The 287,522-nt window shown below is 49.1% G+C and overlaps 8 protein-coding genes and 1 pseudogene across 10 annotated transcripts; 4 read left to right on the plus strand and 5 right to left on the minus strand.

The window, feature by feature from the left end:
- Nucleotides 1-28,317: 28,317 nt before the first annotated feature.
- On the minus strand, nucleotides 28,318-55,135 carry LOC149367917 (uncharacterized). Its single transcript, XM_089567432.1, has 4 exons — nucleotides 54,509-55,135; nucleotides 46,511-46,951; nucleotides 30,852-31,052; nucleotides 28,318-30,505 (listed from the first exon to the last, which is right to left on the minus strand). Exons 1-2 carry the CDS (start codon nucleotides 54,872-54,874, stop codon nucleotides 46,685-46,687), a joined length of 633 nt encoding a protein of 210 aa, XP_089423558.1. The 5' UTR covers nucleotides 54,875-55,135; the 3' UTR covers nucleotides 28,318-30,505; nucleotides 30,852-31,052; nucleotides 46,511-46,684.
- A 163-nt stretch (nucleotides 55,136-55,298) lies between these two features.
- Nucleotides 55,299-58,319, minus strand: LOC149367918 (uncharacterized; annotated as a pseudogene).
- A 6,103-nt stretch (nucleotides 58,320-64,422) lies between these two features.
- On the plus strand, nucleotides 64,423-64,947 carry LOC149367919 (uncharacterized). The gene has a single exon (XM_089575418.1). The coding sequence runs from the start codon at nucleotides 64,432-64,434 to the stop codon at nucleotides 64,945-64,947; it is 516 nt and encodes a 171-aa protein (XP_089431544.1). The 5' UTR covers nucleotides 64,423-64,431.
- Nucleotides 64,948-70,746: 5,799 nt separating this feature from the next.
- Nucleotides 70,747-73,618, plus strand: LOC149367920 (uncharacterized). The gene is made up of 2 exons (XM_089567433.1): nucleotides 70,747-72,350; nucleotides 72,792-73,618. The coding sequence occupies exons 1-2, from the start codon at nucleotides 70,747-70,749 to the stop codon at nucleotides 73,513-73,515; spliced, it is 2,328 nt and encodes a 775-aa protein (XP_089423559.1). The 3' UTR covers nucleotides 73,516-73,618.
- A 3,461-nt stretch (nucleotides 73,619-77,079) lies between these two features.
- Nucleotides 77,080-91,500, plus strand: LOC149367921 (neprilysin-1-like). The gene is made up of 4 exons (XM_089575423.1): nucleotides 77,080-77,130; nucleotides 78,954-80,665; nucleotides 81,921-82,284; nucleotides 91,186-91,500. The coding sequence occupies exons 1-4, from the start codon at nucleotides 77,080-77,082 to the stop codon at nucleotides 91,498-91,500; spliced, it is 2,442 nt and encodes an 813-aa protein (XP_089431549.1).
- LOC149367922 (uncharacterized) lies at nucleotides 78,793-94,378 on the minus strand. The gene is made up of 2 exons (XM_089557891.1): nucleotides 88,532-94,378; nucleotides 78,793-82,273 (listed from the first exon to the last, which is right to left on the minus strand). Exon 1 carries the CDS (start codon nucleotides 89,799-89,801, stop codon nucleotides 89,475-89,477), a length of 327 nt encoding a protein of 108 aa, XP_089414017.1. The 5' UTR covers nucleotides 89,802-94,378; the 3' UTR covers nucleotides 78,793-82,273; nucleotides 88,532-89,474.
- A 9,217-nt stretch (nucleotides 94,379-103,595) lies between these two features.
- On the minus strand, nucleotides 103,596-135,347 carry 14-3-3zeta (tyrosine 3-monooxygenase/tryptophan 5-monooxygenase activation protein zeta). Of its 3 annotated transcripts, XM_089557916.1 has the most exons (7): nucleotides 135,161-135,343; nucleotides 134,715-135,033; nucleotides 123,753-123,876; nucleotides 120,883-121,046; nucleotides 118,314-118,409; nucleotides 107,221-107,266; nucleotides 103,596-103,748 (listed from the first exon to the last, which is right to left on the minus strand). In XM_089557916.1, exons 2-7 carry the CDS (start codon nucleotides 135,006-135,008, stop codon nucleotides 103,741-103,743), a joined length of 732 nt encoding a protein of 243 aa, XP_089414042.1. In that variant the 5' UTR covers nucleotides 135,009-135,033; nucleotides 135,161-135,343; the 3' UTR covers nucleotides 103,596-103,740. The 3 variants fall into 3 exon arrangements, with proteins under 3 accessions (XP_089414042.1, XP_089414037.1, XP_089414031.1); XM_089557911.1 differs by lacking the exons at nucleotides 103,596-103,748; nucleotides 120,883-121,046 and adding an exon at nucleotides 120,635-120,798 and having other exon boundaries at nucleotides 106,769-107,266; nucleotides 135,161-135,347; XM_089557905.1 differs by lacking the exon at nucleotides 103,596-103,748 and having other exon boundaries at nucleotides 106,769-107,266; nucleotides 135,161-135,342.
- On the minus strand, nucleotides 111,899-115,127 carry LOC149367924 (uncharacterized). The gene has a single exon (XM_089557896.1). The coding sequence runs from the start codon at nucleotides 114,754-114,756 to the stop codon at nucleotides 112,444-112,446; it is 2,313 nt and encodes a 770-aa protein (XP_089414022.1). The 5' UTR covers nucleotides 114,757-115,127; the 3' UTR covers nucleotides 111,899-112,443.
- Nucleotides 135,348-135,715: 368 nt separating the features above from the next.
- Nucleotides 135,716-208,436, plus strand: RpLP0-like (ribosomal protein LP0-like). Its single transcript, XM_089557902.1, has 7 exons — nucleotides 135,716-135,867; nucleotides 135,944-136,002; nucleotides 170,411-170,514; nucleotides 176,020-176,169; nucleotides 182,892-183,043; nucleotides 194,857-194,933; nucleotides 208,114-208,436. The coding sequence occupies exons 1-7, from the start codon at nucleotides 135,840-135,842 to the stop codon at nucleotides 208,417-208,419; spliced, it is 876 nt and encodes a 291-aa protein (XP_089414028.1). The 5' UTR covers nucleotides 135,716-135,839; the 3' UTR covers nucleotides 208,420-208,436.
- Nucleotides 208,437-287,522: the final 79,086 nt, after the last annotated feature.

A 287,522-nucleotide genomic window follows, 5' to 3' on the forward strand; every position in this document is an offset into this window, starting at 1 on the left:
TGTTGTCGTAGTTTTTGTCGTAGTTTTTGTCGTCGTATTTGTCGTCGTATTTGTCGTCGTATTTGTCGTCGTAGTTTTTGTCGTCGTCGTCGTAGTAGTCGCCGTCGTCGTAGGGATCGTCGTCTTCGTAGGGGTCGTCGTCTTCGTAGGGGTCGTCGTCTTCGTAGGGGTCGTCGTCTTCGTAGGGGTCGTCTTCTTCGTAGGGGTCGTCGTCTTCCTAGGGGTCGTCGTCGTCGTAGGGGTCGTCGTCGTCGTAGGGGTCGTCGTTGTCGTAGGGTTCATCGTCGTCGTAGGGTTCGTCGTCGTCGTAGGGGCCATGGTCTTCTGTTTTCGTCGATGGAGGATCTTAGTTCTTGCGCTCAGAAGCAACCTCACCTCCAGAGGCTTCTTTATTCAGTTTAACCTTCGGGGGCTGGGGAAGCGTCCACGCACGGCGTAACCTCGGCTAGGAGATACATAGCGCGGTGACGATGGCGACGGAGAACGAGATGGGCGGCTCGGCGAGAAGTATTCTTTACGACGCAAGAACTCTTCGATTGCGGCTGGTCGCAGGCCAGGTCGGGGTCGTGGGGCGTCGTAAGAAAATCCTCGGATGCCCATTCTCCTGTATGGGCAGTACGGGAGAATGTCACCGGCTTCTCCGCAGTGGAAGCATAGTTGGCGGCGCTGGTCGGGTGTTCTCCACTCGTCGCATTTCCTAGGCCGTGTGCGACGCCCGTAGGACGGGCGAGTTGGGGCGAGAGGGCGGCGCTCCAGCGCAGCTGGCTAATGGCGATAGGGGCTTAGGTGCCGTCGTCGAGGTGCAGGACGGCGCACTGCTGCGGCGTAAGTCATGGCTGGAGGCTCCAAGAGGCTGCGTGGTAGACTGGAGTCAAGTCCTCCGGTGAATGACTCGAAGGGCTGGCGTCGCGATTTGCGGGGGGGTGTCCGGTACATGGAAGGCTACCCCGCACCTCCGCCAGATGTCACGTTGTAGTGACGGCAGTCCAGCGGTCAGAAAGACACCAGCCAGTCTTGGAAACGAAGCTCTTTATTTGGGCTGACTTGCACCCGCAAAATAGCTGAATCACTCGGCGGCGGCGTAAGCAACAAACGTGCTCGTCGGTCGTCGAACTACGAAAATGTCCGCCGCTCGCGGCATCGCTCAATTTAAAGCCGGCAAGGAAACTTCCAGATAACAAGACAAGATCATCTACAGAAATCTGGAAAAACGTAGATGCAGCCTTTCATGGCTGCGATCAATCGAGATTAGTGAGGTCGCTTCTCGCGTCACGCACAAAAGTGATAACAACCCTTTCCTGCAGCCTTGAGCGTGAACGAACAAACACTACAATGATACGTGGCAATATGAACAAAGTCTGTAGAGGACATCATTAATGAGTTATTAAGCAATAAATACAAAAATTTGAGACGGTGTAGCTTAGCACGGCTGGACAGCGTGTGAAAGCCTGCTCATTGTAAAAGTTCTGTGGGTGAATGTGTACGATGATAGCAGTTGAGGATAAAGCGCGCGGCTTTTATTTGCACCATTTAGTGTTCTAATGTTGTCTTTGGTACAAGGGAACCAGGCTATGTTCGCGTATTCCAAGACTGGTCGTATAAGAGCTGATAGTATAGTGCGTACAGTCCGATTTTACATTCCTGCAACATTTCTGTGGCAGCAAAACCTTAACGTCGTCAGCTTGACTACGTCCACTGTAGAGCAAAGGCCTGTCCCACAGCTCTCTAATTAACCGTGTAATTTGTCAGCTGCGACCACCGTATCCCCGAAAACTTACTCGCAACAGCCCACCTAACTTTCTGCCGACCCCTGCTAGTTGCTAGTGACAGTTAACAATGCAAGAGCGGGGGCTAGTTGGTGCTTCATACTGATCAATTCGCGCTAAAATACTGATCAATTCTCGCTTCGTCCGTTTGTGTTTTCGTGTTTATGTGCCTTTTAGCGCGAATTGATCAGTATCTGCTAGTTACAGTTTCGCCAACAGAGCAAGGGGTTGATTTAAGAGACAGAAACCTCACCATGCTCTCTGATTCCCTTCATTCAATGCTGGAATCAGCACCGATTTCCAGCCGATTCAATATGCAGGAGACTCTTCAGCTCTGGAGAAGAGCAGAGATCGACATTCATCGTAGTGCTCTCAAATGAGTGACGCAAGAGTGAAAGCCCGGTTGCTCCACTTCTACATGAAGAACACGTCTGTTATCGAGGGCGTCCTGACGTGGTGTTCAGAGAACTATCTGCTCGCTTACATGAAACCACCAGTGGTCCTTCACGTGCTGCGACCAGTGTATAGTGTGCAGCCTCAAGCAACGGAATTTGCCATGAAACCTATTAAATCTGTAGCGCTGACATTCGCTTCCAACACCTTGCTCCCCGAAAGAAATGGTCTTGCGTTTGCAAAGCACGAAATCATCAGGTTCCTCGAAACGCCTGCTCATAGTTTTAGACGCCAATGGTTTGGGCATGTGGGCAAATGTTACTCCATGAATGAGCTTTGCTAAAGGTGTGGTGGCGTACATGATCTAAAAGCCAGCAAAGCGGGCGTAATGTGTGCCAACTGCGGCGATGATCATCTGGGGAGCTTCAGCGGTTGCCCCTTCCGTGTCAGAGCCCTACACTATGGAATGTCTTCCATTTCAAGTTTCAAAAACTAACCTCTAACTAGTCTGTACCTCAAGGAGATTAGTTTTCCCAGCGTTGGAGTCGGTTCCTCGAGTCGCGTCAAAAAAATGTGCCTATTTCCCCTAGCGACTGGATCTCAGCCAGACCCCACGGTGTGCCGCGTGTTATTCCGGTGTTCGAACTGCTTCAGAAAACGTTCCCATGTTCAAGAGACCCCATATCACTGGTAGAGAGTTCCACAGCCCCCATATCAACGGTAGAGAGTTCTCTTCCAGATAAAGACGGCGTGAAATATGTAAAATATACAGTAAAATGACAGGCTTCATGGGAGAGCGATGTTAACAAGCTACGTATATTTTTCAAAGCCCGTCCTGCCTGAATGCCAGATCTGTGCCACAAGGAACCTTTTATAGAAGTAATCTTATGATGTATCCGCATTGGACACATACCTTACACACAGCTTACTACTGACAAAACAAGAGTAACCAGTCTGTAAAAACTGTGAAGATGAACTTACAATTAATCTGACTTTATTCTCCTGTGCGAAACTTGAAAAAAATAAGGAAAAAGTACTTGACTCAATTTTACAATGAATGCATTCCTTTTTACCCAACACTGGCCATAAGCGACAATGCAATTGTTGACATATTGTTTTTTTACTTTTTTAAGAGGTGCAGATTTTCTCAAGATACTATAAATTCTGATCCACTGCTTTCCTTCACTTTTTTGTACACCTCAGCCGCCTTCTCACTCCTGAGAAGAATGCCGAGGTCTTTTCTTGATTGGTTGGGAGCCTCAGGGTCCTTGCCCAGCCAAGGATGGCCGCTGAGGTTACTCGTAGCAACTAACTGTACTGGCCCTTGACAGTACCGATGTTTTATGCGAAGCATACTACTTTAACTACCACTTCAGCCCTTCACCGTGGTTATGCGCCTCCAAATCACGTGATACATGACGTCACACCACGTGACACGATGATGTCATGCCACACCACGTGACACGATGACGTCACGACAGTAGAGAAACGGGGGCCCACCTCGCGCCGTCGCTGTGGTTGTGCGCCTCCAAATCACGTGATACATAAGGTCACACCACGTGACACGATGACGTCACGACAGTGGAGAAACGGGGACCCACCTCGCGCCGTCGCTGTGGTTGTGCGCCTCCAAATTATGCGACACGATGATGCTTCGCATTCTCCAGGCTTAACCAAGTTAAGCCTCAGCCATTTTTTTGCTTGTTTTTGTAAAATTCTGAAAATAATTTTCCTACACCTTAAGCTTGGCGCATGATAGCTTAGATACTTATGCTACACTAAGCCCAACACAACAGAGTTCTCTTCTACGCCTGAAAAGCGAAGCGCAAACCAACTAGCGTGGTCCAGAGTATGCCCTTTGTTCACGTTGCAATGGAAGGCGAAGGGCAAAATAACGAACTCAACAATCAGGGTCTGTCCGACCTGCGCTTTTCGTTCAAATCTCTGCGTTCACGTGTCCCAGCAGTGCCACCTGGCATTCGGAAGAACTCCTACAGCTGGTTCTTTCCTTTGAGTTCATAGTTACCGCTTTCGCAGCAAACTTCCTTTTGCTCAAACCGTCAATCTAAGCACTAAAACGTCTACATGGGAGTAGAAAAGTGGTAAGCTGTCCCCTATGCACTCTTTTTTTGTGAAAGGGTGTTCGCTAGAGGACAACTTCACTCCCTTTTGACTCCGTTCTTTTCAGAGTGTGGGTTGTATCAAACTTCGCAGAACTCAAAATCACCGAAAAGTGTTGTTTATAATGCATTGGAACTGGGCTAGGATTATTTGCAGACTGGCTGAATTTAAATTATTTATTATAGAAAAATGTCTCCAGATTCGCCCTCACGTAGGCTGGCCTGTCAAATGGCAGATTATTGTCAGGATGTTTTTCTCATCAAAACTCTAGCATAAATTCTATCTTTGACTATCACCGATATTTGCTTGAACTCCACTGAATCAGCAGCTGCGAGTGCACAACTCGGCTCGCGAACTCTTTATGTTGCATCCTTGCACTTGACTATGCGAAAGACGGTAGCGCTGGGTAGGTTTTCGCAGGAGCTTTTAACCGCTGCCCGGCTCCTCGAATTATCTGCAGTGATTTCAGCGCCCATCGCTGTCCGGGATGACAGGAACACAAATGTCAGCGGGCGAAAACTTAGATAGTCATCATTAGTTTTTTTTTTTATTTGATACCTCAAAGGCCCCTGGTATGGGGCATTACATGAGGGATGGGCATGACAGTTAGGTAGTGATGGTACCTCCAAATTGTTTCGACCGCCAGCCCCAGCCACGGATGTAAACCTGACTTTGCATTCACCTGACGTCCTGCTGAAGCGGTTAACAGCATCTGACCATGTGGGGAGTATGTGACCATTGCCAAACTTTTGTGTTGGTGCTAGTTTGCGATTGCGTGGTTCCAAAATCAGCCATATTGTCACGTAGCGGTAATTGCAGTCAAGTAGTCAGGAAGGCCGCAAAGAGGATTTTCAAACGAAACTGCTATTGGGCTGGCTCGCGCCCAAAAAGAAGGCGACCGTAGGCAACAAGCGCGCTCGGTGTTCGTCGAACAGAATGCCGGACGCTCTCGGCCAGGCGCAATTTAAAGCTGACAACGAACTTTCGTGACACGGCATGAAAAGCAGCTACAACAGTCTCGAAAAAAGTATAATTGCTTCCACCTGTCTGCGATCATTCGAGATAAATCTGACCGCATCTTGCATCATCATCATCATCATTTATTGACCCTTAAAGGCCCCTGGGTGGTAGGGCATACATAACAAAAATACACCAGGTCACAATCAGTGCTATATACATGTACTGGCAGGATATAAAGAAAAAAATGTACATGAACCCATCACAGAGAGTGGCCAAACATTTATGAAACGGTAGTTAAACACAGAAAGAATAATCAACTTCACGTTTTTAAGTGCGACAGCAGCAATATGCGGAACTTACACGGATCACGTTCGATGACAATGCACTCGGGTAATGAATTCCATTCTTCGATGGCAACGGGTAGAAAAGGCTTGTTAAATGCGTTAGTGGAGCCGTGCACGCGTAAAATGCTCATGAAGTTAAAGAGACGGCGCGAAGTTCTGAGGGGCGGAAGCAAAATGGAGTCCCGAAGTGATGGAAAACAATGGTAAAGTTTGTGGAACAATGACAAACGGGCAATTTTCCGCCTGTGCTTTGGTTTGGTTTATAGGGATTTGGAGTCCCAAAGCGACTCAGGCTATGAGGGACGCCGTAGTGAAGGGCTCCGGAAATTTCGACCACCTGGGGTTCTTTAACGTGCACTGACATCGCACAGCACACGGGCCTCTAGAATTTGGCCTCCGTCGAAATTCGGCCGCCGCGGCAGGGATCGAACCCGCGTTTTTCGGTTCAGTAGCCGCGCGCCGTAACCACTAAGCAACCGCGGCGCGATGCATCACAAAGTAAAAAAGAACCGTGCCGGCGGCGTTCAGCATAAACAAATAAACATTACAAAGCTTTGCGGCAATATTGTCAGCTACGATAACTACAAGAAGCGCTTACCATGCGCGTCATGTGATGTTATCGGAAAAATGTTTCATAGTAAGTTACCACTAACTACGGCTCTCAAGTTACAGGGCCATTTTTCGGCCCCGGGTTTAAGGCCCGGAAAGCTTAGCGCGCCCTGCAGATGGCTGAAGCGTACACGTGAGGAAGAATGGCGGCAGAGCCCCGAAGACAGCCTTGAATAGACCTCCTCCATGTTTGCAAACAAGCGAGGTGGCGCTGCAGTCGCTAGCGGCTCGCGGTAGGCAAGAGGCCAGGGAGTGGCGTCCAGCTGAGGAGGTGCAGCGCCGGTTTTCAACGCTTGTAGGTGCGTTTTGAGTTTCTGAGAATCATAGCAATGGTTGGTGCTTTCAACTTAGTATTCCTCGAAGTACACGGGCTCGCGTTGGACATGTACGGCGTATTTCGAGACACTGTATTGTATTATGGCTAGAAAGCGTTTCCGCCGTTGGTTTCTACCCTGGGCATTGAAAAAAAAATAAGTTTTTGACACTCTGCACTAGCCAGAATGATTTTACCTCGGAACAGTAGTGAGGGAAGCACTGGCGTTTTTTCGGCAGAGAAGACGTGCGCTCACCGTCTGTTGACACACGAGTCGCGCAGTGCGAAAAGAAGGGACAGCGTCGATCGTGTCCCGATCTCATCTGTCTCGAGTAGCAACTGTTTTTAGTCGTCAGATCAGGCACCAGCCAGGCCGACTTCTCCCCTTTATAAACTGGTCGATTTGGTGAAAAGTTTGGATTGCTGAAATTATATTCTTTCCTAGGCCTGGGTCTTCTGTTTGGTGACGAAAAACTATAGCAAACTAAATTCATAAAATTACGGTTTTTAGATCTGTGGTCGTCAAAAATTGTGAAGTAATGGGGTTTATGATGGTCCTGGCTCGTCGCGAATTCTGCGGGTTTCCGACGACGGAGCACCACAGTCACTACGAAGAAGAGGGTTCAGAGGCTTCGTTGATTTCAGTGCTGCATTTCTTTGACCAAAGCGAAAGCGAAGAGGCTATAAACGAGGGAATAAACTTAAAGGTTTGTTTTGCGATCTACCACATTTTCTGCGATTGGCATCACTCACCCCTTCGTAAATTTGTAATGAATGTAAATAGAATGATTCCAGAGACGTTGAGGAGTGCAATAAATCTCTCGACTTTTTTTTTTCATACAGGAGCAGTAGTATGTTATTTTGCATGCATGCATGCATAAGTACAGAGAATCTAAAAAAAAAGTAATACCGCTATCATAGAGAATAGGGCTTTGGGAACATGCTGGCTTAAAAAAAATTCCGCACTTTCTACTTAATTATTCAAGACACGGGGTGCATTGACGAGGGTGTTAATTGTAATTACCCAAGAACTGCACCAGGTATAGGCGAAAATAAAACGCATTACTGAAATTAGCAGAGCAATTTCATATTTGCACCAAATTTGGTTACATATTTCATGCATCAATAAAGACAACACATTTCACTGCCTCATCCCATCTCGCTACGTGCTTCTGTTGGTAGCCAGCCTGCGGTTGCTTCTTTCCAAACAGGCTTCGCGATCATGTACTACTTCATGAAGCAGCTTACGACACATGCACGATGCAATGAAAAGCATATGGCATTTAGCACAAAAGTACGCTGTTCGAAGCTGCCAACGTGACCGTGCAGGATTGTCACAACTTACCAGACTTCTTTCTACTAGAATCAAATAATTATGTCGGTCATGTTAAGAAATAGTTTTAAGTATATATTAAATGCCCTAAAACGTGCCATTATATTTTCGTATAACTTGTACACACGTTATAACATGCTGTGCTATCAACAAAATAACGCACTCCTTGGTGGCGAGTGACCCTGCCGGCGCCCGTGCACACCAGCTCAGGGTGATAAATACGTGCTCAGCAACATACATGCTTTTTTTTCCTTGCGCAATTTTAAGCGTGCCATGCTGTTGTTCAGGTGAATGAGCGCAGCAACTTCCCTGCTATGAAGTAAGTGGACTGGCAGCGCCGGTCACACCCAGACCTCGCGCTTTTACTACTGCGGCCCATTTCCTAATGCGGTATTTATTTGCGAGAAACCTATTAAGGCTAATCTAATTTTCTGTTTAATGATACTACGCGGATCCAACAGTGACGCAGCTGGTCAGTGCATGCTGCTTCTACAGTGCGCAGCGCAGGCATGATGCAGTCGCCGGTAGCTGCGGCAGCTGCGGTAGGCACGGGCAGGCGGAACCTGTTTTGCCTACCGCGCGAAAGTCGCTACTGACATCAGCGCCGCCGCATCTTCGTGACGTCGCGGGGTGAAGGAGGTCTATAGGCTGAATTCTGCCATTCGATGGCGTGTCGTGACCGTACTTCTGGCCACGTGGGCCCGATCAAGCGATCAAGCAGCGACCGGGAACAGTCGACGAGGCCGACGACCTCGCGACGGCGGTCGTGCAGGGGGGGTGCTTGGGACGCCCCCCCTCCGAGCCTAAGTAGATTAGTGCAGCGGAATTCCTTGAGCGGAGGTGACCACGGCAGCAGCGGCGAAGGCAGGAGACGCGCAGGAGGTATTGTCAGAGCAACCACAGCGGAAGCGGAGGCGACGTGGCGAAGCCAGTCACGCTGGCTGTTAATTGAAGACTGCTGTGTTCCCGACATGTGTTCTAGACAACCGGCGGGGAAGCAAGTTCATTCACCTGCCGGAAGACTGCGGGAGATTCCTTTCCAGCCGGGCTGGATTAGTCAGCATCTCCCCCTTCCCATCGACCCAGCTGCGAGAGAGTGGAACAGCCCGCACCTACCCTGCCGTGGGTGGTAACAGCAGCGTCTATTTCGGCCCATCCGATTGGACAGTGCATTTCGAACTTTATTCCCCAGGCAGAGATCTGGGGAATCCGAACACTATTTAACTCGGCTGTGAGTGTGGCCGAAAGAAGCCTGCTAGCTCCTGTCGACTACGGTTGACGAAGACGTTCCCCTTCCACTGAGAGTCATTCTCAGTCCCGCTTTGTAAATAATGTAAATAAGTGTATAAAGTTGTCGTTACCTTCCTCTAACCCAGTCTCACATCCTCCTCGTCCTATCACCGGTCTCCGGCCATGCTACCCGGGTCGCAACAACTGGTTGGCAGCGGTGAGCTCGTCTGCGTGGTGTCCTGGCTCCGGTTTTGGTGAGTGTACTGCCTTCTCTCCTTGAGTATTGCCAGGCTTAGCATTTGTGCTGCTCTTCCTGGTAGTGTAAGTTGGTTGCAGTAGCCTGTTCGGATCTGAACCTTGCTTTGCACCAACATTTTTGAGAGACTAGCAATCACATTGTTACCGAGCACTTAAGGGCAGTCATGGACTGGCGAAAGCTGCGTAAGATGGACCTGATCTCCTTATCTGGGGAATTAGGGATTCATTGTGGGAAAACTATGAAGAAGTTGCAGGTTGTCAGTGCGATAGAGGACCTCGGTTTTGAGGATGAGGAGATAGTGGAGCACTGGGAGGAATTGGAGGAACAAAAATTGCTGAGGCTCAGCTTGGCTAAGCCTGGGGAATGCGAAGCATATTAGTGGCTAGGCTTGGTAATACATGGCTTTCCTTGGTTGAATACTTGGTCATTTTAATACAACCACTAGAAGCCTTCGTCGTGGGGGAAGACAACGACATGGCTACAGCGGAACGCCGACTAACCCCGAGACGCGCGTTGGGTGAGCGCCTGGATTGCCACGGAAGCCGCGTCTGCCTGCCCGGTGGAGCGAGCGTTTCACCTACACCGAGTGTGAACGCGCGTTCGAAATGCGCAGGAATGCGCGGGTGTGACGGCTAGGGGTCCCACGGCGACGGCGCGAGGTGGAGGCCGGCTCTCTCATCCGATGTCACGTGGTGTGACGTCACGGTGTCACGTGGCGTGACGGCTAGGGGTCCCACGGCGACGGCGCGAGGTGGAGACCGGCTCTCTCATGCGATGTCACGTGGTGTGACGTCACGGTGTCACGTGGGGGTCCCACGGCGACGGCGTGAGTGGTAGCTCTAGCAATATGCTTCGCATAAAAATAAAAGAGCAACTCGCGGAACGAGAAAGAAAAGGGGAACTGGAATTCCAGGAACGAAAAAGAAAAGAGGAACTGCAATTGCAGGAACAGAAAAGAAAAGAGGAATTGGAATTAGCGGAACAAAAGAGGACAAAAGAGGTGGAGCGAGAAATGAAGCGACTAGAGGTGAAGCTAGCTGAAGCTCAGGCAGAAGCAGCAAAAGCGGAGCGAGAAACGCGAAGGCTTCTCAAATGGCGAAGGGCTCGAGATCGTTTGAGGACTTTTCGAAGAGGCGAGAGCTTCAGAACTTTCCTCGAGAATTTTGAGCGAGTCTGTACGGAAGAGGAGCTAGATCAGGGCGTATGGTCAATGATGTTGCTGGCTATCCTCCCTTGTGAGGTCAGCGCCGTATTAGCGCGACTGTCCGCTGAGGATGCCCACAACTATGACATAGCAAAAGGTGCCCTCTCCCGTTTCTTCGGCATACGTATGGTGGTGGACTCTAAACGTCAAAGTAAAGATGCAGATAGGGACACAACAGTTGCACAAGACAGGAAAAAGAAAGCAGGTATAAGCGTAGACAGAAGTGCCAGTTCAGGAGAAACAGCGGCAGGATCTGTCGATTTAAAAGCAGAGGAAAAGGATTCTAGCACTACCAGCCATAACAAAGGCACTAGCGATGATTTGTTTGAACACGCTGGCAACAAAGAAATGTGTCACAGGGCAATATCGAACCCTCAGAGCCATGCCGATTTGAAAGGGAAGGACGAGTCAAAGGCAGCTCAGGGTCAGATAGACTATGAAAAATCTCATCTGAATACAGCTGGTGAGACACCCGAGAAAGGTCCTTTGAAGGTAGATGACAGAGTCGCAGCGGCCATCGACAGAACGCCAGACAGTAAAGCACCGAGCTCAGACAAAATCGCTGAGGCGTGCGAGTTTTCAGAGAGGTCGTTACCTAGCACTGACTGTGGGGCTCAGGTAGTTTTGCTATGCGAGGAAAATTCTGCACGCGACGAGCCTCCGGGAATTACTGTGTTAGCTTTTGACGCTGCGGCGAGGGCCGGCACTTTAACACGTGACGGCACCCAAATAACAGAAGGCACGTGCAACAGACCCGCTGGAGCAGCTTCCAAAAACGGCAGCGTGCAAAGAAGACCAAATTATGTGGTGTCGCAGTAAGGCAAAAAGTGCAGGTCAAGCTTCTACTATTGGAGACCCCGCGTAACTTGTCGGAATTGTCACCGCGGCGCTCACGAGTTTACAGGCGTCGCAAGAAGGCCAGATCGGCTAAGCGTGCACATGCATGGCGTAAGACACCTGCTCCATTGAGGGATCGCAGCAGGGGTTGCCATGAGGCATGTGACGTATTCTGCTTGCTAAAGAAAGGAGCGCGCGGCTACCGGACAAAAGGGCGCCGCAGAGCTCGCGCGGGTCAGACCAGTCAGACAGAGACAGGGGATGCAGGGAACCGAAAGAGGAGGAAGCGCTCCTCTCCTGTAAGGCTTTTTCAGCGCTGCCCGGGCTTTGCATGCCAGTCGCAAAGAGACGGAAATAATCAGCCCCGCAGCTTTTTGGAAACCGTAGCTGGTAGAACGGCAGCCCGACCACGCCGATCGCGGCTGAAATAAGGGTATTTCAGGAATACATGCGTCTTGTATTTGCTGCTTGTTTTTTTATTCATGTACGGTAGAAAGACGCAAACAAAGTTAGCTTTTATGCCTGTGGGGGATTTTGTACTTCGTGTTTTCTGGCCGTAATGTTGTAGCTTAAATACGCTTGTTGATTATCTGCGTAAAAGAGTTTTTTTTTTTTGTATGAAAGCCTTTGAGGTTTTGGAATGGATAGTTGCAGTGTGTGGGTTTTGTGTGTGTTAGGTATAGATTAGCGCTTGAGATTACGTGAGCAGTAGTGGAGCTCTCCTATCTTCTCGTCTGATCTATCGGGGCCGTTGGTCTGTGAATCGCAACGACAGCTGTAATTTCTCCAGAACAAAACCTGTTTCAAAATTGAAAAATGCGGTGGCCTTAAATCGCCCGCATAGGTCACGTCCGCAGCTCACCCAACCAGGCCGCCTGAGGGGGGAGCCAAAAAGGGGAGTTAAATGAGAAGCACAGCTTGAGGCCTTGTTCTTTGTTTTGCCTGGCACGACTCGGGAGAAGGGTGGTGCTCTTGCCTTGCCGGGGTGGGGGAATTTGCAGACTTGACCACTAATACTCTACCTGAGAACCTTGGCCGGCAGACACCGACCCTTGGATCGCCCAGGAAACAGAGGACCTGCCTGGCTGATGCGGCCTCTTCAGAGGACAGCGAGGAGCTGTAACCCCTTTCGAGGCCTCTACCTGGCGGCGGACGAGCTGTCGTGACCGTACTTCTGGCCACGTGGGCCCGATCAAGCAGCGACCGGGAACAGTCGACGAGGCCAACGACCTCGCGACGGCGGTCGTGCAGGGGGGGGGGGGGGGGGGGTGCTTGGGACGCCCCCCCTCCGAGCCTAAGTGGATTAGTGCAGCGAAATTCCTTGAGCGGCGGTGACCACGGAAGCAGCGGCGAAGGCAGGAGACGCGCGGGAGGTATTGTCAGAGCAACCACAGCGGAAACGGAGGCGACGTGGCGGCGTCAGTCACGCTGGCTGTTAATTGAAGACTGCTGTGTTCCCGACTCGTGTTCTGGACAACCGGCGGGGAAGCAAGTTCATTCACCTGCCGGAAGACTGCGGGAGATTCCTTTCCAGCCGGGCTGGATTAGTCAGCATCTCCCCCTTCCCATCGTCCCAGCTGCGAGAGAGTGGAACAGCCCGCACCTGCCCTGCCGTGGGTGGTAACACCAGCGTCCCCTTCGGTCCATCCGATTGGACAGTGCATTTCGAACTTTATTCCCCAGGCAGGGATCTGGGGAATCCGAACACTAATTCGGCTGTGAGTGTGGCCGAAAGAAGCCTGCTAGCTCCTGTCGACTACGGTTGACGAAGACGTTCCCCTTCCACTGAGAGTCATTCTCAGTCCCGCTTTGTAAATAATGTAAATAAGTGTATAAAGTTGTCGTTACCTTCCTCTAAACCCAGTCTCCCATCCTCTTCGTCCCATCTCCGGTCTCCGGCTATGCTACCCGGGTCGCAACAGGCGTGCAAACTCTGCGGGTTACAATGGGCATCTTTGCGTGCTAGCTTGGCTCTATTCGCGAGTCAAATGAACAACAGGGGGCGCTACGAAATCTGGCCGCACTGAGCAACATGGTGGCCACAAGAAGGTTTCTCCTAATCTAGTACACATACAGTCTCACTAGTAACTGCTGCGGGGGAATATATTAGATTTCCTCTCTTGCGACGTCAACTTTGGTTGATTTATAGAAGGTGAACGTATAGTTGAGGTGGAATACCTGATTTCGGCTGGTGTGAAAAGAAACCTAGCCAGTTAAAGCGAGATTGCCGTGCTTTGCGTGCAGACGTCCTGCGTGACCTACGCACCGCAGGAGATAACCGTTAAACTAGTTGACGTGTTTTCACGACCCGGCGGTGAAAGAAGACAAGTGTTCATGTACCTTCGGCCTCTTTGAATAGTGAGAACTTCTCTCTCCTGCACATATACTCAGCTATAGGCAAGAAGCATCGTGTTGCCACTTATCACATCAGCGAGCGGGGAAATTTATATAAAGCGGCCAAGTCACGTTTACGCCGTGCGTGCAGTTGCGTACTATTTGACTTGCAAGCTTAATGTACACCCGACCAACTTTTTAACACTATTGTTCTCTGAATTTCTTGTGTTTCGGACACAAGCCGCCTTGCTGTGAAACCCAGTTCTTCACATGAAGTATGGTAACGTAAATACAGAAGACTGATGCTGTGTTCGTTGCTGCTTTTTGTAAAAGCTTAACTCACGCCTCTGCATGTCTCCAATTCTTTGTTTACCCCCTTTCAGGCTCTTTGTACAAAACTATGTTCAGACGTGACCAGGCATAACTAGAGCGGTCGTCTGCGGAGCAAACGAAGCGAAAGTTTAACGCCGGTGCTGGCTTGCGCGCGCAGTGCTTGCTATCTTGCGAAGCTTCGTATGCACTGAAGACACGCAGTGTCCTCAACCCAGCAGTTGCGTTATGATTTGACTTTATTTGTTATGGTCACCTCTGGTCTCTTTACGATTCTGGTCACGTCTGTTTATTGCCAATCCGGAATTTTTATGGGAATCTAGTACAGCTAGCAGGCACTTCTCATTTTTCTAGACGAGTGTAGCAGTCATTATATCGCAATCGGGATGTTTTTTCATGTTCGCTTACGTGCGCTTTAATTAATATTTTTCGAGCACAGAGCTCGGTAGCAAGTCCTTCGACATACTCACGTACAGTTTTTTCTTTCCTGTAACATAGTTTATTTCTACCTTTAAAGTATCATGACAGAAGCCAACAGCCACAGAAACCAAGGGGCACAGGGATTTTTTTAAGTCATTTATTTTGTGGTGTTGATCAATTTAGAATATTACTTAATATGTTATCGTTTAAAGATAACTGATTAGAAAAGCAGAAGAAAAAACAACCACCTGCCGCCGGTGGGATCCGAACCCACGACCTCCGAATTACGCGTCCGGTGCTCTACCTCTGAGCTACGGCGACGGCTGTCAATTCTTCTGCTTTCGGGGGTATTTATGTTTACAAGTAACCTAACCTTGAGAGTGTTCATCAGCGCCACCCACGTTCATAAGCGGCGGACGTAGAACGTCCTGAGTTACCGCAGGTGTGACGTAGAACGTCATCGAACGGAGAGGGTGGAAGCTGCGTGAGAACCCTCTTATGCTTCCTAAGGCGTCAAGGCTGCCAGAATCGAGGCCCTCGCTAAGCAATTAAGCAAACAAGGGAAGGGGGTGAGGGGCTCGTTATAAATATGACAGAAGCCAACAGCCACAGAAACCAAGGGGCACAGGGATTTTTTTTTAAGTCATTTATTTTGTGGTGTTGATCAATTTAGAATATTACTGAATATGTTATCGTTTAAAGATAACTGATTAGAAAAGCAGAAGAAAAAACAACCACCTGCCGCCGGTGGGATCCGAACCCACGACCTCCGAATTACGCGTCCGGTGCTCTACCTCTGAGCTACGGCGACGGCTGTCAATTCTGCTTTCGGGGGTATTTATGTTTACAAGTAACCTAACCTTGAGAGTGTTCATCAGCGCCACCCACGTTCATAAGCGGCGGACGTAGAACGTCCTGAGTTACCGCAGGTGTGACGTAGAACGTCATCGAACGGAGAGGGTGGAAGCTGCGTGAGAACCCTCTTATGCTTCCTAAGGCGTCAAGGCTGCCAGAATCGAGGCCCTCGCTAAGCAATTAAGCAAACAAGGGAAGGGGGTGAGGGGCTCGTTATAAATATGACAGAAGCCAACAGCCACAGAAACCAAGGGGCACAGGGATTTTTTTTTTAAGTCATTTATTTTGTGGTGTTGATCAATTTAGAATATTACTGAATATGTTATCGTTTAAAGATAACTGATTAGAAAAGCAGAAGAAAAAACAACCACCTGCCGCCGGTGGGATCCGAACCCACGACCTCCGAATTACGCGTCCGGTGCTCTACCTCTGAGCTACGGCGACGGCTGTCAATTCTTCTGCTTTCGGGGGTATTTATGTTTACAAGTAACCTAACCTTGAAAGTGTTCATCAGCGCCACCCACGTTCATAAGCGGCGGACGTAGAACGTCCTGAGTTACCGCAGGTGTGACGTAGAACGTCATCGAACGGAGAGGGTGGGAGCTGCGTGAGAACCCTCTTATGCTTCCTAAGGCGTCAAGGCTGCCAGAATCGAGACCCTCGCTAAGCAATTAAGCAAACAAGGGAAGGGGATGAGGGGCTCGTTATAAATATGACAGAAGCCAACAGCCACAGAAACCAAGGGGCACAGGGATTTTTTTTTAAGTCATTTATTTTGTGGTGTTGATCAATTTAGAATATTACTGAATATGTTATCGTTTAAAGATAACTGATTAGAAAAGCAGAAGAAAAAACAACCACCTGCCGCCGGTGGGATCCGAACCCACGACCTCCGAATTACGCGTCCGGTGCTCTACCTCTGAGCTACGGCGACGGCTGTCAATTCTTCTGCTTTCGGGGGTATTTATGTTTACAAGTAACCTAACCTTGAGAGTGTTCATCAGCGCCACCCACGTTCATAAGCGGCGGACGTAGAACGTCCTGAGTTACCGCAGGTGTGACGTAGAACGTCATCGAACGGAGAGGGTGGAAGCTGCGTGAGAACCCTCTTATGCTTCCTAAGGCGTCAAGGCTGCCAGAATCGAGGCCCTCGCTAAGCAATTAAGCAAACAAGGGAAGGGGATGAGGGGCTCGTTATAGATATGACAGAAGCCAACAGCCACAGAAACCAAGGGGCACAGGGATTTTTTTTTAAGTCATTTATTTTGTGGTGTTGATCAATTTACAATATTACTGAATATGTTATCGTTTAAAGATAACTGATTAGAAAAGCAGAAGAAAAAACAACCACCTGCCGCCGGTGGGATCCGAACCCACGACCTCCGAATTACGCGTCCGGTGCTCTACCTCTGAGCTACGGCGACGGCTGTCAATTCTTCTGCTTTCGGGGGTATTTATGTTTACAAGTAACCTAACCTTGAGAGTGTTCATCAGCGCCACCCACGTTCATAAGCGGCGGACGTAGAACGTCCTGAGTTACCGCAGGTGTGACGTAGAACGTCATCGAACGGAGAGGGTGGAAGCTGCGTGAGAACCCTCTTATGCTTCCTAAGGCGTCAAGGCTGCCAGAATCGAGGCCCTCGCTAAGCAATTAAGCAAACAAGGAAGGGGAATGAGGGGCTCGTTATAAATATGACAGAAGCCAACAGCCACAGAAACCAAGGGGCACAGGGATTTTTTTTTAAGTCATTTATTTTGTGGTGTTGATCAATTTAGAATATTACTGAATATGTTATCGTTTAAAGATAACTGATTAGAAAAGCAGAAGAAAAAACAACCACCTGCCGCCGGTGGGATCCGAACCCACGACCTCCGAATTACGCGTCCGGTGCTCTACCTCTGAGCTACGGCGACGGCTGTCAATTCTTCTGCTTTCGGGGGTATTTATGTTTACAAGTAACCTAACCTTGAGAGTGTTCATCAGCGCCACCCACGTTCATAAGCGGCGGACGTAGAACGTCCTGAGTTACCGCAGGTGTGACGTAGAACGTCATCGAACGGAGAGGGTGGAAGCTGCGTGAGAACCCTCTTATGCTTCCTAAGGCGTCAAGGCTGCCAGAATCGAGGCCCTCGCTAAGCAATTAAGCAAACAAGGGAAGGGGATGAGGGGCTCGTTATAGATATGACAGAAGCCAACAGCCACAGAAACCAAGGGGCACAGGGATTTTTTTTTAAGTCATTTATTTTGTGGTGTTGATCAATTTAGAATATTACTGAATATGTTATCGTTTAAAGATAACTGATTAGAAAAGCAGAAGAAAAAACAACCACCTGCCGCCGGTGGGATCCGAACCCACGACCTCCGAATTACGCGTCCGGTGCTCTACCTCTGAGCTACGGCGACGGCTGTCAATTCTTCTGCTTTCGGGGGTATTTATGTTTACAAGTAACCTAACCTTGAGAGTGTTCATCAGCGCCACCCACGTTCATAAGCGGCGGACGTAGAACGTCCTGAGTTACCGCAGGTGTGACGTAGAACGTCATCGAACGGAGAGGGTGGAAGCTGCGTGAGAACCCTCTTATGCTTCCTAAGGCGTCAAGGCTGCCAGAATCGAGGCCCTCGCTAAGCAATTAAGCAAACAAGGGAAGGGGATGAGGGGCTCGTTATAAATATGACAGAAGCCAACAGCCACAGAAACCAAGGGGCACAGGGATTTTTTTTAAGTCATTTATTTTGTGGTGTTGATCAATTTAGAATATTACTGAATATGTTATCGTTTAAAGATAACTGATTAGAAAAGCAGAAGAAAAAACAACCACCTGCCGCCGGTGGGATCCGAACCCACGACCTCCGAATTACGCGTCCGGTGCTCTACCTCTGAGCTACGGCGACGGCTGTCAATTCTTCTGCTTTCGGGGGTATTTATGTTTACAAGTAACCTAACCTTGAGAGTGTTCATCAGCGCCACCCACGTTCACAAGCGGCGGATGTAGAACGTCCTGAGTTACCGCAGGTGTGACGTAGAACGTCATCGAACGGAGAGGGTGGAAGCTGCGTGAGAACCCTCTTATGCTTCCTAAGGCGTCAAGGCTGCCAGAATCGAGGCCCTCGCTAAGCAATTAAGCAAACAAGGGAAGGGGGTGAGGGGCTCGTTATAAATATGACAGAAGCCAACAGCCACAGAAACCAAGGGGCACAGGGATTTTTTTTTAAGTCATTTATTTTGTGGTGTTGATCAATTTAGAATATTACTGAATAAGTTATCGTTTAAAGATAACTGATTAGAAAAGCAGAAGAAAAAACAACCACCTGCCGCCGGTGGGAGTATCATGCGCACCTTGGAAAGAAAATGCAATTCTGTGATTCCTTGATTGCTCATTTGAGAACTCCGGGTGTTTCAGTATTACACTGCGCAGAAAATTTTGTACATGCCTAAAGAAAAATAATTTGGATATTTGGCTTTCCTGAGACCCGCATAGAGTAGCTAGGTCTTTGATGAGCGATAAATGGCGAGCGGCATCTGAAAGGTGTAAATGGCGCACTTCCAAATAGCGGCCAATCAGAATGCTACGACGTGAATTTGTTGCTGCGCACCGATAACTTAGTTGAATCATATGTGCTTCTGGGTAACTGCTGGTTAGACCGCATAGTATAGCGATAGATTCTGCCGTAACTACGTGATTTTTAGCCATGCGCAACAAAACTCTTATTTGCGACTCTGTTAATAATAAAAAGTCATTCCCAGTACCGGACTGGTACATTGCAAGTCCTCAGCTGCACCGATATCGAGTGTGCATTGGGCACAAAAAACGGCCCTGCAGAAGGTTTACAGTGCCGGCCCGATCCCGACATTCTGCCACGTGACGCCACCTCTCCACACACCCCGAATTCCAATGGATGATGTGACGACAAGCTAGCATCGAACTTGAACATTGAAAATGGCACTGTTTCAGCTTCACTAGACAGCGTGTGCACGCGAATTGAAACGAAGACTGCAGTAATCTTGGCACTGTGCGGTAGAGCTTTAGCATGGGATATTGATCTCAAGCTAGTGTATTAAGGCCAAAGTCTTTAATGCCTCATCATTCTCGAACGAGCGTTGTCAGCAGAGCTGTCTCGCTTTTCTAGTCAGACCAGAAAAAAAATCTTTTGCGCGATGGGATTCGAACCACCATCCTTCCGTTCCGCAGCCGGGAGTGCTAATGGCTACGCTACTTCCTTTTTTTTTTCTTTATTGAGCTACGCTACTTCCTTCCAACGCGTATGTAGTTCTCCTTGTCTTGGACGCTGGAGTGTGTTTGCAGAAAGGCGTCGAATCAGACAGATGCCTCCCAAACTCCCTCCAGTGTCTCCAGTATTTAAGATTCACAAATAATTGTGTGCTTAATTAACATCTTAACCACCCATCAGTGACACAAGCAGCAACAACGCGTTTAAAGCTTTAGCCTCACCGCACTTTAAGTCGACAAAGAGCCCCCTCAATTTTTTCACAATGCAGGGTACAGGAATCCGCTGCCGCTACTCAGGCACCTTTATTGAATTCCTATTCTTTCATAAAAGAGCAGAACACTTCAGTTCCTTTACTTATTTCAACATCCCTGCCTCTAGAGACAGCAGGTAACCGCTAATGCAGCCTGACTGGGCTTCTTCATGCAAGTGCGAGCGGGGCGCATCACGTGCAGAAAAAAGATGGCATATGAAGCACCCACTGAATATACAGATATAATCGAATGAAACAGAAGCCTACATGAAAGCATGACAAACATGAGCCCGTGAAACAGAAGCAAGCATTTTACATATGTGTGCATAATAAACATTCACATAATGAATTCTTATTTAACATACAGAATACAAAACAGCTATGACATACAAGAAAGTACCTCTGAACTATAACTACAAAAAAGACTACAAATAGGCATAGTGAGCACCACAGAAAATTAATACATAATAGAACTATTTTTGCGCAATCAAAAATAATCGCAGTAAGGAAAAACAAAAGAATGAGCAACTGGTGAGCTTAATAGCCGTAATTTGCGGTAGCATTGCCCTTAATCACATGGTGCTTTGTGATGTGCCAATGAAGTTCACAGGAACTGATGTGTGCCAGAAACGGAAGTGATCTATTGGTGCTCCCGGCAACAACCCACATACTGTCGTCCATCAGTCTCAGCTAGAGCACTGCACGGGCCTCAATCTGAGACCCGAGCCCGGCCCGGGCCCGAGACCTGAAGCCCGAGCCCAGACCAGGCCCGCGGCTTCAAGCGCGGGTCCGGCCCGGGCCCGCTAAATTATCGCTCTAGCGAGCCCGGCCCGGCCCGTGAATCCCGGAATGAAGCCCAGCCCGGGCCTGGCCCGGCCCGTTTCACAGTAACGCTTGAGGTATACTGCTCACTCTGAGCAAGTAGAGTACTACTAGTTCGATAAGGAACTGGCCGACAGAGGTTCTGAAACCGCATTTTAGCTTCCAGAAAGTTCGTTCTTTTTAACCCAGAAGGAAGGGATTAAGAGTAGTGCTCGCCAGGCCCGTCTTTTGGAGAGTGATCTCGTGTAGGTGGGCAAGGATAAACTCGGGAGTTCCGAGAGCTAAATAAAAAGGGCTGCATACACGCGTAGTAGTCTACTTTGCCTTCTCCCATGATTTTAATCAGTTATATTCTGCCTCCCGCAAAGTATAAATAATAAAGATGCCTAGCAAGCAGTAGGATGACATTTTTTTAGTGAACGCGATCGCACAGGCTGAGCTCATAGCCGAACTGGTCGCCTTTAAGCAGAAATGACAACCTAAAAGGCTGGAGTATTTCACAGTATGTGTTTGAAGACTATAAGCGTACTAAACTATTATGTTCTTCCCGAATGCATTTCTAATAGTGTATAGGTATGTTATGGGATGACGAACGATCAATGGCCAACTAAGGCCGGTTGAATTTTACTGTTACCGCACTGCAGCGAGGAAATAAGGAAATAAATAAGTCAATGAATAAAGCTTAGTTTTTTTCTCAGCGCGTACACTAATTCATAGCTCATCCGTGTCGCTGCTTCAATGCCGCAGTTGAGTACTTCACTCTGCAATAATGAATGAAAAGTCGGACACCAGCCGTTTCTTACGGACCCAAGCCCGGCTCGGGCCCGTAGCTTTAAGCCCGAGCCCGGCCCGGGCCCGCAACTTCAGGCCCGGGCCCGGCCCAGGCCCGGCAAAACAAATCATGTCCCAGCCCGACCCGGCCCGCGGGCGGCCCGAGCCCGTGCACTGCATTAGTCTCACCATTGTCCATGGAATCCTCGTAGATAAAATCTTGAAGACCTTCACTCGCTGTATGGCCCACTCTACAAGTATCCTTGATGATTCTACTATTTTTGCTCGCAGCGCATCGTACTTGGTCATCTGCCTTTGGTTTTTACAGGGTGGCCTAATGAATTCAATCAGCTGGTCTGTACACCATCATCATCAGCTTGACTACGCCCACTGCAGGGCAAAGGCCTCTCCCACGTCTCTTCGATTAACCCTGCACTCTGCCAGCTGCGGCCACAGTATCCCCGCAAAGTTATTAACCTCATCAGCCCACCAAACTTTTTGCTGCCCCGTGCTACGCTTGCCTTCTCTTGGAATCCACTCCGTTACCCTTAAGGACCAGCGGTTATCTTGCCTTCGCATTACATGCGTTGTTCAAGCCCATTTCTTCCTCTTGGTTGCAACTAGGATGTCATTAACCCGCGTTTGTTCACTCACCCACTCGGCCCTCTTCCGATCTCTTAACGTTAAACCTATCATTTTTCTGTCCATGTCTCACTGCGTTGTCCTTAACTTAATCTAAACCCCTTTCGTTGGCCGCACCGTTCCTGCCCCATAGGTGAGTACCGGTAAGATACAACTGTTGTATACTTCTCTCTTCAGGGATATTGGTAAGCTACCATTCATGATCTGAGAGAACCTGCCATATACTCTCCATCCTATTCTTATTCTTCGACTTATTTCCCTCTCCTGATCCGGACCACCGGCCACTATCTACCCTTAATAGACGTACTGCCTTACCACTTCCAACATATCGCTACAAATTGCGAACTGCAGCTCCCTTGCGAGACTGTTGCACATTACTGTGTTTCTCTGCATGTTTATTTTCAGATCTGCCGTTCTGTTCTGCCTGTCTAACTCATTTGTCATGCTTTGCAGATCATCTCCTGAGTGAATTAGTAAGGCAATGTCATCAGCGAATCGCAAATTACCTATAGGTATTCTCCAGTAACTCTTATCTCCAACTGTTCCCAATCCAGGCCAAAGGAACAGGCGGTGAATAGCATTGTCGAGGTCGTGTCTCCCTGCCTGACACCCTACCTTACTGGAATTTTATTGCGGACTTTATCAAGGGCTATGGCAGCTGTGCAGTCGTTACAGATATCTTGCAGTGATTTCACATAAGACTCTTCTACACCCTGATTCTGCAATGTCTGCATGACTGCTGAGGTTTCCATTGAGTCAAACGCTCTCTCGTAATCAATGAATGCTATACATGTATATAAGGGTTGATTATATTCAGCGCATTTCTCTGTCACATGATTCATAGTGCGAATGTGGTCTATTTTCGAGTATTCTTTACGAAAGTCTGCCTGATCATTTGGTTGATTAAAGTATACGGTTCTCCTGATTCTATTTGCGGTCACCTTAGTAAATACCTTGCAGCTAGCGGACAGTAAGCTGCTCGGTCTGTAATTTTTCAAGACCTTGGCATCTCCTTTCTTATCAATTGATATCATGTCAGCGTTAATCCAAGGCTCTGGCACGCTCGAGGTCATAAGGCATTGCATATGCAGAGTGGCTGAAACTTAGAAGGTATTGCACTTGTCTGCTTAAGAGCAGAAATACGAGAGCCTTTTCTTCCTTCATTTTTATTTTTTTTGTAAGTTTTACTTTTTGTTTATCATGTTTTATGTTTATTGTTTTTTATTTATTATCAGATCACTGCGACCACCCGCACTAGAGCATTGTGAAAGCACAACGTCCACATACTATATCGGCACCGTTCTTTTCTGACCTCCAAGTGCTACATCGTCATGCTTGGCTATTGCGACGTCTAAGTGTGTTTTTAGCGTTTAATCAATCAATTAATCCACATCATCCAAATTTGGGATTTAGCGCGATTTTTTTCACCCACTACCTAATGGAGTCAAATGTTTTTTTTTCTTATATCTTTATAGAACGACATGAACGTGCGGACAAAATTTGCGGACACTTTTTGATGACGCTTGCATAACCATACAGTGCCCTCGCATTTATGTAAAATGCATTGCGTCTCATCGCAAATGGCCCGCCGCGGTGGCTCAGTGGTTACGGCGCTCGGCTGCTGGCCCGAAAGACGCGGGTTCGATACCGGCCGCGGCGGCCGAATGTCTATAGAGGCGAAATTCTAGAGGCCCGTGTACTGCCGATGTCAGTGCACATTAAAGAACCCCAGGTGGTCGAAATTTCCGAAGTCCTTCACTACGGCGTCCCTCATAGCCTGAGTCGCTTCAGGACATTAAACCCCAATAAACCAATAAACCAATCATCGCAAATGATGATGTGTACTAATAGGTTACGAACAAACAAGAATCACGAGCGGCTTTCGTATGTACCAGGCGAGGAGGAAAGGCAAACACAAAGAACAGGAATTTTTGACCTCATTTTAAGCTCAAAAGTGCATGTAGCATGCATGGTAAGAAGAAGACTCCTGTACTATCACACAGCGGCCTCCAGCTAATAAGGTGCACGAAATGCCGGTAGCCTAAGCTTACTCGGTACACAGATGCGCGTAGGCCTCCTCATTTGAGTTACCAGGCCTCCTGATACAGCAGAACACTTGTGAACTGTTTCTCCTCGGCAAGGCCAGTTATCCGCGAACTGTAGCGCAAGGAATTTCAGTGTCGCCAATGATGTATTTGTCCCATTTTATCCAGCTTTGCACACCGGTTCACTAGCCCTGTGAAATCAACGGCATAGCCGGCATGGAGCCGTGCTTTTTAGAACGGGAGCAGTATCTTCTTGCACACTCCTGTCTTCGAAACACGACGTATTGCAGCTCTGCCAGCCAGTTCGTTCGGGACAATGTTCAGCATTTATTTTTCGGTAAAGTGAACTGCTGCTGGATATCTTGTGCATAGAATACTTTCATATGTGGGCTTCTAGCACCACTGTTAACGCAATAGACTTTCATCATATACCAGAATATCGGGCGGTCTTCCGCTACCTCCTGGCAATACTGCGTGGCTCCGGTTCGCGGATCAGCTGGCAAAACGCTCTGGCATCCATGCTTAGGGAAAACGTGCAGGTGGAATAACTGGTCAGTGCTTGCCTAGTTGGTCAAATGTTTAGAGTAATCCTCCAAGGTGGAGGATATTTATAATAAGCGAGGAATTACTCATTGACATCCACCCGAGCGCAGCCATACGGCTACAAAGGAAAGCTATACAGCTTTCTCAGAAACTTCGTAGTTAAAGAAAAAATTTTCGTGGTCCCGGGTTCGAACCCCGGACCAGGAAGAATTTTTCTTTAACTACGAAGTTTCTGAGAAAGCTGTATAGCTTTCCTTTGTAGCCGTATGGCTGCGCTCGGGTGGATGTCAATGAGTAATTACTCGCTTATTACAGTGCTTGCCTAATATTCCCGCCCTGTAACGGGAACGTATTCAGCACCGCCCAGCTATCTTTTGAGCATTTAAAGCGGAGCCTTACGGTGAATGCGTTTCGTTTCAAGCAACTGGGTGACAAAAAAGCGCGCGACAGCAGGTTCTGTTACGTCACACGCAGGCGGGCATTTTCGAGCATTCTCATATCGTTGTCGCAGGCACTTCGACCTGCACCTGAGCGACGTGGCGCTGCAGGTGGAGCGCTTCCAGGCGCTCCTCTTCATGGAAGCGGCGTACGTGACCAGCCTGGACTTCGTGTACGCCGTGCCGGCCAAGGCCGCAGCGCCGGGCCTCGAGGAGCTGGCCGCCGAGCTTCCGGTGAAGCTGTGGCTCTCGGCCGCGGTTGCTGCGCTGGCCGTGGCGGCGGCCGCCGTGCTTCTGAGACCCGCACCGGTGAGCACTGCCTGCGCTGCTGGACCAGACTCAACTCCATAATCGCCACCAGCCTAACTGCGCACACAACAGGACAATTGTCTCTCCCACATTTCTCCGAAATTCTCTGTCCTGTGCAGCCAGATCATCCCCGCAAACTTTCTAATCTCATCCGCCCACCTGATCCTGTTCTTTCCCTGTTACGCGTGCCTTCTCATGGTGTCCACTCCGGTGTCCATAACAGAGCATCTGCGCATCACAAATTTTAAGGCGAAAGCCTTTAATGCCTCATACTTTCGTTAGCAGACACGTCGGCAGATGCGTCGACAGACGCGTCGGCAGCCGTGTCGGCAGATTTGTCCCCCTTTCGGCGTCACTGCTTAAAAAGAAACTGCGCCGAGGGTGGGAATCGAACCAGGGCCTTTGGCATTTGAAGCGGAGACGCTACCACTCCGCCACGAAGGCTCAAGGTTCGAGCTAAATAAAGGCGCATCTAGTGAATGCATGCGTTTCATAAATAAAATAAAAGGAATAAAGTCATGAAAAGGAAAAATTAAAAATAAAAATAAGAAAATAAACAAAAACAAAAAATAAGATAACACAATAAAAATAAGAAAAGGAGCAAAAAAAATAAAATATGAAAAATAAAAAGTAAATAAAAAATTACCGACGATTACGTTACTTCCTAATGCGAAATTTGAGCGCAGCAAATAAGCTGTTTCACCTTTTCGATAGATTGAGGCAAAGAAATCGAGCAACACATGTATGCGCTATCACAGAATTTTTTTTATTTTTCACACGTATTCCTTTAACAAAGACTCCACTAACAGTTCTTGACAGTCATGAAGGAAGCTTTGTGGTCGGAGAAATAGACTGATATATGTTCGACTTGGTACACCAATGCTTGATTCTCAAAGACGAGATGTATACGAGTGCCTCGCGAGGTTGTCACAGCCGTGGGACGCGTTACGAGCGAGAGGAACGGGATGTTCTCCCGCATAAGTGTTAGGAAATTGCTGTTTGTCTTTATGTCACCATTAAAGTCCCCCACTACTAACATCGGTGTGGATCGATGGACGGTTAATGCGAGTTGCAGGAAGTGCACGACGTCTTTCGTGAGTGCGGTAGGGGCGAAGTAGGCAGCTACTACCAGCAAGCCGTTGGGCAACTTTGCGGCGCACAGTTCGCCAACTTCATGTGACGTGCCAAACATTTCGACTGGTATTGCAGAGAGACCTGTGCGCAAGTAGATAGCGACTCCCGCCGCTCTGTTGTGGTCTCTGCGAGTACCACAGCAGTATAGGAAATCTATGATTTCGAGAGGCTCTTCGGGATCCATCCAGGTTTCAGCAAAGCAAAGTACAGAGGAATGGCGCAGAATGTGATCGTGGTGTACGTCCTTGGCATGTGCGGCAAGGGAGCGTACGTTAAGAATGTGGTTGTGAATGATGAATCAAGTGCTGCCAGCGAATGACGCGTCCATTGGCTGTCTGCGTGTGTTACTGATGTGTGGTTAACATGTTAAGCTTCGCCTGTAAGAGTGGAACGCGACAGCGTCTTGCAACGCTGCCAGGGAGTCCACAGAACGCCATCGCCAATTCGGCTGTACGCCTTGCTGGACGGTAAATTTATTTTTCGAGGAAAGGAAATGTATCTCTCTCGCATATCTGGGTGGACACCTGCACCTCGCCGTAAGGGAAAGGGGAAGATGGGAGTGAACGAAGACGCCGTATTAGCTAGACGCGCCTTTGTTCATTCCAAACCATTCAGCTGGCATTACGGAGTGGCTAGCGTGCTCGTATCGCACTCCGGAGACCCTGGTTCGATTCCCCAACTCGGCCAATTTCGTTCTCGGTTTTATTGATTTATGCGGTCTAACTAGAAAGGTTAATTAGGCTATTTCATATTTATATTATTGCATTTCTATCCATCGTGTTCTGTCATTAACCTGTCAATTGTTGGAACTGTCTAGAATGTTCGACACAACGTATATGAAACGAGCAACGTCTTACTGAGTGGGGAAGTGCGTGGTGGTGGAGGGAAGGCGGCTTCGTACTTATCTGTTTTTTTTTCAGCAGCGTCTCCTTCCGCGGACGCTGTTGTCGCTGCGGCGCGCGTCTTTCTTTTCTTTTCTTCTGACCTCTTCATTCTCCTCTATATTAATTAGGGTAATTGATTAATTGAGCAATTAACTAAACTCAGTCCAACTTAGTTGCAGCATCACTATACGATCCCTTTGATTGGTTGCATGGTTACTAGCCAAAGTACAATTGGCCCCATTTGAAATTCGCGCACTGTGACGTCACGAGCATTTCGACCAATTGAAAAGCGTGACATTGGGGGCGGAGCTGGTTACGAGGCCGACGCCGACGCCGACGCCGACGACGACGCGAAACCCAGGAACGGACGCCAAAGAGCTGCGCTCTAAAACAAACAGTGCGCCAGGAAACGCTTTCGCCTTGCAGCACTTTACAGAGCCAAAGTGCCCCCTGAATTTTGTTTATGCCCATACTTTCTTCTTAATTTCAAGAGGGAAATCATTAACTCACGTCTGGCCCACTTTGCTCTCATCCTGCGTTGTGTATCCCCACCATTTTACTTTCCATAGTTCGTTGCGCTGTCTGCGATTTTGTTTCTAGCCTCTTCGTTGGCCTCCAAGTTTTCACCCTGAGGCAAGTAGAGGAGAGAGACAACAATCGGATATTTTCACCTGGAAAGATTTTGGCAAGTTGCCATTCGTGACATGAAAGTACCTACCAGTTGTACTCCATGCCGTTCATACTGACCTCGCTATTTCGCTCTAGTGGCCGACCGCCATTGTTTCCGCGTATAGAGGTATCCTTTTTGACCACCGCTAAAACCAAGCTGCATATCGAAAACTGCCATTTCCATTCAATGTTGTTAAACATTAGTTGTATTCATATCAGTTTTAAGCCCCCAACTATACAGCTCTTAGCAGGTTTTCAATATCGCGCCGCAGTTCCTCACACGAGTTACATAGTAAAGCAACGTGATCAGCAAATAACGCATCACTAAGGTATTGTTCACCTAGGTATTGTTCACCAAGGTATATTTTCTTATCCCCGGCAACTCCAAGTATCAAACCTTATTGATATCTGTTGTAAAGACAGACTAAATAGCGGCGGACAAATTAGGACTTTGCTTGGCCGTGCTCGAGTGCTATTTCATCGCTTTTCCTACGAATTACTATGGTGGATGTGCAGTCCTGATGGATATTTTCTAGCATATTTACATGTGTCCCTTCCACGCCCTGATTCAGCAATGTACACATGACTGTTAATGTTTCGATTAAATGAAATGCTTTTTTAGCACTACGTCAATGCTCTATACTGGGTGTTTCTCCTAGGACTGTCACCAATTTTTAAACATGGGCTTTTTAAATTAGAAGCGCGCTTTTTTCCACCTAGCATTGTCAGCTGTATATTGCATGAGAATGCATTTAAGACGTGCTAACTAGCCGGCTGATTAACTAATATTCAATAGCTAACGTTTCTAGTTATTAATGTTAGGTTATTTATTTAATCAGAGGCTTGTAACCCGCATTACGTAATATCCGTATCAGTTTTTGGAGTTCCAAAATTTCCAGTTTGGTCGCCCCAGGTGGTCGAAATTTCCAGAGACCTTCACTATAGCATCCCTCATAGCCTGAGTCGCTTTGGGACGTTAAACCCCAATAAAGCAAACCAATCAACAGTAGTGAACTCGCCTGCCAGCTAGTACGTACGTCGTAGCTGTGTTCTGATGCACTAACCAAATACACAGCAATGCTAAAAAAGCGCACTTCGAACTCAAAAAGCATATTTTAACGTTTTTACATCGCGGATCTCACAGCCAAGCCTACACTGCCTTGACCTCAAAACGGTGATCACGGAGGCTTTTTGGGTGTGCACGTCACGAATTTTGATCGAGCGCCGCGAAAGTTTTTAGATGCAATTTTTATCGTCAATAAGTGCGCCTTTTTCTGCCGCGAGAACATCAATAGGCGAGAACCTATTTCTTACCGAGAAAACATCTAAGGTTGAATAACAAAACAGAATTATTCTCATAAGGTGACAAGGTTACTAAGGCTATGCAAGGATGTAGAGGGGGGATGGGGCCTAGCCAAAAAGTGCATGGTGACCACTCTCCTTTATTCAGCTGCAAAACCGCACTCTAATGCGAACTGATTCTTACCAATACGCTATATCTTTATGTCGCTGTGTCTTTGATCTTAACAACACGAAAAATAATGTCCGGCTTGTGCCTGCCCCGTGCCACAACGTCTGCTTGGGTGTAGCAGTATTTTCTTTTGCCTCCACTGGAATGCATTGGCTTTAATCGTAGCATCATCAAGATGACAGAATTTATTTCGCCTTTGATGAATTCTGGATGGCAAGAAAGGAAAGATGAGCGACGCAATTCATTGACCTGTTGCGCCACGCTCCTTTTTCTTGTGTGAAGGCCAGTTTCCAATTGTTTGGTTTTATGGGGTTTAATGTGTCATAGCTACTACAGGTATAAGGGACGCCGTAGTGGAGGGCTCCGGATAATTTCGACCACCTGGGGTTCATTACCGCGCACTGGCATTGTACAGTACGCGGGTAACTATCGAAATGCGACCGCTGCTGCTGGAATCGAGCTCACGCCTTTCGGGTCAGCAGCCGAGCACTATACCCGCTGAGCCACCGGGGCGGCTGGTTTCCAGTAATGTATTCTTTATATACTTCACTTTATTACCTTAAAGACCCCCAGTTGGGGGGTATTACATACAGGTATTACATATTACATAAGGGGGTATTACATATTACATTACAACCTCAAGAAGCAATGTTCAGCGATCAAGCTAAGTGCTGCGTGCCGCCTACCGACGCTCACTAGGCTTTGTTCTGCTTCGAGCAGAGAGATGCGGTTCCTGTACACCGAGGCGAGGTCTTGAGGCGAAGTGCGGCGCTGGCGGCGGAGTCCCTCTCGTTGGCGGCAAGCCTTGTGGCGCTGTGCTTCGGCCAGCCGCTCGACTGGCGCGACGACCTGGTCGCCACCGCACACCAGCGCACGCCGCAGTTTTCACCGGAAGTTGGTCGCTGTCATCGTCGCCGGGCGGTTCCCGGGAGAGCGAAGTCGAGAGAGCGGCGACCAGACCTCAGGAAAAGGTAGGTATGCTTGCCGTCCTGTGGGTACACGATCTTTTTGTATTCGCTCATAACATTCTTACGCTGCTGCTGCTACGAAGCTCATCGGTATCGGAACTGAGAACTCATGTTTTTAGCTGACCATTTTAGCCCGCATGTTCATTGAGTTAAATCGACAGCAAGGAAATTAAAGCCACCTCTGCAATTCATGAGAAGCACCACGGGGCCACAGCAAGACATATTAAAAGATTAGGTTGCACCTACGGGCATCTCGACTGAACTAGACGGTCAAACCGAACAAGAACGATATTGGAATAAACCTAAATAAAGGCATCAGAAATCCTTCTCGGTCAGTTAGCTGCGTCGCCATGGACATTTCACTTACTCTCGACATCCTCCATTGTCGTGGTTGTCAGCGTCTACCACTGTGCTCCAATCCATCGGGGTGCTGTTGGAATGGTTGCTCCGTCATGGTCAAATGATGCGAGCTTGACTGGTCCGAGTTCAGAAAGTCTAGTGGGTCTTGACCGCGGGCGCTTCTATGCCCGCCAGAAGCCAGGAGGACGAGGAATTTGGTCAGGGTCTTCTGTAGAATATACACGAAAGAGTAATTTAGTGTGACGGTGAAGCTGAAAAATTCTTTAACACGGAGAAAACAAAATAAAGAAAATCATCACGGCAGACTCGTAGAAACCTTTTATATAGGATGTCACCAAGGCAACAACTGTAATAAGGGAGTAATTACTCATTGACGTCCACCCGAGCGCAGCCATACGGCTACAGAGGAAAGCTAAACAGGTTTCTCAGAAACTTCGTAGTTAAAGAAAAATTCGTCCTGCTCCGGGGTTCGAACCCGGGACCGCAGCTTCACTGGAGCAGTCGCTCTACCAACTGAGCTAACCGGGGCGGCAACCAGGACGAATTTTTCTTTAACTACGAAGTTTCTGAGAAAGCTGCATTGCCTCCCTCTGTAGCCGTATGGCTGCGCTTGGGTGGATGCCAATGAGTAATTACTCCCTTATTACAAATCTACTCCACCTTGGGGGATTCCCCTAAACGTTTGGTCAACAAGGCAACAACTCTATATTGCCCAGTATAAAAGAGAAGGTGCCTTCTTAGTTTGAAGCTGTAAAAATGCTGTTGGCTGTTGGCTCCCGTCTCATGTATGCCAAACGAGCACCTCTTTTCCCTTAACTTGTGTGCTTAATAGTTTAGCAAGGGCCTCGAATATGGCATAAGAGGATTTTTGCACAGCTCTCCCCCTCACAGTTCGACCATGTTCCTCCCTCCATGTTCTGCCCACCGGCGTGCAGGAGCTGCCTGTGCGCGGCGCGGCTCCTAATCTCCGTGTGGCTGCTGTCGGCCGTGGCGCTGCTGACGGGCTTGCGCTCTAAGCTTATCATCACACTGCGTGCCCCGCCGGCCCCGGAGCCACTGGACAGCGCCGAGCGGCTACACGCCGCTCTCGTGGGTGGAGCCGTGCGGCCGTGCCTTGTCAACAAGACAGGGTCAGCCGAGTACGTCCTGCAGCACAACGCCCGCGGAGACCACGTGAGTGGCCCAGTCAGAGCCCACACGCACGCGCACGTGGTATCTCCATCAAAAGTAGCTGGGCTGCCATGGTTAGCGGGAGAGCGACGCTGCCGTCGCCAGATTGAGTCCGCTGCGAGGATTACCGGAGGGATGCGAACCTGTCCCATCGCTCTCCTCATCTGAAGGATAATTGAACTGTACTGCACACTGTACAATGTACTGCGTACTGAACGTACCGTCTTTGTCAAAAGTAACCAGGCTGCATGGTTTGCTTCTAGGTTCTATAGTGGAGCCCTTGTGGCTTTCCTAAACATCAAAACGTGTTTGAAGGTAAGAAGACCCCGAGTCCTTACCTTTAACGACCATTTTAGCTTCAGGGAAGCTGTAAGGGCTCCACTGTACGAGCTAGAAGCAAACCATGCAGCCTGGTTACTTTTGACAAAAACTGTACATGTCTCATTCTGTGTACCGCACATACGAGTTTTTTCTCCTTACATTTTGTTTGATGTCGTACTCCGCCGCCGTCAATGCTGCACTTTAAGAGGAAGTCAGGACCTCTCAAGCTGTCTATACAGCTTTTTCCCTGGCTGTCCTCGCAACACCTAGTTGCGGAAATAAGCCTTCAACCTTCAACTGACAGCACGAGAAGCGGTCAGAGCAGTCCGGGCAACTTTGACAAAAACGGCGTATATGTTATGCCTCGCAGCGGCAGCGTATAAGCACCATTAAAGCACTGTCGTATCAAGGAAGAAAAGTTAAGTCCATGCATCGAGAACGCTGGATAGTACCGATGAACCTCTAGTATTAGTCACAAGCAGTCCCTTTATTCCAGAAACGAAAAAGGAACTGCAAAATTTATTCTGCAAAAACTAACCAGACAGTTGCCGCTGTGTAACCTGACATTCAGCGACAGCCGTTATTGCATTCATATTTTAGCGTCCTAAAAGTTACAATTAGATACACAGGCACACACATACAGGCAGCCGCTAGCAGGAAGACCGCTAGCCTACCAAAACCAGCATGCGCTTCTATGTCCTCGTCTTCTTCCCAGCTCCAGGAGTCGTCGTCTTCATGTCTGTAACACTTTCCCTTCGATAGGCGAAGCCCTCAGGGCGAGCCAGGCATTGTCACGAGAATGGCAGGGCTTCAACCGAGCAAAGTGCGTGACTTCAGTTGTTGGGGAACGTCGACCACTGGCGGTAAGGCGCGCAGTGCGATAGTTCTGGCCACTGAGTTGGTGCACGGTTGCATAAGGACCTATAGAGTGTGCCAGCATTTTCTGTCCAACCCGATTTTCTTATTGGTCGCCAAAGCCAGACGAATTCGCCAGGAAGGCAGGTGATATGGCGATGGTGGCCGTCGTAGCTAATTTTTGCGAGCTCTTGGGAAGTCCGAGCCCACAGGCGGGCAAGCCGGCAATCCTCTTCGGCCAGACAGAAAGTTTCCACTAAGCACGGATCGACATCTATTAAGAAAGGGAGGATGGTGTCGAGAGGCTGGCGAGGGGAACGCGCATAAAGGAGGAGGAGTGGCGTGCAGCCTATTGTTTCATGGCTGGCAGTGTTGAAAGCTTATGTGATGAACGATAACACAGAGTCCCAGTTCTTGTAACTCGAAACGACGTACATCGAAAGCGTATTGGTAAGTGTTCTGTTGGGCGCTCCGTCGACCCGTTTGTTTGAGGATGGTAAGGTGTCGAATGTCGGAAATGAGATGCGCACAAACAGAGGAATTCCTCGATGACGTCGGCGGTGAGCTGGCGGCCTCTGTCACTTATCGCCACTCGTGCGGGTCCATGTCACATGATGATATAATGCAGTATGAAAAGAGACACGTGCCACGCTGTAGCCGCGAGAAGGGTGGCCGTCTCACAATGACGTGTGAAGTAATGTACGCAGACGATGATCCAGTGGTTCCCATGTGCGATTTGGGAAAAGAGCCCAATAGGTCGATTCCGACTTTCTCAAAAAGTTTTTTGGAAGCGCCAGAGCAGCAGCAGTGAGACATTTTTGACTCTGACACTGGGAAAAATTTGCTACGCCCTTATAAAAATGGTCCATAGACAGTCTATAGACTTCTTATTGACTCTATTGACTTCCTATAGATATGGCTTTTTGTCTATTCGTAGTCTACAGACTGCCTATAGAAAAACGTTGACTAAAAGTGTATGGCCATAAATCTATACATTGTCTATAGACTGTCTATGGCATTTGCATTGCCTATAGACTGTTCTCTAAGATTTCTCTATGGACAGTCTACAGACTTTATAGACAGAAGTCTATAGACACTCTAGAGACTGTCTAAAACTTTTTTGTAAGGGCTTACTTTTCAAAACCGCATACAGAAAGGCTCCTGAGTGTGGTGGAGTGTCCTCGCAGTTCCCAGGTGTCCAGCAGTAGGGTCATCATGGATAATAATCATCATAGATGTAATCATTTGCTTGAGAGAATTGGTCATTGGTCACAACCAAATCAGCTTAAAATCAATCCTAAAAAAACTAAGGTCATGCTTTTCCGGGCTCGAAATAAAGCATTTGTTTTAGATCAGCCAATTAAATTTAATGGACAGGATATTGAAGTGGTTGAGCACCACAAGATTCTTGGCGTTACATTCTCCCCATATTTAACATGGGATTTACACGTTGAGAGAATATGTAAGAAGCTTTGCTCTGCAACTGGGGCAATATCACGTACACGCGCAATTCTTCCGGTAAAAATAAAACTTCAAATATATTACGCTTTGTTTGCCTCACAAATTAATTATTGCAGCTTGGTGTGGCTAACAACAACTAAACAGAACCTAAACAAAATTCTCGTGCTACAAAAAAAGGCTATTCGTCATATATTTTGTCTAGATTATCTATCTTCCACCCTATATTTTTTTTCAGCAGTACAAACTTCTTCATGTAAACTATATGTATGAGTACAGACTCTTACGCTCACATTACTTTTCACCTGTCGGTTTTCGGTCACTTTTAGCAATTACTGGTCCATTGCAGCATCACACTAACATCCTGAACACACGCAGTAAAGACGCATGGCTCGTACCCTTTTTCCGCACCGACTACAAGCTCCAGTCTTTACGTCACAATCATCCGTCCATATTAAACAAATATCAACACATCAAATGTTTAACACCTGTTCAACTTCTACAGCTTTTTTCCAATTTGCAACGCAGTTTTCGCTACAGTATTTTCTAGTTATTCGTTCATAGTTTCCTTCCATTTGCTCACGAAGATGCCTTCTCACTATTCATGTGATTTGTGCCAATCTGTATCAAAAAAATGCAGTGTTTTTGCACACTTTTCCTACTGACCTACTTGTAAGTGTTTCTTATTTTTTGTAAAGATTAATATTTCATGTTAACTTTTTTTTCATCATGATTATTAGTGTTGTTATTATTTATTGGTGTCGTCTATGCTGCCGTGTAAGGGTTGCCTGGGCCTCGTCAAGCTGTTTGATTACAGCTTTTAGCCCAGGTGACCCACCAGCCTTTCTGGTAAATAAATCTCAAGTTCAAGTTCAAGTTCAATGCGCGAAACGAAGGAGCGGAGACTCTCGAGGAGACCGAGGAAAAGCGAAGACCGGTCGCCGAGTAGGTCTTTTTGTGTAATAAACCGTCACGAAGACAATAAGTGCTGGCACCGGTAGTGTCCTGCGCAGCGTTAAGGAATTCCTCGAGGCGGCGGACCTTGTGCTGCTCGCTGTGGAAGGTGCGAGCATAAGTAAACTCCGGTGATATAGAAGTGATCTAGTGCTTGACATCATCAGCATCACATCGTGGCGCCGCAAGTGGTGACAGGGAGAGGCAGTCGGTGTCGGCGTATCGTCAACAAGACTTATACGAGATGGTGTAGCCGTATTCCTACAGGCGGCGTGGCTAGAGAGCAAGAGGGCCCGATGGATCACGAAGATGCTCGTCAGTGACGTCGCGGGGTATGGGTTGAGTTATAAACATCTGCAGGGAGCTACTTTTCCTCTTTAGGGAGCGACAGTTCCACTGCCAGACTTCTAGGTGGTCCGGCTGCCAATTAGGGGAGGAGGCCATCAGCGTCGCTTGTCGATTATTCGCAACCGCTCAGATCTGTCTTGCAAGCGGACCTTCATTGGGCCTTTAGGCGTGGGTTGTCGGTGATCCCCGGGCGCTTCGCTCCTTTAGAACATGCTCCGAAGCTGCATCTCCTACTTCGATTCAAGGACAATGTTGTTACACTGAACGGCGGCAGCGCAACGAAAAAATGCTGAAACGGAAACGCTGACTACTACCAACAGAAATGGTTTATTTTCTTGGGCAATATACTATACCATCCAGGAAATAAAAAATTGATAGGGGCTTAACGTAGATAAACCGAGTAGACCTGCGAAAGCAGGAGTTCATTCTTCAATTGGAGGGGGCACTTAAACGCATCCTTAGGGGTGTGACATGATATTTTTAGTGGGTTAATGCCCATGTATAGATGGCGGAGAGTCCTCATATACCTCTACCAGCGCAGTGGCGCAGCGGTTAAGCGATGCGCCACTGCACTGGCCGGTGGCTGTTTCTATCACAGCCACCCGTCGGGATTTTGCGACCATTGTTGCTCTTCCCGAGCAACCTCTCGCGCAAATGGCACGACGCTCGTCCGAACTTACCCGAGCTTACCCGAGTAACTCGTGTAAGCCCGGGTAGTAACTCGGGTTCCTAGGCAACGGCACAAGATCGTACGTGCCGTTTTCGCCAATACGCTTGTGGTGTTAGCTTGTGGTTAAGCGTTTGGTTTAGCTCGTGCCGGCTCCTTTGCCTGCACGACGCTGCCATGAGCTGTGAAACCCAGCCCCTGTGCGAGGGTGGTGCCCTCTGGGTGTGTAGGCGACAGGCGGCAGCGGCGCGGCGCCATCTGTTGGAGCGCAGCTGAAGCGCATGCTAGGCAACGGCGACTCAAGGTCGTTTGGTAGCTGCACCGCCACGAGCATACGCGACAAGCCGAGCCGGGCTCCAGTAGTGTTGTTTTCGCAACAAAACATCACGTGGTCATAGAGAAAAAACATTCGGCGCAATAAAACAATAAGATGTGTATACCTAAGCATTAAGACAGAGCAACTCTTTCTTCAGCACCTTGATGGAAGGTGGGCTGACGCAAGTCTCTGCGCCCGTGTGGACGATGCAGGCCTCGCAGCTTTCCCTGGATGTTCTCTCTGTGTCTCTTCTCAACAGTTTCACCTGACGCAGCTTGGGCTTAGAGCATGCGCATTTTTTGCAGTGAATTACAAGATAGCAACGCACACCTTTCATCACGCTGCTGGAGAGTTGCTCTTAAGCACCGCTTAGGTATCTATATCCAACTATCTGACTGCGGCGAATGTTTTGTCTCTTTACTGGATGTTATATATTGCTCAAGCAAATAAACCGTTTTCTGTTGGTAGAAGACCGCGCTTGTGTTGCCCTTTTTGCGTTATTCTTCCACCGTTCATTGTAGACATGTACCAACTAGCCCCAATCACCACTCTGCTTTGTCACGAACAGCGTGACAACATTAAAAACCGATATGCTTGATATGTTTACAGAGGAAAAAACGCAGTTACATACTCACCCGGCTGTGTACTGGCGGTCGCCACGGACGCGACACCTCTGCCCACAAGGGATTAGGACAGCGGTCCAGCTCCACGAGTCGCTGATGTCCTGGAGCAACCGAGGAAGACGGTAGCTCTTCCCCGTGCAGGTCAAAAATAAACACTCCGAGCTCTGACTCTAGAATAACAATTTTAATGCGACAGCATTAAGCAGTTTGCGTCGCAGAAATTCCGTCGCAGAAATTCCGGAATAATAATAACAATAATAATAATCACCATCATCATCATCAGCCTGACTACATCCACTGCAGGGTAAAGGCCTCTCCCATGTCTCCCCACTTAACCCTGTCCTTTACCAGCTGCGGCCACTATATCCCCGGAAACTTCTTTTATCTCATCCGCCCACCTAGCTTTCTGCCGTCCCCTGCTACGTTTGCTTTCTCTTGGAATCCACTCCGTTACCCTTAAGGACCAGCGGTTATCTTGCCTTCGCATTGCATGCCCTGCCCAAGCCCATTTCTTCCTCTTGATTTAAACTAAGATGTCATTAACCCGCGTTTGTTCCATTACCCACTCCGCCCTCTTCCGATCTCTTAACGTTACACCAATCATTTTCCTTTCCATAGCTCGCTGCGTTGTTCTTAACTTAAGCGGAATCCTCTTTGTTAGCCTCCACATTTCTGCTCCATAGGTGAGTACCGGTAGGATACAGCTGTTGTATGCTCTTCTCTTCAGGGATATTGGTAAGCTACAATTCATGATCTGAGAGAACCTGCCATATGCGCTCCACCCCATTCTTATTCTTCTAGTTATTTCCCTCTCATGATACAGATCTGCGGTCACTACCTGCCCTAAGTAGACGTAATCTCTTACTACTTCCAGCACCTCGCTACCAATTGCGAACTGCTGTTCCCTTGCTAGGCTGTTGAACATTACTTTGGTTTTCTGCATGTTTATTCTTAGCCCCACCGTTCTGCTCTGCCTGTCTAACTGATTGATCATGCTTTGCAGTTCTTGTCCTGAGTGGCTTAGCAAGGCAATGTCATCAGCGAATCGCAAATTACTCAGGTATTCTCCATTAACTCTTATCCCCAACTGTTCCCATTCCAGTCCCCGGAATACCTCCTGTAAGCAGGCAGTGAAGAGCATTGGCGAGACCTTGTCTCCCTGCCTGACACCTTCCCGTATTGGAATTTTATTGCTTACTTTATGGAGAACTATAGTAGCTGCCCATCTTCTTCTTTACAAAAGGAACAGTTAAGTTGCATTACATTCAGTGTGCAATCGTTATAAATATCTTCCATTATTTTCACATAACACTCTTCCATACCCTGATTCCACAATGCCTGCATGACAGCTGAGGTTTCCACTGAGTCAAATGCTTTCTCGTAATCAATGAAGGTTATATATAGGGGTTGGTTATATTCTGCGCATTTCTCTATCACCTGCTTGATAGTGTGAATGTGGTCTATTGTCGAGTATCCTTTACGATAGCCTGCCTGATCATTTGGGTGACTAAAGTCCAAGGTTGTCCTGACTCTATTAGCGATTACCTTAGTAAATATCTTGTAGGCAACGGACAATAAGCTGATTGGTCTCTAATTCTTCAAGTCCTTGACGTCTCCTTTCTTATGAATTAAGATAATGTTAGCGTTCTTCCAAGCTTCTGGTAATCTCGAGGTCACAAGGCATTGCGTATACAGGGTGGCTAGTTTTTGTAGCACAATCTCTCCTCCGTCCTTTAACAAATCTACTGTTACCTGATCCTCGCCAGCTGCCTTCCCTCTTTGCATTGCTCCTAAGGCTTTCTTTACTTCCTCCTTCGTTACTGGCGGGATGTCACATTGCTGTTCGCGACTGCCTCCCTCAGTAACTTGATGATTACATTCACTACTGTATAGATTTGTGTAGAACTCTTCGACTAATTCGACTATCTTATCCATATTGCTGATGACATTGCCCTGTTTGTCTTTTAGCACATACATCTGGTTTCTACCTATGCCCAGTTTTCTCCTCACTGATTTTAGGCTACCTCCGTTCTTTAGAGCATTCTCGATTTTCTCCAAGCTAAACTTTCTTATGTCGGCTACCTTGCGCTTATTTATTAACTTCGTTAGCTCTGCTAGTTCTGAGGAGTTAGACGTCCTCATGCTTTGGCGTTTCTTAATAATAATAATAATAATAATAATAATAATAATAATAATAATAATAATAATAGTTTATATTTCCTCTTTTACAAGGAAAGGAGCAGCCGCGAAAAAGCTGCTTCGGAGCGAAGCTTGCGGGGCGACTGCCCCCTTACTGACGGCCTTTAGTGACAGCAAAATCACTGAAATGTCCCTCGGAAGCAACTTAAGAGGCCGGTGGGCCGCCTAGGTCACGTGGCCTTGAGACGGAATCAGAACCAGCCCACCGGGCAGTGAGCAAACTAACCACCGTGGAAGATGGCAGTTGTATCACTGACTCATCGCGATAGGTTGCTAGGGAAGAGCAGCCTGGATCGCACAAGGCCCACCGGTGGCATCACCTGCACTCCCCGGGGCAGTGGTGCATCGCTTAACCGCTGCACCACTGCGCAAGAAGGGGCATGAGGACTCCCAGGGATGTATGAATGTAATGTAGAAAAGGGTTAGGGTTCGGGCTAGTGCCTAATTGGCATGAGGTTCGATAGCGCACAACAAGGAAGGGACACGACACGAGCGCTAAACTTCCACTGAGCGATTTCTGTTTGTCGCTAATAGTTGGTATGCTTCTATCCACGTACCCTAACTGTTACTTTATAAGCCTGTAAGCGCCAAATAAAAATTGTTAAGAGGAAGAGTGAAGTTTCACAGGTTCTTTCGTCTTCCTTATTGCACCAGCGGTGCCCCGCCAGAGACGGTTTGTTCCAACTGGAAGACAAGCTCTTCGCACCAGGGGTGCCCGTCAGAGACGGTCTTGTGTTCAGTTGAGACGCAGGGGTAAGGCGAACACTTCAAATTTTATGTACAGTATTTACAATAGATACAAGTTAAGGCACTAGACACATTAAGCAGCAAAAAGGACAAACCAAACAACAAAAAGGTGGATCTGGCTAATACTAGGGGAGGCCCCTACTCGGCGTTGCCGAAGATGCGTAGCATCTCACCTTAGCGCAGAACCCCGCTTCCGGCTCCGGGGTCCGGTTTTAAAGACCTAAAGGCACGGCCCACATTTCGTAGCAACCAATCATGTTACACTCCTCACATGATTGGTTTACCGAGAGCATGGCCAGCCCTCCAGCTTCCGTAGAGCAAAACGCCCTTTCCACAAACACAAACGCACGGTCGTGCCAGTACGTGCAGAGAACATTCCCTCCACCACAAAATAAAAATAAAACAAACACAAATACACATCCGTGCCAGCACGTGTGCGAATCGGTACCGCGGGTGGGGGGCACCCGTATACTTGCCGGCGCGTTCGCGAGCGGCCGCGTTCCAAATAGGAGACGCTTCGCTTTGAACGCCCCCAGCCGCGTTCCGATGACCCCGCGTACACTGCCGATCCCTTACACGCCCTTCCCAAGATTATACAAAGGGCCCAAGTGGCACTTTTAGAATTACAAACAAAAGGGATCGGTGTCTGACACGAAACCACCCTTCGGGTGACATAACATAAACAAAACGTACACATTCAAATGCGCGTTTCACACCTTTAAATCCAGCGCATTGACCGAAGTCCAAGCTGTCGCGCTGCGACCAGTTGCACCAACAAAACCAAAAACAAAAAATGCACACGGGCACCAACACAACATTACGCAAAATGCACACTTAAATACGCACAGTGGCACGCTTGCTGTGCGCCGTAAAACGGAGTCCAAGTTGACAGGCTACTCAGTTCACTTGCATGCACACCCGCGTCCTGCTCGCGAACGAGCACACACACATACACAGACGCTCGCAAGTGGAGCGTTAAGTAGCACTCGCACGACGTCCGTAAGTGGCCACGTGAGCCTCCTTAGTCGCACCGAGCGTCCCTGTGTGCGTTCGAGCCACCACGCGTCTCAACACTAAGAACGCCTAAACAGTAACTCACTCATTAGGCTGGTGCCACAACGGGGCGAGAGCTCAAAAGCTGGTACCCTCCAGGATCAAAAACGTCCCGGTCCTTGATGGGTCCAAACCCCTGACTACACGACGCACCTGAGGGCCCGCTCTCTCTGGCGCGCTGGTACGAACCGCGTGCTGCGTAAGGAGCATAGCTCTTCCCCCGTCTAACCATACCAATGCAGCCGGTCTCGCTACACTTGATTTGGCGACCTGCAGCACGGAACGTAATGTTCCACGAACCGACTTTCAACATGAAAGCTGCGCACCTGCGTCCTGGCACTTCGCCTCGCTTAGAGCCATTTGCCCCGTTCCTGCTCGGGCAAACAGTGACGTGGCCGTTCTCTGCTGGATAGGCATTTGCCGGCTTCGTGGCATTGTCTAACTCCGAGGCTCCATGAGGTCCCTCGCGGTCACTTGACCCGAGCTTGCCTTGCGGCAAGTCGCCACTCATTTCCGGGTCCTCAAACGACCTGGCAGGACACACACCGGGTGCGTTCGACAACTGCGCGGCGCTCTGCCCGGTCGGCCCAGCAGGCCCACCTCCGCTCTCTGCCTCGGATGAAAGGCTATTGCTATCAATAAGGCTACGAGGCCCTTCATGCCCTATGACCGACACAGTGTGCGGTTGCGGCAACGCCAGACTTCCTTCTTTCACTCGCTCGCCGATCTGACGTCTGTCCTCACCGACCGCCCCCTGCTGAACGAAATGCTCTTTTTCGCAGCTCGCTTGAGACCGAGTTTTTGGAATTAGAGTGATTTCCAACAATCCTGAACTCGCGTCCGCGTCCCTGGTGTCATTTGGGGTAGAGCTAACCTGGGCGGCCGGATCCTCGGAGTGCGCGTTCACCGCCTCTAATACCGCGACGCTGCGTTCCGTCACGATACTTTCAACTGCGATTCTAGCTTCGCAGAAATCTGGCTCACTTTGTACTTTTGCCCGGCTGTTTTCTTGACCTGTGCTTGACAAGCATAACGCTTTACCTTCCAGCACAGGTGGCCTCTCCTCTCGCGACTCGGAGTAGTTGTCCCTCGCTAGTTCACCAGCTCTCTTAGACTCCTTGAGCTCAGCGAGCTCCAGCGCTAGCTGCTGGCGCTTTGCTTCTAATTCCTCCAAGACGCACTTAACATCCTGAGGTTTCTCCTCGCACAGCGGCGCCCTTCCTCCATTCACTTTCGCAAGTTCAGCCTGAAAGTACGCTAAGCGCGCCTTCGCTAATTCCACTTGGTACCTCACATCAAGTGAGGGCAGGCTTGGATAGCTCTCCATACCGCCTTCCGTACCCCTCAGATGTCCTATCGGCTCGAACACAGGGACGTGAACAATGCGACCAAGGAAACTCACGGTTTCGATGCGTCGATCTGCATTGCCAGCTCCTTGGCGTCGGGGTCCACCGCCACTTTCCCCGGACGCTGCGATGAGCTGTCGCACGCCGCTGGTCCGCCGCCGGTGATCGTCGAGTTCCCGACGCGCTGCTTCCTTGACCGGACGCAGTCCCGCGTCGCTGGACTACTGCCGTGGTCCTTGCCGCCGTGTCTCTGCAGGTCCGTTCACGAACGCTGACCTGTCGCCTTGTCGTCACCTTTCTCCCTGCCTTGTCTTCTTCCTGCGCCGTCTTCCGATGGCCGCAGGATCCTCGTCGACTGCGCCAGTAAATTTTCACAGGTTCTTTCGTCTTCCTTATTGCACCAGCGGTGCCCCGCCAGAGACGGTTTGTTCCAACTGGAAGACAAGCTCTTCGCACCAGGGGTGCCCGTCAGAGAAGGTCTTGTGTTCAGTTGAGACGCAGGGGTAAAGCGAACACTTCAAATTTTATGTACAGTATTTACAATAGATACAAGTTAAGGCACTAGACACATTAAGCAGCAAAAAGGATAAACCAAACAACAAAAAGGTGGATCTGGCTAATACTAGGGGAGGCCCCTACTCGGCGTTGCCGAAGATGCGTAGCATCTCACCTTAGCGCAGAACCCCGCTTCCGGCTCCGGGGTCCGGTTTTAAAGACCTAAAGGCCCGGCCCACATTTCGTAGCAACCAATCATGTTACACTCCTCACATGATTGGTTTACCGAGAGCATGGCCAGCCCTCCAGCTTCCGTAGAGCAAAACGCCCTTTCCACAAACACAAACGCACGGTCGTGCCAGTACGTGCAGAGAACATTCCTTCCACCACAAAATAAAAATAAAACAAACACAAATACACATCCGTGCCAGCACGTGTGCGAATCGGTACCGCGGGTGGGGGGGCACCCGTATACTTGCCGGCGCGTTCGCGAGCGGCCGCGTTCCAAATAGGAGACGCTTCGCTTTGAACGCCCCCAGCCGCGTTCCGATGACCCCGCGTACACTGCCGATCCCTTACAGGAAGTGTAGCACTCGCGTTATGTCCCTTCCTTGTTGTGCGCTATGGAACCTCATGTAATGCAGAAAAATGATCAATTCTGCATATATTCGCATTAACCCACTACGCTGTCGCGTCATACCATTAAGGCGGAGCTTAAGTGTCCCCACCAGTTTTTGTCTGTTGCATGCGCACTGATAGTCAATGAACGCTACTTAATTAATGCATACGAGTACACTCTAAATACCGCAACTAGTCATTATTACGGTGTCAACATCACTTTGGCTTGTTTCGTTCGCGGGGTTCTCGAAGTATGTATTTTTAATTTTAGCTTTGAGTAAATAAATTATTTATTCAAAATTCTTTTTTGTATTTTTTTTACGAGAGCACCCTATCATAGCTCATAAAATAAGGTTGAGGTGACGTTGAGTGAGGTACCGACGCCTGAAAAAATAAGTTGAGGGCGCTTGGGGAGACCTCGACCTCAAACGATAAGGTTTGTGTTGAGTGAGGTCACCAAAATTCATTTGCGTTTGAGGTGAGGTCGAGATACTTCAGGCTAAATGCTCTCGTATGACCGACAGTCCTCGTGATCCTCTGGCCATCGTCCGGCGACGCGTTTTGAGTACGAACTCTTCCCGCGCTTCTACTGACCTTTGTCATTATTTGCAATGCGAATGCGACAAAAGCTACTAACCTTAATGCATTCGGAACTGCGTCTAAGAGGACTAAGTTCAACTTAAATGGCCTGCGTACCTAACCTGCCGTCCAAGTTGGGGTGCTTTGCGGAAAGGGTTTCGAGCGGAGATCAGCCACGTGCGCTACCGCGGCAACAGTCACATCCCTGTCCCTCAAAGCGAGCTCCTGGGTGGGAAGATGGGTTGCCTGCGATGAATGGCGGGGGGTCTCTTTGTGACCTCTCGCACCTGTCAAATACTGTATTTACACGGGCGCCCTTAACCATAGTTAATGTAACTATGGTTCTCCGTAACTATAGTTAGCCGTGCTCACACGACAAGCCAAACTATAGTTACGCCACTAACTGCAGTTAACGTAACCAAGCTGGCTAAGTACCGTTTGCGATAAACATACAAAATGGCGACGCCCACGGAAGGGATGGCTGGTGCAGCAGCGATGTCGCAGGAATCGTCCTCCCTGAGGCGTGTCAGCTGGCCTGATGCGACAACAATGGCGCAGGTAACTATGGTTTGCGCTAACCATTGTTAAGACCTATAACTGCAGTTAACGTTAACTATAGTTAAACTGCCCGTGTAAAGAGGATATAACGAAGGTGTTGCCAGTGGAACGCGTCTCCTTCTCGCTCTGCCTGGATCCAGGGTAGCGAGGTGGGCGTGCTCTACGAGCTGCGCCGATTGGCGCTCCGAAACCGGACGGACAGCGTGGCGCTGGACCAACTCGGATGCCTGGCCAAGGTGGAGCGCGGTTCGCACGTGTACATCGACTACCGCGCTGCGCTCAAGCTTCTCCGCTGGCGGAAGAGGGTGCCCTTCCGCCGCCGCATCGACGTATCCAGGTGAGACCACAAGCGACTCTGCAGGAATCACTTGTCAATGCGTCGAGTGAGAAATACCTTCGCGGGGGTATATACGCACTTCGCCTCGGTGGAATCTTGTCGTTATGGGGAGCGCCAAAGAGAAGCAACGGCGACAGGACCAAGCCAGAAAGAGACGACGCGCTCGAGAGAAAGCAGAACTCGCTGCACGACTGAAAAAGCATCGCAGTTAACGCAACTGACCAGGCTTAGCCACAGCTAAACCATGCCTAATTTTTTGCTTCAGCGCCTCCCATAGAAACCCGCTTCGCTCTTTCCACTACAAAGCCTTCTAGAACACTGTAGTTCTGGGCATATGGCGCAAGCAGGAGTGGAGAAGAGGGGATGATAGTGGGATAGGGTAAGGGGCGAATGGAGAACGTGTGTCTGCAGTCTACGCCAGACTGTTGCCTGTTTGTTATCTAGGGAGGGGTAGGGCGGAGAGTAGAGCTGGCGTGAGGCTCTGTGTGCCTGCGTCAGCTCGCTGAATGAGTGCATGCGCTCCTCCGTGAATCCCCGATCCGAGGCCACCTGAGCCCGGCTTAAAAAACCTCGGGCTAAAAGGTTGGTGGCCTCGTTTCCGGATTCTCGGAGTGCGCAGGCACCCATATCAGCTCGACTTAGCGGGGTGGGGGTGCATCGGGCGAGCCCAGTATGCCAAATGCAGGCAGGGACATGGACTCGGCCTCGAGCAAAATTTAGAATCGAAGTTTTGGAGTCAGTTAACTACATTGGAAACTTTAACAAGCGCTAACATTGCAAAGCAAACGAGGGACTTTTGCGTTTCGCCTCCATCAAAACGAACGCCGCGGCCGGGCCCTACCACGGGTACTCCGGCTGAATATCCGAGCACCATAACCAGTGAGCCATCGCGGCGGGTAGTAGTGACCAATGTGCAGAGAGGGGTGGGTAAATTAGGGCGCATAGGCTTTCTGCGCTGTCCTGGGGATGTTGTTTATTTTGTTTATTGTGCTTCAAAATTAACAAAGACGCGGTTAGCTTACCAGTGTGTCTATTGGCCTCCGAGCGCGGTGAAAGCAGTGCTAAAGATCGCCCTCTACGCATCTGCACCCGCATCACAGTGCTCTCTTCGCCGCAGGGACTCCCTGGTGACCTTCTTCGGGGCGCCGGTGGTCTCCGTGGGTTGGCCGTACGCCGAGCACATGCGCCGACTGACGTCACGCGTCTTCGAAGCGGGCCACACGCTCTGGCACGAGCGCCTCACCGATGCCCACAACGTGAGCGCCTCCCAGCGCTTGCGCCGACTGCGCGGGCTGTCTCGGGACGCCACGGCGCCGCCTCAAGGCGGTGGAAGCCGCACCGTGGCCGCCTTCACGCTGCTGCGCTTTGCCGTGGCCTTTGGCGCTCTGCTGGCCGGCTGCGCAGCGTCCACAGTGGTGGCCTGCTGCGAACTCTGTTGCCACCACTGCCTTCACCGGAGTGGGCTGTAAGAAGTGAGAAAAAAGGGGGAAGTGTGTCGTCGTTCTGCGGTTCTTGAATAAAAAATGAATGGCCGCTCCACCTCGGTCCAAACGCCTCACAAAAGCTACCGACAATTGCGCATTTTGGTGGTGACATCAGAGAACAAGGGATCGCATTCGCGGCGTTCGCACCATGGCGCTATTAAAGAACAGCCACTCGGCTGAACTCCTGAAGTCGAACTCTCTTGAAACGGTTCCCGTTCTTCTTTCTCTGGTAACGCTGAAGTCGACCCTATGCGGGAGCTGAGACCTCGTCCTGGTCATTAAAACGCGCCGCAGGCTCTCAGTAGGGGCCAATTTGCTCGCATTTTCATGACTACGCATGGAGTAAAGGAACAACAGAGATCCTTACGTGGCCTTTTCTGAAGCCCGAAGTGAGGGCTCCATCAATTAGGAAGCCAATCACGAAGCCGAACGCGACTAGCGTCTCCACTCTCTAGCAAAGCCGGAGCATCCAGCAAGCAGTTCGGGACAACAGCTGCGATGGCAAAGCTCTCTGTCGAACTTGCTCTAGGCTCCGTTGCCATGTCTATGAGCCAAAAAATCCCAGTGCTGCTTGTGAAAAATCGCACGACTTCCGACATGCTCTCTGCAACGCAGATATAGAATTGCCGGTCCCTCTCTCCATTTTCTTTCCTGCATGTGAATACATAAAATTCCAAGCAAGCGCCCCCCCCCCCTCCTCGCCTCCCAGTTCAAATCGAAATTACCGGTAAAGTGGAGGGGGGCGCTATCGCGGAACGGCACCTAAATTCAAGATGGCGACGACAAAATTTTCCCGCGAAAAGAAAAAGCAAGCCCGCATTGATTTAAAATCTTGTTTACCTTTGGCGACGTGAACTTTGTTAGACCAGAGTTTTGTTACAGCCTCTTCAGGAAGAGCACGCTTGCTAACTGCGTGACCTGTGCTTCTTTACCGTTCAACAACTCAAACAGCTAATCGTCCGTGCATTCACTGAACACCCGCGCGCCGTTACTAAGCTTTCGCCGAAGTTTACCGTTCCCGTAGTTTCCTCTGGTAAACTATCAAAAACCCTGTCCCATTCCCGTATCCGTATGCGGCCGAGACGTCTGGTGCACGTTTTTCCGGTTTTCTCAATGGCAATGCATGACCTCGATTTCATTTGCCATTTTATTTTTATTTATTTATATTTATTGATACCCTCAGGGTGGGAACACTACAGAGAGGAGTGGGTTATTACAACGATATATACGAACACAGCAAACATTTCATAATATAAGTAACAAATAACGGGAATGTCTGGAATATAACTGGAACAGTGTTAAGTGTGCGGGCATACAACAGGATGAATGATTACAACCTAAGAGACAGTTTCTAATTGTAATATCACATGTCAGTACACAAAAAACAGCAAAAATACAAATGAAAGAAACTAGGAACGTGATCTGTTATACAGTACAAAACTTGTTAGTAGCTACATATTGCGTATGGCTGACTGAAATAATGAAGGTTGGGTGATCCTTGCAACAGAGGAGGGAAGGCGATTCCAGTCTACTGATGTGCGGGGAAGGAATGAATCGGAAAATGTTTTGGTATTGCATATAAATGTGCCAACTTTGTGAATGTGGTCTAAACGTGATGATACATATGAAGGTGGAATCAATAATTGATCATGCAGAATATTATGGTGAAAGATCTTATGAGACATAGATTGCCGTGCAAGATTACGCCGGGATGCCAGTGATAAGAGGTTTAGGTTAGATTTCATAGTAGATATGCTGGATGTGCGATTATAGTTAGAAAAGATGAAGCGAGCTGCATTGTTTTGGATCATTTCGATCTGGTTAATCAAGATTTTAATACCTGGGTCCCAAATTGACGATCCATACTCGAGTTGTGAACTAACAAGTGTTTTATAGAATAGAAGCTTAGTGTCAGTAGGCGCTGCATGAAAGTTGCGTTTTAAGTACCCTAGCATGCGATTAGCTTTGCGAATGATGAAATCGACATGAGTTTTCCAGCTGAGGTTAGAAGTGATATGAATGCCCAGATATTTATATGTCGTGACAGATTCAAGAGCAATATTGTTGAGGTGACACGTAGGTAAGTCGCAAGTTGTTCGAGATATGCGCATGGATTTACATTTCTTTACGTTAAGCGTCATTTTCCATGTCTCGCACCAAGAGGAAATGTTGTTAATATCAGCTTGAATTGCCTGTATGTCGTCTTCGGTTATTATTTCGCGATAAAGAACACAGTCATCTGCAAATAGGTGAATGGATGAGGTAACGCAGTTAGGTAGATTGTTAATGAAGATTAAGAAAAGCAAAGGCCCGAGAACGGTTCCTTGGGGAACGCCGGAAAGAACGGGATGTGGACACGAGTTAACGCTATTAGCAGTTACAAATTGTTGACGGCCGGTTAGAAAACACTCTAGCCACCTTAGTACGTTAGTATCGAGCCCAATCATGCGCAATTTTAGCAGTAAAAGTCGATGACACACCTTATCAAATGCCTTGGCGAAGTCTAAAAAGATGCAGTCAGCGATAGAGCGATGATCAAGAATTGTGTGTAACCTATGAGTAAATAAAAGAAGTTGCGTCTCGCATGAGTATGACTTGGCGAAAACCATGTTGTGCAGGATGAAAAAATGAGTTTGATTCTAAGAAATTTACTATTTGTGAAAAAAGAACATGTTCGAATATCTTACAGGGTATGCTAGTGATTGAAATAGGGCGATAGTTGTGAGGCGAGTGCTTATTTCCAGATTTATGTGCTGGAACCACCTTCCCTGTCTTCCAATCCTCCGGCATCGTACCATTATCTAAGGATTGCTGGAATATTTTAGTCAGAATAATCGATGAATATATTTTAGTGCTTTTTAAAAATTTTGCGTTAAAGGCCTACTTGACCGAAATTTTTCAAACCGTAAAAAGGTTGTTTTTTCGTAGTACACCCCCGTATTATGCTACCCACAAAACATTACGCTCCTGTTTCAAGCAGTTACGGTGAAAAAGGCACGCAAAAATCGGAGTTTTCAATACCAAAACTGGAAAAACGGGCGCCATTGCAGCCCGCCGGAAATGACGCATGTTTGAGACTAGTCCGGACGGGTTCGGAGCGTCTGTTCATTGCAAAGCGCTGGTAGCGGTAGCGCGTCAGCACTTTGTGCGATAAATACTGGTTATATGTGAAAACACACATCTTAAAACGGATGAAACGCCCTAGAAAAAGTTTTAAACGTGTTTTATTTGCTGTAGTAGACTAGAAAACTCCTTGCTCAACCTCAGCGAAGATGATCGCGCCGCAATGCTAGTGAGCGCTGTTTGCCTGGCAGTATTAGATTACAGCTTGTGCAAAGTTCGGATATAGCGGAGGCTTTGTATAATGGAGGCTTGTATAATGGAGGCTTTTTTGAGCGGGCACGCGAGTGCCAACAGCACATGTGCGCTCTGCTGTGCGTGCAATATGGTTGTTGTCTTGATAAAAAAAAATGACCTGCCTTCTCATTTTCCTTCTCATTTTTCTCCCCCGTCGAAAGGTATTCCTGCCTGTGCACAGAAATTTGGAACAGGTGCTGTGAACGCCAGTTAAATCAATAAAAACAGATGGATGTGTAAAATGAGAGCTCAAGAGAATATGCCAGAAGCAAAATTTGTGTTGCAAAATAAATATATATTTTTCTCTTCGAGGACCGTGGCATGAGTGCGGTGCCGATGGTGGGCTGGTTCATCTTTGCGCGCTTCGTTTGGGCAAGCCACTGCGCGTTGCGAAATACATGCCGATTCAAATGAACAAAAACTTATGCGTTGCGTTCATTGCAGTATTTACCTAGAACCACTTAAAGCCCGTGTACTGCAGGGACGGAGGGGTTTTTCTAATCTTTTCAAACCACACAGCTGGGCAGAACGACGTGGTTGCCGAACCCCAGTCGACCGTACGCATACGCCCACCGCGCAAATTACCGTAGGCAGTGTGTCTCTATCGACTGAGTAATAATGAACATACAATCAAAATTCTTTGAAAAGATTATCATTCAAATAACATGCGTTCAGTTGTCTGGGGTCTTGGAGACGCGCCTCGAATAGCTTCCTGTAATCGACCTCAAGTGTGAATGGCGTGAGGCAGTAAGAAAGTGGACGTTTTCAGTAACGCTTGTGTGGCCTTCCAGGATTCTCAGCCCGGCCTGCAAATCTTCGAGGCAGCAGATACATTCGGCGCACGACGGCATTATTGCGCATTGGGCAGAGCTGTACCTGCAATAAACGGGTGTGCATATGTTGATTCCTTTTCAGACGAAGCAGACCTCTCCTTAGACTTCTGCCTGGTGTAAACAACGTGCCGTCAAAAGGGCGTTGCTCGATGAGCAAAGCCGTCCACTTTAACTTCTGGACCGGCTTAGCTAGCTTGTGACAAGCGGTTCCCCCCTCCTCTTTATTCTTCCGATTAGAGACGCCTCGAAGCCTTCGGTTCGTGGCATGCTTTGCCGATTGGGCCAGAAACACGTAGGTGCTCTGATGCATGATGTAGACCGGGACAGGTCTATTGACAAAGCCCAACCCACAAAAGGGGTTAGCGCAAGGCAGAAGCGTCTGTCATCCACCATTATCTTTTTTGAAGAAGAGAGGGGAATTTACGTTAAAATCTGAGCTCCAGACAGCTGACACCAGCTTTCGAGATCGGGGGTGAAGGGCAGTGGCCGAGAGGTATACATGGTGCTTTCCGCATTCCTCGTATTCCCTTTAGCGGCCATGCACTTCGTCTACATGATGCCAGCAGTTTATTTTTCTCGGATACCATCGAGCTTCGCGGTGAAAACAGCCAGAAACGCGCCAGAAGAAGAGCTTACAAGGGGCGCGCACTCACTTCAGAACGCCTGAAACTGGCGAGCCGGCGATGCCGGTGTCTCAATTGTGCGTCATTTCCGGTCAGGTTTGTTAGTTGTCCAGCACACCGCTAGGGGTCTGCGTCGTCTGCTACAGAGGTTTTTGAACGCTTCTAACTAAAATTCTACACGCTTCACAGCCCTAATATTAAATATAAATATTGTTCATAACATGCACACTATATCGAGTGCAAAATTAGCCGAAGTAAAGTTTCGGTCAAGTAGGCCTTTAATTGCGTCAGTGCCGGCGGCTGAAAATGATTTCAAGTTGTCAATAATTCTAGAGATTCCTTCCGGGTTTACTATAACAGGATACATTGGTAAGTAATTATGGGTGCTGAATTCTGGCGAGTCAGTGGTCAAGTCTTTTGTAAAGTGACTGGAGAATACATTATTTAACACTGTTGAACATACATTGTCAGAAACAACTTCATCATTGGAGTCTGTTAGAACAATCCTAGTTGTGTCAGAAGGATTAATAACTTTCCAAAATTTTCTAGGATTTTCTAACAACATATGGGGTAAAGTCTTAGTAAGGAACAATTTCTTAGCGTTTTTAACAGCTGAAATATAGGCTTCATTTGCAGAGCGATATAATGACCAGCGAAACTGACTGTGCACTGTTTTTGCTAGACGGTACAAGCGTTTTTTTCGATTAGATAGGCGCCTAATGTAGGTGTTATACCAAGGGGCTTTTGAATTATACGAGATGATCCGGGTTGGTATAAAGCGGTTAGTGAGAGAACTAATCTCATGCTTGAACAATGACCAGTTAGTTTCAACGGGGCGCGAATCATAATCTTCTAAAAGCGCCGTGAGAAAGCAGCCAAGCTCACCGTTGATCAGCACGATGATAGTTGCGCAAAGTTTTAGTCTTCCTAGGTGTCTTCTGCTTAGGTATGGTGATAGAAAAATTCAATATGCGATGATCGCTTAGTCCTGGCAAGTATGATATTTGTGAACACAGTTCGGGGCTAGAACAGAGAATTAAATCTAGTACGCTTGCGGTAGTGTCAGTTATTCGTGTAGGTTCAGTGACAATTTGTGTGAGGTTAAAGCACGAACATAAATCTCTAAATTCTTGGCAAGTAGAAGAATCTGAATTGATAGGATTAAAAGAGCAGGACCAATCAATGCCAGGAAAATTAAAGTCTCCGAGTAAGAACACATGTGCTAACGGGTAACGTGTCGTTACGAAATTAACGGCGTCATGAAGATCGGAGATAAATGTAGATGATGCATTAGGAGCGCGATAACAAGCACCTAGTATGACTTGCCGGTGGGTTAGTTTGACAGATACCCATATAATTTCCAGGTCGGTTGCAATGTTAAGAGCGAATGATTCCAGGTGTTTGCTAACAGCTACAAGGACGCCACCGCCTTGCCTCGCATCTCTGTCGCATCGATAGAATTGGAACTGTTTAGGTGAACCAAGAATTTCACAATCGTGAATGTTCCTATGTAGCCATGTTTCGGTTAGTACAATAATATCAGCGGAGCATGAATCTACAACAGATGACAGTTCTGTACGCTTTTTGACTACACTTCTTATGTTAGTGAATAAGACGGATACATGTTCTTGGGAAGACTTATAGTCACAGCCCCTCTGTGATTGTTAATTAGATGGTAACGCGGTTTTTTCTACAGGAGTGACTGGCTCAGATTATTTTCCAAATTTTCCAAATGGGGTATTTTCCAAATGGTCAGCGACTGGGGCTTTGGAGCCAGCGTGTGTTAACTCAAATGTCCTGTCAGTGACGGAACTGTACATGTAACATCTGTTGTTCATGATTAACTTATTATATTTAATCTGGAAGGGAGAAGTGTGCGGTTGGGATTTGGCAAATTCAGATAGTTTCTTTCTGGCATGGCGTGTATCCGGTGAGAAGTCCTCAGTTACACTAACGTCGCTTTCTTTAAGTTTAGATTTATTTTGCAGTACTTTTTCTTTTGTTTTAAAGCTTTTGAATTTAACGATAACGGGACGGTTCTTGGACGGTTGCTGTTTTCCTATCCTGTGCGCACGTTCAACATCAGCTGCAGATATCTCGCCGTCGAGACATGTGGATAACAAGTTTATCACTTTCGTTTCCGTCTGTGCCCACGTTTCTTGGTCGCCTGGGATACCGTGGAGTAGCAAGTTATCTCGCCGGCTCCTATCCTCGAGTTCAACAAGGCGTGTTTGTAAGTGCTCATTTTGTTTCTGTAGTTTATCGATAGTACATTCCATTTCTTCTTTAAACGTGTCTATGGTTTCGACTTTACGCTCAACGTCAGCAAGCCTGCAGCCTAAATTCTCTAGAACAAGTTCAATTTTTTGCTGACCTTGGCGGACTTCATCGATACCCTTTTTCAATTCCTGATTGCTGGTAGCGGCAGCAACTGACTGGGCCTGTAATTCGCGAAGGATGCGCAAGATTTCGCCATTACTTGAAACTTCTTCAGCTGTGTTAGCCGCGGAAAATTCTCCCGCAGGCGGAGGATTTCCTGGTTTGACAGTTTTATCACCGCGCGTAGTGGGGCCGGGGTTCAATTCAACATCCCCAGACATCAATAGTAAAAGGCAATTGTTGAGGCACTCAGACACAATACCGAAGTAAACCCGTGGGCACGGGAACAGCAGTAGGCAACGATTGTCGCTCTTTTTTGCATGTGAAGAAACACAGTTACGCACCTGTAGCAGCGTAAACGGGAGCTTGAGAATCATGTTCGTTGCCGTGCTGTCCGCGTGCCCACTGAAGCGGGTGGGGCGTTGCCGAAGGCTTATATCCGGTGCAGCTGAGCCTGTCGATGACGATGCGGCTTGGCTCGTGAAGAAGGAGCAGCCAAGAACTTCCGGAGCCACTCGCCCGTCGCCTGGTAGCTGTGGGGCATCGGCCTTGAGCTGTACAGGACGCACCGCAGGTGTAGTGCCGTCGATGAAGCTGGTAGGTTGACTGGCACCGAAAGTCAGGAACGGGAGGAGAACCTGTAGCAGCGTGAACGGGAGCTTGAGAATCATGTTCGTTGCCGTGCTGTCCGCGTGCCCACTGTAATGCATACCCGACCTGACTCCACCAAAGCAAAACGACAAATGGCGCTTGGTACCGACTCACCCTTGACCCCCTGCATGCATCCTTAACTTCGCGCCTCATGCAACCTTTGTCGTCCTCGGGTGGAACGCAAGGTCGTGACTCGTAAAGCGGTGATCACAGGGGAGACCCCGGCTCAAAGGCATGCGTGCTGTGTCGCTTCCCGGAGGCAGTACTCCCTCCCCCGCGCAGCATTCAGATAGGCAGCCGGGAGCCGAGCGGAGCATCACAGTTACAGGGACTCTGCTTACAGTAGGACGCAACGGCCGAAAATACAGGATCATTTTGATGGAAGGACCGCGAAAAAAAAGGGGGACTACGGATTTGAAGGCACACACGACGAGCGCTTACTTTCAGCAAAGGCGTTGTTTATTCACACGCTCAGTAGAAGTAAGGAGGAAAAAAAACGACATAAAAAAAGAAACAGGATGGACCGGTGGAGTTCCGTCCCCTTTACTCTGGGATTCTGATGTTCAGAGACGACCACCCAGTGCCGGAAAGGGTGCACTTGGGATTTACAAGTCATCTCGTTCGAAAGTACTTACGTCCTGCTCTTCATTGCAACTGTCAGCGATTCGTCCGCATGGCGAAGAGCTGTCACAGACCACGCCGATGCAAGGTCTGTTCGGAGAACTATGAACACAAAGAGTGTAAATCAATGCTGCAACCCAAGTGCGCACTGTGGAGAAAACGATGCTCCTTCCTTCCCTGGATGCCCTCAGAACATAGCGGTTTCATCTTTCCTACGACACGAAATAATAAATGGACGACAGCCTCGTCGAAATGATCCGCTTCCTAATCTGGACTCAGTGAATCCTGTGCGGCTGAGTTCAGTGCAGAATCAACAAAAAATTGGTAAACTGGTTTTCTGGGAAAAGAAATGGCGCAGTATCAGTCTCACATACCTCGCTGGCCACCTGACCGTGCCGTAAGGGAAGGAATAAAGGAGAGACTGGGAGAAGAAAGGAAGTGGTCAGAATAAACAACCGCAGATTTTGAATTCCCAGACATAACTTTCTGCGTTAAAGAATTAGCCCGCTCGGCATAATTCTACCACCCAAGTGCAGGATCTGGCTTCAGCTGTGTCGCACGCGCCGGCATTGAAGAGACTTGCTCGTCAGCGAGAAGGCGTTCAAGTGCGAGATCCTGCGTCGGATTCTTCGGTTGCCAACATGTCCGATTTCAAGAGGCCTGCTCAGCAGCGACCTGTTAGTCAAGTGCAAGCTCCTGCCTCGGATCCTTCAGTGATGCACTTTCAGGGTCCTTATATTAGGCCTTCGACAGCAGGCTCTGAGGTAACGTCAGCATCTCGAGACAACGCTTCCCTTTCAGTGTAGCAGTTGGCCCTGTCTGTCTGAAAAACTTTATTATTGTTATATAATAGAGAGGGAGTTTGACGTATCCCGGAAAGGGCCACCTCTCACAACCGCTAGGTGTGCTCCTCAGTGCAGGAGCCCATTGGCGACCGCTGCAGCTCGGGCTCGCTCGACCAGGGCCTTCTGGCTCACCACGTCGGAGCAGCCGAGCAGGGCTGCCTCCCAGTCCTCCCGGCTGGGGTTGGGTTTTCGGGCGAGGTTCGGGTTTGACTGACATGACCATACCATGTGGAAGATGTCCGAAAACTTCTCCGCACACTACGGACACCTTCCCGTACATGCAGGATCGAAGTGCTTTAAAACTGCCGGCCACAGCAGTGTTTGCGTGTAAAGACGGAGGAGAGTGCGTTCCTCCGTCTTTTTAAGGCCCTTACAGGGCTTAGGATAAATTGCGTGGCCGGATTGGTATAACGCAGTAATTTGTCGAAAAGTGAGGGCCGGATTGGGTTCAGGATCTGTTTCACAAGGGTCTGAAGGCGTTGCCCGGAGAGTGAGCGCGCGGGCGGCGGCATTTGCCGTTTCATTGCCTTTGAGGCCCATGTGAGGAGGAGCCCATACGATCGTTCGAGACGCCCCCGAGGTAATCGCTATTTTGAAGGATGCGATAAGCAAAGAAAGGAATGTATCCCTGTTAAATATTTCTGCAGGCCCCTCTCGAGTCGGTAATGATGACTCCCGAGTCCTGGTCTGTGCCGGCTAGCGCAATGGCGACCTCCTCCGCATCTGTTATGTCTTGAGCTCGGGACGTTCGGCCGTTCACCACGACGTTTTGGTGGACGACTGCGGGAGTGTACCACCCCCCATGGTGAGGACCGGAGGCGTCCACGTAGACGATCCCGCGTTTGTTTCCATAGTGGTAGGTCAGTGCCTCCGTGCGCGCCTCTGTGGTCGTCACGTGCCATGTTGGCCGGGAGAGGACGCACGTGCAAGGCGTATCTCCAGACTTCGGGGATGCGCACGCGCTCTTCCGTCAGTGTTTGGTGGTGGATGAGTAGTCGGGCTAATAGGCAGCGTCCCGACGGCGTCTTTGAAAGTCCTGTGTCTTGATTGGTCAAGTGTGCCTTCCGGAGCTCCGCGAAAGTGTTTACCATCCCCAGGCCCATGAGGCGCTGGTTGGACGTGTTCACCGGGAGATCGAGGGCACGCTTGTACATCTTTCTGAGAATCACCTCGAGGGCGTTCTCGTCAACCTTGCGCAGGTGAAGGTAAGGAGTCGAGTAGAGTACTCGATCGGTCACGAAAGCATGCGCCAGCCGCAAGGCGGCCTTGCACCGTAACTCCCCGCGTTTTTTGGAAACCCGGCGGACCATCCGGCCAAACTGGTCCCCCACCTTGCGCAGTTTGGCTAGTGTTGCATCAACCCGTCGATTTTTGGCAATAAAGAAACCAAGTACTCTAATCTCATCGTGTTCGGGTATCGGGCCACTGGACAGAGATAGTTCAATTTTTGTGGTGCACTTAGGCGACGGGCGAATGTGCACAAATTCGGACTTCGACGGGGAGCATTGAAGGCCAGAGGGGCGGCCTAGGCGGCCCTGCCTTTGCTTTTTGCAGCAGTACGAGCGATTCTGTCGGCCCTTTCGCAGGAAAGTACCCTCCCAGCAATAAAGGCTCTGTTGCATATGGAGCCTTAAGAACAAAAAGTGCAGATTTTCGTAGACTCCTTTTGCAACATAATTTTTGTGTGTTGTGTGTAGAGGAAGCTGGGATGAGTGCCCATTTTCTTTTCTCGAATTCTGTTTCTTGCAAGTTATCACGGTGTTCTGGCTTGAGCAGAGCTATGGTGTGCGTGAGGAAAGATTTGCCCTCATTTCTAATTCATTCGAGCGATTGAGAACTTCCAGAGTATGTGGCATGTAAGGTTTCCTTTGATAAGATATGTGTAACTGTTGCAAGTATTTACCTGCAAGCCTCTAGCAGCCTCTCGATTGATTCGGTTGTGTCGATATTCAAAACCTCGGACTTAAATTCCCTGATATGTGGAGACTTCCACGCTCACAACACCGCTTGGGATAGTGATCACTGCGACGCCCACTGAAGGATTTTTGAGTGCGCTGCTGAGGGATGTAACTTATGTGGGCTTAATGACGGCTCACCGACCTTCCTGCGTCGCTTCTGATATTCCAGTTGTGTAGATCTGACTCTCCGTACTTCACCCCTGCTATGTGATGTGGGGTGGGCTTCAGACTTTAAAGCTCGGGGGCACCGTGCTCGGGGGAGTGAACACTATCCAATACTCGTAAAACACCCTCGCCTACGCTGTGAGGGAGGAGGGCGCCGAGTCAAATTTACCAATCGGAAGCCTTTAAGCTTCAATATATCTCGTCAAGTTGGCTCGAACATTAACATGGATCGTTTCACCTCGCTGTTACACGACAATTTGAAGTGTTGCACTAAGGAAGTCACTATACCTGGAGAATTCACTAGCACTGATGGAGAATACGAATGCCTGAGGGCTGTCAGAAGGCGAGCGGAAAAGGCTTATGGTCGAAGTGCTTCCTTAGAGTCATACTGTGAAGCTCAAAAGGTGCACTCTGCCATGCATAGACGTCTGCAGAATTTAGGCAGAAAGCGCTGGCGTGACCTCTGCGGCACATTGACCCCTGAGATATCAGTACCAAGGATACGAATGACAATCTGTCACGCAAAATAACCCTTTCCGAGCGCTCCCAACAGCTCGGGCTGCTCCTGAAACAGTGCTTTATGACGAGATTTGTCAACTTATTTCTCGTCCAAGCATTTCGGAAGACTCCGAGGAATTTGTGAAACGAGCTGCATATACGCGACAAAAAGTAAGAAGCGCTTGCTTTATGCGAATCGAGCGTGTTAGGAATATGAGTTCACAAATGAGGAATCAAACGTGCACTTGCATCTTGTCGTCCAAAGACTGCTGCCGGTCCTGGCGCCATTACGTACGGCATGATGAACAACCTTGGACCGAAGTTAACAGCTGTATTGCTAGAGATATTTAATGACCCGTGGGTCAAGGAGACTATGCGGCAAGCATGGAAGATTGCTCGTGTTATTCCTCTCTTAAAGTCGCATAAATCTCCCCTTCTTTTTGACACTTTTCGCCCCGTGAGCCTGACGAGCTTCCTATGCAAAGTTATAGAGAAGATGATTGCGACCAGGCTTCATTGGGGGTCTGACGAGTTTGGAATCTTCTCGGAGTACATGACTGGCTTTCGTAAGCGTCGATGCACATGCGATCATGAACATTGTGGCATGCGTGCAGCACGATCGAAGCCGCGGTAATGACACCATTGCAGTATTTTTGGATACACAAAACGGGCATTTTACACTTTCAGCCATGATCATGTACTCCTCAGCTTACAAGGCATCGGTGTGAGTGGAAGGCCGCTGCGATGGAGTTCAATCTTTCTGGGTGATAGAAAAATTTAGACGGAGAAAAAGGAAGGGCGAACTGCAGAGCACAGTCTGATGCACGTAGTTCCGCCGCGCAGTGTGCTGAGCCCTTTTGTTTTCATCTGCGTTATGGTGGATTTACCTCGAAGGCTCCCACCTGGCTTGCAATCGTCTCTGTAAGCTGATGTGGGCATTTGGGCTTCTGGCAGAGAGGCGAGTTTCATCCAACCACTTTACAAAACGGCCTAGAAGCAATGGACATTTTTTTTTAAACAAAGAGGGATGATGCTTTCGCATGAAGAAACAGCAGTGCTGCCTTTTACCCGAAAGCAGCTAAAGGATTTTCGTCTCTGTCTGGAGGGCCGGGCATTGATTACTATTAAGCAGCACCGTTTGCTGGCAGTAGTACTCGACTGACAACTGTCTTGGGGCGCACAAGTCAAAACTGCAGAAGATGAGGTGAACTCAGTGGTAAATGTCCTTCGCAGACTTGCTGGTTCGTCTTGGGGGCCGCTCAAAGTCTACAATGCTCTCATATGAGAAAAGATTGCGTGCTCAGCACCGATCACGGCCTTCTTTCGCGAACCACTGAAGAGCGCTTGTAGAGGCTGATGGCTACAGGTCTTCGGGTGTCTTTGGGCGTGCCGCAAGCGACTGCTACCTCTCTAGATATCGCGGAGGCGCGGCAGCTTCCATTTCAAGCCTTTCGAGCAACTGAGACTTGCCGACACATTTTCCGTCTAATGTCCCAACACGAAAAATACCCGCTAGTTTCCGTGCTGCAGGATCGGGATGGAAGCGAAATTCTCCAAGTGTATCTAGAACACCGACAGCACCTTCCAAATTATAAGTATTTGAAGGGAGATTTAACGTACTCACCTTGGCTCCTGTTGACACCTAAGATCGAGTTGTCGGTCGAAGCGATAATTAGAAAACGCGACATGATGGTACTTGCTGCTAATCAGTTAACCATGTACCAAATGTACACGCACTATCCTCGTCACATTCGTGTCTATATAGATGGCTCTAAACTTATACATTCATCGACGTCTGCATTCGTAATTCCGGAGCTGAATGAGCGACCAGCAGTTAAACTGGCTTTTTCAATGACAGCTGAGATAAATGCAATATAGTTCATAGTATCCGTAGGAGCTCCACATAGCTGGATGATCTTCAGCGACTCGCAGGCTGCATTATAATCCCTCGAAAGCAGTCGCGTAGCTGGAATTCTCGAAGTTAGCGGCTTAAGTAAAGAAGCCTCATACACTTCTTTCGCACTCAAAAGCACGCCCCAGATATATTGGCTCCACAGGAAACAAATGCCCACCCAAAATCGACGGGATATGTGGAGTTCGTGTACACCATTCCCCTAAATCATTCCATCAAAGTATCAAGGCTGGTTTCGAAAATATTGACGGTAGTAGATCTCATGCTCAGCAACGGAGAAATACAGCATGTGCCAGTCGAAATTCTCTCCACCGACAGCAAGGCATGTACAGTTTTTTTTTTCTTTTTTATTCTTAATGTTTACAGCACCCCAAAGGGGGAAATCATTCCGCCGGCTGTTCGCACAGGCCTCGCAAAGGGCTCAGGACAGACTAATAATTGTACGAGATATTAATCCGGCGCTTGTGCATGGTGTTTACGGAACAGAAAACACCAAGGGATGATGTTCGGTTCTGGCCATTGCGAGACAGCACCTGACCATCGTGATAGGTCCTACTCAACTAACACGGATAGGAAACAGCGTAAGTCGAGATACTTGCCCAGATTTGACATTTTCAGAAGCGCTAAAACAAGGACGCAGAGGGAACAGACAGGGACGAGCGCTCGTCCCTGTCTGTTTTAGCGCTTCTGAAAATGTCAAATCTGCACCAACTAGCCCGATCCGCTACCCTTTTGCCCAGATCTCACACTTATCTAGGACTTGCACTGGCAACACTATACGTAACCGGAAATCTGGTGATACAATTTCAGGACAAAAGCGCGAAACACATGGACGCAAGGATAGGAAACAGATTTAGCGCTCACTCACAGCTGAAGTGTATCCACAGGAAACATGACCAATATTAAGCAACCGCCGCAAAAACAAGCAGAGCAAACGCATGTGTCGCTACGTAGACTGGAGGGATACAACATAACTCCACCTACTAAACGTAGTCATTGTGGACGGCTGTATTGTATGGAGGTGGTGCAAAGGTAGGGAGCATTATATGGACCAACTTGAATTACGAAGTCGCGTTGCCAAGGCGCTCATGCTCTGCGACGAAGCATCACAGAGCTCGAAGCGACGAGGCCACCTGCCCGACTATTCTCCGCCAGCGCCGATAAAAAGAAAGAGCGCTCCATCGTGCGTCGACGTCGAAGAGGTTCGACGGCGGGCGCCATTTCCCAAAGAAGTGCGACCAAAAGTACGCTAGCCGCTGTCGAAGTTGTGCATGCCGTAACAAGACAAGGTACATGTACCTGTGCGGTCGCAGCAACGTCCCTCTCTTCCGGGTGCACAGCGCATAAGCGGAATGTGAAAGAATTATTGTCATCATTTCCATTTTAATCGTTAATTATCTCTTTCAGAGTTCTAGTATGAATGATCAATTTTTTTTAGTTTTACATCTTTCCTGTGTATCAAAACCGAAGACCTAGACCGGCTTACCGCATGTCGTACTCATATGAGGACACCTCGAAAATACAATACCGAGGCACTTGATTATTGAAATGAAATTTTTTCCTGATCTTTGTGGCCTCTAATCACATTTTTGAGCAATAAATAATTTTTTTGCCCCTGAGTTTAATTCATGCATGAGAGGGCTAAACCAAGGTATTTATGTTGTGTAACTGCGGGAAGCGGGATATTGTTTAGTACGTATAAAAAGTCGGACAGATTTTATCCTGGTAATTCGTAAGAGGGCTGATTTTTCGACATTAAAACTCATTTGCATTCTGCGCATTTCCCGGATACCGATTTTGATGCACTGTTAAGTGTTACAACTTAGATGATCATCTCGCGAATCAATTTCTTGGTGGAGTATGCAATCATCAGCAGAAAGCCTAGTACTAACAGCAACGCTAACAGGTAAATCACTGACGAAGATTATCAATAAAATAGGGCAGAGAACGCTTCCCTGAGGATACCGGACGTGACTGCAGTTATGCAGGACTTTTCACGGCTAAGTTATACTAACTGCGATCTTTTAGATAAGTAGCTTTTGAACAAGATAATGATTCATACTGCGCTTAGTGTAGATTCGAAAAAATTCAGGGGGCACTTTGCCTGTCTAAAGTGCGTAGAGGCGAAAGCGTTTTCTGCACCACTTTCGCTGCTTCTGTGGCACTGGTGGCGTCACATATAATTGAGTACTAATTACTAAGTGATGACAAATCGCTAATCAATGGTTAATTACTTATTAATGCCTGAATACTAATTAACTGCTAATTAATGGCGCTTCAGCTTTGCCTTTAGGAATGGAACGCGACAGCGTGTTGTAGCGCTGCCAGGGAGTCCACGGAACGCCACCACCCGTTCGGCACGATTCCTTGCCCTTTGAACGCAGCGCTTTTTGAGGAAAGGAAATGGCGCAGTAATTCTCTGCCATCTCGGTGGACACCTGAACCGCACCATAGAGGAAGGGAGGAAGTGGGAGTGAAAGAAGACAAAGAGGGCCTTCATTATGTAATGAAGGAAAATGAAAATTATATTTGAGGAAAAGAAATTAGTACGCAGTAACTGTCTCACATATCTCGGTGGACACCGGTCAAAATTCAGGGGGGCACTTTTTTGACCTAAAGTGTGGTCACTGATGTGTGGTTAAGATGTTAAGCTTCGCCTCTAAGAGTGGAAAGCGACAGCGTCTTGCAACGCTGCCAGGGAGTCCATACAGCGCCATCGCCCATTCGGTTCTACGCCTCGCTCGTCGGTAAATTGGTTTTTGAGGAAAGGGAATATATCTGTCTCTCATATCTCGGTGGACACCTAAACCTCGCCGGAAGGGAATGGAGGAGGATGAGAGTGAGCGAAGACACCGTACTCACTAGACGCGCCTTTGTTCATTCCAAACCGTCGAGCTGGCATGGCGAAGTGGATAGCATGCTCGTCTCGCATGCCGAAGACCGGGGTTCGATTCCCGAGCTTGACCAATTTCCTACTCGGTTTTATTTATTTATACGGCCTGACTAGAAAACTTAATTAGGCTAATTGGGTAATTAAACAATTAACTAAGCTCAGTTCCACTTACTAGGAGCATCGCTATACGATCCCTTCAATTGGTTGCATGGTTACTAGGCAAAGTACAATTGGCCCCGTTTGAAATTCGCGCACTGTGACGTCACGACCGTTTCGACCAATTGAAAAGCGTGACATTTCTGTCGACAACTGCTGCTTACAACGATGAGACATTAAAGGCTTCCGCCTTAATATAGAATTAGTTTGTTGTGTGATACACGATCGAATGCTTTGGATGTGACAGTCACCCTGATAAACACTGTGCGCGCGGACGTCCCACCCATACGCATTGAGATATGCGCTATGCCTTCCTTTCCCTCACCCAGTTCTCACATTAGTGATGTGGCCGTTCTGGCTGTATATATTTTGCGACGGAACATTAAAAGGGGTCATTTCTTGGTCACCATCACAAGCGTCTGTCTGTCTGGTCTGACGTGGTGTCAGAAGTTGGATGAAGGCCGGCTCCGATGAGGCACCGCAACAGCCCCGCCAACGAGGGGATGACCAGAACCTGCTGCAACAAGAGCCAGTCGTCCCGGTGGCAGGCGACAAGCAACACTTCGGAATGGCGGGAATCAAGCCTCCGAGGCCCTTCGACTTCCAGAACGTCGCGGACTGGCCCGCCTGGATGGACGAATTTGGCGACTACAGATTCGCCTCCGGACTACACGAGAAGCCAGCCGAAGTTCAAGTAAGGACTCTCCTCTATACAATGGGCAAAAAGTCGCGGGAGATTCTGCGGTCACTAAATGTCAAAGATGAAGAAATGAAGGACCTCAGCTTCGTAAAATCGAAGTTTCAGAGCTACTTTGTCCACACCAAGAATACAGTCTACGAGAGTGCTCGCTTTAATCAACGCCGTCAGCAGCTGGGCGAAACAGTAGACCAGCTCGCAACCGTGCTTAACAGGCTAGCAGACAGATGTGAGTTCGAAGACATGAAAGACCGCCTAATTAGAGACAGGTTCGTAGTCGGTCTACGGGATGAGGCTTTATCGGAAGAACTAAAAATGGATCCGAAGCTCACATTAACCACAGCTTTGGCAAGGGAGCGTACGAGCGAAAACTGTGATATCGGATAATGGTCCACAGTTCATCTCATTTGCTTTCATTGAGTTTGCAATATTCTACGGCTCCAAGCATGTTACAACGAGCCCTCGTTACCCTCAGGCTAGCGGGGAAGCCGGGCGCATGGTAGGGACTCTCAAAAGGCTGCTGAAAAAAGCGCACGAACCCTACATTGCCTTTCTGAACTATAGAAATACCCCGGGGCCAACCGGCTATAGTCCAGCGCAACTGCTAATGAGCCGTCGCTTGAGCTCAAAAGTGCCATGCATGCCATCCGCGCTAAAGCATCGAGTAGTCGGTGCGTCTTGGAAAAAGCAAGACGGAAAGTACCGACACAAACAAAAGCTGTATTCTGACAGACGCCACGCTGCTAGACCTCTTCCCAGTTTGTCTGCAGGTAACCAGGTGTGGCTGCAAGACAGGTGCGCCCGAGGCAAAGTCCTTCGTCAGTCTTCGACATCAAGGTCCTACAGACTGAAGAGGGAGCCATACGCCGAAACATACGTCATCTGGCGCTTCTCCCGGACGAAGAAACCAGCCCGTCACAGGTCGACCTGGGTCAACAAAGCAGCCAGCTTACAGAAACAAGCACCAGCGACGTGAGCACAAGAAGTGCATCTGATTCTCTCGGCAAGACCTTCGTGCCGGAGCAGTCAACCAACAACGCGCAAGTGAACGTACCTGAAAATGCAACTTCAACAACAGTGCAAAGAACGACGCAATATGGGCGCATCGTACGAACGCCGAAAAATCTCGTTATCAGTGACTGAATGATGAAGTGTATTTTGTGTTTCTTTGTGGGCACACACAGTGCTTGTAAAACAGGGGAAGATGTGACAGTCATCCTGATAAACACTGTGCGCGCGGACGTCCCACCGATACGCATTGAGATATGTGCTATGCCTTCCTTTCCCTCACCCAGTTCTCACATAAGTCATGTGACCGTTCTGGCTGCATATATTTCGCGACAGAACATTAAAAAAGGTCATTTCTTGGTCGCCATCACGATCGTCTGTCTGACTGGTGTGACATTGGACACGTCCAATAAAATACGCTCTGTCTGCTTCTGGTGCTCGATGCTTAGTGAAATGTAATGGTTCGACTGTTGAGTGACGTGGATAGTTTTTTGCGAAATCCGTGCTGAATGGCGTTGTAATTTGTTTACATTCGATGAAGGTTTTGTTTCAATACTGTGTTTCCGTAGTTTACATACGACACCTGCAAGTGAAATTGTCCTAAAGAAGCTTGATATTAAGTCCCAAATTTGTGGGTATGCATCTGTGGAGTTTTTGACATTCCTATTTTCTAACGAGCACAGATATTCCGTTTCGCGCAACAGAGTATAAAGAGACTCGATAACGATGCTCTTTCTGTCGCCCTTGTATCGTTCCGTGTACTTTGGCCTCAAGGGTCATGATGTGTTACGCACAATCATCCTTGCACCAAAACGTTTTCCAACAAATTCCACACTGGAGCTCTGCCTGCTAACACGTGGCCCCAGATGAGAAATATTTTTGTGCCTTCAGTTAACTGTAGTCTGTTCAATGTTCCTGCACCCACTGAACACTGTTTTATCAACTGCAAGGATGCAATTTTGTTTCAGGTTGTCCTGCAAAGGGCGTTAAAGAAGGACTGTGTTAAGTCCTAGTCTACGTTGTGGGTTTCTGAGTGGACACAGGTCACCAACCACCGCGAATTCGGGCTTCGCGCGAGCCAAGGGCCCCCGATCCGCCGTCACCACACACACCCTGGGGCACCTCTGCGGCGCACTCAACCTCCGCAGGGAGGGGACCGACTCGCCGCAAAGAAATAACCCTCCAAGTTCACAAAGGAGACGTTTGTTCACGTCGTCCTCCAGCAGGTGTACACACACTCAACCGTCACCCCGTCCCGGGGGCGCGCGAGGAGCAAGGCTCCGCTGCGCGCACGAGGCGTTGTTGTGATCGGGGGCCCAGCCAGCGGAGAACGGTCGAGCCGGGTTGGCGCCATCGGACTACGCGGATCAAAGGCGCTGTCTTTAAGAGAAGACGCAAGGAAACGCTGGCCTGGGGGCGGCTTCTGGCGACGGCGTCGGCGTGGACAAAGGCTCTAACCCCCTTCGCCGGCGATGCTGACTGCGGCTCTGGTACCTAACTGCGCTCCTGGGGACTAGCAGCGGAAACAGGCGAGCCAGTCCGGCGCCATCAGGCTACTGCGACCGAAAGCGCTGCTGTTCGGGGGAGACGAAAGAGACACTGCGTGGGGCAGCTACTGGCGACGGCGTCGGCGTGCACAAAGGCGTCTAATCCCCTTCGCCGGAAGGCTGAGTGCGGTGTTTCTCCCGGACTGCCCGTGGACCGACGGAAGAGACCCAGTGGCGGCGACGGCGGAAGAGACGGCGCCGCCAACTCATTGCCCGCGTTCGCCCGGAGCAGCAGACAAAGCGGGGGGGTGACACGGCTTATTTGTCCCTGAAGAGGTCGCCGGTGTGAGCTGTCAGCGCTCGCGTCTCCATCGATCAGGATCGTCACTCAGCAACGAACGACCGTTGGGCCTGGTCGGCCCGCGGCAAACCAAACAGTTCGCGACGGCCAGGCGCCAAGTTCCTCCTCGCCAGTGTGTGTGTCTGTGCGGTGTGCGCGGTCACGTGGGGAGGGCGGAGCCTAAGAAGACGCTAACGGCCCATTGGACGCTCAACCAGAGATCAGATTCCCTAGCTGGGTGCCTGGGGAACGTGAACTGCATTTAAACAGCAATCTGTGCTGTGTCACAGGGCTTCTTCCCTGACCTCTTGTGTAGATCCTCCCCCATTTTGTGACTTTGGTCTACTTGCTGTTTTGTAGATATGTAAAATAAACCTCTCAAGTTTCCCAGCTTCTCCTGAAGACTTCTCTCCCTAGTCTGCCTGCTTCGTCCTAATGCGGTGAAGACCCTGGTCCCGATCCCCGAGCACGTCAACTGGTGGCAGCGGTGGGATGCTGCTGCACCGAGCTACATCAACTGGTGGCAGCGGTGGGATGCTGCTCCACCGGTCACATCAGCGTCTAGAAAATGCCCCCGTGGTAGTGTTGTGATTTCTCTCTCTTGTCGACCGTTGGACCGTTTGCCAGAGAGAGTGGGCAATCAACGCAAGGTACTCCTATCGGTCGCTGGACCCCGCTGGACAGGCTCGAGCCGCTGCAGGTCAGAGGACCCCTGCGGGCGAGCTCCAGTGTGCACTCGTCCGAACGGCAAAGGCCGGCTCAGAAAAACAGTAGCGTACGCACGTTACGCTATGTCGAAGGGATTTCTCCCTGGGCTCAGCTCGGACAGTCGCGCGGCGCAAGGCCGCCCAAGCGGGTCCCAAAATCCCGCCAAAAGGCGCCAATGGCAAAGGCCCTTGGGAAGCCGGGGCAGAGCTGTGGCCCAATGACAGGGAATAGTCACCCAGCCGCCTCTGCACCGCCTGAGGCGGGAGCAAAGGGAAGAGAACAACTCGAGAAGCCGGCAACAGCCGCGCAAAGGCAACTGCGGGAAGCCACGATTCCCAAAAGGTTACCTTGTGGCCACTCAGTATGACTACGAACTCTATGTGCTTTTTTTCTCATTGGACTTCGTAGCCTGTGGAAAACGCGCATGTTAGACCGCAACGTTGAACCTCTTGCTTCACCCAGAAGCCATTTGAGCCGTATGAGGTTCCAGCTCAGAGACAGTTGTGATGAGAGAGACTTTCTACCGGACTGGTTCCCGCTGTCGGTAAGGTGTCTATCGTTCCCGCCCTTTTGGTCCTGTTGCTTTCATTCAGGCTAGTGCAGTGCACCCACTGTCTCAGTTCATTGTAAATAATCTGTACGCAGCCCTCTCTGTACATGCAGGACCTCGTGTAGTAAATGCCATGTTGGAAAAAAATGCGGCGGTAGCATACTGCTCTCGTGCAGTGACCAGCGAAGCTGATCTGTTCGCGCCGCCGGGGGTTCGAAAAACCCAGTCGGGCTAATAGTTATTTTATTTCACAGGTTGGCCAAGATTACCCCACATTCAAAGTCTCGTTCATTTCTCGTTCATCAAAGTCTCGTTCATCACGAGACTAACTTGAGAGCCATCGCCACACACCCGCATTTTCCAGGTTAACGGTTCAATAGTGCTTTCGCACTGACAAGCACTTGATATACAAAGCCGCGCGTACGTACCGTCCTGTCGCTAATTAATCGCGAGCGCGGCACATTGCACGAGCGACAGGGGCAGGGGGGGGGGGGGGGGGGGGGGGGGCATATCGTCCCAAGAAGTACGCTGAGAGTTCATGCCACTGCACGCGCTACCTGGCCAATAGCAAGCGGAACGCCAAGCCCGCCTGCTCGATATATGCGCGAAGAATATGCAGTGCTCGAACCGTACCGAGGAAATCCGAAGCCCCTGCTGGGCCGAACATTCTTCGCACAGATCGTGCACAGGTTTGGCGTCGTAGTTTGCGGCCACGCACCGAAACTTGTTTTTGAAAACGCTTCAACATTTTTAATCATCGGAAAACTACACAACAGCACGCGTGGAAGAGGTTTTTTTTTTTTTCTGGTGAGTGCGCTCAAGGCCATCGCTTGGACCAAGCGAACTGGAAAGAAAAGAATCGTGGTGGAGGTCGACCCTGCTGGTGGATACCGACGGCGCCTTAGAGCATTGTCACGTGCACCCGCCTGGCCCGGAAACTCAAAGCATCTCTTCAGATACGACCCATGTTTCTGAGGGAGTGTTACGCCTTTCCAGTGATTTCTTTTCCTGCATATTGATCAGGTTTTGAGTAAAACTCTTAAACCAAGCGCCGTCAGCCGACGCGCCCAAGGCGCCGGCGGATGAAAAGCGCGCCCAACCGAAAAACGAAGGCGGCTGTCTTTGCAATGATTTTATTTTATTTTGCAACACAAACAGGACGTATGCGCGTGTGCGACACGAGGCACAAAGCGGCGCAAAGAAGATCAGTTCCGACGAACTGACGCTGTCGGGAAACGCGCATTTCACGGCTCCTTCCGCTGCCTCACACGATAGCGGACAACCGCTTGTCGCGTGCGCAGCGCATGAGTTGGCGCCACTTGCTCCGGAGCAGTGGCGCCACCATAACAGCGCACGAGACACATACTATAGACGCCCAGGTAGAAGCATACCTTAACGCGATGGCCGACAAGAATGAAGCTCACGCGGTGCACCCAGCGTAGCTAGCGAATTGCAGATGGCACTCGATCGAGTTGCCCTCGGGGAACCAGTGCAAAACTAAATTATAAACACATGTTTCAGCGCCCTTATACAACACATCAAGAGAAAGTGCACATCAGGCCCCAACGTGGGCATGGTGCAGGTTGGCCGCGATGAGGCCGCGCGATACCTTCGCTATGTCGTGACCCGGCCGATCAGTTGTGGGCCAAAAGTAGACGGCCTAGAAGTAAATGTTACCTCTCTCGCGCCTTTTAACTTGAGTAGAATGTTCTTCTCGGCTAGTTGTTTCATTCTGAGCGGAGCGGTGTTGTATTCGTTTCTTTGCCTATTGTCTTTGTCTTATTCGCGCAGTAATTTTTCCCTCATAAGCGTGCAGCGCAATCATTTCCATTTTTGTTTCCTTGGTGGGAACCAAGAAAAGGGGAACAGGGATTCCTCGACTCTCCCGATACATGACAAGGCAATTAAATCAAAGCCGTCACGATTAGAGAAGCAAGAAAAAGTGTCCCCTCGTCCGTCAAACACGTCTCGGGCGGTTACCCAATCAAGCGTGGGCCACGATTGGAGGCAGAAGAAGCGCTGTGAGCACGCAGAAGAAGAAGAACCAGTTTACCGCGGCGTTGTACAGCTTGCACCGGCCAGCAGTCCTACGCATGCACTCCAATAAGGAGAAAAGGTCTCCTGACTCCTCCGCCCACGTCAAGAGAAATGCCAAGAAGCAGGGAAAAGGAGGCCTTTTATCGGCGGTCACCTCCAGAACGCCGTCGGACGACAAGGCAAGTCCTTGCGTCACCCGATCGGAGAAGGCGCGTCCCACCAAGCCCGATGCCGAGGCGAAAGGTATCGGTACCTCACTCGTTGGTTCCCAGCCAAATAATTCGACCAAACGCAAACCTTCTACTTCTGCTGGGGAAACCGGTGCTGTCAAGTCCGACCTGGAGACTGAGCGGGACAAGAAGCGTCGCGATAGCTGCCAGCAACCAGGAGGCCAAGAGCACCCAAGGGAGACTGGCAATGATGGCGCTAAATCGCCCCTGCCTCCGGATATTGTAAGCAACCAGCCGGCAGTGCGTGACAGCGCAGAGGGTTCTTTCGCCACGGCGTCCAGCAATGCAGAAGATGGAGGATCATCATCTAAAAAGGAAACCAGCATAATTCCTGCTCTCTTCCTATCACCAGTGGTCATGCTTAGCGAGAGCAAGAAGTCTTCAAAGCCGGAGGACGAACCGAAAGGCGAGGGACAGACGGCAACAAACCGGGGGCACTCTACAACCACCGCCAAACGGGACGATCGCAACCCCACGTTAAAACAGCGCCACAAGAAGCGTGAGGCCCCCGGACAAAACAAAGCGGTGCAGGCGACCTTACCGGAGCCAAATGCAGCAGAAGGGCCACCTATACACGTCCTACTTTCACCGTCGTCGTGCGCTCTCTGTGAGAGCAACAGCCGCACGTTGCACGCCTCCCAGTTCAGCAGGCCCGCCGCCATGGGTACTATATGCGCGACTACTTCGGATAAAAAGGCCTCCCGCGGGGTCATAAAGAAGACAGTGACTACAACACGTCGAGTCAAGCATGGTGGAGGGAATCCACTCGATGACGACGAAGATACCACCAAAGAAGTTATGGGTGGTACCGCTGTGTCACTGCCAAAACAAGATGCAGATTGCGCACCTGGAAGAACGCCCGTCGTTTCAAGTTCAGTGTCTGGCAAGACCGCGGACGACGGATTCATCAAAAAAACTGTAACCACAACGCGCCGCAGGAAAGGTGCTGACAAATACGAGCGCAACTCGGACTCTGCCGACGTCATCGAGGAAACTATCACGGAAGTTATCGGACAAGCACGCAACGATGATGAGCCACACACTCAGGATGACGACTCGAAGACAGGGGAAAGAGCTTCCTCCCCATCGCCTAAAGACAACAAGAAGGCTGGCGCCTTAAAGAAAACAGTCAAAACGACGCGCCGACCCAACAATCGAGGAAAGCGCGGCGACAGTTACGAGACTGTCACCACGGAAGTAGTTGAACTGTGCGACGACGCTACCCAAGGAGACCCGAATGGCAGATCTTTACCTCCGCCTTCAATCACTGGGGTGGTGCGCGATGCTTCCACCAGTCAGTACCGCTACACAGAACGGAGGCGTCCTGCATCTGCTTCGGGCCACTCACCTCGCTGGGCCGGACCATGGAACCCGCGCATGCGCTTTCGACCACAAGGACATTGGGCAAATCCAATGTACGGGCGATCAATGTAAGAGCCTTGTGTTTTCGGTCTTTTTGGAATTAGAAACCCTGCGCAGTGTCTACAAAGGGAATTGTTTCGTACGGAAAAAGTGGTAGGTATGTGGCAACCCTTCGCTTTCTTTGTGTAGGAGGCAGACGTATGCAGGAGACCAAGTCTCCTTGTCGACAGCCCGCTAGGAGTTAATAGCAAGGACTGCAACTTCATTGCGTTAAAAACAAAAGCCAAGAGTCGACTCCATCTTTCAGGCAGACTGTTTTTGTTGGAATATTATCACCTAAATCTCTCAAATCACAAATTTCTGGGAAGAGAGAAAAACTTTTGCTGTGAGGAAAGGTTAGGTGGAAGCCCCAGGGAAATTTTGGAGTAACCTAGTGTGCAGTTGCTTCCCCCACTTGCACGACAGATAACCACACCGGTGCGTACTTCGTGCTTCTCTTCTGCGCGCAGGGTTCCAGAGTGCCCCATTCATCAGCATGGAGCAGCGCAGCATATTCCCGGCTGTCCTGCCGTCTCGCGAAGAATGCCTGTGCCCGGTGCTGCGTGGGGGATGCTACCAGGGTGCCGTGCTCACTTCCCAGCTTACAGCCAGACTTGCTTCGAAGGACACCTGGGCCCGTTCTTTTGTGGACAGACACTGCCTGCGCCGACCTCTGTTCCTGCATCTGCGTCAACGTGTTGCGGACTGCCGAGGACGCCGTGCGCCCTCCATGACGACTCGCAAGCGTGGCCCCCGCCATGCGACTGCTGCGCCACGGCTCCTTCGCCGGCCACCAACGGCTGCGCGGGTATTCCGGAAGAGCGGGATGACGTAAGCGAGGGCACCTACGACGTGCTCTACTGCGCCGAACCGACTGAATGGGCCGCTGAAGACGCGGGCTTCGCTCCGGGTGGAGCCGCAGACCGTCCCACTGAAGTCCTTTGGGAGACGTCGCCCCGAGGTGAATTCGTCTATTACAGCCGCAACCGCCTCGCCGCTGCGCCTTCGCCATCCGCTCACATGGCGACACATAGACGTGGTTCGGGCTTCGACGATGGTGCAGCTGGCCAAGACCACGCACACGCAAGAGCCGCCAGAGCCGTCACTGATGTCAGCCTGTCCGGTCGGCGCCAGGTGACGCAGCACTCTGCGGAAGAGGCTGTTCCTTTTTTACTTGAGCCGAGGTCGAAGTAGCAGCTGCAATTTGTGCGCCCAGCCAGCATTGTCAGACAATAGCGATATTCTATCTAAGTAAACAATATACAAGCTAAACTGACAACGCACCTCTTGCTTTCGTTATTAGCTCATGTTACAAATGATGACTACCGCTCCTGCGTTGCTTGTACTCCTTCTAGACGGCTTGCACTTGTAAACCTCGTACTGCCCACCAGACAGCCATTCAAAGCGCCCAGATGTAAATCAGCGGTGTGAAAGGAAATAATTATCCGTCTGTCGGTGTCTGTATCTCTTTCCACTTTTATTCATTAAATTCTTTCTATTCCTTTATATTATTTGCAATGGGCAGAAATTTGGTGCTCTCAAATTACTAATTAATACGCCACTTGGTGTTGAGGGAGTAAACAGACGTTACTTGAAATTAATAGCTCTCAAAGCAAGGAGTGCATACTGGCATTGGAAGTAAATAGCAGGCGCTGCACAGTTTTAAAAGGAAAGAAGCGAAGCCGGGATAGACGTTCAACACGGTTAAGTCTCCTCTTCTCTTGTAAAACTATCCAGCGCCTGCAATTAACTCTAATGTTAAACCAACTAGCCCGTACACAAACTATACTTAATGGTAATTGAAAACTGTATCTTATATGAACCTGTGAAATAAAGGACTTTAAGCGGAGTTGCACTGTTTTTGAGAATTCGACGAGGTCCAAGGGTTCGAATGAATGAAGCTTGTAGGTAAAGCATGCCTTTTTGTTGTTGTTTTTATTGCGAAAGCAATACTGCTCACAGTTTGAGCCCTTCAATGTAGCGCGGCGGTGGACACGTTTGACCTTTAGCGTGACCTTAGACGTGACGTCATACTAGCTGCGAAAAAGCAGGGCCCCAGCTCGGCTCGTCACTGCAGAGCGGCGGTAGACACGGCGGGCGGTGAGCCTCTCGCTTCTCCCGCTAGGAGCGCTGCGGTCGGAGTGACGTCATAGCGCGGGAGCATGGGCGCCACCATATTTGGTCACATGACCATTCCGCCATCGCTGGCCTTCGGGCCTTCTCGTTTCGACGGCTGCCGGCGCGCTGGTGCCCGGCTGCAAGACGCTTCTCCGGCTCTCGTTTTGGATAACGAGCTGCCGGACGCCACAAAAATTTCTTGTGAGGGCGCATGGAACGTGTTGGTACTGGAAAATGTTTGCTTCAACCAGCTGATTCACTCGTCTCCTTCAGACTGCCGGCATCGGCTCGAATGTGTCAACATACCGCGGTCAGCTACCTGCGCATTCATATTTATTCAATCAATTCACCACGTAACGATATTTGTGGACCGCATAACTTGGTGTCGAACTGCAGATTAAAAGCGGGTCAATGCCTGAAAGCGTGCCTTTTAGAGCTGGATATTTTTTGCTGAATGGAGGAATATGTGTTCACAGCTCTCAGGAACGTTCGCTGCTCAGCATTGTGCACGCGACTTACGGCCGAACGTCCGCGTGCGTGTGATCGCCGGCCGATTGTTCAGATATTTACTTTATCCTCCGTTAACATTCCGGCTTCCAAAAGAAGAGTATGGATCTTTTTCAAGGCCCCTTCAGAAGCTCAGCGACGTTCGACCGTGCTCTCTTGCTAAGTAAAACTGAAAACTGCTCGGAGTTCAGCACCCGCAGATGTAACCAGCCGGAATAAGCTGGAATATTTGAAGTCCTAATGATAACTCTCACCGTTTCCTGTGCATTAGCGCACTGCTGTAGAGCTTTGCACTCGGCGACAGAATTGCATGTTGAAGCGCCTCCTTTGGGGACTTTTGCAAACGCTCAGCTGCTGCTTCCACCGTGCTAGCGTTAAGTACGCACAAAACAGTTTAGTGAGCATTGTGCCGACGCCGAGGAAGCACTTATTGCAAAGGTCTAAAACGCACCGACGATGCATTGGATCAGTGTATCAGTGTTTGTCGATGGTGAGAAAAGTTACAGGCATATAGGTACGCTCGCTCTGCCATTCCCGCGGGTACTGCTGGCGTTGAAATAAACTGGCGCGCGGCGTTTGTGATATGTTTATTTTTTCGTGGAACAACACATCAACGTTCTGTTCTGCTTGGAAGCAGCATGAACTCGCAAGACAGCTCCTTCAAAAACGGCGGTAATTGTTTCGCGGTTTCCTTTATGTAACAAGCGTGTCTATTTTTCCGACTCTACACCACAGGGATATTAGATCTAGATATTCATTCAACAAACAGCTAAATTAATTCAACAATACGCATGACATCCGTATCAAAGCTGGGTTGTTTAAGAGTCACTTGACGTTCGTACACAAGCTGCGCAACAGCGTTTCGCAATGCGCGGTGATGCTGCTGACGCCGGCTTTGAAGGCCAGGAGTGGCGGAGTGACCTAGTGGCGCCATCTGTCGTGGACAGAGCAAACTGCTCGGACGCGGTTGTTGCTGCGACGCGCGTCTTTTCTTTTCTTTTTCTTTTTCCTCTGATCTTTTGACTCTCCTCTATCTGCACGTGGCAGCGGTGGTGGCTCGGCTGGAGCCAGTTGGCAGACCCGTGCACTTTCCTTTTCATCCTTCTCTCAGTCGCAACGACAACAACAAACGTCGGCGCAGAGCGGCGGTAGACACGGTGGATGCGGGCTGAAGAAACGGATGAAGTTGCTTTCGCAATTTCCGGGCTTAACCAAGCTGAGCCTCTGCCAATTTTTTTTTTTTTTGCATTTCCGTATTTCACTTTCACTCTGTAGCCTTTCTATCTTAGATTATTAGTGGAGTACAAATAAACTGCATTGACTTTCTTTTTTTTTTTGCCTAGATTACGACGAGCCACCTTGGCGAAAGCAGAAGAGTTCCTATGCAGCAACAGCTCCATTATGATGACGGCTTGCTTACATTTTCAAGACGAACGTCAAGCGCCGTATACGAGGAGAGAAACTCGCCCCTAGATAACGTCACCCGCAAGAAGTCGGAATACGAGCGCCTTTCGTGGTCGACTTGTCGCATGGATCCCGACAAAAAACGACTCTCCGTCGTCGGCGGGGAGGTACCCTCTCCACCGGAAAGAAACGATGAAAAGCACGACAGAGAGAGACTGACGGGGCATGGCGAGATCAAAGGCGCAGGGGAAGCGACAAATCTGCAGAAATTGCCTAAAAACACTGAAACGAAACTAGAGGAGGAGCACCTTCTATCAAAGACAATGAAGAAAGAACTGACATTCAGCACCAGCACGAAAACGACATCCTTCAATGAGTCGCCAAAACTGCCAGTTAAATCGTCCACAGAAACACGTGCTCAAGCACATTCGATAACATATTCCACGAAGTACCTCGCTGATATACGCCCTCGTGTCCAAGCGAGCCCAACCAACGTGGCGTTGCCGGAGCCCAGCACTGATCCTTACTCCGCTTCTATACAGCACTCTGCCGAACTCCCTGGTTGGCTCCCTCCAAGTAACGCAGGATACGCAAGGCGTGCCTCCAAGGGCAGGCGCAGTCAAGAAAAAAACTCCACCCACGAAACAGGAAAGGAAGCTTCTGCCGCCATTGATTCATGTGAACGAAAATGCCATCATCCATCGCACCAATCGCCAGGCTCGCAACGCCATGGCGTTCCTGCTTGTGCTTGCCAGTGCCACCATTTACCGGCTGCATGTTGTGAGGCACGAAGATCTGCCACGTTTTCTGTCGATTCGCACCACCATTTTTCGCCAGAGGCACACCAGATTAATGTGACAACCTTCAACGCCATTGCTCCGGCGCCCGCATCCACGTCTCTCCATCCCGCAACTGAAGTGAGTCGGATAAGCCAAGTGCAACAATGGGGTCCTAGCATTTTCACAGACGGTAAGGTTAATATGCTACCAGCTTTGCAGACAGAGAAGAAGACAGGTAGTGAAAAAAGAGAAGATTTTTACGTAGTGCTTCCGACAGAGACTGGAGAAAGAAAAGTATACCGTGCTAGACGCCTATCGTTCACAAGCAAGGAACCAGAATCACAGAATGTTGCCGTTCAAACTGAAAATAAGGCTACCAGTGACAAAAATATGGACGTAACAAACGCGTCTTTTGAAAGCAGGGAAGCCTTGGAAAAGTATTCCTGCAGGCTACCAGCCCGCACAGACGAGATTGAACATAGGGACGGTCGTTGCAGTCCTGCTTGTTCAGTTTCGCATGACGCTTCCTCTGAAGACAAAATGCTGGCGGACCCGGGTTCACACTCTGCAGGCGGGTTGGCATCGACTTGGGCGTCGAAATGCGGCGCCTGGCCCTCTCCAGGCGCATGTGAGGAATCTGAAAGCAAGCGTACGCGCCTGTTGACGTACAAGAATGCATGCAAGGGACGAACGTCGCCAGATGATTACACAGATGCCGTGTCGGATCGCGCCTCTCCATCAGGACAACCATTTCAAGTACTTATCGAGTTGAAGCGCCTTCCAACTAGCTTAACTGACTCGGGTCCCGTGGCTGTGGCTTTCCACCTGGACAAGAGTAGTCCTGAAGGTTCTCTCGACCCGACACGGCTCTTGGCCAAGCATCAGCAAGCAGGTCACGACGAACGGTTCCTGACGCCCGCGCTACGTGAAGGAGACAGTCAAGCTATTGAGAACCGCCTTTGCTACTCAAGGGGTTCCTCCAACAAGCTATGCCAGGTCTCAAACAATTCGTCAGTTTCTTCTAAGGTGGACATAGTCGAAGTACCGGAGATGGTCTCAACACTAAGCCAGAGCATGCAAAGAGGCACCGAAGGTTGGTGGTACCGTGAAGACAGCCTTCTTGGAGACGCCCCAACGTGTCCGACGAAAGATCTGGCAATGCGTAGAGGAAGCATTGGAAGCCAGCGTGGAAACGATGGCGTGTGGCGGCCGAAGCCCCTTCCGCGCTCGATGAAGGCTTCGCGCAACGGACCCGAAGCGTCGACCATTCATCCGTCAGGCGAGTGCATTTCCCTGCTTCAAAAGCTTTTGTACACACAGCTTGCGAAAATCGAGCTTCAACCTAATGAAGAATGCAAGCGTCCCATAGCAAGCGATCTCCACGTGAAGCAGAAAACATCTAGCAGTACCATCCCACCTGTAAGCGTATTTCTGAACTCGCCGAATGGTAAACGTGTTGTCCGTGGTTATGAGCCGATAGGGAATCTTGAAAAACGCGCTAGTGCTGAACCCATTTTCAATTGTAATGACGGTATGCAGGAGGTGTCTCAATGCGACGTTGTGTTAGGGGTTCCCGACTTGACCAACGACGTGTATGCTTCAGCAGGCGCAATCGCAACAACAAAGAGAGATTCAAGCAGAGAAATGCGACAAGAAAGAAACTCAGACGGCGGCGAGTGCCGCGATCAGGGGGGCGGACTAAAGGAAAGAACTAATCTGCATCTCATCGAACGAGAACTCTCGCGTGCTCACTCAGAAGTGAGTGAATGTGAGCACGTGGCCAGAAGACTTGCTCAAGCATTGTCGGCCTCTGAGCTCTTGCAGAATAAAACGCAGTCCCCACTTTGGACAGTCCAAAGAAGCTGCCCATCGGAAACAGCAGCTCTCCCGATTGATCTCAAGACTCCGAAAATCACACGCACACCTGTGTTACTATTATATCCCGAAATTTTGGTGTCCCTAATCATATCCTTGCTCTGCGTCACCTGGATTGCTATTGCGTACCCTATGCGCCGCCTGGAGTCTACGGAGGCGGTGCATATCATAGTTCGCAACACCACTACGCTACCGTTGACGACTATGGGCCTCGAAAAGTTTTGGTACTCGACTGAGAAGAAAACAACAGCGATATCGTCCACCGATAAATCGCCGCGAGCCTACATGTGCTCGTCTCCCTTCTGCCTGAAGGAGGCTGCGCGCATCACATCTGCATTGAGCAAGGATCTATCGCCATGTGACAACTTCTACCAATATGCCTGCCGTGCTTGGGAAGACAGCGCGCCGCTGTCTGCCGCAGGCCTCGGAGTTTCTTTTTCCACAGACACAGCGCTGGAAGAGTCTGCGGCTTCCTTGCTGAAGGCTCACATGATGCGCAAAAAAGACATCGCGTCATCCTCGGCTGGATTCCTGTACAAGGCTTGTATGTCCTCCTACCGGCACACTGCAGCCTTCATGAAGGCCAAGGTGTTCCCGGCGCTTCCAATGAGGACATGGCCTTACAATGGATCCGTGGACTCGCTTGAAGTCTGGAGGACCGCTGGAGTCGTCGCGCGCAAATACGGCGTCGCAGCCCTCCTCAAGGTGGGCGTCGGCTTCGAAGCAGCTCGAAACGAAACCAGCGTCGATCTTGAGCTTCCTCGCTCCCTCTTCTTCAGCGGCGACGACTCACGCCCCAAAGTAATGCGAATGCTCAGGGACGCCATTCGGGAAGCAGCAGCGGAATTTGACCACAGTGCCTCCGCTGCCAACCTGAGCGCGCAGATCGTGGCTGTATTCAAAGGCCTCGCCAAGCTGAGCCGCGCATCGAAGGCAAGAGCGTGCCAGGTGAGGAAACTCAAGCACATCGACTACAGCATCCGCGCTTTTGTCGAGGCTGTCTTCGAGCAAGACGTCAACGCGAACACGACAGTTGTTGTGAGGGAGCCGGACCTGGTTTTGGGAGCGCTCGTGAGACTCACGCACGACCTGAGTGCACTGTTTTTCCTCAACTATGTAGGCTTCCGTCTTGCCGTAAGCCTGGGTATCCTGTTCCCGGACCACCTTGCGAACCTCAGGCGCCTGTTCAGCATCGAATTCACTGGCCGTGTTGTGCCAGACAATATGAAGTGGTTTTTGTGCATGCGCTTTGCAGAACGCGTTGAGCCCGTCTGCCTAGAAAGGATCCAAGCAAATATGTTCGCTGGTAACAGAGCTGCTGGCTTAGCTCGACAGATGTGGCTCCAACAAATGGAGAAATTTTTCGCCCGAAACTTGCCTCGCATGGCTTGGATTTCTGAAAAGACTCGTTATCTCATGCAAAGAAGTATAAACGGTTACCGGTTCGTTCATTTTTTCTCTTCAAAAACTTGGAGCAGCGAGGCTGGATGCGTGGATGTGCCGCACGCATTAGCATCGAGAGGACGCTTGAAAGAGTCCCAAGCTATGCTAATCATCTTGGCTACTTGGGAACTTCACCAGAAGAAGCACCTGAGAAAAATAATTGAGAGGTTTCCGCCCAGGGATGCAGGATTCGTCTTCGAAACAAACCCGAGGTTAGTGTAGTAGCCATTGTTTACTTCAAACTGGAACACTTGAGCATTTGCAAGTATCCACAGCGTGTGCGTATCGAAAATCACTTAGACGTAGTTTAGGTCTAAAAAGTGCTCAGTTTAAATTACAATGTAATGTGGAAATGGCGAAGTGTAGGTAAATATGAATTTCCTGGACACAAAGACCTAATGGCACAGTGGTCTCTGTGAGCGCTTATGTGAAGAAGTAGTCCGTACATAGTTAGTACCGTAACTCGCGGTGTACAGTTAACACCCGGTAAAAAATCCGCAGGGCTGAATTTCCGCTGCCAAAAAAAAAAATTCACTCAACTGTCCGCACTCTGTTGGTTACACCCGTTTTATTGCACACCTTTCCTGCAGGAGTAATGTGTAACCAGCGCATAAAAAAAAATTGATTTGCACACAGAGCGCAAGTATCACAAATCCTCGTTATAAGAATATCCAGCGATATTTTTAACAGTGTATTGTTGAAGTACGCAGTCCGCAGAGTGCAAAATTTAAGATTTCAGACTTGTACAGTCCGTTTGGTGAGTAGTAGAAATTACAATGTATTTCACTTTATAGCTATTATATTAGGTCCATGGTGGCAGGCACTTTCGTCACTAATCTATTTCATTTTGCCATTTGTTGCCTCATAGAAGTCATGAAGCAGCTTTGTAAATTGCTAGCAAAGTCCTTCATTAATGGTACCTCTTGCGAAGAATTTGTAGCTGAGTTTTTCCCAAACTCGCTGAACGTGCGGAGAAATGGTCGCAGAAAAATTGCTTCCTGTTACGTTTCTCAGCTCCGTTTTGTCTTCGCCTGTCCCTGTGGAGTCGAAAATAATGCGGTAACGCTCATCTTCCTGCTGTGTAGTTTTGAAAAACTTCTCATTTAAGGCTGCGCACAGGAACTTGAAAATGTATGCGTTCGATCCTGACCTCTTTATAAAACTGAAAGTGCAAGTTTAAATTACGAGCTTGGGTCTATTTTTTCTACGCATAAAAGCAGTATGAATGTTGCTAATACAGGAGGAGAGTTCACATCATTTTAGCTGTGGGCGCGGCCTCCTGTGTTCGCAGCAGTGAACAAAGCCGAGGAATCGACAAAATTGGGTAGTACCGCCATATGGTGCAGGATAACACAATCAAGTATGGTCTGCATTAAATGAGAGCATCCACAACTTGAATAAACGCAGCTAGCGGCATTGCACAGCTGCTTCTGCTGCGGGGCAACTGACGCCAAAGTTGCTACGCAGAGTGAGGGAAGCCCAGCAGACGGTGTACGTTCCCGCGGGCCTCGTCGACGCTTCGGTGCCGGAGAACAGCACCATGCTCGCCTTCCACCTGTCCCGGGTGGCCACCCGTCTCTTCCGTGCCCTGGTGCCCCTGGCCAGCGGCGAGGAGGGCCAGTGCTCGGGCAGCGGCCCCCTGACGCTGCAGTCGCTGCGGTCGCTGGCCCGGACCCGCGAGTGCCTGGCGAAGGACGCGCTGTCGCTGCCGCAGCCACTGCAGCCGGCCGCCTCCGACGTGCTGTTCGCCGACGACGAAGGGCCGGAGGGCGAGCGAGCCGGGCTCGCCATCTTGGCGCAGACGGCCGCCCTCGGTCTCGCCTTCGCTGCGTTCAAGGTAAACCGCACTCAGTACCACAGGCACAGCTGCAGCACTTAATATTGACAATCTTCTCTTGAACTTTCTGGAAACGCGTAACGTTGGGCCAGCCACTATAGGTGATCTGGATTACACTGCGGCACCGAACGGGAAAAATGACTCGAAGAAAGAACGCTAACCAGCACAACAGCTGCGCATGTTCTTTTTGTCTTTTTGCTATGTCTGGTCGCGCGCCCCGTTTGAGGGGGATGCTGACGTTCGCCGGAGAGACAATGGGGTGCATTAGTGAATAAACGACACAACACGGGCAAAAGCCGTCCGTCGTTCCTGCCTTTCGTCGTATTTCTATCAACGCGCTTAACTATATATGCACCAAAACAATTCGCTCACCTTCATACTCTCGACAATTAAGAAGGCCAGTTTACGGACCAGCCGTGCTAGAGAAGAGTTCCCTGAGCATAAAATCGGGATAAAATTAGTTGTAATTGTGCAACTTCAGTACAGTGACGGCAGAGATGTTTGGAGGGTGCTCATCCAAGAAGAGGAATGCGTTACGCGAGCGATACAAGGAAGCTAACATCACCTAAAGCTGACGTCAAGCCTGTTTTTACGAGACAGCTGTTTACAGATGTCACCAATAGTTTGTATCGTTCAGGTTGTCACGCGGCTAACTCCAGCGTGTCCATTCGCTAGTTATATAGGGGTGGCATAGTAGCACGTGCTCAGCCTAAGTAAGGAAGCTGCCTGCGCCTTCACAGAGACATTAAGCTGAAGAAGCCGCGTACTATCGCCATGGAAAGAGACGCCAACAACGTGGTGCGTACGGGCTCCGCGGCTAGAATTTCTTTTCATCGCGCTTTTACCTGGGTGGCTAGGAAAAGACGTTATACTCGTCCTAGAATGCATGACGGTTGTCTGTACCGTCTTCTCTCGCTAGTAGTAGTAGTATATGACCTTTATTTGACCATAATTTACAGGCCGAGCATGTCAACCCCCTGGGCGACCAGAAGTCGCTTTTCCTCCTGTCCTTCAGCGCCAAGCCAGTCGAGCCAAGTGGTGATGTATAGAGAAAGTGGGGGGAGGGGGGGGGGGGGGGGGGGGTGAAAACATTTATTTAGAAGGGACAGGAGGTATGTTTTGATCAGCCCGTAAGGAACCGATCTTTACAAACACTAGGTGCAGGTCCCTAGTTTGGGACCCCAGTGGCGGTGGCCGCCGCCCGGGCGCGCCTGACTAAGGTTTTGTTGAGCCTGTAAGTCGTGGCAGCCGAGCAGGGTCGCCTCCCAGTCCTCCCGGGTTGGGTTGGGGATGGGGGAATGGCCGGGTTGGAGGAGCAGGCCCGCACCATGTGATAGGTGTCCGAAGACACCGCACTACAGTGCGGGTAGCTGCCGATAAAGGAGTGGTTCAAATATTTCAGTGCTGCCGGGCACAGCAATGTATTGGTGAGAAGGCGGAGAAGGAGCCGCTCATCCCCCTTCTTAAGGCCTTTACAGGGGCTAGGGTAAAGGCGATGACTATCTTGATAATAGGTTGTAATATCTTTGAACGTATACACCGGATTAAAATCGGGTTCCTGAACGGGTGGGGAGGAGAGAACAGCCCGGTGAGAGAGCGCGCTGCCGGCTCCGTCTGCTGCCTCGTATCCTGCCAACCCCTGATGAGCAGGGGCCCATATAAGGTAACGGTGTGCGGGGCCCGTATCCCGTATGCAATTTTGATTAATTCAGTAGGCTAGGAAGGGAGTGCAGCCTTGTTCGACGTTCCGACAGGCCCCTCGCGAGTTGGTGATTATGTATCTTGAATCGGAATGTGAGGCCGCGACAGCAATCGCGACCTCTTCTGCTTGTGTTGCACTGCAGGCTCTGAAGGTGAGGCCGTTAACTGTGTTGCTGTTGTGAACTACCGCAGCCGTGTACCATCCCCCGTGGTGAGGGCCGGAGGCGTCCACGTAGTATACACCTGCTTTGCTGCCATAATGTCGGCCTGGGGCTTGCGCTCGTGCCAAACGCCGACCATTATGGTATTCGTGTGACATGTTGGCTGGAAGAGGCCGCACGTGGAGGGCACGTCTCCACAGTTCTGGGATGTGAAACCTGTCTTCCATGGGAGTGGTGTGTTGGATATGGAGTCGAGCAAGAAGGCTGCGACCCGACTCCGTTAGCGACAAGCGCGTGTAGATGGTTTGTAAGGCGCGCCTCCCGGAGCTCCCGGAAAGTACTCACCACACCAAGGGTCACAAGCCGGCTGTTTAAGGTAGTGATGGGGAGGTCAAGGGCACGTTTAACAATTTTGCGAAGGATGACCTGAAGGGCATCCTCCTCTTCTTTCCGTAGGTGGAGAAAAGGAGTCGAATACTAGTTACGAAGGCGTTTGCCAGCCGCAAGGCATCCTTACTTCGTAGCCCTCCGCCTTTGTTGGAAACCCGGCGGACCATGCCGCCCACCTGGTCCCCCACCTTACGGAGTTTGGCCAATGTAGTGTCTGGCCGTCTGTGCTCGTGGAAGTAGAGCCCGAGTACCCGTATCTCATCACTTTCGCGTATGGGACCACTCTCAAGAGAAGGAAATATTTTAGTTGTGCACTTCTGTGAGGGGCGGAGGTGCACAAATTCCGATTTTTGAGGGGAACATTCAAGACCGCAGCGGCGGGCGTAGCGGTCCACTATCGTCGTCGTTGTTTGCAGGCTGGTTTCAATGTCCCCTGTGCTGCCCTGCATGGCCCACAGAGTGATGTCATCGGCGTAAAGGGCGTTCTGCACGCCGGCGACACCACTCAGCTGGGCCGGCAGGTGCATCATAGCTAGATTGAAGAGTAGCGGGGAAAGTACCGCCCCTTGGGGGTTCCCCGCGTGCCGAGTAGGTAGGGACCGTGCTCTCTATATTGGATACGGATGTAAGACTGACGATCCATTAGAAATTGGCATAAGTATCGAAATGTGCTGAGACCACAGTCGGTCCGGGTTAGGTTAGCAAAGTATGGTCTCGGGGGCATTTGAGGGGGTCAAGGACTTCCCGATTGACTTGCAGGAGGACATCCTATGCGGATCTGTGTGGGCGGAATGCGAACGTGGTGCTCGCAAAGATATGTTTGTGTTCAAGATATGCAGATAACCGATCCCGCACCATCGTCTCCCTTAGTTTGCCCGCACAAGAGGTGAGAGAGATGGGGCGGAGGTTATCTGTGTCCACTGGTTTGCCTGCTTAAGGAATAAAGGTGACCACAGCCGTTTTCCAGTCGATTGGCAGGGGGTGTCCCCGCGCCAAATTCCATTGACGTAGTCGAGGAGGGACTGGTATGCCAAGTCGGGCAGGTTCGTCAAAAGCTTGACGGTGACCTTATCCCTTCCTGGCGGAGTGCCCCGTTTCATTTTGGCGAGAGCCGCCCGCAGATCATGGAGCTGGAAAGGTTGATCCAGCTCCGTGTTCTCTTTGCCTGCATAAGAGTACGCAGATCCACGGGGTCTTGGGCTCTGCACAGATACCGGTCCCGAAGTTTCTGTGCCAGTTTAGTCGTGTTGCCAGGCAAAGCGTGCATGGCTCGTTGCAAGTGTTTTTGTGTTTCGGTTCTTGTTTGGGTTGGATCGATTAGGGCTCGAAAGAGACGCTATGTGTTGCGGCTTGGCATTTGTCGCGCGGCCGTGTTGCATCTATCCACCCAGTTGGAGTCGCCGAGTTGGGCCGCGTACTCTGCCGCTTTCTGGGTAAGCTCGGCAATTCGAGCTTTACGCTTTCTATTGTGTTTCTGGCGTCGTCAACGGCGGACGAGGCTGCGACGGGCTTCCCAGAGGTGTAGAAGGTGGTTATCCACGTCCGTGAGCGCCTCTGAGAGCTGCATGTGTGTTTCATGCGAGGAAAGGTATGTCAGCAGCTGTTGGGACCATGCTGGGTAGCCTTGCTCGGAAATGGGTGTATTATCAAGTGAGTCAAAATGTTGCCTGAATTTCGTCCAATCTGAGATACGGGCTTGTGTTCTAGGACGCTTGAGGGGGCGTGTGCGTAGTGTAATGTTAAGGATGCAGTGGTCGCTACCGAGGGTCTCCTCGGTGTTGAGCCAGTCTGCGTGTCGTATGTTGCGAGTGAAGGTTAAGTCCGAACACGTATCCCGTGTCACGGAGTTTCCTAGCCGTGTTGGGTGGACAGGGTCCATGTGGAGGGTGAGGCCCAACGTGGACGCAAGCTCCGCCAGCTTACTTCCGCGCGACTCCTCCTTGCGATACCCCCACAGCTGACTGGAAGCATTAAAGTCGCCCACAATCAGCAGGGGATCGCGACCCACTACTCTTAGCATGCGGCTAAAGAGGTCCGCAAAAGTCACTCACTTGAGTTTGAGAGAGCAGTACACGTTGAGTATATGCAACGGTGGGTCCCTGCGGCGGAGTGGTAGGATAGTCACCATTACATAGGAATACTCTAGCTGGAAGTCGAGATTCACGAAGTTGGCCGTGTAGTCTTTGTGAACGAGAAGACAAGACGCGGGATCCTGTTGGAACGTCGTGTAATTTGAAAGTGTGGCGCCCAGGCCTGGCTCCTGGAGGCCAACCACGGCTGGTAGGGAGTCGAAAGTTTCAAGGTAGAGGCGGAAATTGGCCCGCTTAGCGCGGTCCTTAAAGCCTGTACAGTTCCACTGTGTTATTGAAGTTGACATGGCCGAACTAGAGACGGCGGAACTCCTTTGATTAAAGTGTCTGGCCATGATTCAAAATTTTTAGGGAGGAGGAGGGAGTTGCTGCCCCAGAGCCAGCTACTTGCGCCATCAAGGGGGTGATAACGGAAGGAGCGGGACAGCTGTCCTCATTGTCTGAATCAATAATCAGACAGTTGAATTTTGAAGGACGGGATATGTCCCTAATGGGCCCCGTCCGACAGAGGAGGCGGAGGTTGTCCGAGATGTGTTTTGAGACCATCGTTGGGAAGACAGATTTGACCTTGGTCAACATCTGATCCATGGCATTCCTGTTACCCCCTCCGCCCCCACCTTTTGGCTTTCTCTGAACTCGGGCCATTCCCCCCCCCCTGCCTTTTCCTTCCTTGGAAATGCCCCCCCCCCCCCCCCCCCCCCGTTTTCTTTCTCCTTCCAGGGTCAACCTATTTTGTTTGCCTTGTTCTCATTTCCCTGTACCACGCTGACTAATCCTCTTATCTGAGTTTTTCAGGTCCATCCAGCGCCAACCCCCCGTCGCAGCCCCTTCAAAGCCTTTGTTCATTACACACCCCCTGGATATAAGTTTTTCCACTATTGCAGCTTAAAGAATCAAGATTCACCTCCCTCCCCTTCCTGACACATATCCCCTCTCACACCACTTTCCTTCCCCACCCCCGGGGCCTTCCTCCTCGGAGCGAAGGCCCTATTTAATCCCTGCCAATGATGAACGCTTTGCCCAGACGAAGACAAGTCCCCTTGTCGAAACGTTGGCTCAAGCAACCTGAGGTTTTTCCCTCCCTTGTTCATTTTGTGATCGCAAAGAACCATCAACCACACCCTCTCTCTACCATGGACTCGATAATAGATCGTAATTTAGAGGGGAAGCGCTCCTCCATCGCGGAGATGGCTGTCACGAGAGCAGGCGAGATCTCCGCGTCCCTCTCCATTGCGTCCGAGTTCTGCGGGCTCGGAGCGGCGGACGCCAATTTTGAATCTAAATTGTGAATTTTGTTGAGCAAAAGCTCATTCTGTGCCCGGAGCACGTCGATTTGTTTTTATGCGAAGCATATTGCTAGAGCTACCACTCACGCCGTCGCCGTGGGACCCCCACGTGACACCGTGACGTCACACCACGTGACATCGGATGAGAGAGCCGGCCTCCACCTCGCGCCGTCGCCGTGGGACCCCTAGCCGTCACGCCACGTGACACCGTGACGTCACACCACGTGACATCGGATGAGGTCGCCGTGGGACCCCTAGCCGTCACACCCGCGCATTTCGAACGCGCGTTCACACTCGGTGTAGGTGAAACGCTCGCTCCACCGGGCAGGCAGACGCGGCTTCCGTGGCAATCCAGGTGCTCACCCAACGCGCGTCTCGGGGTTAGTCGGCGTTCCGCTGTAGCCATGCCGTTGTCTTCCCCCACGACGAAGGCTTCTAGTGGTTGTATTAAAATGACCAAGTATTCAACCAAGCCTAGCCACTAATATGCTTCGCATTCCCCAGGCTTAGCCAAGCTGAGCCTCAGCAATTTTTTGTATTCCGCGTCGAGTGCGGAGACGGGCGGTGTGGAGGAGGGGAGACGGGAGGAGGAGGAGGCGATCTCAGCCCAGCTGCTCACCTGTTTGCTGTTTTGGGGCGCTGATGCTCGGGCGCCAGTAGTGCCATTTCTCTTGAGGGCCGGGAAGTGGCCAGCGTCCCTGCTGCTGGGCGCCGGTGGGGGCCCCGTCTTCTTCCCGGTTGGTGACTTCACCGACGATGAAGGTGACGACGCTTTGTGGTCGATGCCGTGAGCACCACGCGGCGTTCCGCCACCGGCACCTGAATTCGGGTGACTTGGCTGCTTGCCAGGTCGCTGGTTTCCTGGGAGCTCTGGGCGTTTAGCCTTGGGGCCGTGCACCTTGAGCTGCCGAAATTTTCCCGTGCAGCCACGGGAGTTGGTAGCGTGGGCTTGCCCACACACTGCACAGGACGGAGTGCATTCATGAGGTGGCTTCACCCCATCGATGGTCGGCACCGTTTTGCCACACGGGCCACACTTTTCATTCGGTCAGGGGCATGTGTCCGCCCGGTGGCCCACAGTGCCGCACTGCACACAGGCCGGGATCGTTTCTTATAGGCACGCACAAGAGTCACTTCCGAGTTATAATGGACGTATCGCGGCCCCACTTTGCAATCGAAGGTGAGCGCCGCGACGTCCGAGTTGCCAAGCTTGCGGATATCGGCAAGCTCTCCAGCACGCCACTAGATCTTATTTTGGAGAGACTCACTGGTCTCGTGCTGGGCCACGATGACGACGCCGCGGCACACGTCACCAGTGAGTTTCAACTGGCCGTACATGGAGAGCCGGCCCTTCGATGTTGAGAGTTCGAAGTCCCGCAAAAGCTTGTCGGCGACGTGCGGCTCTCGGGTGCCTGCCACGATCAGGTTTTGCTCCCATGTGGGGAGCAGGCTGAGCGATGCTGCGGCCTTGGCGCCCAGCTAGGCCACGAACGCTGCTCCCAGCTCGCCGTGTTGATAAACATCCTTGAGAGCGACGGTCACCCGGGGCTTTAGGATGATGGCTATGTCTTCGGGATGAAGCCGCGGTAGCGGCTTTGGTTTCCAAGTGGGTCCGGTCTTAGATTGGGGCCCACCGTGAAGCGCTGCAGCGCGCGCAGCAGCGTTGTGCCGTGCTGAGCGGCCTGCCGATGTGGCTTCCGCTTTCTTGGAGGTGGCGGTCCGCTTGCAGGAGCGGCGTTCCACTTGCAGGAGCGGCGTTCCACTAACTTGAATAGCTTCAAGTTCTCAATCGGCGCAGAGTCCGGGCTATCAGGCGCTGGATTTGCTGGAACCTCGGACAAGGCCATGGCGTCCAGGTCGTAGCCACGTTGTAGGTTTGCGGAAGCCATCTTGCCGCGGGTGGGCGACACTCACGGCCGGGCACCGGCGTAGGCGTTAGGCCTAGCGCCGCCGCCACGATACCCAAGTGAAGATCGGCCCTAAAAGGCCTAAATCTATCCCCACCTGTGTGCGAGTGGTGTCCACAGGCAGCTGCCGACTTCGGGAAGACAGACGCGGCTGTGTTGATGGGGTTGCAGTCGAAATTACGTGGCTGCAACCAAAAGTTGGCGGAGCCGATGCGCTGCACGTCCTCTCGCTTCGCGCGCTCACAGGTGGGGGGGGGGTAGGAGCCAGACTGCTGAGCAGCCGGGCGGTAGAAGAGGCAATGGGCCAGGTCCGCATAGATACAGGGGCTGTTAGGACAGGAAGGGTCCTATCGATAGCGATAGAGAAAGAGGCGGGACGGGGTGATGACTGTATTCATCTGGATGTGCCGAAGAAGGCGAGCCTCCGGCACCGTGAGTGATGGATGAGGGGGAGGGTAAAGGCGTTTGTCGAGGCGAAGCTCGAGGTAGACCTCTTTTATGGTGCGGCGAAGGGTGAGTCTCCCACCGTTCTCCGAGGGCTTGGGCCAGGGGATCAACAGTGACCGGAAAAGCGTGACGCGGGCGAGCGATGGGCCAGCTCATTGCCCTCAATCCCTGAATGCCCACGGACCCAGCGGAGGAAAACGATGGAAGGCTGCAGTGCGGAGACCGCTCGTTCGACCTCCTGTCGCAGAGAAGGGGTTAGGGTGCGTTTCTGTATGTGGTGTATAGCGGGTTGTGAGTCTGAATAGACTGTGTAGTCTTGGAGAGAGGAAAGAAGGGCAAATGACTGGAGGGCGTGCGTAATGGCGATGACCTCGAGAGACAATGCGTCCGGAGGGCGTAGATACGGCCCGCTGGTGTGGGTTTCAGGAGCGGGGAGGTGGGGTTGGTACACAATCGAAGTAAAAGAGTGATGATAAGAATTGCGAACAGTGCAGCGCATAGGCTCCGCTCTGTTCGCGTTTCTTTCCATCGCCCCTGTACTACCTGTGCTGAAATGTATGTAGGATGTGCCTGTTTCAAATCTTGTCCTGAAATGGTACCTGATTATATAAATAAAAGCAATCGTGATGATATTTGGCTTGTTCAAAAGAAATGTTTGGGCAAGCTGTCAGGGCACTCGTTGTCCCTCTTCGGGACGAGGTGCTGCACTCCATGCGTTTAACAAGTTGGTCTGGTTGAAGAACCACGGTGAATTGAAACCTGCATAGCGCAAAAAGCAAAACGCAAGGAGGACGGCACAGCGACGCACTTACTAAAAGTGAAATTCATTTTCACCCCAGAGAACATAACTACACAGTTTGCATGTATCGCTGGCACAGTGTATCCATCCTCACGCTGGCGCTCCTCTCATCGTACGCAGGAGATGATCCACGTGAGTCGCATCTGGCGCCTCGACTTCAGGCTCGCTTCGCTCCGCAACGTCTCGGCCGAGCAGCTCTTCTTCCTGTACTACGCGCTCGACAACTGCGAACGCAGCGACGCCGCGTACCGCGACCACGTGTATAGCGCTTGGCGCCACCTACCTGCTGAGCAGAGGGTTAATCTGCCACTGCGCCATCTGGCGCCTTTCGCCGACGCCTTTGGCTGCACCCCGGGCTTGAGTGCCATGGCGCCGAGGAACCAATGCTCGGTGCTGCGATGGCCCCCAGCCAGGGCGGAGGAACTCAGTAGCTGACATCTGCGCTGGCGCATTAGCACCGCTCGCATAGTAGCTTTATACCGAGTGCAGCAGATAAACATGCAGACGTAAATAAACAATGTGCGACTATCTACAGTGCTGACCACCTGCGCCGCGTAGCGGCCATCGCCCCACTAGGCAGGGCGAAGTGGCTACCACTGCTAGTAGCGTGGAAGGGCGGCTGAAAGATCGCCGGAACCGGCGGCATTCTTTTCCGCTTAAAAGTTTCAAGTTTCAAGTTTATTTAAAACGCACATAGTAATACAAATACAATAAAATCAGTACAGAAGGAGGTCCCATAGTACACGATTGTCGGGGGGACCTCCTAGAACAAATCAAGTGGGGTAAAATTGCAAAGAGTGGAAGGCAGTGTATCAATTAGCATAAATAAACAATCTACAAAAAATTTACAATGTTATGTGTGAAAAATGGAACATAAAGTATATACAGCAACAACTTTGAAACATAATGCAAAGAAAATGAGACTTTAAACACGGATTACTACGGTTTAGGCATGTGAACTACACAGGAAATTAATTAAGTACTCTTTAATGCGGTGATGAAATGAGTGAACAGTAAACGACGCTTTAATTTCACATGGCAAAGTATTCCAACAGGATATGCCGGCAAATATTGTGGTAAATTTTCCATAATTAGTCCTCACTTTAGGTAGAAGAAGATTATTACGCTGTTGAAACCTAGTAGAATTAGTATTTATAAGCTGATCAGGAAAGCCATCAATATGAGCATGATGATTACCTTTTAAGTGCCACACTTAAAAGGCCTGTGATAAAAAAAAATGCCGACGATTACAATATTTCCTAGCGCGAAATTCGAGCGCAGCTCATCAGCTGTTCCAGCTTTTCGATAGATTGATGCAAAGAATGCGAGCAAGACATGTATGTACAATTACAGACAGCTTTTTTAATTTTCAGACATATTCCTTCTTCAAGAAACACTCCACTAATAGTAAAGTTACACTTGAGAGAGATTAAAATACAAAAGAATTATTGCACTTAAAGTGCACTACCCCAAGAGAGAGAGCAAAACAAACAAAACACAATTTGCTCACTGAAGCTTAAACGGCGGCTCGGGCGGTCAACGCCCTTCTTATACGAGGGGTTACCCAAAAGAAACCGGACTTATTTTTGAACTTATTTGTTCACATTTTAAGCACAGACCTTCAATCTCCTTCAAAGTAGTCCCCACTTGAAATGATACGCTTGTCAAATCTTTCATTCCATTTTTCAAAACATTGTTCAAATTCATCTTTTCTGATGCTTGACAGTGCCTCCGTCGTTTTTTTCTTCGCCTCAGCAACATCAGCGAAACGCTTTCCAGTCACCTATTTTTTCATTCTAGGAAACAAAGAAAGTAGCACGGGGCAAGGTCGGGAGAGTATGAGGGTTGAGGAATAGGGGTCATGCCATTTTTGGTCCAAAATTGTCGTAGAGACAGGGCTGTGTGAGCAGGGGCGTTGCCATGATGGAAAAACCAGTCACCCGACCGCCACAAATCTGGCCGCTTCCACCGCACACTGTTGCCCAATCTTTTCAATACATCCAAGTAGAAAGCCTGGCTAACTGTCTGACCCTGCGGTACAAATTCTCAATGGACGACTCCTCTCACGTCGAAAAACGAATCAGCTTTGTTTTGAGGTTTGGTTTCACCTGACGAGCTTTCTTGAGGCGAGGTGAATTTGAAGTTTTCCATTGGCACGATTGTTGCTTTGATTCAGGATTCGATTCAGGAACACTTGAGTTGTCCCCATAGCATCGTCCTTGTACGTCTTTCTTAATATTTCAAGAGTTTCCATTCAACTTTTTCCGAGCAAAAATAAGAATTTCACCGGCGCACGCTGTTCACGAAAATCAGCCATTGCAAAAACGACATTCACACAAAACAGTCGTCACTCTAAAACTCTGCCTATACTAGTCTGACCTCCTTCAACGACGGCACTCGGCTTACTGACTCTAGAATGTTCGTTCTATGCGCTCCTAGTGGCAAAACGCGGTACCATAGAAGCTTTGCCGACCAAAAAATTTAGTCCGGTTTCTTTTGGGTACCCCCTCGTATAGGCTCGCTCCACGTCTGTCTGTCCTTCGCGCCAAGGCACACGTGCACATACACACAGTGTCGGCTGTGCAGTCTCCTCCTCCTCCTCGCTCTGGTCACGCGTCTTCGTTGGTCAAAGGCCGGAGTGGCTTCGAGGAGCATCTGGAACTTTGTGTCGTGGCGCCGCCGCCGTCGCGCGAGTGAAGAGGTGGAGGGCATCTCTTAGCGCACGCGAGGCTACGCCCTCTCTGTCAACATCGCGTAAAAACGACTCGGAGAGTCTAGAACAATCGACGGCAATCCCCACGCGCGCCGCGTCGGCGAGCGGTGGGTGAGGGGGCAAACCACACACGAGGCTAGTCGCTCTCCAGGGGTTCCTTCTTCCCCGTTTTACGACGCGCGCCGGCGAGAGCCGTCCGTGCTGCGCTGTTGTTGTTTTTTTCTTGCTAAGAAGAGGAGGATGTTGCGCTTGCACCCTCTCCTGGCTACAACGGACAACGACGACAGCAACACATCTTGGACAAACCCCGCCTCCTCCGTCGGACGGGGCCCATTAGGGACATATCCCGTCCTTCAAAATTCAACCGTCTGATTATTGATTCGGACAATGAGAACAGCTGCCCCGCTCCTTCCATCATCACCCCCTTGATGGCGCAAGTAGCTGGCTCTGGGGCAGCCAATCCCTCCTCCTCCCCCCAAGAATTTTAAATCATGGCGAGACACCTTAATCAAAGGAGTTCCGCCATCTCCAATTCGGCCATATCAACTTCCATAACACAATGGAACTGTAGAGGCTTTAAAAACCGCGCTAAGCGGGCCAATTTCCGCCTCTACCTTGAAACTTTCGACTCCCTACCAGCCGTGGTTGGCCTCCAGGAGCCAGGCCTGGGCGCCACACTTTCAAATTACACGACGTTCCAACAGGATCCCGCGTCTTGTCTTCTCGTTCACAAAGACTACACGGCCAACTTCGTGAATCTCGACTTCCAGCTAGAGTATTCCTATGTAATGGTGACTATCCTACCACTCCGCCGCAGGGACCCGCCGTTGCATATACTCAACGTGTACTGCTCTCCCAAACTCAAGCGAGTGACTTTTGCGGACCTCTTTAGCCGCGCGCTAAGAGTAGCGGGCCGCGATCCCCTGCTGATTGTGGACGATTTTAATGTTCCCAGTCAGCTGTGGGGGTATCGCAAGGAGCAGTCGCGCGGACGTAGGCTGGCGGAGCTTGCGTCCACGTTGGGCCTCACCCTCCACACGGACCCCGTCCACCCAACATGGCTAGGAAACTCCGTGACACGGGATACGTGCCCGGACTTAACCTTCACTCGCAACATACGACACGCAGACTGGCTCAACACCGAGAAGACCCTCGGTAGCGACCACTGCATCATTAACACTACACTACGCACACGCCCCCTCAAGCGTCCCAGAACACAAGCCCGTATCCCAGATTGGACGAAATTTAGGCAAAATTTTAACTCACTTGATAATACACCCATTTCCGCGCAAGGCTACACAGCATGGTCCCAACAGCTGCTCGCACACCTTTCCTCGCATAAAACACACATCCAGCTCTCAGAGGCGGTCATGGACGTGGATAACCACCTTCTACACCTCTAGGAAGCCTGTCGCAGCCTCGTCCGCCGTTGGCGACGCCAGAAACACAATAAAAAGCTTAAAGCTCGAATTGCCGAGCTTACCCAGAAAGCGGCAGAGTACGCGGCCCAACTCGCCGATTCCAACTGGGTAGATAGATGCAACACGGCCGCGCGACAAATGTCCAGCCGAAACACGTGGCGTCTCTTTCGAGCCCTCATCGACCCAACCCAAACACGAACCGAAACACAAAAACAATTGCAGCGAGCCATGCACGCTTTTCCTGGCAACACGACTCAACTGGCACAGAAACTGTACACAGAATCTGTGTACAGCCCAAGACCCCCGTGGATCTGCGTACTCTTATGCAGGCAGAGAGACACGGAGCTGGATCAACCTTTCCAGCTCCATGATCTGCGGGCGGCTCTCGCCAAAATGAAACGGGGCACTGCGCCAGGACGGGATAAGGTCACCGTCAAGCTTTTGACGAACCTGCCCGACTTGACATACCAGTCCCTCCTGGAATACGTCAATGCGATTTGGCGCGGGGACACCCCCCTGCCAATCGAATGGAAAACGGCTTTGGTCACTTTTATTCCTAAAGCTGGCAAACCAATTGACACAGATAACCTCCGCCCCATCTCTCTCACCTCATGTGTGGGCAAACTAATGGAGACGACGGTGCGGGATCGGTTATCTACATATCTTGAACACAAACATGTCTTTGCGAGCACCATGTTCGGATTCCGCCCACACAGATCCGCACAGGATGTCCTCCTGCAACTCAATCGGGAAGTCCTTGACCCCCTCGAATGCCCCCATAATGACCGGGTAGTACTCGCCTTGGATCTTAAAGGGGCATTTGACAATGTAACACATGAGATCATACTCACTAACCTAAGTCACACCGACTGTGGCCTCAACACATTCCGATACATAAGCCAATTTTTAATGGATCGTCAATCCTACATTCGAATTCAAGATAGAGACCATGGTCCTTACCTACTCGGCACCCGGGGAACCCCTCAAGGCGCGGTACTTTCCCCGCTGCTCTTCAATCTGGCCATGATGCACCTGCCGGCCCAGCTGAGTGGTGTCGCCGGCGTGCAGCACACCCTGTACGCCGATGACATCACTCTGTGGGCCACGCAGGGCAGCACAGCGGACATTGAAACCAGCCTGCAAACAGCGGCGACGATAGTAGACCGCTACGCCCGCCGCTGCGGTCTTGAATGTTCCCCTCAAAAATCGGAATTTGTGCACCTCCGCCCCTCACAGAAGTGCACAACTAAAATATTTCCTTCTCTTGAGAGTGGTCCCATACGCGAAAGTGATGAGATACGGGTACTCGGACTCTACATCCACAAACACAGGCGGCCAGACACTACATTGGCCAAACTCCGTAAGGTGGGGGACCAGGTGGGCCGCATGGTCCGCCGGGTTTCCAACAAACGCGGAGGGTTACGAAGTAAGGATGCCTTGCTGCTGGCAAACGCCTTCGTAACTAGTATACGACTCCTTGTCTCCACCTATGGGAACAAGAGGAGGATGCCCTTCAGGTCATCCTTCGCAAAATTGTTAAACGTGCCCTTGACCTCCCAATCACTACTTCAAACAGCCGGCTTATGGCCCTTGCGGTGGTGAATACTTTCCGGGAGCTCCGGGAGGCGCACCTTACAAACCAGTACACGCGCTTGTCGCTCACGGAGTCGGGTCGCCGCCTTCTTGCTCGACTCCATATCCAACACACCCCTCCAGTGGAAGACTGGTTTCGCATCCCGGAACTGTGGAGACGTGCCCTCCACGTGCGGCTTCTTCCAGCAAACATGTCACATGAAGACCATAATGGTCGGCGCCTGGCACGAGCGGAAGCGCTAGCCCGATATTATGGCAACAAAACAGGTGTATACTACGTGGACGCCTCCGGCCCTCACCACGGGGGATGGTACACGGCCGCGGTAGTTCACAACAGCAACACAGTTAACGGCCTCACTTTCAGAGCCCGCAGTGCAACACAAGCAGAAGAGGTCGCGATTGCTCTCGCGGCCTCACATTCGAATTCAAAATACATAATCACCGACTCGCGAGGGGCCTGTCGGAACGTCGAACAAGGCTGCACTCCCTTCCTAGCCTATCGAATATACCAAAATTGCATACGGGATACGGACCCCTTACACCGTTACCTCATATGGGCCCCTGCTCATCACGGGTTGGCAGGAAACGAGGCAGCAGACGCAGCCGCCCGCGCGCTCTCTCACCGGGCTGTTTTCTCCTCCCCACCTCAGGAACCCGATTTTAATCCGGTCTATACGTTCAAAAATATCGCAACCTACTATCAAGATAGCCATCGCCTTGACCTTAGCCCCTGTAAAGGCCTCAAGAAGGCGGATGAGCGGCTCCTTCTCCGCCTCTTCACCAATACATTGCTGTGCCCGGCAGCCCTAAAACATTTCGACCCCTCCTTTAGCGGCAATTGCCCGCACTGTAGTGCGGTGTCTTCGGACACCTATCACATGGTGTGGGCCTGCCCCTCCAATCCGGCCATTCCCCCTATCCCCAACCCAACCCGGGAGGACTGGGAGGCGACCCTGCTCGGCTGCCCCGACTTACAGGCCCAACAAGCCTTAGTCGGGCGCGCCCGGGCGGCGGCTACCGCCACTGGGGTCCCAAACTAGGGACCTCCACCTAGTGTTTGTAAGGATAGGTCTCTTACGGGCTGATCCAAACACCTCCTGTCCGTTCTGAATAAATGTTTTCACCACCACCACCACGCCGCGAAACAGAGAAACGGTCGCCTAAGAGCTGCGCTCTAAAATATTGCTGGCTACTCGTTTCCGTCGTGGCCGTGCGGAAAAAAGCGTTGGCATAGAGGGATTCAACAGCCATGGACAAAGAAGTATATGATAAATCAGTCTGCGGCTTGTCCAGCCCTATTCTGCCGTTAATTGCTTTAAAGTGAATGCAGATTCACAAGCTGTACCGTACGAGTTGTAACGTTTTGTTTATTCGCCGTACAGACCACCCGCGAAACCGCGGAAGCCAACTGCCGATGGCCGCATATGCCGCAAGTATTTCGTCTGCAGTGTTTGGTCTTCCGCCTGTCTGCGGTGGGGAGAGTGGGGAGGAGTGAAGGAGGCGGGAGATATCCTTGCGCTGAGAGGCTTTGGTGTGCGTAGGGTCTAGCAGCACCCTGAGGAGCGACCACGTGTCGCGGAGGCCCAGGCTGCCGGCCATGCGATCGCAGGTCTGGCCCCACTGTTGCCGAAGAAGAGAGGAGCAGTGCGCCTTCATATCCGACGCGAGCTGGGCCAAACGGAGGCGCAGGCGGCGATTGTGTTCCTGGGCCTGCCAGCGACGGTGGACGGCGTGATAAGCCTCCCATAGGTGCAGCAGACGGCTGTCTGCCGTGGTGGAGTGTGGTGCTGCAGGGAGTGTGGATGTGGCAGTGCGGACGTCCGCCAATAGAGTCTCAGTCCAGGCCTAGAGATCATTGATAGGAGCAGAAGAGGAAGTAGAGAGACGAGTGGGGCGAAGGCGGTCCCAGTCAACAAACTGATCTGTTCGCGACGCCGCGGGTTCGACTCCCAGTCGCGGCAATATTAGTTTTATTTCACTTTGCACAAATCCACAAACCACAAACATCGCAAGATACTTTTGCCCAAACCCACAAACATCGCATGATCTTGCTCGTGGTTTACCCGTCGGAATAGTGCTTTCGAGCGAATAGACAACGGCGATCTCTACTATGAGCGTCGCAGATCGAAGTCAGCATATTAGCTCATTTCATACGCCTCGAAAAATAACTTTTTGCTACTGACGACGGCAAACAGCCACATGAGAGGGACAAGTCGTGAGCCATGGCTTGCGTTATCAGCCATGAAAGCACGGTTTTCTGCTGAACCCTGCCGCGCGGCAGCACACTGCGTACGTCAGACGGCAGCTTTGAAACGGGCATCGAAGAAAAATGCGGTTTGCCCTTTTCGAACCTCGCATCAGTTCTTGGAATGCTATTCGAATACGACCTCAATATGCACTATTTTATTTGATACGAACTGAAGAGGGGGACGAAAAAAAAAGAAAACGAATACTGATTTTATAGAGAGGATTAAGAAGAAGAATACTGATATCGAGGAATGGATGGATGGAAAAACTTTATTTTCGTCAGAGAGCATGTGTGGACGATTCCGTGTTAGATGCCCATCAACCCATGGCTGACGGCGACCTGGGTGGCCCACTCCACGGCCCTGGTCTGGACGACCGGGTCTGAGCTGGCCAACACGGCCTCCCACTGCTCGAGGGAATGATCACGCATAATATCCCCCCGTGGCGGTGCTATGCTGCAGCTCCATAATATTTGGTCATAGGTTGCCAATTCCTGACACCATTTGCACTCCGGCTGAATGTCCGGGTAGATTTTGCTCAACACGTATGGGGTGAAGGAACATCTAGTCTGCAATCGTCGCCAGACGTATTCCTGCGCCTTCACCAATTGCTTGTCCGGAGGTGGGTAAATCCTCCGCTCAAGTCTGAAATGGTTAGTAATGTCATGAAAGGTTTGGTTTGGTTTATGGGGTTTAACGTCCCAAAGCGACTGAGGCTATGAGAGACGCCGTAGTGAAGGGCTCCGGAAATTTTGACCACCTGGGGTTCTTTAACGTGCCACAGTACACGGGCCTCTAGAATTTCTCCTCCAAAGAAATTCCAGCCGCCGCGGCCGGGATCGAACCCGCGTCTTTCGGGTCCGCAGCCGAGCACCATAACCGCTGAGCCACCGCGGCGGCCGTCATGAAAGGATACCAGCCCATCTCTCGTGGACCTTCCCGGGACGTCCGGCTCACATACTCGGCTGACGAAACCTCGAGCATTCATGTGAGCCGTCTCGTTCCCAGGGTTCCCAGAGTGTGCAGGTACCCAGACAATTTCCGCCTCCATAGTCCCTCGCCCCGTGGCCCGATTCAGCAATCGCGTCGCTGTGATAGATATTCTACCCCTCGCCAAATTTCGGATGGCTGTTTTTGAATTGCTGAAGATCAGGTCAGCATTACTACTAGTTATAGCTCGTGCTATCGCCGCTTCCTCTGCAGTTTCTGGGGAGCGGGTTTTGACTGATCCAGAGGCAATCAAGCGTCCCCGCCCGTCCACCACCGCATTTGCAAATGCGTCCTTGCCCTTATACTCTGCGACATCTACATAGACTGCTTGATTTGAAGAAAATAGCGCCAGAGCATGCAAACCACGAAAAGACAAGGACGAGACACAAAGCGCTTTGTGTCTCGTCCTTGTCTTTTCGTGGTTTGCATGCTCTGGCGCTATTTTCTTCAAATCAAGTATGCACCAACTCGCCCAAGAAGAAGTGTTAATACATAGACTGCCCCGTTGTACTTCCCGTACTTAGCATGTAAAGCTTCGGCACTTGCCTTCCTGCGGTCCTCGTGATGTATTGGATGCATGTTCTTGGGCAAAGGTTTTATGTACAAGCCCTTGTGCATTTCCCGCATCATCTGAATTTTCGTGTCACCGGCTGGAACGTCAACTCCAATGCCGATTCTTTCCAATATGTCCCTTCCTGCTTTTGTTTTTGAAAGCCTACCGAGCTGCATCACGAAGTGCGCCTCCCGTAGTTCTTCTAGGGTGTTGTGCACCCCTAATCCCAGCAGTCTTTCGATAGACGCATTGTGAGGCAACCCAAGGGCCGCTTTATACGCCTGCCTAATCATAGCCTCCACCTTGCCTTTTTCCGTCGTATCCAACTTCAAATGAGGAGGAAAGATGACGCCGTAACCGTCTCGGATGTCTCGGCTGACGCCCGAACCGCGCCTTAAAGGAAGGGATAGAGCAGGGAGTGAAAGAAGGATGCCATAACAGAGGAGGTCTCTGGAATAATTTCCACCATGTGGGGATCTTTAACTTGGACTGTCATCGCACGGCCCACGGGCGCCTTTTGCGTTTCGCCACCATCGAAACGCGGCCACCGCGATCGGGTTCGAACCTGAGTGCCAGGTGGCAGCGGTTCTGGCACAACGTTGTCAATGCCAAAGCATGCAGCACACATCTGTCACTACCGCCACTTAGCTTAAAGCACGGGTGAGGTGTCCACTGTTCCAAGAGGGCAGTTATGCGCCTTCCCTCTGGTTCAGGTGTCCACCGAGATGTGTGAGACAGATGCTGCGCATTTCCTTTCCTCAAAAACCAATTTACAAATTTTACCCTCTGCTTTCCAAGCCCCCCGCTCTATTGGTTTCGCAGCTGTGGAAGACGGATGCTGCGCATTTCCTTTCCTCAAAAAAATACCGGACACTTTGGAAACTCTATAAAGTGTACTTGGCGAAAGCTTTGTGGTCAACCCACTGCCGCTTTCCCGAACCGCTTGGCGCGGAATCAGTGGGCAGCTTCGGAGCCATGCGTCTCACTCGCTCGACACGCATCGAGACCGGACGTGGTCGAAGCAGCGGCGGTGTAGCTGCCACCGCCAACGTACGCGCGCGCACTTCTACCGCTATCATAGAGTTTCTTACTATTACCTAGAGGGAAAGCTGGCAAGCCGTCTATGGGAGTTTGCATGGAGACCCCACGTGACCACCACAGCCACCATGGGCGCTCAAAGCATCATGGGGCGGTGAGCTACTTGTTGCGGAACTGTAACTTTTGTCCAAAAAATAATAAAAAAATAAAGCTGTTTGATAGCTACAAACGTCCTAACATTCAATATCTTGTCTAATGATTGCAACAAACGAGCAGAAAAGCATTTAAGTGCAAAGTTTGCCTAAAATAAGACATGACTAGCTTTCCTATTGGCCAAGTGATGAACACTAAAAAAACTAATATTTCGTAATTAACAGGCGCACTTTTAAAAGTAAATATGTTTTCAGAAAAAATGTTGTTGTTTAGATACTTTAAGAGGTTTTTTAATGGCATTTCGGAAGAGTAAAACCTTTTATTGGCGTCGTGTGTCGTCGCGTCTTCACTACTATGGCTTTTGCACACTGCGTTCGCGCGAAAGTCGTCTGCGCACACACGAACTACGTTTTCGGAATGAAACGCCTTAGTACTGCCACTCTGTGTTCCCGAAAAACTACGACTGTGCCGCAACAAGTAGCTCACCGCCCCATGATGCTTTGAGCGTCCATGTTGGCTGAAGTGCAGCGCCGCCAGCTTTCCCTCTAGGTAATAGTAAGAAACTCTATGACCGCTATTGTGTGACGTCACGGTTGCTATGCACAGCCGCGCCGGTTGCTAAGGAGGGGAGGAGGTTGCGCTTTTACTTCTTTCCGTGCTCCCACTCCATTGCTTTTTAAAGGGTGTCCACTGCTGGTTACAACGGACAACGGCGACGCCGCGAAGCGGGCGCGTAAGAGCTGCGATCTAAAATTTTGAATGTTCGGGCGCCTTTATGCTCACAGGGCTTTACTAGTGCGAACACGTTTCCCTCGCTTCCTTCCGATGGTTATTCCACGGCACCGCCTACCCCTCGACGCGAAAGCAAATGTGATCAAGTGGCAAATGCCACACAGCGAGGTTGTCGTCCGACAGCATACACGCTGACCCCTTTTGCTAAAATCCCGAAATGTGTATTTACGTTCTTGAATGTACTAAGACGCCCACTTTTTTCTTCGACACTTTTCGCTTCAGGGAGGCAACAGGCATTTTGATATAAGATTAGGTCACGGTCTCTCAAAGCGACGTTTCATTTTCACGATATTTCCGTGCCGCCCATGGTCGCGGCGGCAGGCGCAACTGCAGTCAAACTAAAAAAGCGGGCCTTCTGCTCCACTATTGGCCATGCCAGCCGTCGCTTCCAGTCTCACCGGACGCCGGGGATAAATTATCTGGCCATGATCTTTAGGCGGGTCCAGATCGGCGCCACGAGACTACTCCAGATGTCAAATGCGGGCCGCCGGGCGAAATTCGCCGACCAAAAACGCTCCATATATCCCGGCTTTTACGCACATGGTTTTTTTAGCAGCTTAGTTATGCGGACATTTTTCCCGGCCCCCCGGAGTCCGGATTAACTTCATTTTACTATACCGCCCAATTTCAGGCATCAACTTACCAGCTTTGCGCCCAGGCCAGAGGTCTAGGCGACTCTCGATGAAGCGTGGTCTCGCAGCCAAACAACATGGCAGGGATAACGCAACCACCGGCAATCACCGTAGTCGCAATGGCGAGCCCTCCGGTTGCGTCCAGACCAATCTCACTCCGAAGTGGTCACAAAAGCCGCCTCGGACCGCGGCGGGTAAGCTATCAGTCGCAAGGAAGGAGCAGAGGACTGCAGCGACCGACCACGCGAGACAATGCGACATGCGTTGGTAAATGTTCCCCCCGAGACCATCCTGGGTGCGGAAGATGCGACCTACCGCCCTGAGTTCGCAGAACCTGCAAGCCGATGCTTGCAAAAGAGAACTACGGCGACAAGCGAAACAGCCACACGGGCCCTCGGGGACAAACAAAAACTTGCACGAGGCGTTTATTCTTGTTCCCTCCTCCCACAGGAGGGAGCGGCCACCTTCGCTACAAACAGAACACTCTCGGCGGTCGGGGCCACGAGTCCGTCGACAAAGTTTCCTACACCCCGGCCGGTTACACTCACGTCGCTGCAAAGAGAGAGGCAATCGTTGAAAAGCCCGTCTGGCCTCCGCTCCATTTGCAGACCTCCACCCACCGCGATAAGCACTGAACTGAGGAAGCGTTGGGAGACGACCGCCCCACAGCTTCGCGGTCTCCGCCACCCGTGGGGGACCCCGCCACACCCAGAAAGGTATACACAGCGCCGCAAAGCCAATCATTAATTTCACTCGTCGGCTGGAGACTCTCCGTAGGGAAAATAATTGCCGACACCCTATGCCACGCCACGCCACTGCCGACCATGGCCCACGGCTCCATCCCGAGCCGGCAGCTCGTACGACAGCATTTCTGGTAAGTGGGGGCGAACCGAGAAGTCCACACTACAGTGTCACGCATTAGAAGAGGCTCTGAAAGGGACTTTCGTCAAAAGTGTACGCCTGGAATATTAACGGCTGCTGCTTTACGCTTTACTAATACCCTAAAGCAAGATGTTTCAACGAGCTAGCAGACGAAGTGTTACCTGCAGCCAAAATCTCTTGTGCACACTCAAGGTCGTAACGTTTATAGGTCGGAGGCGGCGCTTCCTGGCCCGCCAGAGTGACGCGGCGATGGCAGAGTGCTCGCGAACTTACCCGCGCGATTTTGGGTTCTGTGCCGCGTGTACAAGTATTAACGGGCTCTGGTGTTAACAAAGTTTAGGGAATGATCGAGTTTATGTACTCCCCTCAATGTTTCAGAGCCCCTTTTAAAGCAGTGGTGGAGGTCCATGGTCCACAGCGAACGTTTCCTCCACTGACCAATCACATTAAACGAAATTTTGAAACTTCGTTTCACACCAAACAACCCAGTGCTTTCAAAATTCTTGACCTTTTATCGTCTTAAGATCTGCTTCTGTAAAGGGCAAGATAAGCCTTCAGAACAGGCAACATATTGCCTCAAGCTGAGGAATTGTGCAGCTGTCCTGTAAGGGGGCGGAGCTTCGCTGCTTACGTTGCACCCAACTAAAGCAGGCGGAAGTCTGGAATTGTCGGCTGACCCACAACTAAGCATCCAGTTGTATCTAAAATGGCTGCTCGCACCTGGCGACCAATGGGGTGCTAAAGACTCCGTTCTTGCACGACGCCTGATGTAGATCATGCGTTCCATAAAGCCGCATCATTAGGCTGTCTGCACAGCACTGGCTTTTTATCAATGCAATCTCAGCTCTCCACGATATTACTATCATGCCACACCACGATGAACACACCGTAGCTGCTACATTAAGAAAGCTGCCGCGTGGATGACACACTACTAGTCTGGAAATGCTCTCAGAGTAGCGCAATCGTTTTCTCTGCGTTGCCGCACATGGAAGATATATGGGTGCTGTGTCCAATATTACCTAAGGCTGGGCATAGACTACCGCAGGTAATTTGCTACAGCAGCGTCCACTGCCTCCACGAACTGCTCAGGTGCACTAGGTGCTTCTTAACGAGACACAAAAATCTCCGTTTCACCAGAAACATTCACAGGACACCACAAAGGCTTAGTGCTGGGAACTTCAGGCAGCAGCAGCAGCCATATTCCTTCCAAGGTGGCAAGGAGAGCGCAACTTCCAGCGACTAGGCGCGAGGCGTCGGTCTGCGCGAGGCACGTCACTCCCAGCAGCATGGCCTAAGCAGGGCGGAGCAAGCACCGAAGTTCGCGCCCTCCGCGCAGCCAGCCGATGTGACGCGGGAGCTGGGGCCAAGGGGGCGGGGGGGAGGCGAACCCGGGGCCGCCGCCGCTGCAACTCCGAGCACAACACCACGGAGGGTTTTCTTCCCGGTGCACACACGCAAGAGACCCAAGGAGGCCGACCAGAAGTGAGCAACCACCACGGGGGATCGAAATCAAGGGCACACGTTTCTCTTCCATCAGTTCTCGGTACACTGTATGCGCAAACAGGAGGGCAAACAAAAGGAATCGGGTGACAGCTCCAGTAAATGACAATGTTCTTTTTTTAATATAACGATGCTGCTGCGAGAAGAGGAAGGAGAAAAGGGGGAGAAGGAGGGGGCTCGGCGGGGGGGAGGGACAGGAGGGGAAGGTGTGAGGAGGAGGAAACTGGGTGGGGGGGGGGGGGGCGATGTCCAACACGCGTAAACGAGATGTCAACGAGAGAGGAGGCGCCTCGCGGGGGAGGAAAGTAAACTGGTCAGCTACGAAAGATCATAAATACAGCAGTGGTCGCAGACACTCGCTGGCCCCTCCCTGTTCCGCGAGGGAAGAAAGCGCTTCCTAAGTGTAGGCGGGTTTTAAGAGGGCCGCCGCACATCGTCATCTATTCTATGCATTTCCCGCCCCCTGCCTTCTCGACCTTTACGGACAAATAAAAAAGCTCTGCGCATCACTAGAACGTTGTCCTCCTAGGAAAAAAAAAATTCTATCCAACAGAAAAACGAGGAGGACATGAGAGAAAAAAAAAGCTGTACACGAACCTGAACACTTAAAAAAATGTCCAAGACGAGGGTAGTGGTACGGTAAAAAAAACGTGGTCGCTGCCGTCGCATCGTCGAAGAGGAGGCATGAATCCTTCCTTCGAAAAACAAGCATTAAACCTAGGCTCTTTCCTTTCTGAGTATAGACCACACGCACACACTGCCTGAAGCCCACAGTCGCATGTGAAAAACTATCCAGCAGCCCGGTGAACACACCCCCTCCCCTCGTTTAGGCCAACGAAGACTGGTTAATGAGAAAAAAAACCAACGGAAGACTTGGGATTCTTGCTGTTCCAGCTCCCTCAAAAAAGGTCGCAACAAAGGAGGACCACAGGAGTTTTCTTTTTTTTTTTGGCTATGGCGAACTCTGGGGAAACCAAGGGCGAGTGACAAACGAAGCACAATTGCACAATTGCGAAAGGGGAGGGATCAAAACGACAGGGCACCGACAGAGTTCCCTCGGGAGGGGGAGAGAGTACGAAACATTGGACCAGCTCTTTCTGACCACCCCCCCACACAAAAAACTGGGAGGAGAGTGTCAGGCGGCCGCAACACTACACACACCACGGCTCAAAAAGTGACACCACACAACGTGACCGCCGGATGATGTTTATGCCCCTCTCTCATGGGCGGGAGAAGGTTTTGGCAAGACGAGAGAGAGAGAAGGGGTGCCTTCCAGTTGACACGACGAAAAACAACGAAGGAAGGAAGGGGGGGCGCAAAGAACAAAGTGGTCAGGAGGAGTGCGGAGAGGAGGGGGCAGTGAGGAGCGGGGTAGGCGCAGCGGCGGCGGCGGCGGCAAAGACCACGACGACCAGAGGCGGCGGCAGCGGTGGGAGGTAAAGGAACAGGGGCAGGAGGAGAGGGGAGAGGGCGGTGGCGACGTCGGCGGCAGCAGCAGCAGCATCAGCATCATCATCGGCCGGCCGCGGGAGGTGGTGGTGATGGTGTTGTCGGCGCCGCTGCTGCTGCTGAGGCGGCCGCAGCGCGATGGGAATGCACGCGGAAGGGGCTCGGCGCACACACGAGGATCAATTGTCACCACCTTCCTGCTGCTCATCGCCGTCCCCTTGGGTGTCCGACGTCCACAGCTGCACAGAGGAGGAGCAGCACACACTCAGCCACAACACATGCCCTCACGGCTTTTCCCAAAAGCAACACTCCTCAAATCATCCAAACACGCCTGGGTCCTTGTTCATCAAGGCACACCGAAAGTTGCCACAGCCAGTAAATGCAACTACTGTGTTCCTCCCCAACAGCACAACACAGACCTTCACTGAGCGGCTGCATAAACAGCCACTAAAAATAGGTGCTTCACTGCTGAACAACATGCCTGGTTGCATGGTGTCTAAACAGAGGTGAAATCTTAAGATCACCTTGCCCCCTGCTCCCTTCTAACTTAGTACACTGTGTTGTGTGAAGGAAATACTACCAGTTGCTCTGTTGAACAGCCAGACTGGACGTCACAACTACTGTTTTACATCTCTCCTTGCTTAGTAACATGCATTTCCTCCATTCCTCATTTATCTCAACAGGCAACCTAAAATTAATACCGGTTCGCACTACAACCACATGATCCCTTTGACAAATCCCAGCCAATCCGATTTCAATGGTCCGATTATCTACTGTCCCAAAAGGAATGCCCTAAACCCACTACACAGACATTAGTGCAATCGTGTCCATCAAGCGGACAGAGGTCTCTCCCATAACTCTGGTATGCCCTGTCCTGTGCCATTTCATGTCCCTGTCCACATTTGCGTGCAGTCCCCTCCATCACCCCAAGGGACCATGGGTACCAGTTCTGCACATTACATGCCCTTCCAAGTCCATTGCCGCGTTTATTTCAGGCACGATATTCTTATCTCCCATTTGTTCCACAATACAAAATGCTCACTTCTAACCTTAAAACAAGCCCACAGTATTAACACAAGACCGTTAAGTGTCCTGGTCAGTGGAAGATCTGTCACAGTTATGGTCGTCACGAGCAAAAATTCCAGATTCGTTGAAAAGGTGGCCATATGTTACAAGTGGAGTGGTGGATTCGGAACATTGGAGAACTGGTGACTAGAAGGTTGCAACATAACTCAAACGTCATGAGGACATGCAAGTATATAAAGTAAATGAAATGCGCTGAAAACTAGACTAGAATCAACCCATGACCCTTTGAGACATGACGCTACCACCGCCAGCCCACGCAGGCACGTACATACGCCTTGACCGAAGTCTGGCTTTATATGTATGTCATGTGGTTCTTCACACAACGGTCACTACTGTGAAAGGAAACTGTCCTCTCTGCACGGGCAAGGAGACCAGCTGACAGTAACCATTAACACTGTCACTTCATACTGTGACGAAGACAAAGCTGGCAGTGGCGCGGGACGGAGCGCTCGCGCTAGGCCAGCGGCCATTAAATCATCTCTCGTTCATGGTTCACCACGCCTCATCCTTCGGCTGGCCGCCACGTTACATTTGGTGTGAGGTGCTGGGGTCCCTTCATCGCCATCCTGGTCACGGAGCTTCGGTGTCCTGCGCCTGACATGGACGTCGGCCGTGCGTACCTGGTCCGCCCGCACGGCCGTGCCCCAGCCCGCCCGACCTGAACCGACCTCGCCGCTCACCCCAGCCCCGTCCCCCGCCGGGCCACAAGACACGACGACCCAGGACCCAACCGACCAAAGACCCGAACAACCCAAGACCCTGCCCACACTTCAGGACACCGCCCCCCTGCCCCTGCCGTTCGGTGCGTCCAAGGGCCTCGGCCGTCAGCTCCTGGCACCCTACGGCCCGGATGCTTCGTGGACCGGGACTCATTCTCATCTTTCTCATCGTGGCGGCCAGCACTGCACCATCTTCTACATACTGTTCAACCCCCACTCAAGACCATCGCCACTTCGCCGTCTGTTCGTCACCGATTGGGACGATCGCTCCGAGGCCCCGGGTAGTGTGACGAAGACGAAGCTGGCAGTGGCGCGGGACGGAGCGCTCGCGCTAGGCCAGCGGCCATTGAATCATCTCTCGTTCATGGTTCACCACACCTCATCCTTGGGCTGGCCGCCACGTTACAATACTCTTAAAGCCGGAGCTTAGTCTCCCCCATAGCTTGTACTGCGTTTGCAAATTGCAACCTTCACCTCCAAGTTTCCACCCTATGGGCGATGCTGAACGTCTCAGAGACCAAGGCTATGAGAGATACCGCAGCCTCCAGACAACTTCGACAACCTGGAGTTCCTGAATGTGCACAGACACCACAAAGTACACCAACCTCTACTAGCACTTGGCCTCCATCGAAACGAGATTGCCAGGGAAAAGGGATCCAGCCCTATTTTGTACACCGCATTCCATATTTATCGGTGCGGGTTGTAAAAACTGCTCAAGCTACTGGACGAACTGGGCTCAAACACGACCACCACAAGGTAGCTTATGAGGTTCTACTTTTCTTAAGTAATTTGGCATCAGAACTTGCCAGGGCAGTCCTGAAACAGCGAAAATTAGTCTGCTGGCTGCACACATCTTTCATTGAGGCGAGTGGAGCAGCCAACTGAGAGGCTGCGCAATCTGGAGAACTGAGAGGCAACCAATGTCCCACTCTTAACAGGGTTCTCTCTTCGCCAGATGGCGGCCTTACTCATCGCAGCTTATGACCAGATGTTGGTCTTGCCAGATTTTATTTTCCGAGAATTCAGTGGTGTCAATGTCAGAACGCAATTTTAGTGTTCTTCAGTGGTTATCGTTTTCCACGCACAAAATATAAGATGTCTGAACAGTGAAAAGTAACGCAAAGCTCGACTTTTCTCTCAGAATGAGCAGCCGATACAGCAGCAGTAATTAACCCACAAATAGCGAGCCAGCATAAACCTTATTGATTAAGATCTCTCGGAAATGTGCAAGGTGAGATCGCATCCAGCCATAGCAAATTGAACACAGATTCTGAATGACCGAGTGAGACGCTCTTTCACGGTAAGCTTTCATGTAACTTGGTGCTCCTGGTTACAATGGATGCCAAGAAGAAACGAGATTTTCGATGTCAGAAGCATCGTGGAAGAACATGTTCAAGGGAACCTGCCACAAAGTCAATCGGCGTGCAACACAGTTGTCCGTGGCAGCTAGGCCTAACCTCGGCAGAGGTGACCCTTTTGATGGTTCGGAGCGAACCGGACGCTCATGTTTCAATGACAGTGCAGACAATTTCGTCAGCACATCGAAGAAGGTTTGGTTTTGGTTTTATGGGGTTTAACGTCCCAATGCAACTCAGGCTATGAGAGACTCCGTAGTGGAGGGTTCCGGAATTTCGACCACCTGGGATTCTTTAAGGTGCACTGACATTGCACAGTACACGGGCCTCTAGAATTTCTCCTCCAAAGAAATTCAAGGTAAGGATCTTAGAGAATGGAGTCAAGGAACGATGAGGAGTCTGCGAGTGCCTCTATCCGAGAGATCAGCGCCATGAATGCACGGGCGAGTGGAGCGGCATGTCTGTGGAGTGCGGATGTTGCAACTTTCACGAGTTGGCTAAGAAGCAGAAAGGACTCGTCGTTCGTGGACCCGAGTTGCAATGATGTAGCAGGTCCCCCGTCCATTGTGTCGTGGACGTACTGGTCACAGCGTGCAGCTCTGGTGGACAGCGATAATAATGGAGCAAGCCCTTCAGCTAACCGAAGAGAGTGTTTCACTGAACGTCAAGGCAGTGGTTGCAGCGCATGCTATTGGAGCTGGGCACAATCAGCTCGCCCGATTTTGTGCAGTTCTTGGTTTAACGGAACCACTGCACCGAAGGTTGTCACAAGCAAAGGAATTCCCGTATGCCACTGAAGCGAGGTCACGGCATCACCGTCCAGCCACTCGAGCGAGGATGCCACCTCAACAAGGTTTCTGAGGGAGCGAACATATGGAAGCTGATGAATTCCAAAACTGCACCGCATCTAGATACCCTCGCTTGCATTGTGTGCAATTTCCATGCAGACAGTGCTGCTACAACTGCAATAAAGTACTTCATTAACTTTCAATCTTTTTTTCTCAACTTATTCTGGGCCAAACATGGCTTTTGTGCACATTTCAGGTCCTTGTAGTCCAATCAAGATCAAAGTTGGCGTGCATAATCTTTAGGGTAAATACAATGTTGATATCTGTGTTTGAATGCAATCAGCAATATTTTTTGCCATAAAAAAGTCGATAAATATTCAAGCACCAGCCACTCAAAACGAAGGACTGGATATAAAATTCTCAAATTTTTGCATGCCAAAGGAATGTCATTTTGGGCACTCAGCAGTAAGCATGATAGAGTAGTGCGACAGTTTTTCTTGTCCCTAACACTCTACTATGTTTAGCAGCTGCACAGGCAAGCACAGGTTTTCACTCAGCACTTGCAACATGAAGTCACCAAGCTATCTTATAACTAAAAACAGATATGAAAAGGGGAGATTCCTACACTTAGCATCAATATTAAATTTGAGCAGCGCCTCCCCTTAAGCCGACAAGTCCAACACCTACTTATGACGCAGCAGTAGCGGTAGCAGTTTCAAGACCGATGGCTGTTTAGCCAGAAGAATGTGCGCAACTCCTTTTGCCACTCTCACAAAAGGTATGTGGTGTACCTGTTTTAGAAAAGCTCGACTCCTGATCCCTCACAGCATGGTCTCAGATGTGCAGTTTCCTAGCTTACAAGACATGGTAGAATGGGCAAAAATAAACGAAAAAAGAAAGTGCCCAGCCTGAAGGAAGCGCAAGTTAAGGGAGGAGGAGGGGATCAGAACCAACTTTTTTGTTTCTTGGCAGAAAGGGCTGAAATTTGGCACATACACTGCACATTGCAGTGAAAAGACAAATATAAAATTTCATAAAGATATCTTCATTAGTTTTTGTTTTATAAGAATTTATAAGTTCCTTCCTTGTGGAAAGCCTGGCACAGTAACAAAGCATGATAGTGAGTCGGGAATACTTTGCATGTTTGCCCAAATGTCTAATCTACACCAAGACAGTGTTCGATTTTTTTTTTTAATGTGCTAATTTTTTGCTGAACATGACATGCACATGACTGTGCTTCACTGCATAAAGCCATGTAGTTATTGTGAAATAATAAAATAATGCAGAGGTAAAGAAACATTTCAAGACTGTCTTTAAATACAGCACAGTTTATGGATCATAGCAAAACAAATAGGATCAAAATCGGGTCAGCCATTGTTGTGCTATGCTTTCCACGAGCGAGGTGATCGACAAAAAAAAAAACATTTGAGAAAACGGGCTGCAAAGTTTTGCAAGCCCTTCAGATTTATTAAAAAGCACCAGAGCAGTAATATTTTGTATCACTGCTGTCAGGCACCTTCTTGCACCTTTGCCTCCTTGTTTGGTGGGCTTTTGATGCCTTCCTGAGGCGTTCTTTGTCCTTTTCTTGAGCCCTCTGGATGGCAAGGGTGCCAGGATGTACACCCAAGGTGGCACACGTCTCTGTGTAGGCTCTTTCAGTCCCTGAATTATATTTTGCTACTGCCTCATTTACTGCAGTCTCTACTGCAAATAGTGAGGCATGCTCATCCTTAGAGAGTGCGGACCAAATAACCGAGTGCAAACTCTCAGCAGCATTCTGGGTCCTTCCATCCTTGCAGCGCTCCAGCAAGTGCACATCTGAAAGGCATTGGTACAGGGGCAGCATGGCTTGGGCAACTCGGCTCGTAAGCTTATACTTATGAGGAGGCTGTGCTTCTTTTTTCGCTTCTGCTGCTCTCTGCTCACACCAGCTGAGGGGACCAGGGGGGCACAGCTCATGGTGGGGGTCGCTGTCCGTAGAAGTCACGTGCCAATAAGTGGCCATGACAGCTTTGTGCATTGCTGCAACATCGTTGACGTTCTTGCTGATGGCCAGGCCATAGTAGTTGGTGAGCTTCTTAATCAGGTGTTGAGTGAGCCCACCTTTGCCACCCAGTGGTTCCCCTTTCTTGGCCTTGCTTACAATGGAGCGAAGACCGGTGCCCATTCTTTTTTTTACATGGTTTATGCAGTCTTCTTTTGTGACTGCAATAAACCCATAAGGCTGCTCATCTTGTAGCGCCTGGAAAACACGGCTGTCTCCATCAGAGACAACTGCCGTGTATCGCAGGTCATTCTTGGCCAATGAACGACCGAAAAGCTGCAATGCGGCCTCCACTTCCATTCGGCCAGAGCCGACTTCAGTGTTCTTTTGACACTGATGCTGCTGCCTCCACTGAAGGTACGTGGGGTCACACTCTGCTGGCCCCAGGCTGCATCCAAGGCAGAAGTTCGACAGAACAATACTGTCCAGCACAAGCCCTGTATGGAACTCTGTTATGCAACCTACCCCAATGTGGGAGCTATGACCGCGCGTGAGCCAGGTGCCATCATACACAACAGTTACATTTTTGGTGAAGCCAACCTCCATCTCGCTGTACACTTTCTTTACAGCAGCTGCAGCATCCCTAAAGATGTTGTCGGCAGCTTCCTCTGCAGCAGGCTTGAAGAGGCCCTTCAAGTGGCCCTGGAAAGTCTTGTGGTGTAAACCACGATGGGACACATTCATGGTTGCCCAGAAATCATTCAGAGCTGTCTGCCCTTTCCCTATAGCTGCAATAGCTTGCATTGAACGAATGTTAACATCGAACACTCTTGCACCTTCCTTCCTTTGAGAGGACCACTGGGTTTCAATTGGGCCACAAGCAGTGCATTGAAGCACCATTTTCACGGCCAGACCGAGCCTGGTGTCGCAGTGCACACCCATGGAAGGCTGTTTGCATCTTGGGCACAAAGTTTTCGCTACCAAAGAGTTCACCGCGGAAACCTGCATCACAATAAACTCAGTGTCACAGGAGGCCAGAATTTGTTCGCCTTGCTGCTCCATTAAACTGAACTTCCGTTCGGTTGCGGATACTGCGCGAAGTGCGTTGCGAACATCGCATGCCTGCGCTTCTGCTGTCACCGCTGACACGAAACACGGCTCGAGACGCGCCTGAATGGTGCGACGTTCGGGCGACGATTCATCCGGTAAATCTTTTATCACGTTGTAGCTCGTCGACGGCTGGGGCTCACTCGCAGGCTGCGTGTCGGTGTCGCACGATGCGCCAGAAACAGAGTACACCGACTCTGCCGGCGATGGTGACCTTCGATCCGCGTCGCCTCCAACGATGCGATCTCGGCTACTGATATGGGCGGCGATAAGCCGAGGTGCGAGAGTCTCCGTAGGAGCGTCTTCCGTCGACGAGGCAATCGGCGTCGATCGCACATGGCAGTTGCCGGCTTGGCTGCTGGAGTCGCACGGTGCAAGATCGTTATCCACATGTGCAGTCGGGTGCTCCGCTTCTCGCGCAGGCCGCCGTCTTTTTCTCGCCGTAGGAGGCTTGCGCTTCCGTTTTCCGAAGGCGTGCTTCGTCGAAAATTTCTTTTCATACGAGCGACGATCCATCGCTAACCTGGGAGCTTTCAGAAATCCGAAATCTGCGCACCAAACAAAGACGCCGGCGTCGTTTCCGAAGCAGAAAGCAGAGCTCCGCTGTGGTTGCCAGCTTGCCGCTGCCGCAGCAGCAACCAATGGGGAGGCGCCTTTCAGCACGGCAGCCAATCGGAGGCCCGCTTTCATCGGAGCGCCCGTGTGACCACCTCTGGCAGACCCGGGCTTCTTTTTTGTTTGTGCGACTGTTGCAAGATGGCGACGACCGAAGAATTCAGAAACGGAATGGCGGAACTTCGAGCTTTCGAACGATACCAAGATGGCGGCGCTCGGTGGCGGGAAAGACGAAATATGGCTCCGCGAACTGCGGTGATTTTGCGCGATTTAAAGCAATTTTCTCGCACTGCGCACTGACAAATTAATTTTTTTCGGGCACTTTTAGAGAGTTTTCAGCCAAACCATTTTGATACAACATAGATTAGGCGTTGCAGATACCGAAACACGCGGTTTCCAAAAATCTATTTTTTCCGCGATTTTCGCGATCTGATCCCCGCGTCACCCCTTAAGGCAGAAAACTACAGACCTTCACACACACTTTAGACAATTTCCTTCCTGCAGAGATTTCCTTTTGTTTATTAATAAAGACTGCATAGACTCAAGTCGAAAAGTGTATGGCCATATGTCTATCGACTGTTCATAGAATAGGGTTTGTACTGTCTAAAGACAGGTAATATAGGATTAATCTATAGAAAGTACAGTAGAACCTCGATAAACTGAAATCTGTTGATTAAAGCCACGCAACTGCTTGGTTTTGTATTAAGGCAATGCAAAAAAAAAATCTTTAATTGGAACTCAAATTTTCTTATCACCGCATAAACTGAACAAAGACCGGCAACCGCAACTAGTTAGGCAAGAACATCGCCATCGCGGTATGCATCACGGTCGCCTAGTTTCAGTCACCGTTTGTTTCTGGTCATCCGAATCTCTCACACCCCGCCAGCATTGCATCACACCACATCAGATGCTTGGTCGTATTATAATCCTTTGTTGAGTCGAGTGCAGTATGTGACATGTGCGAAGTTGCTAAGCCTTTCCGGTGACAGCGCAGAAGCAACTGCACAGTACATTTGTTTAGGGAAGTATGGACGACTTCGAGAGTGGTCCTTTCAGCAGAGTAAGCCGTCCCAAGAGCAGCCTGACTTCAGGACAAGAAGAAGCTGCAGGAGGGCTTCAATCCTTCACGTTTTGGTCCAGAGGGGAGAAGGCTGGCTAACCATGAAGATTAGGAAAAGTGCCTGGTGCTTTGGCTACACAGAGCCCACAGTGAAGACATCCCCATCAACAGGCCACTCATTCGTGCAACAGCGGAGGGATTCGTTCCTCAGCTCCGCATCGAAGGCTTCGCATTCAGCGAAGGGTGGCTGACCAGATTCCAGGAACGCAATGGCCTCTTCTTTTATGCTGTTTCAGAGGAAGCTGCCACAGCCGACCCAACAGCATGCGCAGACTGGCGAGCAAGACTGCGCCCAGAAATTCTGGCAGAGAACGATCCAGGGGACATCCACAATGTAGAAGAAACAGCAGATTTTCAATACACTGGCCTCGAAATCTCATTCAAAGGAGAGCGGTGTGTACCAAGCGGGAAGCTCAGTAAGGAGCGGTTGACAATTCTCGGCTGTGCCAACATTACGGGGAAGCATTAAACTGAAGCCGCTAGTGATAGTAAAGTCAAAGCATCCTCAACATTCCAAACACATCATGACCTTGCCCGTTTCCTATCAAGCCAATGGCGAGGCGTAGATGACGCAAACCATCCTCAGTGAACGAATCCACTGAGAGGATGCGCGCTACTCGCGAGAGAATAGGGCAGTTTTGTTCCCCCTTCGACAACTGCTCTGGAAGAGCTTCGGGTCTGAAGTTTACAACGCTTTAATTTCCTCCAGGGAACACTACAGCACTGCTGCAGACCATGGATCAGGGCATGATCCAAGCGTTAAAGACGTGCTTCCACAAAAATCTCAAGACAATGCTGTTGTGCATGGACCAAGGGACGGAGTGTGAGGTGGATGTACTGCGTGCCATCTGCCTGCTTGATGATGCTTGGAGATAGGTCAGTGCAACAATGATTGCAAACTGCTTCAGGCATGCGGGGTTCGCTGCAACTGCCGAAAAACCGTGCGCACAGGATGAGCCTGATGTCCACAATGCAGCCGGGGAAGATCTGCTGCTGGAGAATTGTGCTCCATTGGGAATACAATTTGACGACCATGCTAAGACTGACAGTGATGTGGCAACATGCCCAGAAAATACCGTGCAAAGCATTGTAGTGGATGTTCGCCATGAGAAAAGTGAAGACCAAAACTAGGAGATGATTCGAAAACGAGGCCACCGACTCTGACCCTGCTGCAACACTTGCACAGGCATAATCAGCAGTCCAGTTGCTGACGAAGTTTGACGACAGGAAGGTTCAGAACTGTTCCTGCACAGCCTCTCAAGCACAGGTGGCACCATCCCAAAAAGGAACTTGTGCAAGCTAAAGCAAACGAGTATAAAACAGTTCTTCACTGACAGCCATTCCCACTGTATATATTAGTTTTCTTTTTAAAGCCCCTTCTAGCACATGTATATTGCAGAAGCTTGTGCCTCCTGCCGGTGCGGGCAGGGCACTACCGTATTTACTCGCATAATGCTCGCACTCGCATAATGCTCGCACCCCCCACATTGCCTATCAAAAATTGGAATTTTTTTTCCTCGCATAATCATCGCATCCCCAACATCACTCGACAGAACTAAGGAAAAGTGCATGCACTATCAAAATATAGCATTACCAAACTAATGATAAAAGGACTAACAGATACAAAGGAGCGGATGACCCAGCTACAGCCTAAGACAACTACAGCTCAGATAGGAAAGAAAATGACAACTAAAGCTCAGATAGGAAAGAAAATGACAACTAAAGCTCAGATAGGAAAGAAAATGATTACTTCAAAGCAAAGCGGAATCTTTGGGCTACATAAAAACATTCAAGAGAGCGAGAAGGCGAGAAGGTGTTTCGTCAGTTTTGTTCCGCTGGTACCGCCGCACGTTCTCCCGAGTTCCGCGCATAGTTCTGCCATTTTGCGAAGACTTTCGTAGGCCTCGCTTTTCTGCAGCTAGTGTTTGTCGTCTCTGTGGTTTTATTACAAAACGTAAGTCCTGCTTGCAATTGAAGTTTTGGTTAAATTTACAATAGCTGGCTTGAGAACCCCGGTTCACAGCCTATTTACATTTGCTTTCAGCACTCCAAAGCATTGTTCAAAAATTTTCCCCGCGTAATTATCGCACCGATTTTCTGCGAAAAAAAGTGCGAGGATTATGCGAGTAAATACGGTATTTTCTGCCCGCACTAATCTACATTTCAGGCGGAATGAATGACTGAACAATCAACCACTTCTCTTTTGATTCCAGTAGTACTTTGAAAAAAGTTTATTCACTGCTTACTTTTAATGAACTAAAGTTTGTGCTCATAGCATAGCGAGCCTGCGAATCGCACTATGCTAAATCTATTCTCTCTGAAGGGAACTCCTGATAAACAGAACACATTTTCCCCGGTCCCTTGAGGTTCCGTTTAAAGAGAGTTCACTGTACAGACGAAAGATTTCTGCAAGGGTACCTTCACAACCCTAGCACTGAAATCACAGCCGATGGCAATAGCATGCAATATCGTGCAGCAGGGGATTCCCCAAAGCCTGGTTGGGACCACTCACCGTGAGGTTGTCTCGGAGGAGCTGCATTATGAGCGTGCTATCCTTGTAGCTATCCTCATTTAACGTGTCCAACTCCGCAATTGCGTCGTCGAACGCCTGCAAACAAAACAAGTGGAGCAAAGGTCAGCCACACGCACAGGCCATGCACTAGACACACTATGACAGCAGACTAAGGTTTGGTTTGTTGGGGTTTAACGTCCCAAAGCAACTGAGGCTATGAGGGAAGCCGCAGTGATGGGCTCCGGAAATTTCGGCCACCTGGGGGTGTGCGAATAATAAGGAGGTGTGCGAGGCTTCCGAACAGCTAGTTGAATATCCTTTGATTCAGTTCTCTGAGGAAATCAGACAGTGCATGTTCAAACTGCTGTAAGAATCTAAGTTGTCGGATAATTGGCACAAAATTTGAATAGGGCACTCGCAGTTCTTTTTTTATTAGATGACTGTTTCAGAAGCAGTCAATTGACACCACTCAAAATGTTCATAAATGCGTCACAACAGGGCTTCCTTTCATGCCTGTAGTCTTGCCGTTCTCAGGAACAGATTAGGAGCTCGTTAGCAGTTTTCAACGGTAGGAAAAGGCCATTTTACAACGTGTAATATAGTTGATATAGATACACTGTGTGAGTGCCTCAAAGTGGAGATCCACATTTGCTTCTTTTGACAGCTACGGCTTTAACTCCAAGACACAGCGTATCCGCAAGCGCTTTACTGTAACACACATAAATAGCCAATAACCACACCAATATTCAATTCGTATTTGATTCCGTAGTGTCACTATTCGATTCATACTCAATGCGATTGAACACAACCCCATGGCAGACACGGGGAGTAGATAGTGCAACTTTTTCTGGGGCTAAACTGTTTGCATACTTTGTCTCTGGCATTGACGAGCACTGCAGTGGCAGCCCAGATCATAGCATCAGAGTAACCATCCGAGGCATCTCAGTTCTCAAAGCAGATTGTTAACATGAAAAGCCCACATGAAAAATCCACATAAACAGAAGTACAGCAATCAACATAACTCTCTCTTTAGCCAACAGCAAGCATTCTGGACACAAAAAAAATTGGGAGACACTTAAGCTACGCTTTAAGGCATGGCTTGATAGCGTAATGGGTTAAGTCCCGTACATGCAGAAGGTTGTTCTTTACATTCACATATTCCTGTGAGTTATGAACATAGCCCTCCTGGTGCAGTGGTGAAGCTATCCACCACTGCCCTCCAATGGCAGGCCCTCCCAGCGATGAACGTTGTAGAGCTCCGGTTGCTCTCCCCGAACTACCAATCATTAAGTGAACTGAACTTCACCTCGTGGCCAAGTCTGTTTAATCCCCACCAGCAACAAATACAAGATGCTGCATTCAACACTGACAGCAATGCCCAGGTAGTGCAGTGCACTTGGCATCTGCAATGATGCACAGCTGCTACAGGCGCACCAGTGCAAAACAGAACAGTGAGAAAAATGGCGGGCTTTGGTAAGGTATGACAGTGTTCTCATGGCAGAGCATGCAGACCCCTCCAGCGGTCTCACATGTGGCCAGACCAGAACCGCTAGCGCATGCCGAGCGTACGACAGCCTGCCAAAGTAATCGGCCAGCTACTACTGCTACACACTCAGATGCCAAGAAAAACACACCCGCGCCCCTGAACTAACGCCAAACTTGAACTGCAACCACTCAAAGCAAAGACGCATGCCCGATCATGCCTCGCATACAGACGGCCTGGTACTTTTACGTCGTCAGTCTGGTTCTACAAACTTTGAAAATTCTCGAATTCAAGATGGGAGCATCTGAACATATGCAGCAATGCTCAGCCGATTCTGTCCTCATCAAAAGAGGAGATGGCGGTGTAAAAGCACGAAACCTGCTTCCGTGGCAGAACAGCGCAACACTCGGCATCAAATAAGTTTGGGAAACGCACATCCACCCTGCACCCAGAAGTTCCCTACACCGGCTGTATAGCTTGGCCAAGCAACTCATGGCCAGTTCTTTTCTTTTTGCCATGCCTTTGGTGCCCATGCTTATTTTTTCCCCATTACTCAAAAGTGTGAGCGAACTATTTAGCCAAACGCATGCAAGATCTTCACAGCAAACTGCTTAAAAAATGCTTTAACGTTTGCCTGCTCCTCAAAATGCGCAGAGCCTGCATTGCGAAAACAGGCGCAAAACGGCAGCCCACAATGCAACAGCTTCTCGCAATACCTACTGCTGCGGCTCATGCTGTTAGTAGAGTGACACGGGTCAGTCACGGGCCTCGCCCAAGTGGCAGGCAGCAGCAGCAACACCCAAAGGCATGGCAAAAGAGAAAAGGAGTGGCCCTCTACCTGCTTGGCCAAGTGGCAGGCCCGATCGGGGGCAGTGAGAATTTCGTAATAGAACACGGAAAAGTTGAGCGCCAGGCCCAGTCGGATCGGGTGCGTGGGCTGCATTTTGCCCTTGGAGATGTCGAAGGCCTCCTGGTAGGCCTTCTGAGACTCCTCCACCACACCTGGCAGTCATTTGTACAGGGAAGGAGAGAGAGAGGGAAGGAGAGACAGAGAGAGAGGGGTCAGCAAACGCTCCGGCCATTTACCTGCTTGGCCAGCTGGCAGGCCTTGTCGGGGGAGTTCAGTATTTCGTAGTAGAACACTGAGAAGTTTAGGGCCAGCCCCAACCGGATGGGATGCGTGGGCTGCATTTTGCTCTTGCTGATGTCGAAGGCCTCCTGGTAGGCCTTCTGAGACTCTTCGACCACACCTGTGGCAGACACACACACGGGACAGGTCACACCGCTACCACCCTCCACACAATGACTGCTCCAAATGAGCCACCATCATTTCCACAATGCATGCAACACTCCCGTTATAAAGGTAACCCACCCACACTTAACCAAAGATTACTCCACAAGCACACTGCAACCATTTTCTTCACGTGCCCATCCCAAAAGGACTGCAAATCTATTCAACAATGCCAACTGCGCAGCTCCACCTTGTGGCAACCGGTGCAGACACCCATGTGGGCACTAGAAAAGCCCAACTTAATCCTTGCTCGGCCCTAGCACTGGCATCTCAATCTTACAGCCTAGTTAGCTAGCTCCTTACAACTTCTTAACAGCACCTATAACGGCAACAAGCAGAGCAAGCTCCCCTTCCCAGCCCTTGGTGCGAACATGGATGAGATAGAGGATGCAACCTTCTATGAAGAGCAGCTGCAGTTGCGCTATGTACTGAGCTGCAAAGCGTAGATGGCCAGGGGGATATCCAGGGAGCAGTTTGGAGAAGCAGTCTTATGGGTTCTCCATCTACAAGTGCCGTGCTACACTACATGTAGCAGTATTCAGTAGCAAGCCCCAGCGCTGCTGACACAGCTGCTTGACCAAGGCGCAGTCATCAACCGCCCCTAACCACCAACCCCAGGACGTACTCGATAGGAGACTGTACCAAACTCCCTGATGACAGACTTCTCTGGCCCGCTTTTTCGCTGCTCCCACTGCCAGAGAGAAGTTACTGCTGCCAACTGTGTTGACTGCAATTTTGCGCACTGGAGGGCGGTAGTAGTCCACGAAAAAGAGTTCTATGCCTTTGCATATTTTGAGCCTGGCAACAGTCACCTTCGAAAAATAAATCTCAAAAAAAGGTCCAAGATTTTGGTACATTTTTGGGAATTTGGCGGTTGAACGGGTAAAGCAGGCTAGCAAATCAGTCAGTCTAAGCAGAGGACAGAAACCACACACTACAGAGATGCTCTAGCCCACATGGTTGAGCGCTACTGGGAGGATTGTCGCTGAAGGAGTCTACTAGCACAGCTTCCACGATGCCAACAGTGGTGAGGAGTCGGCAGACAGTACAGCCGCCTGATGCAGCATTAAGCAGTTTGTTCACAGGACTACATGCAACTGATTCTGAGCCTGGTGCCAATTCCACCCCAGTGCAGGCACGGAAACTGTTGAACGAAACAATAACAAAACCTCGCACAACACCCTCGCACAACACCATCGTGCATGCCTGTTGTACCAATGCCTTTCCTTTCCCCCGGAACGCATGACGACAGAGGACAGCCGCACAAACATAGCAGCTGTGGCAGAGAGAGACACTGTAGCTGTGATAGAGAAGGCCTCGAACGAACGAAAAACTAAGAGCAATTTTCTTGGGACACAGAACCCACTCATCTGGTGCCCTGCAGTTCTACAATGTTTGACCAGAGGAAGGCAGCTCCTTTCGTAACGAGGTATAGCCAACTAGCTCCCCTTCTGAAAGGTTAAACCAAGACACCGAGTAAAGCAGTGGAGCACCACAGCTCAAAAAAAAAAAACCCTGCCATGGCCTTTTGTTGCTTCCTTAAGGAAGTGGCTTTGTAACACCTAGGAAATGGAAAAGAGACTTAACCTCTGGGTACCACGTAACTGCAAGAGGAACTACACCACTCACAAAAGCTGATCCCTGTGTATCAACATACCTACTAGAAAACCTGTGCACTCAAGGGTCTTTAAGCAAGCATGTCAGTGGCCACCAGAAATGGACTGTACCAATAAGGATGCTACTAAGTAGCCTTGAAGGCCAATTGCTCAAACCAGACTGGCAGCCCCAAAGGCTGCCGTTTGAGCACTAGCGTTTAGCTTCAGGAAGGAAGCAAACACTTCCCTAGACTCTAGATGTGGTGGGCACGAGCAAAACTGTCCAAAATTGCCAACACCTGAAGTTGCAATTGAAACCACAGACTCCTGCACATTCTGTGTGCTAGAAACAGGAGGAAGGAAGCTGAAAGCTGTACAGAGCATCCAGCTCCAGCTCCAAGACACTGCCAAATGCTCTTGCCTCCTTTGGGAGCAGGTCAGTAGGAAGTTTGCCAGCCCCAACACTGGGTCAACAACTGAGCTCTGGGAACTGGGAAAGTAAACAAGAGATTGCCCCCATCCCAGCCGTTAACTGCTGGTCAAACAAACCTCTTTCCGGCATTACTTTCTTTGCCCCACCACTGCAACTTCCAAACCCCTCACCTACTCCTTTTGCCACTCAATTACATTCCACTTCATTGCTTACACCATATCCCCAAGACCCCACAGCACTTATGAACCCAGTTTTCTCCGCCTGAACGTTACAGCTTCCTACCAAATGCTGCACAGTCTCACGAGCCCTACATCAGCTGCATACACTCCTTCGAAGTAGTATCGGGAAACATCTACTGACAAATCCGGAGCACCTCCCAAATGTATTCACGACTTCTAGTACACCCCTGCACCCCAAACCTACTAAATACTGATCTGTTCCTAGACTAGAAAGCACAACTGCCTCCGCACAAGCTTTCAGCAACAGGTCTAAATGTGCATGTTCACGCCAATCATCACCTGTGACTCAAGCTCTCTGGGCAAATTTGTCAATCCAATGCTCAGATATTTATCAACAAAAAAAGATGCCCATGCTGCTTCGTGAAAGAGAGAAGGAGAACAAAGAAGGCAGCACTCACTGTTCCTCTGCTCGCCGGTAGCAACCTCTGCCAAGTACCTGTAGTAGTCTCCCTTCATTTTCAGGTAGAACACTTTGCTCTCTGCATTACTCGCCTTGGGGATCAGATACTTGTCTAGGAGACCCTGGAAGAGAACAGAGGCCACCATCAATGCACAGCCCACACATACTGGAAACAGTTTGCAGCACTAGAATGAACAGCCACTTTTAGAATAGTGTACGTACAGGGCCCCTTTGCACGGGTTTGCCACCGGCTTGGTCGTAATAGTGCTCCGCGTGTGCGCAGCAACGCGGAGCCGTGTTCCCTCTAAGTGTGATTGAGCCTGTACACTTATGCACGCTACTTTGCAGGATGTCATGATGTTTGTAACATTCGCCCTTTACACAGCAATACTGAACTGGATCAAGTTAGATGTTTCAGCCATCTGGCACCATCTAGTTTCAGAGTGCAAACCATTCTGTCAATAAACAGACGCCCCTCTTTAATCCTCGGAGTGGCAGAACCATCACTAGTACGAAACAGAACAAATTTACTGCTCATATGCTTTGTTAGAGGTCACATGAGACCAAGGAAAAGCCCAATGGCCAATATGTGTTATGGCCAATGAACGCACCAAAAAACAACCAAAATGAATTCAATCCAAGCTACGGGTCCTTCTACGAAGCGCACCGCCATGTTGCAAACCATACTGCAGTGCACCCTCGAGAGCCAAACATGTTCAGCTCTAAAAACGTAACACAAGTGTACAGTAAGGCTCAAATTGAAAAAGCATTTGGCACATGCGCACTATGAAGTATGCTACTTTTTTTTAGGGATGTGCAAATAGTACTTTTTCAAAACCGAACTGAATACGAATAGCGTAGCTTTGCTACCGAATAGAAGACCAATCATATTTTTGACGAAAATTCGCTACTTGTGCGAATATTCAATGAAATCTTCAGCAACAGCGAAGCGCTGCTTCCACAGTTATAGTGATCAAAAGGGTTGAAAATTGGGCGAGTTGGTACGAATTCATACTGGTGTGGCACCACAGGGACAGGGACAGAGTTGTCGTCACAGTTGTTGTCGTGTTGTTGTCACTCTGTCTCTGTCCCTGTGGTGCCACACCAGTATGAGTTATAGTGAATCTGTTAAAAAAGACTCAAGACTGATGTCATGTTAAGCTCATAGGAAAAGTTGCTTTAGCTGTTGATTAGAGATAAACTAGCACCACAGCTCAGTGCATGAGGGGGTGAGAGCTTATGTATGAGCCATAGGCTCAGAGGTCAGCCATCTGCCTGGGCCCTGCCGCATCACCCAGTCTCTGAGGCCATTACAAGGATCACAAACACCCACGCGAATGGACTACACTGTGGCACTGAACCCTCAGTACCAAGCATACTGATCATGGCAGCATGGTAACTCAACATGACGGTCCCTGTCTTTGGGATGGTATAGAAGAAAAATGCGGCAGGCCTTAGTAGAACTTCATACCATGCCTAGTGACGTCACAGCGCGACGTCATAGCAGGAGCGGAAGACTGGCTACCAACTCGGCTCGTCGGGGAACGGCGGCCGCTTGGCACCGCGCGCTGCGCTCTTCCCACTAGAGGCGCTGCATATGCAGTATAAAACACCTGCTTTCGCAACCTACCAGGCTTAACCAAAGCTAAGCCTCCGCCAATTTTTTTTTAATGTATGCTATCCATGTCTGCGTACACTATACCAAAACCACCCCATAATGAGCCCCTAGCCCCCCCCAAATATCTGGAGGCAGAATCAGTGCGGCACTGCCTACTGTAGCTTCCAAATGAAGTGTTGCCATTAATGCTTGGCACACAGCATGACACACCATTCTCCACAATGGAGACAAGCAGAACACTCACACAGCTTCCTCCACAGGACACGTTTTCCCACAAATTTACTATCGTGGCCAAAAGCAGGAGACCCACAGCAACCCCCCCCCCCTCTCTCTCTCCATGTTCCGCCCGATGCCACTCTGTGTGGGGACGCCACCCACAAAACACATCTGGTTTCGAAAACGGCCCACTGCACTGGTCTCGACACACGAGGTGCTTTGACACCAGAAGTGCTCTGTTAGTTGGCGCCCCTACGCACAGTGGCACTGGTTGTAACTTGGAGGGCTTTTGTCCGCGAGAGTACAATAGGCAGGAAATGTAAATGGACCATAGAGGTGGATGCACTTCTAGCGCTTGTCATCTTCAAGCTGCCGCAACTTTCAAGCCACTTTTGTCATCCACTAACAGTGCAGCCATGATGCTCCCCCCCCCCAACACATTTATTCCAAGGAGAGGGAACAGAAATGACCTTGGCTGTGGCATGGTTTAAAACACAAGTAAAGCAGGAAGACAGCTTATTCGCTTCCACAACATGCAGTGTAAAGAGGCGATATCACAAGCATGATAACAGGTGTAAGGAAACTCCATCAGTCAATGGGGAGCGTTCCCCTTTAGCCCCCTGGTGCTTCTAAGCAGGGGAAGGCACCCAACCAACTCCAGTGCTGCCCCCTCCGCCGTGGCAACGACATTAAGAACAGGCAGCGCGAGGTCGCCGCCGGTGTCCGGGAAAAGAAGAGATCCTCCCCCCTCCGCAAAGGAAGAAGGCCGGGCGCGCGTGCGAGGAGGGAAGCGGCGGCAGGGTCGCGACCGCAAGGTGAGAGCCCCGGCGGCACGACTGCAACGCGCGCCGGGGCCCGAGCAGTGCGCGGAAAGAAGCCCCTGGTCCGGGAGCGAGAAATCGATAACGGCCGGGGCCGGGCCCGCTGGCATCGAGCGACGCCGGCAGCACCCCAGCCAAGCGGAGGGGAGGGGAGGGGGGGGGGGGGCGCCCTCGTCCGCGCCAACCCGGGTTGGCGCAGCCGCAGTTTCCGGCTCTTCCGAGTGGCGCCACGGTCGCAGCACGTCGGCTCTGCCCGGAGGTCGCGAAATCAACGCCGCGGGCCCGAGCGGGGACTCGCTGCCAGAAACGTCGCACCGGTGTGTGTCCGGGCAAAGCGGTCAGTCCGCACGCGGCCAGGCACTAACGGCACAATGCCGTTGACCTTGAGACACTGGAGGCCGCGAGGTTACACACCCCATCACGCTCGGAAACAGCGGGGCCAATTTAGTGCTGGGTTAATTGGAGACACATGGGAGAGGCCTTTGCCCTGCAGTGCGCGTAGTCAGGCCAACGATGTAACACTCCTCGTTAATAGGAAAACTTTACCGAGAGCGCAAGTCCGGACTTCTACAGTGTTCACCTTCGGCGCGAAGCTAGGACAATTAGCCAGCCGTAAAGGCGTCCCGTGCTATTGGTACGCAACGCGGCCGACGATACCGGCCACCTATCGTAAAAGCACAGCCTCAGAGCAACGCGGCGCGTACGAAAGGAGTCTATGAACTCCACGCTTTCCGCCCCTCAGCCATGTGGCCACTGCCCGAAAGCCCACGCTCCGCCGCAAGCAAGTCGCTGCGTTTTCTAGACGCGAACTGAAGAATGGAGCTGCACGCGCAAAGAGTGTGCGCGCGACAAGTATATCAGTGTGGGCAGAAAAAAATAGTTGCCCAGCCCCCACCGCGTACAGCACAACGGGCTAGGTCCGCTCTACAGTCGAAACAGGCGTGGAACAGCGTTGTCGGTCTATCCATCGTGTGAAATATGAATAGCACTGCGATCACAAGGCACAACACCCATTAGCTACATGCCAGTCGAGAAGGGGGCCTGCCAATTTTGAGGAACTAGCCGATTTATGCTTCTACGTGAATAGCTCCACACACAGCGACGTCGGCTACACCACGAAAGTCACGCGAGCGTCCGCGTCTCAGCCCAACCAAACAGCATTACCTTTTCCAGACGAAGTAACAGTGAAGATCCATACCATACTGTGCGAAAGTCGCCGAAAGGTCATCAGGGTTATCCTTTTCAAATAGCGGCGCCAATGTGCAATACAACTACAGCCCGTCTCGCATCCCCGACAGAAGCGAGGTGTCACGTTGCGTCGAAGCACGTTGAGGCGCCAGCGTGACTAGCGCTTGTCTTCCAGCGGGGCAAATCGCTCCGAGTTACCGCGGAGGAAAAACAAAAAAAAAAACACCGCGCCGGGACAGGTATGTCCCTGCCCCAGAAGGAGTGGGGCACGCGCCCAGCCAGCCGTGGGGGGATTCCGTCACGGCGAAGGCGTCACGGACCGCTGGGCGCACCACGAGCGCCAGGAATGCGTCAGCGCATCGATCGGAGGAGACGCGCCCACGGGCTCCGCCGGGTAGTACCACCGCTCGCGTCGTCGCCAGTGCACAACACGGACACACGTGGCCAAAACGACGCCGCTATCTGACGAAGGGAACCTCACGCGGCATCGTGCTGCTGGAAGACTGCAGGACGCCGCTCTTGGTGGCCGTCACGGACAAGCGCTAAACTAACTATTCCAATTAAGCAACTTCGACAGCTCCCAAGTCCAGCGTTTGTCAACAACGCTGTTTCAAGACCTGTGCACGAAGCACCGATGGGCCCAAAAATCCCGCACCGCTCCAAAGCTTGCCATCGCAGAGTAGCCGGCGCCGCGCGGGGGCCACGCCCCGGCGTAGGCAACGCCGCAGAAGCGCGACACGCACCGGCCGCGCACCGGAGCTGACGGCCCCGCTGCGCAGTCGGGATGGCCGCGGGCAGCTCCTATTCCATTCGCACGGATGTGGGGGACGCCGCGGGGACCCGAGCTTCGGGCGCTCTAGAACCCCCCCCCCCCCCCCCCCCCCCAGGTCCGCCGCGAGCTTTCGCAACCAGGACGGGAACGCAGAGTAAGCAAAGGCAGGCTTGAGGAGAAAACGGCGCTTCTCAATTTCTACCAGTCGCGACGCCATCCTCGTGCTGCTTCTCGCAGAGCGGCTCGCTACATTGCACATCGAAAGTCACCACTCCCCACAAAACCTCAGGGCAGCCAAATACCTCCACATGGAATGAGGGCACACTAGACTACACTCCATCTCAGTACTTCCTAGCAGAGGAGACATTCTAGCCCTGTGGAATGGAGTGGCACAATAAATTCTGGCACATGGGATAGCATGCTTGAAGGTGTGCATGCATTAAACACTGTTTCAAATAGAAACTTAACACTATTTCCACAGTTTGATCCTTTCCACTCTCGCACAAACTAAAATAGCATTTCCTACATGACATGCTTCAAAGCAGGATCCCTCATTTCGGAGTGATTTAGTCATTACTAGGTTTCTGTGTACATTCACTGGTCACAGATAAGCATCAGGCTTTTGTGTTGCCATCTCACCTACAGCAGAACGCATGAACAGTAAATCTTATTTCAAGCGACACTTCTTCCACTCCTTCACCTAAAGAAGGTCAGTCGAAAAAAATGGTCTCCATTCTAAGAAGTTCTAATAACGCGATGGGTCACGCCACTAGACTCAAGTTATCACCCAGTCTCCGTTTGCACACATAGCAAACAGCGACCGACTAGCGTCCCGCAAAGTGCTTGCGTTGTAACATATTGCCCAATGTTCCTTCAGAGTTCAACACAATGACAGCGTCTATACTCTTTTTGCAACCATATCTGCATACAACATGAGCAGATGGTGAAGCGTGGAAGAACACTCAACGCACTACCAATCAGCTGAAGAAGTCTCGAGCTTCCACAGCGCTAACTTGCGAGATGGAATACAGTGAGTGGGGCACAATTTGCCCCCTTCCAGCCATAGAGAATGGACGGATCTGTCACACAACTTCAACCTTCACAGCCTAGCCTACCTGACAAGCCACCGTGTGCAAAACCTAAATACCAAGATCACACTCCAACCCGCGCAGCGGTTAGGGCACTCTGCTACTGAGCCGGAGTTCCCGGGTTAGAACCCGTCCACGGTGGGCACGCTTCGATGGGGCCGAAATCCTAAAGTCACCCTTGCGCTGTGCAAATGTTAGTGCACATGAAAGATCCCCGGGTGGTCGAAATTATTCTGGAGACATCCACTACGGCACCTCTTCCTTCTCTCAAAACCTCCTCCCTCCCTTCCCTTCGGTGTCCACCGCGATGCCAGACAGATACTGCGCCATTTCCTTTCCTAAAAAAAAACCAATTCACCAATCACTCCAGGCACGCCACTATTTCTGGAGCACAGGGACTACCCAAAAAGGAAGAATCTGCTGCTGCAACAAGCATGGACCTCAGCTGCAACGCTCGAGGAGGTAACTGCAAGGAACTTGCACCACTAGCAGCACCTGCATTTTGTTGACTGAACTAGTTGGCTAGGGACTGGATACCAGAGACTTGGCCTCTGAGAAATTGACCACTTTGCAAGACAACAACAGTGCTAGCAGTGGCCATCTTATCTCTGCAAGCCTGCTTATCTCATCTGCCCACACAACTTTCTTGTAGTTATTTTGCTCTCATGGTGCGGATCAGCGGTCACTAACTGCCCTATGTTGGCTTATTCCCGTGCCACAACAAGCGCCCGGGTGCCAGTCAAACTGCTGTTGGCTTTGGAGACTGTCAAACATTAACTTTTAGAGCTCCAGTTCTGCTCCGCCTGTCCAAGTCATTGATCATGTTCGCAATTCATCCCCTCATTGACTTAGCAATGCCATCAGCAGATCTCAGGTTACTCTGCTCCGTTACCTGTTAACCTCAACTGTTCCCAAATCCAGGTCTGAAGACTTCCTGTAAACACTTCAGTTCTGAACACCTAAAAAAAGGCTGAATGGCAGTGGAGAGATTATGTATCGCAGCCAAACACCACTCCTTACTGGAATAGAATTTTGTTACGACAACTGATCTCAATCTCATCAGATCTGGAACACTCTTTGCATCATGCAACACAAGAGTAGTAATACCACCCTTTACTTCATAGCAAGGAAGAGGACTGCCTGAGAGTACTATACACCTGACATTTCAAACTGCAGCATCAGACACCAAGGCTATGCTACACGATGACTTGAGAACAAAAACTCCTAACATGGCATCGCGCACGGGGTATTCACTTGCCAAAGCTAGGCAAGAGCAATGTGGACCGCTGTAGTGGAGGGGGTGTATTCCCACAGACATTGCACAGAACTCGCCAGTTTTTGCATTTCTGTCCCATCAAAACATGGGCACAGTGGCCAGGATTTGGTGCTGCAACCTTGAGTTCAGCAGCCTGATGCAACTAGGTACCATGGCTGGTGGACCTCGTGCAAATGAAATATATCTTTCTTTAGTAGTGACTACAAGGAGATCTCCCCTTTAATGCAGTAAGGCACAGAGGAATAAGCTTAAATTGTTTTGCAGTGAGCAACAGATTAGGTTTTTAGTTTATGGGGTTTAACGTCCCAAAGCGACTAAGGCTATGAGAGACGCCGTAGTGGAGGGCTCCGGAAATTTCGACCACCTGGGGTTCTTGAACGTCCACTGACATCGCACAGTACATGGGCCTCAAGAATTTCTCCTCCAAAGAAATTCTAGCCACCGCGGCTGGGATGGAACCCGCGTCTTTCGGGTCAGCAGCCGAGCACCATAACCGCTGAGCCACCGCGGCGGCTGAGCTGCAGATTAGGCCTCCTTCACGAACAGCGGCAGTGCTATGATTACGGCAACCAGAAACTTCACGTATATACCCCAGCTACAAAAAAAAAAAAAGGAAAAGGTTCGAGAGAGAGATAAGCTCTGCCTTAAGGTATGATGCAATAGCATTAACGGCTCCCTCAGTGGCCTGGGGTCTCTGCCCACCACTTTGCAGACACAGACGCTGTCAAACGAGGCACACAAGGCCTACCTTAATGAAGTCAAATAAAGGTTCCTAGGTGTCCCAAGGTGGTGCATCAAGAAGCACGGATGCGATTCTCACCCTTTCTTTTTGTGCAATTAATTTTCGTTTTTACACGTCAATGACATTTCAGTCTCGCTGCAGCTTTCCATTCACAATTTATGAGAAGTTTTAACCACTTTTCAAATCCACTGCTCCAGGTGCGACATCCCCTTTCTGACCCATCTGCATTTTCCCGTACACCACCAGGATCTCAGGCAGGCTTCGTTACCATGCCATTATGAGCAATCCTGATGGGCCTTGGACTGCTCACTACACAGAGGGTGGAACAGCAGACCAGCTGTGAGCCACTGGTTCACCGAAGCAGATAGCTCTACAGTTAGCCGGTGGCCAGGGACCGCGCTTGAGGTGAAAGTCGAAACTTTGCTCTCGCCAGCACAAACACGTGTTACCAGCCGGCACTTGATAGAGCTAAGAGCCTATTCCAGAGAGCACGCGGTGAACAGTATTGTACCCGACTGTGCACTGAAGTTATTTTACCACCTCCCTCCGCCTCACTGGGTGCACACTACACCAATTTGTGAAGAGCTACTTCACAGGGGACATGCGAAAGCAGCACCCAGCAAATGAAGAATGGAATGTGAAGTGCTGTGGATCAACTCCAATAACCTCAGAAATGAGGCAACCAGCCAACCAGTAATAGACCTCAGTAGAGCGCACATGAAAAACAGTGCTCAAAGCAGCAGGCAAATGGTTACTCATGCTCATTGGCAAGGCAGGACCAGCTGCCGACGCAGGATCGCAGACCTCTCATGCCATTCGTAAACCTGAGAACCAGCATCATTGGCTTTCATTACAAGACATCCCCAAGCGTTCAATATGGCTGTGCGCCAGGAGAACCTTTTTCAACTTGATGTAGAAGGGTTTATAGCGCAAACAAAGACACGGACAAGAGAGACAAAACACAACAGAAGCACTTGTGTGTTTCACCTCTCTTGCCCGTGTCTTTGTTTGCACTATAAACCCTTCTACATCAAGATAACTACCAATTCACCCATCAGGAATTTTTAATGAACCTTTATCAAGATTACACAGTGAATTAGTTGATGTCAGGTTCCCAAGGCCATGTTTCGGCACTACTTTGCGGCATGTTGGAACTACAGTAACGAAGGTGTACTAAGGACACAAAAGCCAATGGGTTCCAAAGAGAATGCGTGGGTACAGAAGCGGAACAATGATAATGCGCAGTGCAATGGCCTGATATGCTACACCTATACACCGAGCCACTGCCAGAAGAAAAATGCACACAGAACCTCACTGCCTGAGGGGCAAAACTTGCAACCTGCCAGCTACACCACAGGAGCCGGCAAGAAACGCAGCATTTGGACCAACGATGCTGCTGGTGCAGATGCATCAATGGCACACCTCCATGCATGAAAAGAGACTGCAAGCCAGACAGCTGTACAACAAATTGCGGAACAAGCTCTCTCATGATTCCACACGTCAAGCACCACTCAGTGGAAATGTCAGCCAGCTATGGATGGAGGTGGGGGTGCAGGACTGCGCAGCTGTCATGCTTGGGCAGAGGTCAAGGACCACGTCTCTACCATACAGTGCGGCCAACCCCAACGAACGACAAGCTCGAATGGCAGTTCTCCTTGGGACAATAAAAAGCCCGCCTTCACGGGGATTAGCAACAATACTGCTATGTTGACGCACGTCTGATTACAGCAAAGCTTCCCTACGGAGGGTACCAGTCTCGCTACAGGGATGCCCGTTTCGGAGAGGGGCCCGCCACAACCAACGCTCAAGTCCAGAGCGAGCGCGCCTGAAAATCGAGAGGAGGGGGAGGGGCGGGGGGGTGACGTTTATCGCGGTGTTGTCACGACAGACGCTTCCTCACTGATCGCGCGCGCGCCTTGACCCGATAATGCAAACACGTTACCCCGCGCCGCCGGAAATGTCCGCCTTTGCCTCGCGGCGTTGACAGAGCCTGCGAAGAGAAGGGCCAAGTTCAGCCTGCCGAGATAGGCCGCAGTGCGCGGGCCCACTGAGTCACATGCGACCTACGTCAGACTCGGCGCGCAGTCGAGCCGGCGACAGGAATGCGCGCCGACGCATCGCCAGCCACGTGTGGCGCGCGCTTGGGCGTCAACCCCCGCGTATACCGTTCACGTCTACGCGAACGACGGGACACCGCCGGGGCGCGGCCGGCGGACCCCCGGACACGCCGAGGACGCAACACCTGGCGGCTGCTGCGCGAAGAATCGACGCGGCGGCGGCGCGAACGCCGGGCGTCGCAACGGCAGAGTAGCGCCGATCGAAGCCCGCCGCCGGGAAGAAAAATGGGAGAAACGGGGGGGAACGCGGACGGCAGCAACGCGTCAATCGCGCTCCCTGAAGTGACGGTGGGGGGGGCACACCTCCTCCCCCGCCGGCGGATAGGCCTGTGCGGAAGAGGCAGCCGGCGCCCACGCCGGCAGCAGCAGCACGAGGGCACACATAAAGGGGGACGCGAGACGGTAACCCCCGCTCTCCGGCAAGCACACAAGAACGCGGAAAGCACGCTTCACACGAGGAAATGACAAGAAAAAGACGGTCGCGCGCGCGCGCCACCCCGGAGCGTAATATATATGTCGCGCTTGTTAGAAAAGCGGCGTCCGCCAAGAAAAAAAAAAAGAGCGGACCCTTGGCGAGACGAGGTTAGAACGTGGGAGGGTGACTAGCCGCACGATCTAGTTCACGTTTAGCCATGACTCATCGCAGGGCAGACAGGCGATATGTGCAAACAAAACCAAAACGGATGGGGGGGGGCGTGCTACCCGGTAGTGTCGCCTTCGGAGATCCGATGACCTCCACTTCGCCGCATTTTTCGCCGGGGCACGCGAACCTTGCGCTGTCCAAGTGCAGCGCGAGGCGTGGGAAAAGCACCGAGCCCCCGCGCCCAAACGGAAACGCACACCTGGCCGCCGGCTCAGCGCCGGACTATTTTTCCCCGCCCGCTCTCCCGAAATGGCTACGCCGGGCGCTGGCCGAGCCCGCAGCAGCACGCTCGCCAGGCACGGGAAACGACGGCGCAGCACGCTGCACGCCGTGCGCCTACTAACGGGCACGCCCAACTCGGAGTCCGAGCGCCCGGCGCGGCGGGCAAAACACTGCAGACGCGGAGCCGCCGCGGCGCTAGGCCTAACGCGCCCGCCCTCCCCTTCGGCGGCGGCCATGAAGAGGAGAAGAGCACTCACCAGCACGTCGTAGCAGATTTCGCGAAGCTCCTTCTCCACTTTCTCCCGGTACTCCCGGGCCATCTGCTGCTTGCGCTCAGAGCCCTCGGTCTTCTGCTCTATGCTGGAGATGACTCGCCACGAACTTCGGCGGGCGCCGACGACGTTTTTGTAGGCGACAGACAGCAGGTTGCGTTCCTCGTTGCTGAGCTCCACGCCCGTTTCTGTGACCTGCTTCATGGCGGCCGCCATGTCGTCGTACCTTTCGGCCTGCTCCGCAAGCTTGGCCCGCTGAACCAACTCGTCCTTATCCATTGCCGTGCGGGGGCTGGTGTTTTAGCTGCAAGGCAAGCGGCAGCCGCAGGGGAACCCGTCAATCCAACAACCGCACACCGTTCGGCCCCGTCAAAATGGCGGCCGGGCTCCCGCCGTTGCGGCACGCTGCTGTATCCGGCGCTCGTACTTACCGAAGCACGCTTATAAAACACCGCGAGCGAGAGCGCTTGACCCTTCTGCCGCTAGCCGAGCGCCGTGGCAACGCTACCACTACGACGACAGAAACCGAGCAATCTTTACCCACTGGCGGATGGTTTCGCACTTCCCCAGGCGCAAAGCGGTCGAGGAAGATTCCTTCTATCAGCCACGGGGACGCTTTTCTGATGCCACGGCGCCTTGACGTCACGCGTTGCCTGGGAACCGATCAGAACGCCGCTCCCACGCCGCTCGGTTTCGAATCCGCCGGCCGCAAGTTCCAAAGACGGGACTCCCGCACTCACGCGCTACTACCCGCACGTCGCGTAATGACAGTCTTATTTTGGCAGAACTCTTAAATTGATCAAACAATTTACCAAAGCTGCAACCAGAGCGCAATGACTCTCAGGGAGTGCGCATCGCAGAGCCAGCAGACCACAGGGATCACTGCAAAAATTACAGTGCAGTACTAGAAAGACAATTTCTTACTTCCAAATAATAAAAATGCGTGATTTCACAGTTATTTTCTGCAAAGTTTTTAATCACGAACCTGCCACATAGGACGCAGCATGGGACGATGGGCGCACATATGGGGCGCAGCGATCTCTGCGGCCGGCAATGGCGTTATTTTACGTGCCTCTACACGTGGTTTCTGTTGACGTCTGATCAAGTATCATGCCGCGTTCAAAGCGAAATCGTCAAGGTATTTGAAGTTATTTTAGCTTTACTTCCCACAGTAATAGATGCCCACACATGACGCCTCTGCCCTTTACCCGCAGTTTCCCTTACTCGGACGAAGAAGAAAGGTTTAGAGCGCAAGCAGGATCTCATCCAAGAGGTAAGCCTATCCGATGCTGTCGTTCATGGCAGCTCGCACTTTCAGAATCCGCACCTCGCTGGAAAGTTTCGAAGGAAGATCTACGATACGTTTTACTTAATTTCGTTGATAAGGCGCCTTGTGCTGTGAGCCATAGCAAGCCCTTGCTTGGCCGCTAACGAACACGATAACAACAGTGTCCTAAGTAAATTGAGACGCTGGCATCGCTGTTTTCTGTTGGTGGAGTGAATGTCCAGCGATGGAGTGCTGGCATATCGCACTGCAAAATCAGCGCAGGTGGCTCAGCGCTGGGTGTCAGCGTGGACAGAAGTGGGATCGCGGACGTAAATGGCACGCCGATTAACCGTCCTTCAGCAATCTAAACATCTGAACGCTTCGCAGCAGTAAGGCATCCTAGTGTCATTTTCATGACGTCAGTTCGTAGACAACTGTTGAAGATGAGCCGGCTTCAGGAAAATTAAGCTGATTGCCAAACGGAGAAGTATTGAGCTAGAGCGAAACTAATGTGCACTGTTAAAGTGTTTGTGTCGCGGTAAATTACTTCTTGCACAGCGTGTCGGTCTTGAATAAGACATTCCATAATTTCGTGGGCTATTTTATTTTCTCACACCATCAAAGTCCTGCGAATCGCTACATCTGTCCTCCTAAGCAACACTGCCTGCTCGACAAGCCAGCCCCCCCCCCCCCTTTTTTTTTGTCATATTTAGATTATGTGCAGAACAACACTACCCTTACCTTGCTATAGCTCTGATATGTTGGTAGTCAGCCGTTATCACATTACATCTACTGCCCATTTCCATTTCTCTATTTCTAGCTATGATATCACTTCCTTACGTTTGCTGTCAAATTAATCTTTGCTTTCATATGCTAAAAGAAGTGCAAGCACTAAATTATTGGTTACGTGTTATCATCTTTTTAATACTGCATAAAGCAATAACATAAATTTGTCGCTGCCTGACAAATAGTGTATAAATTGATTTCTTCTCTCATGCAGTTTTGGCATAGGTTCAACAGCTGAATTGTTGCTATGATGTCGAATCGGGCTTATTTCACATGAAGCGTAAGAAAATTGCAATATTATTGCCACTTTCCACTCCAAATGCCAACTTGCATCAAAACCGGAGTGATGGTAAATGAACTAGCAGCTATAATATAGCACTTTCACAGGCCACCGGAGTGGCTCAGTGGTTATGGTGCTCGGCTGCTGACCCAAAAGACGCGGGTTCGATCCCGTTTTCTTTTACCTTTGTCTTTTGCGCTGTATAATTATGGAATGTCATGCGGATGCCTGAAAGCGACATCCATACCTGCTTCCATGTTACTTCTCGTCGCCCTCTTGACCATCCCGGCTGCGGCGGATGAATTTCTTTGGAGGAGAAATTCTAGAGGCCCGTGTACTGTGCGATGTCAGTGCACGTTAAAGAACCCCAGGTGGTCGAAATTTCCGGAGCCCTCCACTACGGCGTCTCTCATAGCCTTAGTCGCTTTGGGACGTTAAACCCCATAAACCAACCAACCAGTGAAGAGTGCTGTAGCGACATTCTTCCCGCAGGATGACGACATTATGGCACGTACAGTCTCGGACACCTCAGAGCCACAGGCAGTTAACAGTGTAATCGTGAGGCCAACATTTGGAGGCAAATGGATACCAAAGACGGGTAAACTCTTTGAGATTGCTTAAATACGAGGCTCACGAGTTGCGAGGAGAAGGGAATGGTTCAGAGGCCTAGAAAGGCATGAGGCAAAGCATGTGATGTGCACAAAGTGGGGAACAAAGTAAAGCTGCTACACATGTCAAAAGGCGGCAGCCCGGGCCGCTGAGAAAGGAAAGCACTGACGTTCCTAGGACGAGTAGGCTGCATGTTTGGGACCCCAGGTTTAGATAAATCATAAAACTTACAGGGGTGTTGGATGGCCAGATTCCAAATAAGTACCCGTCGCGGTGGCTCAGTGGTTAAGGCGCTCGGCTACTGAGCCAGAGCTCCCGGGTGCGAACCTGGCCGCAGCGGCCGCGCTTCAATGGAGGCAAAACACAAAAGGTGCCCGTGTGTTGTGCGATGTCAGTGCACGTTAAAGATCGCCAGTTGGTCGAAATTTTTTGGGAGACCTCCACTGCGGCACCTCTTTCTCCTTTTCTTCTTTCATTCCCTCCTTTATCTCTTTTCTTACTGCACGGTTCAGGTGTCCACTGAGATGTGAGACACGTACCGCACCATTTTCTTTCCTCGAAAACCAATTTTTCCAGTCGAGTACTTGTGGCAACTTGCAGCACTTTTTTATGCTATGAGTAATGGCAGTTTTCAGTGAACAGGTTGATTGGCTGTGTCTTGGTAAACTGCATAGCAACTACAAGAACACTAAGCGCAATAAAATATGACAACTTGTAGCTTGCAGTACTTTATCAATGTAATACTGCAGTAAGAAAAGCAGTTGAACAATGGTAAAGAAAAAAGAATTTGTTCGTTCCTTGTATTTTAACAAGCCAGAATGGAACAGCTTTTTACATTGAACAAACGGGGGCATATTGGTGCATCTGTGGCTGACTGTGTAGCTTCTATTCTCTCAAGGATTAAGGACATTACGGACAGGGTAGGCATACAAAATTATAGGCACACCTGTTTATGCGGTCGATGTTGGCTGCAGTGGGTATTAACACTGGGAGGTATAACCGTGATTGATGGCACAAGGAGGAAGCATGGTTGTCAGTGTCAGTGCAGCTTGATGAAATGGATGTGAGATGACGTGTTGGATGAAGCAAGAAGCTGTTGCTGGTGAAAGATGGCGGTGGTATAAATGGTATGAAACAAACACAAGCAAAAGTAAGTACTTGCAACATAGAAAAAGGTTAGAATAGCAAAGAGTCAACGTCAAGGGAGATATATAGATGCTTCTCGAGTAATTTAGCGGGATAAAGTGGGTAACATGGTTCTGAGCGGATTCAGTTGCTTGTGATAGGACTAGGTCACCAGGATCCTAAAATCGGTGGGCACAGTCCAGTTGTGAGTGTTTTATGGGGAACAAGGTTTACAGCTATTGTCCCAGATGAAAAATGGTTGTGTAGGAACCTAAGCTTGCACCGGTATTAAGGCGGAAGCCTTTAGTGCCTCATCGTTGTAAGCAGGAGTTGTCGACAGAAATTTCACGCTTTTCAATTGGTCGAAACGGTCGTGACGTCACAGTGCGCGAATTTCAAAACGGGGTCAATTTTACTTTGGCTAGTAACCATGCAACCACTTAGTGGTGCTCCAAGTTAGTGGGAATGAGTTTAGTTAGTTGCTTAATCACCCAATTAGCCTAATTAACCTTTCTAATTAGGTCAGATAAATAAATAAAACCGAGTAGGAAATTGGTCGAGTTCGGGAATCGAACCCTGGTCTCCGGAGTGCGAGACGAGCACGCTACCACTCCGCCATGCCAGCTCGATGGCTTGGAATGAACAAAGGCGCGTCTAGTGAATACGGTGTCTTCCTTCACTCCCTTCCCGTTATGGCGAGGTTCATGCGAGACAAATACATTCCCTTTCCTCAAAAACCAATTTACCGACGAGCAAGGCGTAGAACCGAACTGGCGATGGCGTTCTGTGGACTCCCTGGCAGCGTTGCAAGACGCTGTCGCGTTTCACTCTTAGAGGCGAACACCGCGCTTAAGGCTTTCGCCTCACCGCACTTAAGGTCAACAAAGTGCCCCCCTGAATTTTTGTTAAAGAGCCAACGTGCACTTGCCAGGAGAGATGGTTTTGTGGGCTCTTAAGGTGCATTCACTAAAAGCTGCTGCGAAAGAAAGGGTCAAGGTTGACGTGTTGACAGTCAGAAAGTTGCACGTGTTATCGTTTGGTCAAGGTAATCTCTATGGGTCAGTCTGCACGCCAGGAAAATGCTTTGTTAATGTAATTTAGTAAAGCAGCATTTTCTGGGAGATTAATATGTTATATAGCACAGTCATTGAAAGTAACATTACATGGAAGGTTACATCAGTGAGTAGGTCATTCATGCAAAGAGGACAGGCAGACCCAAAATGGAATATTGTGAAACATCAAATGTTGCCGTTCTAGTGGGGAGAGTCACAGTTTTTAAATGGCCCCTGACGAGGTTTGGACATTTCAAATAAACAAGCCCAGTGCATAGATCAAGCTGCCATGATTGTCCCTGCATTACATTAGAGCTCCGAAAGGCGGCGAAAATTCACAAATCCAAGCCCGTTTGCTCCCTTCAGCCACTCTCCCTTTCAACTCTGCTCACATCTAAGGCATGCCTGTGGTTGCACAGCCCTCTAAATATTTCATCATTCTTTCATGAAATTCTAGAGGCCTGTGTACTGTGCGATGTTAGTGCACATTAAAGAACCCCAGGTGGTCGAAACTTCCAGAGCCCTACACTACAGCGTCCTTCCTAGCCTGAGTCATATTGGGACGTTAAAACCCCATAAACCACAATCTTTCATTCTGACTTCAGGTGTCTCGTCATCTGCTGATTGTTCCCAGTAATTTTTCATTGTGCCTTTGAGTTTCGCACAAAATAAAAAGAACAAATTCAGCTTCTTGCCCTGGCCCACAATGTCTCTGCATGGTGGGGGTACTCGTGACTTACTCTGTTGTTTATTTATTAATTTCTGCTCTTTTTTTTTTTTTTACCACACTCGTGGGGCACACGGTATCTGCAGAAAGCTGTATTCACCAAATTCGAGCAGTCACAATACAACCATTTGTAGGGCTACAGCACAGTTTTAAAATGACTGCTGTATTGGATTTATTTCCGGTGATGAGATTCCAAAATTTTTTGAGACTGTCTTTAAGGAAGGAATGTCAAGGCTGACTGATAACTCCTTGCCCTTCTGTGGTGCCTTTTTGTGGTGGCATCCCAACATTCCAGTGTCCATGCTGTCCTCTTGGCTGATTCCAACACTTTTTTTTCTTCTGCTCAGCAGATGTGTAACGGATTAAATGCGTTATGTGTAGCATAGGTTTGGTGGTAAAGAAAGCAGCCAAAGTAAAGAAACAGGCTCGCATATTCAGTTGTGCACAAGAATGAGGGAGTGCAGACGAGTGAGTCTGTTCACTTCTTAATCCTTTCGTGCAATTCCCAAGTTCTCTAAACAGCTATCAAGTCATGCCTGCACATTTTGTGCTTTTTAGCAAGCGGCAAGGGAGTGTTCGTCTCATTTTTCATGCCAAAGCTTGCAGACACAGCAGAGTTGCTCACAAAAGCAGAGTTTTCGCAAGTAAGCTGCATTTTTCAATTCTAGCTTTTATGATGGTGAATACTGCGATGTCATTGAGGTCTTGGGTAACATACGGGGGCAGTTTCTACTGCCTTGTCTGTTGGTGTTGGAGCAAGCTATCCTCGATCCCGGCCGCGGCGGCCGAATTTCAGATGGAGGCGAAATTCTAGAGGCCCCTGTACTGTGCGATGTCAGTCCACGTCAAAGAACCCCAGGTGGTCAAAATCTCCGGAGCCCTTCACTACAGCATCCCTCATAGCCTGAGTCCCTTTGGAACGTTAAGCCCCAATAAACCAAAACCTATTCTCTTGTGTATGCCGCAGTTTTTGCATGCACGCACAAGTGCTGTTTCTGCAATCTCGTGGAGACACGGAAACCGACGATGTACAATTGAGACTCAACTGATGACAAACATGTATGAAAAGACACGGACAAGGGAGATGCCATGACGGAGGCTCACTAAATAGTCTAGCATTTCTCATCCGTGCCTTTTCATGCTGATTTTTCAGAACATGCCAGCTTGGCCTATAATGTGCTTAGTGGTATAGAAATAAAAAAATGATGGGGTTTTAACGTAGTTAAACCGAGTAGGATGTGCTAAAACTTTTGCGCACAGTTAGATGTTGACAGTGACAATGATGTGCAGTGCACAGCAAGAGAGTGTGTTGCAGTTTAACCCCTTAACCGTTTTGGACGAGCTGTGCTCGTCCTTGCCAAGCCGTCCCCAAACCGTTTTGGACGACTGTAGCTCGTCCTCTCTGAATAGGTTCTTCTCTTCCTCGTTTCGGACGAGCAGTGCTCGTGTGTGGCTTAGATGACATTTTGCTCGACAGATGGCAGCACTGACCTGTTAATTTCTTTTTCTTCTACCGCATCAACGTTTTTTTTTTTCGTATGGCAACCTGGGTTTTACAAATGGCATCCGGCGGAGGCGACGCGTGTTTTGCTGGCCCGTCTTCTCGGAAAAGATGCTCTTCTTCGTCGTAATCTTCTTCAGACGATGGTGACTGAGACACCGAAGCGTACATTGTTTCAGGGAGCGAGGACGACAGTGCTGACGTGCTTATCAGTTCTTCCGATGAAGAAGTGGACAGCTCAGAAGCGAACTTTGCGAGCGCGCGTCAGTGCATGAAGGTCAACGTCAGTAACATCCCTACATGACCCCCTCGGTTTCCTTTTCTTGCAGTTCCCGGTAAGATGTTCACTATAAGCTTGCCTGATGACTTGCTTGAATATATTTATCGCTCATTACCAGCAGGAAGTTGGTTTTCCGTAATGTCAGAAATAATAAACTTCAATATGCTAATTGGACTTCGTGTTTGCTTCAGATATTTTTTAAAGATCGAATTCGTGCTTTTTATTGCAATAATATTCGAAATCATTAATAAAAAAAATAAGCAGTTTTGTGAAGAAATTCGTCGATATAACAAAACGGTGAAGGGGTTAAAACGAGACGTGATCAGCGGTAGCATAGTGCGCTTGTGCAGTAGCCAGCAAAGCTGGTTTGTTCATGCCGCTGCAAGCTTAAAACCCAGTCATGGCAATATTTTTTATTCCTGCAGGTTGGCCAAGGTCAGCCTCAAGGTCATGCAAGCGACCATATTCTTAGCTGAGTTTGACCATGTTAAGTAGTGCTTTCGCACTGAAATGCAGTACCAACTTGAGCGACACTTAAAGGGATGCTGTATTATTAACTCTTTCCTTACCGTGGGGAGAACACTGTTTTTGTGGGTTTCAGTAGCGTTTTGTTTCTTTAAAAAAAATTGCATTTAAAATTTTATGCAATACATGAAAGCAAAGCTAAATAACATGCTTTCCAGGCATATAAGTTTAAACAACGAATTGCGCCTTGCAACAGAAAATTTTATTTGCCAGAAACAAGATCTTAGGAAAAAAATTAAACAAAGTTTGTAAAGACGGGCTTGTATATTAAAGGAATATGGACAACTAGTTTTTTTAAAAGATACTCGACAATAGACCATATTCACGCTATCAATCAGGTGATAGAGAAATGTGCACAATATAACCAACCTCTGCACATAGCCTTCATTGATTACAAGAAAGCATTTGACTCAGTGGAAACCTCAGCTGTCATGCAGGCATCGCAGAATCATCATCATGATTCTCATCATCAGGGTGTAGAAGAGTGTTATGTGAAAATATTGGAAGATATCTATAATGATTGCATAGCTACCATAGTCCTCCATAAAGTCAGCAGTAAAATTCCAATAAGGAAGGGTGTCAGGCAGGGAGACACGATTATTCACTGCCTGTTTACTGGAGAGAGAGACGGGGGGGGAGACTTCAATGAATAAAGGAGAGGTCTGCCTGGTTATGGGCCTGGCATGCTACTCCAGATGAGGGTGGAAGAAGAGGGTGAAAAAAAAAAGGGAAAAAAGAAAAGTGACATCAAGCATACTCAACACTCACTCACTCACAAACACACATGATTGTCGGAGGATGCCCACTAAGCCAGTGTCCCTAAGAAACACTAAGAATGCTCTTGTCCCTCGCGCAGCCGAAGTCGCATCAGTCCAGGGTCCAAGGACATGCTCCAGGTGCACGGGGCCGTCCTGACGGAGTCCTAAAGCACCTAACAGTGCCTTGCGATGGGGACTAAAGATTTGGCAGCGGCAGACCAAGTGCTGAAGATCCTCGCGCACACCACATGTCGAGCACAGAGGGTTGCTTGAGGCACCAATTTTATAAAGCTAGAATTTAGTGAAGGCAACGTCCAGACGAATTCGGTGCAGGCAATTACGATCACGTCTGTCTAAATTGCGCGGCATGCGAAATTCACAAGTGGGGTCGATGCGAAGAAGGGGTGTGTGTTGACGCTGCGGATCACACTAGTGCACTGCACGGGCTCGGGCCAGCCCGAAAGCCCGAGCCCGGCCCGGCCCGCGGGCCAGGCCGGGCCGGGACGTGATTTATATTGCCGGGCCTGGGCCGGGCCCGGGCCGGGCTCGGGCTTAAAGCTGCGGGCCCGAGTCGGGCTTGGGTCCGTACAGAAACGGCTGGTGTCCTACTTTTCATTCGCTGTTGCAGAGTGAAGTGCACAACTGCGGCATTAAAGCAGCGACACGGATGAGCTATGGGTTATAGTACGCGCCGAGAAAAAAAAAACTAAGCTTTATTCATTGACTTATTTATTTCCTTATTTCCACGCCGCGGTGCAGAACGAGTAAAATTCAACCGGCCTTAATTGGCCATTGATCGTTCGTCATCCCAAAACATACCTATACACTACTAGAAATGCATTCGGGAAGAACGTATCAGTTTAGGACGCTTATAGTCTTTAAGCACATACCGTGAAATACTCAAGCCTTTTAGATTTTCGTTTCTGCTGAAAGGCGACCAGTTCGGCTGTGAGGTTAACCTATGAGATCGCGTTCACTAAAAGAAATGTCATCCCACTGCTTGCTAGGCAGCTTTAATGCTTATACTTCCGGGCGGCAAAATATAACTGATTAAAATCAGGGGGGAACGCAAAGTAGACTACTAAGAGTGTATGCGGCCCTTTTTATTTAGCTCTCGGTACTTCCGAGTTTATCTTTGCCCACCTACACGAGATCACTGTCCAAAAGACGGGCCTGGCGAGCACTACTCTTCATCACTTCCTTCTGGGTTAAAAAGAACCAACTTTCTGAAAGCCAAACTGCGGTTTCAGAACCTTTGTCGGCCAGTTTCTTATCGGTGTAGTAGCGGTCTACTTGCTCAGAGTGAGCAGTATACCTGAAGCGTTACTGTGAAACGGGCCGGGCCCGGGCTGGGCTTCACTCCGGGATTCACGGGCCGGGCTCGCTAGAGCGATAATTTAGCGGGCCCAGGCCGGGCCCAGGCTTGAAGCCGCGGGCCTGGGCCGGGCTCGGGCTTCAGGTCTCGGGCCCGGGCCGGGCTCGGGCCTCAGATTGAGGCCCGTGCAGTGCTCTAGATCACACCATAAAGAGCGTTGCATCTTCCTTGATATAACAGCCAGAAGTCTCACGTCATCACTACGAGTAAAGGGTATGGGCAGGAGTTAAGAAGAACTTCTTGTTGGGCGAGTTGGTGCATACTGTTGTAGGTACGAATTGCGCACAAAAGACATACACAGGAAGAAACACGAGGGAGACTGAAAGAGCGCGAACTATCAACTGGTGTTTATTCGATTCAGTGCCGCTTTATAGGCAGTGTGCACACGTGCCTACAAAGAGGGGAAGGAGAGGATAAGGAGGCAAATCAAACCCTGCGCGACAATCCATCAAGAACGCTCCAAAAAATTCTTTTCCCCGTTGTACAATGAAACGGAGGTGTCACTCACACAGTTATCACCTCTTGCCTTGATGTGGTATGCCTCTAGAAGTTCACGGGAACCTTTGTGATTGCTCCTGCCCAGAATTCTGATATTATTTAGCAGTGGCTCACAACCGGTGCATGCAATGCAATGAGCAGGCAAATTTGCTCTTTCTCTATTCTTAATTGAACGCTGATGCTCCCCTGCGCGTTCATTCACGCAGCGTCCTGTCTGGCCCACATACACGCGACCACACTTGAGCGGGATGAGATATACCACGCCCGTGGCGCATTTGACAAATTGTGCCGCATGCTTTATCACGCATGCTCTTCGTCGAGCGCCTTCCGCGCTGATCCTTGGGCACAATCCTTGGGCAAGAAAGACTACGGTCATCCCGTATATGCACAAGGTGGCCCACAACATAAAAAAAGTGGCATATAGGCGTGGCGTCCCTGTGGTGTTTTCGGCGCCACGCAAGCTCGCCGGATGTGCCCAAGGATCAGCGCGGAAGGCGCTCGACGAAGAGCATGCGTGATAAAGCATGCGCCACGGGCGTGGTATATCTCATCCCGCTCAAGTGTGGTCGCGTGTATGTGGGCCAGACAGGACACTGCGTGAATGAACTATAATAATGGAGTAATTACTCATTGGCATCCACCCAAGCGCAGCCATACGGCTACAAAGGAAAGCTATACAGCTTTCTCAGAAACTTCGTAGTTAAAGAAAAATTCGTCCTGGTCCGGGGTTCGAACCCGGAACCACCGCCACACCGGAGCAGTCGCTCTACCAATTGAGCTAACCGGGACGGCTCACAACCGGAGGTGGTTCCGGGTTCGAACCCCGGACCAGGACGAAATTTTCTTTAACTACGAAGTTTCTGAGAAAGCTGTATAGCTTTCCTTTGTAGCCGTATGGCTGCGCTTGGGTGGATGCCAATGAGTAATTACTCCATTATTACAAATCTACTCCACCTTGGGGGATTCCCCTAAACATTTGACCACTGCGTGAATGAACGCGTAGGGGAGCATCGGCGTTTAATTAGGAACAGAGAAAGAGCAAATTTGCCTGCTCATTGCATTGCATGCACCGGTTGTGAGCCACTGCTAAATAATATCAGAATTCTGGGCAGGAGCAATGACAAAGGTTCCCATGAACTTCTAGAGGCATACCACATCAAGGCAAGAGGTGATAACTGTGTGAGTGACACCTTCGTTTCATTGTACAACGCGGAAAGGAATTTTTTGGAGCGTTCTTGATGGATTGTCGCGCAGGGTTTGATTTGCCTCCTTATCCTCTCCTTGCCCTCTTTGTAGGCACGTGTGCACACTGCCTATAAAGCGGCACTGAATCAAATAAACACTAGTTGATAGTTTGCGCTCTTTCAGTCTCCCTCGTGTTTTTTCCTGTGTATGTCTTTTGTGCGCAATTCGTACCTACAACAGTATGGGTAGGAGCAAGGAGGTGTCGCCATTCGCCGATCTCGCTGCACCGTCAGCACGATCGTTGCGTGGGAGGCCGCAGGGACTGGGTAAACACTGAAGCACGACACGGTGATATAGACGCTTTACAGCGGCTTATCATGGGGGCTGCCATCTTTGATCACGTGATCACGCCGCCATTACTCGCCTCCTGACCGCTCGGCGCGCGCCTCGTCGCGAAGGCTGCTGCGTCTGACGGTTCGGTTCCGACAGGCAGTGTTCCGGCTGATACGGTTGTAAAGGAGAGGGAAGACGAAACTATGGTATGGCCAAAGCTTGGAAGGATATGTGAGAACCTTGATTTGAACACTGCAGGCGTGAAAACGCGATCGTACTTCATGTCGCGGAGAGCTGCTGAGCTCTCCGCCTCTTCGAGCCAATGGACGGATCGCCTGAATGCTTGTCTTTGGATGCGCTGAAGGCTCTGCTTAATGTTTTTTTATTGTTATTATATAAAACGGCAAGGTTTAATGCTCTTGCGGCCTTACAGGCTGTTGTCCTATTCTGTACCTGCATGCAGACACTGCTCTAAAACGCTCACATGCACATCGTATGCATTTGTTTACAACCTGTTAACGGTGCTTAGGAAACCTGAAATATTTCCTACTGGTTGATTAATCATATAAAAGCAACAAAAATAAATAGACACGCAAAGGTTGACTATCATGGTAGCAGTACCATGCACATGGGCGTCCGGAGGGGGGGGGCAAGGGGGGGCGGCTGCACCCCCCTGGAAAATCACTCACTCGAACCGTGAGTGATGGCCGCACGCCAGGGGCGGTGGTGCGCTCAGTCAAAAGGGTAAAAGCAGCCCCGCATGGTCACATCTGCGAAATGCCGCGTCCGGGCGTGCGTTGTTCCGCCGTTTTCAAACCACGCCATCGTTAGCTCTACTGAAGGGCGACCTGTTCCAGACATACAGCGGCACCGGCGAGCATGTGTTTCGAGCCGCCTTGAGATGGGTGTCTGTTTCTTTGATCTCTAGAGAGATAGCGACACGGAGGCAGACAGTGCACGGGGCATCTTGTTTTCGCCTATCGTTACGCCGGTCACCGATGAATTCTTAAGGAGGGAAGGTAAAATCAGCCGTGTCCACCCCCGCTTTGTCGGGCTGCTCAGGGGCAAGCGGGCGATGAGTTGGCACCGCCGCCGCTCGCTGTCTCCTCCGATCCACGGGTAGCGCAGTTCGGTAGAAGCGCCGCTTTCAGAATCTCCGGCAAAGGGGATTAGCTGCTTTTGTTCACGGCGACGCAGTCTCCCGAGGCGCCCCCACACCAGCGTTCTTTGCGTCTTCTGCGAAAACCAGCGCCATTGGTCAACGCAGCCCGATGGCGCCTGCCTGGCTCGCCTGTCACCTCTGGCTGGGCCTCAAATCACAACAGCGCCCATGTACTGTGCGTGTCAGTGCATGGTAAAGAGACCCAGGTGGTCGACATTACCCGGAACTCTGTACTACTCCATCCCTCATAGCCTGAGTCGTTTTGGGGCTCTGAACCCCATAAAAACACAAAAACAAATTTTCCGACTGGAGTGGCGAGTGTCCCTTCCCCTCGGAAGTTGCGCGGCATTCCTTTCACCCCCAAAGTGCGCATTCGGGGATACTGCGGCAAGTAAGCCCTTGCACGTGTGCGCGCCTCTGTGTTTGTGCTTGGGTGTTTTTAGTGGCCGGTTGTCAGCGAAGCTGAGAACAACCAAGACAGCGGACGAGAAAACGACGAGCGGAGAGCAGTGTGTGTGCGGTTGCTCGACTGTGCGGATGCGCAAGCAAGATGGAGCGAGGTGTATGAAGCTGCGAGCGTGCATTTATCTTGTAAATAAGTTTTCGTTGTATATATAGTCATCTTTCGTTTTCAACGTACGCGTTCAACAGTTTTTCCAATCAATGTGTATGATGAGTGTGCACCGAGAGCGTGTAATGAAGCACAGAAGTGAATTTATCACACGTGTAATTACGCAATTCGCCCAGAAAAATCCGAGGCGCCTACAGTTGCTGTTCAAGGAAGACTGACTGAGTGACTGTAGTTGCGTGTTTGTGAACATATTGTGCTGTGTGCTGGTCATCAATCCGGGTGAGTCGAGAACCCGTATGCAGCAAGACTGAGCACTCTTCTCCACGAAGTGATATAGCATCTTTTTGCATTTTTATTAATTTTAGTTGTTTCTTCGTTGATAAACTCCAGTGTACCTCTCCTAGCCGCGCTTTAATTTTCTGTTTGTAATTTTTCTTTCATGTGTGCATTTTGTTTAATTTTTATATATAAATAAATAAATTTACTCCGCAAATAGCGCCTTTCTGCTACGAACATACCCCCCCCCCCCCCCACCCCGGGGCACCAACGGGGCCCCCCCCTGCAAAAAATTCTGCGGACGCCCTTGACCATGCATCAAGCAGCCTTCACAAGCTGGCCTGCAATCGTTTCGAAGGATTCCGCGATATAATTGTTATAACGCGCGCATGGCCACGCGTTCATGCTGGACGAATTTCACAGTAATGTCAGCCTCATATAAAAAATTTTGGCACACTCGACGCTCGATATGCGGACATATGCTCGTGGTCTCTTTGGTTGTAATTAATCAGCTTCACTCTGAGCGTGCGGAGTCACTTTTAGTGACTGTCTCGCATGGACCGCAAGCAAGTGACAACCGCCCGGCACCGCAGCCGTAAACCAAATGCTGTAATCCGAACACTGTCCACGAAAACCGCGCTACTTGGAGCGAAATTGAACAGTAGCACCAAGACGGCGTGTATTACACGGTCTGACGGTAAGCGTTGTCGGCTCGCATGGCTGTGCAGTGCATAATAAACAGCAGGCGTATGAAGGAGCTTAAGTCGTCTTTTTTTTTTCGTTCCTAATTCGGCCTCGGGCGCTCGTTTTACTAATGGTCACAGACCATAACTTACGATCAATGCGGTCTCAGCACAGTGCACAACTGAAAGCACGCCGTCACGGTTTAGGTGGAGGAACAGCTTCTTCATGCGGCTGTGTTGTGCACTTACCCTCGTAGATTTTCCAATATCGAAACCTTTCTTTATTAGCTATCTAGCGCTGGCGAACGTGTTTCTTGCATTCGCCCGTTCGGAAAGGGTGCATGGCGAACGGGCGCGAACATTGCCATTACCTCCTTGTGCAGTTCGGTTTCGTGAAGCTCGCAAACGACCGCATCCCGCACCTTTAACTCTCTGTCGCAATTCTTGCAATCCACAACCGAGCATATGTTTCCTCTGCCTTTTCACATCGTAGAAAAAACACATTCCGCAACCACCCGCGAAATTTCCACTGCTGACTCGAGGCGTACACGCCGGTGACTTACGAGGCCAGTAATGGTGCCGTGTTCCGAGCGCACGTGTGGCGCCATCTGGTCTCAAACGGAAGAACTGCGCGCTGTAAACGGTCTATAGCTCACAGGCCTCGGTGTGTAATCTGTTCAAATCATCAACGATCTGCTCCAGAAAGCTTCCTGATGACTTTATCAAGAGTCACTGAAGAAACCCGCGCTGTTGGCGGTTGTTGTAGAATGTAATTAAAGGCTTCTCGCAGAGCAGCCAGCTCAGTAGCGGTAGTAGTAGCAGTAGTAGCGGTAGTCGAGGTGCAGTGACTGAGTGTCGCCGAAATTGTGGTGCGCGTTGACGGAATCCGGACGCCAATTGTTGATGAGATGAATGTGACAGAGCCATCAGTGTAGATGTAGCGGTACGCACTGTAGCAACGATAAATCTGCTCAAGAGCAAAGTATTTAGGGCCAGGATCGGAGATGTTTCTTCTTCTTTTAATGCCAGGGACTGTGGTCTTGATTAGCCATGCTGCATACCTGTGTACTGGAGGTATTCCGCGGCCTGAAATTGGAACAGTTGGGGATAAGAGTTAATGGAGAATACCTAAGTAATCTGGGACTTGCTGATGACATTGCCTTGCTAAGTCACTCAGGACACGAACTACAAAGCATGATCAATGAGTTAGATAGGAAGAGTAGAACAGTGGGACTAAAAATGAACATGCAAAAAACCAAAGTAATATTCAACAGTCTAGCAAGAGAACAGCAGTTAGCAATTGATGGCACAGTGCTGGAAGTAGTAGGAGAATATGTCCATTTAAGGCAGGTAGTCACTACTGATCCGGATCATGAGTTTACCAATATCCCTCTAGAGGAAAGTAAAGAACAGTTGTATCGTAACAGTACTCGCCTATGGGGCAAAAACGTGGAGCCTAACAGAGAGGGTTCGGCTTAAGTTAAGGACAACGCACATAGCTATGGAAAGAAAAATGATAGGTGTAACGTTAAGAGATCAGAAACAATGAAAAATTCTTACAACAATTAAAAAACATTTTTTATATTTTTTAAACTTTGTCCACAGGTTCTCTTTTATATCAGAGTTAACAGTCATTAAAAATATATTGCATAATTTTGTTTCGCTAGCAGTTACGGCCTCTCCACTGAGACCCTTGACAAGGATTAGCAAATGATGGTGCATTTGATTTCTTGCCTTCTATGTCTATAGAATGCAGGGAGGATTGGATCTCAGTTTCTTAGAAAAGATCAGGAGTAGCGAAAAGGTGTCGGTGGCACCGAGGGCGTCAGTATCGAGACGATTTGGGCTCCGCAGCGTCCATGAGAGCGGGGCTCCTTTGCATACGCCCGTGCACCCCAGACGCTCGTTTTGCTAGGCGACGATTTGAAAGTTTGTTTTTGCGTCCTTAGGCAGGCACGTGGGGTAGAGGTAACCAGCAGAAAGTGGTCCTTTGTCCCCACACATGATCACGGCTGAAGGGGATAATACACGCTCACCCGCCGCCGCATTGCACGACAGGCCGAAGAGCCACTGGAAACGAGGCCTTTTATGCTGAAAGGTACGCGCGAAAGGTTGGTTTCTGTTGACAATGGCAGCGCTGTGACACAGCCCAGCACGATGAATGCAGCAACAGTAGTAGTAGTAGTGAAAACATTTATTTATTTATTTTTTTTTTTTCAAAAGGAAGAGTTAGGGAGTAGGGGGATGGGGATAGATAGATGTGGAGCTTCAGTGGTCGGTCTTCCCTAGTCCAGTATCCCGTTGGCCTCCGCCGCTGCCTTGGCCCTCGTCACCAGCATAAGCTGTGTGCTCGGGTCGGAGTCAGTCAGGAGGGCCTCCCACTGCTCTAGACTAGGGCTATTTACCTTTGGTAGTAAAGGGCTTTTTTCGCAGCCCCAGGTGGCGTGGTACGTTGTGGCGTAGCCCCCACACCGCACGCACTCTTTCGCGTATCTGTTCGGCCACATTTTGTGATACATGGCTCTGCTTGGGTAGGTGTCTGTTTGTAGTCATCTGAGCGTGGTGGCCTGCTCTCTGTTGAGGATATCCGCCGGAGCCGAGTACTTCTTGCGCGCTCCCAACAACGCCTTCATTGCCTCCCCGTAAGATTCTGGCGTGCTGAAGGGTTCGACCGGCAAACCCGCCCTCCGGTTCGTGAACCCTCGGACAACGGTGTCTGCCATGAGAGACACTCGGGTCCTCTCCGGGTGGTCCATTGCGGCAGACCTTGGGAGGAATCTTCATCAAGTTGACAGAGGGTGCACCAGCCAAGCTGTGTTGACTGATTCCAGAGGAGACCTGCTGTCGCCGTCGCCGCAGTGGCAACAGCGGATGTGTTCTAATCCAGTTAGGCTGGAAGGGAGCTCGATCAGAGCACTCCATAACGGTTTTTGGATGTTCACTTCCATCGCAGATGAGCGAGAGGCGTGCTTGCGTTTTGCTCTTATTGCGTGCGCTGCTCACGTGCGCATGGCTACAAAGTATAGCTCTGGCCGAGTGTTTTGTGCAGAGTACCTTTCCAAGCACAAGAAGCTCATTCTGAAGTAGCGAAATTTTCGCAGCGTCACCGACCGAGCCATCGACGTTTTGGAGCAAATTGTAGTATCCGAAAGACCTGTGGATGTCAATGAGGCAGACTACTGGTGCTACTCGCATTTTCAGTACTTCTGCAATGAAATATCTTCACGGAAAGCACAGTTTTGTGATGACATTTTTGTGCTCCCTGAAGAAGAAATCAGCGTCATCAACTGGAGCATTGCGACCACTGACGTGTCCCTGCGCAGAATGAGAAGTCAGAACGGGCCTGCTTACATGAAAAGGAAACAAAATGAGGTGTAGCAGGTAGCAACCGAAAACGTTCGCTGCAAGATACGCCGGGCCTACAGCCAAGGTGATGCCTCGGGAAGTTCTGCCGAAGAAAGGTGCTCCTTGTGCATGCAGTGGACCGAAAGCTTTAGGCAAGCCTGTGCAGCATCTACGACACCCCGAGAACGGTGTTGACTTCTCACCCGCCTGCCATCAACACTGGCAGAAAATGAGATTAAGAAGCTTATTCCCGAAGCATCGATATATCTGATCAACAAGTCCAGGAAATTGAAAGAAAGTCACGGCGTGTGGTACAGAGCGGATCCTTTCACTAGGCATAAGGTGAGCCATGAGTGCGTATCTGTGGCGCATGAGTACTACACAAAGGAGAAATTGGAGTGCTCCAGACAAAGTCCTAACAAAAAAGATGTCCTCTCGGTTATGATGGATGGAGAAAAAACATTCGTAACAAAGCGTTTCATGGCAAGATCAATTAGAGAGGCATTCCGCATATGCAAAGATGATCATCCTGATTCTGGCATTGGCCTATCAAAATTTTACGCCTTGAGACCTCGATGGGTGAAATGTTATCCCCAGCATGATGTGTGCATGTGTGTCATTTGCGCCAACTATAAACTTTGCCTCGCCGCTCTTGAGAATGGCACCAACCACAGTGTCGATGCTGATGATATTCACCCAGCATTCATTTGCACTCCGTCATCAACGCAGTGCCTTTTAGGCGAATGCAATCTGTGTCTCTGACAGGTGTCTGACAGTACAGGTCTCTGACATTTGAGGAACTTCATAATGTCGGTGGGAGTCTGGCGACCTTGTGAAAAAGGCTTTGGATACTGACACTTTTCATAATCATCTTCGGGTGTCAGTTTTATTGGGTTTGGTTTGGTTTATTGGGGTTTAACATCCCAAAGCAACTGAGGCTATGAGGGACGCCGTAGTGGAGGGCTCCGGAAATTTCGACCACCTGGCGTTCTTTAACGTGCACTGACATCGCATAGCACACTGGCCTCTAGAATTTCGCCTTCATCGAAATTCGGCCGCCGCAGCCGGGATCGAACCCGTGTCTTTCGGGTCAGCAGCCGAGCGCCGTAACCACTTAGCCACCGCGGCTGGTCTTCGGGTGTTAGTGGCAAGGTGGATCGTGCACAACCACATTAGGAAAACTCAAAAGTGAAGCGGTCTACGAGGAAAAGCAATGCACAAAGCGTAGGAGCATTGTATTCCTTTTCGATTTTGCCGAAAACTGGACTGTCGTGCTTCCTGATGAGGTTCCGGTGTCGCAATTGTTAGTGACGATTTGAGCCACGGCTCCGCTCACGCCTGCTTGTCGCTAAAGAAAGTGAGAGAATGGGTGGACGACAACCTGCCGGTGTACTCCGAGATGGCATATGCCAGTGATGGAGCTGCCAGTCATTTCAAAAGTAGATACCAGCTTTTTGAGTTTGGAAAGAGCGATTGTCCCAATAGCCAATGGGTATTCTCGGCAACTGGACACGGGAAGAACATGTGTGATGGTGTTGGAGGACTCGTCAAGCACTAAGCAATGCTCAACAACCTGAAAACAAACCCTGAAAGCGCAATTCGGGCAGCCAGAGACTTTGTAAGTGTTTTATCTAAGAAACCGGAAGGTGTGCATCTAATACATCAGGAAGTAAAAGAAGTTGTTGCCTTCCGAGAGTTAAAAAGAAGGAAGAGTGGATGACAGTGCATGCCTTCCATGGCATTCAGTCGTGGCATACGTGGCAGCTAGCCAAGTTGCCAACAGAAGCATCCTCGTGGCATGCACAGCCGGGTCTGCATGGAAGAAACTAAGTGTACAGGAGTGAAGACATTGTGCATTGTCGAATCAGTCGAATAAACGATTGCAGCCCAGAAACAAATTGTTCTTAATGAAGCAGGTCTCATGACCTTTTCAGTTTGTTCATTTCGCTAAAAATTATTTGAGATATGCTGCTCGCTTATTTGACTTTAACCTCTTTATATGTATAATAAGCTGCGCATTGAATCCTGACGGCGTTTTGGTGATAGCGAAATGCCAAAAACGTCCGTGTTCTGTGCGATGTCGTAGCACATCAAGGAACCCCAGGCAGTGAAAAATAACCCCACATCCTTCACTGCAGTGGCTTTCATAGCTAATCTTGCGCATCGAGACAAAGGACCACATACAATACCCTACCAAAATTGAAAACCCGTATGCGGTTCACAAATGACATAAGCTCTTCAGACCTACATGGTGTGCTCAGCGTTGTGCAAGGGTCTCTGAAGGGTTGTAAGGTTGCAACAAACAAAATTATGCAACACTTTTAATGATTCCAAAATTTTATATAAAGGAGAACACGTGGTCAAAGTTTTAAATATATAAAGATTTTTTTTTTTCTTTAATTGGCGTAAGAAGTTCATTGTTCTGTGTTTTCTTGAAGTTAGCGCGATTATATCCCTTTGTTGAATGATGATAACACGTAATTACTGTCACTCTGCTGCGAGCCGTTTTTGATATAACGACCTGCAGACTAGATAAAAACGTCCTTGGACTTTGAAAAATTTTATAAAAACATCTATAGCGTGCAGGCAGATAAAAATAGTGGGAGCACAAATAAAAACATCCATATATTTACTCAAACAATTTTCAGGTGGCTAACTTTAAAGTGTGTTACCAAATTCATAACCAAAGTTGGCCAAAACAGCAGAGCACTGAAACGCGCAAGAACTCCATAAAGTCCCATAAACTGTTGAACTAGAGTGTCATGCATGCACTCTTGAGAACAGTTCTTCAATACACTGTAAATCTGAAAGCAGGTAGCATGAGGAAAACAACTTGCTTGTGACGTAACTCGTATATCTTTAACTATGTGCACAAATTATTTTTAAAAAAAATTGTTTTAATATCCACGTCTAATTTTCTCCTAATTATGCCACAAGTTCATAGCACAGTGACAGCCAGCCACATTGGGAAGGACATGAACTGAGTTTTGGTCAGTTTCGTGAGCTTTAATTACAACCAGCGTAAGCCTCAAGATTTTTGAGCCGACAACTCTGAATGAAAGGCTTCCCCACAAATTGTATCAGTGTGACTTATATGAGCACCAAGAGGTATTTCATTAGCCCTGGCAACAGAGCAGGCGTCCTGAGAAACGTTCTGTAGGTGCTGTTTTCTTTCTGGGACACGACAGGCTCATTTCAGGAGGGCCGTGGCTGTCACGAAAAAAATTTATCTGATGTATTTACTGTGGATTTTTTTAGCAGATTACAAGTAATTTTATGTCTTCTCTCACAGAATCACTGTTATATCTTCAGAAAATTGTTTTCTAATGTATTTTTTTCGTCTGAATCTTGTAAAAAGGCCGCAGAGTTAAGAAAATGTGCCAGGACGCTGGTTCAACATTCATTGCATTCCTGCACAAAATTTTTATTGAATTTTTGCAATGCAGTGTCCGTTGACACATCTAGAATGAGAAGAAATTTTCATGTCAGAAATTTACAATTCACTCATTTTGTACAACACAAAATGTCTTGACTTGTAGTGTGGCCCTAGGAATGCGACAGATCAAACTGGGTCAAAATAGATGAGACAGTGGCAAAGAAATCTGCTTCACAAGGTGGACGTATCTTGTCAGGAAACTGAGAAGAATGATGCCATTTGTCCAAGCTTTTCCTCGTGCTTTTCCTCAGCCGGCACAGTTCACGAAAATGTTTTCAGCGTATTCCTGGCCATTTTCAGAAATTGAACTTTGGGACAGCACGAAAAACGGATGTATACAAGCGGGTACAATAATTATGAAGAGAAATCAATTCTTTTGGCCATTTTTCGCCATTTCATAGCTCCGTGACCCCGTGACCCCCCCCCACGAGTGACCTATCCATGGCTGAATCCCAGCTGCCAGGCTAGTCAGGTTGCTGCATCTTTTGAATGTGCCAAACAAGCTGCACCTCATGCTTCACAGTCATGTCCTCTCGCATGTTTTTTTTTTTGCTGTAGTGGTGGCCACGAGAACAGTGGGTGTAGTTGATTGTCAGAGCAAGAGGACCGTGCACCAGAACCGTTTTTTTCCTTGCCACGGAAGCTGTCAGTAAATCATGAGCGAGGAGAAAGGCACCTAACTGCTGCGAAAGTGGAGGCAGATCGTATATCTTGCAAGCTGGTCCCGACAGAGGTACAGCTTCGATGGCAGCTATCAGGTCGTTGCGACTCGTGGAACAAGGTATTCCGTTGAATCGTAAAGCAGGCTGGATGGCAGATAATTCAGTTGTTACCTGCTCTAGCACGAGAAATGCAGTTTTCCACGTGGCTACAGGTGTTTTATGACAGCTGTCACAAGCTTTTGTTTTTAATTGTGAACCAGGAAGACGGGGGGGGGGGGAGGGGGGGGGGGGGACGTTACAGATGACCCTGAAATGAGCCGTGCAGATTTTTATGCTCCTGGTTTTAAAAGAGGAGAGGAACCAAAACAAACCGGCAAGCTTGGTCCCTTTCACCGTGCATATGTACAGAGGTTACTATGGAGGTAAGCCATTGTTCTAGACGATGTTGCTGCAACACAATACGTTTTTTTTTTTTTCGGTGTGCACCTTTGTCATATGGCATTGTGAGCGATTAAGCACGTACACAACACAAAAGGAAGCTCTTCTCTTCCCTGTGACTAGGGATTGGACTTTTCGGTTTTTATTTCTTGAAAATTTGGCTGACATTTTTCAGTGTTTATTTTGGAACACAGTTTTCTTTTTTTTCAGCCAATGTTATTTCCTGTGGATGAATTACCTTCCTTTTTTGCGAGCGCACGTTTGGTATAATGTGGTACTGATTTGTGGAGGAATATCACAGTTTTTCTTGGCTTTTTTGTCAGCCTGAGCATTTGCTTTACCGGTATTAGCGCACGAATGGTCAGTAGTTACTGGTAATGTGGTTATAGCTGGCTTGCAGGAGGAATTGATGAGAATTAATGCAGATATCCTGCATTCCTCTACATCTCTCTTATCTCTAACTCAGTAATGTGCTTCTGCTTCACTATTTTCTTCCGTTCCCTCTTCAAGTGTGAGCTAATTCGTGGCCTTGCCATCCTGTGGTCGCTACAACGAACCTCTCCGATGACCTCCACGTCCTGCACGATGCCAGGGTCAGCGCATAGTCTAAAGTCTATCGCATATTTAGTCTCACCATTGTGGCTCTTCCACATCCACTTCCTGTTGGCTCGTTTGGGGAAGAAAATATTCATGATCCATAAATTACTTCTCTCTGCAAACTCTATTAAAACTCCCCCCTACTGTTTACCAGAGCCTGTACCATAGTCGCCTAATGCCTGGTCTCCAGCCTGCTTCTTCCCTACCTTCGCATTGAAGTCTCCCATCAGTACAGTGTACTGGGATTTTACTTTGTTCCGTGCCGATTCCACATCTTCATAGAAGCTTTCAACGATCTGGTCATCACGGTTAGATGTAGGCGCGTAGGCCTGCACCACCTTCAGTTTGTACCTCTTATTAACCTTAATTGTGATAGCTGCCACCCTCTCGTTAATACTGTAGAATTTTTCTGTGTTGCCAACTGTATCCTGATTGATGAGGAATCCCGCACCTAGTTCTTGTCTGTCTGCTTATCCATGACAGCACAGTACATTCCCAGCAATTTAGTACTGTATACACCTCATCTGTCCTAACCTCTCCAAGTCCTATGACAACCCTTTTAACACCTGCTAGTTCCTCGAACAACACTGCTAGGCTAGCCTCACTGGATAAGATTCTAGCGTTAAACGTTGTCAGGTTCATCCTTCTGGGTAAAACTTGAGAGTCACTGCAGACTCTTACCATGTTTTTTTTGTCACGCCAGGCTTTCTGCAAGCTTATTATAACAGTGAAGCATATAGAAATTTATAATGTCAGCACTACTCCAGATATTTGAGTGACACTTTCTGTTTAAGCAATCAGTGGACGTTCCAATAAGCGGCCAAATTTCATTGCTGTATGTAAAAAGTGAAAGATTTTATCCCCAAAACTGGCATTCCCCCCCTTTAGCAAGTAAATGCCCCTAGGGCGCAGGAGAAGGTGGGCTGTGAATGGGGAGGGAAGGCAACGAGGGCCGTTGGGGAAGAGAAGGCACCCAGTAGGGAAAGGAAAGAAGGGTGAACAAGCACAAGATTCCTTGGGAGCAGAAAGCTGTGGCGGCACGGTGGTGACGGTAGCCACTGCTGCGTGGAAGACTTCGTGCGTGAACATGTTGAGGCTTTGCTGCGCTCAGTAATACCACTTTCGTGTCAAATAAAATGGATGGGATCTCTACGTGCCGTAATTTTTTCATGTCATATCCACTTTTTCCGAGCCTTGGCCATAGTTGGCATGAACAGGTCAAGATTGGAGTATAATTGCGGTGATTCTTTTGTCATTGTCATGGGATCTCAGACTGCCCCCTCTTTTTTATATTTGTGTTAATGTTATGTATGTGTAAATGTAGTACTTTTTGTTTTGGCAATAGCATTCCTTCAGATTAGTTTAGCTCTAGATATGACCATATGAGTTTTAATCACTGGTATGCGAACTGACCATGCCAGTGAAAAGCCAAGGTAAACTTTTCATATATAGGGCCCTTGACTTCCATTTTTAAGATTTCGCTTTGACCTACCTTTGGGCCGCTGTTGGAGGAGGCATCTTATTGGAATTAGGGGCTCAGTCATAACATAAAAAGAATGTAAAGCCACAGATGTCAGAAATGAGATTAGCACAGGTGGTATCCCCAACTGTTTAACTCTTTTGTTACCACGCCACTATGTGTCGTTCACTGGTGATTGACTAATTCTAATCGCGATTTTAGTGATACTGAGACCGCCAAGGATTCGTTGCACTATAGACCTCCTTCACCCCGCGACGTCATGGAGATGCGGTGGCGCTGATGTCAGTAGCGACTTTCGCGTTGTAGGCAAAACAGGTTCCGCCTGCCCGTGCCTACCGCAGCTGCCGCAGCTACCGGCGTCTGCATCATGGCTGCGCACTGCAGAAGCAGCATGTACTGACCAGCCGCATCGCTGTTGGATCCACGTATCATAAAACGGAAAATTAGATTAGCCTTAATAGGTTCCTCACATATAAATAACGAATTAGGAAATGGGCCGCGGTAGTAAAAGTGCGAAGCCTGGGTGTCGACCGGCGCTGCCAGTCAACATACTTCACAGCAGGGAGATTGCCGCGCTCATTCACTAGCTGGACAGCATGGTACGTTTAAAATTGTGCAAGAAAAAAAAAGCATGTATGTAGCTGCGCACATGTTTATCGCCCTGAGCTGATGTGCACGGGCGCCGGCAGGGTCACTCTCCACCAAGGAGTGCATTATTTTGTTGATACCACAGCATGTTTTAACTTGTGTAGAAAGTTATATGAATGTATAATGGCGCGTTTTAGGGCATTTAATACATACTTCAAACTATTTCTTAACATGACCGACATATTTATTTAATTCTAGTAGAAAGAAGTCTGGTAAGTTGAGACAATCTTGCGCGGTCACGTTGGCATGCTTCGAACAGCGTACTTTGAGTGTGACAAAAGCCATATGCTTTTCATTGCATCACGCATGTGTCATAAGCGGCTTCATGAAGTAGTACATAATCGCGAATACTGTTTGGAAAGAAGCAACCGCATGCGGGCTACCAACAAAGACGCGTGGCGAGATTGACAGAAGATGAGGCAATAAAAAGTGTTTTCTTTATTGATGCGTGAGATATGTAACAAATTTGGTGCAAATATGAAATTGCTCTGCTAATTTCAGTAATGCGTTTTATTTTCAGCTATACCTGTTGCAGTTCTTGGATAACTATAATTAACACCCTGGTCAAGTCACCCAGAGTCTTGAATAATTAAGCAGAAAGTGCGGAAATTTTTTATGCCAGCATGTTGCCAAAGCCCTATTCTCTATGATGGCGGTATTACTTCTTTTTTTTTAGATTCTCAGTACTTATGCATGCATAGACACATGAAAACTTTTCTTATAAAGATAACTAACCTACTATTGCTCCTGTCGGAAAAAAAATCGAGAGATTTATTGCACTCCTCAACGTCTCTGGAATCGTTCGCGACAAATTTCTATTTCCATTCGTTACAAATTTACGAAGGGGTGAGTGATGCCAATCGCATAAAATGTGGTAGATCGCAAACCAAACCTTTAAGTGTATTCCCTCGTTTATGGCCTCTTCGCTTTCGCTTTGGTCAAAGAAATTCGGCACTGAAATCAACGAAACCTCTGATCCCTGTTCTTCGTAGTGATACTACCATTGTGGTGCTCCGTCGTCGGAAACCCGCAGAATTTGCGACGTGCCAGGACCATCAGAAAACCCATTACCTCACAATTTTTGACGACCACAGATCTAAAAACCGTAATGTTATGAGTTTCTACTTAATATTTTGCTATAATTTTTCGAAACCAAACAGAAGACCCGGGGCTGGGAAAGAATATAATTTCAGGAATCCAAACTTTTCACCAAATTGACAGTTTAAGAAGGGGAGAAGTCACCCTGGCTGGTGCCTGATCTGACGGCTAAAAACAGCGGTTACGCGAGACAGATGAGATCGGGACACGATCGACGCTGTCCCCACATTTCGCACTGTGCGACACGTGTGTCAACAGACGGTGAGCGCACATCGGCTCTGCCGAAAAAACGCCAGTACTTCCCTCACCACTGTCCCGAGGTAAAATCATTCTTGCTAGTGCAGAGTGTCGAAAACATTACTTTATTCAATGCCTAGGGCAGAAACGAACATTTGAAACGCTTTCTATCCATAATAACACTGTGGCGGAATACGCCGTACATGCCAACGCGAGCCCGTGTACTTCGAGGAATACTAAGTTGAAAGCATCAACCATTGTTATGATTCTCAGAAACTCAAAACGCGCCTACAAGCCTTGAAAACTGGCGCTGCCCCACCTCAAGTCGATGCCACTCCCTGGCCTCTTGCCTACCGCGAGTCCGGTAACGACTGCAGCGCCACCTCGCTTGTTTGCAAACATGGAGAAGGTCTATATATTTTGTTGTTTAGACACTCTACTTTAGTTCCTTGCGTAGTTTGTACTTTCCCCGCATGGTGACAATTTTTTAAACACTCTTGAAGTTGAGTTTCCAGCGTAGTGCACTCGTGGGCCTGCATCAGCTGCAGAGGCAGCGCGCACTCAGAAAAATTCCACTTCTCACGATTCCGCTACATCTGTACCAGATTTTTTCGGTGCTTGAAGCAGCAGTGACGTCGGATTTTGATTCTGACAAAAAACTGTGCAGCCGTAACCGACAACGAGGCCAGGGCAGCCGGGGAGAGCCAGACAAGCTGAAACACTGTTAGAAACTGGGCTGCTGGGTGCGAAAAATACGATGGTGATTGTGAACGAGCAATCAGCAGCTAGGTGGCGCTAGCCACCACCTGGCGAACTAAGGTATTTAAATATTTCTACAGAAAGAGCGTTGACTCACAGTGGCGGAAAAGAACTACAAAACTAACCAATAAGTATGCAGGTCATGAGGACGGAGAAAGAAAGAGCATTAAACGACAGGTTAAAAACGCGGAAGTTAAAAATTGGATGAATTCAATGGAAAAGAAATATAGTGTAGAACTATATCGATGCTGGAAAAGGCAGATCAGGAAAGAATTTTTCTATGATAACTCAAGAGGCAGTGCTCTACTTTTTGAAGCTAGGTCAGGGTGTCTTAGAACGCGCAGCTACAAAAAGAAATTTAACGAAGAAGATGACACATGTGCAGTGTGTGGTAGATCTGTGGAAACAATTGAACACCTCATAATCAAATGTGATGGTATCCATCCGGATGTCGATGCAGGCACAGTCACTCTTTCTGAGGCCCTAGGGTTTAAAGATAACAATGGTCATGTAAATAAATCTGCAGTGGAAGTCAGCAAAAAGCGATTGGAGGATTGGTGGCTGAAAAGCAGAGATGTGGCATAAGGTTAGAATTGTAGGAAACCGTAGGTAAAGATGGTGGCGATTCTTAATGAGAATTGCCAACACAGTAAACAAAAAAAAATAAAGAAGAAAAGCTGAGCATGGTGGCATTTGCCACCACCCCGTTTCAAAGGGGGCGCTCCTATCCATCCATCCATCCAAACTGGTTGAGCCACCGAAGCATCTAGTACCTACCAAAAGCTGCAAAAGATGACGGGACAGCTTGCATTGCCAGCAGTCAGTCCTCTGTGCCACCGGTTGACTGCTAGGCCTACACTGCAGCTGCTTTCTGTTGTGACAGCCCGGGTCGCGTACGGTGCCCATTGTGTTCATCGACTATGCCAGTGTTTGTTATCACTGCTGTCACGGTTCACAATGATGGCTGCCGCCACCTCAGCGAAGCGACAACAGTAGCCAGCAAATGATTTAGAAATGAAGGTCAATGTATTGAAGGAGATCGTTGAAGATGTTTCTCGGCAAGAAATAATGAAAAGCTATGGAATCAAGGGGAGCATGTCAAGTGCTCACGGGAAGAACAAAGCAAAGATTTTTGAGGCATTTGACAGTAGAAAACTCAACAGAACAAAAAAAGGCTAAGGACAGCAGCACAACCGATATTGGAAAAGGCAGTGCTGTGATGAATCACAGATATGCGCAGTGGGCAGCTTCCTTTGACTGGACCACTAATCTGTCAACAGTCTGAAAGATACACACTGAAAATGAACATCGACTCTTTCGAAACTTGTAAGGGGAGAAAGCAGCAGTGGATGAATGTTGCATTACTGGCTAAAAGACAACCGAGCTTCCCCAGCACTTGGCCCGTTATGAACCTGCCAATGTCTTCAGTGCCTATGAAATAGCACTCTTTTTGCGAGCCCTTGCCGGACAAAACAGTCATGTTCAAATGTGACCCATGTGTTGGAGGCAAGAGGAGCAAAGGAGTCACTGTGTTTCTCGCCACAGATATGTTGGGCACCTACCACTTCTTGTCATAGGGAAGACTAACCACATGAGGTGTTTCAGAATGTTCACTGTCTGCCTGTGGAGTATAGACCAGAATTTTGAGCCTCTCCCGGGCGCGGCCATTTTGCACCGACTGGTGCGCCGCGGTGCGGGCGTTTCTTTGGGGACTGCGGGGCTGCGGCAGTTCCGCGGCCGCGCCTGCATATAGCCGCGCTTCGGGCGCTAAAAAAAAACATTGTCGAGCATACTTCCGCTGCGTGGCTGTGTTGCAGGAAGTATTTACGTTATCAAAGCGATAACATTGACGCGTTTTAATGACATTTAGTTTGACATTCAGGTTAATTGTGCCGGCGCTTAGAACGTGCTCATGCTTATATCGAATTCCACCTTGGTGCTCCACCGCAAAGAAACTTTTTGTTCAATATCAAGCATTAGGTGTGCGGCTAGCATGCAGTTCCAATTCCCATGCACTCTTATTCCTTCCTGCCGGCCATAAAGCACCCCCCTTCCACAAACAGGGCTTTCTTGTCGCCGCGCCACTTTATCAACAAATTACTGCTGTGAGCTCAACTGAGTCGCAGCGCCAACAGAAAACAAATTTTGTCATGGTTTATGCAACCTGGTGTATAAAAACATACTTTCGCTTAATTTATCAAAGCTTGAATAGATATGAGCAGCTAATCCAGCTTTCACTAATTCAGAGGTCCGAAGTCGCGTTATTTTATTCAGGAGCTCTCGCCGCGTGTGAGAGCGTTGCGTAGCCGTTTGGCTAAGTGTGGAAAATGTAATGAAATCGCGCATATTTTCCTATGAATAAGGTAGATACCGCACCGCCGCGGTGGCTCAGTGGTTACGGCTCTCGGCTCTGGCCCAAAAGACGCGGGTTCGATCCCGGCCGCAGCGGCCGAATTTCGATGGAGGCGAAATTCTTGAGGCCCGTGTACTGTGCGATGTCAGTGCACGTTAAAGAACCCCAGGTGGTCGAAATTTCCGGAGCCCTTCACTACGGCGTCCCTCATAGCCTGAGTCGCTTTGGGACGTAAAACCTTATTAAACCAAACCAAACTAGTGTAGATACCAACAGCAGAAAGATACTATAGATAAACCTTTACCCCCCAGATCCCTCTGACATGCGTGCGGAAAAAGCAGCTGAAATCGGTAGCGGTCGTGCTTACAATCCTGTGCATGAAATGTGTTTAATGGGAACAAGAGCAAGCTCAGCACAAGGATGCCGAACACGTACTGGCGATCGAAAACACGCGCTCCGTCGGGACAACCTTCAGTCTGCAGCTCGCCTATCCAGTTATTACTCCACTGAGTCAAATCAATAGATGTACATTCTGATGCATAAAATTATCATAGATGATATTGCACATAAAAGGCGACAACAAACGACACGACAGCGCAGAAATCTGCTTAGAAGTGCCGGTTTCCAGTCCGTACACTACTTGGTCGACTACATTCGGATGTCACGTTAACGAGTAACTGCGCACAAGATAACCGCAGTACTGTCTGGAAGAGGGAAAATGCGAGTAGTGACGCACAGCACACACCCTCATACGTTAGCTGATGGAGCACAACAACAGCAGAAGCGAACACATAAACATGCGTTCTACGCGCGGCACCGGCGCGACCCCGCAGTCCCTCGGGCCGCGCGCGCCGACAGATGGCGACTGGTGTCGAGAGTAGGAGCGCGCCCGCAGCCTGCGTGCGAAGGTAAAAAAATCTGGTCTATAGAGCCAACAGAGAGGCCTGGATGACCTCAGATATTTTTCAGGCATGGCTGCGGCAGCTCATTCACCGATTCTCCGCCAACAAGTGCAAGCTTTTTTTTTTTTTTTTTGTAGTTGATAACTGCAGTGCATGCACCAGTGTGACAGAGCTGGAGTGCATCAAGCTCATATTCCTGCCTCCAAACACAACGGCTGCTCTACAGCCACTGGATCAAGGATTCAGTCTCAGCACATAAAGACAAGTGCAGACGGCATGTGACGGAGCAGATGCTGCTGTGCAAGGAGGCAGGGCAAGAATATGGTATACACGTCCTCTGTGCAATCCACATTTTTTGGCACATGTCTGGAGCAGCACATCGGCGGAGGTAGTCGCAAGCTCCTTTAGATAAACATGGTGGGTTTGTCCACCCTGGCAATTGTGATTTACTTCCCGGAGCCACTCTAGAGGAACAGATGGACGAAGAAGGGGATAACAGGTGCTTGGAGTTCCTTCTGCCTAGTGATGTCCAGCATGCTGACCGCGTTGCTATACAGACTGTTCCACACTTAAACATGCACCATAGAATGCTACTCGCAGCTAAGCCGGTGAATTGTTTGAGCTCACATTTCGCATAGAAATGGCATTTGGTTGCCGGAATTGTTTTATAATAATTTCTTTGGGGTTTTTGCGTAATCAGTAAGGAGTCGGTTATTCGCATCTTCTGCGGTGACGACAAAACGAAACGGGCCGCTCTCTAGCGATTGCAGCAGTGGAACGATCTCGTTGGTCGGCAGTGGAGATTGGGCATAGAAGGGGGTTGCTTTGAGAGAGGTTTGAAGACTCTTCAGCTACTGCGTTATCAGTGATCACAAAAAGCTTAGTTTGACCAAAACTGCACCAAGTTTGAAGTATTTCGTGGTACAGCATCTTCAAACCTCCCGCAAAACACTCCCTCACCTCCTTTGCCGAATCCACGGCCAACAAACGAGATGGCGCCACCGGTGCAGTCGCTAAGAAAGCGCCCAGTTTTGTTTCATTCTCGCCACAGTGAATGCGAATATCCAACTTTTTCTTATTGACTAAGGCAAGTACCCCAGATGGATGCGGTATAAAACAATTATGCAAACCAAATGCCATGTCTGTACGACATTTGAGTTTGATCAATTCACCGGTTTAGCTTTGAGGTGCATTCTACGGCGTGCGTTTAATTGCGGAACACGCTGTAGACGATGGCATCCTATCAGAAGTGCTCAGCGGGGACGAAAATGATTGTTCCGATGATGGCAGTTGGGGACCAGACATTGCACCGTGCAGCAGGCCGCTATGGCCCTCGCTGTGCTAAAGGAATTCTGTCTAGAACCTCTTGACAGTGAGCGTGCACACCGTCACATGATGGGGTTGAAGAAAACCGTTCTCGTGCAGATTCCGGTGATAAGGCAAGCAAGAATAGTGCGGTGTTTCACCGAATGAGGGCATGTTTATGTCGTATACATTTTTTTTTTTTGTTACTATCATGGTCCATTCGATAGTCTGAATTCGGTTAACTCAGACATTTTTTCATTTCCCTTGAGATCCAATTTAACAAGGTTTTACTGTATACTAAGTTTGTTTGCAGCCCAGTGATTGGTGGGCCACCTGCAAAAAATTGTGCTTTTGCACAATATTTCATGCTTAGCAATGCTAATCTACCAGCCATTTTTTTTCTTGCCTGTGTCGAACGCGCATGTGTTACGTGGTTGCCAACTTCGTGCCTCTCTCGACAAAACATTAGTTGCTAGTCCCATGTCCTCCTTTTTACGTGTGCGTGTTTGTTTTTTTATTAGTTTACTACATACAAATAAAAGCCAACTAGCACACGTTGTCATTCTATACTGCAGAAATGTTGGTACTGCTGTCATCTAGTAGTATTGTATGCAAACTATTACATAATTAGTATATGCAATCTTAAATACAGTATATGCCCTTTGTTTCGGAGATTTAGTTTTTTCAAAATTCGAGGTGTAAAAATCTGGCAGCATTTTTTTTAGTTGAAATTCTGGTAGAAATTGGGCTATTCCGCAAAAATTTTCTAAATTCAGGTTTTCTCTTTTGCAGCAAAAGACGATTTCCTGTAAGTGCTCATTTTTGTGCAGGACGTCAGATGCTCTAGTGTTTGCTCAATATTTCAGAGACAGCGTGGAGATGACAGATTGAGCTGAAATACTGTTTTCCAAATCAGCTTTTTCCTCATCTATTACAATTATTTGTTTGCGTACACTAACAATCTCTATGCAGCACTTGCGTGTGCTTACAAAACCCGATTCCTTGTGCACTGCAGGAACTGTCATTTGACATCATAGCAGCCTAGAGACCTGGAGCAGGACTTTGTCAGCCTGAATAGTGCTTGATACAATGGTGTTCATTAAATGTCTCATCAGTACCCATGTTTTCTCCTCTCGCTTCTAAAAAGTACTTTTCAAACCTATCCTCAAATTAAACTACGTCATTATTAACAAGCGTTAAAAGAGGTTTAAGATCACTACTTGGGCAGGTGTAATATGTGTAAGGTATTTGCTGACTTTTTTGTGGTGTGTTCAGCTCTGTGCAGGAAAGCGTATGTTAATTCTCTAGGGTCATTCATATACATAGTGTCACGTGGTGGTGACAACGCTGGAGGGAACAGATGAGCGGACTGAGGCGTTGCTGAAAGGCACTCTTCATTGGGCCATATTGCACCCTCAAAGAAGTGAACAACTCGGCGGCAGCAATAGCAGCAAACGACTCTTTGGTCGTCAGACAGAATCGGCGCCACTTTCAGCCGTGCTCAATTTAATGCTGGCTAAGAACCTGTGAGATAAAGTGCCAAAGGCAGCTACAACAACCGCGAACAATGTAGAAGCAGTTATGTGTGGCTATGATCATTTGAGAAAAACGTGGTCATATGTTGCTTCACAAAGTGTAAAGCCACATGCCAGCGGCTGTCCGCATCAGCAAACAAACAGTGCGAAGCTTTGTGGCAATATACGTCGTAACGAGCTCCTCATTCCCCACTGCTGGATGTAGAATGTTCATTTTCGAGTAGAAATTGGGTTTAGCTCAATGTTTAAAAATGAATTTGGGGTGCAAGAATCGGGTAAAACTGAAACGAAAAGCCCCATTTATAATCAGTGTTTATTTCAATAACGAAGTACAGGTGGTGAAAAAGGGTGGCGGAGAAACGGCTGCTTCTTTGCAGCTTGACAGGAGCTCTGCCCACCCCTTGCAGAGTGACAGGCTAAGTTACAAGTACATTACATATACGGAAAAACAAAAAAAGCCAACATTGCAATAATAAATGAGGAAAGGTGGCATTGATGCACAATATTGGCATTGATGCACTCGTCTTTCATAATTGTACAAAATATAGGTGGAAAAGTTTGTAAAATAGCACATGGTGATAAAAAAATTTAAATAGTGGAAGAAGGTACTTACTTTCATGTAGTAAATGAGATACATTTCTGGCATAAAAACAAGACGCCTTGATTAGCTCTCTTTTCTATGGAAAAATGAAATGTAGAATGAACACAAGAATAACTCACTCAGGCGTCGATCATTTTTCAAGAGTACATTGATCCCTTGTTGATCGAAATAGTTCATTTAGGTAGGGTACAACTTGCCCATTGCCGACCACACTCTGTGCGTGAAAATGGTATTTGCCATGGGGTTTGCTGTTGATATGGATATGCACTTTGAGTTGTTTTAAGGTTAGCAATTGGTAAAAAAGATTCCAGTTTTCTGTGCATTGCATTTTTAGTGCATCTCAATCATTTGTGGTTTTTAAGTGTGTTAAGAAATTCGTCTGTATGTTCTTGCAACTGGAGGTTTTGTATTGCTTGCGCGGCTTTCTTTTGTAAAACCATGAATTTATGAAGGTTTTTTGCTGACGTATTTCCCCATAGTAACGCTCAGTAAGTAAGTTGAGAATACAAAAGAGAAGTGTATAAGTTTTTCTGTGGCAACAGGAAGTGTGTGCCGAAGTCATGCCAACTGTTTTTCTGATTTTTGCAAACGTAGAATTAATTTGTTCATTCCAGGACATGTTTTCTGAGAAAATTACGTCTAACGTGTTAACATGTTTTTTTACTCAGATTGTATAGGGACCTAATATAATGTTTTTGGCCAATTTTACTTGAGAACCAGCTGCTCTTTCACGCTGCAGGCTGAGATGACATTGTGCCCACCCCTTCTTGTTGGCAAGGCAGATATATATATATAATACACACACACATACCAGGGAAAGGGAATGAGAGGCTCGTTATACGTATGAGAGACGCCAGTACAGACAGAAACCAAGGTTTGGTTTCTGTCACACACACGCGCGTGCACACACACACACACACACATATATATATATATCGAAGTATTCGCTTCGTTAAAGGAAACATTTATTCGACTCGACGTTTCGATCGGAAGACCGATCTTCTTCAAGAGTTCGGTCTTCCGATTGAAACGTCGAGTTGAATAAATAAACGAAGCGTATACTTCGCTATATACTCCTGTAAGCAGTCAAGTACTTCATGCTCTCGCAACCTGCGTGCGTGCGTGCGTGTGCGCATGTGTGTGCATGTGTGTGTGTGTGTGTGTGTACGCGCGCGTGCGTGTGTAGCTAAGCTTACTCATGAATATTTACGTGGCACTGGTGGGTGGGATCTGGAAAGATGGAAATTGGTGCGAAGACCCCTCACCGCCTGTGTTGTGGCATCTGTCTGCAGGTGCGGGAGGCGTTCGACAAGTATGACAAGGTGTTCGTCTACTCTGTGTCCAACATGCGCAACACCAAGCTCAAGGACGTGCGCCAGGAGTGGAAGGACAGCAGGTGTGTCGCCCTCTTCCCCTCTCTCTCTCTCTCTCTCTGCCCACAGGGAAAGCAAGGACAGTTGGAACAAAGCAGCCCACGAACAGCACAGGGAATAATGCCATGTGTCAGGGACGTCATTGGGCACCTGTGCCTTTCCACACTTTATAGACGGCCCCTTGTTCAGTGCCAGCGCCTTTGCCCTGGTGGGCAGCGCACTGGGCATCTTCCCCGTTGTGACTGACTAGTTTCATGGCGGTAACCACACTGAAGGGCTGTGGCTGTGCCTCGTCTGTTTTTTTTTTTTCTTTATCACTTGCTGAGATATTAATGCGGCAGCGTAAGATGCCCCGTTACTTAGAAAATTTGGCCTCGGCGTTGTCGGCGTTGTGAGCAAACAATCATGGGCATGACTCTGGTAGGTGGTGCCTAAGAGCAACCTAGGAGGGAGGTGGGCCACCTATGTCACGTGACCTTGTGGCGTCATCACAGCCTGCCCAGCGTGGCACATGGCAGTTAAATTAATGATTGGCCGATCGGGAGGAACAACCTGGGCCGCACTAGGCCTACCGCTGGGAGCTCCTGCCATCGCAGGGGAAGTGGCGCATCGCTTAACCGCTGCACCACTACGCCAGCAATGGTAAGATAACTCCCACGGATCTGTGAGTGTTAAGTAGAGAATGACATTCTGCATATATGGGAATGAACCCATTACACTATCATGTCTTACTCTTAAGGCGGAGCTGAAGTGTCCCCTCCTATTCTGTTATCTTTTTTTTAATGTGAGACCATTAGATGGCTCATCGGCACAAAAACATTAGATGGCTCATCGGCACAAAAACACTGCATCGCCCAAAAGGTAGCATTACAAAACTCTTGATTGGTCAAAGCTCTGTGACGTCATCAGAGGCAAGGAAATACGAAATGTTAACCAGTGAAAGTCAGTTATTGGTAATCACATCTGCACCAGCTGCAAAGGAATAGAATAGAGTTATAATGGAATTGGAATCGGAATTAGAATAGAATTGCAATGCTTTTGCATTACTCGCACGTATGTTCCTTGGGCACCCCCGCTAATTTTTAAATCCACTATCTATGTGAAACCACGCTCGCTCGATCACATGCACATCTGCCGTGAGAAATTTTCTTTTTATTCTGTTTCAATGCCCTCATTAAATCTACGGTGTTAGAGAGAGGCGTGGGAATTATGCAGTGTTAAGAAGTGCTGGTTGTGGCCATTTTAAAGAACGTAGCGCCAGAAACGCTTATGATGGAGGCAAGGCTGTGGTTCCAGCCCAGCACACTCTTTTCAGTAAAAGGGCATTGAGGTGCAAGTTAGTGCTGCTGTGGGTGTGTGAACCTTTGAAAACAGTCGACGTGAGGAGATGTGTAAAAAGATGCTAGCTCGAGGTTAGTGTAGTAAAGTTCATGAGAAAGGCTGATGTGCGAGATTTTCATACGCAGTGTCAAGTCGTTTTGGTCGAGATGAAATTTTATTGAGGGAATGTCGGCAGTGCGGGAGTACTTAGGATATTGAATGATTCTAGGGAAGAAGTGAGAAATGACAAATGAAGATCCCTAACTGCAGAAGCGCATTCTAGTTTGGAACAGACTAGTGTTTTACACAGCAGTAGTTTCAATCAAAGTGGCTAGGAAATGTTGTGATGTTAAGATCCAAGCATGCAGGTAGCATTAGCAGTGAATTGATGGGCTCTGCCTCGACCAGTAATTAATTATATGGGTGCTGAGATATTTGTGTATCGAAAAGTAACGGACCTAGATCAGAGGCTTGCGGAACACCAGAGGTAGCAGAGGCAGGCAATTCAAAGTCGTTATTATGGATGACACGAGTTTCCACTCTGCCTTAAAGGGGCTGCGAAACACTGCTTGGGGGGATACCGGCTATACTTCAGGTGGGTTCTTTATGTCGCACAGATGCTGACCTAAAAAGAATTACAGGAATCGATGCACAGGAACGGAAGTTATTCAGTGAAGAAATTTCAAAATACAAGCAAACAAAACGCTGCCCTCAACTCGATTTTGGCGGGGCTTTCCTCTCCTATTTCGCTCTCCTAATGACGGCACCTGGCGCAACCAATCAAAACAGCCAACCAGAGCACGTCGCGGAAGTTTGTACTCCATGGTTGCCTGCTCCCTGTAACTCGTTCTTGCTGAGACTGGCAGCGTCGTTTCCATGCCAGAGCGCCCCTGGTGGTGTATTTTTATTTTACTTGCTTTGCAGGGCTTTTATCTAAGACAAACAAGTTGTTTTTGTTGATCTAATATAAAATGCAGACAGGTGACAAAATGTGTCTCTATTTATTCACACAATTTGCAGTATATTTACTGTTTGTCCGATCGTCAAGCTCGCGCCAGGTGATTTCATATCTGCTGCTAAAAACCTGCCACTGTGTGGCGACACCATCAGAGCCATGAAGTTGTTTTTGGGAGGACATTAAAATATTAAAAAACGGACTGTATGTGGTATTACCGGCGCTAATAGCACCATTATAACTGACTGTATGCAATCAACAGGCAAAACAGTTAACTAAGATTGTGTTTCTGGGCCCCTTTAACTCTCTAAACTAACTTCACCAAGGACACAACACCATGCTACGTCAGCCGCACATTCTGCTGTGAACTGTGTTGAAGATCAATTGAGATTCAATGGCTTAGCAGCCATAAAATTTATGGGGCACTGATTACATTGTCCTTTCTTCTCCATTGGGCACTTTTCTGTGTAATTCTTCGCCTGCGGAACAGTGCGGGCGCTGTTGCAGCCTTATAACCATTTCTACCAATGTGCTCCCACTACTGATTACATGTTTGCAAAGGTTATTGTGATGAACTGTCTTGCTGTTTCATTTCACCTCACTGACCTGACCTGACCGCCAGAGTTATGCAGCCGTGCCTCACTTGTTGGGGTTATCCAGTGTAACAGTTCCGTGCCATTCTTCTGTTGTGCTTTTGTTGGTTTTAATGTGACATTAGAAGCCCCATGAGGCCAAAGTTCTTTGTTGGTCGTTAAATTCGCCCATTGGTTGGAGGAGAGTGACATCACGAGAGCCTTTAAAAGGTCAAGGAATAAAATATTGATTTGCCCGCGCATGTCAGTTGTCAATTGCATACAGTGCAAGCAAGGGAAATTAGACGGTAGTTTGCGGGGTTATTTATGTCTCCAGTTTTATGAATTGGAATAACTTCAGAAACATTCCATTCACTGAGTACATCGCCAGTAGCCAGGGATTTATTGTAAAGAAAGAGGAGATGTTTGGACATCCACTCTGCATACCTTTTCAGAAACTGGTTAGGAATATGAGAGGAAAGGAACAGCGCAGTTACTGTCTTGCTTCACGGTGGACAGTTTGACCTCAGTGGTGTTACGCTTAACACTTCGTAATGCGTTGCGGCTGCCGTTGTACCCCCTAAATGGCTTATACATAGCTAATAAATACAGCTTTCTGTTTTGCATGCCCATGGTGTCATCTTCCGTGACGTCAGTGTCATTTAATGTTCAGTAATTAAGCCATAGCCAGCCTTAGCTTCTCATGCGCGCCTCTCGCTTTTGACTCGTGGCCCCAAGACCTTTGAAAAGTTGACTTCTCCTCGCAGCTCAGGAGCCCATTGGATGAGCCACTTTAAAGAGCGTCGTCATATCGTGTGCAGTGTCCATTTGCCTCCGAATCTTGGCGTCGCAATCCAAGACTGTGTTGCTTTCTGCGCACAGTGTGGCGCTGCGGCCAGGCAGACGCTCTTTACTATAACTAAGCTATTACAATGAAAGCTGTAATAGCTTTTCTCAAGACGTTTGGTAGAATCAATGTATGGGGTACAACGGCAGCCGTGTGTGACGCATTAGATGGACTCCACTGCCGCGTACCTCAGAGTGCGATTAGGTGTCCCCAGGGAGCGAGCTATGTGCCTTTCCTTTCCTCTAAGCCAACGAAGTGTTGAGACTGCGAATAAGACGACACTGGGTCCTAGACTATCTGCTTCTTGCAAGCAGGCCCTGGAGCCCGTGAAGTGTGCCGGGAACGCGATTGATCCAAAGAATGCAAGTGAAAGAAGGCCAAGTCTGCCCTTGGCCCGTTAATACGACCCCCTTAACTCTTTCCCTACCATGGGGAAAATGACCATTTTCTGAAAGTTTCAGTACATTTCTTTTTCTGTAAAAACTACTGCATTCAGTATTGATTGCGATACCTAAAAACAGAGCTGAATAAAGGGGCTTTCTATTAATATACGTTTAAACAACAAATTGCATGTTGCAACAAAAAATTTTATTTGCTAAAAACAAGCCTTTAGAAAAAAATCCAACAAAACTTGCAAATCTTCAACAAATCTTCAGCACCTTGCAACATTTTCAGCCTCGTTGTTGCACAGGACGTCGATTAGATCACTCGCAGACGAACGGAGTCCTGAGATTTGCTATGTCTTAGAGCGCGTGCCGCGCGTGCGGAGGCTACCAAGCGACTTCGATGGTACCGCATCTTCGGAGTGGTTTCGAAAAATGCCGTTTTGTAGGGGAAAAAAAAAAACTACATCGGAAACAAAACTTCAGTTCTCCGGCTATAAGCTACATGCGCATCGTGCCTGTAAGCAACACGGAAGGCTCCGAAGTCGAGCGGCGAAGGCGTCATCTGCGGGCAACATGGCAGGCAATGAGCGCAGGTCCGCGTCTTCATTTCTTCGCAGCGCGTTAAAAAGTGCCCCCTCGCGAGACAAAAAACTACACCAGAAACAAAACTTTGGTTCCTGGCCTACAAACTACATCTGCAGCGTGGTCATTAGCAACGTAGAAGGTTTTGAAATCGGGGCATGAAATTATCGTTAGTGGGCTAACGATGCTCAATGGGCGCGGTAGGGAAAGAGTTAATATTGATGACTCGAACTATGGTTAGTTTTTCTGGGGACCAAACTTTTTCAATGTATTTACACCTCGTTTATATGAAAACTAGCTGCCCGGACAATTAAGAGGGTGGAAATGCATGGAGCCCATTGGACCTATGTGTTATTTTTGTCCCATTAACCTGGACAGCAATGAGAACAAAATCTTAGGTGCCTCTGCCAGAAGGTCTGCCCCTTGTATTATGAGTGGAGAAAGCCAGCGAAAGCCTGTGCACAAGTGCACATGCCACAGTAATGGCCTTGTTATATGTGTGTGGTTTCACGTTTTGCAGTCGCAAGGTGCCCGATCGTCGAGCCTCACCTGTAATAACTACGACGAGCAGCGACCATTGTCCAACAGAAAAAACGCTTTATTTCCCAAAGCATCGTGTCCCTTATAGCGCACGCTAGGGTGCTGTGCACAGTTTATCAGCAGCGTGGAATCATCGTTCCAACACCGGCTCGCTAGTCGCTTGCGCTGTCACATTACCACTTGCAGGGTTGCCACATTGCAGGGTCCCTCAAAGGAGGTCCACTGTCACCCTGCAGCTGCTTCTTGGTTAAAGTTGCTTGCATTGCTTCTTTCTTTGTTTGCTCAGTGTTGTGCTGAGTCCTGCGCTTCCCTGTTGTGTGTGCCAGGTTCTACTTTGGCAAGAACAAGGTGATGGCGGTGGCCCTGGGGCGCTTCATCGACGAGGACCACCGGGAGAACCTGCACAAGGTCAGCGAGCGGTTGCGGGGCCAGTGCGGCCTCTTCTTCACCAACGCACCCAAGGAGAAAGTGCTGCAGTGAGTGGCCTCCCCAGGGGGGACACTTACAGTCACTGTGTTGCTGTGGCCGCAACTGGCAAAGGACAGGTGTTAATTGGAGAGACACGGGAGAGAGGCCTTTGCCCTGCAGTGGGCGTAGTCAGGCTGATGATGATGATGTTGTTGTTGCTCAATAAACGGGCTTGGTCAGAGCATATAACACCAAGGCAAGATAGCCGACGGTCATTAAGGTAACTGACAGGATTCCAAGAGAAGGCAAGTGTAGCAGGGGGCGGCAGAAGGTTAGGTGGGCAGATGAGATCAGGAAGTTTGCGAGGATAAGGTGGCTGTGGCTGGCACGGGACAGGGTTAATTGGAGAGATATGGGAGAGGCCTTTGTCCTGCAGTGGACGCAGCCGGGATAATGATGATGATGTTGTTGCAGCTGCTGCGAGCAGCAATCGTAGTGGTGCTCATATTTTGAGCAATAACACAGAAGCTATGCCCTTCTTTTCACTTGCCTTTTAGTTACTGTAGGGGCTACATGCACAGGTTGGCACGGCAAAAATGGTAGTGTTTCGCTCTTGCTTGTTCTGCGCAGTTTGTGTTTCAGTGCTCAGCGGCGGCCTTTCATTTTGGACGCTGAAGCCACTCATGAGGAATGCCACTCTGTGGACTGTGTTGCACCATGGGTTCTTTATTGCTGATGCGCGAGGGGCATTCACCACGCATGGTCATTGACGAACACATTGCGACACTGTTGGTGTGTGCGCCACAACTGTGATGCAGAGTGGTTGCTAGGATGTAACCGAACACAGCATGCGCAAGTACTACACTCTTTCAGTGAAGGGGTGCATCGCATGGTTGCCTTCGTGGCACAACCTGATGTAATGAAGCATTGCAAGGCAATGCACATTCAGCTGCCAAACTGGCGAAAAAACAGTCTGCCTTGCTTGACTTGGGCTCCTTTATGGCTATGAAAATTTTATAACGTGCCAATATCCCTGTTTTTAGGTGTGCTTTTTGTAACTCTGGAGGTGGCAGTATGGTGGCAGGGGTACAGTAAAAGCTTGTCAATTTGACACTGATGGGACCACAAAAAGTTGTTGAATTATTTGAATGTTGAAACATCTAATGAACAACAAAAAACGAAAGAAATATGCCTCAGCATGACGTACCTTATTTAGCAAAGAAGTTTGTAATCATCACCTGTTTCTTTTTCTTTTTTTTTTGCGGGCATATTTTAGCGGCGATAACAGCGCTAATCACTGCAAGGTGCTCCGTGGCTCCTGCACCATTAGGAATCTGTTAACAGAAGTCCTCTAGCACGGGCAGGGCTTCTGCGGCTGCTTTTATCACACGCTTTGGTGGTTGGGGCAGCTGGTCACAATCATCATCTTTCGATGAACCATCATTGCCGGCACCTGTGATCTCCTGCATTATTTTGTCCTCAGTCAGTTGCCGAGTGACTGCGACTCCATCATCGACGGTCATGTAATCTGTGAGCCGCACGGAAGACGGTAAGATGTTGTCGAAACAGCTGTCGTCTTCTGTGGTTGCGGTTGCGTCGGATGCTTCAGATGGCATTTCCTCTGTGCAGCAGTCCGGCGGCACAAGACCGCTCTGCCAGGAGCAGTTTGCTGTGATTGCTGCAGACATGTCGGCCCATTCATGTGCCAGAATGTTCAAAGCGCTGAGGAGTGTCAGGTCACACTTCTTCCCAGTTTCCATACACAAAAGCACACGCTGCAGCATGTGCTTTCTGTATTTAAATTTGGTGTATTGAATTATGCCCTGATCCATGGGCTACAGGGCTTCGGCTACATTCGGAGGGAGAAACACCAGCTTGATCCATTCAAGGCCCAACACCTTGTAGTGAGCACTGCTGTTGTCCGCAATCATGAGCATCTCTCAACTCCAAAGCATCAGTCAAATTGTTGCAGCCAGCACTGAAAAATGTTAAATGTCATCCAGGCCTTCCTCTTAGCTTGGTAATCAACAGGGCCTCGCGTTCTTGAGGCACCTCGGCTTCTGCGCCTTCCTATCACTAAAAGTGGCAAACGCTGTGTTCCCGTCATGTTGGTGGCAATTAGGACGGTAACTCTTTCCTTGCTGCATTTTCCTGCTATGCAAGCGTCACCTTTGAATGAGATCGTTTTGTCTGGGAGTGCTTTAAAAAACAGCGCTGTCTCGGCGGCGTTGATTTTATTACTGGCGTCATACGCAGCCAGGTGTTCTTGAAGCCTGATGGTCACTCCTCGATCACTTCATTCACGGAGGCTCTTTCACTGCACACATGCTTAAAAGTCAAACTGTGCCAGCTTCTGAAACGAGCTAGCCAATCTTCCGAAGCTTTAAAATCTTCAGTGTTCCTTTTGGCGGCTAATGTTTCAGTGTGGGCACAAATTAGTGGCCCACACACAGGAAGATAAGCCTTAAATGCGTTTGTGATCCATCGCACCACAGCTTCAAGTTCCGGGTGGGCCGCCATCCACAGTCGTTTTCTTTTGGCATTGACGGTTTCACTGTCGGAACGCCTCCAAGATACTTTTTTCATTTTTGACATACATGGCCAAGGTTGTCCGTTGCACTTCGTATTTGTCTGTCAGGTCACGGCAGGAAACGGCGTTCTTGACCGCATTCAATATTTCTACTTTCGTGGCTAGATCTTTCACCTGGTACTTTGGCCGCTTTGCCGATGTCGCCATCGCAGCAGCATGCGACGTGGTGGGAGATGCGCAGGCACAGCGTGCTACACACTCTCCAAAGCAGCACAGTAAACACGGTGGTGAAGCGCGCAATAACCAAGAAAGGTGACTTAGGGTTAAGTAACCGTGACTGCAGCAGCAAAAAGCACGCAGCAACGACACGCCAAAACAAGACTTAAAGATAGGATTAATGCGACTACGACACGACTACACAAAGTTAGGGCTAGCAGAGAGTCAAAGCAAGACAACAAAGCATTTGGCCACCGCAGACCCTGCTTCCCTCACCCTCCCTCACACTGCTGATGATGACAACCGTACAGATGGCCTACGCTGCATTTTTTTTTTTTTTTTACGCAGCTGCATTGAAACAACGTGCTTCACCCCATAGACTCGTGTATATTTTTGTAGGGATAAGGCTCGCTGGTCGAATTATCTCGCTTTCCGAATTAACCAGGGGTCAGATAACGAGTGTTAACTTTATTCTACAGCTAAGTGCCTGCAGAATTGCCCAGATGACAGCAGCCTGTAAAATGGCAGTAACCCAGCATGGTGGTCGTACAAAGCACGTTTCACCCGGCCTGTTGTACAACAGGCATGCAAGTGAGTGCGAATGCCGAGGGAGTACACACATGACATCACTTGCATGTGTGTACTCCCCTGGCATGAGACATTGGCTGCGAAAGGTTCCCTGCTTGCCTTTCAGCTTTAACTTGGGAGGCGACACTTCAACCCTGGGGGCAAATTGAAGTTCGCCTGTATTAAGGGGTTACCACATTCTTATGACAGAAGTCCTACTTGCACTGATACAGGAGCTTCGATTAGCCAGAAAAAAAAGTAAAAAAAAAAATGAAATACACTGATAGAGGTTTTGCCAGTATAGCCGATCCAGAATATATCGAACTCAAATAAGATCATGAAATAGCTTGATATATCGATGATTCGATGTATATAAAACGTGAGCACTTAGCAAGCTTGGCTTTTGACATCTGCTTTGTCGCTGTACAAGGTGTAAAAAGAGGGTAAGCATTGGGCGTGAGATAGTTTCCGGTGATTTGCGAATCTTCAGTGTGTTTACATATTTCATTTTATTGGCAGAGCTCTAGGTTCCTATTAATTGCATTAAAATTTCTGGGAATGTCTGCCGTGAAATTTGGCAGTTTTTAAGGGGGGAGCCTGGTCTTGAAAAGAAAATTTTATTAATCTAGTCATAGTTATGAAGTTTTCAGGGCACATCTATTTTTGTGCGCTGATTCTAGATATGTCATTTAATTTCATGTAAAACAATTCCTTGAGCACTTATGCAATTTTTATGCAAGTATTTTGCGAAGAGTTTTGAAGAAAACTTGCTGCGGGAAACTCGTTGAAATATATGCCACTGGGTTCTCTTGACACCAAGGAATGCAATAAGGGTAAAATTATCATCCTGGCTATCATAGAAGTTGAGTTATAGGGTTTAGAAGTTGTCGCTTCAGAAACTTTTCTTCTCATTTCTGAAGCGACGACTTCAAAACCCTATAACCTAAGTTCCATGATAGGCAGGAAGACAATTTTACCCTTATTGCATTCCTTGGTGTCAAGAGAACCCAATGGCACACATTTCAGCGAGCTTCCCGCAAGAAATTTTTTTCAAAGCTTTTTGCAAAATACATGCATCAAAATTACGTGAGTGCTTCGAGGAATTGTTTTACGTGAAAGCAGGTTTTTGCGTGAAAGCACATAAGCAGGCTCAAGTGTCTCTGCTGACCTTCTTTTTTTTCTGCGGCGTCGGCGTGTATGAGTTGAGGAGCGTCGTTTTAATGCGATACCGTTAAGGAGCCCACAACACAGAAAAGTTGGTAACGGCGGCATTGGCCGTGAGCGAAAAGTCCATGAAAAAATGGCCACAGAAGCAGTGTAGGTAGCAGGGGGGCCACCTGGGTCACGGGACCTTGTGACGCTATCACAACCTGTCCTCTGGATTGTGTGATTTGTCACGAGATGTTGCTCGGGAACAGCAGCCTGGGTCATCCAGGGCCTACTGATAGCAGCACCTGCATCTGACAGTGCAGTGACGCATCGCTTAACCACAGTACCGCTGTGACAGAAGTGGCATGAGGACTGCCAGGTGTATGTGAATGTACAGAGGGCAAAACGCTTATCTAGAACACGTTATTACTTCAGATTACGATTTTCACCACAGCATTACCGCTATCAAGTCATCCATCGCTATCAGCCCACTAGCCCTTAGATGCAAAGTTTCTCGCTTATGTTTATTGCACAAATTATATCACAATTTTCCTAACCTACGCGAGTCCCTTCTAGTCCCTCCTGTGCGCACGTCATCCCGTTTATTCAACTCCATGAGCATCCAACGTTTATACGGATCAACTAATGCCTTTAACAAATCATTTTTGCCAGCCGCTATTCAAGACTGGAATAGGCTTCCAGAATCGGTTGTCATTGAACGCGATCCAGTAAGGTTTAAAGAACGTCTGATGTGTTATCTTGCTGTATAAATTGTTTCATTTCCCTTTCGTGACTTTATTTCTCTTTATGCTTTTGTTGTGTGTTTTTTTTTTGTTCTTTTTCTTATTCTTTTTTTTTTTCTCACCACCAATGTGAGTCATGTTGAATGTACTACTCCCCACCCCCCCCTTATGTAATACCCCCCAGGGGCCTTTAAGGGCCAAATAAATGATGATGATGATGATATCTATAGATAACATTTGGTTAAAAATGATCTGGACGTAAGCATGTGCAGTTAAACTCATAGGATTTCGTTGTAATTTTTTTTACTTCCTGGTCGCAGCAGCTTTGGGAGGTGCGGAACTGACAGTTCACTCGTTGTAGACGTGTTTTGCCCTCTGTACATATAGAATGACCAATTCAATATCGGCACTAAATTAATCCAGTAATGCTGAGGTGTGCCCTCCAATTTTAACATGGAAGCGTTAAGGCTCCCATTCGGCAGAAAATCTGGTGGTGGCAGTGGTGGCCGATGGTGGTGGCGTGATCGGCATTGTGAGCGAAGAATCCTGGGAGGAGTGACCAGGTGGGCCACCCAGGTCACCACACGCTCCACCGGTGGCAGCACCTGCCACCGCAGGGAAGTGGTGCATCGCTTAACTGCTGCACCACTGTGGAAGATGTGGTACAAGGACTCCCAGCGATCTATGAATGTAAAGTACAGAATGACCAATTCTGCATAGATGGACATTAACCCATTATTGCTATCCAAACAACTTCCATCTGCGAATAATGGAGCCGAACACTGGAACTGAAGTGAAAACCGAAGTTCTAGGGCACCTAATTCACATTTGTTCTAACTATGCAAAATGACCATCAGTTTTTATGCGAAGCATATTACTAGAGCTACACTACAGCCCGTCGAGCGCGGCGGTGGAGCTACCATTGACCTTTAGCGTGACCACGTGACAACATGACGTCACAGCAGAGGAGAGATGGGCTGCCGGCTCGCGCGGTCGGCCGCGGCGGTGGAGGCTCCACATCAGAGGCGTTGCAGCTGACCACGTGACGCTACAGCAGCGGTATAAAGCTGAGCTTGCCTCGCTCTCCGGGCACTTACGAGGCGGCCAGGTGTTGGGATGCCGCCTAGAAGCAGGGCTGATTTGAACGAGAAGCGAAAGCTTCAGCGTGCCACAGAGACCGATGAAGAGCGGGATGAACGTCTGGCTAAGCGGCGTGCTCAATATGCGGCTCGGCGACAACGTTCTACAACAATTGAAGAACAAAGCGAGGAACTTTACCAAGCCTAGCCATCAATATGCTTCGCATCTGACTAGGCTTAACCTTAGCTAAGCCTCAGCCATTTTTTTCTTTATTGTCTGCTTTGCTTTCCGTTTTCTACTTGACATGTCATGTGTTTAGATACATTTGTGCATTTATTTATTTTTTCTTTGTGTGCTCAGTTTTGCGGGTTATTACCCTTCTTGTTGGTGCTCGAAGAGTGCTTTTTGCCTTTCACTTTGAATCATGGAGAGGCATCCGGGGACAATCACTGACCCCTGAGCACTGTTGTTTTCCCCTCGGTCATGCTTTGGGCCTGTTTTTCAGGTGGTTTGACGAGTACCGGGACGCAGACTTCGCGCGGGCAGGCTTTCGGGCAACGCAGCAGGTCTTGCTGGACCAAGGTCCACTCCCCCAGTTCCAGCACTCTCTGGAGCCACACCTGAGGCACCTGGGCCTACCCACTAGCCTCCAGAAAGGTGATGGGGAGCACTGCCACGGGTTCTTTCACTTTGAGTGTTGAAGCTGCGATGCGGGACAGAGCGTGGGAATAAGAGAGCAGTGGAGGTTGTGATAACAGACACGGGTTAATGATGTCCTGGTTGAAGTCAAAAAGAAGAGATGGGCTTGGGCAGGGTATGTAATACGAAGGCAAGATAACCAATGGTTATCAAGGGTAACGGAAGGCAAGCGCAGCGGGGGGCAGCAAAAGTTTTGGTGGGCAGCTGAGATTAAGGGGGGGAAGCTGGTCTTTAGAAAAAAAAAATTTTGTTAAAGGTGCACTGAAGAGGAATCTGAACTTGTCTTTTTGCCGCGCGAACTCGATCTACACGTTCCGAGCTTTCTTAGAAACTGCGATTTACTGCCCTGTGTGGCCGATTTCCCCAATTAAATCGAATTAACGTCCGGCTCCCGCCTTTTTTTTTTAATTCTGCCTCGTACGGTGGGCGGAGTCGACCAACGCGTAGAGCGCCTTTCACCCAGTCTCGTGGCGGCTTGCCGCTCTGCCATCGGCGGAGTAATACGTAGTAGTCCGTAGTAGCAAATAGTCCGCGTGTATTTTTATTTATTCGGGCTTATTTTGTGGCTATATTATCTGCGAATGAAACTATTTATTCATGGAAACCTAAAAAACAAAGTAAAGCGAAAGCAAAGCCTCCACGGGACTGGGTGAAAGGCGCTCCACGCGTTGGTCGACTCCGCCCACCGTACGAGGCAGAATTCAAAAAAAAGGCGGGAGCCGGACGTTAATTCATTTTAATTGGGGAAATCGGCCACACAGGGCAATAAGTCACTGTTTCTAAGAATGCTAGGAACGTGTGGATCGAGTTCCCGCGGCAAAAAGGCATGTTCAGAATCCTCTTCAGTGCACCTTTAATGAAGTCACAATAATGCAATCTTCAAGAAACATGTACCTTTGCGTGCCGATTCCAAATATGTAATTCAGTTTTATGTAAAACAACTCCTTATGCATTTATATAATATGTTATATAATTTTTTGCCTACAGCACTCGATAAATTTTGCTGCAGGAAACTTGCTAGGACGCATGCCATTGGTTTGTCTTGACATCAGACTATGCAGTAAGGACAAAATTATTATCCTGCCTATCATAGAAGCTTAGTTACAGGGTTTTTGGTTTGCCACTTCACAAACGGGAAGAAACTGATGATTTCAAAATCCTATAGTTCACCTTCTATAACAGGCAGGATGATAATTCTACACTTATTGCACAGCTTGATGTCAAGAGAAACCAATGGCATGCAATCTAACAAGTTTTCTGCTGTAGAATTTCTTTCAAACTCTCGGCAAAAGTTTCCTAACATAATGCATAAGTGCACAAGGACTTGTTTTGCATAAGATTCAATACATATTTGGAATCAGCACGCAAAAATGCATGTTCCCTGAAGATTGCATGGTTGTGACTTCATTAGTAAAAATTTATTTCCAAGACCCTCTTCCCCCCTTAAAAAGGTGCACTGAAGAGGAATCTGAACTTGTCTTTTTGCCGTGGGAACTCAATCTACAGGTTTCGAGCATTCTTAGAAACTTCGACTTATTGCCCTGTGTGGCCGATTTCCCTAATTAAATCGAATTAACGCCCGGCTCCCGCCTTTTTTTTTTTAAATTCTCCCTCGTGCGGTGGGCTGAGTTGACCAATGCAGGGAGTGCCTTTCACCCAGTCCCGTGGCGGCTTGCCGCTCTGCCATCGGCGGAGTAATACATAGTAGTCCGTAGAAGCAAATAGTCCGCGCGTATTTTTAGTTCTGCGGGCTTATTTTGCGGTTATTTTATCTGCAAATGAAACTATTTATTCGCGGAAACCTAAAAAACAAAATGAAGCAAAAGCAAAGCCTCCACGGAGCTGGCTGCAAGGCACTCCACGCGTTGGTCGACTCCGCCCACCGTACCAGTGAGAATTAAAAATAAAGGCGGGAGCCGGACGTTGATTCAATTTAATTAGGGAAATCGGCCACAGAGGGCAATAAGCCGCAGTTTCTAAAAATGCTAGGAACGTGTAGGTAGTTCCCGTGGCAAAAAGACATGTTCAGAATCCTCTTCAGTGCACCTTTAAGAACACTGCAGGGGCAAGGCGGCTGCAGCAGGCACAGTACAGGATTGACTGGAGAGATGTGGGAGAGGCATTTGTCGTACAGTGAGCGTAGTAAAGCTGATGGTGGTGGAGGTTGGGGGGGATGGGGTTGAGCATGCCTGCAGTGCCACAAAGCACACTTCACTCCTGCCCTCTCTACAGTGGACAGGTTCCTTAAAACATCTTGCAGCAGTGCTGAGTTTGGAAAAAGATACAGCTCTCGTTTTTTTTTTGTTTGTTTTTTTTTTTTTTAATATTACAGTAGTGCTTTGCATAAAGCCTTCATCTCTGTCGAGTGCAGTTCGGTCACATAGTTGTCCTGTTCCGATTACGCAACCGTGCTGTTGCTGTGACTCTGTAGAGTTTGTCCTGCCACACTCTACAGCTGCATCATGTCAGGTGGTGAAGCGATGCAATTTGGAGTAAATCTTGGGGCCACTCGCTTCCCCAGCGATACAGGTGTAGTGAGAGCAGCATGGAAGTGGAATTGGAATGCATGGAATTGCCGCCTTGAAGGACTCGAGGCTCACGTGTACCTCCTCGAATGGAATGCATGTCAGCAAGGTGCCATCAGAGTCAACGTGGCAGAAATGCAACATGTTGACAGCAAGCTTATGGCTCCCCCTTTTTCACAAAAAGAGCGCGGATCGATGTAGCTTCCCATTTCTACCAGGAAACGAAGGAAACTTGCCAAAATGTACTAAGTGCGCTATGAAGTGACAAAAAGCCAGCCAGGATAATATCCTAATTCACAGTTTCAGAATATCTAAATGTGCAAATAATAGTTTTTTGTTTTTGGTTCGAAGTGAATAGTAATTTTTTTTTTTTTAATAATATCTACTTCTGGCACACAAAAATGGTTGAGTGGCACAATAGGCATTTTCAAAGTCATGTATTTTTTGAACACACAATGCCATTACATAAAAAAAGGAGTGTTCGCAGTGAAACTTTGTCACGCTCAGTGAAGTTGGGTTGATTTTCTGCAAAAACGGCCATCGGAAAATGGACGAGCTGACCTACGTTCAGTGCCGATGTATCTTCGGGGTGTGAGACCTGTATGTGGCGCCTCTGACTGCTGCTTTTAACTGTGATTGCGTCGTTGCACAGCTGTTGCTGTTAAGCGGTGAGTCCATGGTGCCTGCTAAGCGTATGCCCTGTGCACTCAACGCGGTAGCGTAGGGCATTGCGAAAGGGGTCCCTGTCTCCCTGTGTGTCGTACTAGCGCCCCTTCTTGCCTGCACTGTTGCACTTTTTTAGCGAATTTCATGTGGCGAAAGGGGGGCTGCAGTCATCTCAGACCCTCTCTGCGGAAACCAAGGGGGCGATGCATCCTGTGTCGTCTAAAATCGCATCTGTCGTCTAAAATTTTTATTTCAGTTAATCAAAGGTCAGTACAATATTGACACATCCAATATTATATCGTTCTCCTCAGGGTACAACACAAGACAACGCCATGATTTTACAGTAACACCATCAAACGCACGAATTAACACCTTTAAGTACTCCTTTTTCCCCAGAACGATTACAGACTGGAATAATCTAACTAATGATGCAGTAACCCAAACTTCACTAAAAAGGTTTGAAAGCCACCTTTAATTTTTAAAATGTCGTACCGCTACATTTCTGTGTTTCGTTTTTTTTTTTTTTTTTTTGCAATTGTGTTCTTGATCTTAAATTGTTGATCAATTGTTCTTGTATTGTTTGCTTGTTCCTGAGGACGTTTTTGTTGTTTCCAGAATTTATGTATTGTGTGCCCACCCTGCGAAGGTCTTGTAAAAGATCGCAGTATCAATAAATAAAATAAATAAATAAATCCTCCGAGATGAGAGATTTAGCATAGTGCAATCCACTTCCACGAGGAACCACTGCACGTACACAGAACATTCTAAGGATGCCACAAGATGCCAGGGGGCGGCCAACTGTTTGCACGCCTGCCCTGCCATACCTGTCAGCGTGTGCACACTGGCAGCACACAAAAAAAGATAGCTCTGTGCTAAATCTCTCTATTGATGCACGCCGCTGTGCCAGTTATGGCACGTGCGCATCACAGGTAGCGCAGCCGCAGACACGGGGCAGGTACGATCGGGGTGCTCACGTCTGTTACCATAGGCATGCACAGACTGGCTCCAGCATTTGCACAGGAGCCCAGGCATGCAGCGTGGGGTCGGGACTTTGATTGTGCGCAGAACTGAAAGCACACGCAGCAAGAGTTCCAAAACATGTTCGCTCAAGGCAAATACGTTGAGATTGAGATTTCGCATACCAGACATTCTGTTCGAATTGAATATTGAATACTTTACTATGTGTTCAAAATTATTGAATACTCGCGCATAGCTGCTAACAGATCCGTGGATCCCTTGGGCCCAGGCTACAGTGTAACGAAAGGGAGAAGTGGTGACCTAATGCTTGAACTCTGGGAGATAATGTGCGACATTCAAAACACTCAAAATTGTGTAGTTCTGTAATGTCCGTGTTTCTGTCACTGCTCGAGGTCCTTGAGCACGGTTCGCAGCGTAATTTATGAAATTGATTTTCTCCATCTCACTGAGAAGGGACTCGGAGATCAGAAAGGCCCTGCCGGGGGCGTCTGTCGTAGCAGATGTCTGTGAGTGCCGTGTGGCACCAAGTGCCCCAAGCATCCACACTTAGCCGTACGTGTCATGGCTGTGTCCAGGGAAAACGGGAACCTGATGGTTGAGCCAGTGCCGAGTGTTTGGACCTTTAACGCCCCTCGGCGGAGGCAAAACGCTTCTTTGGCCCCAGCTTCCCGCAGACGGCACCTCTGGCCTGAAACCTTCCTATCTCCTCCTCCCTGCTTGGTTTTCCTTCTTTCCTGGCGGCTAGGGTTAACCTTGTATGTTATAGCTGCCCTGGCTTGCCCCTATTTGGTTATACTGGCGGTGTACAGCTGGCGTGGGCATGACTTCCAAGTGCTTGTCCCGTCCCCTCGTTGGGCATCATGTTGGGTGGCTGGCACCACAGCCGAACAGTATATTTTTTATGGCTCCCCTTTCCCACAAAAGAGGATGGAACGGGCAGCAATTTTTTCAAAAGAAAGAAGGTAACATCTCTGAAATACCATGTAGTACACAGTGAGGCAGAAGAAAAGCCAGCACGAATTTTGTCCCCTTTCATAGTCTCCAAAGTCCTTGCCAGATTCTTCGGGCCGAGGTTACAAAGCAGCTAAAATTTGATTTGCTACTAGAACTGCAAAACAATGTACAGCACTCAAAGCTCCCAAACATTGGGATCATAGGGGAAATACTGTAAAAACCCGCATATAATACGAACCCAAATATAATACGAGGTGAAGTTTTAGAGACGTGAAATGGGAAAAAAAAAGTTTTACCCGCCTATAATACGAGTGACGAAAGATTAGAGAAGACATTTATTCAAATTGCAATCCGCACTTCACTTCAATCACTTTCTTCTTCAGCAGCGCTTTCTTCAGACATTTCTTTGTCCAACGAATCATCCCAGATGTACTCATCTTCCGTGCCACCGAGGGCGTTCAAAATGCCGCACGAGATGCGTCCATGATTTATTTACACTGCGTGGCTGGCGAAGCCCGCTTCAGCCGCCCGGTCGGCGTCACTGCAGGCTCACCTGAGAGCATCCACTCTGCGTAGCACTGCTTGACAGCGTCCTTGAACGGTTTGTTTACACAAACATCAAGGGGCCACGAAAGCTTCGTCGCGTTCCGCTGCACGCGAAAAGGGCTTCTTTCTGTCTTCGCCATCCACGGATGCTTCCTTCGACAAGACCAAACTGCCTCCCGGCCGCACTGTTGCCGATGTTCTCCGCAGCTAAAATCACTTTTCGCTTGAAAGCAGTTGCGTACTGTTTTCAAGACCCTGACATCGTGCTCCCCAAAACAATATCCACTTCACGAAGCATTCCTTACATGCAAGCACGTGCGTTGTCAACAGGCACACGGCACACCACGACCCCCCGGCGCACCCAATGGATCAACAAAGAAGCGACATCGTGACTGTAGTTTGTCGAGAGTAACGAAGCCAAGCCAAGCTGTAGCCACGCCGCAATAACAAAACCAAAACTTCGAGCAACTTCAAAAATTCTTGTTCGGATCCGCAAATAGTACGAGGCGGAAATTTAGGACGCTAATTATGGGAAGAAAACCTCGTATTATACGCGGGTTTTCACGGTAATGCCTGTTTTGATCGCAGCTCACCGATCCCTAAACACGATCTGCCGTGTTATCTCTGAGAGTGACTTTTGTCATTTGACAGAGGAAGAAATGCAGGAAGGGCTTGCTGACCAAGAAGTAATCAACATACATAGAATCAAGATCTGGAAAGATAATAAGGAAAGACCTACCAAACACCTTATCCTGAGATTCAAATCCAGCACATTCCCTGAAACAATAGAAGTAGGGCACATGAATCTTCATGTATGCCCATACATGCCGAACTCCCATAGATGCTTCGAATACCAGAAGTATGGTCATGGATCTGCCGCAGCCACGAAACATGCGTCAAATATGCTTCAAAGGATGATCAGTCATACAACTGTGACGCTGTGCCAAGTTGTGCGTACCGCAAGAGGGTCTTTGAAACAAATTTTTATTAATGAAGTCACAACTATGGAATCTTCAGGGAACATGCATTTTTGCATGCTGATTCCAAATATGTAATTTAAGATTATGTACAAGTCCTTACGCACTTATGCAATATGTTGGGTAACTTTTGCCAAGAGTTTGAAAGAAATTCTACTGCAGAAAACTTGTTAGATTGCATGCCATTGGTTTGTCTGACAGCAAGCTGTGCAGTAAGGGTAAAATTATCACCCTGCCTGTTATAGAAGGCGAGTTATAGGATTTTGAAATCATCAGTTTCTTCCCGTTTGTTAAGTGGCAAATTCAAAACCCTGTAACTCAACTCCTGTGATAGGCAGGATAATAATTCTGCCCTTATTGCATAGTTTGAAGTCAAGACAAGCCAATGGCATGCGTCCTAACAAGTTTCGTGCAGCAAAATTTATTGAGGGCTCTCGGCAAAAAGTTGCATAACATATTATATAGGTGCACAAGGATTTGTTTTACATAAAATTAAATTACATATTTAGAATCAGCACGTAAAGATACATGTTTCTTGAAGTTTCCATTACTGTGACTTCATTAACAAAATTTTTTTTTTTCTAAGACCAGCTTCCCCCCCTTATTAAAGAGAAGGAAATCATAGCTATAAGGACCAAGGGAAATATCTCATTCAGAGAAGCTCGGAGGTGATAGCACTTAGAAGAGCATACTGAAAAAATTGTGCAGAAACACGAAGACAAAGACAGGGACTAGCGCTACTCACAACTGAAGTTTTATTCCAGAAAACATGCACATATAAATAGGAAAAAACAAAACAAACCACACTAAGCTATCATCAAGAACATCACATGTCACCCCTATGTACAGGGTCTGTTCTGAAAGTAGTAGGACTGATTTTTTCCTGGGCAAACGGGCGGACGTGAGGCGGTCTGTGCTTGCAGGATCGGTGAAGGGGGATATTGGGAACGCTGGGAAAAATCGGCAGTTGGCTCTCGGCCGTTGAAGAGAGCAGGTCGCTTGTACTGTGAACCCCTGTCGAAGCGCCTCGTCACGGAGAATCATGGAACGTTTACTAGATCAGTGACACGCGATAAAATTTTGTGTAAAGCTTGGTAAAACGGGCAAAGAGATGCATGACATGATTAAGAAGGCCTACGGTGATGCTGCCATGGGTAGATAAAGGAGTTTTTGAGTGGCACAAGCCGTTCCGAGAAGGCAGGGAAAGAGTGGAAGATGGTGACCGCTCCGGACGCCCTTCGACCAGTGAGACCAACGAAAATGTGTTGCGAGTGAAATATTTACTAAACGGTGATCGTAGGATGAGTATGAGAATGATTGCAGATGACTTGAGCATTCCTCAAACCCAAGTTTTTGAGAATGTGACGGAAAACTTAGCCATGCGAAAAGTGTGCGCGAAATTGGTGCCGGGAGTGTTGTCAGAGGAGCAAAAGGTCAACCGGATAGCGATCTGCCAGGATCTTCTTCATCATGTGAATGAGGACCCCGATTTTTTGGACTATGTATTGACCTGTGACGAGACGTGGGTGCAATAAGGGTAAAATTGTCTTCCTGCCTATCATAGAACTTGAGTTATAGGGTTTTGAAGTTAAAGTTTATTCCTGTTTCTGAAGTGGCAGCTCCCAGTAACTCAAGATAGCCAGGGTGATAATTTTACCCTTATTGCATTCCTTGGTACCAAGAGAACCCAATGGCGTACATTTCAGCAAGTTTCCCGCAGCAAATTTCCTTCGAAACTCTTCGTAAAATACTTGCATAAAAACTGCATCAGTGCTCAAGGAATTGTTTTACATGAAATTAAATGACACATCCAGAATCAGCGCACAAAAATATGTGTGCCCTGGAAACTTCATAACTATGACTAGATTGATAAAATTTCCTTTTCAAGACCAGGCTGCCCCCTTAAGCACCGACGCTGATGCCGCTGAACAGATTTCGGCTTCATGGCCCTCCTAATGATATCGCATCAAAAATGAAGTGCAGGTGTGTTGGCACCACTGGCCATTCTCGCTAGCAAACTCTGCTTTTTTCCATGCGAATCCATGAGGAGCCAAACTAGAGCTGTGCACGGGCCGCAAATTTCAGCCCGCGCCCGGCCCGAGCCCTACACTACTGACGGAGGCCCGGCCCGACACTGAAGAAACCTGAGCCCGCCCGGGCCCGGCCCGAGTTAAGGCCCGGCCCGGGCCCAGCCCGACCTGCAAAACTAAAATTGAAGTGACGACGAAACAGAAAGAGATAATTTAAGGAAAATCAGTTTATTTCAATGCTTTTAAAATGTTTGGCTCTCATGGTCAAGATGAAAATTAGTGAGTATATGCAAACACGGCGCATGTAGAGAGTTATCACTCCAAGTTATTATGTAAAAACAACAAATCGTCCATTGATGATGGCTTGAGGCAAGTGCGGCGCTCCTGCATAATGAACCTGGCAGCGCTGAAATTTCTCTCGCTGCTTGAACTGGTAGCCGGAATGGCTAACACCTTCTTGGCAAGAAGAGAAAGCTTGGGGTACGTCGCTGCCTTGCTTCTCCAAAACTGTGATAGCTCAAACTCTGAGCAAGGGGGCTGGAGCCACGCAGGAGCGATCGCGAAGCCCGGCCGGCCCGTCCGAGACAAATATACCGTGGCCCGAGCCCAGCCCGGACCCGGGTGAATAGACTGCCGCAATGCCCGAGCCCGGCCCGCGGGCTGGGCCGGGTATGGGCTTTCGGGCTGGCCCGAGCCCGTGCACATCTCTAAGCCAAACCTACACCACCATCCACATTCAGAGAGTGATCACGGAGTCCCATTCAAGTCTTGACGTAACGAGTCTTAATCGAGTGGCTAGAAATATTTTCAAAATTTTCTTCGCAGTAAATGCGTCTTTTTTTGCCGGGCAGACATCAGCCTAGCTGCAAAGAGACACAGAATCTAGGGGAAATGTTGGACAAAGCTGACCGTAGCGCGTCCGTTTGAATGCGGAAATCCCGCAAAAGATGGCCAAGAAATTTATTTTCAGAAAATTGTTGCATCCGCTTGTGCATCTCTTTTTCTTTATGCTGTCCCCCATAGCTCTATTGCTGAAATCGAGTGGGGAGTACTTTAAAAATATAGCTCTGTGAATCATGGTGGCTATGTTTTGTGGGGATATGCTCGAACAATGGATATATTTTTCTCCTTTACAGTTTTTTTGCCCAGATGCTCGCCTTGCGGAGCTGATTTTTTCACTACTGTTTCATCTTTATTGGACCCATTTGTTTTGTAGGATGTCCAGAACCCCAGCACAGGCCAAGACATTCTTTGTTATTGAAATTTGCAAAATTTTAATTTCACGTGTGAAATTTTCTTTACACTGTGGGTATGTTCTACGGACACTTTTTTGCATAAATTAAAAACCGGAGTTCTGTGCTTTGCAAACAAAAAAAAAATTGTCCGCCTGTAGCAGCACCCCAGTAGGAATGCAGTGAATGCTGAAGCAGCCTTCTGGTACATTTTCTTATATCTGCAGCATTTTCACAAAATTCAGTTGAAAAATATATATCACAAAACACTTTTCACCTTTTATCTCTCTCTCTCTCTTTTCCACCAGAGGTTACTCTTGACATGAACCCTTTGAAGGTTTTTGCCGTATATGTACGGCGGCGGTTTTCTGTCCTGCAAGGTCTTTGCCGTACAGGTACGGTTTCGATCTTCCGTTTGAAATTTTGCGCCAAAAGAACAATGCGTGCTCACTGGGGGGTGCTGCCACCTCTTAGGACTTACAAGAAGTGTTTGAATTTTGTGCTGCCTTCTTACGGAGATAAGCAGAACTTATGTCTAGCTTTAGCGCGGCGGCACAGACTGCGGCAACACCCCTTTTGTAGCTTTGGTTTCGCCGCGTGGTCGCAATGGAGTCGCGCGAAATTTGAGTTTTCTTTTTGTCAGCACTATCTTGCAGGGGCTGCCGAAGTTGATTTCTATCTTTATTGGCGCTGCTCTTAGCTTGCTTATCACCGTTGCTCGCGAGGTATTCTCGCCCTCTGTGGCAACGCGCCTACGCGGTTTCAATTCCGCCGCGGGATCGGAACGGAGTCGCGCGAAACATGTTTTCTCTTTTTGGGCACTCTCTTGCAGAGACGGCGGCAGTTGATTTCTATCTTTATTGGTGCTGCTCTTAGCTTGTTTATCACCGTCGCTCGTGAAATTCTATTGAACATTTTCCAGTTGTGAGTGATGCGGTCACCAAAGTACTGTTCCTAATTTTTTTTTACTATTTATTCTCGATTATATACATTTTGTAGATTCAAGATCCGCAATAAAGTAATTTGACCACCTGGGAAAGTTTTCTTCAAAATAATTCGACCCTCAAAGGGTTAAACGCAGTTGTAGATTTGTTTTGACTTGATGTTCCTAAAAGAAGAAAATGAACTCTTTCACTCTGAAAACCTTTATTTCATATAAGCGGACGCATCGTGAAGCCCTGTAGGTACGTTGTCTGGTGGGCTCTGCACAGCACCCAGCATTAGAGCAAAGCAGAACAGACAAACTGGCATCAGTTGTCCTCTACTCTAGTATGTAGTTCTAATTAGTCTTCTGCCCCTCCTTCCACCTTTTAAGGCAAAAGCCTTTAATGGCTCGTACTCGCGGCCATGATTCTGTTCATCCGTTACATCTGAAGTGAAAGTCCAGAGAAAAAAATCCTAAAATCTTGTGCATGGCGAGAATCGAACCACCAACCTTCCGTTCCATAGCCGAGCATGCTAACCAGTATGCTACGCTGACTTTCTGCCAACTCATATGCAGTTTCTCCTTGTCTGGCGTAAGGAAGGTGGAGAGCATTGCGGGCAAGGCTTTCGCCTCATCGCACTTTACAGCACCAAAGTGCCCCCTCGAAATTTCTATTTATTATATTTTCCCCCACAAGCTGGACAGCTGAGGCGCAGTCACGTTTTTGTTTTTGTTTTTTTTGGTTCCCTTGGGTTGTGCTAAATTTATTATTACTATTACTATTTCCATGAAAGGTATATGGGTGATGGCAGAATACAGGGCTATTTGGCATGCATGTGTGTGCTTACCTCCTCGTCTGTTAATCTGTACACTGTAGAGTTTGAGTTTGTGCTGCTGCCTGTCAGTGTCTGACAGTCTCCCTTTACTGTCCCTTGCAGGTGTGGTGACGCTGCTCAAGGACCACGAGGTGTGCAAGGAAGGCGAGGTGCTGAAGCCAGAACAAGCCAGCATACTGGTGAGCAGTCTTCATTCCGGTACAACTTCAGTGAAGAATTGGTTCTTGAGGAAAGGAAATGGCACAGTAACTGACTGTCTCGCGTATCTCAGTGGACAGGGGAACCCTGCCGTAAGGAAGGGATAAAGAAGGTAGGGGAGGTCTCCAGAATAATTTCGACCACCTGGGGATCTTTGACGTGCACTGACATCGCACAGCACACGGGCGCCTTGTGCGTGTGCTGTGCGATGTCAGTGCACGTCAAAGATAATACTTTAGGTTTTTTCTTGCGCCCTTCATTTGCCCTACACTGCGGAGACAAGGTAACCGCTGGTCCTTCAGGGTAACAGAGTGGATTCCAAGAAAAGGCAAGCGTAGCAGGGGGCGGCAGAAAGTTAGGTGGGCGGATGAGGTCAAGGAAGGTGCAGCTCTTGAAATTAAAATTTTTATTTTTGCAGATATCGCAATGAAATTGGGGGTGTGTATGTGTTTCTTCTCCCTGTCTTCAAAAATATGTTTAGTTTCAGTATACCTCAGTTAGTTTCCCTAGTATGCGAAATTAACTGAAGCCTAATTTCAGTAAATTGTTACGGGTCATTAAGGGACTTTCTTTCAGCATTATTTGGTTTCAAATGAATTGGAGTTGTAGCCAAAGTTCTGCCATCAGGAGCTATGCTAATAATACTGTTTTTGAGGCACATAATTGAATGAAAGTGATCAGTTATGTCCAGGCACCGTAATTACGAAGTACAGGTGGGTGACGTTGTCGTTCATAAAATTTGTAATGTTCGGCTCAGCCAAAAGCAGAGCTCCATGGTTTAGTTCACTCTGAATTCAACGGTATAAGATTAATTCAGATTACACCGTAAAAACTTAATAAAAACTTCTGCAAGGCTAGTCACATTGTCAAAACACATGAACCTGAGAAAATCGCATTTGAAGTGTGTGCGCCAGCCATTCGGAGGTTGTTGTAGGGGCCTCAAGGAACAGCTGAATGTGGGAATTCCGAAAATATTTCACAGCAGTGAGTGATACCAGGATGTGGGAACGGGACCCAGTTTTCAAACAAAACCCAAGATGGCAGTCATCAGGGACGCAGTCATGGGAAGCGACGGGCATGAAGTTCTGCCGCATTTCGCTCCAAAGTCACCATTTCCACTCTGCATTGATGTGAAATATATATATATATTTTTTTTAGTAAATGGAGATCGAATTAGGCCTCGAAGCTTTTCAGGTATTTACATGGTCTGTTTTGAAAGTAGTAGGACTGGTTTTTTCCTGGGCGAACGGGCGGAAGAGAGCTGGTCTGCGCGTGCAGGATCATTGAAGGGGGATATTGGGAATGCTGGGGAAAATCGGCAGTAGGCTCTCGGCCGCTGAAGAGAGGAGGTCGCTTGTACTGTGAACCCCTGTCGAAACGTCTCGTCACGCAGAATAGTCGAGCGTTTGCTCGATCAACGATACGCGATCAAATTTTGAGCGAATCTTAGTAAAACGGGCAAAGAGACTCACAACATGATTAAGGAGGCCTACGGTGACGCTTCCATGGGTAGATCAGGTGTTTTTTGAGTGGCACAAGCTGTTCCGAGAAGGTAAGGAAAGAGTGCAGGAAGACGACCGCTCCAGACGCCCTTCGACCAGCAAGACCAACGAAAATGTGTAGCGAGTGAAACATTTACTTAACAGTGATCGTAGAATGAGTATCAGAGATTTGCTGATGACTTCAGCATTCCTCAAACACAAGTTTTTGAGATCGTGACAGAAAACTTATCCATGAGGAAAGCATGCGCGAAGTTGGTGCCGGGAGTGTTGTCAGAGGAGGAAAAGGCCAACCGGTAGGACCTTCTTCATCATCTGAATGAGGACCCCGATTTTTTGCCCAGCACAAGGCGGCAACGCTGCCTCAGCCCCCCTACAGCCTCGACTTGGCCCCGCCAGACTTTTTTCTATTCCCAAGAATAAAATCGACGCTCGAGGGGAAACATCAGGGATTGGTAGAGGTGGTTCAACAGGCCGTGACAAGGGAGCTAAACAGCATTCCGGTCCAGGCGTTCCTGGAGGCGTACAAAAAATGTAAAACTCATTGGCAGCAGCGTGTAGGTGCGGAAGGGTGCTACCTTGAAAAATGGTAATCGTTTGTACTATTCTCTTGAATAAATTTTGTTTAAAAAAATCAGTCCTACTACTTTCAGAACAGACCATGTACTTTAGAGCGTATAGCCGCAGCTGGCACAGGACAGGGTTAAAGGGGGATGTGGGGATCAGATCGCAAAAATCACGAAAAAAGTTTATTTTTGAAAAGTTCACTTTTTGGCATCTCCAGCACTGTTTCTATGTTCTACTGAAATATTTCACCTAAAAATAAACTTTAAGCGCTCCAAATAAATATATTTGTTGGCATCTACACATAAACAGTGTGTGCTAGCTTAGAACTTTCAGGCTTGTTTTCTAGGAAGTTTGTTTTGAGCTTAATGCCTTGTTCGTGGAAAGCATAGCACAGCAATGGGTGCATGTATATTTACCCCGTTTGTTTTGTTGTGATCACTGAAGTGTGGTCTGCGTCAAGACAGTCTCAGGTTTATCATTTAGGCTCGCATGTTTTTATTACATGGTAATTAGAGCATGATACATTCTAAGCATAAAAGAAGGTGCATATTGTGTCCTTTATAAAAAAGAGCAGAGATATTTTTAAAAAATTAAGAGAGCCTTGATTTACACCACACTTCCTAGTAAATATTAAAAGCATTTACAGACCTGTAGCTTGTTTTTTTTGTCATGCTAGGCTTTCCACAAGCAAGCAACATTGGGACATCATATAAACAATGATAAAAGGGAACCTACTGAAGCTGTCATTGTGAAACTTTATATCTGATTGTTTGATGCTGTTTTAAGCCAGTGTGCCTAATTTAATCTCTCTAAGTCGAAAAATAGAAAAGTTGCCTACGATCTCCTCATCCCCCCTTAATAGGGGATATTCAAAATTCCGCAAGTGCGCTTTCCCGCATAACAATGTTGTCCCAAACAAGATGGCTGATCATGCGTTTCCAGCTGAAACAATGCAAGAAAGACTGTTTTTTTTTTTATTCTTCCAAAATACATCTCTTACATTCTTGCCACACCTTTAGCGCCTGTCCTGTAGCCCACGTAGTTACTTTATAGCGAAGTCGGCCATCTTGTTTGGGACAACATAGTTATGTGGGAAAGCGCACTTGCGGAATTTTGAATATCTCCTATTGGAGAGAGACATGGGAGAGGCATTTGCCCTGCAGTGGGCATAGTCAGGCTGATGATGATGATGATGGGATGCTCCTCTTGTGTGGCAGATATGCCTTTAATTGTCAATTTGGCTTTCACAGTTCTGCCTGCGTACACCAAAAGTTATGTTAGATTGAGTTTCACTCCCACTTGTCGGGCGATTCTTAACGCTCTCGTTACTGCGGGGAAAAAGCAGCTTGGAAGTGCTGTGCTGAAATTACTCAATGAGGCGTAAATTTAGACGTTTTGTTTCACTGCAGGATATTGAAATGTTGATCAAGAAATGCTCTCTTCAAGGATAATGTAAAAGCAGGATATTCATGCCATCTTATGAAAAAAAATTCCTTATTTAAAAAATTTCTGTGACCTACACAAAAACTTAGGAAAGGAAAGTCAATTTAAAGGTCTAAAATTAGGAGTGAAATAAGTCTCAGAATATACATTTGACAGCTTATTACTTCATAAGTAGTGAAAGGTTTCAAAATTCTTGGTTCAAAGCTGCTTGAGCACCAGAAAAAAGAAAAGGTAGTCCTCGTTACTGTTGCACCATTCTCTAAAGGTGTTCCTGGAGGATGCCGAAAGCACGTGCACATTTCTTGGGAGTTGTAAAAAATACTCATTTCTTGTTTAACTTTGCATTTTTCATTATGAGGCTCATGGTTTCGACGTTTGTCCACGATATAAGGCTTGTGCCAAGGCTTTTCATGATCCAGCAAAGGCTGACTGTTAAGTTGCTGGTGGAGCAACGATGGTGGATCAATATCTTTTAGGCAAAGCTGAGGCTTTTGCATCTGATCAAGGTTAGCACCTAAAGGGATGAATTTTCCTGACGGCGACGACACCGCAATTTTCCTGACGGCACCAGGTGGTTGAAATTTCCGGAGCCCTTCACTACGGCGTCCCTCGTAGCCTGAGTCGCTTTGGGACGTTAAAGGTGCACTGAAGAGGAATCTGAACTTGTCTTTTTGCCACGAAAACTCGATCTACACTTTCCGAGCTTTCTTAGAAACTGCGATTTATTGCCCTGTGTGGCCGATTTCCCCAATTAAATCAAATTAACGCCCGGCTCCCGCCTTTTTTTTTTTTAATTCTGCCTCGTACGGTGGGCCTCGGAGTCGACCAACGCGTGGAGTGCCTTTCAGCGAGTCCCGCGGCGGCTTGCCGCTCTATCATCGGCGGAGTAATACGTAGTAGTCCGTAGTAGCAAATAGTCCGCGCATATTTTTATTTCTTCTGGCTTATTTTGCGACTATATTATCTGCGAATGAAACTATTTATTCATGGAAACCTAGAAAACATAATAAAGCGAAAGCAAAGCCTCCACGGGACTGGGTGAAAGGCGCTCCACGCGTTGGTCGACTCCGCCCATCGTACGAGGCAGAATTTTAAAAAAAAAGGCGAGAGCCGGACATTAATTCGTTTTAATTGGGGAAATTGGCCACACAGGGCAATAAGTCACTGTTTCTAAGAATGCTAGGAACGTGTGGATTGAGTTCCCGCGGCAAAAAGACATGTTCAGAATCCTCTTCAGTGCACCTTTAAACCCCATAAACCAAACCAAACCAGACTGGTGCTCTCATCTGGCAGCACACAACATTCACTGTAACTGCGTGTCTAACTCTGACAACACATCAGTTTTGTACAGGTGCCTGGTTCAGTTCACTGGGGAAGGTCAGATGGCGGGTACTGGTTCTCCCCTGCAACGGTCTCGGCTGATAACATTGTGTTTCTAGACGCAACATGGGCAACACGGTGGGAAAAAAAAAAAAAAACGGGTCTGGACACATCCCTGCAGTGGGCTAATAAGTGTATCACAGATTACACCGCTACTTTTTAATGGAGAGGAATATATGCCAAATAGAAAGCACAGGCTCCTACGGGCATTGCATATCTGCAGCAGTTGCAGTGTGTGTGTTTGTCAAATTCTTTCTTCTATGAATATTTCATTGCTGTACACGGAATAGCTGTGCTATTACTGCTTGACCTATCCCATGCTTTCACAGATAAAATGTTCTGTGCTTTGTGTACAGACAGCTGCCTCATATGCGGCTACAAGCAGCAACACTGTCCAAGAATCGTTTTCCTGCCAGTGTGCACTTAAGTGTCACAACACTGCCAAGTCAAAGTTGGAAGCTTAGTGGGGAGTGGCTCGTCGAGGCATGTGAGCTTGAGACTTGAGTTCTTAAGGCTCATGCCCTTACTGCATGGATTTGACATTTGCGTCAAATGACTTGAGATTCAATATGGCATTTGCACCCAGCTGTTTGCAATGTATAGTGCAGTAGTGCGTAGAAAAAAAATTGGCCTCTGAGATACCTGGATAAGCTAAATTTGACTTAGATGTGCTAGCATGTTTGCCTTGGTTTAGCTTTTTGTAAGCTTGAAAATTCAAGTTGCACCCGAATGTTCTTGCAGTCGTTCCTCTTACGATGAGCCGCCTGAGCTGCTCGTTGCGATGCAAGTCGTCATTGCCTCTGTTTGATGGTCTCTGAAGTCACTCCTACTCACCTCTCTACTGTCCCCTCCTCTGGCTACTTCTTCATTCGCCTCTTCTTTCTCGCTCTTTTTTTGTGTTTCTCGCTCTTCATCGGTTTCCGCATCCTGTTTATCAAGCTTACGCTATCTTCACACTATGCTTCAGCTTGCCACCTCGCTGCATCCACTGGATTGGTTGACTCTTGTTGGCACTCTCTTCTTTTGCGTTGCTGTTAAAACCCTTTGAGGGTCGAATTATTTTGAAGAAAACTTTCCCAGGTGGTCAAATTACTTTATTGCGGATCTTGAATCTACAAAATGTATATAATCAAGAATAAATAGTAAAAAAAAAATTAGAAACAGTACTTTGGTGACAGCATCACTCACAACTGGAAAATGTTCAATAGGATAGAATAGCAACGGTGATAAGCAAGCTAAGAGCAGCACCAATAAAGATAGAAATCAACTTTCGCCGCCTCTGCAAAACAGTGCCCACAAAGAGAAAACACGTTTCGCGCAACTCCGTTGCGATCCTGTGGCGGAATCGAAACCGCGTAGGCGCGTTGCCACAGAGGGCGAGAATACCTCGCGAGCAACGGTGATAAGCAAGCTAAGAGCAGCGGCAATAAAGATAGAAATCAACTTCGGCAGGCCCTGCAAAATAGTGCTGACAAAAAGAAAACTCAAATTTCGCGCGACTCCGTTGCGATCACGCGGCGAAACCAAGACTACAAAAGGGGTGTTGCCGCAGTCTGTGCCGCCGCGCTAAAGCTAGACATAACTTCTGCTTATCTCCGTAAGAAGGCAGCACAAAATTCAAGCACTTCTTGTAAGTCCTAAGAGGTGGCAGCACCCCCCAGTGAGCACGCATTGTTCTTTTGGCGCAAAATTTCAAACGGAAGATCGAAACCGTACCCGTACGGCAAAGACCTTGCGGGACAGAAAACCGCCGCCGTACATATACGGCAAAAACCTTCAAAGGGTTAAGCCCGCTGTGCACATCATTTGGCTTCGAAATCTGTCGGAAGGACCGGCTTCATCCATGGTTTACTGTTTGCTGCACTGCATGTTCCGATGATCTCACCCTTCGCCTCATCTATCCGGCATGTGCACACTACGGGGCATTTCTCGTTCCTCGTCTTCACACCCTCTCTCCACTTGGTTGCAGATGGTGCAGTGCTCATCCGAGCTTATCCTAGTTGCTCAAGCTTCACCTGGACATAACGGCTTGTTCACTAGTGACTCATCTAGTGCTAGTTCACTAAAAGACAAAACACAGAAGCAGAGGGCAGGACAGACAAGAGTGCACTGGCAGCTGAGGAAAAATTTGAAAAGTACCTCTGCTCAGAAAGCATGCACGTGTCCACAATTTATTAACAAAATGGAACACTTGAGCTGTATTCATGATATAAAAGAAAAAGGAAAGATGCAAGAGCGTCGAACGGGCTGATAACAATATTCTGACTCGTGGAATGGTGGAAACATAGACCCACCCGGAAAGCCTACATAATTCCTAGGAACCTGCATTGTTTGTACAGCAGTGTAACTAACGCCAAACTTGTGCACAAGTCATTACCTGCCGCAATTTCAACGATTCCCAGTCACTATTTGTAGTAACAATCAGCTTTGAAATTCACTCCTCATATTCCGGTAGTGCTTCTGTCTTTCACCTGTAGAACTGTAGTTGAACCTTTGAAGCATGTTACTTGAGTCGACAAAGAGTGCTGTTGTCACGCAGAGAAGCCTGCTGCCGCTCACCAAATCTGATAGTGAATGGGGTCTACAAGTCCTCACCATAAAGGAACCCACTTGATGAAACAAGTTTTCTTTCACCATTTGAGCGTTTTCTCCTGGCAACCTTCAAGTAAATAACGGACAATACGAGGTGGATTTTGCTAGCATCATATCTTTTGCTTCTTAGTATGCCACAAGGCAGGGTCATAATCTGACAATCACCTCTTTTTCTAGAAATAATAACACCCTTAAAAACTCATTTTTTTCCCGGTACGGTTACCGACTGGATAATGCTGGATAAGCATCAGAGCCACCCGCAAAACTTATTTCAATGTCATTTGTAGGTTTCCATTTGGTATTTTTTTCTTGTCTTTCTCTGCCTGCAATTTTTTTTGCCTTGATGTGTTTCAGTGCGGCTGTTGCTTTTTTCTCTCTCTCTTTATTCAGTGATGTTGAAACTTTTTGTATTTTCTTTCATTTTTACTGTATCAACCTGCTAAAATCTCTCCATTGGATTGCAGTAGGAATAATGAAGAAAAGCCTTGAAATCTTTTTTGTTCTGCTAATTATGTTTTTAAGATACAGCAATTCTTTTTTTTTTGCTATGAGATGCCTGACTGTGGCTGTTAGAAAGTGAGCGGTTTCACCATCACTGACTCCGCTATGCCGCAGAAACCATCTTTTGCTCTAAAAAAAATGTATACATTTGTGCCACATTAATACAACCCCTGTTTATGGGGAAGACTCAAATTATGGACCATTCTTCTGAGGACCAAGCTTTTTCGATGTACTTATGCCTCGTTGATATGTAAACTCGCTATCCAGACAGTAGACAGGGTGAAAAGGCAAAGAACCCATTGTAGCCCATGCATTTTTGCCCCATTAATATAGGCAGCGATGAAAACAAAATCTCAAGGGCCTGTACTAGATGTTGCACCGCTTGCATTCAGAATACAGAACACCAGCAAAAGGCAGTACGAAAGTGGAAATGCCTGAATTATGATGTTTTTATGGCGAAACCCTTTAGTGCCTCATGCTGTCGTTAGCAGCCGTGTCGACAGATGTGTCCACGTTTCAGTTACGTGCCTTATATGGGCATATTCTAATCATTACTTAATCGATACTCAATCAATGGCATTCGAATGATATCAGAATGCGATTTAAGGTATTCTATGATAATTAATGACTAATTGAGTAATAATAGCTAGGCAGTTAGCCTAATTAACCTTTCTAGTCAGACCAGACAAAAAAATTCAGGGGGCACTTTGACTGTTTGGTTTGGTTTATGGGGTTTAACGTCCCAAAGCGACTGAGGCTATGAGAGACGCCGTAGTGAAGGGCTCCGGAAATTTCGACCACCTGGGGTTCTTTAACGTGCACTGACATCGCACAGTACACGGGCCTCCAGAATTTCTCCTCCAAAGAAATTCTAGCCGCCGCGGCCGGGATCGAACCCGCGTCTTTCGGGTCAGCAGCCGAGCACCATAGCCACTGAGCCACCGCGGCGGCTCTTTGACTGTCTAAAGTGCGTAGAGGCGAAAGCGTTTTCCGCACCACTTTCGCTGCTTCTGTGGCACTGGTGGCGTCACATGCGATTGAGTACTAATTACTAAGTGACGACAAATCACTAATTTTTGGTTAATTACTGATTTGTGTCTGAATACTAATTAACTGCTAATTAATGACGCTTAAGCTTCGCCTTTAAAAGTGGAACGCGACAGCGTGTTGTAGCGCTGCCAGGGAGTCCATGGAATGCCACCACCCGTTCCGCGCGATGCCTTGCCCTTTGAACGCTTTGAACGCAGTGATTCTCTGTCATCTCGGTGGACACCTGAACCGCACCATAGAGGAAGGGAGTGGAAGAAGAAAGACAAAGATGGCCCGTAATGAAGAGAATGAAAATTGTATTTGAGGAAAGGAAATTACGCAGTAACTGTCTCACACATCTCGGTGGAGTCCACACGTCAAAATTCAGGGGGCACTTTTTTTGCCTAAAGTGCGGTCACTGATGTGTGGTTAAGATGCTAAGCTTTGCCTCTAAGAGTGGAACGCGACAGCGTCTTGCAACGCTTCCACGAGTCCATAGAACGCCATTGCCCATTCGGTTCTATGCCTCACTCGTCGATAAATTGGTTTTTGAGGAAAGGAAATGTATCTGTCTCTCATATCTCGGTAGACACCTAAACCTCGCCGGAAGGGAAGGGAGGAGGATGGGAGTGAACGAAGACACCGTATTCACTAGACGCACCTTTGTTCTTCCGAAACCATCGAGCTAGCATGGCGGGGTGGATAGCATGCTCGTATCACACTCCGAAGACCGGGGCTCGATTCCCGAGCTCGACCAATTTTTTACTCGGTTTTATTTATCTATATGGCCTGACTAGAAAAGTTAATCAGGCTAATTGAGTAATTAAGCAATTAACTAAGCTCAGTCCCACTTGGAGCATCACTATACGATCCCTTCAATTGGTTGCCTGGGTACTAGCCAAAGTATACAATTGGCCCCGTTTGAAATTCGCGCACTGTGACGTCACGACCGTTTCGACCAACTGAAAAGCGTGACATTTCTGTCGACAACTGCTGCTTACAACGATGAGACATTAAAGGCTTTCGCCTTAATAACAAGAGTAGAAAATTGGTCGAGTTGGGGAAGCGAACCAGGGTCTTCAGAGTGCGAGACGAGCACTCTAACCAATCGCGCCATGCCTGCTCGATGGTTTGGAATGAACAAAGGCACCTGTAGTGAATACGGCGTTTACATTCACTCCTGTCTCCCTCCCTTCCCGTCACAGCGAGGTTCAGGTGTCCACCGAGATATGCCAGACAGATACATTTCTTTACCTCAAAAACCAATTTACCGACAAGCAGGGCGTAGAGCCGAACGGGCGATGGCGTTCTGTGGACTGACTTCCTGGCAGCGTTGCAAGATGCTGTCGCGTTCCACTCTTATAGGTGAAGCTTAACATCTTAACCACACATCAGTGACACAAGCAGAAACACCGCTCTTAAGGCTTTTTCCTCACCTTGCTGAACTTAGCTTTGCTGAACTTTGGTTCAGCAAAGTGCCCCCCTGAATTTTTTGTGTACTTTTATGCTTTGCGGTGCTGAGCTGCCCAGTCAACGTACCTCACCTTTTTCCATATTGCATGAATTATTTTGAATAAATTCTCTCTGCAACCTGTCAACCTGTGCTGTGTCAAACGCCATATTTGACAGCTGTCACTTCACTGCGTATATTTATATACCGGCGGCCCGTGGGACGTGAACAATCGTAGTAGGAGATATTTATGATGATGATGAACATGAGACACCATCACTTGTCTCATAGAGCAGATTAGCCGCTGCGGCGGTGCAGTGTTTATGGTGCTCAGCTGCTGACATGAAAGACGCAGGTTCCGTCACTACCACGGCTGCCAAATTTGGATGGAGGTGAAATTCTAGAGGCCCGTGTACTGTGCAACGTCAGTGCACGTCAAAGAACCCCAGGTGGTCGAAATTATCTGGAGCTCTATACTACAGCGTCCCTCGCAGCCCGAGTCACTTTGGGATCTTAAATCCCATAAACCTGCCATAAACCTGAGCTTAAACTTCGTAGACCAGAAGGCGCTTCAAACGATATTTTAGAGAGATTTGCAGTCATGATAACGCATTGGTAATTCCCAGATTTTGTCTAGTTTCCACTCTACTGCCTATCAGTATGTGCAGAAGCAGACATTAATGCCAAAGCTTTTTTTCTGAAGAACTATTTTTTGTTTTTCTTCATGATTCTTTAGTACAGACAACTTGCTTATGGACACATGTCCAGGAACTAAAGTGTACATATTAAATGAGACATGACTGTCATCATCATCAGCCTGACTACGTCCACTGCAGTGCAAAGGCCTCTCCCACGTCTTTCCAATTAACCCTGTCCTGTGCCAGCTGCGGCCACTGTATCCCCGCAAACTTCTTAATCTCATCCGCCCACCTAACTTTCTGCCGCCCCCTGCTACGCTTGCCTTCTCTTGGAGTCCACTCCGTTACCCTTAAGGGCCAGCGGTTGTCCTTCCTTCGCATTGCATGCCCTGCCCAAGCCCATTTCTTCCTCTTGACTTCGGCTAGGATGTTGTAAACCCAAGTTTGTTCCCTCACCCACTCCACCTGCTTCGAATCTCTTAATGTTACACCTATCATTTTTCTTTCCATAGCTCGCTGTGGTGGTGTCGGGATATGAGCTTAAGCGCAGATTGACCTGTGAGAAAAAAGCGGAACAGAGTGCTATGGGCATGGAATTTATTTTTACTATGTGTGGCCCACCAGTGTTAGGGGCGTCCGCACCAGTCCACTCTTGCCTGGTGTCGCTGTGAGAGTTGGCGCTTTGTCATTCATAGGGACAAGAGACATGTTGCTGTGGCCTGTCCAAGGCACTGGAGTGCTGCTTCATCAAAGACCTTACAGGCGGCACATTTTATTTTCTTTCGCCCACTGCCTACCATGGATTTATTTCAGCATTTCAGCTTAGAGCACTTTCTAGAACATGTTTAGGGAACCGTTTATTAACAGTGTTTTGAAAACAAGGTACAAAAAAAGGAATAAAAAGATGTTGCTAGCCGCGACATCTGCCATGGAAGCACACGAGCTGCTACTAACGTAAATGAAAGGGACTGGGAGGGGGTAAGAAAGAGGGGAGCGACAGGAAGAAAGGACAGGGTAGGGGCATGTGCAACACTGTACACAAAAGATATATAGCGACGCCTGCACATGTATGTCCGATATTTCTCTGCCTTGCAACAGCACTGTTTCCAATCCAGCAAACAACATGTGCTGCCACCTGCAGACTTGACATTTTCATGACTAATACCCCTGTCAAGCGGGCAAGTTAAGTGCACTTACGGAGAGTGTACTTCGCTGTAAGTACACTTTGTCGCATCTAAACAACGCAAGTGGAGTGTCACTCGCGGAAGAGTGCACTCCGCTAGGAGTGCGTTCATGGACCACACTTTGCTGGCCGAGTGTGTAGCCTCGACGCCAGCGGTTCCAATGGTACAAAATTTATAGTGCATAAAAAGTACTTACAACTTTATTTTACATGCTATAACACTGTTTTCAGAAAAAAGTTTGTTGGTTATAGCTACAAGCGAAGCAACAAAACAAGTAAACGTGATCAGATGCAACATCGCTGCCCGCCGCCATCTTGTTTGTTGTCAAAATTCTGGAGTCTTGGCTGGACTTGGCTTTTCTTCTATTTTCACTTTTTTTTCATCTTTAAAAATTGTTGAACCTCGTTTTATTTGCGCTATCACGTTAAGGAAACAAATATTATGCGTCATTTTTTCTTTTCCATCGTCCTGTTCAGAAATTCCGCTCATTTTCTGACGCCATTTTTTTTTACTATGAGTGCACTTTTTTGCTTTCCCGTTTAGCACTGCGTAGCCCTAAGTGTCACTCGGGATGCCGAAGCGCACTCCCCGTAAGTGCACTTAACTTGCCCGCTTGATAGGGGTATAAGCGTTGGCTGGTAGGACCGCAAGCCTTGAGTTAAGTCTGCAGGAAGTGGTACTGTCAGCGTGAAACGACTTGTGGTTGAAGTGATAGCACCAAAGCAAGATTTTAATTGAGATTTTAATTTTTGCTTTGATGGCATGAAGGTCACTGCATGGCAATTTGTGTGGTAATTTCTTTTTGTGAAATATTTTATCAAGCTTGGAGCGGTTTTATCTCTCGTCTGGTTTTGCCCTTTTTCTTGAAACCCTTGCAGAAGCTGCTGGGAATCAAGATGGCCACCTTCAAGATCACCATGGAGTTCCTGTGGAATGCAGACGGCAGCTGTGAGGTGCTCTGCGAGAGTACGAACGAGTTCGGCAAGAAGAACAGGTCCCTGCGCGGCAAAAAGCGGCAGAAGCTTGGGCGCGATGACAACGGCGACGACGATGGCAGCGAGGAAGACGAGGATTTAGACAGTGCTGGCGAAGAGAGTGACGACAGCAATGGCTCCCTGGACACAGAGGATGTGGCCAAGCACAGACCAAAGAAAGTCGCAGTGCGATCAAGGAGAGCGAAATAAATTAAGGTCTTTTTTGCCTTTGTTGTTGCTGTGCTACTGTGGCTAGGTTGCAGTTATCGTAACTGCTTTGTGTTCCCATGAAACGGAGATACAGTGCAATAAAGTCAATGAAATTCATAACAGTCAAGCAATAACGGCCCTTTTTGCAGTAGCGCATCCAGGTCGCCGAAGCTCCCTTTGTGAAAGTTCTTTTACATCTGTTTGTGCACCTCGATTTGGCTGCACTTTCAGATTTACACGCCTGACAAATCAAGTGTTCGTTGCATGGCATGCATGGCTATGAAATTTGTTTATTCCGAAAGTGGTAAAGAATTTGACACCGTCCTTTCCATTGCGTTGTGCAAAATGGCACAGGCCGGTCGACCGTCACTGATTCAACGGCACTTTCAAGAGGCAACAAACTTTGAATTCGAGAGGCTATTCAGCTTCCGCTCCTTTGATAGTTCATACGCGTGATTCAGGCTATTGCCGTTCTATCAAGAAGTGACTCCAGTTGTCCTCCAATTACAGAAGAAGAGTTGCCTATATTCTATACTCAACAACTCGTGTTCGCTTTCGGTGGACGGTGACGGTGGATTGACTCTCAGAGACTGGTTGGCGAAGGGCTGACGCAGCGAGTCATCACCGTTGCGATCACAATCTGCCTCTTATGGAAACACTCCATCCTGGACAGAAAGATGAAAACCTATATGCAGTGCTTCTTGCCAGCCATTCCTCCCAAGAAAAAAAACAGGACCAGCGCTGTTTGTACCCGATCCTAGTTTCATTAAAAATGGGGGTACATGATTTTTTGGAAGAATCAGGTTGGTTATTCCGGGGACAGTGTTGTGGTCTCTTCAGCACAAGGCAACCTTTTTTTTTCCTTCAAGCTTGTTTGGTTACGCATGTCCACTTTCGCCAAAAATCTTTAGCACCTCATCGACCTGCTTATTGCAGTCATCATACATGTTGTACTGACACCCAAATTACATAACTGAGAAAGATGTTACTTAGTACAGGAGCCACTTTTTTTTTAGTGATTCATTCCCATTCAATAAAGGTGGACACAAGATAAAAAGGCCCCCACAGTGATCCTGCATTTTGAAATGAAATCACGTTCATCATCGCATGCGAGGAACCTCTCAACACGGTTGCTGGGTGGAGACGAAAATGTTTATTGCAGTAGGGGGAGAGAGAAAGCACTGTGCTGTGGGAGTGCAGACGGTCTCCGTATGGCGCCCAGTCAGAGGCAATGAGGCCGGCTTGTACGCCGGCCATGTTGCTCGCTGCGGAATGGAACATCGGGCTTTCGCTGAAAAAAAAATACGTCTAGGCTTCTTTAGCATTCTTAACAGACGAGATTCATTTGCCCCAGTAACTAGAAAATGGTAGCAGCATGAAGCAGCAGCAGATCTCATTCAGCGGTAACCGCTACTTCCGGTACCAAATTGCTCATTACTGGTTATTGCACCATCGTCTACTGTAGATACAACTGCGCAAGCTAAGCGTTATTAATCAGTTCTAACCAATCCGCTTCAAGCTGAAAAAATCTTCGCGGTGGTCTTCTCACACTTTGATAGTATGCTTTGATAGCATCTGCGAAAGTATAATCATAGCCAAAGACCACGTGGCAGACCATGCATTTTCCCCCTGCAGTTAAATTTCCCGCCCATACCGAGGCGGGAAAAAAAAAGCAGCGTTTCCAGGTCATTTCGGTCATATAACACAGCCTAACCGCCGCACATGACGAGAATCAACCAGCAGTTATCAAGATTAGATTTTATTGACCAAAACTCAGCGGTGGTGGCGCTAGCAGACGGCTTGCAGTGGCGCTAGTAGACGGCAGGCAAATGGGCGACGGCAGCAGGCCGACGACAGGTGGCGCGACGCGCAGAAGGCTCGGATGAATGTACACCCGGTGATGCACATAATGACCACATCGGGCGGGTATATATTCATCCCGTCCTCGCTACGCTCGACATGGACTAGTGTTGTGCACTCGGAAGGTGGGTTGGGGAAGGGGGGGATGCCATTCCGCCGGCCACGCTTTATTTGTTGCGGCGGGGCTTGGCCTGGAACGACCTGCAACAGCGGGGAAAGAGTGGCGTGTCTGCATCGACGGTTAGGCGACCGGACAAAGGCGAGCCGGAATGGCGGGCCTCCGGGGACGGCGCCAGTCTGGTCGCTGTCCCCCCGCCGCCGTCCCCACGCGCGAAAACCGGTCTTAGTCACCATCTTGAACGCCAACGGTCGTGAGCACCCGTGACGTGGAAAATGCACGGGGCGCCTGCCGCTCTGTCGCCGTCAGCGACGCCCGCGCTAGGCCTAGCTAGCCGACAATTACCCACCCTCGGTGTAACAAGTGCGTGCACCCGCGAGAGCTTTGCGCCCGCCGCGATTTCCTGCCGCCGTCCCGCACATGCAAGCTGCGGGCGCGCGCAAACAGTGAACATCGCAGACCCGACACACATGGAGACAACGCAAGCCTTTCATGCTAGTAAAGCCGCTTTATTCGAAGTCAAGCAAAAGAAGCCGAGGCGTGACGCATAAATCCACCATGGGCGATCGGGCACACTCGTCGCGACAAACGTCAAGGGGCACAGCAGGGACGACCTGGTCGGCAGCCAAAAACGGAGCACCAAGCGGCGAAGTAGATGATAAACGTCCGCTTCTATGGATGAGTGTGGATCTAGTCATGAGCTAGATTCACATGTACTAGAGGCACAGTCATCGATAGCAACGGGCAGCAATCCGACGATCCAGGCACGGGCGGCAGGTAGCGAGGCCTCGCGTCCGACCAAGAAAGGGTCCCGCTCCGCGATCGGGACGTCCGACGGAGACCGGCGCACCGCACCCCGAGAAGCCACAAGTGGAAAAGACCGTGCCGAACAAAGATGGCGAGCGGGAGACGAGAAAGAAAACGTGCGGCGAGAAAGAAAAGCTGCTCGACAGCTTCGCGGGCCAATGAGGACGAAGCCGACCGCGAACGGCGCGCCACCATTGGCGGAGCGGACAGCCAATCGGAGCGACGAGAGCGCGCGCGCGAGCGACGGCCGTCTGCTTCTGCCCGCCGAGCCTAACCGACGCTTTGCGGTGGAATTTTGCCTCGGGGGGGGTGCTTCGAATATTCCCTCCCTCCCCCTCGCTTTGAGAAGGAGAAAAAGAAAGTAGCCTGGCACGGCGAAGAAAGGACGTCGAGCTGACCAGCGCCGGTGCTGGAAGGTCTTGAACAATGAAATCGCAGTGCTCGTGAGAGCTCGCTGGGAGACGGCGCCACCTGGACGAAAGAGCGCGAATCGGCGCCGGCAACCGCGACAGACGACGCGTCGTTCAAAGTGCAGGAGCGTACCCGTACGCTGGAACAGGACGAGGGCCGCGCGACACGAAGCGAGAGACAGAAAAACAGGCCCAGAACTCGCGCTGCACTAATCGTGGCCGCAGAAAGCAATGCCGGCGCGAAAAGTCGCGAAGAAGCCGGCGGGCTGTGCAGTTAGCCTCGCGAGCGGGGGCAGGAAAGGATAAGGGGCCTCGGGGAGCGCCCAGCGCGAGGGTACAACGCGCGCGCCTGGGCGAAACCCCCCCATGTACTCGCAGCAGAGGCCGAAGGCGCGGGTGAACTAAACCGGTTTGCGCTTTCCGAGGCGGGATGCCGCTATGCGCGCCCGCCGACGACCGCTCGCACAATGAGCGCAACGCGTTTTGATCGCTGCCCGAAGCTGACGACCGCCATCGACGAGCGCACCGCACCTGCGCGGCGGAGGGGGAGACGGGCAGTGGCGAGCGGAAGGCGTCGGCGAAGCAACGACGAGAATCGCGCGTGCGTAAGGATGAATGTTCACCCGGTGATGATTCAGAGAACAGACATCGACCGGGTGAAATTCAACCGGACGTACGGCGCGAACGGGGAAGCCAGGAACGGACCTCGAATACCAAAGATGGGCCTTCAAAGCAGACACCGCGGAACTACCTACACGTGCAGTCGTGCACAGGCCTGTCGAAAGCGCTGGAAAGACGCTAGGGCTCGATACCGCATTGCGCACGCACATTGCCATGGATAGCGTGTCCCTACACGAGGGCATATCGGGCCTGCCAGGGAGCGGGCGGGCGACTGCATCGCTGAATACACCGTATAAAATAGTATACTAAACCAATTCTAAAAGTTCGCCGCTACTTCCACTTCAGGTCGCTACCCAGAGAAAGCTAGATGGATCAGAACCATTGTGTATGCTGCCTGGTTGGGCTCCTCGTCGCTGCAGAGGATTTCTGACTGAACCAAGCGATTACTGCATTCTAATGCATTAGAGAATAGGGACCAAGAACTGCCATGCGTTGGCACCAACAAGCTGCTTAGCCGACGGAATGATTTATACCCATGCTACACGGCTGTTTCGAATGCCTTCCAACCGAATGCCATTCGACTCGACTGCCGAACTTATACCCGTGCCACACGGGTAGATTTAATGCCATTAAGTGCTTACTGCCTTAATGGCATTAGCCTTACTGCCATTCGCGACCTACTGAGTTCGCCACAACTCATTCGCCCGTGCAATGTGTACTCTCGTTCCCATTCCACACGCAGAAAAGCGCGCAGCTTTGTTAGTAACAACTTTCTAACCAGTAGGAAATGGTTAATTCTTAACTTTCAGTCAGATAAGGCATCCATACCGCATTTTCGATGTGTAGAGCGCCATTTTAACCAGCCTTATTGACAGATACTCTCGACTGACATGAGTTTATGGCTACTTTTTCGACTTGTAAAGCAGGAACAGCCGTACTTTCTAAAAAATCGTTTTTGCATTACATTTGAACATTTCCCATATATTGTTGTCATTAGGAATGTTTATATTCAGTTGAAACTTCCGACTACCTTGCAAGCGTTATCGTCATCGTCACTTTCGATAATGGCATTAAATGTGTACGTGTAGCACCAAGTCCTAAAATGATGGCATTAACAAACTTAAGGCCTTAAGCATTTACTGCCATTTTTTGTGCGCGTGTGGCACGGGTATTACGCTGCTACACGAACTTTTTCGATGGCATTCGGTTCAGATGACATTCGAGTCGACGGAGCTCGGCGAAGACATTCCAGATTTTGGAATGCCTTCGAAACGCGAACACAACTTGAACCGACCAATAGCAGTCACCGCCGTCGCTTGGCCCCGCCCACAGCCCAACAGTCGCGCGACTGTTTTCGGTTCTGTGGCTGTTCATTTCTACCCGCTGCTCACTTTTTTCTGCTGTTTGTTTAGCAAATAGCTCGTTTTCTGTCTTAGTGAGTGCTTGCAGATAATAGTCACCAATGAACATTTATCGCGTGTGCATGAAATTTCCCCAGGAGTGCGCCGATGAGGACGACTGCACTCATACTGCTGTTTACATCGCTGCGTATGAACAGCGTCAGCTTCTGCTCGTTTGCAAGACATTAAACGAAATATGCGCTTTAGTTCTATTAAATAATCCCTTCTTTTCTGTACCGGTTCTACCCGTGCTTGTTTACGCAGCGCGACGATCTGTGGGAAGCGCCGACGCGATCGCTCGCCTGAGAAACACCTGACAGCCGGGTTGTTGACATCGCGTAGGACCGGCGCTTCTCGCTAATTTTGCCGGCTTCCTCCGACATTCCCAGTACTTTATTTTAAACTGCTTTATCCAGAAATATGTTTGGTGACCGTTCGCTTTAACTGAAACGACCTAACTTGCTACCCACAAGCTAGCGACGGCGACGACTGCTGCTGGCCGTAAAGCACTGCTCGGCAGCCCGAGTCACACCGCCGCTTCCCTTTCATCGTATGCGCGTCCTGCGATGTAAGCAATAGTTGATTTCATGTCGCTGTTGTCAAAACTACACTCGTTGGTCATTTGCATTCGCTAAAACATGTGAATTCGTTCTTCACAACCACCGCAATCACCGATCCAACGCTGCGGACTCGCTAGGCCTAGTCGTCGCGGAAGGGAACGGAGTCGTCGTTGACTGAAATTTATTTGGCAAGTGGTTATCGCTAGTGAGTGTCCAAGTGTGCACATGTGAAATATAGCCGTTCGTTTCACTTATTTCCAATATGGATAATGTATAAGCGCGCATGTATTCGCACAGTCACCTCATCCGCGTGTTTTCGTTCAGCCGCCGAACTCCCGAGGTTATGAAGGCTGACCGTCCGCCGATCGGATTAGTCAGTGTCGTTTAGCCAAAAAAACTTGTCCCACTACAATAATATTAAAGTGAACTAGATAGTTAACAATAATCACATGCTGCTGTTCGCCGTGATAGTGCCGTTGTCGGACTAGTGTGACCGTCGTCGTCGTTGTACACTGAAAACGAGCTGAGGCTTTCGAATGCGTTTGGAAAGTGTCGTGTAGCACCGCGGGAGCCCGTCGAGTTCGAATGCCATTCCAAGTCTCGACTGCCATTCGACTCAGATGTCATTCGAAAGTACCCGTGTAGCACAGGTATTAGAGATGCAACACGTGTTAAGGAGAGCAAGCTGCCGGGCTAGCATTTTCTGAAGAATGCGCAAAAAACGAGAAAGCACAAGACATTCACGAGTGCTACTACCAACTGTTAAAACACGTTAAAATTTGGAAGCGTGCAGACATCCTCACTTGTGGCCTAAAGCTATCGAACGGCGCTCTGTGTCGTGTTTCTGCGACGTCGACACCCGCAAGTCGCTGTAATCCATGCTAATGTGCATGGGCGATTTTGCCGAGCCCTATGTCTCTGGCAACGAACAATGTGCCCCAGGAAAGGACTGTTTCCAAAAGCTCATGCTATTCTCCGCAGTCTCCACGATCTCGTTCCCATAAAGATCACCGCGAACAGCGGACGCTCGGCCGGCTGCTACTTTCTGCGATTTTCCACGAGTCACTCGGTGGACTAGCGTTTCTGCATCCTCAAGCGCACAGGCTGCTCGGCTAGTCGGTGCTGCTCGCACCACGAACGAGGGCGAACACAGGAATCACCGAGGACTTCCGCGATCACTACATGCAAGAGCTAAGTACTACTCGAAGCAAAGCGACAGAGGCAGAGAGCGACACATCAGTTCCAAGTCACAAACTCGTGAAGTCTCTCACCAAGGTCCGCCGCCGACGATGTCCCCGCTCTGAGCCTGGTCGACCACTGAGGTTGCAGTCGGGGGTGCCGCGTTTTAAAACCATCTCCAGCATCGATGGCGTCCGTGATTGGTTCGTCTCCGGGGTGGCTTGTCGTCGCCTCCAAGACGAGCACTGCGAGGGAAAAGGGTGAGACAACGTGGAGATACCGTCAGGTGCATTGATAGGCAGCTCTCCTCTTCCTTCCCACCAGAAGAGAAGATTCCAGAAGAGGATATTGGGGAAGAAGGGGGGACAACGATGTACGGCACCCGTTCCGCTCCTCCGCCATTGTCGCTAAACTGACAAGCCCTTGCCCCCCCCCCCCCCCCCCCCCCCTCTGCTGCTGCCGAAAACCAGCCCCAAGCCGGCGGAAATGTCTGTTTCTGGTTAAGCGGGGAAGTAATTTGCAGAAAGGTCTTTGGCCTCTTGGCCTTCGACGAAGGGGTGAGCCCATCCCGACCCCCCCACTCGCTGTGTGTCCCGCACGAGGCACCCACGTGAGCAGCTAGCTCTCTGGCCTTGTCACAAGGGGTCTTTGACCTCTCGGACAGGGTCGAGCCACTTTCACGGTGCACGTGCAAAACAGCCTCTGTACTGCGCGCTGTCCAAGAATCGTCCCCTGGGGTAGCCGTGGAAATGGGATGCGAAACCATCCTGGCTAACAATGCCGCTAACCCCGAAGGACGCATGCTCCGGAACCGCCTGGTGACAAGCGGGCCCTATCGCAGCGGCGAGAGAAACAAACAAGCAGCCGCGAGTGCATCTTTTGGAGCCTTCTAGACGAGGCCCTGTCCATGGATGCAAAGGGCACATCGCTGACATGTGCCACTATCGCCGCCCAGAGATTCCTTCGCTGGACAAGAACGGCTGCCCCGCACTGTTTTCACAGAATCTTAAGTCGTGACGTGTCCCCGCTGTTTCCCGAACCTTCTATCGCGTCCTCCAGACAAGATCGTTTCCTGCGCCAGATGAAACTGCACCAATTTCCGCCGCAATCATGCTGCTTCGTTATCCTATCTGACAAGCATGCGTCAGGAGCGCAAATAAACGCGGCTTTTGAAGTTGAAGTTTATTGCCATAGCAGTAAGAAATGACGGACCCGAGACAAAAAGTGAACGTCAATTCACTTGACGGCGTTCGGGCCCCATTACATGGCAAAACAGCGAGGTGTCGTTAATAACATTTGTACGAGTGCATTTATAGAAATTGTAGCTCTTATTGTAGCTCGGTACAAGTCGCGCTAGAGCCCGTTTTTATGATTCTCCCGCGGATGAGCCTGGGCTCCGCAAAAGCTCGGAAGGGAGTGAACGTGTCACACACGCAGTCGTGAGATTTGAAATGTACAGACATGTAGCCCAGCCTATGGACAGCAAATGATAAAATGAGTACTGAAATCACAAAATCTTTTTATCGGACACGACATGCACCCAGAGAATTAGGGGTTTAGGGAGCTTAACATCCCAAAGCGACTCAGGCTATGAGGGACGCCGTAGTGAAAGGCTTCGGAAATTTTGACCACCTGGGGTTCTACAACGTGCGCTGACATCGCACAGTACACGGGCCTCTAGAATTTCGCCTCCATCGAAATTCGACCACCGCGGCCAGAATCGAACCCGCGTCTTTCGGGTCAGCAGCCGAGTGCCATAACCACTAAGCCACCGCGGGGGCTCACCCAGAAAATCCATCAAAGAGCCAACCAAAATTGTTTTTTTTTTGTTTTCTTTTTTTGCTGCTGTGTCAATCTGCAACCACTTTATAACTTCGGTTTGTTTTCAACGCTTTGTCAGCAACTTCTCAATCTATTGCTAATGTTTATGCTTTGAATCAGACATACCCATTGTGTGTGTAGTTTGTCATTGCATTTGCTTTTTCTTTTATAAACTTCCAGTGGATATTTTGAATGACTCGGAGATCTGTCCAGTGGCCCCGGCTACCCACCGGTGCTACACAATGGTAACAAGATTTCCCCTGGCATTGGCGCTCGGCTTATCTGGGGTGAAACGCTTGGGAAACGGGTCTTCCGCACCACCTTGTGTAGCTTCGTTAATTATTCAACATTATTATCTGTCCTTGAGAATCTGCATTCCAGTTTCCCGAATGTGACAATGCCAGCAAGTCATAATGATTTTTATACGCCCCACAGATGTGCGGAATTAATAGGTTTATGTAACCTTGCTTTGGTTTTATGCAATAACACTAAATCAAGTTGTGATTTTTTTGCTAATTTTTGTCAAGCGCTGAGCTGTCTAGCTCAGTTCATTGTAAACGTGTGCTTACTTTGGGGAGGCGGGAACCAGTCAGGCTATTTTTCCAGCTTTTTTCCCGGGGATCGTGGCACGTGTGGCACGTCTTCCGCAATAGTCAAGGAACTGATTTACGTTAGTCAAAATGAGTTATCGCAAGGCGAGAACGATTAGAGTGCGGGGCAAAAATGCATAGGGAAGGGTCCAAGTCCGAAGGTATGCGAGAAATGCCGGCATGAACTTGTTGGAAAGAAGCAGTGACTGGTACGTAGAATGCATTTGTTTGTTTGTTTTTTTTTTCAGAGCAAAATACACACCACGGAGAAAGGAGATACAGCGGTGGGCAGTGAAGGAAGGGGGGGATCAGACAACGTCTTGGCGGCTCCTAAAGCTGTATCCTGGTCGCCATTCGAAAGGCCAATGGTCCATGAGGCCTTTGATGTCGCCTCAGGGCGTGGTGACCTATCTCATACCACGAGAGCTCATTCTGCACGAACCAGAACGAAACGCGAACACGCATATGCAACACTTTTCTATTTGGTACCGAGGTGTTGCTCTTTTACAACCGGTTTATGAATACGTACAGTCGGGGACAAAAGTCTCCGGACCACGTGTTCCTCTAACGAAGCAGATAGCTCTGCTATTAGTCGGCGGCTGGAGACCACACTTGTGGAGGTAAAAGCTAAATTTTTGTCCTTTCATCTCCACAAGTGCGGTCTCTAGCGGCTGTCTGATAGTAGAGCTATAAGCTTTGTTTGAGAAACGCACCTGACTATGAGAAAATAAGAGAGCTGTCTTCTCCCCACCTATCCGTCCTGTACATCGAACCTGGGGATAAAGGAGCATTCGGAACGCGCTCTACGGCACAGCTCGAAAACGCAACGTTACCTTTTGCAAATTATGATGTGTCATCGGACGTGAATAAAATTTCGCAACCTTCACTGATTACCCGCTAAGCCTCATTGTCGCAGTTAAATTTGCACATTTATCAGGTGTAATGAGCTGTTTCTACATATTTTCACCACATTGAAGGCTACGACTACAAGTTACTGAAACCCCTCTTCGAGTGTCGCTTACCGAATCTTAGCGTCAGAAACAGAAGACATATTTTAATTTGCTTTCCACACAGTAATGAGATCTCGCTGGCGTGGGCCCACACTGCCAAAAATGCACGTTCAGCAAGACACTGGTTATCACACGATCCGCATACTCGCAGGCTTCGAAATTTCGAAAGGTAGTGCTGTGCTATCACACTTCATTTTTCGTGACTCGATATCTACTCGCAAAGAAGCCGTGGACAGTTAGAAAAAAACATGCTGTATATTTTCTTCTCTCTTTTTTTTTATTGGTCCGTATCCCAAAGAGGCGACAAGCTTCAGGAATTTTTATTGTGGGGAAGAAACAATCCTTGGCGTGATCACAGAAATAAACTCCAAGTAATTCAGCCTTTCTGGGTCCGTGACGCCGCAGCCGTCCGTGCTCGGTGAACGCCGTTAATATTGTACGGGAAACAGAAGGAGAGCTTTCCCACCATGCCTCACCTGCCGGCCGGATCAGGTACGGTTTGTGCGGTGTGCTGACAGTGTGCATGAAGAGCTAACGATCTGAGCGCGCTGTTATGTTATGTTATGTTATGTTATGTTATGTTATGTTATGTTATGTTATGTATGTTATGTTATGTTATGTTATGTTATGTTATGTTATGTGCACATAAGAGGACCCAACTGAAAGCGCAGAAACGGAATATACAAGGCAAAGGGACAAAGCAAAAAAATCCTACCGTCTTCGAACTTCTCAGTATTTCTTTGCAAAACACGACTTCTTTCAAGCTATTTTTGGGCTGTATGTGATTTTCACATTTGGGTATATTTGGGCTACTTTTTCATGTCGCTTGGCGATCTGTCCTAGGGTCCAAGCACAAACCCGCGGTTATACTCTTCCGGTAACCCTGGTTTCGAACACCCTGATGGCGTTTCTGTCGCGACAAGTGAAAAGCCTTGATGAAAGCCCACTAAGGAAAAAATGTAGGCTGAGAGAAACACTATACTGCCCCCCTTGAGTGCCTGCATCCTGCGAGGATCGGTCGGGCTGTCTTAGCGATTGCGAATAACGGCATAGTACGGCTGCTTCTCTTGGTACAAGGCGTAATGGCTGCTAAACACCAGCTTTCCAGATCAGCTGTAAATAATCAACACAACCAGCATGGTTCTTACTTGAAGAATATGCGTTTGGCAGGCTAATACATATGGGAGGCTTTACAGCCCCCCCCCCCCCCCCCTCTCCCTCCGGAAACAGAAACGAAACCAATTGCTTTCATGTCAGTGGAGTCAGTGGTTTTCACTGAAGCGCTCCTGACGTGCTTTGGGGAAGTTTTCTGATTTTTTGCGCACGTCGAAGATAGCCACACAGGTTGTTGAAACTATTGTTGCTGTTGTTGTTGTATCCTATGACAGAATGGCCCATACCCACACTGGGGCATCGGCCAAGAATGTAGAGGCAGAGGTTGCTATTCACCTGCACATACTAAAGGCAAAAGAAAAGCCCGAGCCCTCCATTACGGCTCCTCTTTCTCTGTCACCCATTCCGGTGGGGCGAAATGCTAGAGGCCCGTGTACTGTGCGCGCGATGTCAGCGCACGTTAGAGAACCACAGATGGTCGCAATCATCCGTAGCCCTCCGGTACGTCGTCTTTGGGACAAAACCGAACCAGCTCTTCCCTCACTGCGTGCTTGAGGTGCCTGCCGAGAAATGAGCCACTCACTTCTCCCTCTCCTTTCCTCAAAAAAACAATTTTCTTTTCCCCGGAGCGCCGTCTTCTGTTCCCCTCGGCTTCCCGTCGTTTGTCAGCAGTGGATAATCAGAGAGGCGCCCCCTTCGGATGAGGCTGCCAAGTTCTGCCCGGGTCGTTGGCTGCGGTGGACGACACTGTCCCCCCGCGGGGGAGGGGAGACAAAAGCGAGGCGCCTGTCGCCCATGCCGCGTCCCTTGGTGCGTATGCAGTAGAACGAGCGGGTGCTTTTTTCTTTCTTTCCTTCTTTTTCGCTGCACGCTTTGAGTATCGCCGCACCGAAGAACGGTGGGCCGCGCATCGAACGAGACACCAGCCGCCCGAAGACCGGACGGTCAGAGAAGGAACACGTGCGCGGTGTCTTCGCTCAGGTGCATCGATATACTGCGGATCCAGATCGGCCAGTCGCACCCTCTTCAGAGAGGAGGAACTGAAGAACCGGGGACTGCCCGGAAACCGTTCCCTCTTTATACTGCCCCAGATAGTGGTTTTTGGGCGAGTATTCACCTCTTTATGTGGGTGGGGGTAGCTGTCTTTTCATCCGCCTCTACTACAGAGAATCTGCAAATGCTTCTCCTGCGGAAATAAAGGGACAGAGGGGAGCGCTAGTGTGCACCGCTCGCGCGTGTATCCAGGCGCGTATTTTTTCGTGCCAGCTTCTGAGAGCGCGGGACCCAGTAAATAGTGACATGCCTTGCTTTTCCCTGCGTGCATTTTTGGTTCTTTGTTTCCACCACGCAGTCGGTGGCACGGCTGCTTGGAGAAACAACACAATTTCTTGGACCAGAGTCTTTGCAGAATTTAATTCACAGATGGAAGGAAGTATGTGCAACTAATGGCACATGCGCAAACAGTGTGCTGAATCTAACGCGCTTGGTCGAAAGTGAGGCAATAAACCGGGCCCAGGACACTTAATACCAATAAATAACACAAGCCCGTAATAATAAATCCAGAGCTCGATGAAGTATTTAAGTAACAAACTGGCGTGTTAGCCAGTTGTCGATTTCTCTTTGTGAGAGAGAGCAGTATTATTTAGACAGCAAACGGGGCTCCGGGCTCTCCCTTTTCTTTATGGCCTTACCTTTGATATACCGTGTCACAAGCACCCTCTGCTGTGCGTTCGTGTTGAGGAAAGGAAAATAACACTGTACGCTTGTGCACGTTGGCGTTTTTCCGGCAGCACAAGACGCATTCATTAATGCAAAAAACATTGGATGGCTAATCGACACGAAAACCCGGCGTCGCCAACATTGTTGCCACAAAGCCCGCCACTAAGTTCTAAAAGGCGGGTTTTTGAGGTAAAGAGAAGCTTTTTGAGGGATAATAAACCAGTTAAGGCGGAGGTCCGAAAAACAAACGAATGATGTTAACTAATAAAGTGAATGACTAAATATAATACTCAACTTATTAACTGTTACCGGCAGGCGCCTGATTTCAATTAGAGGTTTGTAGCCAGGTAAGAGCCATATATCAGCTTTTCGATTTTGGAAAACGCGATTATCCTCGCCGCTGTGGCTCAACTAATGTTGGCCAAATCTCGCGCCTTTCGAAAACCGCGCTCCTACGGAGCGCTCAGCAACGTCCACCAAATCGCGGCACTCGGTGGCGACGTACCACGTGACAATCGCTGCCCGTCCGCGCTGGAACAGAGAAATGGCGAGGAGCGAATTAAAGCACCGCAGCGCGGGTGGGGCAGTTTTCTGAGCAGAAATTGCCGGGGTTACTGAAGGAAGTTATGTACCAGTAAGGGAAAAGCATTGACATTCTATTCCAATTCCACTCTTATATTCCAATCATGTTCCAGTTATAGGCCTATTCTATTGTATTCTTTTGTTGTTGGTGCAGTTGTAAGTATACTAGTACTGACGATTACTGGTTAACATTTCTTATTTCGTCGTCTTCGATGACGTCACACCGTTTCGACCAATCGCGGATTCCGTGACGCCGGCACTTTGTGGGCGATGCCTGGTTTTCGTGTCGATTAGCCACCCAATGCTCTTGCATTAACGAATGCGTCTTGTGCTGCCGGACATGCACCAACGTGCACAAACGCACAGTGTTGTTTTCCTTTCCTCAACACGAACGCACAGTTCGTTGCAGGCAGTCGTATAGCAGTGGCCAATGGCTTCTTTCTCACACTAGGGGGGACCATATCGATTAGGGAGATATAAGAAGTAGGGTGTGGGGGGAATTAGTGAGGTGCCAACGCGCATGCGCAGAACAACAACGTCCTATTCTAAAACTTCCTACTTTTCGGCTGACGCAACCTAGAGCGTCGTTTCTCGGAAGGCCGTCTCTGCGGCCTGACCGTGACTCCCCCGCAGACCATCGCTTCTAGTATCGCCGTCGACGCGATGAGAAGTGTAAAACCACGAAAATGAACTTTTTCCCCTTACATTTCGCCACGCACAGCGCCAACCTGCGCGACCTCAAGACACACGAAGATGCCTGCAGCATGCTCCTTCGTCGTATGACGTAATGCGCGTTCTTTTACTTGTTCGCCGGTAAGTGAATGCGCTCTTCGTCGTTTGCTGCCGCCGAAAAAATGATTTCGAGGTGACCAACAGTGTGCGTGCTTTCTATTTCTCATTTCAGACTCCTTGTCATTGCTTTAGTTTTCTTGCGTACACGGTCCGGGCACGGTCCGGTTTTCTGCAACACTTTTATGCATTCTTTCCCTTTTCTTTTTCCCTGTGACGCTCTGCGCAGCTCCGCGACTCAGCAGGTCGATTCCCACTGCTGCTGACGCGGCAGCTGTTGTCCCCAGATGCCTCGGACGCATCGCCGCCCTCGTTCTTCGATTTTCTAGCGCCGATCTCGGATGGAGAGTGGGCCGTTTGACAGCCATATACCGAGATTATCGGGCACTGCGGAGATATGCCAAATCCACGGAGCTTACAGTGCAGATAGCGGAAGGGAGAGTGCGTGGTTTACAGCTGTTCCCTGCAGCCCGGCCTGGCAGTGTCAAGCCAGTTTCTTTGTCTCTTTTTTTTTCTAAATAAATCGCTATGACACGACGGATGGCTTGGAGAGAACACAGAGAGGCAAATAAATCTCAGCTTTCTCAGGATGAAATCGACAAAAAAATGGGGAATCGAATCTGCAAAAGAACAGATCCGCGTCCAAGGTGAATTAAAGCAGTCCACTGATGGTTGCATGGAATTAAAGAGGGCGAAGAAAATTCTAAATCAAACCACATAACAATATAATGAGATAAAGGTGCTGACTACAACAAATAATAATAATAACACGTGAAATCCAGGAATGGGCGTCTAACAGCTTAGCTGTCGCTGTAAAAAGATTGTCACCTATATTTCCTTCGTCTGCCCTCAAAGTGTGTTATCCGCTTCAGATCCTCCAAGGGTCCACCCTTTCTCCCCCGTTTTCGCCACATGTACGGTATAGTTTACCGCATACAGTCTGCGGTTAAATGTTCACAAGTTGCGCTGTGCCGACTATGCAGTATTATTCGTGTATTGCTCGAAATTGCGCGCATAATATACTATTCCTGACACGAATCTCGCTATCGACGTACTTTTTTTATGTCCACAGCTGCGCTGCGCTCCCATTGCAACCATGGGGCTGTCTCGATTTCGAAGAAAGTCGCTCGCGAGTCGTCATCATGCATTGCACGTGGCGAGTCATCTGAAGTCACCATGGAAGCCGCCTGACTTCTTTCGGCATTTTTCGTAAGCTCCCACACTCGCAGGGAGGGAGCTCCCACACTCGCTCTTTGCCTTTGTCTTCCCCCTTGGCACACACCCACTTTTTGTCCACCATTTTCTATGTTGTGTGATATTCTACGCATATATATGTAATGGCAGAGAAACCTGTCCGATTCCAGGCCGTCGCGAGTTTCCGCGCTAGATTTGCTCCTCATGCTTAGGGCAGATCCAGCCACGGACATCAGCCGGTCAACAGCTACAGGGTTGCCGGCAGCAAGCAAGCTGTTCGTATTTTCGAGGAAGCTGACATGGCGTCAGAGAGCTCAATATTTGGTTGCCGAGCTGTTGAAGCATGAAAATGTGATTCCCCCTCCCTATGCACTTAGAATGCCACGAATCGAGCACGAACAAAGGAAATGACAGGCAAATGCAGTCCACGAAGAAGCACCTATCGGGCTGCGTCGCCTGTGATAAGGCTGTTGTTTATTATATCCTGCTGTAATGTGGCAGGCAATACATGGGGGCGAACTAGTTGCGGTCTGAATATTCTGGAAGCCGCCTCGGCATCATCTGCAGAAACTGCGACCGTGACTGCGTGCGTGCCACGTATTTTCGCGCTGCAGTGATGCGGCGTTGATTTGAAGCATAGAAGATTGGACATCTCATGTGCGTCAGCGTCCCTTGTCTCGCACTATCTCTAAAACGAGCTGTCACTTGTGGGAGAGTCTTAATCTTTGCCTGCTTTTCCCAAGCGCTTTGTTCATATTTGTTTGGTGGTATTTTATCTGCTGGCCGTCTACTGTCCACTGAAATAAAATTCGAGTTGTTAGCGCTGCGTATCGCCTCGCGTTCTGCCGTCCTTATCTGAGTGTCGCGCTGTGCAGTTGATGACGCTGAGGAGCAAGCTCACGAGGAACCAGGCTGTTTTCAAAGAAAAATGCAGCGAGAACTTCAACAAGACAGGCACTGATGTGTTTATAGTTGTTGAAAGCTTCTGCCACCCAGCACGCGGCATTTGTGCCAAAAAGAGGGTCAGCACTACCGACTCGCCGAGTTGATGAACTACCGGCATTTTACCAAAGTGCCAAGTATACTCAATACAATAGTGCTGTTTGGTTTATGGTTTTATGGGGTTTAACGTCCCAAATCGACTCAGGCTATGAGAGACACCGTAGTGAAGGGCTCCGGAAATTTCGACCACCTGGGGTTCTTTAACGCGCACTGAAATCGCACAGTACACGGACCTCTAGAATTTCTCCTCCAAAGAAATTCTAGCCGCCGCTGCCGGGATCGAACCCGCGTCTTACGGGTCAGCAGCCGAGCACCATAACCACTGAGCCACCGCGGCGGCAGTGCTGTTTCCAGCATTGTGAAATGAATGTATTATGTCAGACTATACACGCCTAGATTCTCCTTTTCATGTATCTATTTCCTGCTTAGTGATCTATTTCTTCGTTCATTCATCGTGTAGTTATTTATCAAAAGCGGAATTACTCCCGTGTCTCCACCTCCCTCTTTGCTACCCGTAGCACTACGGGGAGCATTACGGCACCGAGCAGACAGGGGGAGAGCACGGGAAACTAAAAAATTTCTCAGACGATGTGCTTCGTTGCCGCTGCTGCGCGTGGACTACTTCAACAGCTCTCCGAAGGGGCGAGGGCGAAAAGCCCACCTCTCCGGACGATACATTAGCGACAAACCAGAGGATATTGCCATCAGTTTATTTTATAACGATAGCTGCATCCTCCCAATGCCAAGAAGCGCTGACGTTGGGAGGAAAGTGAACATATTTGCAATTCCTGGTTCACACAAAGACAGAGAATTACATCATCAGTAGCAGTAACAGGCCATTTCTAATGTCAATAGCAGAGATCTCTACCGCTCGGAAGGACTCTATTAATCCTGTCCCGCGCGAGTCTACTTTCCAATATCATCCACCCATCTGCCTCTCTACCGACCCCCCCCCCCCCCCTCACCACATCTACCTTATCTTGTAGTTCATTCCCTCATCCCAAGACACCATCGGGCAGATCATGTAGTGCGGAGAGCAGATAACGAAAGGATATCAGTCTACTTAGGGCACACAGTAACCGCAGATCCTGATCACGAGAGGAAAACAACTAGAAGAATAATAATGGGGATTAGCACATATGGCAGGTTCTCTCAGATCATGAACGGCAGTTTTCCAATATCCCTCAAGAGAAAAGTATACAACAGCTGTATCTTACCGGTACTCACCTATGGGGCAGAAATGTGAAGGCTAACAAAGAGGGTTCAGCTTAAGTTAAGGACAACGCAGCGAGCTATGGAAAGAAAAAGGGTGTGTGTGACGTTAAGAGATCGGAAGCGGGTGGATTGGGTGAGGGAACAAACGCTGGTTAATGACATCCTACACTGTAAACAAAAATATACCCAAAAGGGAGTAAAAATGGTGGCGGCCACCCTTTTTACTCTATTTGTGAAAACATTTACTCCACGAGTAGGGAGTAAAAAGGTGGACTGTCCTCCATTTTACTCCCATGAGGGAATAAGGGAGTAAAAATGAGGATTTACCAGCATTTACTCCAGTCTAGAAAGGTAGTTATTTGTGCCAAATACTCCAGCAGTGCCGAAATGGAGTACAAAAAACACCATTTTGTGCAATCCGCCCCGCCGCCTAGCGTCTCGTCTGCTTCTGATCAGTTGTCGGATAATGGTTGGTGAGTGACGACCGCTTGGTTACCATCGTCGCTGGATCTCTGCTGACTTCTGTTCCTTCACGGGCGCCTGCCGCGGTACAAGATATCGACTTGTCGCCGTTTTCCGCTACAGTACGTTACATAATTGAATTGCTCCTGTGAAGCCTAAAGTGCTCTAACGATAACTGACTTTCCTTTGTTTGTGTCGCCACCCCGTTACAACCCCCACTTAGGCCTAATTCTCACAGGCTTTTTTTAATGTGGTTCTCGCAATGTGTTGCAGCAGATTGTGTTACATGAACATGGAACTGTGATAGAACATAGTGCCAACGCTGATCTCTTGATTCAGCTCATGAGGCCACATTTCTCCTCAGCCATGTTTGAAATCCAAGCCTTAATGAAGTGAATATGAAAGCAAACACTGTCATTCCAAACTACCATCAGGTGTATTTTCACCTTTTCTGCTCTGCTTTTGGGTCAAATATAGCGTGGTGCATGACCGTGAAAACTACCCAGCGTCTCCTTTTCAGTTTTAAACTACTGATTATAATGTTACATCCATTTATCTACGAACATGGCGAGGAGTTACGTTAGGGCAGCGCAGTTTCCCAAGTTGGGTTGCCGGCCGCCCGCAGAGCTACTGCCCGTTTCCGTTGCTGTCACTGCTGTAAGAATGAGTCTAAGTGAAAATAAATAAACATGACGCCATTTTTAGGCTCCATCTCTGTGGGTAGTAAAAAATATACTCCCTTTTCACTCCAAAATAACTCCCTTTATACTCCTTTATAACTCCCTTATATAAGGGAGTAAATAAAAAACACCATACATATGGAGTAAAAAAACATCTTTTGGGTGTGCGTTAGAGGACAAGCTATTTACTCCCTTTTGAGTGTTTTTTTACTAACAGTGTAGTTGAAATCAAGAGGAAGAAATGGGCTTGGGCAGGGCATGTAACGCGAAGGCAAGGTAACCGCTGGTCGTTAAGGGTAACGGAGTGCATTCCAAGAGAAGGCAAACGTAGCAGGGGGTGGCAGAAAGTTAGGTAGGCGGATGAGATTAAGATATTTGCGGGGATACGGTGGCCGCAACTGGCAAAAGACAGGGTTAATTTGAGAGATATGGGCGAGGAATTTTCTCCTGCAGTGGGCGTAGTCGGCATGTCGCTGACGATGAAGCAAATAATAAAGAAAAACAATTTGATTTTGAGGAGAGGGCGCAGGAACTACCGTTTTTCGGTAGACACCGCTCTCTGAGGGAAGCACTAGGAAATAAATAAGAGAGGAAGAGACACCGCAGTGGATGAAGTCGACCACCTGGGGTTCTTTTACCTACTCGGTCAAGACGTTAATTCTTCTCGACTCAGAGGGAGGCGACGTATACAGCAGATGCAATGTGGCTCTCAATTGTTGATGAGCAGGACACGCGGATAGACTCAGATAACGAGGGAGGAACATTAGAGGTGGCTCAGCTCATTGTAGAAACATATAGATCAGGCCACCTAAAAAGAAATAAATAAAAGTGCCCCTGCCCACACCGCCGTCAGCACAACGAGGCAACTAATAAAAGTAGAGACGACGCAGATTCAGTTCAAACCGTTCCCCAGCATTTGTATTTTATCATGCTGTAGGCGGAATGCCCGCCGCAAGCTAAAGGCAAACTAGATAAGCTACCGCAGAGTCGGAGCGCACTAGATAAAATGTAACTATATACCGCCACTCACAAAGTGACATGCGTGACCAGGGGGAACTGTAGCTCTCGCTACGTATACCCTGGCATAGCCGAGTTAAGCCAATGCCATTTTTTTTGTTTGTTCGGTTTTTGCCAACAGCTCCGGTGGCACGCTCCCCGTTTCCTTTGCTTTCGCCGATTTCGCCGGTCTTCGCTATCTCACGGGAAGGCCTCTCGCGGCACCTGTAGGATGCCCGACTGCTTTCCAGGTTCGGTTTGAGTCTGCTGTCAACGGCAACAGATGCCCAATCGTCCTGTCATCTGCAGCCTCGTATTGTAGCGGTGCCACTTTCAGCATTTCCTTCAGGCACGTGACTGTTAACACACGACCCCCTCATGCACAGAACCAAGTGGTTTCAATGACGCGAGATTCTCTTTTACGCGAGGCTGAAAAATAATAAACCCTAATGAAGTTCCAAGCCCCGAATGGGCACGATTCTTAAGTTCCACTGAAACTTCAGCACAGGTATCCGAGTTTTCTTTTTTTTCGTTTCGCTTCCATCAGAATATGAACACTGTGCCTAGGTTCCAACCAGCGGCGACCTGTTGAACCAGCCACGAGCGAGAGATATACTAACGTCCGCTCGTGGAGAAGGAGTTCAAGTAAACCACACCGCACTTCAAGTTACACAATTGATGCCCGATTCCCTCAGTGATCCACCGAAGAAGTCAATTAGACAGTCACTCCTCCCCCCTCGAAGAAGGCGGCAGCCCCCGCCAAGCGCCGGTGCGGGCACAGGCAGCGGCGAAATATGGCGACGGGCGGACCGAGAGGCCAACGCCAGCTACGAACGGGGAAAACCCGCCTCACTGGGCGAAGCAATGCGAAGTCGGCGCGAAAGAAGGCGAAGGAAGGGAAACTAAACGAGCGCCTGAGAAGGACAGAGGAGGACAAAGAAAGGGCGCGGGAACGCCGCGGACGAAGTCACGAGCTCAACAGGCAAAATACCAAAGAGGTTCACCGAAATGGACGTTGGATGGAAGCGCGATACGGCATCTCGATTGAGGGAGGGTGCAGAGCAACGAACGACGCTGGAAAGAGCGCCGGACGAGGGAACGAACCGCCGCGTGACGTCACAGCGTCCACTGCCCATGCTAGGCCCTTCCCGGTTTCACCTGCAGCACCGCCAGCCCTCCTCCAAGTGCGCGCGTCCGCGGCCGGCGCGGCTGCGATTGTTCTTCGCAGCTCTGCGCGCGGGCCCGCCGGCACAATTACCGTGCGTTCACTCCGCCGAGATGGGGAGGGGGAGGAAGCCTGCCGGCCCGACCGGGCGAAGCGAGAACCGTCGAGCCGCGGCAAAGAAGCACCAGCGAGCGAAAGAAAAAAGAATAAAACGCACGCCCATTGCGAGAAGAGAGCGAGCGGTCAGACGGGTGCGTCGAGGGTAGGCCGCCTCGGAAGCTCGCTGTTGCCTGCAGCGAAGCGAAAGCGGCGGGCCGTGCGCGCGCGCGAGACGAAGCAGCGCTGCCAAGATGCTTGACCCGGGGACAGCATCTCCGCGCCGCAGTGCACGCAAAAAAGGCACTCAGTCGCGGCGGACGGGCGAGCACGCGAAACTGCGCTGGAACGTACGTTGCGAGAAAAGGGGGGGCTACGAGGGGGAAGAGAAAATGGCGGTTCAACGATTTCGGACTTCCGCCGGCCAGCGCGGCTGTAGCAGCTCGGAGACCGGCCGGGGCGGCAGAAAGGGCTCAGGGTACGCGTCACGCCGAGCCGCGGTGGCTTCCCGCCCTGCACGGTGTCATCACGACGTCGTCGCCGCCGCTCTGATAGGTTGCAACCCCGCGCTGGGAAGGGAGCGCGTGTGAATAAAGCAAACCAAGCAGAATCTGCAATGGACGATGCGGGGATTCCTGAGCTTTCCTTCTGCCGTAGCTCGCTCAGCTCCGAAGCCGGACCCTGCTACTGAGAGCGTCCGAGGGGTCCAAAGGAATGAACAATAAACCTGGAAGACGATAGTTAGTGAACACGCCTGTCTCTTTTGGTGTTTCCTTCGAACACCTGCGACGGCGTGAGCTTAATCGAACACCGTGATGCGGCCGAAAACTAAGGTCATGGCAATGAATCCCGGCCGCGTCAGCTGCATTTCGACGGAGGCAAAGTGCAAAAGGAGGCCTGCCTGATGACAGTGCGCATTAGAAATCCTCCGGTGGTGAAAATTAATCAGGAGCCCTTTAATACGGCGCATCTTTCTCGGTCCCTGCGCTGATGGTGCGGTTGAGGTGCCCACCGAGGAGTGAGACATCGTCACTCCCTTTCCGCGTGAAGCGCATAATGCATACGGAATAGGCATTATACTGCTGCATTTGTGGCTTCCCGTGTCCGCATTCACTTATGTCCTCTGCCTCCGTGCGCGTGCATTGTTGTCCGTCCGCAGACGGACGTAGACAGCCCTAAAGTAGAGCGGAGATCTATCGCGGTACAAGGCGTACGCACATGGCTTCGTATGGAGGAAGTTAAATTATACATCATTCTAATCCACTTGCGCTTACAAGGAACAGATGTATCAGACGGATGCTAAAACAGGTGATAACCTGTTGATACCAGAAGAGTGATAACAGATGAGTACCAATGTAGTTACAAGCCCACAACGTGTACACTGCGCTGCTAACGTGGCCGTGTAGGTAGAAAACTCTGCTGAGAAGCTGAAGAAGAGGAAGAAATAGTAGACGATGACGATAGCCTCCAATATCACACGGACCGTTGTACGCGATCGCCCGCAAGAGGAGCGCAGATTTCGTTGCCCCAATACGCAAAGGGCATCTTAACTGCGTGTCATGTGGTTGCGTGGATTAGCGTGGATTAGCCTGCTACGCTTTCATGTTCATTTTTTCTCCCATTCACGTGGTTAGCGTAGTGGTCGTCTCGGTCCTAGAAGAGGGAAAAATACCGCCGACAGAACATCAACGTAACGCAGCAGCGTTTGTATCCGCTATGCACCCTGGCCAATCCCTCGCCGTGGGTATGTGCCATTAAGCCTGATGATGAGTCATCATCATCATCATCAGCGGTCGACCTACAGATCACCTCAGTTCGGGAGCGTTTTGCGGAAGTCGTTTACGTGCTGCGGGAATAGCCGCGTTGTTCGATATTCGTCTCGGAAGTACACTGCACATGTCTTTGCACACATGCGCTTACACACTCTTCTTCGCCAAATGAAAATTACGCCGTATTGACGTCATTGAAATCATTTCCGTTATTTATGCATTAAATATGGCCACATTTGGTACAGAGACGTAAATTTTTGTACTAATTTCAGAGCTGCATTTCATTTTAGGCTAGCTGGTATAGTTACTGTCTAATTACTACTAACATCTCCGTAAAGCGCCTGAGGCGCCAAAGCCCGCAAGTTTTTTTTTTTTCGTCAGCATGTTTCCAAATAACTGTTCGGTTCACCAAAGCTATTAGTTCTTTTTTTTTTAGATGCCTAATACTGGTATGAATGAATGCTAAACCGAAGGGATGACCGATAGGAATCGCAGAAAAAGTGAGAGCCGAGTGCGCAATGCTTTCGCATTGCTCCTATGCGGGTCGCCGGAGTGATGTCAAAAGTTTTTCTAACGAGCGAATAATTATGCTTCACCTGAACACAGTCGGACGAAGGAGATTTTTTCCTCGCTCCTTAACGTTTGAGTCACCTGCATAGCTTTCGCGGCCTCTAGCTTTGTTAGAACATGTAGTGATCAGAATGTGAACATTTTGAGGCCGGGAGGCGAGCAACGTACGCAGGGAAAAGTCCAGCTCTGTTTCTCCTCTAGCCGCTGCCCGGGTCCACCCCTGCAGAAGCAGTCGAGTCGGCCCCGAAAGGACGAGTTGTTTACTCGGGGGCTGTTCACGAGAACCTTCGATGGGAGTTTTTCTGTCGCCAGAGCAGCGCCGGCGGACGACGTGTCGATCGCGCCCCGAGAAGTCGCGACCTTCCATCGTAGACTGCCGCGGGGGGCTGGAATTGAGCGGGAAAGTTGAGGGGGGGGGGGGGGGGGCATCGGTGAGTGTCCATAGAAAAAAAAAAGTAATAAAGCCAGAGCGGGGTCGGAAAGGCCCTAAAAAGGGGGAAAAAAAACGGACGCTCGCCGGGTGAAGAAGAAAGGCGGCCTCTCCCGACGGGGCGCCCTCTTGGCTGCGGCGTTTTTGGCGGGAAACGACCCCTCCCGCGCCGCTGCTCTTCTCGCGGAGGGTCCCGAGAGAGGGGACACTTGCTGCTTCCGGATAGCGCGTGCCTCGTTCGCTCGCAGCAGCGGTCCGGAAACCGCGCCGCGGGAGATGAGCAGACAGTGAGATTTAATTACTGGCACACGGCGGGTCTGCACTGAGTCCGACCAATGGAACCGATCTGCCGCCGCCATGAGAGAGGCAGCTGCGCGACAGCTTGCGCCTCGCGTTAAGCAAGCTGGGATGCTGACGGAATCCCTGATGTGCGCCCGCTCCTCGAGATATCCACCGATGTTGCCTTTTTCTCTTTTTTCTTCTGTTCTTGGAGTTTCCTGACTGGTCGCTGATATATCAACTAATAAATGACCGTGTTTCCTGTAAAACTCGTTAGTTTTGTACGATCTCTTGTAATTATCACCTTTAGAATAACGCTATATAGGCGATCTAGGTACAATAAATAAAGAAATAGCATCCTGGCCATGCCGCGTCTCGGCCGAGTCGCTCGCTACGTGCGCAACTAGAAAGCGTCTGCAAGCTCGAGAGAACGGGTCGACAGAAGAGGCCTGCGGGCAGACGACTCCAGCGGGCGCAGCGTTTAATCCGTGCCTATAGTCAAACCTCGAAGCTATTTTTCTCCATGATCGCAGCATGGCCCCCGAAACACCCACAAGAAGTGCCCAGTGAGTCTAGCCAGCAAACGGGACGAAAAAAGCAGCGGGCTTACTTTTTCATTTTTTTTTTTATTAGTTGATGACCACATGCGCCTAATGTCGTGACTGTGAGCACTACAGTCAGCAACCGTCTTCGATGGTCTCAGTCTCACCCGTCGCAATCTGCATCAGTGTTGCATTTTCGTCCTTAACGAGTTTGATTCCAAATACCACCGAGTGTAGTCTCTCTCGCTCTTTACGAACGTCAGAACTCTTATACGAGCTCCGCATGTTAAGGGTTCGGAGAGGGCGTACGCCCTTCGCCATAAGAACCTGATTCCTACTTGCGACAGGCTGGGCATCCGCTGTACAGCCGAGCGTCACATGTATGTTTCGGTTCGGTTGGCACAGGCGGTCTTTCCATCACCTCTCGTACTGGGCGAGATACGCTAGTGTTACGCGTTGTTTTCAGCCTGTTATTTTATGTTGACCGGTCTTTACAAGCGCTGACCAAAGCGAAATGCCGAGGGCCTTTATTTCCTCGGCGGACGCCTCGATTTCACCATGTAGCCTGCATCCTTTTCATGCTATTCCTCTCCTTCCCTCTTGGGCCTTCTTGGCTGAATCCTGGCTATAATCCGCCTAGGAACAAAGCGTAGAGAAGTCGAGGTTGCTGGGCCTTGCTGTTGTCACCGAATGGTTGATGACATGCACCCAGGTAGAGCTCCGCTGGAGTCTCACATTCTATTCGTGCGCTTGCACGAATTCCCAAGGGGCAGGACAAGTAAAGGAACACACTGCTTACTCTGACAGCCGCCTACTTTGACGGCCAGCAGAAGTCACAATGACCACGTAAAACCCGAGTTTCAAAGAGTGTGCCTGCGATGAAAAGGTGCATTTTCCTTTTGTCTTTCTGGTGCACTTTCCAGCGTCTCTTTTTCTTCCCTCATCAAGTGGACTTCTTTCTTTTCAGGATCAGTGATGGGGCACTTGTGCTGGCGCCGTTTCTTCCTCAACACACTGCAAACCCTTTGCGCTTTCGCTGGTCACGCCAGCACGCCAACATGGTTCGCAATGACATCCTTTGCAGTGGTCAGGCAAGTTTCTTCAGCTTTTTGTAGCTGATCAACCGGCACCTTGCCGGTAGACCCACTTCACAAGAAGCAAACTCTGTTCACTGGTTTAGCTGCATATAGCCATTTGCGCTTTGTCTTGGATCATTTGTCTTCGTTCACACGCTTTTAAGTCTGACGGGTGCAGAAAAAACAGCTTGCTCACGGTGGTTGCTGGCAACTTTTCTCAGCGCATGGAGGCCCACGTACAGTCGCCGATCGGGTGGTTACGTCACGAATCTCAAAAGCGAAATCCCAGAATGGTGAAATCCAAAATAGAACAAACTGTTAATAAATTAAAGGGCAAATTAGTTTAGTGATTAAATGATGTATAATTGAGGAACTAACTACTCATTAGTATCCACACGAGCGCATATGCCACGGGGCTATAAAGAAAAGCTGTACAAGCCTTTTGGGAAACTTTCGCAGTCCAAAAAAAAAAAAAATGCCACTTGGTCCGGGGTCCTTAATTCCCCTAAATGCGTCGGACTAAATACTGGTGAGTGAGAGAGAAGGGCTTTTTCCTCAGAAAGTGGGAAAGGTCACGAAATTATTGATTCGTTGATATGTGCTACAGAGGCGACAGTAATATAATGGCACCGAAAGAACTCCGACAGTCAAGGACAAGCTGAAATCAATCAATCAATCAATCAATGAATCGATTGATTGACATCGATCGATCCATCGATCAGTGCGTTTTTATTCCTCATATACAAAATGACAAGTGGAATAGGAGGGCTCGAAGAAGTGGCGGTTTCCCCTTTACGGGCTTCGAGTTCCCTGTTCACATGGCACACAGTTTGGAGTAAACGCACGTGTTCATACACTAGAAAGCGAGTGTATATCTGACACAAAACATTACATAGTCAACCTTGCGCGACAAAGAAAGCTTTCAGCAGCTAATGGTGCTGCTGTTAATCCCTTGTCCATCAAAATGGTTGAGTAGGGCAGGAAGGGCACAACGGAGCATTTGTTCAGCCAATTTCAAACATGAGAAAATAATGTCGGGTTGCAAGGGCCAAATCATCCAAGTTGGTGAAGAAATTCGTCTGAGTGATGTTTACGCCTTTTTGCTGAATAGAATCAGTACATTTTGTGCAAGGAAACAATATTACGTTTAAGAAAATGTTCTGCTGTTTGTTCACGATAACCAACGTAGAGCTCTTTTCTGCGAGGCATGCGTACAATTAAAATTATTTCTTGTTTTACCCCACACCAAAAGGCAGTAAATGATGTGCGAAACGAAAAGTCCATTGCCAATATGCATTTTAAGTGCCAGCACGATCTAAATTTAGTTAAGGCCCCGGCTGCTTTTGCTATCTGCGTGATCACGTGGTTAGCATGCGTGTCCCAAAACCTGTTAACGAGGAGGCAATAACGAAAAGAGTTCAACGTGAGTAACGGGCAACGCAGCGAGCTATGGGGAAAAAAAAAAGATAGGTATAAAGTCGAGAGCTAGGAAGAGGGCGGAGTGGGTGAGGGAACGAACGCGGGTTAATGACATCCCAGTCGAAATCAAGAGGAAGAAGTGAGCTTGGGCAGGACATGCAATGTGAGGGCAAGATAACCGATGATGAAAGTAGTCGCGTAAATAATTATGCTTTACGGTCCGCGGCATGGGATTTGTTTTGTTTGTATGCTTTTAAAAAATTTCCCAGTTATCGGATTACATGTGTGCAAAAACGTAGTAAATAGCGTTTCTTTCTTTCTTTCTTTCTTTCTTTCTTTCTTTCTTTCTTTCTTTCTTTCTTTCTTTCTTTCTTTCTTTCTTTCTTTCTTTCTTTCCTTCTTTCTTTCGTTCTTTCTTTCTTTCCTTCTTTCTTTCTTTCCTTCTCTCTTTCTTTCTTTCTTTCTTTCTTATCAGTTGGAAACAATCATTGTCCACCGGATGGACGATATTGTCCTGCGCCTGCACACTGGCGCCCTGCTAATCCCCTTTGCCCCTGACCAATAGGGTCAACCGGTTCTAAAAGTCTTTGATGTGGATCAAAGCCTAGGCAGGAAGGGGAAGGAGCCCGGTCTTTTTCCCCCTGCCTTGGGGGATGGGCTCCTCAGCCCCCGCACCCTCTCGACAACTTCCCCTTTCTCAAGACTGCATGACTATTAAATAGTTTTTCCTTCTGCTCTTCGTTCCCCAACTTCGCCCTTTCACCTGCTGCACCCCTAGTCTGAACAATGGATAAACCAGGCCAAACACACGGGGACGAAACGCCGTCTCCTTGCTCCTGGACGAAAATGTAGTTTGCTTTTCAAAGTTTTCGTGCTAAATAAACAAGGAGCGTTTCACAAGAAAAAAATATAAGCTCTATAATTTGGATACCTGGATTGCTTAATACAGTCAGACATTAAAACGGCGATTTCTTTTACTGTAGCGATTGGCCAGCGGAGTAATACAGGCCGCAGCAACTGCTGTTTAAGTTGTATCCCACTAAAGCCTCCGCTGCTTTGCCAAAAAGAGTAGGCCAGATTTGGCTATAAAAGCTCCTAAATTGGGCTACTTTTTGCTCCGGTTGGCGTGAAAAAAAGTTCGGGGGGGGGGGGGGGAGCTTTGTTAGAGTTGAGAGAGGATAGTTCCGCTCACTCTGTTCACCTACTCCCTGTCTCCCAGAGTGTAGCTAGAAAAGGGCACTGGACTGCGAGGAATGGCTGAGCAACGCTGAAGGACTGGACGCCAGAGTGTCGTTCGACCAGCTTCGAGGAAAAAAAAAAAAGAATCATGAATGATGCGTGCAGCCTTCCCTGCTTCTGCAAGACAGTCTCTTGTTGCTGACACACTGACTTGGAATGCCGACTTGGATTAAACTTGAACCCTTCAACACACCTATTAGGGAGACGGAGCGCACTGCCCTCTCCTCTCTTCGTGCAGCGGGCACAAGTTTTCCAAGAATGTGCCGCCCGCCAAATCTGAGAGAGAATAGGAATACAGGGAAGATGAGCTTCTATGAGGGGCTGGGCTGCTTTTATGGAAGCTGCTCTCCCGATCCTTTCACGCTTTCCAGCTTGCTGCCGGGCTGCCAGCCAGGAGAGTCGGTGCCTGCTTAGTGGCTTTGTCCCCTGTCGCACTGCAGCTTTCACCCACGTTGTAGTGGCCGCCATCTTTGGGCTCAGAAGAGAGGGCAGAGAAAGCCTGGACGCTTCTCTAATCTGCTTGTCGCCAACCGGTCTCCGCCTACACTGCGGAAGTAGTAGTAGTAGTGGTTTTATTATGCATTGAATGTAGAATGAAAAAAAATTTTGCTGGCCCCGGCATCTGCTGGAAGCACCTGAGCTGGGGCAGCGGAAATAAAGGATAGCAGGCAGTGTGCAGAAGTGAATAGAAAGAGGGGAGGGGATAGTAGAAAGGAAAGGGGGAGGAGAGCGGAAGCTAGCCTGCGCGACCGAAGATGGCATCCGAAACGTCACGTCTTCCTAGAAAAAAAAAAGAATTGACGGTGTTTTCGTGCATGTAATTAGGAGCATTCCTATTTAGCACCTGTATTTTTCTAATGACGATTTCTACTCGTATTGAAGCATATTTTTTTTTGCTTTTAATTTTCTCTTCCTAGCTGACGTCAGTGCAGACCACTTTACAAGAGACGCTGCTGAAGCGCGTCAAAAATTTTCAGACTCAGTTCAGCAACGGTGGCCTTCGCTGCCATGTGGTACACGAAACACAGAAATTGCTTTGTCTTAATAGAAGTGGTGAAACGCGAACTGAAAAAAAAAAATGGTCGAGGTTTAACCTAGCTTAACTGAGCAGACGTGCGGTAGAAATATGCCTTTTTCAGTATAGTATTACCAGTGTTGGGGGACACCAGAAAACCGATGAATCGTCGTAAGTAGTAATGTGGTTAACTAATTTTTAATAATTGAGGTTTTTACTAGCAGAGTTAGGCGCTTAGTTGTGGTTACAGATTTGTGGCCGGTGATTAGTAATATCCATTTCAGTTTTTAGAATTTCGAAAACGCGATTACCTTTGGTGCTGTGGCTCGACAAAATTTGGCTTTTTTTTTACTAGTTGCGTGCATTGAAATTGTTTCTTTGCTTGCATGCTTTTCGAAAACGCATACAGTTTTGGCACGACGTTGCCAAATTTGGGCTATTTTTTGGCTACCTCGGCTCTTGCGAGGACCGCGTGCGAACGAACCTCTGTGGGCATAAAAGGTTCGAGCACTGCACCTAATTATTATCCCGGAGTCAGGTCCTGACGCCATTTTGCGGGAATTCCTGTCGCATAGGGAAGCTGACTTGTGAGCTTTGCGACTCGTATATTGTCACGGTGGGTGCAGCATGGTAAAGGGCAGGGTTAACTGGAGATACATGGGAGAGGCCTTTGCCCTGCAGTGGGCGTAGTCAGGCTGATGATATTCTAACAGTCATCGGTCACATCACATTCTGAAGTAAACCAAGTTTCTGTATGCACTGCCATCTCGAATTGCAAGCCAAAGTTGTCTAGAAGCTTGCTGAGTAAATCTTGTTTATTGCCGGCTGTTCTCATATTTAAAGCGCTTAATCCCATTCATGTTAAATGGTAAATAAAAGGGGCTACTGCGCAAAAAGACGCTGACAAGAAGGGTTAATGTTCATGTTCATTCATGCCCATTCATGTTCTCGGAAGCAACAATGAGGTTAACTTCATCAGGTCAACGTCATTCCCGGTAACAGCTAGTAGAGAGATTTAGCGGCAGAGGGAGCAAGCAGAGATTTACGTATTAGCGGAGACGCATTCCGGTTCTACATACGCCTGTTGCGATGTAGTCCTACCTGGCCACGCGCTTGCCACTGGGCATGCGCAGCTCCCGTGTGCAAAACCGGTATGCGTCTCCGCTAATACGTCGCCGGTGTGCTAAATCTCTCTAAAAAATATCTAGATTGCAGATTCATGAACTCACACTATTTTTTTTTATGCGTAGCATATTGCAATCACTCAGTTCAGCCCTTGGGCGCAGCCGGGCAGCCACCAAACCACGTGACGTGACGTCACGACAGCCGGAGGAAAAACCGTAGGCAAAGATGATGGCGAGTCTTGGTGAGAATTGCAAACACAGTTAAAAGAAAAAAAAACAGAAAAAAAAACTGGAAAAAAAAGAACGGCTGAGCATGGTGGCGGTTGCCACCGCCCCGTTTCAAAGGGGGCGCTCCTATCCATCCATCCATACGTCACGGAGGAAAAGCTGCTGAGAAAATCGAGTGCCGCCAAGCAATACCTCGCGCAAAAAGACCGCGCAATATGCAACGCATTCTTGGCTTAACCAAGCTACGCCTGGGCATCTTTTTTAATTTAGTGTTCATTTCTGATGCAGATTACTCTGGACTCTTCTTCTTTACGGGCGAAAATCTTCCCGTCTCTCAACAGCCCATACGTATTTCCAACCACAAGCCTTCTTTCTTTCAACAGCTTTATTCAGCAACTGCTTGAGAGTGGGGCAGATTTGCTCATTAACACATATATGTATTGGGCTTCTGTCTGACCACTCAATATGAGTTGCGGAAAGTCTAACCTGTCTGGTTGTCTGGAGTAGTGGGTCACGCTTTGGTCGGTGCTTAAACTGCACTCTTATATGTGCAAATGAAAAGCGAGATTCCCAAGAACCTTCTGTTCTTTTCTATCTGCTCCTGCCATTTCTTCCTGTCTCTCTAACCTGTCCATTTTGTCTCAGGGGTTCGCTATTCAGGTGCCCGATTAGCGTATGTGCAGTTTCTGTTGTGAGCCCCCGTATTTTTGCGCAGGAACTAAATTAAAAAACCGTTTCATTAACATAATCAGACCGCTGCTGAGACCGCCATTGCTTGTTGCTGCAGGTTGAAAGAAGGCGCTCGTGCTCAGAGAAGGCAAAGTACTAGTTGGAATAACGGTACACTCCGTCTTCGTGAAAAGCCTGCACCAGATCGCTAATGTTTTGTTCTTCTGTATTGGCTCTTCTGCCTTCTCTCGCCGTGTCAGGTCACCGCGCAAGGGTTCCAGCCGTCTTCGTTTTTCTTGTCTATTTTTTTCTGCTCGCGAGCAGTGATGGTGAATGATTTATTTCAAAATAAAGTACAGACAGGAAGGAAAAGATTTCTGCTGGCCGCGGCATCTGATGTCGTTGCCTGAAGCACTTGAACTACCGTCCTGAGCAGAAATAAAGGGGTCGAAGAGGGGAATTTGTCCTGTCTGAAACGGTAACACTTCCTGGACACTCACGTACAAGAGGCGGAAACTTGTTAACCTCTTTTATATATATTTGTAAATATTTAAAAAAATTGTACAGGCTCCTCCGCTATCCTTATTCACTACTGCTCCCCTCTGTACTTCTCCTTGCTATCCTCTCCCTTTATTTCGGCCGGCCGCATCTCGGGTGCTTACATTAGCGGCTGGTAACATGTCAGTGTGAAAGCACTATTAGCCTCCTACGCCGCAAAATTCGTCTGTTTGCTTGAAGCCTCTGAGAGTGTCTCAAAAGAAACGGCGCATAAGTGGCTCCGTGGACACCTAAATCGCGCTTCGAGGTACGTGGTCATCGTATCCACATGCATGCAAAAAACCGAGCTTTCGGGCAATATTACTTGCTTAACAATGTTAAACTGCAGCCAATTTTTTCTCTTTCGGTATTTTCTTGCAGTAATAAGCCATGGCTACTACTGCTACCAGGCCCTACTCGCGCTTATCTTCACGGGCCTTCCTGCTACCTTAGCCCTAAAATCCGGCCCGCCCGCGACCTCTCTACCGGCCGCGAGTGTGCCACGCGTTGTTCGAACACGGCTTCCCCCGCACACTGAGTCCCTGGCTGCTGCTTCTCAGGTGGGGTGCCATTCGAGGAAGGATAGGAGAACGGGTCGCCTGCCCTGTGCATGACTGCACAACAAATCATCGCTTCCTTGTTCGCCGCGCCACGGCCACACTTCCTGAGAGGTCAGATGCATTATGCTGCGTGCATTGAGCGCGTTGTGCCTTAGCTATTGAAGCGTCCACGTACCGAGCGGGTCCTTCGCAAAATTACAACAAGGAGGCTTGCGACGAACTAAGAGAAGCTCCCCTGCGGAGCGAAAGCAAGGCTCATGCTCGGATTCTAGTGCAAGCATCCCAACGGTGAAGTTCGGGGCGCTAAGCATTGTTTGCCGCGTCCGGGTTCGCGATAAAGGATGCGAGTTTTGTAGCGTGGGCTACACTGGCCGAGGTTGAGAAGTTTCGCGTAGCTCCTGGAGAGCCGTGCTGCGCATGCGCGAGGAGCAAGTGACGTCACTACGCACAGCTGCGTGCCTAGCCTAGCGCGCGCTCGCCTTCCTTTCCTTAAAATGATCGCAGTGTAAAACGTCGACAACGCCGATGAACACAATGAACGCCGACGGCCTATGGCTTCAGCGCCACGTTTCTGGCACAACGTCAATGCCAACACATGCAGAGCACACCTGTCACTATCGCCACTGTTGTGTTTCTACCCCCCCCCCCCCCCCCCCCTAACTCTCTTTGTGTGTTCCCGTCACACATGCGTCCACTTAGGCCATGCCCAGAGGCAGTGCGTCGTTCTGTGAAAGTGGTCTTCATGCACGTGCTCCCATGCAACCTCATGACAGGTGGAAACGAACACGAGGGACGTTTTCAACTCCTGGATTCCTGGTACCACCACTTCTGCCTAACTGCCACGACGTGTCTTCCGGAGTTCCCCTTAAACGTCACCCAAGGCACCCAAGTATTGACCCTGCGACTTTGTGTGTGCATCTGTCAGGGTAACAATGACTCAAACGCCAGCTGCCACCTGCGGAGACGAGCGTCTGCCAAGCGCCTGCCATTCAACCGGTCCTAGCTCTTTTGTCAACCGCGGGGTGACGCCGCGGCAGGTGTTCGCCTTTGGGGCATTTCCTTGGAACAAGGTATGAAATCCACCTGGCCGGAAACGACTAGCCCCTCAACATGCTCTTCTGGACATTTCCGAGTATCCAAGGGCCTCAGCGGATGAAGCGAGTTGACGACGCTGTAGGTGTTCGCCCTTGACGTTTCCTTGGAACAAAGATATGGAATCCACCTGGCCGGAAACGACTAGCCCGTCAACACGCTCTTCTGGACATTTCCAAGTATCCAGGGGCCTCAGACGAAGCGGTGAACGACCTTGGAGCACCCGGACGAAGTCCCTACGATTGGTTGAAAAAGGCGGGAAGATATCGGGAGGGTCTATTTAAAGCGCTCGACACGTTCATCGAGAAGCCATTTCCCGGAGCGACTCCCTGAGCGATACGCTCAACGTTTCCCTGAGACTTCTCAGTTTTTACCTTGTTTGTCATTTTTGTAAATAATCATGTAATTATGTAAATACAGTTTTTCCTTCACTTCCCCTACTCCCCGTCTCCGGCCCACCTTCCTTCCTCCTTCGGCACTGCGGCGGTGCTCTTGGACCCGATGCCTGGTGGGACACGCTACCAGCTCGGCAAAACATATCACCACTTAGCTTAAAGCATGGCTGAGGTGTCTACTGTTCCAAGAGGGCAGTTATGCTCCTTCCCTCTGGTTCAGGTGTCCACCGAGTTGTGGACACCTCGCCCTCACCTCACGTTGCGTATATCCTGGCACAGCAGACCTAAGCCACTGCCAATTTTTTTATGCGAAGCATACTACTAGAGCTACACTACAGCCCGTCGAGCGCGGCGGTGGAGCTACCATAGCGTGACCACGTGACAACATGACGTCACAGCAGAGGAGAGATGGGCTGCCGGCTCGCGCGGTCGGCCGCGGCGGTGGAGGCTCCACATCAGAGGCGCTGCAGCTGACCACGTGACGCTACAGCAGCGGTATAAAGCTGAGCTTGCCTGTCCTCGCTTCGGCGAGCGCGGCTTCGGCCGCTTCTTTTTGAACAGCGTCCGCTCCGGCGGACGCAGTTGTTGCTGCGACGCGCGTCTTTTTTTTCCTTTTTCTCTTTCCTGTGATCTTTCAACTCTCCTCTATCTGCACGTGGCAGCGGTGGTGGCTTGGCTCGAGCCAGTAGCAGGCCCGTGCAATTTCCTCTTCATCCTTCTCTCAGTCACAACAACAACTCTCCGGGCACTGAGGAGTATCTGTTCTCGCTTCGGCGAGCGCGGCTTCGGCCGCTTCTTTTTGAGCAGCGTCCGCTCCGGCGGACGCAGTTGTTGCTGCGACGCGCGTCTTTTCTTTCCTTTTTCTCTTTCCTCTGATCTTTTAACTCTCCTCTATCTGCACGTGGCAGCGGTGGTGGCTTGGCTCGAGCCAGTAGCAGGCCCGTGCAATTTCCTCTTCATCCTTCTCTCAGTCACAACAACAACAACTCCGGGCACTTACGAGGCGGCCAGGCGTTGGGACGCCGCCTAGAAGCAGGGCTGGTTTGAACGAGAAGCGAAAGCTTCAGCGTGCCACAGAGACCGATGAAGAGCGGGATGAACGTCTGGCTAAGCGGCGGGCTCAATATGCGGCTCGGCGACAACGTTCTACAACAACTGAAGAACAAAGCGAGGAACTTTACCAAGCCTAGCCATCAATATGCTTCGCATCTGACTAGGCTTAACCTTAGCTAAGCCTCAGCCATTTTTTTATTCTGCCCTCCGCGCAACTGCAGAGAAGGTGTGAGTCACACTCGCTAGCCAGCGGGATAAGGGAGGGGTGGGGGGCGGATAGCGGAGGATTCCGGGAAAACGGGAAAGGTCAAACTCCCTCCAGGAATGCATACGTCAGGTGTCGCATCCTGTTGTGCACGTGCTTGCGGCGAGGAGGCTGATTTGCCACGCTAGCTGCAGGCATGAAGAAAGTAAAAGTGAGGGTACTGAACAGATGGGTCTTGAGGTGACTTTCCCCGAACCTGGGTCATCCGGAGGTTGAAATAACCTGCACCGTGGGAAAGTGAGAATGTTCGCGAAGCTCGCAGCAGGAAAGGAGAATCCTCCGAAATCGTGATGGTAGAAAGTGCACATATTTGTGCAGTGTTTGTCGAAATGAGTTACCTTCTTTCTAAAATAGTTGTTAAGCTGTGTTGACCTTTCCCAATTGTTGATTGGTGATGTTTTCCTTTCCCCAATGATTCATTGGGTGGATGTTTGTGCAGTTACCCGATTGGTTACCGTCCCCACCGAGGGCGGGGACATAGGGTTTAAACCAGCTGTTTCGGCAGGACCGAGGGCTAGTTTCATCACGTAAAACTGTGAGTCAGTCAGATGGAAGTAATTAAGTTCTCCTTGCTCGTACCTTTCTTAGTTGTATTAGTTGTTAATAAAAGTTTAGCTCTCCAGAAGTGTCGTCTAGTAATTTGATTGAGCAATATCGAATCTGCAAGACGTCAAGCATTCGTCAACAATCACCATAATGCCACGTATCATTGTAGTGTCCGTTCGTTCGCTCAAGGCCGCAGGAAAGGGGTGTTATAATTTTTGTTTGTGACGCGAGAAGCGACCGGACTGATCTCGATTGACCACAGCCATGAAGAGCTGCATCTACGTGTTTCCAGATAACTCTAGATGATCTCGACCTGTTATCTGGAAGTTTCGTCGCCGGCTTTAAATTGAACGATGCCGCGAGCAGCGGGCATTCGTAGTTCGACGACTGACGAGCACGTTTGTTGCTTACGCCGCCGCCGAGTGATTCAGTTCTTTTGCGGGCGCAAGTCAGCCCAAATAAAGAGCTTCGTTTCCAAGTCTTGTTGGTGTCTTCCTGACCGCTGGACTGCCGTCACTACAACGTGACAGTAAACACAATTTCCCGCTCCGAGATCAGAGGGAAACCCCGCTCCAACCTCGCGGAGTCTGTGAAAACACTTGTCAGAGCAATGGAGAACTGTGCTGACAGGACGCGGCACATAATTCTGTGGTAGCTGCAGCCTCTGTCAGAATATCACTGGGGCTATAATATGATACAACTTAAAAAAAGAAAACAGCAGTTGGCCACGGACCGCGACGTCCTGTATTCCCCCGCTGGCCGATCGTAACAGTAAACGAAGTCGGTTTCTTACGTTTAAACAAGCCAGAGCTTATCATTTTTTTCCTTCTGATAAGCTTCTTATTTAGGTATAGAAGAAAAGTTCCAAAAATGGACAACTTTTCCGTCGCGGAGGAATTCTGTGCGGCGGTCCTGAATGTGGACGGAGCTTCACCGCAGACTATCCGACTATAGTTGCTATTTCATCCTTCTTAAGCTTTTGTAACGCGCACGTTTCGGCAGATATCATTTTTCACTTTTTTTTTTGTATGTTTGCTTTCTCTTTGTTTTTACACTTGACGGCGCGAATCTATGGCTACTGCACCTCTTGTTGGCGTGTTTTCACACTCTTGACTCTTGCGAAAAATAGAGTTGTTAGTAGCGCTTCGTCGTGTGTGTGTGTGTGCGCCCATTCCTGTGCACAGTTATCGCTATCCAAAACCGCAAGGACGGCCAAGGGGCAACGCTGAAGGGGTTTTCACGATGCAGAGAAGCTGGCTTGCAGAGTTTTGCAAATATTGCATGCATGCAGACCCAGCATAAGTCATACGGCGAGTACTGAAATTAAAAAAAAAAATAATAAGTGTTGCTGCTTGCGTGGCTGGTTGCGAACAGCACAGTCTGCCGCGAACGCAGCGCTCCCCGCTTTCTCCAAGCGTTCGACGCAACTCGAGGCTTGCTGGAACCGGTCTGTGCGATGCCGCACTGTTTCCGGGACGACGACAGTGGCGTGCACAATGCGGCGGACGCCTCCGGCCTTCCGCTTCCCGCTCGGATTTCGCCGGCATGCGCGGCGTGAAATGTGTTCGCGTCAGCGCGGCAAGTCGGCTTTGCCGCACCACGCGCGTCTCGCGGGCGACTGAGTGACGTTCCGGTTGCAGAAACCTCCCCTGCGGGCGGCCCGCTAGGCACGCGCCGGAAGGGAAGTGAGCGTGTATCAAGGGTGTCAGTATACAAGGAAATAAAAGGCGCTGATGATGAGCCCGTCCTCCAACAAGACCTGTGGAGATAATCGGCGAATCGTCTTTAAATTGTCGCACGAGCTTAAATTTAAATACTAAGCAGTTGGCACGACATTTAGCAGGAAAAAGGGTCCACACGCGAGCACTTACCATCTGAATAATGTATCAATTTAAAGCAAGTTTCAGAGTACAAATGCTTACGTGATTAGTTTGCTAACTAGCTAAGAGGGCACACACAGGTTGATTATGTCGCAGCGAGAGGTGGGAAAGCCTTGGCCTTTTTGCGTCGAAATGCCAGAATTTTTTTTTGTTGTTTACTAAAGAATTATTGTATAACACCAATGGTAGGTCCATTCTTGAATGTGCCTGCACAGTTTGGGATCCTCCAGCGATTCCAGACATAGACAAACTACTAGAGGTCAAGAATTTAGATGTTGAGTGTGCGTCAGGGAATCGCGGCAAAGATGTTGGTGCGTAGAGTTGAAAAAAAAAAAGACTACACTTGGGGCATATGGAAAACCGTCGACGTAAGTTGGGATTGATGTTCTTTCATGCAGTTCATCATTGTGACGTCGGCATTGAAAAAACGAAGCATTTACTTACACCTCGATATTTCTCACACTGCGTACACTACATGTTCGAGGTACGGAAGATCGCATGCAAGACTATAGTCGGATACAACTGAAGTCTGCAGGGAAGCTCCGCCCACATTCAGCCTCCGCGCACAGAATTCCTCCACGACGAAAAAGTAGTCCGCTGCTTAAACGCTGCTTGTTACGTAAACGAGAAGCTTATCACAAGAAAAAAAATAATGGGCTCTAGAATTTTGATACATGAATTGTTTGATATAGCCCAACATTAAAAAGCTGATTTCGTTTACAGTTGCGATCAGCCAGCGGAGTAATACAGGACGTCGCGGACCGCGGACCAGTGTTAGCAACTGCTGCTTTTTTTTTTTTTAAGTTGTATAGGTACTTCGATTTCCCTTCTTTCCCAGAACAATCCGCGGATGGAAGCAATTAGCTTCAAACACTGTCTGTGTCATGTCTATACAGAGACGAGTTTAACTTTTCCAGTGCATTGTGTACTTTTGTGACTGCTGTATTTGTTCTTTTGTTGCGAAAGCACTACTACTCGCACTTTCAAGCCTTCGCGTGACCCGGCCGCAGTTAGGTTTGACCTTTAGCGGAGTGAATATGGGCGACCATTGTACAAAAGTTAGCGCAAAACACGACACTCACAAGAAAGGTGGACAGGACCACGCGCGTTGTTCTGTCCACCTTTCTTGTGAGTGTCGTGTTTTGCGCTAACTTTTGTACGAAGAATAATGCACCGACTAGCCCAGCAACAAGTGTTACATGGGCGACCAACTCGCTCCTTCAGATAGCCCGGCTGCAGTTACGCCGCGCCGCGCACCTGTGGCGCTACTGCCGCTGTGACGTCATACCAGCTGCAGATTATGGGCGACCAACTTGCTCCTTCAGAGAGCCCGGCTGCAGTTACGGTGTGTGTTTGCCGCGCTGCGCACCTGTGGCGCTACTGCCGCTGTGACGTCATACCAAGTGTAGATTACGTTTTCTTTCTCTCAGTTGCAACAACATCAAAAACAAAATATATAAAAAAATTACCGACGACGCTTCCAGTCGTCGCGCAGCGGCGGCCGGTAGCCACGCGTGACCTGTAGACGCGGCGCACTGCGTTCCGTCTGTTGGAGGCGCCGCGCTTTTGCTTTCGCAACCTACCAGGCTTAACCAAAGCTAAGCCCCCGCCAATTTTTTTTCTATCATTGATACTTGCTTTGATATTGATTAGTTGAGTGGCTGACACTATCATCATCGCAACTTTCACGTATCGTGCCGCCACCACGCGGCCTCCTCCGGTACTGCCCTTGGGTGATACCGGCGAACGTCGAACGGCCACGTTGATGCGGCGCCTCCGGGTAACTTCTATGCATTTAGTTCTGTAGCTTCGGTTTGGGTTGCGTTTTCCAAGCAGCCTTAGCAAAATGTTAACATCCATGCGCGCATGTTAGACACACAATAGGGGCAGGAAGCGTCTACTTAGCGCAGTGTTCGAACTGTGCGGTGAAAGCCGAGGTAGACCTGTGCATGTTCTCCCTAGATTCTAAGCTCGGGAAGGAGTGGATAATCAAGTTTTAGTCGCCATGAAAATATAGAGCAGCGCGATGAAACGAATACGACGAAGAAACAAAAGATAAAGCAGCGCGATAAAACAAATACGACGAAGAAAAAAACGACCCTCTAACATTCTAGCGGTTGTGTTGTTTATTCCTCGATCCTTTTTATTTTTTCGCGCCGCATTAAATATTGTGCGTAATCAAAGTTAGCAAGATTCGCCTGTGACGGTGTGCAGCGCGCATTTCTGCCGTGTGAAGTTATGTTGACTGACGTAAATGATGAAACACGCTTGAGGGAAACATATTTGAGCAGCGACCAATGCAAGGCACTTTTATGGGAAATTAAAGGCAGGTGTTTCCTGCACGATTCAATGTGCCCAATGCCTGCAATTAGTAGCGGCGAGATGCACGATAAATTTGGAGCGTGTACTGAACTTCACGGAGTGTAGCTACATCCGCAGCGGTACCAGCACCCGTCACCGTTTGAGGTGCCCAAAGATTAATTGCTAAGCGGGGCCACACTGTATGTGAGGTTGGCAATGCATAGCAGGCAACGCTGCCAAAGCTAGCGAGCCTGTTCGCGCAGGCTAAGTCCGCACGCAGAAAGTAGTTCGCCATACAACCAAAGCGAACACAAACATACTTCGTAGCGACAAATCTTAAGTGCCGTGACTGGCACCTCCTGGACTACATTTTACCTCTTGCAACATTTTCGTCCTGCGACTTGTCGATATTTCGAGAAACAAAAAGTGCACGTGGCGGTATGATACGCGGTTGGCAGGGCGAATCGCTTCTACTAAATCCGCGCCCAAAAAGTAGTTCAACACCGTGAATTAAAATTATGGCCAGAGAGCCCGAACACTGAGCCCCTCACAGCTTTGACCGTGATTTTTAAATGCTACTACATCGTTTTATACCACCCATTGTAATCGTCCAAACAATGGCTGGAGTTTCGAGAAGAACGAATGATACGTGGCGGAGTAATATAGTTTCGCGGACGCACTACTTCAGCAACCTCCGGGAGGGAGCCTGCGAGTTAAAAATTTCCTCGGTATGCGTGTCCGCTCGCCGCGCATGTGTCGAGTGTTGTCCCCTTTGTGGTGCGCTAAGAGCCGCCTGGGTAGGTGTCGCACCTGGCGTTCTGTACCGTCAGCAGCCGAATGTTTTGCATACCAGATTAGCCACGCCTGCCCCGTGTGACTTCTACTGCACCCTTGGTGCCTGACAATACCGTGGATATCAGACTACACAACAAGGCCTACATTTACAGTCTCTTCGCCAAAGACAGCACGCTCGCACAAATATTTCAACGCAGTTTGTGGGAGCGCAGAACAGCTGCCGAACACAACACAGGCCAGCGCGCCTGCCGGATGATCTCATGGGCAGCCATACTGGATTTCTTGTGGCGCCCCCTATACCACGCGGAAGTTGCGGATACCTTCTCCCCCTGTAAATCTGTAATCAGATTCTCCGCAAGGCTTATTTTCCAACGAACAGGTCTCGTTCCCAGACGACACTCTCGCATTCTTCGTGGAAATGAAAATAAGCACGTTCCCCCTTCTGAGTAAACTCAGGAATGTCGACAGTTTACTTCAAGGTGGTCTGGAGAGAGCCGGCCATCTGGAGTACAATGGTACAGTACAATGGTTCAGTATAGAAAAGGGGATCGCAGCCAAACTTCTGCAGCATTGCAGTAGAGGCTACGCAGGAAATATAAGGGAATGGGCATTTCTGATCAGGAATGTTACCAACTTGCCCAAAAACGTGTTTTACTCAAGAATGGGCGTTTGTTCGTGTACCAGTAGTGAGCTACCTCACGCTAAACTTTCTAAAAATTTTCTGCTCAGCAACACTGTCGCTTCCTCCCTTCACCCTTCCTCCCTTCAACTTCCTCCTTTCACCCCATGCGCACCCCTAACCAGAAGAAGGAACTACCCACAGCACTGTGACAAAGGACAATATCCCTCCTTTTCCTGCCTAGACTGTCCTGCAGGCAGAGTTTTCATTCGCCGGAAGAATGTGAGTGCGTCCTTTGGATGCGAGACCTTTTGGTTGGAAAACGAGCCTTGCAGAGAACGCGACTTACAGGTTTCCGCAAATGGTCTATTCCTCCGCGACTCGAATCCGGGAACCCCAACTCTTCGGGGGCAGTCACTGTGCGGACTAGGCTCACCGGTACGGTTAGCAGTTGGCAGCTGGGGAGAGGCCGAATCAGTCTCCAACTCCAATCGAGGATGTCGTTAGCCCAAAGGCTTCAGGGGAATCCCCCAATGTGGAGAGCTCTCGAAAGCTGTAGTAGCGTTCCAATTCACCGTGGGGGATTCCCCTGAAACCGTTGTGCTTGCCCTGCAATTACTTGCAGGAAAGTATTGATTCTAGGTTACGGGCAATGCTGTTAATTTCTCTTGCACATTAGTCGACACTCTCTCATTGATTCCTTTTTTTTCAGCTCTTGAGAACATTAAAAGGGCAAAGTTGAACTGTGTAGCAAGGAGTCGCAGCTGAAAAGCAAGGAAACGGGATTCAAAGCTAGAATAAAAAAAAAATGTAAGGTGCATGACGGGGTGTGTAATTTCGGAGCAACATAGTTGTTCTTAAACCGTTTGATTTAATTAAAAAATGCCTGGAAAGCGTTTCGACAACCTCAGCATTAATGTAATTTTACGACTTTTAAAAACCTCTCAGCGACGGCGTGGCAGTAACCGGTGGCAGTAAATTATCCAGAGCCCTCCACGGCGCAACCCTCCGCCTTTTTTCGCGTCCTCCTTCAACCCTTCGATCACGGCGTGGTCTACACCTGGAAGTGAGGCAGCTCACACATTTCTCTTCGTTTCACCCTTGCTAAGCCTGACAACACCACTAACAACTGGGGCCCCGAACGAAATGGCGTCTGCGAACTGCACTGCGAGAATTCGTGGAATGCAGGCTGTGATGTGGAATGGACCTTTTTCCGGTAAAGTTTTGCGCATGCGCCAAGCATCCTCGTTCGCCATTTTTACCGACCTGACAGGCGACAATGGGAGAGGAGTTCGCTGCACTTGTTCTTCCACGGACGACGTTTCCTTGATCAACTGTGCGACGAACTGCAGGACAATAGGGAGATTTAGCATACCTGAGACATACTAGCGGATTAGCGTACTAGCTGACTTGCAAGAAAGTTTTTGAAACAGAAAACCTTCGTTCATAGTCCGCGTTTTCACTTCCTGCTCTGCCAACCGAAGGGGTTAGCGCGAGTGAGGGTGAGCCAGTCGCCCCCATTGCATTCTTTGTAGAAAAAGACAGAGGGTAATGCCCCTTAATCTGCGTGATCCTGAAGCCCCATCGGTTGCCATCAGCTTTGGGATCGAAAGTAAAGGACATTTGTCGAAAGGGCAGGATGGTGCATTCTCTTGCACAACTGTACCTTTCTCGACCTGTTCATTGCATTCACACCCCTACCCTTACCATAAAAGACGAGAGCGTGTGCTTACTGTTGATAAGCTAGAGACCAGTGCTGATGAGGGGATGCGACCGTGAGGCCCTAGAGTCAGTGGGGATTCTGGATTCGCTGACTCCCATTGGGAGCTACTCTATTGTGTCCTTTCAACAGTTTCCCTGTCATACAGGCCCCCCTCCTTCCTTTTCGAATAACAGTACGAAGATGCTGTCTGTGAACGAGGGTTTTAGTTCGGAAAATATGCGCTATATGGCAGAGGGCGCTTAATATTCTGCAAGTTGTCAGTTGGGTGCAGTGCTGGCACCTTCTGGGCCCTCCTCAAGCGAGAGGGTGCGTTCAGTGTTGCAACCTAGGCAGGAAGGCGAAGGGCTTTGGTCCCCGTACCGTGGGCTCCTTTTCACCCCTCTGCACCCACAGCCCGAACAACCCACACTCCACGGCACGGGGACAAAGGCCTGTTCCTTTCTCCCTTTCCTGCCTAGCCTCTGCTGCATTGGCAAGAAAAGCGCAGTCACCGACCAAAAGGCTCAGTGCAGCGCGCAACGTGTGTCCGCAGGTGATTCACGCCTATCAGCTCTGGCTAGGCACAGAAAGCGCTTCTCTTAACTGCTGCCCTCCTAAAAATTGGTTATGGCTGCTCTCGCTGCTTTTCAGCCAACTCCCAAGCTACCCCTTCTAGATCGGTGTTTCTGCGCCGTCCGACTGTTGCTTCTTCTTCTGCTTCCATGGCGAGTGTCTGCGCCTGTTCTATGGGCAAGCGCGCCTTATATGCCCATCCTTTCAAATGTGCGCTGCGCACGGCTGCGGCGAAAGGTCGAACGGTGGCGGGGATGGCTGCCTCTTCTATGGCCGCCGCCGCCGCTCACGCGTTCTCGCAACCCCTTGCGAAAGAACCTTCTCCTCTTGGGACGGCGGCGGCGACCGCGCGGCAGCGGCGAAGGGCAAAACGGTGGCGAGGAGGAGAAGCAGCGACGCTCAGGCGACGACGTGAGCGCGCGGCGGCGACGACGGCTGCGGCAGCAGCGGCCGCCTGCGCTCCGCGTCACGTCGCCCGGTTTCGCGCATGCGCAGCTGTGGCTAAAATTGATCACGGCGCACGCCAGACCCGGTGTTGAAGAGCCTAGCGAAGCTTTTCGCTTCAATAAGCTCATCCCCACCTCTACACAGCAATTTTCGCGGAATAATGGGAAGGAGCTGTAGGTGATCCAAACCGGCAAGCGTACTTCGCATGGCGGCCTCTAGAGGGCTGCGCTACTGGAAGAGGTTTAGTAAAAGGTCCCCTGCAGGACTGCAATGATTACGCAGCTGAGCTTCAGTTGTAACGGGCGGTGCAACGTATGATAACTACGTTCGAGTTCGATTGCGGCGTTTCTTTTTTTACCTTGCGCGCTCTCAGAGGGAAATTTTTAAACTGCTTTCCAGAGCTGGGTCTCACCGCACAAGAAAGACACATGAAGACAGGGGCACGAGGGGAAGAGCAACCATAAGCAGTACACAATTTGGGCTGTTTGAAATATATAAAACACTATTGTTGGCATACGCCGAAATTATCTGGAACCCATTCTCCTTACCTAGAGCTAGGAAGATTACGAAACAAGGCCGCTAGGTTCATTTTTAATTCACATTGCCGTACGTCTGTTCTTTCGCTTTGGAAACCCCTGGAGTCTGAGGCTCTATCTTGTTTACCGATTAAAAATTTTCTTTCAGTTGGTGCGAAATATTTCTGCTTACTCATCGTTTATAGCACGAGACAAAGACACCCTTTGAGATCAAGTCCTGTAAAGGTACGAAACAACCGTTTCATGTATTCTTTCTTCCCGAAAGCGATTGGGGACCAGAATATCCTTAATCTAGAGACTTAGCGTAGCAGAGACATACCAGCGTAGATATGCACACCGGCTTACCTGACGCCGGCTGCACACGTACAGGAGCGGCAGCACCCATCATGGGCTACTTCGCATTCACAGTCGGCCGGTGTACATATCTACGCTGGGACGGCTCAGCTACGCTAAATGAAGGGAGGAAACAGTCACCGGAACCAAGGAAAGCACACGGGATTTTTTTTTCTTTTCTGTTCACTGTATACCACCCTGCCATGATATTGTACTAGACTGCAGCGTCTGTAACATAATATACAGACGTTTTCTGCAGCTGATAGGCGTTGTGACTGCTTGCCTATAAAACCTGCGCTTTTCGAGAAAAAAAAAGCAGAGCGAAAGGGCACCTGAAACGTGGCTGCTACGGGAACGGCCCAGGGGGTGGCTAGTCGCGTAACACACCACCAGCTGCCACCGCTGGCATGTGGCGACGACCGCAGTCGTCTGTCAATAGCATATACTTTCAGGAAACTAAACTTTGACCACTCCTCGTGAGAAATTTCGCCATTTGTGGCCAAATCTGAACAGAAGCGCTGCACGATCGACTACCGTAGCGGGTGTCGAGTACGTGCGAGGAAGCCGCGGCGGCAGCGGAAAAGCGCCTCGGCTCGCACGAACGGCGCCCGTACGGGTTTGCTGAATGCGTCATGGAAATCAAAGGGCGCCGCACGCGCTGTCTTCTGTTTCACGAGAATGGTTTTCCCGTGGGAAGGGCAGCGCGACGCGAGTGGCGTCCTCTGGCGTGAAAAATAGCGAGCGCACCGGCGGAAGGCAACGCTTCACATTCCACGAACGCCAAGGAGAATGGCAGCGAAGGAATCACGTACCGAAAAGTGAGATTCTCTTCCGGCCAATTTAATGTAGTTGTACGCTCAGCGGCTGCGACAAAAAGCGAGCGGAAGTTCGGAAAACAACGCGAAAGTTATACAAGTGCACACTGACTCTTTGCGCACGGCCCCTTCTGAGCTGGTTTTCGAATTCCTTGCCAGGGACTAAAGGACCTACCTATGCGCTCTCATTCCTCCAGTTACAGCGACGCTGGCCGAAAAAGCATCCTTTGCCTCCTCGACGGGAGATGATTACGCAAATCTCGGAGGCAATGCCGTCTGCCGCTTCATTTTTCTGCGGAAGCCCAGATGGCGCGAGAGGAATCCAGTTCTCGACTGGGCCGATTCCTTATCGCTCGTTCCGTGTCCCCAGTGGCTTGCGAGTTACTGCAGGCAGTTCTTCAGCACAGGTAATCGCACAGTGCAAGTGCGTGAGCTACTGCCCCCAACGTCAGATTTAAAGACCGCAACGGACGCCATTAGTGGCTACGAAGGAGGTGATTTGGTCTTTGTATCTTCCGAGTCTCAACGAAGCGCTCGCTCTTCCTTGCACTTCGCGGCCCCATAAAAGTCATACTAAACTCACCGTCTAAATCGCGCCCACTTAAGGTACGTCTGGAATTCGAGACAAAGTGCAGAGGTGCAACGCATTGAGAACTAGCGAAATGAGTTGGTGCAATACTCTCAGGGTGGTTTTATGGTGTAATTAAAGGCGGCTATAGGGCAGCTTGGATTGGATACTCATGACTAATTAGTTATGACCCGTGACTAACTAGTCATGATTGGTTAATGACTAACTAGCCATGACTAATTACTTGATGACTGACTAATGACTAGTTGGGCATGGCTAATTAGTTGATGACTGACTACTCTTGATTGGTTAGCGACTAATTAGCCATGGCATGACTACTTAGTTGATGACTGGTTAATGACTAGTTAGTGATGACTTGTGACTAGTAATGCCTAGTTACGACTTTCACTTCAGATGTAACGGACAGACAGAGTCGGCCGCGAGTATGAGCCATTAAAGGCAGCGCGGCGCAACTACCTCCCGCCAGTGTACATTTAAATAAATTCCTGAAATGACGCCACAGTGCCCTGGGTGACATAGGGGCGAGTAATCTTTCGCTCTTTCATGACGAAAAATAGCGCGAAAGGAAGAAGAAATACGGACAGAACGACGGAGACATCGCAACTGTGGTTTATTGCCAGGAACATAGGCGATTTATTCTTGCCACTTTCGGCATCGCTGTCTCTTTCCTGCAGCACTTCTTCCGTACAGGCAGGTGTTTAATAAAAAGAGTACGGAATTATGACATCAAATATTTTTCACAGAACATCTCAAATTTCTCGTAAAGCATCAAGTATATAGATGAAAGTGACGCTTTGCAGCAGGAGTCAAGCGTTTCTGTCAGGTTGACACCCAGACCTGGCTTCACTTCACTGGTCGAGTTTCCATGTGATACGCATTTATACTTACGTAACTCGATTGAAAAAGCTTTTCTTGTTGCTGTACGGCCTTTAAATGGATTAGCTTGAGGCATCCCTTATAAAACGGAACGTAAAAAAAAAAAAACGGTATCCCATACGCTGCCTCGCAACTTGAGGAAGCTGAGTGGAATCTACAACTGGCGCCTCCAAATCAGGAACCGGGTGCTCGAAACAACCTTGCTCGTCTCAATTAAAGGTTTTCGTGAATCGTGGCAATCGTGGGGCAATCGTGATTCATTGGCGTGCTAAAATCACGAAGTGCTCTACATTTAATGAGCTTCGAGCTTTCAGGCTCTCATTTGCGGGCGCCAGCTCCGATCTGGGGCGCTAAGGCAATGGCTAGATAAAAAGAAAATAAATGAAAACAACAGTACCCTGCCTGAACCATCCTCACGAACACAACAGGCTTAATTCAAATATAACACAAAAAATGAGGCCCAAAGGTAATAAGTGTTTAGGACACCCGAAGGTTTAAGGAAATCAATAGGGAAATGCTACTTTAGCGACGAGAGCGACTGGAAAGTAGCAATGGGCGAGTTGACAGAAAGCTAAATACTGTGTTAAAGCGCTGAGCTTTTAACGAAGGCGCGGCACAAAAGCAAAGAACGACAGAGTCTTAGGACGGAGCGCACCTATCAACTGTGGTAGTCGATGGCTGGAGTTGATATAGCTGCTCACCGTCCTATGAATTTGTCGTTCTTTGCACCAACCTCTTTCACAGCTCTTCTTACATGAAGCGCCTGAGAGAAGATTAGCGTTCGACGATCCGGAGTGTCGACCCTCACCCTCCGAGCCTCATCCGTGAACCCGCCCCTGTCGCAAGCGGTGCGGGAGGATGCGGAGGCTAAAAGGAGACACGCTCACCGGCAACTCAAAAAGGGGAGAGGGGGCATGAGTGAAAACAAGAATTGGGGCGTGGCCGTTCAAAGTTCGAGGGCAAGGGCAGCAGCCGTCGCGGTGGCGCAACACCCCGAAGGAGAGGGGGAGAGGCGCGGAGAAAAGTCGGGCAGCTATAAAAAGGGCCGCCGAGACCGCATCAACGGAACGGATGCGTCGGGCGTTCCGTCCGGCTGCTGGAATGCACGGTGCGCTGATCGGGATAACGCCCTCGGCATGGAGTGCATGGACTGTGCAATTTCGCGCTAGAATCGCAGCGAGTAACGGAAGGCTAGCCCAGGGTTCAGTAGCTCACAGCAGCGATCACAGGGCTAGAGGCACGACAAAAGGGGCCCCGGACTGACAGAAAGTGACCCACGCCTTGTGGGGTCACTTCGTGCCCTGCCTTGCCTTTTTCGTGCGCTATTAGCAGTCAGGACGCATGAAAGCACGCTCTTAGCTTCCACACGCAAGCTTTCTTTCCTGAGCGATGGAGATCTTACGGGACTTCAGAGTTAGCGTCTCGCGATTTAGCAGAGTTCTCGACATTACTTCAAGATGTGTCAGTTTGCGACGGTTGACCTGTAGGAACAATTTTTCTTTCTTATTACCTCGGCTGTTCCGCCCTGATTCCGTAAACAGCTCTTGTCGCATTTTTTAAATTCTTTCTTCGCGGTCCGCATGCAGCACTGTCTTTCGTATGGGACTCGTGGATGTATGCTCGGAGGTGTATGCTCTTGCATGCTGCGACAGTAGCCAACGCCTTCGAACTAAGCACAGCTTTTGTCAGAAAGTCGGCAACCCTGGCTCTGAAAAGCAATTCGCTTGCGCTAGGTTGTCCACCACTCTAAGTCAGTAGTGAAAATTAAGGCTAATTCCTTAACTTAGTTACCTTCTTCTGAGCCTACCCAGAGCGCACAGAGGGGTGCGCCTCAAGTACTTCACGTGTCGCAGAACCGTGCTGCGCGCCACCGCCGAGGTCCGGACGAACTAGAGCACACGACGCGACGCATACAGCTCTGCGTCACGCGGGAGTCACGCGCACAGACTGACGCGATGCACGTGTGTTTCCCTACGGGCGGCATTCGCCTCGATGCACACTACGTTCGCGCCGGGAGAGCCTCCGGCGAGCGTTGCGGCCGCGCCGGGCCTTTGCTGGACGCCCACGTCGCCACCGGCGCTGCGATGGCGAGACGAGCCGCGTGACGGCGACAGCGTGTCGCAGGCAAGGCACTCGGGCCGGCGGCGGCCTTGGGGACAGCCCGCCAAGGCCGCGGGTCTCGGAGGCACGCCCCGCTGCCACCCGCCCTCTCTGCCCGTGGGCGCAGATGCCTACTCCGATTGAAGAAATCGCTCCACAGTAATGCCATTAAGAAGGCCGCGAAATCGGATGGCAACGTGTCCCCGGCGCACGTATAATGAAAGGAAAAACTTGCTCAACGCCTATGCTACCGACTACTCAGCGAGAGCTCTTTCACTATTTCTGGAGTATGCGGCCAAAAGGCGAAAGCGCGTGTTTCCGCGCTGACGATCGGCACTGCCACGGAACGAGGTCCCGCGCAGCGTAACCGGCGCCGCGGGCTGGGCCACTCGCTGCATTTCCGCGCCACGGGTGCGGTGACGCTGAGGCCACGTAATTGTTGCCTCGCTTTTGTTTGCTCCGAAAGAAGCACAGCCCGTGATGGGTAGGCGACTGCCCGGGACGGAGGCACATAAAGTGCGCGCATTGCCGAACACACAGGAATAATAAATGCACAAATAAAAGACTCCGGCCTTTACCAGCCAGAGCTGCATTGAAGCCTCGGTGTGGCGTTCGTTATGCCCTCCAGGCTTCGTGCAAGAGCAGCGCGTGCGAGAGGCGAAACGCGGCGGCAGCCCCTGTGGGAAGCGGCGCTGTCCGGCGTCTCCGATCGCGCCGACCGATCAAGACGGCGGAAGCCGCGGCGGCGGGCGACCCGTTCCCGCTCTTTCCCAGCGGCCGAGGGGGAGGCCCGTGGGAACGGGCGCGTCCGCCGGCCGCGCTTACCACTGACCCTCGGCCGTGCACCTCTCGTAGCAGTGCCTGCATGACCGCTGACTTTGATAAGCAGCGCGCCAGGGCAACGAATTCAGTCCGCGAGACGGGCTTGCCATCTAAGCTGAGTGTGGGTCGCACAGCGCTTTCCGTAAGCTACGTTCAGCTTGTGTGGTTTCTGCTCGGGCTTAAGTCGACGCACTTCATACCGGGACCTCCGTACTGCCTACGTGGCGGTGAAGTTTGTCGCACGGCTGTTGCATTGCTCGCAGGAAGGGTGTCCCGGGCCTGACAGCAGTGCACATCTCGGTCTGATCGAGGAGGTGCAAAGACGGAGCCAGTGGTCAAGAGCAGATCCTCTGCCAGCGATGGAGAACGCGAGTTCTTCCACTCTAGAGGGACGACGTGGCGCGTGGCCCGCGTCTCTCCTCGGATCGAAGGGGAACGAACTGAGAGAGGGCGGCGCCGGTGGCCCGGAACGGCGTCGCTTTTTCGGCGCTGCGTCGAATCGCCCCGGGCCGGGGGTCACGACCGGACACGCGGAACCGGATCCGGCCATCCTCCGTGAGTGCGCTTTGGCCCGGTGACGTCACGGGCGAGGAGGGGAGCGAGCTGATGCGGCGCGCATTCCTGACGCTGTGGTGGCTGCCGCTACTGTGGCGTGAGCACTGTGTTGTGTCTCTTTGGAAATCGAAGAACCCTTTCGCTTCCTAGTCGGCGCTTGTGCCGCACTGCTGTTCAAGGCCTTCTTCGGCGATTGATTCGAAACAACAGCACAAGCAGAGAGCAGTAGGAGGGAGGGAAAGCGGAGAGAGATATGAGCCACAGTCCCGAGACAACACCTGCAAAGGCTAGAATTCCTGTCGCCCCTTTGCAATACGTCTCCCCATCTCTCCTTCAACAGCCATGCATACCTTCCCAGAGAAATTGTACAGAAGCGTTACTTTTTGGCGAGTTGGCTCTTCATGCTTTTGGTACTTCAAGCGCAAACGACAGACAGGATATGGAAAGGAAGACCAGGGTGTGTTCTGGATGCGTGCACCATCACTTCGCTCGTCATCGATTCCGCTCGGCTCATGGTTTATGGGGGCTTGGCGGTCCAAACGGACTAAGGCTATGAGAGACGCCGCAGTGGAGGGCTCCGCAGATTTCGACCACCTGGAGTTCTTCAACGTGCTCTCACATCACAGAGCACATACACGTTTGCCAGGCAGCGCGGTCTCTGTCTTTTTGCTGGATGAGGAATTATGACAGGCGTGCGTTTGATTTTCGGCACACGTGGCACTGCAGTTGCCTTTGCCTTGTGTGACTGATGATCCTGAGTGTGAGATCTTATATATTACTTGCAATGCTAATAATATTCAGTTGAATTTTCCGCCTGTGTGTCCTCCGTTTCATGTCCTGTCTGTCTTGTGCGCTTGAATCCCCAAAGCACACAAACTGAGCTTCGTCCCTTATTTTCCGTACGATGCCCTTGTGAATCGTACGTAATATAGAGGCTAACATTGAAAACGTGAAGGCTATCGAAAATGCTTGAATTTATATCGAGGTCAGGTCTGCGTGCCTTGAAAAGAAAAATGGTGGCTGCAATATCGAGAGACCGAAAAGACGGCAACGCGGGTTACGGAAGAGGCTTGACTCAGTGACATCCTGGCGGAAACAGAGAGAAAAATTGGAGCCTTAGTAGGTAAATTTCTATATATGCAGGAGGTCATTCTTTACTTAACATTATAGATCCCTGGGAGTCCTCATATACCCCTCCTGGCGCAGTGGGGCAGCGCCGCTGCCGTGCGATGGCAGGTGCTCCCAGTGGTGGGCCTTCCGAGCGATGAATATCATTCATTCAACTGCCACGGTGGAGGAGGGGGGAGATGAGGATGGCAGTGTTGCGAAAGTGAAGTGGCGAGGAGATTACAAAGTGTTTGGGATGAACTGGCCGCGTCTGGCACCGGACCAAGATCACTGGAGAGCATTACGAGAGGCCTTTGTCTTACGGTGGGTGTAGTCCGGCTGAAAATGCCGATGATGCAATATTGCGCAATAAAGCGGAAGAATGGGTTAGCTGGATTGCCTAAATATTGTGTGAATCCGGGTACAAAATAGTCTTACGTGAAAATAGTGGAAGATATCTATAACAACTGCATAGCTACGGTAGTCCTCCATAAAGTCAGCAATAAAATTTCAATAAGAAAGACTGTCAGGCAGAGAGACACGATCTCGCCAAAGCTTTTAAACACTTGTTTACAGGAGGTGTTCCGAGACCTAGATTGGGAGCAGCTGGGGATAAGAATTAGTGGAGAATACCTAACTTGTGATTCGCTGTTGTCATTGCCTTGATAAGCCACTCAGGAGATGAACTGCAAATCATGATCAATGAGTGAGACAGGCGGGTCTAAAAACTAAAATCCTAAAAACCAAAGTAATGTTCAACAGTCTCGCAAGGGAACACCAGTTCAGAATTTAAAGTGAGGCGCTGCAAGTGGTAAGGGAATACGTCTACTTAGGGCAGGTAGTTACCGCTTATCCGGATCACGAGAGGGAAATAACTAGAAGAATACGAATGTGGTGGAGCGAATATGGCAGGCTCTCTCAGATCAGGAATGCAATATTACTCGAGAGAAAAGTATACAACAGCTGTATCTCACCGGTACTCACCTATGGGGCAGAAACGTGGAGGCTAACAAAGAGGGCTTAGCTTATGTTAAGAACAGCGCAGCGAGCTATGGAAAGAAAAATGATAGGTGCAACGTTAAGAGGCAGGAAGAGGGAAGAGTGGGTCAGGGAACAAATGCGGATCAGTGACATCCTATAGCCGAAATCAATAGGAAGAAATGGGCTTGGGCAGGGCATGTAATGCGAAGGCAAGATAACTGCTGGTCCTTAAGGGTAACGGAGTAGATTCCAAGGGAAGGCAAGCGTAGCAGAGGGCGGCAGAAAGTTAGGTGGGCGGATGAGATTAAGAAGTTTGCGGGGATACAGTGGCCACAACTGGCAAGGGACAGGGTTAATTGGAGAAGCATGGGAGAGGCCTTTGCCCTGCAGTGGGCGTAGTCAGGCTGATAATGAGATGAAATATTGTGCAAAAAATCTTCTTAACCATATTATCATAGAAGAAAACGCGATGTCATTTAAGTTGCTTGCGATAGTGTTTACCATGCGTCTGATATTCTTGCGATTTTCCCGCGAAAAGTCCGGTTGGAACTGGTTGCAATGCCCTTTTAGGGTGCGCATGAGTCATCACCTTGTAAAATTGTTAGTGTGCCTTCCAATGGACAATCATATATGAGATTATACTTATCTGACCAACTAATCCACCCTAATCCACCCACTAATCCCAACAGATACATCTGATAGGGGTGGGCTTGATTCAAAAATTTTTGAGGATCTTTTCGAATTTTTTGGATTTTGGCGTGCGACAACCGGTGTGAGCAGGTTGTAATGGCGTCACAAGGTGACGTCAGCTCTATAGACTAATCAGGGTGACCCATCAGGGAAGGTTGTGATGACGTCACGAGGCCACGTGACGTATCTCGACCAATCAGGAAGTTTAGAGACAGAAATTTTTGTCCTGTGTGTTTCCTCCTCTTGTGTGCGTGTTCTTGTGCGCTTAAATTCATTTCAAAATAAGCTATGCACCATCTAGCCCAAACAGAAGTTTTGTTAAATTATCAACCCAATTGCTATCGCATTAACAGTTAAAAAATGTATTATATGTATGAAATTTTCTTAGAATATGGGCGAACGAGCAAGCCGCCGAATTTTTCCGAATTGCTATAGGTAAAAATCGGGCGATAATTTTTTGCTCAAATTGAGGTACAAATCTGGTTATTCACCAAAAGTTTCATAATTGAAGTTTATTTAAGTCATTTTCTGCAACAAGAGAGAGAGAGAGAGAGAGAGAGAAAGATGAATGGAAAGGCAGGGAGGTTAACAGCCTTCCCTACACGTGCACTCTTGAAAAAAGGTTACTAAAAAGGTAGTAAGTGCAGCAGTTACTAACTCTGACTTCGTTTTGCTACCTTTTATCAGCTATTTACTACCCTCTTCAGGGTATAGTTAGTAAAAGTAGCCCTTGCTACCTTTTTACTAACTATGGTCGCTAGTCACTACCTAGTTAGTAACCGTCCCCTTAACCATAAAGTGAAGTCAAAGAATATAAACTCTCCCAGATTATCATGCTAATAAATTGGTTTTGTAATTAAACATTCCTGCAGGGGCATATGGTTAGGTAGACTAAGCTGTTTTATAATCTCAACTTAATAATTGCCGCCGCGGTGGCTCAGTGGTTATGGTGCTCGGCTGCTGACCCGAAAGACGTGGGTTCGATCCCGGCCGCGGCGGTTGAATTTCTTTGGAGGAGAAATTCTAGAGGCCCGTGTACTGTGCGATGTCAGTGCACGTAAAAGAACGTTAAACCCCATAAACCAACCAACCATCAACTTAATAATTAACGCTGGTATCTTAGCTCAACCAGTAAGAGCTAGTAGCCCGTAAATGAGAGTCTGATGATTTGCGGAGTATATAAGACTGAGAAAGATTTACCTGTGCACGCGCAGTGCGCGAATGTGACTCTTTCTGATTTGTGCTTTTCCTGCATTCTGAATCCTTTGTGTGCGCTCGGTAAGGTTGTTGATGCCATCACCTCGCATAATTTCTACATGTAATGCGCGATAATCTTAATTCTAAGTGTGTGATTTACGGCCAGCATGCTCTGATAGCTCTGTCTGGACTCCGGAATTAGTCAAATTGACTGTGAAGCTCTTTTACTTTTCGAGTACGCATAAATTTGACAATTACCACGCCAGCACACTGTACGATGAATCTAGCAACATATGCGAGTTTCTATTCATTTTCTTAGTAAATACCACTAGCTTTCCGTTACTAACCGCACGTAGCAGCCGTTACTACCTTAAATAACAGGGTTACTACCTTAACTAACAATTACTAACAGGGTAGTAACATATGTGACGACCAGTTACTACCTCAAAAGTTAGTAAGTACTACTACCTTTTTTCTAAGACTATGGGAATAGGAACTGAGGGAGGTATAGAAAGGGGAGACATTAAAGGGAGATCACTTTTCCACATGTCTGTAGGCCATTGCTTACAAGGTACACAGGGCACACACTGAAAATTTATAACCTAGAATTCAATCCTGAGTGAAAATTTAACAGGCTGATCGAGCGCAGGGCATAAAATGCATTTTTTTTTTTTTTTTGCAGTAGAGCGGCAAGCTGGGCTGGTTGATGGATGTTCATCTTGGAAATGGGGTTTCTGCGCTAGAAAACACACAAGCACATTATTTCACAGAGACATGATACCTGAAGGCGGCACCAAAAGACTGTTTATCATATCTGATACCTTTTTCTCGTCTAATACAATTATTTCACCAAGTACATTACTATGATCTCCTGCAGAGCACTTCCGCATCCGTGCAAGACCTGCCCACTTTTGTTTCTACGCCTCAAAATATCCACAAGGACATTTTAACTGCACAAGCACCTTGGTAAAGGATCACATCGTTAGTGTATACGCACTGCTTGATGCAGTGACGGCAATTTCTGTGCAATGCCTGTGTTGTGCTTTTGTACGTTACATGTTGTTTATGTGTACGTTATCTGTAGTGCCTGATAATTAAACTGCAGTTTACGCACTATTCTTTCAATAATTAGAACACGCGTGACGGTGCACTTTCGTTGACTAACCAAACTAGCTACTATTTTGTTTGCTTTGAGTACTTTATATTCACTTCCAGAAATATCGTTCTTCTCTGGCGTTATCTTCGTAGAGCCACGAGTTTCTTACTTCCTTTTCCTGCTGTATGCTGCATGTTGCATAATTTCCGCTTCTGTATTTCAGAAAGTGGTGTGTAGTAAAATGTCGCTTTACTGCCCCTCCTTTTTGTAATGATGTCACAGAGGTGCTGCAGGGGTATCGTGCAAGTAATAAATAAATTATGCATACATTTTTCTCACTGTTAATCACGTCTCTCGGGCGTCAGCGGAAGTTCATGAAATAAGCAAAGCCACTCGTGTCTGGCCCTTTCATACGTTCTCTCTTGCATTTGCAGCACCATTGCGCACATCTCCTGCTGAGCAGGCGCACTGTGCCCTCGAGCAACTTCGGACACGAAACCCCTCGCCGTCTAGGCGGGATTTTTGAGATGCTATTGCGAATAAATATAAAACAGCGCCTGACGGAGAGTGGCAGAAATCTCGTGTGCTCAGCATTGGGTTCCAAAGTGCTTGCGGCGTTTCCTTTTTTGAATCAGAATGCTCGTTTTAATTGTTATGTTTAGTTCTCAGCATTCTGAGTCGCGTATTGGTCCAAACTGACAGTCTACGTCCGTGACGCTATTTGCATTTCGATTATAGATGTTTGTTACAAGCAAAACACCTGCTTTTTGCATTATTTACAGCAGGCATCTTTTACACTCACTCACTCCCTCACTCACTCACTCACTCACTCACTCACTCACTCACTCACTCACTCACTCACTCACTCACTCACTCACTCACTCACTCACTCACTCACTCACTCACTCACTCACTCACTCACTCAATCAATCAATCAATCAATCAATCAATCAATCAATCAATTCGTCATCAATCCTTCCCCGTTTAGTGAATGTATATTCGTATATGCACCGACCGAACGAGGAGGGCTTTCTTTTGCCTTAAATACCTCATGTCAGATAAGAAGAAACTATAGCCCTTGCTTATATAGCGACCAAATCATAGTATATATCTGTTGTTCGTAATTTTATTGTTCCCCTTCTGTACGCATACCCGCAGCACTTTTTATACCTCGCTTACTGCGTTTTCTTACGTGTTGCTGAAAAATACAGAAACACCTTGTACCATTTTTACCTGCTTCTCTTTTTTTTTTTTAACAACTGTTATCGCTGACATGCAACGACGCTGTGTTAATGCTTTGTCGATATTTTGATGATGTCTCCCCCCTAACAAAATGAAATCAAATACGAAATCAAATAGCGCGAGGACGAACAAGCTGACTGTACCCGCCCCTTCGGTGATGTCAGAGGCTCTTCCGGCAGATACGGTCGCCATTTTCGATGTTTGTGGGAAAGGCAGTCAGTGAATGCTCCCAAAGATTGGCGCCCACGATTGCACGCGCTAAGCTCAAGCGACAAGAGGCGCCTGCTGTTTGGCATGCGATTGAGATACGCGCGCAGGATTCCTGCCGCCGTTGCAGCGCTGGTCGGAGCGTACAGTCCGAATGCCTCGAGTGCAAAACACAAATTGCAAAAGCCTCGCGTCAGTTTTTGCCCCGTGCCGTAATCCTAGTCCTCTAAAAGCCCCGCACCAGAAACCCCGTGCCAAAAGTCCCGTACCAAAATGTCCGTTAAAAAGTCCGCTTTCTATTACCGTACGTGTAGTGTGCAGCGAGTGCGATTATTAGTGACAGGGTGAAGCGTTGCCTTTTTTTTTATGTATTGTAAATACGGCCAGTGGTCGCTCGCGCGTGAGCTGCTCAAACTTGTTTACTTTTTGTTTTTTGGAAGCCTCTCCTGTCGATCCTTTCTCGCTATCGCTCCCCTCTGTACTTCTCGCCAACCTTTCCCTCTCCCTTCTGTTTCCGCCCGCCGCAGCTCCGGTGTTTACTGCCGCGGCCGGCAACATCTTTTCCTTCCGTTTTCAGTGAATCAACACTACTACTACTACTTATCGCGCACGCACGCACGCACGCACGCACGCACACACACGCGCGCGCGCGCGTACACACAAACACGCACGCGCACACGCACGCACGCATACACACACACACACACGCACACGTACGCAGACGCACACTCTTGAGTCGGAGAGTTTACAATCGTTAGGTTTCATTGGCAGCCGGCTTTTTTATATGTATATGTGAAAGAAGTCAATTCTCATTTGTATCAAGGTCTGCTGATCTCTTTGATTTCCTTCGCAAAATTGTAGTTTTCTTTCTGGGATTTTATTTCTGTGCACATTGCCCATTTCCATGTGGTTAGAGCTGCAAATACTATTATATACGCTATCGCATTATACTCTTCATGTATTCGTATTTTTATTTTGGGGCATTGTACTCCTCATCTTTAAAATATACGACACATTTTTGTCATTCGGCTGGGCAGGTCTATTCATCCCTATATTTCACCAATGTTAATAATGAGGCAATAATGTTCCAAGCTGCATCATAAACATTAGTTTAACGTTGCAAATAGGCATTGTATTAATATAGACTTCTAAACGTTGTTATAATGGTTGAATCATAACTACGTGAAAATTTTACAAATATGTTGTTGCAGCTCTGAATAAAATTTTCGAGAATGCTGTCTAACTGTTTTATTAACATCCGGCACATATTATTTCAATGTACATATGTAACATCACAGAAACGGTAGAAAGAAAAAAAAGCATTGAAAGAAGCATTGCTGTAATGTTTCAATGCTTCGCTTGGTCCGCTGGTCGACATAGAAAGGCACCTTATTTTTGGTGCTAAGGGCGCTAAATCCGTCTGAAACAAATAACTTCTAGGTTTCGCACACTTCTGGAAAAAGCTGCGAAATCTCAAAACAGCGCCTCATAAACCTAAGAAGTTGCATTTGGCAGGCGCCCACTGCCGAACAGAGCGTTTGGAGATCGCTGGAAAAATATTTTGTCCCGCGCTTAGTTAACCCGGTCCTGTGATAACGCGCATTGCTAGGGAAATGGGTGGTTGCTATGGCACTTAACGTAAAGGCTTCGGAGAATAGACACAAGGGCAAGGGAGCTATTGGAAGCATTTCATATTAGGAAGAGAGGTGTATCTTGTGTTAGCGATACTAGAACACTATAGCGATACGTCGGTGAGCCTCTTCAAATCGGAAATGGCGTATTTTGAACGGTTCTGTAGATAGTGTTGTGTGGAAACTGGTATCTCTCTGCACGTGTCCTGGTTTTTCCTTATATTTGCTGCGCTGTTAGTGAATAAAGTTAGATGAAGTTTAGCGCTAGTCCTGTGTGGTCCTCTCTTGTGTACGTCTTGGTTGCGCTACAGCTCATTTCTTACGAGAATAGACTGCTAGCGCCGCCGTGCATTAAACACGGTAACTACAGTAACTGTGACAATAGAGAGTTTCAGCACCACCGCACGGTAAACACGGCAATTGCTGTAACTGCTGCCAACTACGGCAAATGTGGCTGGGCAAGTCTGTTCACATCACTACCGGCAGCAACGGCAGCGCGTTACCGTAGTGGCCGTAGAGCTGTCTGGCTGTGCTAAAGCTCTCTAATGAGGAGCAGACGGGCATACGCAGACGAGTTCTGCAAACGCGTCCGAATGCCGCGAAGCGTCGAAACCCGAACAACCGCCTGTTCCGTGCGCGAAGCCGCAGTCGCCGCCAGGGGTTACGCGTCTCTTTCTGAATCACCCGCGCGCCGCTTCACCCGCCGGGACGACTCCTGGTGACTCATGCTGCTGTGCGCTGGCCCGAACAGTGATTCACTCGCTGCCACAACCTGTGGGGAGCCGTCTCAGCGGTAGAAATACTTCCGTTACACCACTATTTCCCTCCGGCGTAATTTGGTTCTGACGGAGCGCCACCTTTTCGTAGAGGCAGTAGCGCACAGCAGTGGGACACCCCGCCAGTAACGAAGGAGGAAGCAAATCATCACTTCGTTAATATTTTACGTAGTATCGTGGGCGGGATTTCCGGCGCACTCTGAGCGTTCACTTCCCGAATTAGATCCGAAAAGGCTGAAAATTCAATCGCGAATATCTCAATACCTGTTGCACTTAGGGACATGCTGCAAATTATATTTGCTTTGAATCATTACAGTCTCCAAAACTGTGATTGCAATATGCTGCGTAAAGTGAAGAGTTAAAAAAATAATTAACGAAATGTGCCTAATTAATTAACTAACTTTGACCGATATTTCTGTATCTTGTGTCCGCCGAGCCGAATATACACTTTGTGTAGGCGGCCTTCACGACACTATCAGCGCCATCTGTTTAAAAATCAGTAAACGGTTAAAAAAAAAGACCCCTGTACATATATCCTTTATAGATTACAAGAAAGCATTTGACTCACTGGAGCAATCATGCATGCATTGCGGAATCTTGGTGCAGAGGAGTCTTATGTGAAAATACTGGAATATATGGTGTATATATATATATATATATATATATATATATATATATATATATATATATATATATATATATATATATATATATATAGTCCTCCATAAATCAGCAATAAAATTTCAATAAGGAAGGATGTCATGCAGGCAGGGAGACATGATCTCGCCAGTGGTATTCACAACCCGTGTACAGGAGGCGTTCCGAGGCCTGGGGAAAAGCTTAACGGAGAATACCCAAGTAGTCTGCGATTAGCTGATGACATTGACTTGCTAAGTCACTCAGGAGATGAAGTGATATGCATAATCAATGCTTTAAACATGCAGCACACAACGGTGTGTCTGAAAATTAACCTACAGTAAACTAATGTTCAACACTCAGGCAAGGGAACAGCAGTTCACAATTGGTAGCGAGGTGCTCGAAGTGATATGGGAATACGTCTATTTAGGAGAGGTAATGACCGCTCATCCGAATCACGAGAGCGTAATAACTAGGAGAATAAGAATGGAATAGAGCGCATTTGGCAGTTTCTCACATCATGAATAGCAGTTTACCAATATCCCACCAGAGAAAAGTATACAACAGCTGTATCTTACCGGTACTCACTTATGGGGCAGAGACTTGAAGGCGAACGAAAAGGGTTCAGCTTAAGTTAAAGACAATTGAAAGAACAATGATAGGTGTAAGCTTAAGAGACCGGAAGCGGGCACAGTGCGTGACGGAACAAAAGCGGGTTAATGACATCCTAGTTGAAATCAAGAGGAAGAAATGGGCTTGGGCAGGGCATGTAATGCGAAGGCAAGATAACCGCTGGTCCTTAAGGGTAACGGACTGCATGGATTCCAAGAAAAGAAAGCGTGGCGGAGGGTGGTAGAAAGTCAGGTGGGCGGGTGAGGTTAGTAAGTTTGCGGGGATATGGTGGCCGCAGCTGCCAAAGGACAGGGTTAATATGAGAGACATGGGAGAGGCCTTTGCCCTGCAGGGGGCCTAGTCAGACTGACAATCATGATGATGACGTAATATACCTCCGTTGCACTTCGTCGTTGTTCTGGTTGTTCTTTTCATACTTTCATGAAGGATCGCAAAACTGTTTCGCGAAGGCCCTCGTAGGAGAGATGAGAAGACGTAACGTTGGTTGTCACTGCTTTGGATGTAGTATTTATTTGCCAAGTGTTGTCATTGGTTTCACATTACGATGAGCTGTCATTTGATTAAGATAAGGGCACGCACAAGAGAAGGGTGAATGCAGACTATTGGTGGAAGCCTTTTTCCTCCAGCGAAGGACAAAGACCTCATAACGATGACGAAATGAATGAAATTCTCTCGTATTCCAAGCACCAAACACGCAGGGCACAAGACGCGCAGTGACTTATCAGTCATCACCGTACCGCGTCGACCCACGTCACCGCCTTTTAACTGCTCCAAGCACCCACGCATGCGCTCTTGCCACCTGCGGTCTCTATCGGCCGCAGTCACGTGTTGAAGCACCGGTACACGCTCGCTGCGTGGCTTCTGACCATATATATATATATATATATATACACACACAATATACAGTAGGCAGTACTTCTTACATTGGTCGATTGGGAGAGGAGGCGCGTGATGAGAGGGAGAGAAGAGACGCGGCGGGAGGAGAGGCAACGGCTGCACTTTCCCTTCCGCACCAGAGGACATGCGAACGGGATGGAGCGGTCACGTGACAACATTTTTTTCTGACGGAATATTGCCAAGTGAGGCACCAAAAGGCGTAGAAAGCATGAACAACCAAAGGCAATTTTGCCTGGGGTTAATCACGAATTATCATGCGCTAGCACTGTTGGCCATGGTTCTGCATGGTCTGTCTTGACTTTCTATGGTTGTGCTTGATTTGAACGGGCTTACCTCGGTTCATATACGCTTACGACGTAAGTCTGCGTGATACTGCATCATTTTAGACTTGTACCGAGTAGAATTGGTTATACATTCCCTAAAAGTCCTCATACCACTGCTGGCGCGGTAGTGCAACGGTTAGGCGACGCGCCACCCCCATCGATGGGAGGTGCTGACTTCTTTGGGGCTTGCGATACACAGGTTGTTCTTCCCGAGGAACCTTTCGTTGCCAATCATTAATTGAACTGCCACTTGCCACGGTGGGCAGTTTGGTCCCAATCCAGTGGGCAGGTTCTGATGGCGTCACAAGGTCACGTGACCTAGGTGTCCCACCTGCCACCCAGGAGGTTGGCACCCAGCTCTTCCATGTCGCGGAGTGACCAGAGATACAAACAGGCAACGGAACAACGATGTCGTGGCAGGTCTGCCAGAAGCAGAGTTCAGACATACAAACAGAGCGTTTTTTAGGCGGAGTAGAAGCCGTAATGCTAGAGCTCTAGAAATACAGCAAAGTGATACGAGTTTCATTCTCGACTAACAGTATTTTGCCCACGATGATGTTGTATGGTTATTTAAGCACGTGACACTACTGAAACACGTGCATTTTTTTCATCAACGTTACTGCATGGTTTGCTTTCTTACTTTCGATGCAGACATACGTGCACATGTCAGATGTTTCGCAATGACCGATCGTAGCGAGCTAATAGTGCGGATGACTATCGAACGCCATCTCATCACATCTGTGAGCAAGTCGTGGTCTGCTTATAACGAGTTCGCGCGAAGCCTCTCATGAGTGCACCTTGTTTGCAGGTCCCCACAATAAAAGCGCGACCAGCGCTAATTTCAGACGAAAGGGGTTTATATATTACAGCTGTAAATGAGTAGTTAGAAGCAGAAAGGGTGTTGATCTCAAGTACTTCTAGCAGACGCTCAGTTTCGGTTTAGTACTAGGGAAAAAGCACAGCATTTCCTCGCGCTGCAGGGCTTTAGAGAATTACGTTTATTCTTTTGAGTAACTGATATTTGATCCTCTTGCCAGTGGCTACGAACTCACCACTGCCAATAACCACTGGATTGCGCGAATTGCGAAGTTAATTAGCAAAATTTAGTTACTTAGCTGGTGTTGTTTTGAAATTAACTGACGTCCGCCTCGAGAGACAGTTTGTTCCTGAAAAGATTTTCTTTCTCTTTCGACCTACCTATGTTTAGGAATTCTCGGAAGTGTTCGCTACGCACCCTGTATGTTGAAGCTCTACGATAGCACCCTTACAGACGACGCTTAAGCGCTCCCTTCATCACGATGACCACCAAGGCCAGCAGTCGCTGTGGTGAAGACGTCGCTTGAGCACCGTAATGCATTACCGGCGACCCAACATTCGTTTGAAGATGGAGTTCCGTTTCAGGCTGCAACTTCCAAAAGCAATGACGTCAGCACCGGAAGCTGGATCCCGGCTGCAGAGGCAGCCATCTTCCTCAGCCGACCGCTACACAATGGGTGGCTACTCTCACAACCCCTGTCGGGAATCATGCGACAGCCGGCCGGACACGACGCCAATAGCTCCGGGGCAACCGGGCCCGAGACCGTGTTTGCACGACCGGTGGCGCAGCCTCTGAGCGCGGACGTTGCGTTTGCGACTCGCCGTCGTACGCGGACACATGCATCTCATACCGATGCGAGCATAAATGGAAACGCCTATGTTTTCGATTCCTGGTCAAGAGCAACCTTCGACGACGCAAAGTGAAATTAACGAACCGAACGGTTGTTAACGGGCAATCAATTCTTTTTCGACTCTTACGAGAGAGCAAACAGTATCAAAAGACATCGGACCACGACCAGGGATGTCGGTGCTGAGGCGCGTACGCGCACGCAGTGAAAGCGAATAGCAGAGGTCGTCGCTCAACGCCACGTCCATACTGCTCATGGCTTCCTGGCCCTTGGCGATAGGGGGGTGGCATCCTAGAGCTGAACGAAGCGCAGCCCACAACGCAAGAAGAACAATCAACTTACGGCTCTCGCGAGATGCCGACACTGCCATGGACACTCCCGTCGGCGAGGTGGAAGGCCAGGTGGCCGCGGTGACAGCGCATACTCCCCAGAGTACAGTGTTGCGCCATCGGACGTCTTCGAAGGCGCACGGTGGAAGAGGCGCCATATTGGCTCCAGAGACTCCTTCGTGTCCCACAGGGGGTCGAACCGCGCGAAAGGGGCGCGACTACAGCGTAGCAGGGGGGAGGACACGGCCACACTTCCCCCCGTCCCGCAGGGGGGATCGGCGCGGCCTGGAATGCGGCCGGAGGAAAAGAGAAAACCGGGTCAGCAGGCGAACAGGGAAAGCGAAGAAAGACCAGGGGGCACAAACTAAACGGCTAAAGGGCGGCCGGGGGACGGTCCAAGCAACAGCCGGAGGGGCCGGCAGCTTTCCGCCAGCCTCCGGAATGCGTTCGGAAAAGAGAGAGAAAGAATTGAAGATGGAAGAAAGAAAGGAAAGAGGAGCAAACAGGAAGACTGCGCGGACCCCATTTTGCGCCTTCCCTTTTCGTTTGTGGCACAGATGCGTGGGTCCGAGCGGCCCGTTCCTGAAATTGGGTCCGCCGCTGCTGTCCCGTTGCCCCCCTCCCACTCCCGCGCAAGATAAGAAAGGGATGGAGAAGGGAGGCGCAGCGGTGGCTTCCATTCACCAGTGTCCCCACTCGAAAGAAACGGTGGCCACCCCCGTACGTGCATCAGGAAGAGGTTTCAGGAAAGCGTGGGCGGTTTGTGGAAGGGAACAAGGTGCGGCCAGCGCTGTGTGCCAACTAAAACCGTTGCTGAGTACATCGTGGGCCACCGCCGGCAGCAGCGTGTCCGGGCCACTCAGGGCACAGGACAAGGATGCATGAACAAACGCGCGCAACGTGAAAGCAGTTGTCTGAGAGCAGCACAGTAATGTTCAACACTCTTGGAATGGAACAGCAGTTTGCAATTGGTTGCGAGGTGCTGGAAGTGGTAAGGGAATACGTCTACTTAAGGCAGGTATACCGCAGATACGAATCACGAGAGCGAAATAACTATAGTAGAATAAGAATGGGATGGAGCGCATATGGCAGGTTCTCTCAGATAATGAATGGCAGTTTACAAATATCCCTCGAGAGAAAAGTATGGAAGAGCTGCAGCTTACCGGTGCTCACCTATGGGGCAGAAACGTGGAGGCTAACGAAAGTGGTTCAGCTTAAGCACAACACAGCGATCTAAGGAAAGGTAAATTATAGGTGTAACGTTGAGAGAGGAAGTAGCAGAGTGGGTGAGGGAACAAACGCACATTAATGACATCCTAGTTGAAATCAAGAGGAAAAAGTGGGCTAGGGAAGGGCATGTAATGCGAAGGCAAGATAACCGATGGTGCTTACGGTTAACGGAGTGGATTCCAACAGAGGCTAAGCGCAGCAGGGGGCGGCAGGAAGTTAGGTAGCCAGATGGGATTAAGAAGTATGCGGAGGTATAGGTGGCCGCAGCTGGCAAAGGACAGAGTTAATTGGAGAGATATGCGAGAGCTCTTTTCCCTGCAGTGGGCGTAATCAGGCTGATGATGATTCAATTCAATGCAATTTCGTTTATTTCAGCATATACATGGTAGAAACTCTTGGGCAAAAACTGCTCGAGGCACCCACCAAGCGGAAACCGGGCAAAAAGACAGCTGCTGGAAGGAAGGCACCCAAAACGAGACTGGGCTAACAAGCGCATTTTATTGAAGAATTGTCTATCTCCACCAAGGCTGGCTTACGCGCAGACAAACCAAGGATCACAACAACAACAAAAAACCAGTGATAGTGGAGAGGCATAATCATAGAGCGAATCTATGGCCTACCATCTAAGACACTGAATCCTTCTTCCAACAGGCAAAGCGACGGTGCGCTGATGCAATCAACGCCTTGCGTCCAGATGGGGCGTAGCACGATTGCCCCGAGTGCAAAACACTCGTCGCAAAATTTGCCCCGAGTGTTTAGCCCCGAATTTCTGAAGTTTGCGTTGTTGGATGCTACAGTAGCATCCGCTTTCTCACCGATGGTGAGGCGGGTGTGTTCCGTCAGTGGAATCCAAGGTGGACTATCAGCCTGTTCTGCCGATGTGCACATATGTTAAGACTATCCTCATCGCGGTCACGCGAGAGATAGCATTCGCGTTCTTCATGAGCCGGGAAATACCATAGAGGGTCAAGGAACATCATCATCATCAGCAGCCTGACTACGTCCATTGCAGTACAAAGGCCTCTCCCGTGTCTCTCCAATAAACCCTGTCCTGTGCCAGCTGCGGCCACCGTGTCCCCGCGAACTCTCATCCGCCCACCCAACTTTCTTCCAACAATTCGTAACTGAAACAGTTATTGTAGCGCTGTAGCTGCAGCTGTCTGCTTGTCCTTTGTTACCCGATACGCGTAATGAGGGTCCTGGCGACAGGCGTAGTTGCACGCGCTAATCTTGAATGGAGACCGACAGGACGTACCTGCAGACGTTTTTCAACGTACCTGGCGCGTGGGCGTCAGCACCGTTCCTTTTAGCACCACCGAGTTCTTTCTTAAGTTCCTGCGACCTGCTACTGCACAGCGCAATTAAAATAACCGAATTAAGTAATTAATTGTCCGCATCACTTATCGGAGGCCACTTCTCACTGCGCACGCATCAACCGTAGTTGCTTGGGCCCAGTCTATTCGTTGGTAGACCTATGTTTTTCTCTTTGTCACACTGCGCGCCACAGAAAAGAAGACAAATAAACAAAAGAAAGAATGCATGGTGGAGCACTCGGAGCTTGCATCCATCGAGGCAAGCGCAAGAAGAAGCGGTGCGACCAGACAAATTCCTTCCTTGCTCGTCGTCGCATTATGAATGTGAGGTGCCACGATTAAGGGGACGCTGAAGCCAAGGAAATCGGAAATAAAGTCTCCCCTGTTTCATTCCTTGTTGGACGGCCACCAGAGCGGCAGTAATGACGTCATGCCAATTACGTATGGCCTGCAGGTGTCCCGAAAGGGAACCGACGGAAGAAATGTCTCGGACAACTGCGCCACCCTGGAAAGGCGCGCTCTCCTCCTCGTGAGTTGCGGCGGCGTGCGTAGATCCAACATGGCGTCGCACGCGCAGAGGAGTCCTGGCTGGGCTTACCCATGCCCATGGCGTACACGTTTCTGGTGTGCTACAAGTCTCTATTAACGAGTAGAGATGCGCAAACGCCACGGTATTCAGTTGGGGCGCACTGCGATGTGGATGCTTTTGAGCCCGGAAAAAGCCCCGTGTTCGCTCTTCACGTATCACCGGGGGAAAGAAGAAAAAATAAAATCAGCCGCTTACGTTCAGGGTGTTTGCATTATGGGAGGCTTAGAAGTACGAGCAGGTTAATTGCCCTATTCACAACCAATTGCCTGGCTCATGAAGCGCTGTCCGGTGTGAGGGGGAGATAGATAGGGAACTGCATTCAGACGCAGCACTAAACGACGATGATGCGAGAGTCTCCCATGCCCGCAGGCCCGTCGGTTAGCCTGAGGCTAGCCACGCCCATCACGCCGGAGGGAGGGGGTGTTCTTGCACGAAATATTAGCAATTGTTTATTTATTTTACATTTCATTAATTGTAATGAAAATGTCTATAGCGTCAAGTAATGTTTTTATGATATGATGCAAAATATCAATGGTAACACGGTATACTGGTCTTCAGGGATTGACAGAGAAAACTTGGGATACCATGTACGTACAGCACTGGGCCATCCGACGCTCCCTACAGGATATCATTCCATCACAAACGTCCCAGGTGTGGCGCTCGACCTCTTGGAATTTGTCTGAAAAAATTTACTCTTTTGGCGCAAGGAAAATATAAAGTTCTGCCAATCCTCGACGCTTCATAACCGAGTTTATGAACTTTTCAGCGAACAGAGTTTCATGAGGTTGTCTTTTTTTCTCTTTCTGTCACTGCTGGTCCTGTATTCGTGTTTTGATTATGTTTTTTGTTTCTTGTCGGTGCCTGAGGTCTTTGTTCCTCGAAAATTAAAAGAAAAACCTCTCATGTTATGGCCCTCAAGTGAGGGCTACAGTATTCTCAAATAAATAAATAAATAAATAAATAAACTGTAAAACAAAAACGAAAAATATATATTGTGAGCAGCCGCTGAGCGCAGTCCGTCGTTCCGTACGTTCTCTCCAACGCATAGCATGTCTGCACGATGACGCTGCATTGCGTGGACGCATATATGGTACTGCGCCCGCGAAGTGGGAAGCGGTCTCCGTTTCCTTCCTGCTTCGCGATCACTCGGTCAGCTTGTGGACTGATTCGTCCAGTGGTCCTGTTCGAGGTCCAACAATGTCGCTTGTCGTGCTCTCAAGACAGGAGTCCCCGCTCTTGTTTGGTAATCATCATCTGCGTCGGTCCAGCGCGGCACTGCGAAAATAAAAAACAGAAAGAGCTATGTGTTCCTTAATACACATAATTAAAAAGGAGTGTTTATAAAACGAAGCAGTTTAGCCCATCCACGAAACGCAGCTTCATCACACGGACTTGCTGGATATTCAGCACCGCTGCTCGTTTACTACGTTTCTGGCAGCCCCGGCGCATCATCACCCTCATTTGGACGCCAGCACATGCTGGCCTCCCTGGCAACGAGGAGGCTCATTCCCTAGCCCGAGGTCTCACATTCCGGGCAGGAGTCGAGCCCCCTCTACGAGCCTCGGAGCGCCTGCTCCCCTTCCGTGATATTCTCTCGTACTACCGAGACAAACGAAGGGAATACGCACCCCCAGCTGCATCCCTCACCCTAGCGCAGGCTGCACATTGGCGACAACTACAAACCCGAACTGCTCCATACCCAATACTGCTGCATGCCCGATACCCAGACCAATTCCCGTCATCATGCAAACTTTGCGGCAAACCGGGAGACTTCTTACACACCCTCCTCACATGCCCCACCTTTTCCCTCATCCCCCATCACCAACCGCGGCGGAGTCTTACTGGGAGTCTCTTCTGACCAGCTCGTCCGCTCAAGACCAGCGCCGGATCACCTCCAGCGCTCACCGAAGGATTGCGCTCCAGGGGCTATCCTTCGCGTTGTAAGGGTGCCTCCTCCTCACATTGAGGAGGCATCCAAGCTCCATGTAGGGGGCTTCGCCCCCACGATTTACATCACTGGCAATAAAAGTTTCCACCACCACCCCACGCGGACTTGCTATGCGGTGAAGCCGACGCTCGGGACCAAGTCAATGTTAAATTCAGACTTTTTGTTTTTCTTTCTTTGCACAAACTGCACTCAGAAGAAACTGCTGTACTTTAGACATGACAAATCCAGCTATCAGATGGATTATACTCGTTTTTTTTTTATTCGGACGGGAATGTGCGCGATCAACAGCAAAACGCGAAAAACGAGTTTTCTTGCGAATTAATAGTCTTTTTTTTCAGGAATGCGCTAAAACACCAGGTGCCAAGTTTATTTTACTTAGCCTTATTATGTCTTAGCAATGCCCCGAAGCACTTGAAAAATTCAGGCAACGAACGGTCTTTTTAAATTGACAAAGTATCAAATTCAGTATAAAAAAAGTTAAGAACATTTGTTGCGTATTTTACTGCAAACTATTGCCGAACTCAAGCTCATCTGGAGAAAAAGAAACACATCTCAGTAGCGTGCTAAAGGCACTTTAAAGATTCCTCTTCTGATGCCTTGCTTCTTGCCTGGCCGCAAAAATAACGCACCTTTTAATAATGTTTTAATAATGTTAAAGCGGTCAAAACTTTCTGCTAAATTTTGAGCAACTGCAATTCCACGTAGTGTTCGCGTCATATCAAACGACACCGAGACCATTGAAATTGGTGCAGCAAAACGAGAAGATATGATAGCTCAGCGAGTCTGAACACACCTGATTTTCGTTTCGATGGCACGGAGATCACTGCGTGAAAGTGCTAACGGGCCGTGCATCTCTAATATTTTTCAAAAAATACTTTCGCACCACAGTTATTGTTTCTGCGTTTAATTCGACCCTTATAGTGCATTAGAGAGTTTGATCTTTTTTTCTTTTTTTTTTTCAGGCGAGTGGTCGAACGCCACACGTGGGACGTATACGGGCTGGTATAACCATAAACAAATTTTTGCGAATATTTGCAGAGACATATTCCAGATCGACTTCCCTTTGCTGTTTTTATTAAAAACGACTTCAACCATGCTTAAATAAACAATGTTGCTCTAAACGTCCCGTGACTTTATTTAGTTGTCTACTTAATATCGGGTACTTGCTCTGCCTCCACGCAGGACAGGTTTCACGAACCAGTTGAATACGTATTTGAGATATGTCAGTGGGATATGCAGTGCGAGAAGAAAATAAACTGATGAAAATAGAGCATGCATGAAAAAAAGGAAGGATGTAAATTTTATACTCATAACAGGAATATAATGGAGCAGTGGCTGTGGAATGTGCTAACACAAAAGTAAAATTCGGCTATTACGAAAACTAGGAAAAAAGATCGAAATGAACAAGATCGTCATAATCGTCGTCATCAGCCTAGCCACGTCCGCTGCGGCGCAAAGGCCTCTCCCATTCACTTCTTGTTAACCCTGCCCCGAGGCAGCTGCGGACTCCTAGCTTATCCCAGCAGACCATACCTCGGCACCATGAGAGGTGGCTCACTCACACTCACACTCATGACCACTCGCACTCACTGCCACTCACACTCATGTCCATTCACACTCACACTCGCACTCACGCCTACTAGCACTCACAACCACTCACTCACACTCGCACTCACACTCATCATCACTCGCACTCACAACCCCTCCTCGCACTCACACTCATGACCACTCGCACTCACAACCACTCGCACGCACTAACACTCATGTCCACTCACACTCGCACTCATGTCCACTCACACTCAGAACCACGGAGACATCCTAATCTCATCCGCCCGCCCGACTCTCTGACGCCTTTGAAATCAATTCCGTTACGCTAAGCGACTGATCAGCTCTCCGCATCGATTTCCTCTTCTTGACATCAGCTAGAAAATCATTAACTTGCGTTTGTTCCTTGACCTACCCTGCTTTCTTCCCGTCTCTTGACGTTTTGCTATCATTCTGCTATCTATAGCCCGCTGTGGAGTCCTCGATCGGTTTAATTAGTCTGCAAGTTTCTGCCCCACGGGTGAGCACCGACGAAATGCATCATAAACTCTCCTCTTGAGGGATGCCGGTAAGCTGCAATTTATGGCCTATGAGCACCTGTCAAATGCAAACACTCTACCCCATTTTCTCTCTCAGTTATTAAGGCCTCATCGTTGTCGACAGAAGGTTGCCGACAGAAGGCTGTCAGCAGCGGTGTCACTCTTTTCCTAGTCAGACCAGAAAAAAAATCTTTGTGCACGATGGCATTCGAACCACCATGCTTCCGTTCCGCAGCCAAACGAGCTGATGGCTACGCTACTTCCTGCCAACGCACATGTAGTTCTCCTTGCGTAGGACGCAGGAGAGTGTTTTCAGAAAGGCGTCGAATCAGACGGATGCCTCCCAAACGCCCTCCAGTGTCTCCAGCATTTAAGATTCAGAACCAAATTGTGTTCTTAATTAACACCTTAACCACACAAACACCTTAACCACACATCAGTGACACAAGCAGCAACACCACGCTAATGGCTTTCGCCTCACCGTACTTTAGGTCAACAAAGTGCCACCCTGAATTTTTTTCACTGCCGTGGGCCCAATTTGCGGTCACTGCCTGTCATAGGTAGGTGCTTCTCCTTAACACTTCCAATACCTCGTTGCATGTCGTAGATTCTTGGTACCTTCCCAGACTGTTGAACATTGCTTTAGTTATCTTGATATTAATCTTCAGTCCCATATCATTCTAAGTCATCAATCAAGCGCTGCAGTTTCTCTTGAGAGTTAATCAACAAGGCAAAGAGTACTATGTTATTCTTCATCAACTTTTATGCCAGCTGTTCCCGATCCAGCGTCCTGAATACCCGTTCACGCGGTGCATAAGAGTGGAGAGACCATTGTCGCCTTGCCTTTCGTCTTTCCCGATTAGTATTTTGTCACTTTTTCTGCGGAGGAGTAATGGCCGCAATGCAGTGCAGTATGGCACCATTACACATGCCTGTTCCACGTCCTGGTTAATCAATTCCTGCATTATTGATGGTGCTTCGACTGAATCAAACGCGTTCTCGTAATCTATCAACAACCACAACACATAATGCAGCGACGTCTTAGATCCAAGAGTGACTTCATGGAACGGACACCCTAGCAATGATCATGTCAGCTACGCTCGAGTGACGGCTGAAATAAGAATATAAATGCCAGTAAAACACAATAGAACGAAAACAAGCTGTCACCGGTAAGATTTCTAGTTGTTTTATGTTTCACTCATGATCGAATGATAAGACATATCGTGTATGATACAACACCCGCGGAAAAAGGATTTCTGAATAGCAGTTTAGAGTCAATACTTTTTGCAATGGTGCAACCGTTAGCTGGGGCTAAGAGATTAAATAGTACTTATTTCTATTTTTTAAAAATTTTAAGCGAGGACGCAGTATTGCAGCAAAGAAGACATTAGCGAATTATACAGCATAATTTTAAGTTTTTTGGGTAGAATACATTTTGATCTACATATGACACCAACAGCTGCGGCCACTTTAGAACATATACATGTATACTCATGTATTATTCCTGGTTAACTGTATTGAAAAGTCAACGCCAAGGATTTTTGCTGAGTCAGCTATTTCTCAGAGGTCTATGCCGAGGCGTATACTGAGTGGCCTAGAAATGCGTTTTCCTTTCGACAGGTATAATACCATCTTTGTTTTGCTTGCATTTATTTTGAGGCGGTTAGCATCGACCCATATCTTAATGTCAGACAACACTTTATTAGCTTTAGATTCAATGTCATTTTCCGAACTACCGGCGAAGAATACAGACGTATCGTACGCATATGCTACAAACTTTACGTATACATTTGCATGGTGGTATCACATGTGCAGTAAGTATATATTATATGTGGAACAAATGATGGCAGTGGGCCCCCCGCCGATCGTGCGCTGTACCGCTCGGGTCCCACAGCATCGCAGCACCCTGTTGATGGAGGTGTCACTGCAAGTTTGATTTTAAGGCGAAAGCCTTTAATGTCTCATCGTTGTAAGAAGCAGTTGTCGACAGAAATGTCACGCTTTTCAATTGGTCGGAACGGTCGTGACGTCACAGTGCGCGAATTTCAAACGGGGCCAATTGTACTTTGGCTAGTGACCATGCAACCAATTGAAGTGATCGTATAGTGATGCTCCAAGTGGGACTGAGCTTAGTTAATTGCTTAATTGCCCACTTAGACTAATTAACTTTTCTAGTCAGGCCATATAAATAAATAAAACCGAGTAGGAAATTGGTCGAGCTCGGGAATCGAACCCCGGTCTTCGGCGTGCGAGACGAGCATGCTATCCACTCCGCCATGCCAGCTCGATGGTTTGGAATGAACAAAGGCACGTCTAGCGAATACGCTTTCTGATTTGTTCTTGCTCGGGTCCATGAGGGACTTGAGGATCTGCCACGTCCTGGCCGTGCTGAGGGTGCCGTTCAGCGCGTTGCTGAATTGCTGCCATCCTTGCCTAGCCAGCTGCGTTGCATACTCCTCCGCTTGTTTTGTTATTTCGGCTATTTTAATCTTTAGCTTCCTATTGAACTTCTGTCTTTTCCAATGCTTGGTGAGCCCGCGTCTCGCCTCCCATAGCTTGAGGAGCCGCTTGTCCACCTCCGCAGTTTGTTCGGTTCTATCCACCTCTTTAGTATAGAGTTCTTGGATCTGTCTGAGTTGCTGGCTCCACTCCTCCGCAGATACAATGTCGCCCTTGATCTGCTTGCAGTGTGCTCTGAAGGCGTCCCAGTCCGTTAGGCGGACCTTGCCTATTTTCCGCTTGATATTGTTTGCGGTTGTGCTGATCCTTATTATGTGGTGGTCGCTTCCAAGGTTCTCGAGCAGGTTCTCCCATTCTGCTTGTCTGGCGCCCCTTACGAAGGTTAAGTCAGGGCACGTGTCTGGACTGACGCTGTTCCCCTGTCTAGTTGGGTGGTGTTCGTCGGTTAGCAATTCGCACTCTGCCTGTTCTGCTGCAGCGCAAATGCCACGTCACTTCTTGTCGTCTTTATTGTAGCCCCACCTCGGGCTCTTGGCGTTGAAATCACTTGCTATTACTAGGGTGTTGTTCTCCGCTAACTTTTTCGCCTCCGTAAAGAGCCTAATAAAGTCCCCATCTTTCTGTCTGGGCGGGCTGTATAGGTTTATAATATAAGTGCTTTTAGATCGTGCTTTCTTTTTGGGGATTATCTCCGTGATCACGTGTTCGATCCGGGTGTCCTCTATTTCGTTATGTGCTATGGCTACTACTTGTTTGCTAATGAGAGTTGCCGTACGGCCATTTTCCTGACACGTGTAGCCCCTAAGCGTAGGGGTGCAGTTTGTTTCCTGTAGCATAATTACGTCTGGTGGGGTTCCTCTGGCATAGATGAATTGCTGCAGGAGGCCTTGTTTTTGCCTGTACCCCCTGCAGTTCCACTGCCACAGCTCTAATTGTTGGAGGCGTTCTGCCATGATGGGTTACCATTGTTTGCGTTGGGGGTTTCTGTGCCGAACCTGCGTTCGTTAAGTAGTCTGTCTCTAGCATCATTGGTTATTCTCTGTGTGTTTTGGCTCTTGATGTGCGTCCTGACATTCTGTTCTAACAGGGCAAACTTTTGTTGTCCCTGCTGCATTTCGCTTTTTAACTGCTGCATCTGCTCTTGCATCTGCCTCTGCATGTTCATCATGAAGGTTTTAAGCTCATCGTTGGAGGTCCCTCCCTCGTGGTGTTGTTGCCCCGTCTCCATCGCCCTAGGCGGTGGGGTCTGAGTCCTAGGCGGTGCATAGCCTGTCCTCGATTCACGTAGTTCTCTGATAACCTCGCTTAGCTGCTTCCTAAGCTGCTCAAGTTCACGTTTAAGTGTCTTATTTTCCTCCGCTAGCTGTTTCTCGCGTGCGGTTTGTGTGTTGTTTGTGTTCGAGTGCGGAGCAAAGAGTGATTTGGGAGGGCCGTCTCCCCAGCTCACCTTAACGCCGCCGCTCTTCTTCTTTTGCTGTTGCTGCCCTTGCGTCTGCTTCTGCTGTTGCTTGCCGTTGCTGCCCAAGGGTGGGAAGGACTCGTCCCTTTCGGATCCCCGGCTCTGGCTCCGGTTCCGGCTGCCCCCGCGGCTGCTCCGGCCCGACTCCTGACTCTCGTCACGGAACCATCTTGGTTTTCTTCCCAGGCTGCGGCCCCGGCTACGGCGTTGCTGCTGCAGGGGGCCCCACCGCAGCTCGCTCGCCGACTTGAGTCGCTGTTTGCAGTCTCTCGTGCCCGCCACGTGGTCGCCGCCACACAGCAGGCATTTGGGTGTGCATTGGTGGTCTGCCGCCGGGTTCTGGAGTCCGCACTGTCTGCAGGCCCTAGTCTCCGAATTCGGGCAGACGTCCATTCGGTGCCCCTGTTGGCCGCAGGTGCAGCATACCTGCCTCGTGGGCCGGTATGGGTAGCACCAAAATTCTCCGCTGTGGTAGAGAACTTGCTTCGGGAGGGTGGGGCCGAGCAAGAACAAATCAGAAAGCGGCAAATCGATTCAGAGGCTGGTGCACCAGTACACGGGCACGGACGAACAGCTACTCGAGGAAGTCCGGGTCAAATGCTACGGCAGAGACCAGGTCGAAAGCTACCAAGAAGAGTACCAGGGCGAAGAGAATCCAACCATGGATCGGCCCATAACGAGAGAGGAAGTCGTCGAGGCGATCAGGTCGGCAACAAAAAACACAGCAGCGGGGGCGGACAGAATCAAGAACTCGCTCATAAGAAACCTCAGCGATGGAGCCATAGATCAGCTCACAGCCTACTTCAACAAGCTCTGGCAAGAAGGAACAGTGCCGGCCGAGTGGAAACACGCGGTAGGGGTAATGATCCCGAAGCCAGGCAAGAAACTCCAGGTCGAGAACCTCAGGCCGATCTCCCTCACGTCGTGCCTGGGCAAGATGTACGAGAAAGTAATCACAAAAAGGATCCAGTCGCACCTAGAGAAGAACCAACTGTACCCAGACAGCATGTACGGGTTCAGAGCCCACCTGTCTACGCAGGACGTACTACTCCAACTCAAGGAGGAAGTACTCGAGAAAATGCCGAGAAGTGGCGAAAACGTTGTCATGGCCCTCGACATAAAGGGAGCCTTCGACAACGTGAGCCACGCCGCCATCATGGAAGGCATCAACAACACCAACTGCGGGGGAAGAACCCACGACTACATCAGGGCCTTCCTGAGCGACAGAACAGCGACCGTGGGACTAGGCGAGCTGAGAAGCGACGTCTTCACCACGCCTTGCAAAGGAACACCCCAAGGCTCCGTGATATCGCCCGTCCTGTTCAATATGGCGATGATCGGGCTAGCAAGACGACTCAAGGAAATCCCGGGCATCCAACACGCGATGTATGCCGACGACATCACGGTGTGGGTCACCCAAGGATCGTTAGGGGAGAAGCAAGACAGACTACAAGAAGCTGCGACCTGCGTAGAGACCTACGTCAGAGAGAGAGGCCTGAGATGTTCGACGGAGAAGTCGGAAATCATCAGGATCGGAAGAAATCCTACCAAAGCCTCGCTGGAAGTAGTTCTAGAGGGGCAACTGATCCAAGAACAGAACATGGTACGAATCCTAGGCATGTGGCTGCAGAGCAGCCGAAAATGCAGCCATACCATCAGCCTGCTGAGAAGAGCCGCGGAGCAGGTTGGCAGAATGATCAGTAGAGTCTCTCAGAGAAGGTACGGGATGAAAGAAGAAGATACCCTCAAACTCGTCAACAGCCTAATCGTTAGCAGAGTTATGTACTCCCTGCCCTACCACGCAACAACAAAGGCGGAGCGAGAGCAAGCCGACTGTATTCTCAGGAAGGCATACAAGATTGCTCTACACCTGCCCAGAAACGCATCAAACGAGAAGCTACTCCAACTCGGAATCAGCAATACCTTCGATGAGCTTGCCGAGGCTCAATTGGGGGCACAACTCATCAGACTCAGAGGCTCCTCTACGCGAAGGGCGCTCCTGAGAAGGTTGGGTCGGAACACGTGCGGACTGGTAGACAGATACGCGGAGGTACCGGACGACCTTAGAAAGACCTTAGAAAGACCTTAGAAAGACCTTAGAAAGCTAAAAAGTGCAGACTTACGGCAAATGACCTGGGGCTAGAACCAAACAACCAAATCTTTGTAAACGAACACCTGTGCCCAGCCATGAAGCGCCTCTTCGGTGCTGCAAATGCAGCGAAAAAAGCGCAGGGCTGGAAGTACGCGTGGGTCAAGAACGGAAAAATTTATGTTCGCAAATCAGATACCATACCTGTCATCCCTATCACCTGCGTGGATGACATGACCAAGATGGTGTAAATTTCTTGAACCTATATAACTTGTTGTCCAGCCAATATGGGCTTCCTACCACAGGAAATTCAGAAATTGGTTCTGACCAAAAAACCAGCCCTATCCTTTTTTCACCAAAACGTTCGCTCTTTAAAAAACAAAGAAAGTGAAATGAATGCCTTGTTAGATCTTTTCGGAGTGTCATTCACGGTGCTAATGCTTACAGAAACATGGTATGAAGAAGAATCGGCTGTATTTCACTTACCAGGTTATCAGTGTTGCTTTCGCAATCGTCAGGACAAGAAAGGGGGTGGTGTTTCTATTCTTGTAAAAGCGAATATTATCTGTGATACCGAAGAACGATTCTGTGCTATCACACCTGACTTTGAAGTGCTCACCTTGCGCCATCTTGATAATCTGTTTTGCGTGGTGTACAGACCACCATCGGGTACATTTAGCAACTTTCTGACCTTTTTAGACGAAGTTTTTGAGTATGCTGTGGAACAGAAAGTGAATATATTTTTGGGTGGAGACCTGAACGTCAACATGCTCATACCTACGCCAAACCAGAATGAACTGAGCCTTACTATTTCTGCATATGGGCTATCAAATGTTATCACTCATCCAACACGGATCACAGAACAAAGCTCTACTTTATTAGATGTGTTTATTACTAATGTTGACACTGACACAATATTCGCTGGAACTATTTATACTAGCATGAGCGACCATCTGGGAATATTTCTATTAGTGAATAAGCCCTTGCCGATCAAATGGAATACAGAGCAAACTACTTATCGCCAAGTAATTAATCCTTCTCGCCTTGAGTCATTCCGCTGCGCAATCGAACGCCAAACATGGGAGTCCGTCTACACACACAGTGATAGTAATACTGCATATTCAAAATTTATAAGCATATTTAAAGATATTTACCACCTACATTTTCCGTTAGTGCAAGTAAAGAAACCGAAGAAAGCGCGAAAACCTTGGTTAACGCGAGAATTACTGAATATGATTAAGCATAAACATGAGTTGTTTGCCAAATTTGTAAAAACAAAAGATTTAACAATACTTGCACAATTTAGGACCTATCGAAATAAAGTTACATCTAAACTGAAGCAGGCTAAAGATTCTTTCTTAATAAACATGTTCCGGGGTGAA

This window comes from Amblyomma mixtum, chromosome 1, assembly GCF_055824585.1.
Source record: "Amblyomma mixtum isolate Tamu chromosome 1, ASM5582458v1, whole genome shotgun sequence".
In the NCBI taxonomy this organism is placed as follows: domain Eukaryota; kingdom Metazoa; phylum Arthropoda; class Arachnida; order Ixodida; family Ixodidae; genus Amblyomma; species Amblyomma mixtum.

What these genes read in the sequence shown, in the direction of transcription:
- LOC149367917 (XM_089567432.1), bottom strand. Translation starts at nt 54,874, where the DNA reads ATGCATTACAGTGGGCACGCGGACAGCACGGCAACGAACATGATTCTC. An exon ending in TCCCGTTTACGCTGCTACAG is followed by an intron (nt 46,952 to 54,508) that starts GTGCGTAACTGT and finishes CACTTCTTACAG; the next exon opens with CCCACTCCGGTGAAGGCAGT.
- LOC149367919 (XM_089575418.1), top strand. Translation starts at nt 64,432, where the DNA reads ATGGCGGGAATCAAGCCTCCGAGGCCCTTCGACTTCCAGAACGTCGCG.
- LOC149367920 (XM_089567433.1), top strand. Translation starts at nt 70,747, where the DNA reads ATGCACTCCAATAAGGAGAAAAGGTCTCCTGACTCCTCCGCCCACGTC. An exon ending in CCAATGTACGGGCGATCAAT is followed by an intron (nt 72,351 to 72,791) that starts GTAAGAGCCTTG and finishes TTCTGCGCGCAG; the next exon opens with GGTTCCAGAGTGCCCCATTC.
- LOC149367921 (XM_089575423.1), top strand. Translation starts at nt 77,080, where the DNA reads ATGGCGTTCCTGCTTGTGCTTGCCAGTGCCACCATTTACCGGCTGCAT. An exon ending in CCATTTACCGGCTGCATGTT is followed by an intron (nt 77,131 to 78,953) that starts GTGAGGCACGAA and finishes GAGCTCTTGCAG; the next exon opens with AATAAAACGCAGTCCCCACT. An exon ending in TCGCCTTCGCTGCGTTCAAG is followed by an intron (nt 82,285 to 91,185) that starts GTAAACCGCACT and finishes CATCGTACGCAG; the next exon opens with GAGATGATCCACGTGAGTCG.
- LOC149367922 (XM_089557891.1), bottom strand. Translation starts at nt 89,801, where the DNA reads ATGGCTTCCGCAAACCTACAACGTGGCTACGACCTGGACGCCATGGCC.
- LOC149367924 (XM_089557896.1), bottom strand. Translation starts at nt 114,756, where the DNA reads ATGAAAGCGGGCCTCCGATTGGCTGCCGTGCTGAAAGGCGCCTCCCCA.
- 14-3-3zeta (XM_089557911.1), bottom strand. Translation starts at nt 135,008, where the DNA reads ATGGATAAGGACGAGTTGGTTCAGCGGGCCAAGCTTGCGGAGCAGGCC. An exon ending in AAATCTGCTACGACGTGCTG is followed by an intron (nt 123,877 to 134,714) that starts GTGAGTGCTCTT and finishes GTTCTCTTCCAG; the next exon opens with GGTCTCCTAGACAAGTATCT. An exon ending in CCTGCCACTTGGCCAAGCAG is followed by an intron (nt 118,410 to 120,634) that starts GTAGAGGGCCAC and finishes TTTTGTTTGCAG; the next exon opens with GCGTTCGACGACGCAATTGC.
- RpLP0-like (XM_089557902.1), top strand. Translation starts at nt 135,840, where the DNA reads ATGCCGCGTTCAAAGCGAAATCGTCAAG. An exon ending in AGCAGGATCTCATCCAAGAG is followed by an intron (nt 136,003 to 170,410) that starts GTAAGCCTATCC and finishes ATCTGTCTGCAG; the next exon opens with GTGCGGGAGGCGTTCGACAA. An exon ending in ACCCACTAGCCTCCAGAAAG is followed by an intron (nt 183,044 to 194,856) that starts GTGATGGGGAGC and finishes TGTCCCTTGCAG; the next exon opens with GTGTGGTGACGCTGCTCAAG.